The sequence below is a fragment of the Papio anubis genome, chromosome 17, assembly GCF_008728515.1.
Source record: "Papio anubis isolate 15944 chromosome 17, Panubis1.0, whole genome shotgun sequence".
NCBI lineage: Eukaryota > Metazoa > Chordata > Mammalia > Primates > Cercopithecidae > Papio > Papio anubis.
Genome location: NC_044992.1, coordinates 61,271,828 through 61,560,185, shown reverse-complemented (window position 1 = coordinate 61,560,185; position 288,358 = coordinate 61,271,828). Strand labels below are relative to the sequence as shown.

The following is a 288,358-nucleotide window of genomic DNA, read 5'->3' as shown; positions in this document are numbered from 1 at the left end:
TAAATGTAATCTTTTTAGGGGTAATTACACATGAAGAAAGAATAGCCCCACCTCGAGCCTTCTCCCAGTGCCTATGATGCAAGACAAAAGTCATGAACTCAAGACTCGCTTTATGAAAGGTTGGTGACTCCTGGTACAGTGGAAAACTTAGGAAACCCTCTTTTTGACTACAAAAAGTTAACAACAAAGCATTTCATCTCTCCAGCGTCATCAAAAACACCATATCCAGGTTAGTGTCGTTATTTTCCTATTCTCTAAGAGCAAAGCGAAGTTAAAACTAAGGGAGAAGAATAAGAGGTCTTGGGTTTTCTGGTTGTACATTGATTCTTAAGTCTTTCTGACTTGTCTTGTGACAAACTAACCAGAAACCCCAGACATGTCTTCTCAGAAAATCTCCTAAGTTTCTATTTTATTTGGCTGCAAAAAAAAAGAAAAAGAAAAAGAAAAAAGGAGTTTTATTTAAGTTTTTAAGTTTTACTAAATGCAATTCCTCTTCCCATAAAAATTACAGCAAATTCAAAGTCTAACAATACGGCAAATGATGTTGCCCTTGGGAGGTAGTACATAAATTTTGGGAGGGAAAAACAGGTTTGACTTTCATTTTATTAAAAATTCATAGTCAGGACTTTCTTCTTGTAGAATTGCATTGCTGTCTTCAGCATTACCTCATAAAAATACTCAGAGAAAACACCAGTGCTCTTAAAATGATTTGAGTATTTTTCTTTCTTGGTACGCCTTGGTACATCATTACGTTGAAGGATTTAATTGCAAGTGAAGAAACCCAGTATGTTCTCGGAGTTATTTTCCACTTTTCCCTTAGCATGGGCATTTTGCTTTGACGTCACTAACAGTCAGTGAGAGCAGAGACAGGCAGTGGTTAAAAGAAACCACAACTAGCGGAAAATACACTGATACTGTTTCTTTCATCATTGTCATTCACTGGTGGTGTCATTCATCATGCACTGCTGTGTAAGTCGTCATTTTTCGCCCTACTGTGCAAGAACAGAGGCAGATTATGCTGCTATTCCTGGAAAACTGGTACAAGAAAGAAGGGTCACAGCTCCCCCTTGGAGCTGCTGATGATAAAAACCTGTTCACAATGTTTAGCTGCAGCTCTATGACTGGCTTGTTTGGGGAAAATGCATCTTAATAATGCTATTTTTGAAGACATTTTTGTAAAAATTACTTTATCATTTATTTCTCTAAATTCTGTGATTTTGCCTTCTATAATCCTCCATTGCAAAGGGAAATTACAACTCATTAGTTAATTAAAATATTATTTATTGGGGCTTCAGTATAGACAGCGAGAAAGCTGTAACACGTGAGAATTGTTTCCTTACAGTTGTCTTATGTCAACATATGTGTATATGTGTGTGTGAAAAAATAATTTTTAAAATCATATTGTAAAAATCCTAAGTTGAGTTTTTTTTTAAATCAACAGAGCATCATGTTGAATACAGCTGATAATTGAGTACTACGCATCTCAAGAGAGGAAATTTCTAGTGCTCTCATTACAAAGTAGGTGAAGCATTTGAGTTGATAAATATGTTAATTCACTTAATTTACCCATTCCACTTTGTATTCAAAAAATCGTAACACCAGTTTGTGTCCCATAAGTACATGCAACTATGATTTGTCAAATACAATTAAAAGTAAAAAACAAAACAAAACATCCCTCTAAAAAAGAACCTGTGGAAACAACTTAGCTAGTTCTCATTCTTCTATTTATACCCTAAGTCATCAAGTTCCATGCTTTAACATGTTTTAAAATACATCTTGCATTCATTTAGAAATGCCAAAAAGTATAATTACAAAATAAGCAACAATGTACCCACCACCCAGCTTAAGAAATAAAGTGGGCAGGGTGCAGTGGCTCACGCCTGTAATCCCAACACTTTGGGAGGCTGAGGTGGGCAGATCACCTGAGATCAGGAGTTCAAGACCAGCCTAGCCAACATGGTGAAACCCCATTTCTACTAAAAATACAAAAATTAGCCGGGTGTGGTGGCACGTACCTGTAATCCCAGCTACTTGAGAGGCTGAGGCAGGAGAATAGCTTGAACCCAGGAGGCAGAAGTTGCAGTGGGCCAAGATCGTGCCACTGCACTCCAGCCTGGGTGACAGAGTGAGACTCTGAAAAAAAAAGAAGAAAGAGAAAGAAAGAAACAAAGAGAGAGAGAGAAAGAGAGAAAGAGAGAGAGAGAGAGAGAGAAAGAGAGAGAGAGAGAGAGAAAGACAGAAAGACCAACATGGTTGAAGCCCCAAAGAACCACTTCCCAATTATATCTCATCTCTGTCCCTTAGAAGCTAATTATTGTCCTGAATTTGGAATTTATTATTCTAATAAGTTTCTTTATAGTTTTACTACCCACATCACACAATGCGTGTCTCTAAACCATATATAAGTGGCATGCTTTTACCTTTATATGGTATTATACCATATATTTTCTCCTGCACCTTGTCCTTTTTGCTGCTCTATGCTGTATTTGTGAGATTCATCATAGTACAGTACATTCTTAGCATGGAATAGTATATAGTAGTGAAAGAAAAAGAAGTGTAAATGATGTTCTGTGTTTGTTCTTCCTCTGCATTGTAATCACCAGTACCTTATTGCAGCCTCTCTGGCCTTTACACTTGGACCATTATCACTGTCTCAAGTCTCTACCTACTCTAAAGTAATTTCCAGTATACTGCCAGGCATGTGCCTAGAAACACTACTTTCAAGCTACTAAATTGTGCAAAAATATTTAGTGAATCTCTGCTCTTTACCACATCAGGACCAAGCTCCCATGCCTAACTTTTAAAATGTCAATGCCATGCTCACATCCTTCAGCCCACCCTGAAGATCACCTGCAGTATCGGGGGAAGTTCCCACATACATTCATGGTTTTCTGCCTCAACTGTCTGCTCCCCTTCCTGCCTGTGGCTCTGGCTACAGGTGTGAGCTCAGCCTGCAGGAGGAAAGGCAAGGTGGGTTATTGCCCCAGGCAATAAGGAAGCACAGAAGCTGGTAAATAAACACCCAGCTTTTTTGCCCACAGTGGAACACTCCTGAGATATGCTCTGTGTGGCCTTTTAGAAAGTCTCTAGGACAATGGAGCCCCAGTTGTCCATAGTGATAACGCATTCATTCACCTAAACTTTTCTGACTTTTTTCCTTTCCTGTCTCACCTCCCCACTGTCCATGTGTGCCTCATGAGTTCACCTCTCACAAAAACTACTTACACTTGAGTCCTTGCCTGAAGGTGTGCTTTTTAGACAATTGCTACCAAAATTGGCCCTAGATAGTTACCCTTAGGATAAGATTCTGGAATTGAATCACTTGCCAGTCAATGGCAAGGGGCATCCTCCTGCTGATGGTAAGTGGGGTCGTGATAAACCTGGTGGACTGCAGCCTCACACTTACTAAGATGCTCACCTGTGGTGGGTCAAGTACAGTTAGAGGGCTTTCTCTAGCACTGGAAAGATACAAGAGCAATGCAAATTGTAAAGATTCTAGAGTTAAATTTTGTTGTCAAACATCCTAGACAGCTTAAAGAAAGAAAATTACAGTCTGGAATAGCTAGCCATCAACTCATGGCAAGCTGTAGGAGCCAGAAAGCCTACAGGCATCTGTAGAGTTGCCGAGAAACCTATGCATCCTGCAGCCAGCAGACAAACTATGCTGAAAGGCATGCCTAAGCTTTGATCTTAAAAGTGGTGGAGTTGCAAAGAGATTGAATTTGTAGCTTAAAATGTTCTCTAGATAAAAACCCAAAGTGCTAAAAAGGTAGCAGTGGGACCTATAAACTTAGGATGGAAGTTTTGTGGGCTGATGACCTTAGGAATTTTGAACTTCCTCAATGCCCTTAGGAACTTTGAACTTTGGAGTCTGATGGACCCTCCACGGGTTCAGAAACAGCACCTTGCCTTTACTAGTAAAGAAGAGCATACCACGACCTGAACGCTATCGCTTAAGAAAAATGCCATGCAAGATGGTATTTGACTGCTCAAAAATGACCCTTGGCTCCCCTCATTGTTTCTAGATCAAAAACTAGGGTCAATTCTCACTCAGTACAGCCCAGGTGAGGAAGTGCATTGTTGCAGTGGGAGGAAATGAATTACCACCAGAATAGCTGAGGGATATGGCTTCTCTGTACTTGGGATAACCAAGAGAAAATGCCTGGAAATTGAAATGAGGACATGGGACTAAGGATGGTGAAGGGCACAAATAAGCTTGGATAGGAGATAATTTACTGGTAAAAGGGAACTTTTGTATGACTTAAAATTTAACCTCCTGGCAAAGAGTTCTGGAGCCTTTCCTAATACATTGCTGGAATAATAGCCCCTTGATGATTGGAGAGGATAATGGCCCACAGCAAATTAGGTGGAGATGCCAGAACAGGCTGAGCAAAGTATTAAAGGGATCAGAAGGTCCAGTTTTAGCATCATCGGCTTGGGGTTGATATCCTGAATGTTGGGGTACTGTCCTTCAAAATGTGGTATATATGTTGATCAGATAGCCCATTATATGGTGCTACCTCCTCAGTAGCCAGAATATATAGTCTTGGAACCAAGGTTTTGTTTTACTTTTTTAGAAATCAAAACTGAGATATTTATAATAAATTTATTTCCTGATTTGTAGTAATATTAGCCCATTACGTGTTAATATAAATAGCATTTTATTATTGATAACTGTATTCACCTAAAAAATTTTAGTGAGAAGAGTGGATTGTTTTGTTTTATAAATCTGTCAGGTCTGGCTTGATTAAAGACATTTAGTCTTTAATTGTTAATAATGTAAGGACCTTCCATTCTGTCTTTCATTGCTCACGTAATGTAACTGTTGATAAAACTCATCATTGTAGAACCAACAACACATCCATGATGTTGCTCTCAAGAAATTCAGTCAGCTGAGAAATGCGTGGGAAATTGAGAAGTAAAACTTCAATAGAAGACTTTCAATTGACTTCCTTAGAACTCAACAACATGGACTCCATGATTGATCCATTTCTATTTTTGTTAAAGGACTCAATTATTAATTTAGAGATTATTTGTTTCTGTAGTCACTTGCTAAACAAGCTGTTACAATTATTCATTTACATATTTATTAATCATCATGACTTTATTTACACATCTGTCAAGCACATAATATATTCTGGATGTTCATTTTCAAAATGAATAGTACATCATTTCTACTTCTCAACAACGCCAAATCCAGACAAGGTAATAGACTGCAAAGACATCATTATAGTAAGTGGATATAGATTATACTAGCCATAGGAACAATGGAAGCCCATTTAACTCTACATTTAACATGTAAATGCTAAACATTTAACGCTACCTGGAGAGGTCAAAGAAGGTTTTGACAAGGAAGCAGACTTCAAGATGAAATCAGGAAGGACTAGTAGATTATTTTTCAGGTTGATAAGATAAAGAAGATGGCAGAAGAGGTTTTATGAAGAGTTAACAGCAGGTACAAAATCGTAGGGGCTTGAGGGACCACTGCATTTGCAGACAAACAAACAATTTTGTGGTTGGGATATAGGCAGAGAAAGGAGGGAGACAGGCACTGAGAAGAGAAGACCATAAAGGCCTTACACAGCATAATGAGGAGTTCCTACTTTGTCCTGTAGAAGTGGCTTTTATGGCCAGGTATGATGGCCCATGCCACCTGCAATCCCAGCACTTTGGGAGGCCAAGATGGGAGGATCGCTAAAGCCCAGGAGGCGTAGATTGCAGTGAACTGAAATTGAGGGACTGCACTCCGGCTTGGGCAACAGAGCAATATCCTGTTTCAAAAAAAAAAAACAACTTAATTTTATAAGAAAGAAGTGAGTTTCACATCTGCCGACACACTAGCCTAACAACAGTGCATGCATTTGTGAAATTGCTAGGGTATGAGACATGCAGATATTCTTTCAGATATTCCTTCACTTCTTACACAGAATATAATGATTGTCAGTCAATAAATTTAAATCATTTAAAAAAATATGTGATGGGAGAGTGGTAGCAGCAGGAAAGAGAAGGTGGACATGGTGGCAAAAATATACCACATTACAGCCCCATCATAGCAGGTGAAAGAGATTTACAAGGTACCCCAGAATGTCAAAGGATGTCAAGATGCAAGATCGAGATTGCAAGAGTTCATGCCACTGCTGTTTCCTTCCATCTGGGGAGGGAAAATGATAGAAATTCTCACACAGGCCTACACTCAACAATTCTCAAAGGCCTATTAAGTCTGCCCCAAGTTAGCTATGACCACTAGAAGGGACAGGTCGGGAGTGGTACAATGGGAAAAAAAAAAAAAAAAGCTGCTCAGTTTTTTTGGCCATGCTCCATAATCAATAACCACATCACCATGGTGTGCTGCTCTGTGCCCCATAACATGGTCCCTTATTTTAACTTTAATGTTCCTCAGACCCTTTCAATTTACCGATAATATCATTATAAGTTTATAACAATTCAGTAAATGTTTCTATAGAGATCTTTGTAAAAATTTCTCCAATTTTTGAGGCCAAATAAAGAATATAGACATGCACTTTGGGAGGTTGAAGCGAGTGGATCACCTGAGGTCAGGAGTTCGAGACCAGCCTGGCCAAAATGGTGAAACCCCGCCTCTACTAAAATTACAAAAAATTAGCAGGTCCTGGTAGCACGTGCCTGTAGTCCCAGCTACTCGGGGGGCAGAGGCAGGAGAATCACTTGAACCCAGGAGGCGGAGGCTGCAGTGAGCTGAGATCACACATTGCACTCCAGCCTGGGCAACAAGAGCAAAACTTCTTTTCAAAAAAAAAAAAATACATGTATAGACATGATAACTTAAAAACATGTCATATGAAAATATTGAAAACAAAAAATTGATGATTATTCATATTCCTATCATTTTTAGTAAAATAATATAAGAAGTAGAACTATCCTACATGTTCATACTATGATGGTGGTTAATTTTAAACCTCCAGTTGACTGGCCACAGGGTACCCAGATTCAATGTTATTTCTGGGTATGTCTGGGAGGGTGTTTCTAGATGAGATTAGCCTTTGAATCAGTGGACTCAGTAAAGTAGACTGCTCTGCCCAATGTGAGTGGGCATCATCCAATCCACCAAGGTTCTGAATAAAATAAAAAGTAGAGAAAGGAAGAAGTCATTATTTTTCTTTCCTGCCTCACTGTTTGAGCTTGAACACCCCATCTCATCTTCTCTGGCCCTTGAACTGGGATCTACGACATTGGCTCCCAGGCCTTTGTACTTGGCCTGAGTTATACAACTGTCTTTCTGGGATCCCCAACTGGGACAGCTGATTCTAAGTCTTCTCAGCCTCTTAATCTATGAGCCAATTTCTCATTATAAACACACCCACACACACACATACACACACACATAAACACACACATATCCTACTCGTTCTGCTTCTCTGTAGAATACTGACTAATACTAATCATTTAGGACAACCTCCTAATATTACTGTATTTATAAAGATACATCTATCTAAGCTCACATGCATTTTTTAAAAGAAAGATCAACAACAAAAAGACTGTTTTATACCCACAGACGTGTCCCATCCTATATTTTTTCCACCTAACAATTTCATGTACATACTTCCAGGTCTCAGTATAGTAATCCCCCCTTATTTGCAGTTTGCAGTTTTTCTTTCTGTGTTTCCAGTTACCCACAGTCAAACAGGGTCCAAAAACATTAAGTGGAAAATTCAAAAACTAAACAATTGATAAAGTAACAAACTGCATGCCATTCTGAGTAGACTGATAAAATCTCAAGCTGTCCCTCTCTATTCCACCTGGAATGTGACTCATCCCTTTCTCCAGCATCTCCACCCTGTAAACACTACCCACCTGTCAGTCACTTAGTAGCCACCTCAGTTATTAGGTCAACTGTCCAGGTATTCCAGGGCTTATATTCAAGCAATCCTTGTTTTACTTCATAATAGTTCCAAAGTGCAAGAGTCTTGTGCCTGATGTATAAATTCACTTTAACATAGGTGGTATGTACGCATAGGAAAAAACATAGCGCATAGAGGGTTTCATGTTATCTGAGGTTCCAGGCATCTACTGGGGGTCTTGGAATATACCCCTATGGATTAGTGGGGGACTACTGTACATAGATCTACCTCTTCTGAAGATTCAACTGATTATAAAACACTGTCTTTGGGGCTTAAAAAATGGGGGAGAAGAAATGGAGGAAAGAAGAGATTGATTGAAAACAACAATACTTACATATTTACCACATAACATATCTCACTTTGTTGCTATGTAAATATACATATTAATATCCCAGTTTTATCAATGAGGAAACTGAGGCACAAAGGAGCTAGACCGATATTAAATGATAAGGTTGGGTGGGATAAATTTTAGGCAGTGTGATGGTTAATATTGTCAATTTGATTAGATTGAAGGATGTGAAATATTGTTCCTGGGTGTGTCTGTGAGGGTATTGCCAATGGAGATTAACATTTGAGTCAGTGGACTGGGAGAGGCAGACCCGCCCTTAATATGGCTGGGAACCATCTAATCAGCTACCAGCACGGCTAGGATAAAAACAGGCAGAGAAACGTGGAAAGACTAGACTGGCTAAGTCTTCTGGTCTCCATCTTTCTCCCTTGCCGGATGCTTCCTGCCCTCGAACATTGGACTCTAAGTTCTTCAGCTTTTGGACTCTTGGACCTACAGCAGTAGTTTGCCAGGGGCTCTCTGGCCTTCAGCCACAGACTGAAGGCTGCACTGTCAGCTTCCCTACTTTTGAGGTTTTGGGACTCAGACTGGCTTCCTTGCTCCTTAGCTTGCAGACGGCCTATTGTGGGACTTGACCTTGTGATTGTGTGAGTCAATACTCCTTAATAAATTCCCTTTCAAATATACATCTATTCTATTAGTCCTGTGCCTCTAGAGAATGCTAATACAGGCAGTCTGTTTCTTGGATCTTAACAATCAATCTCTGTACTGTTCCACCTTTGAAAAAGAAAGTAATCAATGTATTTGATATTATGGCAAAGAAGAAGTCACATCACACTTGGCTCTAAAAAGAGAAAACACTTAAGATATATTTTGGCAAACACTTTCAGTACATACAGGTTTGTTGCTTGTTTTTAAGAACTATTACTAACAGCTTTCAATGGAACACAGTCTTGTGAACACTATTCTGGAAAATCCATGTGTTATAACAGAATACTCACTGCCTGTTCAAGCTTCCACTTTTCACCTTTCCTTGAAGCTTCCTAGAATTTTATCACTTAGGGCTCTTGCTGCGGCCTTTGAACTAAGGCTGAAAGTTGGGAAATAAACAGGACATTTCAGGAAAATCTAGATACTGTGTTTCTCAGAATATTAGAACTGTCCAGAGGTAGACAGCGCTCTCACTGAGAGCCATCACCTACCCTGGAGTCCTAGGTCTCAATCCTAGACTTTACAAATTGAAAACAAAGAAACAGTTCCCTCTTCTCTCTAATCCTCAAAAGTTTGGCAACCGGAAAACCTCTGGGACTGAACAGAGAAGCTCGGTTGGATACAGGTGAATTCAGAACTTCTTAGGAACCAAGACTTCAGGTTGCACCAGTGCATTAGTGAGTTGATTCTCTGCTGGAATAAAGGTGAGTGTATTAGTCTATTTTCATGCTGCTGATAAAGACATACCCAAGACTGGGCAATTTATAAAGAAAAAGAGGTTTAATGAACTCAGTTCCACATGGCCTGGGAGGCCTCACAATCATGGTGGAAGGTGAAGGCACGTCTTACATGGTGGCAGACAAGAGAGAATGAGAACCAAGCAAAAGGGATTTCCCCTTTTTATAAAACCATCAGATTTCATGAGACTTATTCACTACCACAAGAACATTATGGGAGAAACCACCCCCATGATTCAACTATCTCCCCCTGGGTCCCTTTGTACAACACACAGGAATTATGGGAGCTACAATTAAAGATGAGATTCGGGTGGGGACACAGTCAAGCCATATCAATGAGAAACAAACATAAATTTGAAAAACTTTTCCTCCATAAACCCTGACCAGAGTCTCTCTCTTCTGAATATCTCATATTTTGAGGGAAGCAAGGTACAAGTAATAGGATGACAAAAAGAGCAAAATAAAGAAGAAAGAGAAAATGACAGGGATAACTGATGGGTGGGTGGGAGAGAGATAGGGGTGCTCAGAGAGAAGACAAAGGCAAAGAAGAGGTGTAAGAAAAGTCAGAGAGGACAGAGAGTGTAGTGAGTATTTGGGGTTGCTTATTGACTTTCGTTTCTCCCTTTTTCCTGGTTGGTAAAAGCCTCATTTTGTTTAGGTATCTAATTATCACTGCCTCCATCCCACCCCATATGTATGATTCAAAAGAGGGTAGGCTATTCCTGCTGAGAGGGAGCCCTGATTGACACAGGTCAGTCATGGTGATACTGTTTACCTTGACAATTATGAAGTTCAGGGTGAAGTTCTACTAACTGAGGCTCCAACAGAAGTCTGCCATGCAGCATCTGCAAACTGTTTCTACTCTTAAGGAAACACAGAGTGAGACAGTCCCTGATATGGTTTGGCTGTGTCCCCACCAAAATCTCAACTTGAATTGTATCTCCCAGAATTCCCATGTGTTGTGGGAGGGGTCCAGGGAGAGGTAATTGAATCATGGCAGCTGGTCTTTCCCATGTTTTTCTCGTCATAGTGAATTAGTCTCACCAGATCTGATGGTTTATCAGGGGTTCCCACTTTTGCTTCTTCTTCATTCTCTCTTGCTGCCACCAGGTAAAAAGCACCTTGTGCCTTCCGCCATGATTCTGTGGCCTCTCCAGCCATGTGGAACTGTAAATCCAATTAAACTTCTTTTTCGTCCCAGTCCAGGGTATGTCTTTATCAGCAGCATGAAAACAGACTAATACAGTACACTGGTACCAGTAGAGTGGGGCCTTGCTGAAAAGATACCCAAAAATGCGGAAGCAACTTTGGAACTGGGTAACAGGCAGATGTTGGAACAGTTTGGAGGGCTCAGAAGAAGATAGGAAGATGTGGGAAAGTTTGGAACTTCCTAGGGACTTGTTGAGTGCCTTTGTCCAAAGTGCTAATAGCAATATGAACAATAAGGTTCAGGCTGAGGCAGTCTCAGATGGAGATGAGGAACTTGTTGGGAACTAGAGTAAAGGTGACTCTTATTATGTTTTAGCAAAGAGATTGGTGACATTTTGCCCCTGCCCCCGAGATTTGTGGGACTTTGAACTTGAGAAAGACGATTCAGGGTGTCTGGTGGAAGAAGTTTCTGCTAAGCAGCAAAGCGCTCAAAATGTGACTTGGCATTCAAAGGCATTCAGTTTTATAAGGGAAGCAGAGCATAAAAGTGGAAAATGTGCAGCCTGACTATGTGATAGAAAAGAAAAACCCATGTTCTGGGGAGAAATTCAAGTCTGCTGCAGAAATTTACATAAGCATCAAGGAGCCTAATGTTAATCCCCAAGACCATGGGGAAAATGTCTCCAGGCCATGTCAGAGACCTTCATGGCAGCCCCTCCCATCACAGGCCTGGAGGCCCAGGAGGACAAAACAGTTTTGTGGGCCAGGCCCAGGGTCCCTGAGCTGTGTGCAGCCTAAGGACTTAGTAACCTATGTCCCAGTTGTTCCACCATGGCTGAAAGGGGCCAACATACAGCTTGGGCTGTGGTTTCAGAGGGTGGAAGCCTCAAGCCTCATCAGCTTCCATGTGGTGTTCAGCCTGCAGGTGCACAGAAGTCAAGAACTGAGGTTTGGCAACCTCTGCCTAGATTTCAGAAGATGTATGGAAACACCTGGATGCCCAGGCAAAAGTCTGCTGCAGGGGCAATGCCCTCATGGAAAACCTCTGCTAGGGCAGTGTGGAAGGGAAATGTGGGGTTGGTCAGAGCATGGGGCAGTGCCTAGTGGAACTGTGAGAAGAGGGCCACTGTTCCCCAGACCCCAGAATTGTAGATATACTGACAGCTTGCACCACGCACCTGGAAAAGCCATAGACACTCAATGCCAGCCCATGAAAGCAGCTGGGAGTGGGGCTATATCTTGCAAAGCCACAGGGGTGGAGCTACCCAAGACCATGGGAACCCACCTTTTGCATTAGTGTGACCTGGATGTGAGACCTGGAGTCAAAGCTTTAAAAATTGATTGTCCCACTGGATTTCAGACTTGCTTGGGTCCTGTGACCCCTTTGTTTTGGCCAATTTCTCCCATTTGGAATGGCTGTATTTACCCAATATCTGTACCCCCATTGTATCTAACTAAGTAACTAACTTGCTTTTGATTTTATAGGCTCATAGGCAGAAGGGACTTGCCTTGTCTCAGATGAGACTTTGGGCTGTGGACTTTTGGGTTAATGCTGAAATGAATTAAGACTTTAGGGGACTGTTGAGAAGGCATGATTGGTTTTGAAATGTGAGGACATGAGATTTGGAGGATCCAGGGCTGGAATGATATAGTTTGGCTGTGTCCCCACCAAAATCTCAACTTGAATTGTATCTCTCAGAATTCCCATATTTTATGGGAAGGATCCAGGGAGAGGTAATTGAATCATGGCAGCTGGTTTTTCCCATGCTATTCTCATAATAGTGAATTAGTCTCAAGAGATATGATGGGTTTATCAGGGGTTTCTGCTTTTGCTTCTTCCTCATTCTCCCTTGCTGCCACCATGTAAAAAGTGCCTTTCATCTTCTGCCATGATTCTGAGGTCTCCCCAGCAATGTGGAACTGTAAGTCCAACTCAGCCTCTTTATCTTCTCAGTCTAGGGTATGTCTTTACCAGCAGCATGAAAACAGACTAATGCAGCCCCTTTTTGCCTCTGGCTATTGTCACATCTGGAGGTGATGCTTGAATCTGCTCCTGCCCTTCTCCCGCTACAAGTAAAATGAGCTTTAGAAGGCAGGCTTTACTAGCAGTGACAGAGATGGAAGTATAGAAGAACATCGGATTCTAAAATTAGTCAGCTTTTCCTGCAACCATAAACAGCTCCAATGTGTTAGTGGCTTAACGCAACACACTTTTCTTTCCTTTTGTCATGTGAGGGCTGTGAGACTTCTGGCGCCAATCAACCCCCAGTGTCTTCTCATTTTAGACCTAAGCCAAGCAGCAGCCACTACTGAGACCTGCTGCTCTCAATATCCAGAGGCAGAAAGGGGGTGTCTCATTGTGTGTTTCCTTAAGAGTAGAAACATCTGGCAGAAGTCAGAAGGCAGCAGCTTGCAAAGGAAACTGGAGCCAACCTACTCCTGAAAACTTTCTATGTGGATGTGTCGTGCTTGCTCTCTCCCTACTGTCCAGAGCATGTTATAGGCTAAGCCCAAAGTCAATAAGGTGAGGGGTAAGGGGACAGATGGGGGAGTAAGGAGAGTGGAGAATCCTCTTCCCACAGGGACAGGGCAAGTCATGTGACCATAGGCAGAAACATTTAATCCTCTTACGGAGAAGAAATGAAAATCTGGGGACAAAAATCCAATCAGCCAAGGTCCTTGGTGACATTATTGAGCCACTAGTAAAAGCACTCCCAGGACCCTATTTCTGGATTTCCACTTCTGTGAGATAAGATACTTCCTTATTGTTTAAGTCTGAGTCTTCTGTGATTAATGCTTTTTTAGAAAAGAGCACCTTAATTACGCAGAGAAAACACCAAATGATTTGCTCATATTCAGAAGTGGAGGAAGAAAACGGAAACTGTCAATGGACCAGGCAAAAGACAAAACCCTAAGCACTGATTCTCATTCCCAAACAGATCAACGCTTTTCTCTCCAACTGCGAAAAAGAAGACAAGGCTTCCTATAATGCTGGAATGGTTCTGAGGCTAGATAATGAAGAACAAATATAGCCAGGAGGTTCGGGCAATATGATGGGTGTTCATGAGTTTTTATAGGTTTTGTTCCCATTCCGTTAAGTACATGTATATATGCACCAATGAATCTGAGAAAGAAAGAAACTCAAATTGACATTATTTTTCCTTACCAGTTCAATCAGATATATCTTACAAGAAGAAAAATAAAATGTATCTGTTTATATCTTCTGCAGAGTCCTAATTAGGAAAACAAAAAAAGGCAGGCTGGTGGGACTGAGGAAAAGCAAAAAGAGAAAGCAGACAGGCTACGAGTCTGTCTTGCCTTTCTTCATGGTCCAGGACATGCCCTCCTGCACAAATAACTCACCATCTTCCGGCACCCAGCTATCACCAGACCCACAGTTGATAGAAAATTGAAAGTTAGCTCACTGCCATCTTGGCGTTATCAGTATTGCACAAAGCCCTCTTCAGGAAACAGCACCATCCTATAAAATCCCCACCAAGCCTTTGTTTCCTCGCAGTCAGTCCCTCTCTTACTCATCTGCCCATTGCACCCTTGCAACATATTTTCATACTTTAATAAATCTTTCTTTACCTACAGCTGTTTTGGTAAATTATTTTACCACCCACACCATTGGCCTCAGATAGTCATGAACCACCTGCAACATCTTCCACTTACTCATTCCTTCATTTCAATATGCTCCAATATGGTCTGCCTGCCAGGCCAAAAAGTGTATAAATATATACACATACATATCACTAAATATATAATTATAGTTATATATGGTATATGCATATATGTAGATGTATTGATTTTTATACATACATATTTTTAATATATATGCACAATTTACATGAGAGAGGTAGATTTTAGAGTCTATTTATCTGATAAAACACAATCTTATCATACAGAGTTTGGGAAGAGAGGTAGACCTAAAAGATCTGCTTAAGCTACTGCTACAAACTAAAATGACCTGGTAAGAACTTTTACTGAACTCACTGAAAGAAAAAAAAATTAATGAAAACATTCGAGCTGTACAAGAGGACAGAATCAAGGGAGTTACAACAATCACCTTTTGTTTCATTTTGCTTTATTATTTTTCTTTCTTTTTTAAGAACGTTGAAGCTGTGACCACAGAGGTGATTGGAGAATCACAGCCCTCCTGAAATGATATCCAAACAGAAAATTTTCCAATACATATCCTAAAATCACAGAGCATGTAATTCCACATCAGCTCCAGGAAAGCAGCATCTTTGCTTAGGATATGGAAATTTGGAAGCTCATTGCTATAATCTGTGGTTATGATTTCAAGCTCCCCCAGTGATGCCGGGAATCAAACCACAGACTCCTAGTGCTAGGAGCCTTTATTGTAATCCAATAAAACCTTAACAACTAGTCTTCATTTTTATGATAAATTAAGGGCCTCATTTGCTTTAAAGTAGTAAAGCAGTCCCTCTGCCCTGGAGTTTACCTCACTGTGGAAACAGTCCTAGAGAAACACTCAATTCAGATGGGGTAAAGACGGTGGGGGAAAAGGAGCCCAGATTCCCCACCTTGGTTGGGTTCATGGGTTCAAAAACTTCAAAACAAGTGAAAAGCTCTCTTTCAAAAGAACTGATCTTTTAGTATGGGACTCTGCTTGGGATTTTTGACAATATCTTACGGACACTGACTTCTTAACCTGGTACTTCAGTCAGTCACAGAATGTCACCTTGAAATCATAAATGGGACATCTGGAACTGAGGCCATGTGTACTACCCACCCACTTTCAATTTAACTTTATTTTATTTTATGTTGGCTAATTTAAATTTTTATTCAGAAGCTCAAATTCTGCCCCAATTGCCAGTATTTGCTTTGCTGCTATGTCATCTTTGTGAACTAATTTGTTGCAGAATGACCTTTAAGTCCAAAACAAACTTAAAACAAGGATCATATTTACTTCACAACATTAATTCCTTTCTAAGATCCAAGGCACTGGGACATCAAGCTACCCCAAAATCTACATGTGTTATTAAAGAATTCCAAAGGTAGGCTTAGAAGGGTCAAAAATGTTTAAACCCTAAACTAGAAAGACATTAAATTATGGCAAATTTGAAATGAAAACAGTTTTTCAAATTTAAGTTCAAGATCTCAATTAAACCTTCCCCAAATTAAGAACAAAGCATAGGCAGCCAAATTTTGCATCTCCCAATTATTCCATAACCAACACCTTAAAAAAATTTTAACGTTGAAGTCTCTGCATTTATTCAATTACTAATTAAATGTATTCATTTCATGTATTCATTCATGAGTAACGCATGTAGTAGGAAATGAATACATTACTCCAAATTAGAAGTTTCAAGACCAATATTCTAGTTTTAGGCAGCCAATTCACCAGCTCTGTGTCCTCAGAAAATCAATCATTGTGAGAACTTAAAAATGAGGTAATTACTCTAGAGCTGATCTTTAGAAATAAGGTCTCTTTTTAAAATAATAATAGTCTATTATTGAACATTAAGATTACCAATTAATATCGAAATTTGAATTTGAATTCTATAAAACCATATTAAACAGAAACACGTAGAAAACTTTACTAAGCATGCTCGGTTATCCATGAATAATCCAATTCACATTTAGATTATTCAGAGTCACTTGTAAATAGTTATAATAATGGCTAATAGTTAATGCTTACTCTGTGACAGGCACTGTTTTGTCCTAAATGCTAGATACACATACACTCATTAATTCTCATCCAAACTATATGAGTTACATTCTATTAATATCTCTCATTTTACAGATGAGGATGCTGAGACAAAAAGAATTAAGTACATGCTATATCATATTTCTAGAAAGTTAGCCAATATCTAAATTCAGAAAATTTAATTCCCAAATCTGTGGCATTTAAATAAATTATATTTAATGTCTCCAATAAGTGAAAGGGAATCAGATTAAAGCAGTAAATATTGAATATAATTCAGCAACATAGTTTATTCTGAATACATACACTTAAATACCAATGTTTCCATACCATTCATATTTGGAAGAAATGCTTGTGTTTATTCAGAAAGTAGATAGTATAATGCATAGCTCTCCAAGGTTATCTCAGAAGCCTGTTGATCCCTAGTAAACATGTCTTTTCTTCTATGTTATTGACATATTTTTGGACGAAAGTATTCATAAGATAACTCATTTATAAAACACATACCACTTGTCAGGCAGTATGGATGCCAGTCAACAAACATGGTCCAAATAACTGGTGTCCCTGCATCAATGCTTTCAGTTAGTCATCTCTTACCCATACTCTAGGCTTGGTGATATGACCTTCCATGGTCAATGAAATCATAGCAATAGCAAATGGGATACCAGCAGACTTGAAAGGTACTTACTCATTGGGTGCTGGCATATCCTACTGTTCTTACAAACACTGCTGGTTGGTAAAAACTTAATGGTCAAGTCTTCCCTGTTACCCCAACTGAAAACCAACCAGCCACCAGATATGTGAGTGAGGCCATCCTACACCAAAATATTCCAACCAAAAGATCTACCCAAACAATCCAGAGATTCTCAAGAAATAATACATGTTTGTCATTTTAATCAACTAAGTTCTGGAGTGGTTTGTTATACAGAAAAGGCTAAATGACACATGCATTATGCCAAGTCTTTAACAAACATCATCTCATTTAATGCTCACAGTAATCAAGCAAGGTTAACATAATGTGATTATGTTGTTTTCAGAATAAATAAAGTGGTGTAAATGAGGTACTTTCAACATAGTTAAATTGCATGGGAGCACAGAACTTCGTGTATCTCAAACTATAAGACACAAAGCATTTACTCATTTGTCACTTAAGAGCTACAGTGAGGTTGATACTATAAAGGAAGAATTCTATATAAGGGTATCCTGACCCATTTGCATGTTTCTTACCATGCTAAACTTTGCATAAAAATTATATTTTGAATAATTTCCAAAATTCATACTTTGGATAATTTCTCAGTGAGTAGTAAATTGGACACTATGATTACTAATTCTTTGGCAAATTAAAGATGCTAACTTTCTGCAAATGCTGATCTGTGGCTGATATTTTGACTCTGCTTATAGCAGCTTCAGTACAGATAATTAGTTGCTCTATCACTCCTGTTATATTCTAATTTCTAAAATGTTTTTTGCCAAATACCAATTAATATTCTCTCTATAGCTATGATGTCTCAAAAAGTAAAAATAATAAAAATGTTTTTAAAAAGATAAAATACTCCAGTGAATAACTATAATAATAAATCTTACAGGGCCCAAAGCTTCATCATAGATATTTATTGCATTAGTTAAGATAAATTTAAAAGATGATCACTTATCCGACTTTTTTTGTAACATCCTTAAACCAAGCAGTAGCCCTAAAAATCAATATTGATTTCTAGGACATTCATTTTAATATTCCTAGTTATATTAAAATGAAAAGGAAATGGAAAATGAAAGCCTAAGAATATGGAAGAAGGGGTCAAAAGAGTTTGAGGGAGAGAAGGAAGACAAAAATGACCTCGTGGCTAGCGTGAAACTCAATGTTCAGCTCCATCTTCTATATCCAAATACCAGGAAAGGCCAGTGATAAATTCAGCCCCCGGGACTCAGCCCAGTTCCTACTGCACTTGTTAGTAGGTAGAAACTTGATATACACATTTAAAAACCTGGAAACTCTTTTATGCATGCACAGCTTTTCCATGTCCAGTTTATTCTCAATTTTATGACTTTCAATAAATGGGAGAAGAAAAAAGGAGAAAGAAACGAATTTATCCAAGCTGTGAAATTTTAGATATTAGAAAATGCTTCAAAATTAGTGGTTTGAATGAGGTTTATACTAGTTTATGCTTTTTTCCTTTCCACCATCTCCCCAACAAAAGAAAATCCCACATTACTGATTCCAAGGGGGTAATATTTATTTAAAGATAATTGACAGCTTCAGCCAATCATTTCCCTTCTCTTTCCAAAGGAAACAGTGGATTTTGTAATTCCAGATGCTTTCTTTACACACTGCAGCAGTCATATGATTTTTCAGTAGTAAATTGGACATTATTATTGCTAATTCCTTGGCAAATTAAAGATGTTAATGTATTAAACTAGAGCACAATATTTTTACTTTACAATGTATTCACAATTAGCTGCTTTTCTTGCTCTCGTTATGATTCTAACTTAATTATCAGTTGACACATCAAGGCCATTTTATTTAAATAGAAATTCCATTTGAAAATAACATGTATTTTCTGAGTTTTATCATCCCATCAATATTCGCTCAACTGAGAAATCAAAACTTTCAGTTTAATTTAGTTGTATTTATAATCCTAACTATTCCACTCCAGACCCTCTTAAAAGAATAATTGTTAACGTTGTTGATATTAATAACAAATTATTGTGCTGACAATGGCTGTCTCATCATATTGGTCTCCCCACATTTGGTTCTTGTCCTGCTTTCTCTTTTAGAAATGTAATTCATCATTGTCATATATTCATGTAGTGTAAAAAAGTAAATGGGTCTACAGAACTCATTTTGAAAATTAACAGTTCTCTTCCCCTTCCATGTATTGTATTCCTATTCCCCAGAAGCAACTACTTTACACTCTCTTAGATGTTTCTTTTGGTATTTGCTTTCCAATATCTGAGCAACAAATAATATTATTTCTTGATTTTCAGTTTTAGAGTACTGCCTATTGGCTTTTGTTTTGCTGTAAGAGATATAAAATCTTTTAGCTATATTATATTTTGTATATGTTTTATTTTATATTTATATTATATTTTATATTATTTTATAACTATCACACTGAAATCTGAGGTTTTAACTCCTAAACTACCTCTACCCCCAACAACTACTCTCCATACACTCACCCTCCCTGCAGTCTCTCTATATCAAAATTTTTTAGATTAGTACTTAGTCATAATATTAATATTACTATGCAAATATTTTTCACCACTAAGCCATGCTATATAGGTCAAGCATATTCTCTTTCTCTCATACATATGATCATCATGGAGTTGATGTTTATTTTGTTTTGGTTTGTTTTGTTTATATTGTTGGTGCTTATTTTTCTACCAATCAATCACAATTTTATACCCAAATTCTCTGTCAGAAATAATTCTCTCCTCAATTACATTTCAGGTATTCTACCATTTTCAGCCACTTAAAGACTATCTCCTGGGATCCTTTGTTCTACAGTTGCAACTGAGACCAGTTGCGCTGTACATTCACTATTTTGCTCTCATCCTTGACTCTTCTTTCACCATCTTCCCAGAGATTCCTTTTACCGCCTTGTATTGCAAGCCCTGTGACCCCCTTTGTGTTTGTTTACTCCTTTTAACTGTGGGAGTACATTTTTTAGTAGCACCAGTGAATAAAAACGAGGTAAATTTTTTGAGATTTGAATGTTTAACATTTTCACCTGATTCATGGATATAGAATTCTAGGTGGAAAATCATTTTCTCTCAAAAATGTAAAAACACCATGCCATAATTTTCTAGCTTCCAGTTTAGCTGTGGAGTCTCAAAGTCACTTCGCCTTTTCCCAGGCAGTCAGCCACATAGTCTCATCACACATCAGGAGTATCTCTTGAATTTGTTTTCTTCTCGTTATGCTGCTGTCACTGCTTCAACCAAGACATGTGCCATCTCTTCTCTATACTGCTATGATAATCCTCTCATGGATTTCCCTGCATCTAGATTTCCCTTCTCCAACAGTTTTCTATTTCCAAACACAGGTCTGATCACGCTTCTCCCGAGCTTAGAACTGGAAGGTGACTTTTTATTGCTTATTTTTTAGAATGGCAGCCAAGATCCTTCCCCTGGTCCCACTTTACGTTTATATCACCTCCCACTCCCAACCATCATTGTTCTCTCCCCAACCACAGTGAAGAACATGATTTTCCACTTATCTACATCATACACGCTTTCATGCCTTGGAAGATCTTTGTGGAATGCCAAGCTGTCTGCCTTCTCTATCTGTTGAACTCCTACTTATTCCTAAAGACAACAATGTGGTGTAGAGAAAAAAAGCACAGACTTTAGAACCCTAGCTTTAATACCAACTATATGCATGACCTTAGGCAAGTTAAATAATCTTTCTAAATATACTTCTTTATTTTTAAATTAGTAATAATATGCCTCCTTCATAGGATTGCTACAAGATTGAATGAAATGATGAATGTAAAGAAATTAGCATGGTGAGAGGTTTTTCATGAATAAATATTGTTTTTATTTTCATTTATTCAATCTGACATCTTTTCTGTAGAAAACTGAATTCCCTCATTTTTATTCTCATTGCCAATTATCTTCACTCTCCTCTTACTCCCATTATTGTCCACTTCATAATAACATTTAAACTCTCTTATCTTAAAAAAAAAAATTCAAGGTGCCAGCACTGTCACTGGTATGAATATGTGCACAGACACTGGTGGACACTCCCCTGCAGCACCTACACCCCCCTGCGGCACTGCCACTGCTGGAATGACTGCCCAGAGGCTGGAACCTTTGCACCTGCCGGCGTCCCACAGCAGCCAACTAGAATGCATCCCACCACACTGCTATCACTACTGGCACATGTGAATGAGCATGGATTCCACTGCCACTGCCTGAAGAAGAGCGTTGGCTGGCACCATCCATCAGAGTGTTGTGACCAGTGGTCTGTGAACACCTCAGACCCTGCAGTGCAGCAGGTTTCTAAACTCCAGGGGCTGGAGAACAAAGTCAGCGTCCAATAGCAGCCCTCCAGAGCTACAGCATGCAGCCCAGGAATCCTGAGCTGAACGCTGGTCCCTTAAAATCTTCCAGAAATAAAACCAGTTGACTGAAATCATCTTATACCATAATCAAACCCCAAAGGACATCAAAGAGGACAAAAGAAAAAAAAGTCCAAAAAAACAGCAATTTCAAAGGTTAAAAGAACACCAGCCCACAAAGATGAGAAAGAACTAGGGCAAGAACTCTGGCAAGTTGAAAAGCCTGAGTGTCTTCTTACCTCCGAACAACTGCACTAGTTCCCCAGCAATGGTGATTTGCCAGGCCAAAAGGACTAAAATGACAGAAATAGAATTTGGAATATGGATAGAAAAGAATATCACTGACATTTAGGAGAAAGTCAAAATCCAATCCAAGGAATCTAAGAATTAAATAAAATGATACAGAAGCTTATAAATAAAATGGCCATCATAAGAAAGAGACAAACACATCTGATAGAGCTGGAAAACTTACTACAAGAATTTCATAATGTAATCACAACTATTGAGAGCAGAATCAACCAAGCTGAGAAAAGAGTATCAGAGCTCAAAGACTGGCTCCCCAAAATAACTCAGTCAGACAAAAATAAAGAAAAAACAATAAAGAAGAATGAATGATAAAATATGGGATGATGTAAATAGACCAAATCTATGACTCCTTGACATCCCCGAAAGAAAGGAAGAGAAACTGAGCAATTTGGAAAACATATTTCAGGGTATTATCCATGAAAATTTCCCCAATCTTGCTAGAGAGGGCAACATTGAAATTAGGAAATGCAAAGAATCCTTGCAAAATGCTACACAAGAAGACCATCCCCAATATACATAGTCATCAGATTATCCAAGGTCAAAATGAAACAAAAAATGCTAAAGACAGCTAGAGAGAATGAGTAGGTTACCTACAGAGGGAAGCCCATCAGGCTAACAGCAAACCTGTCAGCAGAAACTCTAGGAGCCAGAAGAAATTGAGGGCTTATAATCAGCATTCTTAAAAAAATTTCCAACCAGGAATTTCATGTTCAGCCAAACTAAGCTTCATAAGTGAAGGAAAAATAAGATCCCTTTTGGACAAGCAAATGATAAGGGAATTAGTTACCACCAGACCTACCTTACAAGAGGCCCTGAAAGGGACTGCTAAACAGAAAGGAATGACTACTACCAGCCACTACAAAACACACATTTAAGAAACAGCTCAGTGATACTATAAAGCAACCACACAAACAAGTCTGTGTAATAACCAGATAACAACATGACGACAGGATCAAATCCACACACATCAATATTAACCTTTAATGTAAATGGACTAAATTCCCCCAATTAAAAGGCACAGAGTGTCAAGCTGGATAAAGAAGAAAAACCCAATGGCATGCTGTCTTTGAGAAACTCATCTCACATGCAATGACAACCATAAGCTCAAAGTAAAAGGATGAAGAAAAACCTATCAAGCAAATTGAAAACAGAAAAAATACAGGGTTGCCATTCTAATTTCCAACAAAACAGACTTTAAAACAACAAAGATCAAAAAAGACAAAGAAGGGCATTACATGATGGTAAAGGGCTCAATTCAACAAGAAGACCTAACTGTGCTAAATATATAGGCACAGAAACACCCAGATTAATAAAGCAAGTTCTTACAGACCTATGAAAAGACTTAGATAACCACACAATAATAGTAGGAGACTTCAACACCTCACTGATAGTATTGGACAGATCATCAGGGCAGAAAAGTAACAAACATATCTGGGAGGGACCTGAACTCAACACTTGACCAAGTAGACTTAATAGACATCTACAGAACTCTCCACACCAAAACAACAGAATATACATTCTTCCCATCTGCATGTGGCACCTACTCTAAAAATCACCACACAATTGGGCAGGAAATTTTTCAAAAACCTGAAATCATACCAACCACACTCTCAAACTATAGTGCAATAAAAATAGAAATCAATGCTAAGAAAATCACTCAAAACCTTACAATTACATGGAAATTAAACAATCTGCTCCTGAATGACTTCTGGATAAATAATTAAATTAAGGCAGAAATCTAGAAATTCTTTGATACTAATGAGAAAAAAGGTACAACATACCAGAATCGCTCAGACACAGCCAAAGCAGTATTAAGAGGGAAGCTTATAACACTAAATGTCCACATCAAAAGGTTAGAAAGATCTCAGATTAACAATCTAACATCACAACTAGAGGAATTTGGGCCAGGTGTGGTGGCTCACGCTTGTAATGGCTCACGCTGGTAATCCCAGCACTTTGGGAAGCTGAGGTGGGCAGACCACTTGAGGTCTGGAGTTCAAGACCAGCCTGGCCAACACAACAGAACCCCAGCTCTACTAAAAATACAAAAATTAGCTGGGTTTGGTGGCACATGCTCTAATCCCAGCTACTCAGGAGGCTGAGGCAGGATAATTGCTTGAACCTGGGAGGCAGAGGTTGCAGTAAACTGATATCATGTCACAGCACTCCAGCCTAGGTGACAGAGATTCCATCTAAAAAAAAAAAAAAAAAAAAGACCAGAGTAATTAGAGAAAAAAGAGCAAACAAACCCTAAAGCTAGCAGAAGACAAGAAATAATCAAAATCAGGCCAGGAATGATGACTCATGCCTGTAATCTCAGCACTTTGGGAGCCTGAAGCAGGAGGATTGCTTGAACCCAGCAGTTTGAAAACAGCCTGGGCAACATGATGAGACCCCATCTCTACCAAAAAAAAAAAAAAAAATTAAAAAAAGAAAGAATCCAACTCAGAGCTGAACTGAAGGAAATTGAAGTGCACAAAATTATGCAAAATATCAATGAATCCAAGAGCTTTTTCTTTGAAAGAATTAATAAGATAGGCTCAAGCCAGACCAATAGAAAAAAAAGAGAGACAATCCAAACAAACACAATCCAAAATGACAAGGGAGATGTTACCACTAACCCCACAAAATACAAAAACTTTCAGAGACTATTATGAGCATCTCTATGCATGTAAGCCAGAAAACCTAGAAGAAATGGATAAATATAGTCTCCCAAGATTGAACAAGGAAGAGAATAAATCTCAGAACAGATCAGTATGAGTTCTAAAATTGAATCAGGATTAAGTAAAAAGCCTACCAACCAGAAAAAGCTCAGGATCAGATGACACTTAGCCAAATTCTACCAGATGTATAAAGAAGATCTGGTACCATTCCTACTGAAACTATTCCAAAAAAATTGAGGAGGAGGGACTCCTCTTTGACTTCATAACCAAGTAGGCTTCATTCCTGGGAGACAAGGTTGGTTCAACATACACAAATCAATAAATGTGATTCACCAAATTAACAGAATTAAAAGCAAAACCCATATGTTCATCTCAATAGATGTAGAAAAAGCTTTCCATAAAATTCAACACCACTTCATGATAAAAACCCTCAAGAAACTAGACATCAAAGGAACATACCTCAAAATAATATGAGCCATCTATGACAAACCCGCAGTCAACATACTGAATGTGCAAAAGCTGGAACTATGCCCCCTTGAAAACCAGAACAAGATAAGGATGCCCTGTCTCAACATTCCTATTCAACACAGTACTAGATGTCCTAGCCAGAACAATCAGGAAAGAGAAAGAAACAAAAAGCATCCAAATAGAAAGAGAAGAAGTCAAACTATCCCTGTTTGCAGAGGATATGGTTCTCTTCCTAGAAAACCACACAGTCTCTGCCCAAAAGCTCCTTGATTTGATAAACAACTTCAGGCAAGTTTTGGGATATAAAATCCATGTACAAAAATCAGTAGCATTCCTGTATACCAACAACGTCCAAGCTCAGAGCCAAATCAAGAATGCAATTTTATTACAATAGCCACAAAAAGAATAAAATACCTAGGAATACAGATAACCAAGGAGGTAAAAGATCTCTACAATGAAAATTACAAAATACTGCTTGAAGAAATCAGAGATGACACAAACAAATGGAAAAATACACCATCCTCATGCATAGGAAGAATCTATATTGTTAAACTGGTCATAGTGCCTAAAACAATGTACAGATTCAATGCTATTCCTATCAAATTGCCAATATCATTCTTCACAGAATTAGAAAAAACTATTTTGAAATTCCAATGAAACCAAAAAATAGCACAAATAGCCAAGGTAATACTAAGCAGAAGGAACAAAGCTGGAGGCATGACATTTCCCAACTTCAAACTATACTACAAGGCAACAGTAACCAAAATACCATGGTACCGGTATAAAAGCAGACACATAAGCCAAGGAAACAGAATAGAAAGCCCAGAAATAATTTCACACACCTACAATCATCTGATTTTCAACAAAGCTGACAAAAGCAATCAATAGGGAAAAGACCCCTATTCAATAAATGGTGTTGGGATAACTGACTATCCATATGCAGAAGACTGAAACGGGACAACCCCTTCCTTACCCTACATACAAAAATCAACTCAAGATGTTTAGATTAAAACCTAAAACTATAAAAACTCTGGAAGATAACCTAGGAAATACCATTCTGGACATAGACTTGGCAAAGATTTCAAGATGAAGACACCAAAAGCAATTGCAGCAAAAACAAAACTCAACAAATTGGATCTAATTAAATTAAAGAACTTCTCCACAGCTATCAATACAGTAAACAGGCAACCTACAGAATGAGAGAAAGTATTTGCAATCTATGCATCCAACAAAGATCTAACATCCAGAAACCGTAAGAAACTTAAATAAATTTACAAACAAAAGCAAACAACCCCATTAAAAAGTGAGCAAAGGATATGAACAGACACTTTTCAAAAGAGGAAGCTGTGTATGGTGGCTCACACCTGTAATCCCAGCTCTTCAAGAGGCTGAGGCAGGTGGACCCCTTGAGACCAAGAGTTTGAGACCAGTCTGGACAATATGGTGAAACCCCATTGCTACAGAAAATACAAAATTAGCCAGGCATGGTGGTGTGCATCTGTAATCCCAACTACTATGGAGGCTGAGGTGGGAGGATTACCTGATCCTTGGAGGTCGAGGCTGCAGTGACACCTGATCATGCCACTGCACTCCAGCCTGGGTAACAGTATGAGACTGTGTCTCAAAAAAAAAAAAAAAAAAAAAAAAAAACAGACATATGCATGGCCAGAAAGCAATGCTCAACACCACTAATCATTAGAGAAATAAAAAACCTCAATGAGATACCATCTCACACCAGTCAGAATGGCTACTATTAAAAAATCAAAAAATAATAGATGCTGGCAGAGTTGTTGAGAAAATGGAACACTTATACACTGCTGGTGGTAATGTAAGTTGGTTCAGCCATTATGACCAGTTTGATGATTTCTCAAAGACCTTAAAACAGCATTACTATTCAATCTAGCAATCCCATTATTGGGTATATACCCAAAGGAATATCAATTGTTCTGCCATTAATACACATGCACATGTATGTCCATGGCACCACTGTTCACAATCGTGAAGACATGGAATCAACATAAATGCCCATCAACAGTAGACTAGATAAAGAAATGTGGTACATATACACCATGAAATACTATGCAGCCATATAAAAGAATAAGATCTTTGCAGTACCATGGATAAAGCAGAAGGCCATTATCCTAAGCAAACTAACACAGGAAAAGAAAAACAAAAAAACAGGGAAGGTCTCAATAGGATGTCCTACTGTGACCTCCCTTTGTGGGATATCAATTTGGTGGATTCATGCTCCCAATAACACTGATACGAAATTGCCATCTGGAGAGTTATACTAAAAGAAATAATGCACATATTCATCTCTTTGACTCATTTTCCTTTGATTTTGTATATTAAGAGACTAGTTTGTTCTTGTTTCTGGTTTTGCTGTTTGTTCATTTGCCTGTTGGTTTGCTGTTTGTTCATTTGCCTTTGAACACAAAATTTGTTTCAAAAAATTCCAAGGCAATAGAATCAGCACCTTCTTACCATATCTTATCTGCCACTAACGATCTGTCTGGGCCAACTTGGATGCCTTGAACAAGCTCAATGGCTTACTCATCAGGAACACATTTTCCTGCTAGGATACTGATAAACCATCAGCAGTTCAATTGATCTTAACTTCCCCAGTCTAATTCCAAGGAAATTTACCCACATTGACTACTTGCAAAAGGCCATTTAACTACTCAAAGACAGTGAAATTGGTATAGAAACACTTTGCAGGAAATCAACGTAAACCTAAAAAACCATCCAGTCACAGTTAAAGACTTGGCTCTGTGTAACTCCAAACCTGAAGTTCCTATTTTCCAACCTCTTGGTTTTCTTTTCTGCTAAAGGATTAAGATGAATAAGTGATAGAATGAGAGACAGAGACAGGGAGACAGAGGTATTTTTTAAAATAATTTTCAAATAAAAATCATGAATAGAATTATGAAAATTGTATATTTACTAAAGAATTGCAATGTGACATCCCACTTCAGACTCCTGATCTTCAGTCCCTTTATTCCAAATATTCAAATTTCATTAGAAAATAACAATTCCAAAATCCAAAATTCTCCAATTAACATGTACTTAAAATTACTAGATAATACGAAATTTGAAGACAGATTTTGCCCCATTAAATGTTCTCAGCTTTTGTACTCTCTGTCATGGTGCATAATTTGAACTTAAAAATTTCTATGGAAAAGCTAATAATCTATTAAGATAAAAACTCACCTAAGTTTTGCAGCCAAGGACACTGAGGTATGCACATTCTATTCTGTAGAAGAGAAATAAAAGTTTTACAATATTCACTAGAAGGAACACAGTGAAAAACAAGCTGCACGAAACTAATCCCCCCAACCTACAAAGAAATACGGACAATTGAGGCTTAATAGTGGCAGTCATGAAGAAACAAGGTCATGTCAAATTTACAATGGTAACAATTTTTAAGGGAACTCTGAAAATTCATTGATTGTATTAGAAGAGTATTGTTTATGTGGTCCTCATTGTCCAGGGTGGAAATCAAAAGCTCAGTTTACTAGGGGTCTCCACATTGACACCACCCTCTCTTCTCTACCCATTCCCACCCCGTAACTATACACAAGCGTTTCTAGGCTTCCAACATAGCCGGGTTTCATGGTGGGATGAAAGTATCATTCCAAACTCACAGTTATTCAGGAACAGTGAGAAGCCTCAAATCGCCAGTTTCTCATTGCCCCAGACCAAAGCCTTAGATTCCTCCTCTGTCCCAAGAAACTATACTGCTTGGGCAACTTGAGGGTGTAGATACACTGCATTTGGATCTCAACCATTGTGCTTGGTGGTTGTTCTCCCCATTCAGAGTTCCCAGGGCACTCAGTGGTGGCGTGTCCCAACATCACTTTCTCAAACCATCTGTAGAGGCAGCACCTACTAATTCCCTGCTGAGATTTCTATTGGCAAGGCTTGCTCCAAGCACTTGTTCAAAGCTCTGGGAAATTGCATAATATTGAGTTAACTTTCTAACTGCACTTTCTGCTCCTGTCTGTGGTTCTTTAAGGTAAGGTACATTTTCATTCATCTTCTATTGAGTGAAATTCGTATAGAATTTGAGTTTCCTTAATGGCCCTCACAGACAGCAGCAACATAGAGCTTATCAGTCACCTCTGTTGGGATAGAATGCTGTATTATAGTCCCTTGCTGTTGGAAGGGTAGTCTGAGGACCAGTAGCATTGGTATCACCTGGGGGTTGAATAGAAGTGCAGAATCTCATCCCCCACCTCAGCCCCATTAAATCAGAATCTGTATATTATCAAGAACTCAATGTGATTCATATGCACATTAATGTTTAAGAAGCATGGCATGCTGGTGGGGCTATGGAGAAATAAGAACACTTTTACACTGTTGTTGGGAATGTAAATTAGTTCAACCATTGTGAAAGACAGTGTGGCGATTCCTGAAAGACCTAGAACCAGAAATACCATTTGACCCAACAATCCCATTATTAGGTATATACCCAAAGGAATGTAAATCATTCTATTATAAAGATACATGCACACATATGTTCATTGCAGCACTATTCACAATAGCAAAAACATGGAATCAATCCAAATGCCCATCAATGATAGACTGGATAAAGAAAACGTGGTACATATACACCATGAAATACTATGCAGTCATAAAAAGGAATGAGATCATGTCCTTTGCAGGAACATGGATGGAGCTGGAAGCCATTATCCTCAGCAAACCAACAGAAACAGAAAACCAAACACCGCATGTTCTCATTTATGAGTGGGAGCTGAACAATGAGAACATGTGGATACAGGGAGGGGAACAACACACACTGGGGCCTGTTGTGGGGAGGCAGGAGGAGGGACAGCATCAGGAAAAATAGCTAATGCATGTTGGGCTTAATACCTAGGTGATGGGTTGATAGGTACAACAAACCACCATGACACACGTTTACCTATATAACAAACCTGCACATCCTGCACATGTACCCCAGAAATTAAAATAAAATAAAATGAAGTGTGGCAAAAAAATGTTTATTCCTGTGCATTCCACTTACATATGAAACAAAGGAACATACATCCAAAACTCCTTTTGGAAATAGCCCTTGCTTCTATCTAGTAAATTTCCAAGGGAAATGCATAATAAAACATTCTAATATGTGTGGGATATACCTAAATGAGGAATCCCTTGAGGCTAATCAATGGTTTTCTGTGCAAAAAAGGAAATCAATGGCATTTGATATGAGCTGATTTAACTTGCAAATGATATGGCATATTTATGCAAATAATAGCAAGTAGGCACCTAGTCTTCTCTACCAAAACCCACACTTTATGTCACACCTGATTTTTGTTTCATACTCATGGAACTGTTTATGATGACACTTTCAGGAAACTGTTCCTAGTGAGAGGAAGAAAATCTGAAAATGATTTTTAATATTCTTTGTGAGTTACCTGTAATAGTTCTTCAATAAAAGCCAGAAATTTTGCAAATTTGCCTTTTACCTCGATATCCCTCACTGGTATTAACTATGATAAGAATAACCCAGCATATAAATCACCCAGTTTCATCTCCACTCAGCATCTTTAGTGAAAGGGCCTAAAAGGCTGAATGTTTAACAAGCAGCAGCATGATTCTTAGCAACAAGGAATTTTGAAAAACTTGGCAAGTTGTTCCACACTTGAGAGGGTATCAGATTCACTAGTATTCACTCTGTTAAAAAGATCAGGTTTCTGGATCCCAGCCTGATTCAGTAGATTGATGGAGAAACACAGGATCAGCATTTTAAAAAAAATAGCCCAGGTGATGCTCAGTGAAATATTCCAAGAACCACCCCTTGAAGGTCATTGCATAGGGGCATTACCCTACTGCAAATTTGTCCCCATCCTGTTCTCTGGGACCAAAGCCACTCTCAAGTCATAGTCTACTGGATCATATTTCCCATGGTTATGGTTCAGACCTTTACAGCCCAATTTAACACAAAATGTGTTCTTGCCTCAATGACGTTACTAACTAGTTCCCTGTAATTTTCCTATCAACAACTAAACTCCCTACCAGTCCGTTAGATCCTCAGTAGCTAAGGTTCCTGTCCTCAAAGCCCAAATTACCCCGATAAGGTCATGGAAAAATTCTTCCGGCTCTATCCAATGCCAGCTTCTTGAGCAGAACTGTGCTGTCTACCTGCTGCCTGCGACTGGGGATCCTTGTTCATTGTTGTGATCTTTTCTTTGTTTCATTGATCAGAGGTTTTCATATTTATTTTTAGCCATGAAACTTTTCCAAGAAAAATCTAACTTGGAACTCCAGTAGAATATCAACCAAGCAAAACTGCTCTGAGCTAGTGGAACAAAGGAAAGTGAAGGTAGAATCTAAGTAGGCATTCTTCCCCCTCCCCAATGCACACATGCCTGCACACAGTCACATCCCCATTCACCCGTTTACACACACACAACTATTTGCTCACATTTATGCACAGTTGCATTTGCACACTCCTGTTCAATCACACTTACACATACACAATCACATGTATATCCCCATTTATACAAATACACTCACATGCACACACCTTATTTGCTCACATTTACATACACACACACACACACACACACACACACACACGACTCTGAGGCAGTTCTGCAGAACTTTGTGAATCTATGGAACACAGTCTGAAAATCTCTACTCTGAGTCATGGATTCAATTTTTTAGGCATTGTCTTACTGGACTGCCTTTCCAGGCTTGAATTCCTGACTTTAAATCTACCTTCAAAAGATAAAATGTCTCTTCTTGAAAAACAACTAATGAAATTAGTTCCCGTGTTTACACTTCCAGTTCCATCTTACTCTACAGATTGGGTAAAAGTTCCCGTCCAAACAATTCCTGTTCAGACCTACTCAACCATTTATCAAGTTTGGGCTGTTATATGCTCATAAATATTTTCTGGAAAAATAATTTAACAAATTAAAGTTAGAAATCATTATGTGCAACTGAAATACCTAGTATTTAATGCTTTGGTACTATTATAAATTATGCTTTTTTAAAATTTAAATTTATATTTTTTCCATGCTAATATATTGAAATACAATTGATTTTTGCACAATGACTTTGTATCCTGCAATCTTGCCAGGCTCATTATTACTTTTAGTACCCTTTTGAAGATTCTTTAGACTTCTCTGCACAGGCAATCATGTTGTCTGCAAATATAAACATGGTTAGTTCTTCCTTTCCAAGCTACATGCTTTTTATTTATTTTGCTTACATAATTGCACTGGCAAGGACCTCCAGTATGAGGTGGATTAGGAATGGTGAGAGCAGACATCCTTGTCTTGTTTTTAATATTAGAGGGAGAACATTCTATCATCAAGTATGATGTAAGCTCTAGGCCACCTTTTAGTGTATGCTCTTTATCTTATATAAGAAAGTTTCATCCTACCCCTGGTTTACATAAAGAGTTTTTATCATGGGGCAGGGCGGGGTGGCTCACGCCTGTAATCCTATCACTTTGGGAGGCCAAGGTGGGCAGATTGCCTGAACTCAGGAGTTTGAGACCAGTCTGGGCAACATGATAAAACCCTGTCTCTATTAAAAATAGAAAAAATTAGCCCGGCATGGTGGTACATGCCTGTAATCCCAGCTACTCTGGAGGCAGAGGTTACAGTGAGCCGAGATCGTGCACTGCACTCCAGCCTGGACGACAGAGTGAGACTCTGGCTCAAAAAAAAAAAAAAAAGAGTTTGTATCATGAACAGGTGTTAAGTATTATCCAGAAGATCATATGGTTTTCCTGCTCCAAGCTGTTGATATGATGAAATTCATTGATTGATTTTTGCATATTGAATCAGCTTATACATCTGGTATAAACCCAGGTAGGTCATGATATATTATCCTTTTCATACAGCATTGGATTCATTTTGCTAGCATTTTCTCGAGAAAATGTGTTTTACATCTATGTTTATGAGTGATATTGGTCTATCGTGTTCATTTTTTGAAATGTCCGTGTCTGGTTTTGGTATCACGGTAATGTTGGCCTTATAAAATGAACTGAGAAGCATTCTTTTCTTTTTTTTCTTTTTTTCTTTTTATTTTATTTTATTTTTTTTTAGTTTTTGGAGACTGAGTCTCACTCTGTCACCCAGGCTGGAGTGCAGTGGTGTGATCTCAGCTCACTGCAACCTCTGCCTCCCAGGTTCAAGCGATTCTCCTGCCTCAGCCTCCTGAGTAGGTGGGACTACAGGTGCGTGCCACCATGCAGGCTAATTTTTTGTATTTTCAGTAGAGACGGGGTTTCACCGTGTTAGCCAGGATAGTCTCTATCTCCTGACCTCGTGATCCGCCCGCCTCAGCCTCCCAAAGTGCTAGGATTACAGGCATGAGCCACCGCACCCGGCCGAGGAGTATTCTTTCACCCTCTATTTTCTGAAAGACTTTGGGTATAATTCTTTTTTTTTTTTTTTTTTCCTTAAATTTTTGGTGTAACTCACAAGCAAAGACATCTGAGCCAGGAGTTTCCTTCATAAGAAGATTTTTAATTACTAACTCAGTTGCTTTACTTACGGTAGGTACATTCATATTTTCCTCTTTCTTCTTGAGTTGGTAACAATAATTTGTTTATCTTTCTGGTAATTTGCCCATTTTACTTAAATTGTCAAATTTTTAAATTTAGTGTGTTCTAAGCTGCTATTTAATTTATTTAAGGTCTTTTGTCTATAAAGGGTTACTCTATTATAATAATAATGTTCTTTCTCAATTTTTTAAGAAAAGATGTAGAGTACATATATTTCATCATTACATTTGAGTATCTTGACTAAATTCACAGAAACTACATTTTCTTCTTTAAAAATTTATTTATTAGAGAAGAAATATATGTCTATTATAGAAAACCTACAAAATGATACAATCAAAATCTTACTCATTGATAAATACAGGACATCCTTCAATGCATATTCTCCCAGTATTTTTTCCTGTGAAAAACAGTTTTCACCAAAACGAAATCATGTTGAACAAAAGGCATTATTGGATGGTGGATTAGTTTCCTATTGTTGCTATAACAAATTATCACAACCTTAGTGGCTTAAAACAAAGACAACTTTGTAATTTTACAGTTCAGGAAGCCAGAAGTCCCAACGAGTTTTCCTGGGACCAAATTAAATTGTCAGCAGGGCATGCTGGAGACTCCAGGAAAGAATGTTTCTTTGCTTTTTCCATCTTCCAGGGGCTGCCTGGTTTTCTTAGGTCATGGCCCCTTTATCTGCTAAATGAGTAGATTTCAGCTCTTGTCACAAAAGGAAAAACACCAAAGGTAACCATGTGAGATGATACATATGGTAATTAGCTTTTCTATAGTAACCATTTTACTATCCACATGTAACCAATAACATCATGTGATATGCAAAATAAATTTTATTTTAAAGGCCACGAAATATTGTCAAGTTTTTGGCACTGATTTTTTTATAGTATTTCTTGATAATCATTTTAGTTTCTGCAGAGTTCATAGTTATGTCTCCTTTTTCATCCCTGGTTTTGCTAATATGTGGCTTTGCTCTTTAATCAGTCATTTTAGCTAAGGGTTTATCAATTTGTTGATCTCTTCAAAGAATCAACCTTTGCTTTTATAGATTTTCTCCACTGTTTTTCACTGTTGTTTTATTGATTTTCAGTGTAATCATTATTGCCTTTCTTCTGCTTCTTTGGTTTTAATTTACTCTTGTAATTTCTTAGAGTAGAAGCTCAGGTTATTGATTACAAGTATTTCTTCTTTTCTAGTTTGGTATTTAGTATATAAATTTCCCCCTGGGCAATGCTTTAACTCAGTCCTCAAGTTTTGATATGTTGTATTTTCATTTCATCTCATTCCTAATATTTTCCAATTTTTTCCAAAAATTCCTCTTTGACCATGGTTTAAAAGTGTCTTTTTAAATTCCCAGATATTTAAAAATTTTCCATGTACTTTTCTGTAATTCATTTCTAGTTTATTTCCATCAGAGAGCACAGTTTGATTAATTTCAATTATTTTAAATATGCCAAGACTTGTTTTATGGTCCATCTTGAACTATCTTGGTGACTGTTACCTATGTGCTTGGAAAAAACATGTTTTCTGCTGTTGTTGGGTGGAGTATTCAATAAACATTAGATAAGCTGATTGATAGTGTTGTTCTGGAATTCTATAGCCTTACTGGTTTTCTGTGTACTTATAGCAATTCCTGGGAAAAATTATTGTTTATGTTTTCTTCCTTTTGCTTCTAACCTATCTATGTCTTGATATTTAAAGTGTAGGCATCATATAGTTCAGAATTATCTCTTTTTTAATTCAATTAGACAATATGTTAATTAATTTGTTCAGGTCACTTACATTTAATGTATTTATTGATATGGTTGAATTTAGGCGTACAATTTTATTATTTGTTTTCTCTCGTCTCTGACGCTTTCCCCCTCAGTTTCTCTTTTCTGCCTTTTAAAAATTATTTGAGTATTTAAATATTCCATTTAGTTTATCTACTAGCTTTTGTTTATACCTCTATATAAATTTGTATAGTGGTTGCTCTAAGTTTTACTACATACATCTAACTTTTCATGGTTAGAACTAGAGTTCATAATTTAATATTTCAAGTAAAACATAGAAGCCTTCCTAATATATAGATGCCTTTATCCTCCCACTTACATTTGTCAAATGTAGCCTATCTACATACACTGAAAAGCAAATCAGAAAATGTAAATTTTGTTTTCAAGAGTAATGCAGACCTTAAAGAACTCAAGAGGAGAAAAACTCATTTTAATATTGACCTAGATATTTGTCACTTTTACTGACTATTCCTTATTGTTTCTCTTCATTCTAAAGAACTTTATTTCGCACTCATTTTAGAGCAGGTTTCTTAGTGATGAATTTTCTTAGCTTCACTTCATCAAAGATGTCTTATTTTGCCTTCATTTTTAAAAGAAAGTTTCTCTGGGAATTCTGGATTAATAGGTTTGCGTTTTGTTTTCTGCCTTTTGTTACGTGTCACTGGCTTAATGATCTCAGAGATTTTTGTTCATTCAGATTGCATTTCCTCTTGCATGTAACATGTCATTTTTCACTAGTTTCTTTCAAGGTATTTTTGTCTTTGTTTTTATTTTTGTCCTAACATTTTGACTATGATATGTCTGGGCACGGATTCCTTTGTATTCAATCATTTTGGGATTTGCTGAACTTCCTGAATCTGTAAATGTTTGTCTTCCTCCATATTTGGGGAGTTTTAAGCCATTATTACCTTAGACATATTCTCCCAATCAACCTTTTTCCTATCATTCTGAAACTCCAATGATACATTAGAATTTTTTATATTATTCTATAGGTGTGAGAAACTCTATTCATTAGTATCCTAATAAATTATTCTCCCTTTTCTTTGTATTGAATGATTTCTATTAATTTAGTTTCAAATTCACTGACTTTGTTTCTCATGCCCTTTCAGGAATTGGGTCTATCTCGTGCCTATTTTACTTTTCATATTGTCTTGTCTTTCACAGTTACGGAATTTTTATTGCCTTCTTTTTTTTTTTTTTTTTTTTTTTTTTTTGGACAGGGGCTCTGTTGCCTGGGGTGGAGTTCAGTGCACAGTCTCAGCTCACTGAAATCTCTGCTTCCCAAGCTCGAGTGATCCTCCCACCTCAACCTCCTGAGTAGCTGGGACTACAGATGCATGCCACCATGCCTGGCTAATTTTCGTATTTTTTGTACAGATGAGGTTTCACCACGTTGCCCGGGCTGGTCTTGAACTCCCGGGCTCAAGCAATTCTCTCACCTCAGCCTCCCAAAGTGCTGGCATTACACATTACACTCATAGGCTACTACTGTATTTGCCTTGTAATCATTTCTATTTCTCAGATTAGAATTTCTTTCTGTTCATTTCAAGTGTGTTTACCAATACTTTGTCTGATGCTTCCAACATTTATTTAAGCTAGAAATTTATTCAATGAATTATCTTTTCTCTTGAGAATTAGTCACTTTTTCCTGCTTCTTTCTTTATGGACTAATTCTCAATTATATCCTGGACATTTTAAAAATTATGTTGCATAAGCTTTAGGTTTTGATAAAAATCGATTGGGTTATGTTCATTTGTAGTAGCCAGCAATAAATGCAGTTGGATTTATAATGCATGTTCCATCTCACTTTTTGTGTTCAGTGATCTTAAACTCAGTTCTGCTGTCAAAGGCTGTGCTGTGCTTCTTCGGGTCTGTCCCGTAGATGCACTACTCAGGGATTAGCCTGAAACTTGGGCAATGGTTTAAATCTTCATTCATTTCTCAAGGCCTTTGCTATGTTTGTTTGGGTCTAGCTCTCAAATGTGCTGCTCAGAGATCAGCCTTGGACCTTTGTGGGTCCAGACACAGAATTACGCATTGTATTCTTCAGCCATCTGCTCTCGGTGATGCCCCCACACCCCCATACACTCATAGACTGTTGGTTTTTTTTTTTTTTTTTTTTTTTCTGTTTGCTCTGACTGAGAAGACAAGACTTCTCTCTGAGTTTTAGCTGTTTGCACTGACAATTTCATGCTTCTCTGTCACTGAGGCCTGCCGTCAAAGCAAAACAAGAGAAAAAAAAAGAAATAAACACAACAGACATCTGCTCACATTATTCAGACTACAGGGACAGCTTTTTCTACTCCTTTAAGGTAAATAAATAAGGTTGCTCTTGGAGTTTTCACCTCCAATTGTACCTCCATTGCATAGTTCAGGACTATAAGAGTGAAGAACAGGCCAGGCGCGGTGGCTCACACCTGTAATCCCAGCACTTTGGGAGGCCAAGGTGGGCAGATCACCTGAGGTCAGAAGTTTGAGACCAGCCTGACCAACATGGTGAAACCTCGTCTCTACTAAAAATACAAAAATTAGCCGGGCATGGTGGCAGGCACCTGTAATCCTAGCTCCTCGGAAGGCTGAGGCAGGAGAATCGCTTGAACCAGGGAGGTGGAGGTTGCAGTGAGCCGAGATTGTGCCGTTGTACTCCAGCCTGGGGGACAAGAGTGAGACTTTATCTCAAACAAACAAAAAAAAGGGAAGAACAACAGCAGCAAAAACACAGTCCCTTAAGGTTCACTTCTCTAGTGTTTTACTGTATTCCACAACGCTCTATTTTTCTTGACTGTTAAGTAACTTCAGATAGTTGATTTTTAGTTGTCATCAGTGGAGGAGACACACTTGCATTATTTCACCTTGGACAACACCAGAAGCCAGAGGAATCTATAAATAAAACTTAATATACATGGCCCCACATGAAATACCAGGTTATCATAGGTCTTAATTAATCTAGTTCTAAAGTGTAATGACCCTGGATCACAACTTTATTGAAAACTTTTAACAGCCCGGTTATTAAATATAAGTTTCAGAGAACAATATAAGAACGTACTAGAAGATACTCCCCAAGATGATTTTGGTAATGCTCAAGCATCTTGAATCATTTTCCAAAGGTTTTAGGAAGAAAAAAAAAAAACCTAAGACAGGCTGTGCCTTAATCCTCTCATACCTTAATTTCACAATTTGTGTGTATTTTGCAGGAAATCAAATCCATCCACATCTAATCCCTTAAACTTTCATCAACCAAACATTGCTTTTTAGAGCCATTTGATATTTTAGACCTTAGTAGAGGTTGTTTTTTTCTTCCTTATAAAAACAGGAAGTGGTCATCTGGCAAAAGTAAATTTACTTGAAAATTGTAAGTTGGTCATGCTGAGTTCACAACTTCAAATGCATGGTTCATGGGCACATTCTTGACTTGGCAACACTAACCTATTTGCTTCCTTCAGTCCTAAAAATCACCTAGTATTAGGTGTGTTTACAGAAATTAGAAATCATTAATCTTTTTTTTTTTTTTTTTGGAGTCTCGCTTTGTCCCACAGGCTGGAGTACAATGGTGCAATCTCAGCACACTGCAACCTCCGCCTCCCGGGTTCACGCTATTCTCCTGCCTCAGTCTCCCGAGTAGCTAGGATTACAGGCGCCTGCCACCATACCCAGCTAATTTTTGTATTTTTAGTAGAGACGAGGTTTCACCATGTTTGTCAGGCCGGTCTCAAACTCCTGACCTCAGGTGATCCACCTGCCTCAGCCTCCCAAAGTGCTGGGATTATAGGCGTGAGCCACCGCACCCAGCCCATTAGTCTTAAAGGTAGTCATAACTATCATTTTTTATAAAGGAAATGGATTGGGTGGGCACTGAGGAAAAAGCATAGGAAATTTTCATTGAATATAAAAGCTGAAACAATCTGAGTAAAATAAATAACATAACACAGTTGACCTTTGAACAGCACAGGGATTAGGGATGCTGACCACCCATGCAGTTGGAAATCCAAGTGTAACATTTGACTCCCTAAAAACTTAACTACTAATTGCCTACTGTTGACTGGAAGCCTTAGCAATAACATAGATAGTAGATTAACACATATTTTGTGTGTGTGTGTATATATATAATATACTGTATTCTTACAATGAAACAAGTTAGAGGAAAGAAAATGTTATTAAGAAAATCGTAAGAAAGAGAAAATATATTTACTATTCATTAAGTGGAAGTGGCTCATTAAAAGTCTTCATGTTGAGTAGACTGAGGAAGAGGAGGAAGAGGAATAAGAGGAAGGGTTGGTTCTGCTGTCTCAGGGCAGAGGCAAGAGGAAATCTACATATAAGGGTCCATGCAGTTTAAACCTGTGTTGTTCAAGGTCTACTGTATTGAATGATTCCCCACCATATAAAATAAATACCTGTGACTGCATACTGACATAAACGTCATTGAATGAATGGATAAACAAATAAACACATAAATATAAGGAAAAAACAAAATTGTTTCCTTTTCTACACTCACAACACTTCTAATACCAAACGTGTATGGGTTTTTTTCACCACAAGCAATTTTTCAGGTCTCTGTGGACCCAAAGTAGGTATCCTACAATTCGATTCAATTCTGACACTATTCACCTGCAGTTAGCTCAGACCCCACAGGTTAAAAGCTAAGACTGCCCCTCACTTCAGACACCAATCTCAAGTGGTGAGTGCCCTGGTTACTCACTACTTCTATCTAATGGTAGCAGAGGCAGGTACCATGCTTGTACTGCCTGCAGAACTGTGAGCCAAATAAACCTCTTTTCTTTATAAATTACCCAGTCTCAGGTATTCTTTCATAGCAATGCAAAATAGACCAACACACTTTGCTGATTTGTAAATCGGAGGTACCCACAACCCCCTCCTTAGGTTGAAGCATTTGTTAGAATGGCTCACAGAACTCAGGAAGACAGTTTACTTGCTGGATTACCAGTTTTCTTACAAGGGATACAACTCAGGAACAGCCAGATGGAAGAGATGCGTAAGACAGGGTATGGAGAAAGTGACATGAAGCTTCTGTGTCCTCTCCAGCCATCTCACCCTCCCAGCACTTTCAGCTATTTGAAACCGAGGGCTAACCTGATTAAGCCCGTCAAACTTAATCTGTCTTGCTTGCCTTTAATCACTTCTTAGTTATCCTTAAAACATATGTAGCTAAAAGTTACATAGCTAAGCAATCCACTAGCTTTCTTATAGATAACATCTCTAACATATACATCTCCATGGTAATGGCTGCTTAGAGTTGTTCTTCAGGAATTGGGGGTTGGGGGTAGGCTGGTTAAAGGTAGTTGAAACCACCAACTGTCTGACTGGGCCTGGTCAAATGCCCAAGAGGTGACTTTTTTTGACATCAGAGGGCCAAAACCTCCCCCCTTAGATCATGCTAATGCCACCGTTTTCTGAACACATGCTCTATTAAAAACCATGACGCTTGACTACACATGGCAGATCAACAATTACCTCGTGATATAGTTTGGAAGTTTTATGCCCTCCGAATCTCATGCTGAAATGTAATCCTCAAGGTTGGAGGTGGGCTTAGTGGGAGGTGTTTAGGTCATGAGGGTGGATTCCTCATGAATGGCTTAGTGCCATCCCCTTGGTGAAGAGTGAGTTCTCACTCCATTAGTTCAAGTAAGAGCTGGTTGCTTAAAGCCTTGTATCTCTCTCACTTCCTTTCTCACCATGAGACATGCCTACTCCCCCTTCAACTTCTACCATTACTGTAAATTCCTGAGGCTTCACCAGAAGTCAAGCAGATACAGGTACCATGCTTGTACTTCCTGCAGAACTGTGAGCCAAATAAACCTCTTTTCTTTATAAATTACACAGTCTCAGGTATTCTGTTATAGCAATGCAAAATAGACCAGCACACCTTGCTTTTCCTTGTCCCCAGTCACCTTCCCCTGTGTTTTGGACCACTTTGCACCTTTATCCCATAAATTTCTCTAAAACCCTATCTTTGGGGAGGTAGATTTGAGATTTCTTCTCCCATCTCCTCGCATGGCAGCCTTGTGCATAAAATCTTTTCTTTTTTCCAAAACCTGTCATCTCAATAATTGGCTTACTGCACACAGGCATAATAAACCTGGTCACTAACATACTCACCAATTTGGGAGCTCTCTGAAAATTGTCTTGTGGGATTCTATGGAGGCTTTATTATATAGTCATGATTGATTAAATCATTGGCCACTGGTAGTCAACTCAACCCTCAGCCTCTCACCCCTATCAGGAGGTCAGAATATAGGGTTGAATATTTCAGTCCTCCTTGGCCGATTGTGGTAGCTCATGCCTATAATCCCAGCAATTTAGGAGGCCAAGGTGGGTGCATCACCTGAGGTCAGAAATTCAAGACCAGCCTGGCCAAGATGGCAAAACACCATCTCTCCTAAAAGTATAGAAAATAGCTGGGTGTGGTGGTGCATTCCTGAATCCCAGCTACTCAGGAGGCTGAGGCAGGAGAATTGCTTAAACCCAGGAAGCGGAGGCTGCAGTGAGCCGAGATCACGCCACTGCACTCCAGCTTGGGCCACAGAGTGAGACTCTTGTCTAAAAGAGGAAGGGAAGGGAAGGGGAAGGGGAAGGGGAAGCGAAATCTCAGTCCTCTGATCACAGGCTTGGCTTCCCTGCAACTAGACCTCATCCTGAGGCTTCTCAGGAGCCACCAGTCATCAGCCATCTCATTAGTATGAAAAAACACACATCATTTAGGAGATTTTAAGAGTTTTAGATGCTGTATGCCAGAAAATGGGGATGAAGAACAAATATGTATTTCTTATTATAAATCATAATATCACACTAAATAAGGAACAAGAGATAATTTTCCCCTCAAAGAGATAGACTATAACTCCCCACCCCATAAGTGTAAGCTACACATATTGACTTCTTTCCAAACAGTACAAAATGGAAAGCTGGCTGTGCTGGGCAGAGGAGGAGAGCATAACTTTATAGTGGAGAAACCTAATAAACCTCATCCCAGCCAAGTGATCAAGGTTAGCAACAACAGTGATGTCATGTTAATACCACATACCTTTGATACGATTTTATAAGAATGGCCCTTTACCTCCGTATTCTTCCTCCTCAAACTCTGTAACCTCTGTATAACTGAAAAAATAAAAATCATAAACATTGCAATATGGAGGCACCCTACAAACTGACTACTCCTCCTTAAAACTGTTAAGGCTGGACGAATGCGATGGGTCACACCTGTGATCCCAGCACTTTGGGAGGCCGAGGCAAGTGGATCACTGGAGGCCAGGAGTTCGAGACCAGCCTGGCCAACATGGTGAAACTCTGTCTCTACTGAAAAATACAAAAATTAGCCGGGCATAGTGGCACACACCTGTAATTCCAGGTACTCAGGAGGCTGAGGCAGGAGAATTGCTTGAATCTGATAGGCAGAAGTTGCAGTGAGCCAAGATCGCACTGCTGCACTCCAGCCTGGGTGACAGAGCAAGAACAAGACTCTGACTCAAAAATAAATAAATAAATAAATAATAAAAATAAATAAATAAAACTGTTAAGGCTATTAAAAAAATAAGAAAAATCTGAGAAACTGTCACAACTATGAGAGGCACTAGGAGACATGACTAAGTATAATGTGGTATCCTAGATAGAATGCCAAAAAGATCACTAGGATAAAATGAGGGAAATCTGAATAACATATGGACTTTAGTTAATATAGCAACCTACTGGTTCATCAGTTATGACAAATGTCCCATACTAAATGTATGATATTAATGATATTAATTATAGGGGAAACTGAGCACATGGTATATGGGAACCATCTGGACTACTTTCACAATTTTTCTGTAAATTTAAATCTATTCCAAAATTTAAAAGTGTACTTAAAAAATCCATCCTGAGTTATCTTCTCCAACTGCCCACTAACAATCTTAAGTAAAGAATGTCTCTACTTATTTTAAATTTGTAAAAAGTAAATTGAAACCATTTCTAAAATGCCCCTTTTGACCATGCTCAAAATTGGCATGTGGCAAATTTATTGACAATGATAAAAAGCGTGTGTTTTGTTTACTCTGTACTTCTACCTGCAAGGAAATAGTCAAACGTTCATGCTCTCTTGTCTGACAGTGTTTCTGTTGCATGGCAGAAGTCTGAAGTTGTCTGAAGACGACTTCATTTTTTGGCTTGTGTCTTCAAAACCCTACATTTTTTTAGTAGATCATAGTAAGTGTAGTTCATATGGGGTGAAAGAAGTGAGAGAAGTATCGAAGAAAATGAAATATTAGGAAAAGAGAGAAAGCGGAAAAAGTATAGTTCCCCAAACTTAGATATGTTACAGAGATCCTTGAGTTCTATGACTAGTAGGGATCCCAAACCTGTTTCCTCTCAGCTTCCTAGAAAATGACTAAACCTCAGTAGACAGAATGGACCAACCTATGAAGGCTTCACCCAGAAAACTAGCAATCCTGATCTTGGCAAAGATGCCAATGCCCAGACAGAGAAGCAGCAGAGCCCCTCTCCAAGGGCCCACACCAGGGTTAGCCCTTGAATGTTTTCTACACTGCCTAAGATGCCAGGAACTTTCTTTCAACTCCCTAGGAACCCCAGTTTTGATTGAGAGTCAATTCCCTGCTAAGTCAGCAAGTTAGAAACTGAGAGTCAAATGTAATTAAATTTTTGTAAAAATAATCTAATCTTTCCTCTGAATTTATACAGTAAGTTTCACACCTACTTCAGAAACAGAGTGTAGAGCTATCACTGAAAGAGCATCAAACACTGCACTTTGAGTTGAAGAATACAATGCTGTGTACAAAGATCATACTAAATAGAAGGGAGACAAAGGACTCATGAAAGATGCTCTCAGCAAATATTTTATAATACATATAATATCATTTATAGAATTCCTAATTGGACACGTCTCTATATAAGTTAAAAATCATCTACCAAATAAAAGCCTACAGTGTACATCATTCTTAGTCATTAATGGATTATATGATAAAAATATGATAGGACTTTGGATACATAATTGCAGTTATCCACACTTTATGGAGGGAAGCAGATAGAATTAGCCCACTTTGAGATGTGAGAAATGAGTCTCCATGCAGAAAAATAACTCACCTCAGATTGTGCGCCAATAACTGCCGTGGCTACAGAGAGAGAAGATAACTCTAAACCTGTCCTCTCTTGAATTCTAAAGTTCACCTCCCTCTTTGGCCTCGGCTAGGTCTGCTATTTTTATCATGGTACTATTTTCATGCAAGATTTGCCAACCCGGGAAAGAGTAGCTTTGTTTTTATAGGCTGTGTCTTCTTTGGGTAAAGAAAGATTTGGGTCAAAAAAAGTTCCATTTCATTTTGTAATCAGAAACATTTCATGGAAAATTAAAATTGCTACACAAGCTGTACTGCACACACCATGAAGTGTTCACTCATAAGAGATCATTGAGGCATCCCAGGACACTTTGCCCATCTTCAGATCACACTCCTTTCCTTCGATGTAGAACATTGGTTTGGACTTCAGAACCCATGAAAACTGAGCTGACACTTCAAAAGTTGGATAGTTCGGGTCAGGCAAAATAGTGTGGAAACTTGTACATGCCATAAGCACCTCATCTATCCAAGCCAGAGGAAGACAACCACTGAATGTCTGCATTCAGCTCTAAACCAGCTTCCCTAGGGCCCCCCAAAACACCAGCATGTCCCTCCATTGTAATGCGGACTCCACCAAATAAACAAGCACCCTATAGATTTAAAAATTTTTGAGATAATAGATCACATTTTAAATGATAACATAAACGAAGCTTCTTCAAGATTAGGACCTTACATAAGTGGCATTAGAGTTACTGCAGCTGTTCAGTGAAAGTGTCTCTTTCTACTTCTTCCTGCTGATTTTTTTTTTTTCCTTCTCTGCCAAAAAAGCATTTACTACATATTTTTTCATTATTTTCTTCGTGTCAAGTGGAACTTTTTCTTCCAAGTTTCACTGCTCAGGTCCATATGTCTCATTTTTCTTCTTTTTGTATTTTTTTTTAAGATACCACATAACAAAAATGTTTCTCTTATATTAATTTTGTTACTCAGGCAAAGTAAACCATCACTCCTTGGTATGTCACATAAAAGCCAGAAGAGTAGTGACTCACTCATGCAGAGATTTTATTTAAAACATTTGCTCTGTGGTCAGCATAGATTAAAGACAGATCAGGTTGCCCTCAGAGCAGTGCAGGGATAGTGAGAGTGAGAGATGTTGCCACTTGGTAGATAAACCACACACCATTCACATGACAGTCACTTTCCTTGGTCCCCTCCTTCAAGACTGGAACACCTGCATTCAGCAGACTTGGGCTGACTGACCTTGTAACTCTGAAGGGTTCTTGGAAGGATGTGACATTTTAATTTTGTGATAAAACATGAAACGGCTGCTGAAAGAAGATCTGAATGTCCCTTAGGGACTCCTGGTACATGAAGAAATGAAAAAGAGAAACTGGTGGGGAAGAAAAGGGAAAATAAAAAAGAAAAATGAGGGAAAGGAAATAAACCAACAAGAGAGCACTATGACAAGTTTCCATTGTTCTTTTTCTGTGCCAGAGAGAGTGGAATTTTAAATGATTGCAAATTGAGCGGCTCATGGGTAATCGATTTGGTCTCCACCAGTAGAGGTCAGAAACCCATGACATGTAAATAATATTTATACAGTTGAAACAAGGAACAGATGAAGTCCATGGAAAAGAATGAATCTCTGCTTTTTGATTTTTATAGAAAAGCACAAATTTCAACATCTGAGACCGACACAGTAAGAAAACTGCACATGGTAAAAGCTAAAGTGTGAATGAATATCCATAACTGTCAGTATTTATTCGGCTATGTGCTATTTATCTCAGGTCTACCAACTAAAATTAGTTAATAGTCAACCAAATTCATTGGTCAATTCATAAAAATCAGTTGATTGACTGATTTTGTGTGTGTGTGATCACATCCATTTCCAAATATACTTGTCCTAGAGCAACTTTTCTTCTCCCCTTTCATTCTTCTTCCCTTTTTTCTTTTTTTTAAATATGTAAAAAAATCACTAATTCTTTCACACTTAAAACAGCCTGTGACCTGCTGAAGATGGAAACTGTCAAGAAGATCAAAGGATCTGCGGATCTGAAGAAATTCCAGTGGTCATCTAGCTGGACCTCTGATGAGGGCAGGAATCCTTTCTATAACATCTGGTAGTACATGGTCACCAAAGAAAGTCTGCTCATATATTTTCATTGATAAGGGACCTGCTATTTTGAGGGGCATTTAGTTCCATTGTTTATGCATCTGTATGTTAAATCCATATTTTTAGGTGTGGGTAATAAATTAATAAACAAGAAAATCATAAGATAGTGATAAGTATAATTCAAAGCCTTAAAACAGAATAATGTGAAAGTGAGTAGATAGCTACTAAAGACTGGGTGTTCGACAATGGTCTATTGCAGGATATGACATTGGGGCTCAGAAATAAGTGTTTTCCAAGCAGAAGGAATAAGCAAGATGAAGAGTCTAAGGTGGGAATCAGTTTGGCATGGAAAAATAAATAAGCAGGCTGGAGACTGATGGGCTAGGTTCAGGACGCTGAAAGACAAGCCTGGAATGGGTGCAGAGATCATTCGATGTTGGGCTTTGTGGGCTGTGACGAGGATTGCGTGTTCTATTCTAAGCACAATCAGATCTATTAGGCAGTTTTAAACAACATATTTAAAAATATTGCTCATGTAGAGAGAATAAGATCCAAAGCAGCAGAAATAGAAGCAAGGAAACCAATTATAAGGCTATTATGATAGATCAGAGAAAAGATTTTGATAGTTTGGATTGTGGTGGTGATGCAAGAAATGGAGAGAAGTGAAAGAATTTGGATTATACTTTCAGGAAGTCAGATTGGCACAACTGGCTAGATTGACTTTGCAGCATGGGGTGGAGAAGAACAAAAAAGAATCATATGCACTGTCAAGATACCTGGCTTGAACACCTGAGCAGGTGATGGTACAAGTTACTGACATGTAGAAAACAAGGTGATCACTAGGTTTCCAGGCAATGAAAGTAACCCAAGAATTCTGCTTTAACCTCACTATGTTTGAGATGTCTGCCATGTAGGCAGTTGGCCAAACAATTCAGATGTTCTAGATAGAGGCCAGATATTTTCAGGCATCTGCATTTTGTAAGATAATTAAATTATTAGTAGGTTAGTCCTAACATTGAACTGAAATTTTCTCCTTGTCATTACTACCCACTAGTCCTAGTTTTATCTTCAGAGGACAGACCATTTCTCACATGATGATATGGTTTGGCTGTGTCCCCAGCCAAATCTCATCTTAAATTGTAGCTCCCATAATCCTCATGTGTCAGAGAGGAGGAACCCAGTGGGAGGTAACTGAATCATGGGAGCGGGTTTTTCCCGTGCTGTTCTTATGATAGTGAGTAAGTCTCACAAGATCTAACGGCTGTATAAGGGGCAGTTCCCCTGCACATGCTGTCTTGCCTGCTGCCATGTAAGACATGCCTTTGCTCTTCCCTCACCTTCTGCCATGATTATGAGGCCTACCTAGCCAGGTGGAACTGTGAGTCCATTAAACCTCTTTTTCCTTAAAAATTACCCAGTCATGGAAATTTCTTCATAGCAGTCTGAAAATGGACTAATACATATGACAGCTCTCCAAATATTTGATAAAAATGAAGGTTAATATTTACTGTACACCTGGTATATGCCAATTATTTTGCTCATAGTCTCTTACTTGGACTTTCTAGGGTATATGAGGGCATGAATTATTTCCCCATATTAAAGAAAACGGAACTGAAGTACAGAGAGGGTATCTTGTCTAAGGTCACAAAGCTACAAAGTAGAGAAGCTGAAATTCAATGCAGATCAATCTGATTCCCAAGACGAATTAACACTAGTGCTCTCAAGTGTTTCTCAGATAGCAGGGCTTCCAGAATGTTTCACCATTCTCAAAGTCTTCTGCTAGCTTCCTACTTCAGCAACATCTCGCTTTAAATTTTGGTCCTTCCAGTGAACACATTTGATCTGACCAAGGAGGAATACACCCATCTTCTGGACAGATGCCTTCATAGAATGATGCTGGACATTGCATTAGAGTAACCACATCACACTGCTGGCTCATATAAAATTTGTGGTCAACTGCTGTCTAGCCAGGGCTCCCACATCCTATACTTGTGCTATAATTTTTTTTGCCTACATTAAAAATGTCAGGATATTTGAAACCTGAGTCTTTTAACTAGCAAATTAGTTGTTCCCTCCACTTTTCTTCCAAGGCAGGTCTGATAAGTGAGCCCTTTGTCTTTGTCTCATTTGTTGATTAAAATGACATTTACATTATAGAATCAAAATTTTCAATATAATAAAAAATAAAGGTTAAGATTTATTGTGTGCCTACTGTGATTCCAATATTATTTTAAGTCTCAGTTTTCTCATCTTTAAGATGGAAATCGTAATAGTACCAAACAGCAAATGACAAATTGCCTGTGAAATTCCTAACTATAAGGTCATACTTATCTATCACTCAAAACTTTGGAAGACCATCTTATTTTAAGACAATGTCCAGCCTTTGATATTAAGCCACTCTCTGATGTAACTAAGGAATATTGTATTGGGAAAGTATACGGAAACTAAAAATTAGTCCGCCAAAAGCAGTTTGCAATGGAAAACAAGAGTAAATGATCTTATTATGTCACTGAGAGTTGCAACCACCGCTTAATTGCCCACCGATAGTCTGGTAAGTAAGGCATTGTTGATGTGTTTCCCATTCTACCCCAAAAAGGAAAAGGGCCTCCAGGAAGAAGATCCTAGGGAAGGACAGTAATGGAAGGAATGTACTGAAACTCCCTCCTCTGCCCAAATCCAATACAATTATTTATTTGTGCCCTGCGCATAATCTGTGCTTCCCTTAGTTCAGATTCTCAGAAGTAGATCATGAGACAAGGGCTCAAGTGTAAGTTGTTTGTTTGGAGGAGATGCTAGGAAACACCAGAAAAATGGGAAAGTGAGCCAGGAAAGGAAAATAAATAAAAAGTGCATTATTAAGTTAGTTACTACTGAGAGTAAATGGTATGTAATCCTGCTGGGAAACTCTGGAAGCCGGGGTAGAATTTGTGTCTCAGTGTTATCCCATCCTAGTTAGTTAATTATACACTAATTCCCATCAGTCATTGATGGAGACTGTCAGGGTAGGGGGTTAATTCTCAAGCACTTCCAGAATGCCCTGTGCACCAGAGAAAGCTGTCAAAGAGTTGGAACCATGATCAGGCCTGAGGGAATGTAGACTGGGAATAACAGAATATGCTACAGCCAGTGAAGGTTTCTCAAGACCTCCAAGCTCTCCAATAAGCTAGATGATCAGATGTATAGTTTTCTGGCAGCATGCGTGGCCAATGAGAGCAGTTAAAACAACAGAAGCGTGGCTGAGCACCATGGCTCAGGCCTGTAATCCCAGCACTTTGGGAGCCAAAAGCAGGCAGATCATGAGGTCAAGAGTTCGTGACCAGCCTGGCCAACGTGGTGAAATCCCGTCTCTACTAAAGATAGAAGAAAACTAGCTAGGCGTGGTGGCGTGCACATGTAATCCCAGCTACTCGGGAGACTGAGGCAGGAGAATCATTTGAACCTGGGAGCCGGAGGTTGCAGTGAGCCGAGATCAAGCCATTGCACTCCAGCCTGGGCGACAGGGTGAGACTCCATCTCAAAAAAATAAATAAATAAAAATAAAAAAATAATAGAAGAGTGTACTCTGGACAACTCAACAACAGCAACCACAAAAATTTGTAAATGGGCAAAAGGACTTAAATAGACATTTCTCCAAAGAAGATATACAAATGATCATTCACTGGGCTCATTGCACATGAAAAGATGCTTAACATTATTAGGGAAATGCAAATCAAAACCACCGTGTAGTATCACTTCATGCTCATAAGGATGGCTCTTACGAAAAATCAAAGCAAAACAACAACAAAAACTAAAAATAACCAGTGTTTGTGAGGATGTGGGGAAATTAGAACCCTTGCAAACTGGTAATATAAATGTAAAAATGCAACCACTATGGTAAACAGGAAGTTCCTCAAAAAGTTAAACATAGAATTATTATACTATCCACCAATTTCACTCCTAAGGATACAACCAAAAGATTTGAAATTGAGGACTCAGACATATACGTGTGCACTAACGTTCCTAGCAGCATTATTCACAATATTCACATTATTTACATTATTGTTCATATTTTCCCATCAAAAGGTGGAAACAACCCGACTGTCAATAGATTAATAGATAAACAAAATGTGGTATATACTTACAATGGAATATTATTCACCTACAAAAAGCAATAAAATTATGATACGTGTTACAACATGGATGACCCCTGAAAACATTACGGTAGATAAAATAAGCCAGAAAGACACCAAAGGACAACTGTCGTATAATTGCATCTAAATAAAATACCTAGAATATGCAAACTTACAAAGACAAAAAGTAGATTAGAAGTTACCAGGGTTTGGAGAAGGGGCATTAATGTTTAATGGGTACAGAGTTTCTATTTGGGATGATGAAAAAGTCTTGGAAATAGATAGCAGTGATGATTACCCAATACTGAAACTGTACTTAATACCACTGAATTGTACACTTAAAAATGGTTAACATGGTACATTTTGTTATGTATATTTTATCACAATAAGAAAGGTCAAAACAAGTTGATTTTCTTTTCAATTACAAGTTGAAGAATAATTTTCAAAGATGGGCACATAGTGTGATCCCATTTTTCAAAATGAAAATAAAAGGGGAACGTTGGAACCAATAAATGCAATGCATTACAACTGGGACCTATATCCCTCATTGTAGATCATGCTATCTGAGCGCCAGAAGCTTCAGTGAATAAAAACATGAGTTTGCAAAAGATAACATTTCAAATGTGTGAACACATACATTTTAAAAGACCTACAACTCTTATAACTATAACCAAATTTCTCTTTTTATTGCTATAAACTTGGTCATAATATTAATATTACCATTTTCTCCCAAAGTTCTATAACATCTACATTACCAGGTCTTTCTTGGTCAAAACCAGCATGTCATCAAGTTCAGAGTAATTCTGACCTTTATTTCTTGCTAAACTATTTTTGATATAAATCTATTTTCAAAAGTTGTATAAACCAATAATTTACTAAATGTTCAACTTTCTATTTTGCCTGCTCCCTCCCTCTTATTCCTTCATAAAATTCTCTTACCATCTGCATAAAATGTATCTCTTTTTTTTTTTTTTTAGTTGAACACATTTTGCCATGAACATGAGGCTTCGCGCATGAAAGTTCGTCTCCCACTTCCTCTTCCCAGTGGCACAGTCTTTCAACTGCCAACTCCCCTGACTTGAACCTTGGTGCTCCCTACAGAGTGGCAGCATGACTTAGAAGAGAAAATACAACGGGTGGGTACAATCAGACCTGGGTTCAAATCCCAGTGCTACCATCTACCATATGATCCTGAGTAAGAAACATGGCCTTTCTGAGTTTCAATCATATCTTACATAAAATGAGTCTAATACTACCTCTCAAAGGGCTGATGTGCAGCATATATTACACTAAAAAGCATTTGGGGCTGAATGCCATGGCTTACACCTATAATACCAACACTTCGGGAGGCCAACGTAGTAGGATTCCTTAAGGCCAAGGAATCAAAGCAAGATGCCATCTCTACAAAAAACATTAAAAATTAACCTGGCATGGTAGCACATGCCCATAGTGCTAGCTACTCAGGAGGCTAAGGCAGTAGAATCACTGGAGCCCAGGAGTTTGAGGCTGCAGTGAGCTGTGATTATGCCACTGAATTCCAGTCTGGGTGACAAAGCAAGACCTTATCTCAAAGAGCAACAACAACAACAACAACAACAACAAAAACCTGGTTCATTACATGCCATACTTAGTGCTTAATAAATTATTTCCTTTTTTGCATGACTTCCTTCCCAGATCGTAATTGCATTCTATTATCCTATAGTGGACAATGATCTTGGACCCACAGTACTCATTTTCCTCTTCTTTAATTGTAATAGTACATTTATCTGGACTTGGGCCATTCATAATAGAGATTCCATGATCCTTGCAGCCAGTTATGGTCATGTCACTAAAAGGAAAAAGCAGAAGGCACTCTCTGATATGAACCAGTTTTGTTAGACAAGTAAGTTCTAGAGATCTGCTGTACAGCATAGTGTCCATAGTTAACTATATAATATTATGTTCTTCAAATTTGTTAAGAGAGTAGATTTCATCTTAAGTGTCTTTACCACAAAAATGAAGGGGAATCACAAGGAAACTCTATTACCTTGTGTGTTAGTCTGTTTTCACACCGCTATACAGAATACTTCCTGAGACTGGGTAATTGTAAAGCAAAGAGGTTTAATCAACAGTTCTGCAGATTTAACAGAAGGCATGGCTAGGAGGCCTCAGGAAACTTGCAATCATGGCAGAAAGCGAAGGGGAAGCAAGTACATCTTACATGGCGGCAGGAGAGAGAGAGCATGTGTGAAGGAGAAACTGTTAAGCACTTATAAAACCATCAGATCTCGTGAGAACTCACTCACTATCATGAGAACAGCGTGGGGGAAACTGCCCCCAAGATCCAATCATCTCCCACCAGGTCCTTCCCTCAACATGTAGGGATTATGGGGATTACAATGAGATGAGATTTGGGTGGGGACACAGAGTCAGATTATGTCACTTTGATTGTGGTGATGCTATGTGGTCCAACTCAGTAAATTGTACACATTAAATATGTGAAGTTCTTTATTTATCAATTAAACTCAAACTCAATAAAGCTCAATAAGCACCTTAATAAAGCGGTTTGCTATTAAAAAAAAAAAAAAAAGTAGGACGCTGCCCTAACAATGGTTGATATGAATGAACCCCTTGCTGTCTTCTTTTCCAGTCTGCTGACTGGCACACAGACACTGATATTCTGGAACATGAAGACAAAGGCTTGGGACAAGGGAGGAGAGATCTGGAAGGAACCTACATCTGAATATTCCATGGAGCAAAGCAGCCATATCGTCCTAACCCACTCACCCCCAAGCATTATTTATATGGGAGAAATAAGCTCTTTTCTTCTTAAAGCCAAATTATCTTTCACTTATAGAAAAATTTTATACTAACTCACATATCTTCCTAGGAATCCTACATTTTCTCTTTTGGGGTAATGGAAGAGTCCTCCTCAGAGTTCTTTCCTATTTCCCATGACAGGAATCATACAGGTGAGTCAACTGAGGCCAATCTAGCAGGCTGTGATGAACACTAAATGGCTGGGGACTTTTGCTCTGACATATGTCATAATCGAAGTGCATGAGTATTTTATAAGATGATCAATGCTAAATGGCGGACATATTTTGCCACAGCATTAACTAGACTAAAACCATCTTTACAAGATAATTGAAAAGGATTACCTAAGAATCTGAAGGAAAGTTACTTTTATGATCATACTTGTTATGCTGTAGTAATGTAATATGCTGCTAAAATCCATTTCAAACTGTTATTTCTATGAGAATCTGTCACACTAATTCTCACTAGCTATACACAAAGACAGAATTGAGTACTATCGATGCAATGAAGTTCTGGGGTAAAAGGAGTCAGGCTCCAATCTGTGTTGTGCAATGCTGTAGCAGTGTACTTTGGGGGAGTTTTCTTCTTTGTGTCTCAAATTCTTCACCTATTTTATGGATTTACAATAATAATTAACAAGATTAATATGATTATTAAATGCAATAATAATGTATAGTATTTAACATAGTACCTATAGAAAGCACTAAATACATGTTAGTTGTCATGTTCTATATATTATATATATATAGTTTGTTTGTTTTGTTTTGTTTTTTTGAGACAGAGTCTCACTCTATTGCCAGGCTGGAGTGTAGTGGCGCAATCTCGGCTCACTGCAACCTCCAACTCCCCAGTTCGAGTGATTCTCCTGCCTCAACCTCCTGAGTAGCTGGGATTACAGGCATGCGCCACCATGCCCAGCTAATTTTTGTATTTTTAGTAAAGACTGGGTTTCACCTTGTTAGCCAGGATGGTCTTGATCTCCTGACCTCGTGATCTACCTGCCTCAGCCTCCTAAAGTTCTGGGATTACAGGCATGAGCCACCGCACCCAGCCTAATTTTTTTAATACTTGTTTCTGTAAAATTTCTCTGTTCAAAGAAAAAAAAAATCCACAAAACCTAGCATATTGTGGCACTAAAAACTGTAAAATAAAGTATATTAAATATAATCTAGCAAATGGGTTATTTGAATATATTTCACCTTGAAGGTGACTCCTGCTAAAAATGTGCCAAGACCAACGAATGCTAAATTTGGTGAGCAAAAATTTTAGGAAAAACAGGATTTACATAGTCTCATAGTGCCTCCTTCAAAGGTATTTATTAACACCAAAAAGGTGAGATGGTAACTTTACAACCGGTATACCCAGCAGATATTACCTTAACCAAGTGATCAAGGTCAACATCACCAGCAACGAGACAAGTCAACATCATGAACCTCTTATTAATTCATGCTTAGAACGCAGTATCATTTGTGTAATATTTTGCCAAAAGTGAATAACTTCAGTCCAAACAGGAGAAAACATCAGACAAACCCAAATTGAAAGAGACTACAAAATTTGTTCAAAATTGAAAGTCTTTCAAAATTTGGCAAGGAAACCTGGACGAGCAACAAATATAAGTAAACCTATATTTGATAGCCAGCCTATATTTGAAAAATGTCAGAGAATAGATACTCACTTTATCTAATGTTTTCACACCTTAAAAAAGAGAAATTTATTTTGGAAATGAAGTAGATCTATAAATGTTGATTTTAAAAGATTTTGAGTGGAAAAACACAAATTATTTTAATTTTATATAAGACTATGGGCTGGGCACAGCAGCTCACGCCTGTAATCCCAGCACTTTGGGAGGCCAAGGAGGGGAGGATCACAAGATCAAGAGATGGAGACCATCCTGGTCAACATGGTGAAACCCCATCTCTATTAAAAATACAAAAATTAGCTGGGTGTAGTGGCGCATGCCTGTAGTCCCAGCTACTCTGGAGGCAAGAGAATCACTTGAACCCAGGAGACGGAGGTTGCAGCGAGCCGAGATTGCCCCACTGCACTCCAGCCTGGCGACAGAGAGCGACTCCGTCTCAACCAAAAAAAAAAAAGAAAAAGAAAAGAAAAGAAAAGAAAAAGAAAAAGACTAGGCACACTATAATCTCATTTATGTAAAAAATGATTTACATCTGCCTGTGCATTTTTTTACCTTTGTATATAAAATGTCTGAAAAGATAAAAAATACAATTTGTGATTAGTTCTTTGGGTAAAAATTGGAGGCTGAGAGATGAAGGGGGAAAGTTACTTTTCACCCTGCATTTCTATGTACTATTTCAATTTTTTAGCATAAAGATGTATTATCTTTGTAACAAAAATAATATATTTATTAAAAATGAATGTAAATCAAACCTGGATCCATTTCTCATTTTTGTCACATGTCTGCTAAGTCACTTAACGTTTTTGGACCTCATTTTTCTCTTCTGTAAAATGAAATTATTATTTTATATTAGTGATTTAACTGGAAATCTCTGCAAGCTTGTCCAGCTTGCCTTATTTTGTTGTTATTGTTGTTGTCGTTGTTCTGTTTTGTTTCGTTTTAGGCTTTTAGCAGCCTGAAGCTATGGTTTTTAGTTCCTGTCTCTGGTGATAAGTGGAAAAGAGGGATGAGGAAGGGGCTTTACTGGCCCAATCAGAAACAGAAACTAAGAACCTATGACTGTATTCTTGCCTTTGAACAGCTCTGCTAGGGTGTTGTGCAAATACAGATTCCCGGGCCCCACCTCAAGTCCTATTAAATCAGACTCCTCGGGCATAAGGCCCAGAAGTGAAATCTGTAAAAGCTCCCCAGTTGATTTTGGTTCTCCCTTTCCGGACCTGGCCGAGCAGGAGGCGCCATCATGGGAGTTGCCATCCGCCACAACAAGGACCGAAAGGTTCGGCGCAAGGAGCCCAAGAGCCAGGATATCTACCTGAGGCTGTTGGTCAAGTTGTATAGGTTTCTGGCCAGAAGAACCAATTCCACATTCAACCAGGTTGTGCTGAAGAGGTTGTTTATGAGTCGCACCAACCGGCCGCCTCTGTCCCTTTCCGGGATGATCCGGTAGATGAAGCTTCCTGGTCGGGAAAACAAAACAGCCGTGGTTGTGGGGACCATAACGGACGACGTGCGGGTTCAGGAGGTGCCCAAACTGAAGGTATGTGCACTGCGCGTAACCAGCCGGGCCCGCAGCCGCATCTCAGAGCAGGGGGCAAGATCCTCACTTTCGACCGGCTGGCCCTGGACTCCCCCAAGGGCTGCGGCACTGTCCTGCTCTCCGGTCCTCACAAAGGCCGAGAGGTGTACCGGCATTTCGGCAAGGCCCCAGGAACCCGCACAGCCACACTAAACCCTATATCCGCTCCAAGGGCCGGAAGTTCGAGCGTGCCAGAGACCGACGGGCCAGCCGAGGCCCCAGGAACCCCGCACAGCCACACCAAACCCTACATCCGCTCCAAGGGCCGGAAGTTCGAGCGTGCCAGAGGCTGACGGGCCAGCCGAGGCTACAAAAACTAACCTTGGATCCTACCCTCTTATTAAAAAGATTTTGAATGCTGACCAAAAAAAAAAGTTTATATCCACATCACTTTCCACAAGAGTATCAGAGCCTCCCAGGAGAGAAGACAGCGTAATTATGCCTGCCATTTTTACTTCGGGAGTGGTCACGGGACTTGACCAGTGAAATGTTAACTCCATGAATACCAGCAGGGATGTTAATGTGAGTGCATGGATTGGTTTGTTTGCATGTCTTTACTTAGCCATGAGAAGAACATATACTAGGTAACAGCTTATCCCCAAATAAGGAACTACAGGGAGCAGACTTGAATTCAATAAGTATGTGAAGTCAAGCATAGGTAAGCAATCCTAGGTAAGCCCTCCAAGACCGCTACTGACCCACAGACCTATGAGTGAGTAAGCATTGCTACAGCAGCAACTGTCTAATAAGAGTGGAAAGTGGAATTTTGGAGAAGCCAGTCCACCCAGCAGATTAAATAAAGAGTAACCCTCTAGAGATGGTTTTGTTCCTCTGAAACAATGCTTCACAGTGTTTAAGATGCAGTTTTTCTATCTACCTGGCCTCTAGAGTGAGGAAAAATGGAATAAATTCCCTATTCAGTCCACACTGTACATATAGTGTATGCAAGAAATGAACATTGCTCTTATAAGTCACCATAGATACAGGGCTTAGCTCTTTGGCGTATCTCAGACAATCCTGACTAATACGGGAAGGAAGTTCCAAGATTAATTCATCAGTTCTTCAGTGTCATGGAACATTAAGCTTTCCTTTTTTCCATTTTTCCTTGTTCTACGGACCACTGTGTCATCCCTTAAAGTTTCAAGGTGGTTGTAGCAGATCCAGGCCAGATTCAGGTAACAGGCCCACGTCCTGACTGTAAGAGGAGAAGCTAGAAAAACAAGTGGTTTTGCCTTTTCGTTATATTTACTGGAAGACAAGCTTTGCCAGCCATGAAGAAAATAGGAGGAACAGGTGCTGCGTAGGCAGCCAACAGGTTCTTTGAATGTAGGATGGGATACTATGTACATTTGAGATTCTACTATTTACTGAATGCTTTCTCTATGTCAGTTTATTTTCATAGCTCATAGACATTATTTCATCCCCCGCCACCCATTTTACTGATGAGAAACTGGAACACAGAGAAGCTAATTGGGAATCACAAAGACAAAGCAACATGTTTAAGATCACCCAGATTGTAGATGACAAAATAAAGGTTTGAACCCACGCCTGACTGTCTGTATTGAAGCCCTCTTATCCAAACACCCTTCATGTAAAGACTTCTGCTTCTCTCCATTGTTCAGTACTTCAAGACAGCTACTGATTCTGCTGCATGACTCTTCTGTACTACAAAAGAGGTGCAGGACAGACACAAAAACAAAGTCCCTCCCTGGGGCACTGAATTACCCACCCCCAAAGAAAAAGACAGATGGTGATCTTTTTTCTTTTTTTTTCAGTGTCAAATCCCATTCCAGTGAAACAAGCGCCTGCTGTCCCATGACTTATAACACCAAGTGATGTTCAGATTCTGTTGGGTTCCTGAGCAAGCATGCCAAGTCTGTTTGCAATTTCCGCAGCTCATAGCATGCTTGTCAGAGGCTTTCCATTCATTTTCACTAACGCTTCCCTGGCCTTTTGAAGGCTTTTCAGCTGAAAGCCAAGAGTCCAGGCCCCAGATTCTCAGAGGCTGGCAGCCCTCTTAAATGCATTGTTCATATCTCTGTCTCTCTCTCTCTCTCTTTCTCTCTCTGCTTTTTCCAAAGAAAGGACATCTTGGTACAACTCAAAAAGCTGCAAGCTGAAAACACACTGAGAGTTTGGGCAGTAAGTCCCTGGTGTTGCTCATACCCAGAGCATTATTATCCCCTTAATCATCTCTCTCTCTCTGGACAGTGGTCTGTCTTGATCTTTCTGGGAGAGGCAACAAAGCAGCTGTGGTAGAATTTGATGCCATGTTGATGGCGTTGCACTGTTTCTTCAGATTCTCACATGGATGTGTGCCCTCGTGGGTGGCCTTCCATGCAGAACAGAGCAGTCTTTCTTCCCAGAAAGGCAGCGGAGCTTCCCAGCTGTGGTATCTTGGGGAAGTGAAGCACATCCCCTCTGCTGTAGAATCATCTTAGCTTTTCCCACTTTGAAAGCTGGTTCCCAGAGAAAAGATACTAGGCAATTTTTTTTTGTAGAGTACTGATTGTATTGCTGTCAAATCAATGGACTAATCACCTATACGCATTCTTCTCTCTCAAACTATGAAATTTTTAAATGGGAAAACAGAGAGCTTGGGAAGAAGGAAGCAACAAGGGCTTTATGCCTCTGTGGTAGACAGAATTCTAAGATTGACCCTCAATGACCCTAACCCTTCTATAATCCAATACCCAGCCATTTGAATGTGGGTAGAACATGTGAATATGATGAGTGGTTACAAGGCAAGAGGGAGATTATGCAGTTGAGCCTGAATTAATCACACAAGCCCTTTAAAAGTAGAGAGATTTTGCTCGCTAATAGTAAAAGAGAAGTCAAAACGATTCTAAGTTTCAGGAGGATTCTATTTGAGAGATCCTGCTACCAGCCTTGAAAAGTTAAGCTTAACTGATGAGAGGGTCTGGGAGAAAGTCCATGGCAAAAAGCTTGCAAGGGGCCTCTAGGAGCTGAGACAAGCCCAAAGCTGAAAGCAAGTAAGGAAATGGGGTCCTCTGTCCTACAGCAGTGAGGGACTGAATTCTGCCAACACCCTTAATGGACCTGGAAATAGATTCTTCCCCAGGTCTCCAGGGAAGAGTCTAGGCCAGCCTTGAATTCAGTCTTGTGAAACTCTAAGCATAGAACCCAGTCAGGCCCTCTCATCCACCCTTTTCCTCTATATAACTGAGAGATGATAATTGGAAGTTGTTTCATGTGGTGAGTTTGCAGTAATTTGGTATGCAGCAATAGAAAACTCCTACAGCCTCTTTCACCCATTCCCAGGAATCACAACGTTCAATTGGCAACAAATTGCATTTAATGAGTACAGACTCTAAATCATATAGATCTTATTCATTACATTATCTTCCGGCTTCGTTATGCATAGTAAGTATGAAATCAATCTTTGATGAAATGAATGAGGCAATGCTTAAAAGCACAGGCTTTAAAGTCAGAGACACACGAATCCAAATCCCAGCCTCATTACCTAGTATCTCCATGATCTGGAGTGGGTCGTTTAAGGTCTCTGAGTCTCAACTGTTGTTTCATTTGCAAAAAGAGGGTGAGCATGACACCTGCCCATTTTACTGGTTCCACTACTATGAGACACAGTTGACTACTAGCTTATTTTTCACCTTCTCCAGTGGATTTGACAAAATTAGACTCTACTAATTTCCCACCTACATATAAAACCATTTTTTTTTTCAGTCCCTTGTTGGAGATCTTTCTTTCCCATCTATTTCTTATATGTTAGAGTTCTTCAAGGTTTGGCTGTTTCCCTTCTTACGAAGTTATTGCATAAATTTCCGTGGCTTCAAATGCCATACACTTATCAATCTTTTTCAAGATTCTTTCTCTACACCAGCTCTTTCTTTGGGGTCCTGAACCCATATATCTAGCAACCTGATAACTCTATTTGTATCTTACTAGTTTCTGAAACTAAGAGAAGGCCTATATTGAATTCATGACTTTTTCCCCCCAAAATTACTCCTCCCCTAATGTTTTCAATCTCCATAATGTCTCTACCATTCACTCCTACCGGAAACCTGGGAGACATCTTTGAAAACCTCTTCCTCAGACATTCACATTCAACTCAACACAAAGACTTGTCAGTTGTACCTCTAAAGATATTCCTTATCTACCCTTTTCTCTTCATCTCCACAGCTATTCTCATACCCATCCAAGCCACCATGTTTTGCTTGGACCATGATAACATCATCTAAATGATATCCCACTTCACTCTCGTTTCTCTAAAATCCATTCTCCATTCTGTGCCCATGTGATCTTTATAAAAGGAGAATCTAAGTATATCATTGCTTACATTAATAATTTTAACCTTATATTGGCCTTAAGATAAATTATTAATTATAGATTAAAATTAAGTTATTAGTCAAATATTAGGTCAGTTGTTCTTCTCTAATTTCAGCATAAAATTAAATACATGAGGTGTCTGCACAGCTCATGTGCTCTTATTTGGAAATGTTTTTGCCACTTTTGCTGAAGAAGTTGCCAGATTTTTCGACCTGGTTGTCCTGTAGTTCTGACCAGAACTGGCTAAATAGGAGAGGGAAGGAAAGAAAGACACAGGGACAGAGGCAGAGAAGCGTCTGATATCTTTGTAGTTCCCATGACACCAGTAGTACTTCCCACAGTTGGGTTTCATGAAATTTCCCTTACTTACTTGTAAATACATTTCCTTTTGGCCAACATGAGTTTGTTTTTCTTTCAACCAAATAACTCTTAAACAGAAATAAAATTAGCCTTTTGCCTTTCCTTCTCAACATAATCCCAAACTTGCTTCCAAATTTTAATTTGCAAAGTCATCATAATTTGAAAAGTACTGGTGGATTTCCCAAGTCCAGGGATTCGTTTGCTCTGAGTTCTTCAGAAGCAACCAACTTTTGCCAACGGAAACACAAATGACCCAAATCAATGATATATTTTTAACTTTTTATTTGGAAATAACTTGAAATTTACAGACAAATTGTGGAAATAAAAATAATATGAAAATCCCCACATAACAATTATTCAAATTCACCTATTTTTAACATTTTACCCCATTTGTTCTATCATTAAGACTATTTGTCAATGTATGTAGCTATATAGCTACATCTAATTTCTTTTCTGAACCACTTGATGGTAAAGTAAATAGATCATGGCCTTGGACCTATTAATGTATCAGTGTATATTTCTTAACAATAGGAATGTTCTATTATATAACCAAAGAAAAGTTGTCAACCTTGGTGAATTTAATATTGGCAAATGTTTTTCTGTACACTTTGTATTCCAATTTTCTCACTTGATCTAACAGGGTCATATAGCACATTGCCCCACCCACCACTCCAGTACAAAATTTAAGGTCAAGTATTGTATTTACTTATCATGTCTCTTTGGCCTCTTTTATTTTAATTTTTTATTAACATCATTATGTTGTAAAATAGATCTCTTAAACTGATTTCTCCTGTCTAACTGAAATATTATATCCTTTTCCCCAATTCCATTCTCTCCCTGCCCCCGGTAATCAGATCCTACTCTCTGCTTTTATGAAGCTTATATTTCTACATTCCACAGATAAGTGAGATCCTATGATATCTGTCTTTCTGTGCCTGGTTTATTTTACTTAACACAACAACTTCCAGGTTCATCCATATTGTTGCAAATGACAGACTTTCCCTCTTTTTTAAAGCTGACTAGTAATCCATTGTGTATAGATGCCATATTTTCTTTATTTATCCATTGATGAACACAGGTTGATTCCATATCTTGGCTATTGTGAAGAGTGTTGCAATGAACATGGCAGTGCAAACAGCTCTTCAACATACTGATTTCATTCCCTTTGTTTATATACCCAGAAGTAGGATTGCTGAATAATGTGGCATTTCTATTTTAATTTTTTGAGAAATCCCAAATTGTTTTCTATAATGGTTTTATTAATTTACATTTCCACTAACGGTATACCAGGGTTCCCTTTTCTTTATAACCTTATCAACACTTATCTTTTATTTTTGACCTCTTATAATCTGAAACATTTCCATAGTCTTTCATGATATTGATGCTTTGGAAAAATACATTCCTCTTTTTGTTTCATAGAATGTTTCTCCTTTGGATTTTATTGAAGTTATGTGTTCTCAGATGGAATACTGCATAGGTAATGTGGTGTTCTTCCAGGGGTGTGACACCTGGAGGGACACAAGGCCACCTGTTCTTCATGGGTGATGATCACTAGGACCACTAGTCAATGTGCAGTTAAGGTGTGATCTGATTCTCCACTGCATAATTATTGTATTTTTTTTTTTTTTGTCTTCCTGTATTAGGGTTCTCTAGAGGGACAGAACTAATAGGATATATACATACACACACACACACACACACACACACACACATATATATATATCAACTCACATGATCACAAGGTCCCATAGTAGGCCATCTGCAAGCTGGGGAGCAAGGAGAGCCAGTCTGAGTCCCAAAACTGAAGAACTTAGAGTCCAGTGTTTGAGGGCAGAAAGGGTCCAGCATGGGAGAAAGATGTAGGCTGGGAAGCTAGGCCAGTCTAGTCTTCCCACATTTTTCTGCCTGCTTTATATTCTAGCTGCACTGGCAGCTGATTAGATGGTGCCCACCTAGATTAAGGGTGGATCTGCCTTTCCCAGCCAACTGACTCAAATGCTAATCTCCTTTGGAAACACCCTCACAGACACAACTGGGATCAATACTTTGCATCCTTCAATCCAATCAAATTGACACTCAGTATTAACCATCACACTTCCTTACAATAGATAAAGCAGTCTGTAGAGAGACACTTTGAGACCATACAAATGTCCTGTTTCCCATCAAAATTTCTTCTAGGATTAAAAATCCATTGATGATTATTATCAGATCCAATCCATACCACGATGGTTGGAAAATGATAATTTTTCAACTCCAGCGTTGCAAAAGCCCTCCTTCTCTCCCACTTATTTATCTATTTTTGGTGTAAACCCATGAGTTTCTTTTTTCCCAGTGATTTGTGTTTTATTATTGTATTCCATTATTTGATGCTCAAATCAACCTAGATTTTCCCAGTGGTAGCCCCTTTGAGCTGAATTTTTTTCCTTGTGACAGGTCATGATAGGTAGATGGATGTAGTGCTTTTTATTTTATGGCATAACAATATATTTCAGGCTCATTTTGTGCCCATCCTGCCCCAGCTCTGAAATCAGCCATTTCAATTATATTTTTAAATTGATGTATTGTAATTGGGTTTTTATTAAAATGGGGCATATTTATATCTGTCTCATTCTTTGTTATCAGAAAATTTTAGCAATACATTAGAGCAAAACAAAGAAGTTTCAGTGGAAAATTCTTCTAGTGGCTTATTTCCCCTGAGTTTTTTGGATAGGAAGATAGGCTGTAATACGGGCTGAATTCTACTTATTGAAAATCAGTGTATTATTATCCTACTCTTCTGAGAGCCAATGCTTGGCAGGCATCCTCAAATTTTATTGTGAGTTACAATGCTGGTGATCAACCAATCCAATAAATTGCTCAGTTCTTCCAGTTCACTTAGACAAAATATGATTTTTCTTTAAAAATATGCAAACTTGTTGGAATTCATTTCTTCATCTACAAGTATAATGATTTTGACTAATTTTACACAAAAATATTGCCAAGTGTGGGCTTCATAAATCTGTCTCATTTTGTTACTTGCTACTCTCCCCAGCTGCTTTGAACTTAGCAGAAAACTGCCAAATTAAAAAAATAATAATAATAAGCTATCATGTGCTGTAATTTCCTCTTTGGGGGCATTTTTAATTTTTGTCATTGTACATCTTATGCTTTAAAATAGATTAAATACATCTGATCCGGTGCCCAAGAAACAATTATTTCCAGTGTTAAAAACAGAATTGAGAATTCAGGGGATGGGAAGTTAGAACTTGAACTCTGTCTTAGATTTTATGTGACATGTGTTAACATCTCATCTAATTACATTCATTACCTTATTCATCTTTAGAAACAAAATATTAATGAAAACTGAAAGGACTGAAATAACAAAAAATGGATTTTTTTCTGGCCTTATATTCATACTGAATGGAAGTGTACAATTCATTGAATGATACCCAGTTAGGTTGATGAGATGGGGCTTTGTGATGGAGTCAGATACATTCAACAGGATGTAATAAATAAGAAACATGTAATGAGTCTGGGCACGGTGGCTAATGCTTGTAACACTAGCATTCTGGGCCGAGGTGAAAGGATTACTTTAGTTCAGGAGTTTGACACCAGCCTGGGCAACAGAGACCTCATCTCTACAAAAAGTTTAAAAATTATCGAGGTATGGTGTCATATGCCTGTGGTCTCAGCTACTTGGGAGGCTGAGACAGGAGGATTGCTTCAGCCCAGGAGGTTGAGGCTGCTGTGAGCTGTGATTATGACACTGCACTCCAGCCTGAGTAACAGAGCAAGATCCTGTCTCAAGTAAAAACAAAAACAAAAATGAAAAACAAGAAACACGTAATGGAGTGTTAACGACTAAAAGGTTAAACTGGTTAGCATTGGCTCAGAGGCTCTAGCACCGTAATGCAGACTATCATTTGTCTTATTAGATTTTAAGACTCAGAAGAGCTGAGATGAAAGGAGGGTTATTTTTAAATAATACTTTTATGAAAATATAATTTACGTTCCGTAAAGTTTACCCTTTTAATGTGTACAATTCAGTGATTTTTTAGTATATTCACAAAGTTGTGCATAGATCACCACTATCTAATTGTAGAATATTTGCATCACCCCAGAAAGAAACCCCATAGTCATTAATATTCATTCTCCTTTCCCCCTTCCCTTCAGCCCCAGCCACTGCCAACTTACTTTATATGTATGTTCTATTTATTTGTCTATTCTGAATATTTTACATAGATGCAGTTATACCATGTGTGGTGTTTTACTTCTGGTTCCTCTCCCTTAGCATCATGTCTCTAAGGCCCATGCATGTTGGAGCATGTATCAGTGCCTCATTCTTCATTATGGCCAAATAATATTCCAATGTTTATATGCATTATAAATATTTCATTTACCAGGCATGGTGGCTCACACTTGTAATCCCAGCACTTTGGGAGGCCGAGGCAGGCAGATCACAAGGTCAAGAAATTGAGACCATCCTGGCCAACATGGTGAAACCCCATCTCTACTAAAAATACAAAAATTAACTGGGTGTGGTGGTGTGTGCCTGTAGTCCTAGCTACACAGGAGGCTGAGGCAGGAGAATCGCTTGAACCTGGCGGGGCGGAGGTTTGCAGCGAGCCAAGATTGTGCCACTGCACTCCAGCCTGGCGAGAGAACAAGACCCCGTCTCAAAAAAAAAAAAAAAAAAAAAAAAAGAACAAATCTTTTATTTATCCACTCATCAGTTGATAGATATTTGGATTGTTTTTACATTCATAATGCTGCTATGAATATTTCTGTACAATATTTTGTATGGACATATATTTTTAGTTCTCTTAGGTACATACTTAGGAGTGGAACTACAGGATCATATAGCAAATCTGGGTTTAACTTTTTTTTAATTTAATGTAATTTTTTTTTTTTTTTTGAGAGGGAGTCTTACTCCATCACCCAGGCTGGAGCGCAGTGGCGTGATCACGGCTCACTTCAACCTCCGCCTCCTGGGTTCAAACAATTCTCATGTCTCAGCTTCCCGAGTAGCTGGGGTTACAGGCATGCACAACCATGCCCGGCTAATTTTTTGTATTTTTAGTAGAGATGGGGTTTTACCATGTTGGTCAGGCTGCTGACCTCAAGTGATCTGCCTGCCTTGCCCTCCCAAAGTGCTGGGATCACAGGTGTGAGCCATGGCGCCCAGCCCATGTTTAACTTTTTGACAAACTCCCAAACTGTTTGTCAAAGCAGCTGTACCATTTTACATTCCCACCATCAAAGTCTGAGCATCCAATTTATCCATTAACTCACTGATGCTTCTTCTTATCTGTCACTTTTATTATTTCCATCCTAGCAAGTGTGAAATGTTAACTCGTTGTGGTTCTCATTTTCCTTTCCCTGATGACTAATGATGTTGAGAATCCTTGTATGTGTGTATTGACCATTTGGATGTCATCTTTAGAGAAATGTCTGTTCTAATCCTTTGACTGAATTTAAATTGGGTTCTGTGCCTTTTCATTTTTATTTTTTTCCTGAGTTGTAAGAGTTCTTTATATGCTTTGGATACAAGTCCCTTATCATATACATGACTTGCAAAACTCTTCTCCCCATCTGTGGGGTTGTCTTTTTACTGATGGTATCCTTTGTAACACAGAAGTTTTAAATTTTGATGAAGTCAAATTTATCTATTCTTCCTTTTGTTGCTTCCGGTTATGTCTAGGAAACCACAGCCTAATCCACTGTCACAAAGATGTACTCTTCTGTTTTCTACTAAGAGTTGTATAGTTTTAGCTCTTACACTTAGATTTTGATCTATTTTTGGTTAATTTTTGCATAGGATATAAGATAGGGATCTAACTATATTCTTTTACATGTAGATAACACTTGTCCAACACTATTTGTTTAAAAATATATATATATATATTCTTTTACCCTTGAGTTGTCTTAGTACCCTCATGAGGAGGAAGCTTTTTGGGTGAGTTTGTCTCCCACGAAAATGTAGAAGACCTTTGAAATTCCCTTAACATTCACAGTAACAAGTTTCTGGTTTCCCGAGGATTGAAGAAAAAGGTGTTCCTTCTCCCCAGCAATAGGCTAGCTGCTGGGTGTTGTGGCTCACATCTGTGATCCTAGTACTTTGGGAGTCTGAGGAGGAAGAACTGCTTGAAGCCAGGAGCTCAACACCAGCCTGGCCAACAAAGTGAGACCCCATCTCTAAAAAGAAATTTTAAAAAATTAGCCAGGCAGGGTGGTGCACCCTGTACTTCCAGCTTCTTGGGAGGCTGAGGTAAGAGGATTGCTTGACCCCAGGAGTTTGAGGCTACAGTGAGCTATGATTGCATCGCTGCACTCCAGACTGGGCAATAGAGTGAGATGCCATCTTGAAAACTAATTGATTTATTAATTCATTAAAATTTAAACAAAAATTCAAAAACCAACGTGATTGGATTCTTCTTTATTGAATATCTGCAACAGACTATCATTCCATCTAGGAACTTATCACAATCTCTGTTGTTCTTTGGCCACTTGAAAAAACTTGCCCTGCCACAGAACGTGTATTTCAAAGCTTAGCTGAGGCTCCAGAATCCCAAGAAATGCCTTTATTATTGAGTCACTGGATAAGATTTGGAAAAAGTGGTGCAGTCATTGACACACTATAAGATTGCAAATCTGCTATACGATCAAATGTTCAAATAAGGATGAGACACTGAAAGATTGGTGAGGCCATTCTGCCTTAACCAACACTTCAATTGAGAGAGGGTCAGGTAAGGTGGCAGGTAACTTCTTTCCAGAAAGTCCATTGAAGAAAGTGAATCATAAAGGTCAATCTGAGTCCGATAAATCATTCTACTTCCTTATAGATCCGAATGCCATGATTCATAAGCAATTCTCCTTTTATCTCATGTTAAACTCTCTCTCAACAACTTCACCTCTAATTCTTTGTTGAGAAAGAGCAACTCGTTTCTGGTGAATCACTTTGGAGTAGACTACTTCTAAAATAGCCCCCAGTGATCCTTGCCTTCTGGTAGGTATGTCCTTGTGTAACCCCTCACCATGGGTGGCCTAGACCTAATGACTTGCTTCTAAATAACAAAAGTGATGGCCTATTACTTCTGAAAGTAGGTTATAAAAGGCTGTGACTTCTATCCTGCTGGCACTCTCTTGCTGTTTCTCACTTTCTCATTTTGATTAAGCCAGCTACTCTATTGTGAGCTGCCCTCTGGAGAGGCTAAGTACTAAGAAACTGTGGCTCTTAGTCCAACAGCCCAGCAGGAACTGAATTCTGCAAACAGCATTGTGAGTAAGCTTGAAAGTAGATCTTGCCCCAGTTACGCCTCAAGATGACCGCAGCCTTGGCTGATACCTTGATTGCAGCCTTGTGAGAATCCCTGGGCTGGAGGATCCAGTCAAGTCATTCCCAGACTCCTGATCTACACAAACTGTGTGAAAATACATATTCTTGTTGTCATCCACTAACTTCGGGGATGATTTATTATATAGCAGCAGATAACAATACATGATATTACTTGATCCACTGTTTTCTATTCTGTGCCCCAGTTCCTCAATAAACTGCAAGTGATGTCAAATAAACGCTTCCTAAATCCTAGGTTTTCAAATCCTTTCTTGAAACTCTATCTTTCCAACCTCTCATTGCTGTTCAATTACTGGACCATTCTAACCCTACTCGCTCCTATTCAGTCTCAATGAAAAGTCTCATTTTCACTGCATCATCTGGATGTTCATTGTCTCACCACCAAATTGCACCTTTCTTCTCACAAACGCCTTCAATTTCCTAGTGTTAACCAAAACCAGGTTTCTTCAAAACCATATCAAAGCCTTCTTCAATGGAGAAAATTCCTGCTGTCATCCCCTGCCCAACCCAGCATCCTGCTCTGTGTTTCTGCCATTTGCTAATCATGGGAAGTTGGGTTATTATTTAAGCCCTCAAAACCTCAACATCTTCATTTCTTAAATGGGGATAATATCTAACTCACTGAATTGCTCGAAAATTAGTAAAATGGTGTAGGCAAAAGTGCCTGACAGTGCTCATCCCTCAGCACATACCCGATTGATAATTGCTTTTTTCCTTTCCTGATATCAATTTCTCATTCATTTATTTAATAGTTTCTTATAGACTACATTATGGTCCCTTTTTTAAGGCAGGTCCTGGTGATACAGAGATGAAGATACTCACCATCTTGAAGATACTCATCGTCTGCCAGGGATACAGCATTTATCACACTTTTATTGAAGTTATTGGTTGGTCCATGATAGAGGCTCATATTCTGGGAAAACAAAAACAAGGTACTTATTATTATCCTGACAACTCTTTACTAATTCATGCCACTTACTTATATCTGCCTCTTTCTTTAATCTTTATTATAATCTACAGAATTCCACAACATTTTTCATCCCTCACTCTCCAACTTTTGGCTTGGAGTCTTTCTTTCCACTCTCCTCTGGTCATTACTCCCTAATACAATCAGCTACCATGTTAAATTATTTTAACATAATGGCTCTCACAATTCCCAAACAAATCCTATTATTAGATCCCAAAGATCTAATAATAATCCTACCTTTAGTATTGATTAATATGGCTATCCTCACTCTTCTCCCTTAGACTTCATCATCTTTATTCAAACGTACCTCTTCTCGCACTTACTATGTCTTCTCTTAGAACATTGTTTCCTTCCCTATTGCTTGACTAATTCCTAAGCATTCTGTGCATCCTTGCCCGCCATTGTATGACCCCAGCTAATCACCTAATCAATCATTGTTTCCCTGCAGACACCTGATGCTTCAGGCCATTGTATCATTCATGGATCCCAGGCACAATGCATATCATCCTCCTTCTAAAATTATGTTCAGTCATTTGCTCCATGAAGGATGCCTTCTCCCCTCAACCAATATTAATCCATCAGAATCTCAATCATCCTTCAAGGACCATTACAGACACCCACAATGTTTTTCTTGTTTTAAATGCTTGTGCTCTTTCTTTTAACCCTAAGGATGTTTACAACACTTTTTTTTTTTACAGCATTTAAACTACATTCTTGAGGCTAGTGTCATAATTTTATAGTTACATGTTTATTGTCTAAAGTATATCTCCTAATGTTTGTTTGTTGTTGTTGTTGAGGCAGAGTCTCGTTCTATTGCCCAAACTGGAGTGCACTGACGCCATCTTGGCAAGGGCAACACCTCCCAGGCTCATGAGTTTCTCATGCTTCAGCCTCCTGAGTAGTTGGGATTACAGGCGCACACTAATGCACCCAACTAAATTTTGCATTTTTATTTATTAATAATTTTTCTTTTTTTGAGACGGAGTCTCGCTCTGTCGTCCAGGCTGGAGTGCAGTGGTATGATCTCCACTCACTGTAAGCTCCGCCTCCCGGGTTCACGCCATTCTCCTGCCTCAGCCTCCCAAGTAGCTGGGGCTATAGGTGCCCATCACCACGCCTGGCTAATTTTTTGTATTTTTAGTAGAGATGGGGTTTTACCATGTTGGCCAGGCTGATCTCAAACTCCTGATCCCAAGTGATCCACCTGCCTCAGCTTCCCCAAGTGCTGGAATTACAGATGTAAGCCACTGCACCCAACTGAAAGTACATACCCTAATGTTTGAAAACCAAAATTATGTCTGTGGCAGCATGAGAATGTTCTTCACAGATCTTTCAAGATAGGAGGATAATAGAACAAGCTCTGGAATCCAGCATCAGGTTTGTGCCAAGGGTATACCTCCCACAGGCTGCTCCTGGCCAATGACTGAATGTATCAAGGGATACTCAGGCTAACCCATTCTTTGGACACAAAGGCTCTCCTCTGATGGCCAGCTTTGACTTAGGACTCCCCAGGAGCACTACTGAACTTCCCTCAGATGGAGGGTGATATCCATTTAGGGTCACACTTTCTTCTCACTGTGAAGGCTCTCCAAGTCTATCCCAGCCCCCTCCCCATTTTCCTTCATATGGCATTTTCCCAGATGTTTCCAGCTGTTTCCCCACATGTTTAATCCAGTCTTGGCATCCACTTCCCAGAAGACCTGGAATAACAAAACTGGTGCCAGGAGTGATCCTCAGAAACAGGCAATGAGTTGAGGATAGAACTAGGTAACCTACCACCCAGCAGAGGAAGAAGACAGTATCCTAGTTGGAAGGAGGGGCATGGATAGTCACTGGCATGAGGTAACCCACCATTCCTCTAATAAGGACTAGCATTTCCCACTGCAGAAGCCCCTCTCCCACAAAACAACACATGCCAGTGGTAAATGAAATGATAACCCCATGCCCCGCACCGCCCTTCCACACATACACGAAGATGTCAGGTCCTAATTTCTATAACCTTTGAATATGTTACATTACATGGAAGAAAGGACCTTGCACATGTAATTAATTAGAATACTGAGGTATGAAGATTATCCTGGGTTATTTGGGTGGGCTCAAAGTGTTCTAAACAATGATGAAAAAACCAAAGATGACACAAACAAATGAAAAGACATTCCATGCTCATGGGTTGGAATAATTGATATTGTTAGGGTGACCATACTTTCTAAAACAATCTACACATTCAATGAAATTCCTCTCAAAATACTAGTGTTATTCTTAAGAGAAACAGAAAGAAAATCCTAAAATTCATATGGAATCAAAAAAGAGCCAGAACAACCAAAGTAATCCTGTGCAAAAAGAACAAAGCTGGAGGCCTTACACTGCCTGACTTCAAAATATATTACAAAACTGTTGTAACCAAAAAATCATGGTATTGTTATAAAAATAGATACTTGAACCAATGCAACAGGATCCGGAAATGAATCCATACATTTATAGTCATCTGATCTTTTGATAAAGCCATCAAGAACAGACACTGGAAAAGGACACCCTCTTCAATAGGAAAACTGGATAATCATATACAGAAGAATGAGATATCTGGACCCAAGCTAGAATGGCTCTCACCATATACAAAAATCAACTCAAGATGGACTAAAGACTTAAACATAAGACATGAAATTATAAAAGGAGCTATTGATACTACTGGCAGTAGAAATGTAATGGCTAAGACAGCCACTATGGAAAGCAGTATGGCGATTCTGAAAACAAAAATAGGCAAATGGAACTACATTAAACTAAACAGCTTCTATACAGCAAAGAAAACAGTCAATAGAGTGAAGAGGCAACCTCTTGGATGGGAGAAAATATTTATAAACTACTCATTCAACAGGGAACTAATATCCACAGTATACAAGGAACTCAAACAACTCAGCAGTAGAAAGAAAGAAAAGAAAGAACAGAAAGCATATATACAGAAAGAAAGAAAGAGAAAGAAAGAAAGAAAGAATAGATAATTTGAAAGAATAGAAAGAAAGAAAGAAAGAAATAATATAATTTTCAGCAAGATGGGTGGAACTTTAGGTTAATATGCTAAGTAAAATAAGCCAGGCACAGAAGACAAGCATTCCATATTCTAACTCCTATGTGAGAGCTAAAAAAAAAAAAAAATTGATCATATAGAGGTAGAGAATGGAATAATAACAGAGACTGGAAAAGGGTGTATGTGTAGAAGAGGGAATGAAGAGAGGTTGGTTAATGGGTACAAACACAGTTAGATAGAAGGAATACATTCCAATCTTTGCTAGAAAAGCAGGGTGGCTAGAATTAACAAAACTGTATTGTACTTTTCAAAATAGCCAGAAGAAGACTTAAAATGTACCCAACACATAAAAATGATAAACCCTTAGGTGATGAATACCCTAAATATCCTGAATTGATCATTACCCATTCTATGCATAGAACAAAATTTCACATGTACCCTCATAAATATGTACAAATATAATGCATCAAAAAATATTTAAATATAAAAAAGGGTTCTTGTAAGAGGAAGGCAGTAGGGTCAGTGTCAGAGAGGAGGACACAACAATGAAAGCAGAAGTCAGAGAGAGAGAGAGAGAAAGAATGGAGATGTTACATTGCAGGACTTGAAGGTGGAGGAAGGAGCCATAAGTCAGAAAAGGCAAGTGGCTTCCAGGAGCTAGAAAATTCAAAGAAACAGCTTCTCTCTGGCCAGCATCTTGATTTAGAACTTCTAACTTTCAGAACTAGAAGATAATATTTGTATTATTGTATGTCATGAAGCCTGTGGTAATTTATTTATTTATTTATTTATTTTTGAGACAGAGTCGCGCTGTGTCTACAAGCTGGAGTGCAGTGACATGACCTCGGCTCACTGCAACCTCCACCTCCCAGGTTCAAGCAATTCTCCTGCCTCAGCCTCCTGTGTAGCCGGGACTAAAGGCATGCGCCACCACACCCAGCTAATTTTTGTATTTTTAGTAGAGACACGGTTTCATCATGTTGGCCAGGATGGTCTCAATCTCTTGACCTTGCGATCCACCTGCCTTGGCCTCCTAAAGTGGCCTGTGTTAATTTATTACAGCAGCCATGGGAAACTAACACAGTGCCCACTCAGGAGCTGCCACATCTTCTCTTCTGCCTTCCAGGCTACTAAATAGGGAAAAATTTCATCATAACCAGGCTAGGGATATGCTGAGTCTGGTAGGAGCAGAAAGCAATTATATGCCTAAAAGACTACATCCTGAAGAACTGGCAGGAGTCAGGGAAGTTCTCCTGTGATTTGAATTTGAGGATGCTTGATCAAGGAGACAAAAAAGTAAAGCTGGATATGCAAGATTTCATTGAATTAGAAGCACTTTATTTAACACAGTTTAATGTTCTAGCAAGGTATGGAGAGAATGAGAAAAACTTGTTGCTACTGTGGCTCTTAGAAGCCTGGAGAAAAGCAATGGTCAGCTTTTGGCAATGTAGAAATGCCTGCATTTCCCTAGCAGGTGACAGAGGAAGAAATAAAGGGGCTGAGGGAATATACTTGCTAAAATGGATAAATGATGTGAGTCTAGAAGGTCCACCAGATGAGCATGTTCCATAGGAAGCCCAGAGAACACAGATAGCTTTCACCAAGGTCATCAGGAATGCACTGATGAGAGGGGACAGACCACCGTCACTAAGAAGTTCAGAGACAGTTTCTTTGCAGGCTAGGGTTAAGGGAGGTGAAGCAGTCACAGGTCTTAGCTTAGTAGCGTGCATGGGAATGATGGGACTGTGTAGAGGACTATGTTAGCACATTCCATAACAACACTGACAGTCTGATCTATAGCTTCAGGAGTGGGGCTTCAGAGAAAGTGAGTTCAATCTATTGATAGGAAATATAAGTTTTATTTTTTTTTTTTTAAAAAAAGGTCTATATTTCATCCATCCTTTAGTAACTCACCACTGTGTTCACTTCAGTAAAGTTTTCATAGCACATCTAAAGCCTCTGTGAGGCTCAGAAATATTTGTGAAACAAAATTCTGGAACCGCAAATAAAATGTTAAATGGTCTCTTTAAATAGAAAATAACATATCTGGAAAATTTTCATGTAACTGTGTGCTTTAATCAGCCTTTCCTTTTCTAAGCATTATGTGTTTAAGTAATAGGCAATAGAAATATACTAGGCCGGGCTCAGTGGCTCACACCTGCAATCCCAGCACTTTGGGAGGCCAAGGCGGGCGGATCACCTGAGGTCAGGAGTTCAAGACCAGCCTGGCAAACATGGTTAAACCCCATCTCTACTAAAAATACCAAAAATTAGCCGGGCATAGTGGCAGGTGCCTGTAATCCCAGGTACTCAGGAGGCTGAGACAGGAGAATCCATTGAACCCAGGAAGCAGAGGTTGCAGTGAGCCCAGATGGCACCATTGCACTCCAGCCTAAGCAATGGGAGCAAAACTTCATCTCAAAAAAAATAAATAAATAAAGAAGAAGAAGAAGAAATATACTTTAATCTTTGGCAGTCAAATATTATGTCCTGTAACCAGATTGTAATCAAATGTCTTGGAAGTTATATAGTGTATAATCATAATATGTTGGTTTGACATTTCATATCTCATCAAAGAGGATGCCTACCTGCAATGCTCTCTTCAGTTCCAGAAGCTGATAAGTCAGATACTTCATCTTGTCCAGAGGCTTCATGGTGTAATGGGGAAAAAAGGGGGGCAGGGTTTAGAATCCTACCAAAAGAGATATGAATGTCAGCTCTGCCACTTCCTAGTTTTCTGAACCTGGACATGTTTATTAACTTCTCTCACCTCGGTTTAATCATCTATAAACAGGAAACAGACACAGGCTTCTTGCAAACCATATATGAGATAATATCAACTGATACCTGGTCAACAAACACTAATTCTGTTCCAAAATCCACCCTCTCTCCTTCAGTGTTCTTTCTTAACCATCTCCATGTCCCGTGGTATTTTAGCCTTACAATGACAGATTGTGAAGAAACGGACTAGCATAGACCAAAAGATACATAGCCCCATCTTTGAAAGCCACTTCCATTCACAATAGTCAGAAAATCTTGAATTAAAAAAAAAAAAAAAAAAAAACTGACCTCTTTTACCTGAAGGGTTTTTATTTTTCCTCACAAGGTCATACATACTGGTTTTTTCTTTTTTAAATTTTAATGTAGTAAGAAACATTTAACACTTACCACATCTACCCTCCTACCAGATTCTTAAGTGTTCAATATAGCAATTGTTGTGCACATACTCAATGTTGCACAGCAGATCTCTGGGGCTTGTGCATCTTGCATAACTGATTTTGTGCCCCTTGATTAGCAACTCCCCATTTTCCCCTCCCCTCAGCCCCTGGCAACCACGATTGTCTTCTTTGCTTCCATGACTTTGACTGGCAGAGACAAATTCTTAGTAATCACCTATAAAACAGCTAAATTTAGATTTCTGAAGGTTTTAAACTACTCAGAGGGCTGTTGGTAGGGCTTTATTCCTGACTCTTGACTGCACTTATATATCTCTAACTACTAGCACCTGCCTTGGCCTTCCTCCTTTCAATCTTGTATTAGTCTATTCTCACGCTGCTATCAAGAAATACCCAGGCTGGGCACGGTGGCTCATGCCTGTAATCCCAGCAGTTTGGGAGGCCAAAGCAGGTAGATCGCCTTAGCTCAGGAGTTTGAGACCAGGGTGAAACCCTGTCTCTACAAAAAATACAGAAATTAGTCAGGCGTGGTGGTACACACCTGTGGTTCCAGCTACTCTAGAGGCTGAGGTAGGAGGTTGGCTTGAACCTGGGAGGTGAAGGATTGCAAAGAGCCAAGATCACACCACTGCACTCCAGCCTGGGTGACAGAGCCAGACTGTCTCAAAAACAAAAAGCAAAAAAAAGAGAGAGAGAGAGAGAGAGAAGGAAGGGAGGGAGGGAGGGAGGGAGGAAGGAAGGAAGGAAGGAAGGAAGGAAGGAAGGAAGGAAGGAAGGAAGGAAGGAAGGAAGGAAGGAAGGAAGGAAGGAGAAAGAAAGAAAGGCTGAGACTGAGGAATTTATAAAGAAAAGAGGTTTCATTGGCTCACAATTCTTCAGGCTTACAGGAAGAATGGCACCATCTGCTTGGTTTCTAGGGAGCACTCAGGCAACTTACAACCATGGTGGAAGGCAAAGGGGAAACCAGCACTTCACAGGGCCAGAGCAGAAGCAAGACAGAGAGGGTGCGGGGAGGTGCTGCATACTTTTAAACAACCAGATCTCGTGAGAACTTATGACAGTACCAAGAGGGGATGATACTAAAGCATTCATGAGAATTCCACCCCCATGATCCAGTCACCTCCCACCCGGCCCCACTTCCAACACTGGGGATTACAATTCAACAGGAGATTTGGGCAGGGACACAGATCCAAACTATATCAAATCTGTGATGTTGCTTTCTTACCACCTATATCACTACCTACTCGCAGCTATAAATAATAGAGAAAATAATGCATTTACAATAGCATATCTCATAGTTTCTATCTGCCTGCCAATGTAATGACAAGCAACCTCAGCCGAAACCCAAAGATAGCAGAATGCAATTCTAATCAGAAAAAACGCCCCTAACAGTTCAGTGGCTCCCTCCAATCTGTAGCAAGCTCACTCACATCTCACATAACACTCCACCCAGAGATCTCTGCAGCTGATATGGTTTGGCTCTGTGTCCCCACCCAAATCTCACTTTGAATTGTAACAATCCCCATGTGTCAAGGGTGGGACCAGGTGGAGGTAATCGGATCATGGGGGCAGTTTCTCTCATGCTATTCTCGTGATAATGAGTGAGTCTCAAGACATCCGATGGTTTTATAAGCATCTGGCATTTCCCTGCTTGTATGCATTCTCTCCGCTGCCACCCTGTGAAGAGGTGCCTTCCACCATGATTGTAAGTTTCCTGAGGCCTCTGCAGCCATGCAGAACTGAGTCGATTAAATCTCTTTTCTTTATAAATTACCCAGTCTTGGGTATTTCTTCACAGCAGTGTGAGAACAGACTAATACAGCAGCTGTTCTCCATCAGCAACATCAGCCTTACTTAGATGGTTAAAAATAAAATGTTACATTTGGGGAGGGGGCAGGGTGAATGGGGAAGGTAGTGGCTAACCCAAGGCATTTTCTTGCTCAAGGAATGATTTTTGAAGATTTACAATTGTTTCTGTTCCTCTCCACTGGTATTTTCACCAGACAGATTTTTTGCTAAATGCCGCAGAATCATTAGCCAACTTATGTCCCTTGAGTAATGGTATTTAATGGTTTTTTGCAGAAAAGTTACATTAGTATAAATCAGTGGTCTTCAACAGGTGGCAATCCTTCCCTATCCCAACATTTAGTAACTTTTGGAGACATTTTAGGGGCAGGAAATTCTAGTAGCATCTAGTGGCAAGGGCCAGGGATGCTACTAAATATCCTACAATGCCCAAGATAATCCCCCGCAATGAGGAATAATCTGACCCAGAAGTAAATAGTGCCAAGGTAGAGAAACACCAATCGTTCCATAATTTAGCTATGAATGCATGTATGGCAAAAGGGGAAGGAGCTATAATGCAATATCAAAAAAAAAAATCACGTTATAGCAAAAAAAAAGAAGCTAACATGATCTTTGTCATAGAAGAAAACTTGTGACATTTGGAATAGGGAGCAAAAAGTCTTTGAAACACAGGAAGGAAACTTGCATTTATAACAGGTCACTAAAATTAATTAAAAAGATAACAGTGCCCTGAGCTTGCCAAGTATGCCATCGTGACTGTAGCCTCATGGATTCGTAGGCACGCCTGTAGGAATACAGAAATAGGTTTATTTAAGCCTGACTTTCTTTTGAGCACTGGCAACAGATGAGTTCTCTGCGCCAAATCCTGCCCATAGAAAGCTAATGGGTGTTGCATGCAGTTATCCAAGAACACAAATTGGCTTTGTGGCTTCTTGTGGCATTTGGCTAGCTGAATCAGAGGAAACAACTAGAAGCTGAGGCAGATGGTTCACAGGCAATATGCTATAATGTCTTCTTACAAATATGTAGTTATGTATTAATAGGTAACCTCTTAGGAAACATGGACAAATATATCATTTTTTGCAATTCCCAGTTTCTAATACAGCTCTGTATGTTGCTGGTGTTCAATACCACTGGTTTCATATTTGTTAAATTATCTCATACTCTCTTCAAACTCATATCCTCATATCTTTGGAATGTGGAAGCAGACACAAACAAGAAGTTTAGCAAGGAGTACTTACTAAATACCAAGTACTTCATCAAGGGCCAGAAACCCAGTGATAAATAAGATGAGTATGTCCTCCACCATTTCTGAGCCTGTTTCTCCTCTGAGTTTATTGTGGCCCTTTCTATCTAAGTGAGGCTGAAGGCCATTCCTATAACAGAAGTAAAAGTTGAAATTCTCAACTCCACGCTTCTTCCATGAAGTCCTCCATCAGGAACATGCTAACAGGTTGGAACAAGAGTTTACAAATACGTACGCTGGTCAGGTAGGAGAGGGGAAATGGTGAAAGAGGAGTAAAGGAGAATGGTGTGACTTCTCAGGTAAAGAAACGATCTTCAACAAGCTCCTCTGACAGTGGGGAAGATGGTGTATAACGTGGTATTGAGTGGAGGCAGAAATATTAACCTGGACCAGAGCTACTGGTGTTGAAACAAAGACTCTAGCAATTCTGAGACCAATGGAAAAAAAAAATTTTATAACCCGTCTGCCAGCCTGTAAGCCTGTTTCCACTTCAGAATTAATTAGTATCAACATTTTACCAGCCAATATGTCTCAAAAAAAAAAAAAAATCAACAGTGTGCTTTGCTTTTTTCTTGCACAATAAACCCCTAGGGATTACAGATACATTTATACCACATCTTTCAGGACTGCTGGAAATATTAACCAAAAGTATGTACCTAATGATTGTTTTCATTTTAATGCATTTGTATTATTTTCAATGAATGAAATTTATTAAATGACTATATAAATGTGATATAATATGTCTATAGATAAAACAGGTTCCACAAGCATACATAAAGCAGAAAATTTTGTCAGACTATTATATTCTGACTCATCTTCCACTTGTAAGATTAATATCTCCTATATATAAGGTAAGTGGCTCTGTAAATTATCTGGTCAGAAGATGTGACTAGAAATTCATAAATGTTCTATTTCTATTAAACCTGTCTCATTGACACAGCCCACTTTTATTCTCTCCTATTCTGCAAGACTTCGAAGGCTGGTTTAACATTCCTGTGTTCTCAGCTATATAATTCTGGTCTTTCCACCAAAGCAGTTTTATTTCCTGACAGTCACTACAGCTTATGAAAGCCAGTGCTATTGGGAAAATATTCCAAATGCACAGGTTATGTGGTTGTGGAAAATAGGCATTAATGGAAAAGGGACTGAAACCAAGTTCTCTTCCGATTGCTATTTTGGAACCTCTGGTTTTTCTGTGGAGCTCCAAGTCAGTGGTGATTGCAAAACCAAAAAGACCAAACAGAATATTCGAAAAGCAAATGACCAGGAGGAGTTTATTTAGAAAATAGATAAATACAAATTGTGCTTTATGGGTTTTCATGTTTATGTCAGAAGGAATGGGTAATGTTGGACGGTCTGAAAGTGATGCTGTGGAATTTCTGTATTTCTCTTATGTTTCAAATCATTCTCCCTGCATCTGATACTAAACTCTTCAGAAAGGTTTCACAGCTGTGTCCTTTGGGCACAGGGCATGTTCTGACATGCAGAGGATTGTCTTGCGCAGCCTGTGGCCGCCAGCGCCACCTAGCTTCTGTATACATTTCCTCAACTCAACAGTTTTCAAATTGTTCAATTAAATGAGCCAGTCTTCCATGAGGGCTCAGAATCGGTCTCACAGATTTTGAATGATGAAATTCAGGACGGGAGTTGGAACAGCCACACTGCTCTGAATGGTTGTCAGGTAGAAAGACATGTTCTCTAAGTCTGTGGAACTTTAGGTAGGATTGACAACGTTTCTCAATGCATTCATCGCCTGCCTGTCTTTTATTTGACAAACCTTTGTGTGCCAAGCAGTTAGATAATGTGCACAGAGACCCAGCTTCTGAATTTTAACCACTATGTTTTAAATTAGTATTTCTAAGAAGAGAGTCTTTGCTAGGCTCACACTCAGGGACTGCTTCCCAATGAAGGAGATCAGAGTATGTCACCCCAAAATATGCCCCCATAAGAATTATTTTGAGCTGGGGGCAATTGAGAAAAAGCAGACACAGAAGAGCTCCGCCTACCACCTCTGCCTTAAAGCAGGGCATAAATTTCCCCTCGTGAAGGTGTTAAAAACTTCAGACGAATTAGATTTAACAATGTAATTAAGCTCATGAATCAGGCAGCTCCCAGAAACAAAACAGGTTTCCAGCGACTCCTGGGCTGCCACATGGTCAGGTAACATTAATAGGCAGGAAATGGAAAGTGAGGTTCAAAAAATAGAAGTGAGGTACAGAAACAGCTGGATTGGTTACAGCTCAGCATCTGCCTTGTTTAAACGCAGTTTAGACAGTTGGCTGCCTGTGATTGGCTGGAACTCAGCTGCTATGATTGGCTGAAACTTGGCTACTTGTTAAAAGAATAGGTTACAGTCCATTTCAACATCCAGTTAGGCTACAGTTCAGTGTGTATGGAGAAACTGTAAGCTTTAGGCTACACAAAGGTGTCCCCCTACCCTCCCCTATTAGAAAGATGGGAACAACCCTTATCAGGAGATGGAGATAGCACACCAAGATGTGCTGTGTAAGCAAACTTTAGTAAATAACTCTTGTTTATTATTGCTTTTCCTCATAAATTTACCTTCCCACCATTCACCACCCCTAGAAGCCCAAACCCTCTTTCCTCTGTCATAGTCGCTTCTCCCCAGGTTATTGTCCTTTGCTAAAATTGTATAGACACCCTCCAGTTTACCTGCTTTTTGGGGGGTTTTCACTTCTTTTCTATGAAAACCCTGCACACATAAGAATATTAACATCACATACAATGTGTACAATTTTCTTCTATTCATCTGTCTTTGTCAGTTTAACTTGCAGGCCCAGCCTCAGAATATAAGAGAGTAAAGAAAAAGTTTTACCTCCCATACATTTAGAGTCAGTGAACAATTGATTACTAAACATGAGAAAGTTAGAAAATCTAGGGAAAATGGCATGAGGTAATTTGCTCTGTCTCAGAATGTCTTTCATCGTTCTGATGTCACCTTTGAATGGAGTTTATGATTCTTGTATCTTTAAAAGATAACAGCGATCTCATCCAAAGAATCATATGCTTCTATCTCTGGGCTAACTGATGACTATAATGAGAGAAACACAGGAGCACAGAATCATGGGTCAGGTTCATTCTTTGTAGATGAGACCAGTTGCTTGAGGGCATGATTCAGTATACTTTAGAGTCAGTGGGTGTTTGAAATATATAAATGAAATCGACACAGATAAATAGAGCAGTTGGACAAATAGCCTACTTGGATTGTCTGGAAGGCCTTTTCATTTTGTTTTATTTTGGAAGCCAGGACAATATGATTACCAACTATTAGTTGAATGACGACATTTTCCAGATGGTGATGATGATTAGAATGATCAAGAAATTCGAAGCTGTTTCATCCTCATGGGAAGGCTTCAATGGAATAGACTCCCTGCTGCCTCCTGTAGACTTGGACTTATTTAGGGAAAACCCTACAATGACTACAGTTTCCAGTTGTAGCAACTGGAAGAAGAACGAAATAGCACCTACAAGCCTGAAAGTTCTCTTCCTTTCAATGAAAAAGCAGCTTAAACCTGTCCAAAGTCATGTATGTTACCTCGCCAAGTAAAATTTTATCATTCTGTATGCTGAGTGAGGTTTCTTCCCCTCCCAAGAGGCTTTAACTATAGAAACTTTATGGTTTTTTTTTTTTTTTTAAAGAAGGGGGTCTAGCAACAACCTCAGTCATTCTTTACTGACAAAGGAAGCAAAGATGAAAGTCCAATTAAAAGCCCGTGAAATTTCCATCATGTTTCTTTGAATTGAGTTTGGAGTCTTTGGAATTCTCAAAATAATTCACATGAAGATCTCAGATGCCAATGTATTTTCTGACTCCCTTCAAGGTAGCCATATGAGGAATGGCAATGAGTTTTATACCAGCATTTGCTGACAGTAAAATATAATGAAAAACATTTATTTGTAATAATGTTGACCACATTCTAACTGCCATTTAATGTAACCACACTATATTTCATAAGGTTTCAATTTAGCATAGCTAATCACAGGGCCAGTTCTACTCTGATGTAGATCTTTTGCATTCTGCCTAAGAAAATGTACTGAAGTGCTGCTTAGGAGAGAAACCCAGCCAAAGTCACATTTGGAATTAAACACGTTAGAGTTTTAAACTTTTTGAAATGTATAAATGATAAAATGAAGATTTTCTTTTTAAAAAAATTATTGTTAAATATAAACCATTAGCAAAGGGAAATGTTGGTTACTATCTGTACTGGGTTCATGGTGGCTCCCAACAAAATATACATCCACCCAGAACCTATAAAGGTGACTGTATTTCGGGAAAGGGTCTTTGCGGGTGTAATTAAGAATCTCAAGATGAGATCATCCTAGATTAGGGTGGTCCTAAGTGCAAATACAATGTCCTTATAAGAAGAGGAGAAAACACAGACACAGAGAATGAGGCCATTGAAGACCAAGAGAAAGACAGAAATGATGCTGCCACAAGCCAAAAATCACCCAGAGCCACCAGAAGCTGGAAGACACAGGGAAGGACCTTCCTCCAGCACCTTTAAAGGGAGCATGGCCCTGCCAACACCTTGATTTCAGACTTCTGGCCTCCAGAACTGTGAGAGAATAGATTTCTTTCCTTTTTTTTTTTTTTTTAATTATACTTTAAGTTCTAGGGTACATGTGCACAACGTGCAGGTTTGTTACATATGTATACATGTGCCATGTTGGTGTGCTGCACCCATTAACTCGTCATTTACATTAGGCATATCTCCTAATGCCATCTCTCCCCTCTCCCCCCACCCCACAACAGGCCCCAGTGTGTGATGTTCCCCACCCTGTGTCCTTTTAAGCCACCACATTTGTGGTCATTTGTTACAGTTGCCCTGGGAAACTAATACAGTACATTCAAATATCACAACAAAAAAAATCAACTAAGAGGAATGAATGTATAAAAACAAATCCTGGCCAGGCGCGGTGGTTCATGCCTGTAATCCCAGCATTTTGGGAGGCCGAGGCGGGTGGATCATGAGGTCAAGAGTTCAAGACCAGCCTGGCCAACATGGTGAAACCTTGTCTCTACTAAAAATACAAAAATTAGCTGGGCATGGTGGCATGCACCTGTAGTCCCAGCTACTCGGGAGGCTGAGGCAGGAGAATCGCTTGAACCCGGGAGGCAGAGGTTGCAGTGAGCCGAGATCGCATCACTGCACTCCAGCCTGGGAGACAGAGCAAGACTCTGTCTCAAAAAAAAAAAAAAAAATCTGCACTGATCAGTGGAGGAAGCCTTTCCTCACATCCACCCTCCACATCTGTCAGCATGGGAAGCTGCAGTGAGAAAGTTTACATCTTTTAAAGCAGTTAAAATTTAGAAGTATAAGAATCAACAAAACTATAGAAAGTACTATTGACTCACCATTTCCTAAGCATGTCTTTTTTTGTTACACTTCCATAACTTTGCAAATAGTGTTCTCTTAGCCTGGGATGCCTTTTTCTACCTACGGAATCTCTACATACCCTTCAAGATGGGGGACAAGTGCTGTCACCACTTCCACGAAGCTACCTTCTACACACACACACACACACACACACACACACACACATACACACACGAGGCTACCACTTTATTCTGGCTTCTACAACATTTTTTACTTACCTCTAGTACAACACACATTACAATGCTTTGTGGTTTTTGGTTTCTGGAGCTGTCTCCCCCACTAGGCTGTGAGGTTTACACGTGCAACACTATGACCTACTTATTCTCAACCCCTCTATCTATGGTCTCCAATCATTCAGTAGTCTAGCCTGAATTTCCTTACCGCGTAGTGGCTAGGTTCCAAGGCCTAAGAAGCAGAAGCTGCCAGTTATCCTAAGGCCTAAATGCCAAAGTCCTAGAAAGTTGTTTCTATTTTATTCTATTGTGCAAAGCAAGTTATGAAGGTATTCTAGATTAAGGGGTAGGGAAATAATTTCCTCTTGTTAATCCAAGACACTGCAGGCATGTACAGAGATGGGAGGAATTGTTGTTGATGGCCATATTTAGAGACTGACCTACCTCACCTGAATTCCAATCCCAGCTCTGTTCTTAATAATACTATGACCTTAGCCTCAGATACATAATCTCTATGCCTTTACATCCTCTCCTATAAAACTAGGATAACACTATCTATTTGAAAAGACTGTTAAAAAGACTAAAGGAGATATTATAATTTACTTAGTGTGGTTTTTTACACATAGTAACCTTCTAACAAATGATAACTATTTTTTCTCTTCTCATAAAGGAGGTGTGTTCGAAAACAGGAAGTTAGTAGACTGCTAAAAGGAAATGCTGAGAGAGACCTTCATGGGGAGAAGAAATGAAGGGCAGAAGGACAGTAAAGACAACCTTTATCAACTTCAATCAGTTGTGTCCAATTTTGTTGTTACTAGGCAACTGTAGAAGAAATACCCAAATCTGGCCGGGCGCTGTGGCTTACACCTGTAATCCCAGCACTTTGGGAGGCTGAGGCGGGTGGATCACAAGGTCAGGAGTTAGAGACCAGCCTAGCCAACATGGTGAAATCCCGTCTCTACTAAAATACAAAAAATTATCCAGGTTTGGCGCCATGCACCTGTAATCCCAGCTACTCAGGAGGCAGAGACAGAAGAATCGCTTGAACCCAGGAGGCAGAGGTTGCAGTGAGCTGAGATCATGCCATTGCAATCCAGCCTGGGCTACAGTGGGAGACTCCATCAAAAAAAAAAAAAAAAAAAAAGAAAAAAGAAAAAGAAAGAAAAGAAATACCCAAATCTGCAAAACAAAGTATTTTGGGTATTCACCAGCAAAGTATATGCATGTCTAGGAAACTTCACAGTTGAATTTCAGGGAATATATCACAGCTTTGCATGATTTTTTTAAACTGTACTTTCCTTTAGAAATAATTTTGTTTCTGTCTTTTTTTTTTTTTTTTTTTTTGAGACAGTCTTACTTTGGAGTGCAGTGACATGATCTTGGCTCACTGCAGCCTTGACCTCCTAGGCTCAAGCAATCCTCCTGCCTCAGCCTCATGAGTAGCCAGGACTACAGGCCCATGCCACCACACCCAGCTAATTTTTTGTATTTTTAGTACAGACAGGTTTTTACCATGTTGACCAGGCTGGTCTCGAACTCCTAACCTCAAGTGATCTACCTGCCTCGACCTCCCAAAGTGCTGGGATTACAGGGGTGAGCCACCATGCCCAGACTTGTTTCTGACTATTAAAGCAACCAATGGCCATTGAGAAAATTGTAGGTAATATCAAAAAGTAGTAGGAAGAAAATAATTAATATCCTTAATGCTATCACAAAGCTACAAGAAATATCTGAACCTATTTTTTTGCAGTAATTTTGTCATCAAAATATTCATCCATAGCTGATTTTATGAGTATACACTGTGCAGTCAGATCGGGCCACACACTCGGAAGAATCCCATTCTTGGTTTAATCCTCTCCTATCACCACCTTGAAATTCTTAATAATTTTTGAAAAAGAGATTTCAAATTTTTATTTTGCAAAGAGCCTACAACTATGTAGTCAGTCCTGAATGCATGTGTGTATGTTTGCTGGTATGTATCTGTGTATGAAAACATGGAAGTAGCTACATATGTACACATGCATTAGTACCCCAAGCATATGTAGAATTATATACTTTATTTACATAGCTTTATGGTTACCTATATTTTATCTATGAGCATGCCATGTTTTAATTAACTATTCCATTCCTCTTACATTTTCAGGCTATTTACATTTCTACTTATGTGAATTTTTTCAGCACATATCTTTGTACATATACAGTTTTTTATTTCATCTTTTATTTATTTCTGTCAGATGGAATTCCAGAAATGGAGTTACTGGATCAAAGAGTCTAAATATTTTTAGGTTTATATTTTCAAATTAATTTTTTAAGCAAAACTGTTGAGATTTATAGTCCAAAGAGCAGTCAACAAGGGTGCCTTAGGTATATTTTATAAAAGACCACTAACAAAGAATTCACTTTTAGAGGCAAGATGTCAATGGTTGAGAATAGAGATCGAATTCATACTTTATTTTTAATATTAGCCATACCATTTACTAGCTAGATAGTGATTTTGTACAATCTTTATTTGTATTTGTACTTTATGTGCCTCAGTCCCCTATATAAAAATATCCACTTAATTAGAGGTACTGTGAAGATAAATTTGAGCTTGTATCATTCAACAAGTTTGGACTGAATACTAAATCTGTTCTAGGCATCTGCTTGGCCCAGGAGATGCAGCAGTGATCAAGATTGATAAGTCCTTACCCTCTTGAAGGTGGGCAGGTAAGTTAACAGTTCGAGAAGACAAGTTGGGCAGAAAACATTTTTTAAAAGTATAATGCATATTATAAAAGAAGAAGAAATAAAGTATTTAAGGGTAGGTAGTTGTGGCCAGAGAAGGCCTCTGAGGATTGGCATGGCTCTGAGACCTAAAAAATGTGGGTGTAGGGGAGCTATCCAATGAAAGTTGAGTGAGCAGGAAGGAGCATTGAAGACAGAGAAAAACATGTGGGACATGGGCCCCCCAGTATGTGTCAAGTTCAGAAAAACCAAAAGTCACATATAGGTAGGGTGAACAGAAGTCCCAGATTATCCAGACAGTTCCTGTTTATACTAAGTATTGTGGCATAATAATTAATAGTGCACCTCTTTATCTCAAAAGCATCCTAGTTCAGAAGGTAAACGATGCAATCAAACTATAGCAAGAAAGCAAAGAACAGGAGGGAGAGTAGGAAGAGATGAGCTAAGGGTACTCTTTGGAGGATTTAACATGTTAAGAAGTTTCATCTTTATCTTAAGAGTCATTTATGGATTTTCCACAGGGAATTTACATAATCTAATTTGCCTTTTTATAGACAGATACAGCTACATCAGAATAAATGATTTTTGTTGAGTGAAGAATAGCATTTGCAAAGAGTTTAGAGAAGTTTACAATATCTAAAAATAGGAGGAATTACTATCTAGATTATTTTTAGAAATTCATAGAAATCAGCAGTAAAAAAAAAATTTAAAAATCCAGTAGGCAAAAGGTTTGAACAGACACTTCCCACGATAGAAAATCCAAACAGGTAACATGTATATGGACAGATGCTTGCCCTCAAAAGTTATCACAAGATGTGCTGCAATTTTAAATACAGTGTTCAGAGAAGCTTTGCTAATGAGATGACACTTAACTAAAGGAGAAAACTCTCTAGGAATCTGAAGGCGGAATGTTCCAGGTAGAAAAAACAGCAACAAAAGGAATGGCCCTAATCTAATAGGTGGTTAGATATATTCAAGTCAAAATACAACTGTGGAAATCTGATTGAAGCGATATCCCCTAATATAATCCATAGGTGTCATGCCAAGAAGAGTTAATGGATCAGGGATGGAGGAGGATGGGGAAAATAATTAAATAATTAAAATGTGATTAAAGGAAAAAGGAAACTTGCTTGGATTAATCATACGTATACTAACAACTCAGTCTTGTGGACATGAGGTCAAACAACAAAACAATGACAACCAGAGCAAAGTTATCTAGGATACTGGCAAAAGAGGTGAGTCAAGAAGTGAAATGTGTGAAGCTAAGCTAAGCAAGAAGAGAAGTAAAGACCAGAGGGAACTGACAGAAATGTTCAAAGGACCAGAGGTCATGAGAGGACCAAAGAACCAGTATAATAGGAGCTCCTGTTAGGAGTTAACCAGAAGATAAGTGATCAGAGTTAGAGAGAGGGAACTCTGGGTTTCTAAAGTGGAACAACTCGAATTGTCAACATGGCCCAAGGTACAGTCATTGAAAGCAGTATAGAGGAGGTCATTGTTGATAAAGAGGTTATCAAAATTAACAACCAGGGAAAGGAACTGAACAATTGGTAGATGTTATTTTTATTGCTATTATTATAACTCATCACAGCATTCTTAAAAACTACAAGAAATATATAAAACTATATGTAGAACAGAATCAGAGTCTTAGCAAACAAATATTATCTTACAAAAGTAGTACCAACAGAGTTCTGTCTCCAAAGCTAGCTTATATTCAAATCTATGGTGTCTAAAAGAACAGAAGAGAAAACAGGATTTCAGACACAGCATGTATTAGACCATTTTCACACTGCTATCAAGAAATACCTGAGACTGGGTAATTTATAAAGCAAAGAGATTAACTCACAGATTCACACATCTGGGGAGGCCTCAGGAAACTTACTCATGGTGGAAGGGGAAGCAGGGACATATTACATGGCGGCAGGTAAGAGAGAGGAGTGTGTGTGAAGGAGGAACTGTCAAACACTTATAAAACCATCAGCTCTCATGAGAACTCACTCGCTATCACAAGAACAGCATGGAGGAACTGCCCCTCATGATCCAATCATCTCCCACCAGGTCCCTCCCTTGACACGTGGGGATTCTGGGGATTACAATTTGAGATGAGATTTGGGTAAGGACACAGAGCCAACCACATTATGTCACTAATTACGCTTTTTCATCTTTACTGATTTATATGGAAGGGGCTTCTCTGTCTTTATCTACTTGTTGCTAGTGTTTTTAATTAGGAAATTTCAGAACTGGTGGTGCAAGAAAAAAGAATAATTATGAGGTCATCCTGATTTGGAGGGTGGAGAGGAAGGAGAAAAGGAAGATTAAGAAGATCTTGGAAGGAAGATGACTAAACAGCCCTCACACACTAGTAAATCTAGATGCACTAGTAAATCTCAATAGCTAACATAAAGAAAAAGGGACTAGCTTTCCATTCTTTCCCATTTAAACTATTTCTACTTTATTCCATTTGAAACAATCCAGTGAGATAAGTTTAAAACAACTGAGAATGTCTCTATTCATAGTCACTCCCTGTACAACATCGCACATAACACATACTCTAACATCTAACACAATATAACACCATTTGGGATGTGCTTGACTAAGTATCTAAAATTGTCATAATAAAGGAATTCAAAACTCCAGTTTTTCTTTTTTTCTAATCATTTACATTTTCCAGCCCTCCCTACAAATTCCAATTTTCCTTCTTGAATTTCATCTTATTCTACCATTTGAAAGTGTTTCAGAATAGAAAGCATAAACAGCAGCTTCGTTTTATTTATGCAAAAGTGTTTCTTGCTCTTTACTGAGCCACTGGTTCCCATAGCCTGATTTTGGAGGAGGCAGGATAGCTGAAGGCAGGTTATTTCCCATGCATTCTCTGAATCTGTCCCACAGGCTGTTTAACACAAGTTGAAGGAAGTACATTTCGGGAAGAAAGTTCAGCATAGGATGTGGTACAGGCCTGGGGATAGCCTACACAAATGACACAAGGTCTTAGTGTGGCCGTCAAAACAAGGAAGATGGGAGGCTGGGTGTGACTCAGTGACTAACTCTCCACCTTGGGAAACCAGGAGTTCTTGTGAGTAAGCCCTGCCCAAGATAATGAAAGTATAAAAATATATTTACACAATAGTCATTGAAGTTAAGTGTTTTTCATCTTGTTTTCTAGTCTCCTGGCTAAACAGGAAGTTTTTTGCAGGATGCTCCAATATCCTCTGTTCAGAGTAACAACTTTAGCACTTTGCTTTCCTTTTCTCCCACGATACACTTAATGTTTCCGCTCTAGGTCCTGGATTTAGTCACAGATTTCCTGCAGGAAGCTAAGGCCCTTTGGCTTTTTTGCAAGAATCAGGCATACTCCACATAAAAGAGTCACAAGGAACCTTTTGTAGATAGCTTCATCTTATTGATGTGCCTTGGGGAAAGTCAGAATGGGTGAGTTAATAAAACTGCAAAATACAACCAGCACCTCTGTCAATCTCCACAACACTCACTGGAAGTCAGGTACTTAAAATAGTTCCTGATCTTAGGGGAAGGATAAGTGATTCACTGGGTTCACTGCAAAAGGAAACTCTTTCGCCAGAGCTTATCTTGGCACCTAAAAAACATTACAAGGGCTAAATGCTACTGGCATATAAAGATGATAATGAAAATAAAATTAAGCCAGTGGGAGCTGGCTATATTGTATTAACATCTAGAGTGATTACATTAACAGTTGCCAATTTTCCTTTAAACTAATATTCTATTCACCTGGACATATTTAATTATAAGTTCTACCCTTCTGATTCAATAGAGCATGGTGACAGATCATGTGGACCTGGAGTCAGGGGCCCCTGGGTGCGTGACTCAGTTCCAACACATTTATCTACATGATATTTAAGAAATCTGTTCATTGACTTGGGATCGATTCCTCTTTTTCTTCATCTTTAAAATGGGAATAATAATTGCATTTGGTTGAATCAAAAACTTAGCCATTTTTGTAGATTAAAATCTACATAAATTTCTTGTAAAGATTAAGGAGCTAATACATGTAAAGTGCCTGGCACACTGCTAATACCTGTTAAAATTTAACAAAGCAATTATATTTTTATTATTATCATGTTCCATCATTTGTTCTTTTGATCTCCAGTTATGGAGTAGAAATAAAATGTGGACCACTTAATAACACTCTGGAATATAAGATACTAGAGGACAGCAGTTTTTATATTGGTTCACTGCTGCATTCAACCCTAGAAAAATGCCTGGTACACAGCACAGACTCAGTAAACATTTGCTACATGAATGGATAAATTAATAACATGAAGATGACTACAACAAGATAGAATTTACCACCTGTCTTAAAATCTAGAGCTATTTTACCCCATTTCTTTTTAGAAAAATGTGCTCTTTGTTGAAATAGTAACTTTTCTAATTAGACCAGGTGGACGGGTGCATTTTCAAGATGCTCAGGTACACCTAGTTCTGAAAGGCTTAATCTCCAGAGATTTCAGGTCATCCCAGAAATATCAGTGGCAACCCAACTGAAGAAACAGCTGAAGTTATAGGAGGGGTCTGCTCTGAGTAACAGGAACCAGCTTGGATGTCCACCATTCTTAAAAACTCATGATAGTTATACCTGTTCAGAGGTAAGAATGACACATTTACCTTTGACATTTACCTTCTCAATTTGTCTTCTGCCTCAGTTTCTTTCCCTTGCAACAAACAAGGAAACTATAGAGAAGTTCTAAAGTAGCGATATTACTTTTCATTTTCTTTCTTTTTATTTTATTTCATTTTTGTTTTGTAGAGATAAGCTCAGGATGGTCTTAAACTCATGTACTCAAGCAATCTCTCCACTTTGGCTTCCAATGTGCTGGGATTACAGACATAAGCCATCACACCCAGCAGATTTTCCTTGGTAATTTATAGCAAAAGGTCTTGGGCCTGATCCTTAAAACCTATGTAGTGGCATCGACTGAAGGCCATAAGAAATATTAAGGAAATGGCCTTTGGCATGAAATGTTATTGGTGTTTTGAGTCTACGACTGAAGAGACATTGATAATTTGAAGAAACAAAATTAGCATACTGATCATGACTTTTTATTTACCAGCCACAGGATCTTTTTAAAAAGAGTATGGACATAATACTGATGCAGGAGTTTTTCTCGACCCTTTCGTTGGAATTGCAACAGAGGTGCCCTGTTTATTTGGCCTGCTGCACTCAACCTTTTGCGGGAGGGAGCGTATGAGCGAGCGAGTGTTCCAGACAGCCGCTTTGGGTGCTGGCAGGAGCAGGCTCCAGGCAGGCCCCGTGGCAATGCCAGGGTGGGGGTGCCTGGGACCCCTGAAGCCCCAGAGGGCATGTTACAATGCTTTCTTAGCTCCGCCGTCCATGGATAGCAGTGTGTTATCAGCTCAGTAGATTCCTTGACTCATTGTGTGGAGCAGCTGCCCTCCACCAGTGAACACACAGGGCCAGTACGACAACCTTTTTTGGGTATCCACACTCGGTGGATCCCAAGCTCCTGTCTGGCATCCAAGAAGAATTAGGTTGCACGGACACTTGAAGGATGGTGGAGGTGGAGAATTTTATGTAGCGATGGAAGTGGCTCTCAGCAGAGAGGGATGCTGGAGAGGGGACAGGAAAGGAAGATAATCTTCCCTGAAGTCTCGTTGTCTCTGGCTGTCTCTTCTCCGAAGTCCAGCCATCCCCCTGAAGTCAAGTCAGCTCTCTCCAGTCAAGCCGCTTCTCTCCTCTACTGACTGAGTCTGGGGTCTTTATAGGCACAAGATGGGGATCCTGCCAGGCCACAGGTAGTTTTGGAAAAGGCAACATTTTATGGTTAGAAAGACATTATTCAGAAAGAACCAATTGAGAGTGAGTGAGCGAACAGGGATAGAAATTCTCACTTTTGAGCCGCGGGTTTCGGGATTTTTGACCTGAAGGTGGGATTTTGCCAGGGGCCCACCCCTGTCTGCCTAGAATTTCTCTGCCTCATGCCTCTATCAATACAATTCTTATTAAAATGTATAAGTGGTACAGATAGGCAAAAGTGTAAAGGACAAGCAAGCCAGCCAGCTCTGAGCCACACTGCCTGGGTCTCAGTCCTGGGTCCATCACTTACTAGCTATGAGACACTAGGAGAGCTGCTTACCCTCTCTGTGCATAACTTTCCAGAGTATTAAATGAGATGCTACCCAGGAAGCACCTTGCACAATGCCTGGAATGGTGAACACTTAATAAATGTCATCTTTACTGATCCTATGATGTTTAATAAAGATAACATCTGCTTTGGAAGAGATGCTTTTAGAAAGACAGGATCATCAAAACGCTTTCTTCTTTTTCTTTTGTTCCCATTTACATCATTTCCCTTAAAATAGTGTCAGTTCTGAGGTATTTAAATTTTTATTCAGCTAAAAAAAAGTTCGACATTGCAGATATGGCATGGTTGGTCATACTCATTGTTTAAAAATAAAAGATCAACAACAACAACAACAGAAAAAACCTTTTTGATGATGTTCACTGGAAATCTTGACACTTCGATTCATCTTTTGACCATCTTCCTGTTTCAGTAAGATTCTCATGAGACTCTCGGAAGAATATAGTCGAACACACTCGAGAGTGAACTGTGCACCCACTTGTGTTGTAAGGATGTTGTTTATATTTTAGATCCTGTTTTCTTCCTGGATGAAGTGCCGCTGTTACCAGGTGCTTCTCCCACTGTTATCGTCTCCTCCTCAGGACTCAGCCTGCTGGAGGCAGCTTCCTGCAGGCTCTTTGTGAAACTGGCCACTAAAGAATAGGAGAGAGCCTGTCAAAGGTTATCTCCCACCTGGGTTGCAGTTTCCATGAATATCAAGGTTCATCACAATCTGCTGCAGCAATTTATATGATGTGTCACAGGGCACATAGAAGAGACAGAGTTCTTGCTGAAGGAGAGCTCAGAAGGGGGAAGAAAGATAATGGGGGTGGGCAAATGAGATGCTCAAGGGAATTCCTTCAGTCAGATGCTGTAGACATCAGTTAAAATACAATGCCTAACCCTTCTGGAGAAAACAATGAATGCATGACACACTGTACAATGAATTCTAAATTGCTTTGCACATATCTGATGGTCATGTTGCTCCCAAGAACAACTTTCGTTCAACTATCCAAATAGAATGAACACCTACTTCCAAGAAAAAATGTTGTTACCTTCTTAGATAATTAACCTCTAAAATTGAGGCAAAATGGACCAATTTTACTCCAAGAATCAAGAGGCAATTCATGAGGTAATCAGAAAGCAAGGATGCTTAATTATGCATCTACACCTCCTGATTCAGCTATGCCATGCCGTAGAGCCAAAAGGAAGATTGATCTCTGCCCAAGTCTACTTCCCAGACTGGGAAGATTAGCAGGAGGGCAGAGGCTCACAGGGGTAGAGAAACTGACAGTATGGAAGCCCCACTGCAGCCCTGTTAGATATTTCAATATCTGCCAAGAAGTAAGTACCATGCCTGTAGAATCCACTTACTTAAGGAAATGAATTACTAGGGTTGCATCCTCTGAGTTAGCAGTTATTGACGGTAACAGCAAAGACTTGACTTAGGAATGGGGAAAATATCACTCGTTATACTTCCTCTGAGCCAATCTCAGCTATTTCCTCTTTAGTACTCATGGCTTCCTTCCAGGCACAGACAGCCTCAAGTAACATTCCTATAATTCCCAAACCAGCCCGTCCTACCCCAAACCAGTTCACTGATTTCAAGGACAAATCCTAAATGGTAATCATAACATCAAAACGCAAAGCATCATCAGGAATTTTCCCCTTGTTGACAAATTAGAGGGAAAAATGGAGCTGAAGAGGGTGATGTTGAATAAGAGTGCATCATTATCATTTCTTAGAAGTACTATTGTGATAAGTTTTCATAGATGTCAGAAAATAGAGATTTGGGAAATACATAGAACTGCTTTTATTCTGAATTAGTTGTTCTGGAGTCAGGTAAAAATCTTTCCTGAATCCCTAAGACAATCACTTTCCACCAATTGGATAACACTAAGAAGGTTTTAGACCACAAGGCAATTTGAAACACTTCCCACTAAGCTAGAACTAGAATATGTCTAGGGAAAGCCATGTTTCTGATAAAGAGATTTTAGTCTCAAAAGCAAGTGAGAAAACATTGATTTAATTTTTAAAAATCAAGTGAGCCTCACTACTCTGAAAATATTAATCAAAAAAGAAAAAAAAAGAATCATGGTTTCTGCTCACACTGGCTATAATACTGAAGCTATACTCCAACATATGCCTAATACATTGTCTAATCCGTGTTTAACATTCCGTATTTAGTGTTTTAGTCATTTGAGTTAGGACCTGCATTCAAAAAAATATTTATTGAATGCCTAACATTTCCATGCACTATGTTAGGCAACGGCTATGCAGAGATGTTTGAAACACAGCATTTGACCCCTAGTATTTCAAATTACTACCTAATGAATCATTGTTAAAAGTAAAAATTTTCCTAGAACGTTTTGAGCATCAAAATAAACAATAGTTATAGATTATAGACCACAAAATAAAATTAAAAACCTATGAGATGAAAGAAAGAGAGAGAGAGAAAAAATTGAGGGAGGGAGGGAGGGAGGGAGGAAGGAAGGAAGGAAGGAAGGAAGGAAGGAAATGGAAGGAAGGAAGTGAAGGAAGGAAGAAAGAGAAGAAAGGAAAGAAAGAAGAAAGCAAGCAAGCAAGAAAGAGAGAAAGAGAAAAAGGAAGGAAGGAAGGAAAGATGTGAGGGAGGGAGAAAGAGAAGAAAGGAAAGAAAGAAAGAAGAAAGCAAGAAAGCAAGGAAGAAAGAAAGAGAAACAAAGAAAAAGAAAGGAAGGAAAGAAGGAAATAAAAGAAAAAGAAGGGAGAGAGGAAGAACCTTGCTAAGACTAGATTTCAAACTAGTAAATATGGAAGAATAAAGGAATTTCACTATATTGGCCAGGCTGGTCTCCAACTCCTGTCCTCGTGATCCACCCACTCGACCTCCCAAAATGCTGGGATTATAGGCATGAGCCACCAAAGAGAATTTTAAAATTCCTTTATTCAGCAGGGCACAGTGGCTCACGCCTGTAATCCCAGCACTTTGGGAGGCCGAGGTGGGTGGATCACGAGGTCAGGGGTTCGAGACCAGCCTGGCCAATATAGTGAGACCCTGTCTCTACTAAAAATACAAAAAGTTAGCCAGGCGTGGTAGCAGGTGCCTGTAATCCCAGCTACTGGGGAAGTTGAGGCAGGAGAATTGCTTGAACCTGGAAGGCGGAGGTTGCAGTGAGCCAAGATCGCACCACTGCACTCCAGCCTGGATGACACAGCGAGACTTTGTCTCAAAAAAAGAAAAATCACTTTGGGCAACCACCATAATAGTAATTGTTGTAGAGATGAACTATTAGTGGATGCTAAAACTACAGGTGGAAGTTTGATTTAAAAAACAGATACTTACATAAACTCAAAGCATTTTCCCACAAGACACGTATTTAGTACAAAGGGAAAAAACAGTAATTTTACAGTGGAGAAACCCTATGATCTTAACCAAAGGGATCAAAATTACCACCAATAATGAGAAAAATAGACATCATGTGCCCCCCATTAGATTTCACTAAGAAAGACAAAACCTCACGTCTAAATATTGCCAAAAATGCATAATGTAAATCAAATCATGAGAAAAATTCAGACAAACCTAAACTGAAATGTGATCTACAAAATAAGTGTCCTGTATTTATCAAAAGTATCAAGGTCATGAACAATAAAGAAACACGAAATAATTGTTTTACAATGAAAGAGAAAAAAAAGACATAACAATCGAATATAATATGTGATCATGGACAGGATACCAAATGATAATTTTTTTTTTTTTTTTTGCAGTAAAAGACATTATGGACAAATGATAAAATTCGATAAGATCTGTCAACTAGATGAAGGCTCACAAGTGTTTTCTCTAGGAGATCAGATGGTAAATGTTTTCAGAGACTGCAGGCCATGTAGTCTCTATCACAACTATTTAACAATACCATTGTAGGCAGAAAGCAGCCAAGGATGGTCCATAAACAAATGGGCATGGCTGTGTTCCAATAAAACTTTACTTACAAATATAAATGGGAAGCCACATTTGCCAACTGCTGGACTAAATTAATACTAGATCAATATTAATTTCCTAATTTGCTTATTGTACTGCGGTTATGTGAAAGAACATTTATTTTTAGGAATCATGTACTGAAGCATTTCGGGATAAAAGACATCATATTTGCAACTTACTCCCAAAAATTTCAGAGAAAGAAAAAGAAGACAAATAATAAACAGGTAAATAAAATAAAAGAAGACAAGAAATAAATAAATTTGAATATTCGGGGAACCTGGTGAAGGATATATGGAAACTCTTAGTACTATTTTTGCAAATTATCTTTAAGTCTGAGATAATTTCAAAAACAAAGAGCTAAAAGCAAAGCATGGTGGTACGTGACTCCTCTAGTCCCAGCTACTCAGGAGGCTGAGGTAGGAGGAGCCTACGAGTTCAAGACCAGCCTGGGCAGCATAGGGAGACCCTATTTCTAAAAAACATATCAATTTAAAGTTGAGAAAATGAATTATGGGAGGAAGCCCAAGTGGAATAATGCCATGTAGATAGAGAAAATGACTTGAGAGGTAGGAGTGTAGGAGTGTAATGGAGAGTCAGCAGCAAGACATAAAAATTATAGTTAACAGAGATAATGGGGATAGAATTTCCTCTAGGGCTGCCTTTTAAAGACCAACTTAAATAAAACTGATTCCCATTTTCTTACAGGCCATAACTTTCAATGATGCCCCAAAAGCACAGTTCACATAAATGTTCCTCCTACTATGCATTGTGTGCAAAATGCATAACTCTAAAGGGAAATTGCTTCTACATTTTCTCCTCCTCGACTCCCACATTGTTGGGGTTGTCTGGGCTTTTCAAATGCCACAGAAATATTTTGCAGAGCACAAAGAGCTGTCAAACACTGCAACCAAAGTTTGTCCAGACATGCATAAGTGACTGGGATGTGAATTATGAGATTATGGAAATAAAATCTTTACCTCTCAGACAGTTTCCAAGGCAATGCCTTAGAACTGATATGGACAAGAGGCAGGAGGGTGGGGGTCCTGAGCAAAGGCCCTACCCTCAAGCCTAGATACCTGAGGCCCTAAATGGGAACAGGCATTCCAATTTTTGCACCCAAAAGTTGCCTTTTAGCCCGCCACACACCCCTATCCTGTACCCATATAAACCACAAATCCCCAGCTCTAGGAGGAGAGAAGGAGACAAAGAGAAGAGTAGTAGAGACGGGAAGAAGAGAAGGAATGTTGGGAGGAGTTCGGCTGGGGACGGTTGGAGAATCAGCCACTGGACAGCCAACTCCAGGGAAAGACCATCTTCCCACTCCATCCCCTTCCCAGCTCCCCATCCACCCCCTAAGAATGACCTCCACCACTCAATAAAACCCCAGCATTCGCCATCCTTCAAATCCGTCTGTGACCCAATTTTTCTGGGACACTGGACAAGAGCCCAGAATACAGAAAGCTGTCACTCTGGCCCTCTGTCCTTGCAAAAAGGCAGAGGGTCCACTGAGCTGGTTAACACTTAAGCTTTACATAGACAACAAGGTTAAAAGAGCTCACTATAACACACACCTGCTTGAGCTTCTGCACCCGTCTGTCTGCATGCTCCCCCTCCCATAAGGAGTTTGAGCAGTGGCAGCTACCCAACAGAGGAGCCACACCCTTGTCGCATGTCCCACGAGGTGGGTCAGGGAACTCTCCCGTTTCAGAACTATGATAAAAATTTGGACAGTCATCCTGATATTATACAAATTTGAAAATTTAACCTTTCCCCGGTAAGAGGGAACCCAAAATATGGGGAGCTCTATACCGCAAAGGTTCAATTGTTGCTCATGCTCAGTCCAATGCAGACTTTTTTCCAGGAAAATTCTCTCCAGGACTTCTCCATCTTATGTTGCCACCATTTCCCCATCTCAGCTCCCAAGGCCGCTGCAGCACAGGAGGAGAGAACCCAAAAGTCATGGAGGGATTTGGGGGGCAGAAATGAAAGGGGCAGACATCACTTCTGCTCACAACCCATTTGCCAAAACAGGTCCACAGCTCGAACTTAATTGCAAGCAAGGCAGAGAAAGGAAGGCAAGGAAGCACTGATATTTTGTGAGCACTAAATATCTCTGCCACCAAATCTCTTCTGGTTTTTGTTTAGTAAAAACCCATAAACTTTTATCAAGATTGTCATTTAATAGAGAATGGAATTGGATACATACCAAGACTCCCCCATACACATGTATTGTGTTTAATAGGACAGACTGACCTACATGTGACCAATAGGATCTTAAACTACTGTAACAATCCATCCTTTCCCCTACCCCGAACTTCAAATCATGAAATAGAAACCAATTAAAAAGTATTTCCTTGGCATTTGGTCTCAGATGATCCTTAGCCACAGGACTAAGTTTGGGGCATTCAGGTCTCTGTTCTAAACCTAAGGTAAACCCTATAAATGTCACAATGCATTTTGGCATTAAATCTCCAGCCTTTGAGAAGGTTCATGTGACATTTTCTTTGTGACAGAAATGATTGCAAGAGTTGATTTTGTTGGTTGGCTTTTTGTTTCAATTGCAACAGAGTCTGAAAAACTACCCAGCAACAAGTAAACGGAATACCGCTGTCCCCATAATACTACTACAAGAGAAAAACATCTCAGGGAGAAAGAAGTTAGTACATTTCTGACATTCCAAGGTGTGAAAGGAAGCAATCTGACGTCTGAAAGCCGGAAAAAAAACAGTTCCTTGGGCCATGCTGTTCATACACACCAAGGTCACCTAGAAAGTTATCAGAACTCAAAAATAAATAAAATTAAAAGTCTATTTTAAATGATCTCCCGTATCCAAAAGCTGCAAACAAGCACGTGAAGATTTCAACGTTTTATCTGTCTCGTTTGAAAGTCCTCATCAATACTGTATTATGCTGAGGGGTTACTGAACTCAGGTAAACACTAGAATTACAGAATGATTTCCCAACAAACACACTGCTCACTATATATAATGAAGACCATAAGAGAAAAATCCTGGGGATGTTGTTAACTGAAAGGTGCAAAAATGAGGAAATGTCATTGCTCAAAAATAATTAGATTAACTGAAAAAACAACTCTTAATAGAACTAATATCATACTAAAGCAAAGGGAGTAAAGCAAGCTTTGTCTTGAAAGTCAAATGGTCTCCTCTTATATATGTTCATTTCTAGGGGAAAGGGTGATTTTAAGCTGCCAAATCAGTATAAATAAAAGTCCCACTTACGGCCTGACGCAGTGACTCATTCCTGTAATCCCAGCACTTTGGGAGGCCAAGGCAGGCAAATCTCGAGGTCAGGAGTTCAAGACCAGCCTGGCCAACATGGTGAAACCCCGTCTATACTAAAAATACAAAAATTAGCCCAGTGTGGTCGCACGTGCCTGTAATCCCAGCGACTCTGGAGGCTGAGGCATGAGAATTGCTTGAACCTGGGAGGCAGAGGTTGCAGTGAGCCGAGATTGCTCCACTGCACTCCAGCCTGGGCAACGAAGCAAAATTGTCTTAAAAAAAAAAAAAAAGTCCCACTTACATTAAAATCTGAAGAGTTCCAGTGCAGGTACTCATGTGCCCACGTGCTCACGTGTGCACACACACACACACACAAACTGTATATGAACTAGAATATATTTTTAATATATATTTAGTGTGGCAGATGGGAAAGATTGTTGTATGAAACAACCAAAGAGGAGAGATACCAGAAAAAAGTAGAAAAAAACTCAGAAACACTAATAGCATGAAATGATGTTCTAGCATATCTTCTCTGTACCTTGTTTTTGTCATTTGTTATTTCTGTAATCTGAGAAAAATCATACTTTTTTTCTCCAAGCCCCTGGTTGATCTTCTGCAACATGGGAATGGTAGCATGGATTCTGGAGGATACATGGAAGGATGAAATAACAAAATGTGTGTATATGACTGGAGTTGACCAAGCACTTTCTCACTTTTCTTCCCTCAAAGATATCACTAATATGATTGTGACTCTGAAAAATTTCTAACCACTTGCATGTGTGTTAAACAATAGATTGAAACTGAGTAACAATTAAGTAATATTCAAATAATTAAATGAAGAGTCATTGGCTGGCAAAGATATAAAGAAAGTGTAAGAAAAACAAGATGCTAGGAAGGTTGTATTGTGTTTAATAGGACAAACTGACCTACATGTGACCAATAGGATCTTAAACCACTGTAACAATCCATCCTTTCCCCTACCCCCAACTTCAAGTCATGAAATAGAAACCAATTGAAAAGTATTTCCTTGGCATTTGGTCTCAAATGATCCTCAGAAAATCTACAAATGTGGACATCTATAGGCTCACGATTTTGAAAAGTTATTTGACTCAAAATTTTGGCTCTTGCTTTCCTCATATATAAAGTGATAGGCCAGGCGCGGTGGTTCACGCCTGTAATCCCGGCACTTTGGGAGGCCGAGGCGGGCGGACCACGAGGTCAGGAGTTTGAGACCAGCCTGGCCAACAGGGTGAAATCCCATCTCTACTAAAAATACAAAAATTAGCCGGGTTTGGCAGCGGGTGCCTGTAATCCCAGCTACTCAGGAGGCTGAGGCAGGAGAATTGCTTGAACCCGGGAGGTGGAGGTTGCAGTGAGCCGAGATCGTGCCACTGCACTCCAGCCTGGACAACAGAGCAAGACTCCATCTCAGAAAACAAAACAAAACAAAACAAAATAAAATAAGTGATAATGATTATTGTAAAAATAAGGCATTATAGAGAGCCCCTAGCACAGTGCCTAGCAGAAGAATTGCCCTTGACTTCATCCTTTCCCTCACTTCATACATTCAGTTCACGAGTAATTCCTGCAACCTGTAACTTCAACATGTACCACACCACCCATTTCTTCTCATCTTTACTCTTGTCACTTTAGTCTCTCCTCTTTTCAACTTATTATTCACGTAGCGTATTACTCAGGATTCTCCAGAGAAACAGAGCAAACAGCATGTGTGTGAGAGAAAGAGATTTATTTTGAGAAATTGGCTCATGTGATTGTGGAGGCTGGCAAGGTGAAAACCTGTAGGGTAAGGTAGCAACCTTGAAATCCAGAGAAGGCTGATGTTTCAGCTCAAGTCCAAAGAGTCTGCAGGAAGAATTTTTTCTTCCAGAGGAGACACCAACCTTTTGTCTCCTCAGACTTTCAAGTGATTGGATGAGGCTCACCTGCATTTCCAAGAGTAATCTTCGTTTCTCAAAGTGTTTTTTTTTAAAGAATAACTTCTATTTTAGATTCAGGAGGTACATGAGCAGGTTTGTTACCTGGGTATACTGTGTGATGCTGAGATTTGAGATATGAATGATCTCATCACCCAGGTAGTGAGCACAGTAACCAACAGTTTTTCCACCCTTGCTCCTCTCCTTTCCTCTCCACTCTAGTAGTTTCCAGGGTCTATTGTTGCCATCTTTGTGTCCATGACTACCCAGTGTTTAGCTCTTTCTTACAAGTGAGAACATGCAGTGTTTGGTTTTCTGTTCCTGCATTAATTTACTTAGGATAATGGCCTCCAGCTCCATCCATGTTGCTGCAAACAACATGATTTTGTTCTTTTCTACGACTGCATAGTATTACATGATATATACCACATTTTTTATATCTACCACATTATCATTTTCCAGTCCACCACAGATGGGCACCTAGGTTGAGTCCATGCCTTTGCTATTGTGAATAGTGCTGTGATTAACATACCAGTGCATGTGTCTTTTTGGTAGAACAATGTATTTTCTTTTGGATATAGAGCCAGGAATGGGATGGCTGGGTCAAATGGTAATTCTGTTTTAAGCTCTTTGAGAAATTTTCAAACAGCTTTCCACAGTGGCTGAGCTCATTTACATTCCCACCAACAGTGTATAAGCATTCTCTCTTCTTCACAGCCTCAGCAGCATCTGTTGTTTTTTGGTGTTTTTAATAATAGCGATTCTGACTGGTGTGAGATGGCATTTCATTGTGGTTTTGATTTGCATTTTTCTAATGATTAGTGATGTTGAGCATTTTTTCATAGGTTTGTTAGCCGCTTATATGTCTTCTTTGGAGAAGTGTCTGTCCATGTCCTCAAAGTGTATTGATTTACACAGAATCTCATCTAAAAAATATCTTCACAGCAACATCTAGACTAGTACTTGACTGAGCACCTGGCTACCATGGTGTAGCCAAGTTGACACATAAAATTAACCATCATACGTACAACCACCAAACTCATTCTTTCGCCTGGGCCTTAGTAACCGCTCTCCCCTCTGTTTGGAAAACTCTTCCTTACATGCTTCATCACTCAGATCCCAGCACAAATGTCACCTCTACAGAGAGACCTTCCCTGCCTAACCTATGTATTGCATTTTTGCTGCCACCTTCCTCACCACAACATGATCTCTTACATCTCCTGATTTTATTTTATTTATATGCTTATTACTACCTACAGTCATCTCATTTCCGCATTCTCTCATTTGTTATGTTTCTCCCATTGGCTACAGGATAATTAGCTCTGTGTGTGCAAGGATCTTATCTGCTTCCCATTCTATCTTCAGTATACAGAATCCTGTCTAATACATAGTAGGCATTCACCAAGTATTTGATGAACGAATCAATCAACCAATCAATCCTAAGTACTAAAATACTCTTCGATTATTATTTTTATTAATAATTAATTTATATAGTTTATTATTACTGTTATTATTATTTGTATTCTGGTCTCTAAAAATCATACCCATCACACCCGGTGTGGTGGCTCACACCTGTAATCCTAGCACTTTGGGAGGCCAAGGCGGGCGGATCACCTGAGGTCAGGAGTTCAAGACCAGCCTGGCCAACATGACGAAACCCCATCTCTACTAAAAATATAAAATTAGCCGGCGTGGTGGTGCATGCCTGTAATCCCAGCTGCTCGGGAGGCTGAGGCAAGAGAATCACTTGAACCCGGGAGGTGGAGGTTGCAGTGAGCCAAGATCAGGCCATTGCACTCCAGCCTGAGCAATAAGAGCGAAACTCCATCTCAAAAAAAAAAAAAAAAATCATACCCATCCCATATCTGGATTATCTTTAATGACAGATGCTGAATTTATCCTTAATCCCACTTATCTGATGATTTCAAATAAAGTTTGTAAAATTTAAATTTTATTATATGAGAAGCAGGAGATAGATTATTAAGAGAATTGAAACAAGAGTTATAAAGCTTAATATTTCATATATCAGCTCGTCTGATTATGGATATAAAGAATAGAGCCCTAAAATAGACTGTGCCTACACACACAAAATGACTTTAAAATGATTCAATAATTCTGTATAATTCAGGCTGAAATAACCAAGATTTGAGATATTTGGGTGAGTAAAGTAATGGTGAGCTCCTATTTCTTGGATTAGCTTGTTGGCTGGTTGTATTTCCTCCATTGCTTTGTACATGCAGACCTAACTGAGGAGTGTTTCAAAATTTACACCTGGCAGAGAAAAGGAGCTTCCCTGAAAATTTACTTTCTTTGTAAAGAGATGAAAGTTATGACTTCATTATTTCTGGAGAGAATGAAAACATGTAGGTAGATGTTGGATGGTGAAACCAAGTAAACCTCTTACCGAGGCATCTTTTCATATTTCATTCTATCTATACAATATACAACTAAAGTTTTTGACTTGCTGATGAATATGGTGGTTGTAGCAGAAACAGATCTTTTTTTAATGATTGAGCCTAGATTTTGCTAGCATAAAGGCATATGTAGAAGTAATAAAGCCCCAAGGAGGTCTCTTCCACAAGGAAGAAGCCCTTCTTTCCCAAGAATCTCCTGGATGCCTCAGCTTCATCTTTTCTCTCTGTCTAACCTGAGACCTTCACATGAACATCTACGTTCAATCTTTTTAGTTTTTCATCTTTGAGTTGCATTTTCCCATGAGTCAAATTATTCTTTCAAAAATGTATAACTTGATGAAAATACAGGAACAGAAATTACCTACTTTCTTTTTCCAAAAGAAAAACAAAAAACAAAAAAAAACCAAGATGCTAAAGCAGGAAAGAGATGGGCACTCCCTTGATACCCATAGGACATCCTGAGAACCACTTCCCTGTGGAGCATTTATTAGTATTAACTGAAAGCAAGACAGTAAAAGAGACCTTCTTTAGAAGAACTAAATCTGTATCCAGTTCATTTTGAAGATAAGAGGGAGAAAGGAAACTAACACCCTGCCCCTCCTTTGTGGCAAGTCTAGTCCTGAGCTCTTGACCTCTAAGCCCACTTGTCATTGAACAACATTGTGAAATAGGGATTATGATCCCGATTTACAGACCTGGGCAACTGATTTGACCTCTTTGAGTCTCAGCCAATGTGAGACAGAAAGGAGGATTAAGTTGGTCTGTCCAGCTCCAAAGCCTGCCTAGAAGCAAGCCTCATATCCAGTGACAGAAAAGGCCATCCAATGCAAAAAGCAGAAACCATAAAGGAAAAGATGAATAGGCCTAGCCACTTAAAAACAAAGGAAAAAATTGTATGGCAACAAAAAGACAAGTAACAAACTGGGAAGATATTTGCATATGTAAGAGAAAAATAATTAATACCCAATAGGAAAGTGATTCTTATAAATCAATTAGTAAAAGATAACCTCACAGGAAAAAAACAATGGGAAAGGATTAAACAATTCATTAGAGACAGATGTTAAATAGCTCAGAAATATATACAAAGATATTCAAGTTACCCAATAACAAAGAGGACAGCCAAAGTAGCAAAGATTAAGAAGACAGGCCAACAAAACCCTCTGTTGGCAAGAGTTTGAGAAAATGGAAATTTACACACATCTCTGTAGAAACTGTAAATTGGTACTGTCTTCCTGGAGAAATGGGTGACTATAGTTGGTAATAATGTACTGTGTACTGGAAAAACTGCTAAGAATGTAGATGTTAAATGTTTTCACAACAAAAAAAATAAGTATATTGTGGTAATGGAGATGTTAACTAGCTTCATTTAACCACTTCACGACAGAGGCATATATCAAAACATCATGTCGCATACCATAAATACATATAATTTTCATTCATCACCTATAACTTAATTTTAAAAATTTAACTGTGTATGCCTTGAGTCAGTAATTACACATTTAGAATTTAATCTGAATGATAATGATAGAAAAGTTCACTCATAAATGTATGAGGAAAGTAGGGGCACTAATATTGATAATACCTCTCCAAAAATGCTTATCAATAGGCAACTGGTTGAATTATAATAGCCCAAAAATGAATTCCACTATTGAAAAAGATACTGCATGCTCATATATTTTTCTCTTTTATTTTTATATATTTCTATTTCATTTGAGATATATACATATATTCATTTCAGAAAAAACAAACTATAATTTTTGAGATCTGTAACATACCTAGCACTTTACAAAATTTGCAAAGCAATTTCTCATATTTTATTTCATAGTAAAAACTAAGTTTTCTGTCCAATGATGTTATAGTGTGATATGATTTCATGCTAAAAGCAATAATTTCTCGTTTTGCCTGTGAATTTCTTTTAATTATTTCAAATATTTAAAAGTAGGGAGGCTGCCCAGGTGTTTGGGTTCAGCAACTATGATCAAAAGGAGAGGGAAAATGTGGTTTTCTTTCATTGCATTTCCCTTGAGCATCTTCAAGACCCTTTGAAAGAACAGCTGCCTATCCCAGGCAACCTCTCTGCTTAGTCTACATGGAAGAGATGAAATTCACTCCTAAAGTGTGGGTGTTTTCAGGACCCAGTGAACTGGAACTTTCAGCATCTTCTGCAAGCCCCGTTGGGCCGGCCTTTCATGTGAGCAGGAAGGAAATGACTGACAACTTTCTCGTCTTTATGGAGGGCGGACTTTATTTCCAGCTCTCAGGTCAAAAGGCAGCGGAAAGAAAACAAAATCACTAAGAGATAAAGGCTAAAAATAACGTCCTGTGGGGTGAATCAACCCAGTTTGGGACCCTGAAGACAGCAACAAGGCAAGGATGTGCGTAGGGCTACATCTGCGTCATCCTTCACAGGTGGTCGTGACCAGAATCAAAATGCCTGGGCAAGAGAGGAAGAAGTTCTGCAAACAGGTGTGCTGGAGGGAAGGCGTGGGGATGGGAGAGGAAGAAGCCACTGAGTCGATCCTGGGCTTGAAGCCCACACACTTTCCCAGCAGTTCACCTCCGGGAGAGCCCAAGGGCTGGACATGGGCTCGGAAGGAGCTAAAATTTGATTTGGGGTTTTGTGGTTTGGGTGATGCACTTTCAGTTTAAAATATAAATAGATGTGTTTGTGCAGTTGGGCTTTCTTTCTCTTTGCTTTTAATTGTCACTTTAGAAGAAATAAGTCTATGATTCACAGGCTAATGCCAAAAAAGAAAAAAAAAGGAGTTGTCATTGGGTGATTTCCTAGTTTATAGGAAGCAATGGGGTAATGGGTTTAAAAGTCACCCGAAAGACATCCGCTATGGACTTTGATGATGAGTATAAGAATGATTCATTTCATTTATATAGCACTTTAATTGTGTTTTTAGTGACATTCTAATTTGGACATACAACTATCCTAGGAGACATAAGGTGATTATTATTCATCATATTTTACAAGTTAGAAAACAGAGGTCAGATAAGTTAAAGATTGCATGTTCCCTTATAGACTGAGCTATAATAAACACACACACACACACACCACACGCATGCGTGCGCACACACACACACATACACACCAGGCAGAATCATTATTATTTCCCTAACTGTACCACTGGGCAAACCTCCAAGGGGAAAACTGGTATTAAATGCTGCTAAGGAGAATAGTGCAAAAAATAAATAAAAAATACTGAGTAGAAAAGTATGAGAAGGATTCTAGCCTACATGGATTTAAAAACAAACTAGATCCCAACGGGATTTGAGCAGTGCTACCTTACAAGGTCTTTCCAACTGGCTGCTAAATGCTTCCACCAGAATATGCCACTAGTCCTAGGCACCACATCTATATGCACTAAACAAGACTGATCATCTTTCTTTACCCTCCTCCTTCCTTCCATTTCTATGTTAATGATGTCACTGTCTTCCCAGGCTCCCAGACTCCAGTGAGTTTTCCAATGTATCCACCTTCCCTGCCTTCTACATTCAATCAGTCCTCTTGCTTCAACCACTGAAATGACTCTCATATGTTTTCTGTCTTATATCCTAATACAATCTAGGATTCCTCCCACCTAGACAAATGCAATAATTTATTCTCTTTTCTCACTGCCTCCACATCTAATACAGCAGCTCCAATTCATCTCATGATCTATTCCAGCCAATCTTTCCTTAAATGTGACCTGATTATAACACTGTGCTGCTCAACATCCTTCACTTGCCATAGAATAAAGTCTAAAGTTGTTGGCCGTGACATTTGAGATCATTCATACAATAGTCTCCAAATGTACATTTACAAAGATCCCCAATTTAAACAACACTGTAAGACCGCTTTCCCCAAATATTTCCTCTTACCTCAATATCTACCTGCTCAAGATCACTTTACCCTAAATATGCCCTCTTACCTCAATATCTGCCTACTGAAATTCCTACATCTCCCTTCTTTGTCTCCAGAAATATTCACATCCTTCAAGGTCTAGTTCAGATGTCCTCGACTTGATGGAGCCCTTTCCAATGATCTGAGCCATTAGACACCCCATTCTTTCCTTCTGCTCCCACTAGACTTAGAATCTCCCTTGCACCGTCTATCACATTTGGCCTCTTAATAAAATTGTTTTGTTTCCTAATACATTGCAACCTCTTTCAAGGGAGATCATATTCTATACTTTACATCCTGGAAAGTGCTTGACGTAACCCTTTGCCCATAGAAGATACTTTATATATATATATCAGTTGTAATAAATTAGAAGGACTAACCAAAGCTGGTAGCATAACTTCCAAGTTATTAAAGCATGCAATAATAACACCAAGCTACTTGCAATTCCCCAGACACTTATAATGAAAGCAATAGCTATTATTTACTGAACACTTACTATATGCTGAGGATATCCTACGCATCTTCTAGCCCATAGCAACCCTGTGAAATTTGTCATGTTCACATTTTACATATGAGAAAACAGAAGATTAATAACCCCTACAAAGGTACACAGATTGGAGACAAAGGACAGAGAATCAACGTTATCTAATTCCAGAATGTGCTCCTCACCACCATGGTATCGCCACAACTAAAGTAATGGATGTGTTTTCACAGGTATCCTGGACAGTTTCCCTAAAGAGGTAATACTTTTTCACCAAGGCATACACATCCTCTTGCCCAACCTACTCTGGAGAACAGCTGGATAAAGTCATGATGGGTATAAACCATGGCTGAACACCAAGCTGTGAGCTAAAAGAAAGAACAGAATCTAGAGCCCAAGAGTAGAAAAGGGGTCACCAAAGCAAGACCAAGACAGGAGCAGACCCAGTAGCTGATAGGAATTGAATCCAACAGACAGTGAAGCTGGAAACCTGACTTGGAACAGACAGGAGCAGGCATATGGACAAGTGCAAGGTCTGAAGAGGTCAGCAGTAGACAGGAACAAAACAAAAAGCTGACCTGCCAGGGGTCCAGAACACAGTCATGAAGAATGGGCAAGGAGTCAAATTCAAGCAACCCCAAGGCTACAGCTCCAGATGTGCTGATGTTTCTGGGAAGGCAGGACACAATCTCAAACATTATCTGACTTGGGACTTTTAGGTACAGTTAAATGGAAAGTCCTGCCCAGAGAAAAGAATGGTGTCTGGGGGGAAGGTAATTCAGAAACTTCCGATAATTTATTTTTATATCCCCAAAAGGCCATGGCAGAATTGAAAGTGCACAGTAAACACTCCATAAACATTTGTCGATTACCTAATAGAGACGGAAGTTTGTTTATATGTTTTCCTCTTGTAAACACAAAGTAAATCATACCCAGTCAAGTGCCCCTTGCTTAAACTAGCACAACAAATCAAAAGTACCCTAACGAGGCCAATTCTTTTGCAGGGTGCAGAGTTGAGTCCTGCGGGAGAAGACTGCTCTATTCCCTAAGCCTGAGTAACTGGAAATGCCATACATCGCTGCCAGGGAATAAACAAAGATTCCCTGCCTACTTAAGAGCAGTACAAGCATTCTCCAAGATACTATGATTTCAAGCAGCATTTGGGAAGCTAGCTTGAGTCAAAACCAGACTCTTCCAGAAAGACCCATTCCATAACAACTCTTCAAAAACTCATCTTTCCCAGATAAGAAAATTCACTATACATCATCATCAAATTTCCCAAAAAATCCAAGTTATCTCTGTTATAGAGGTCAAAATTCAAGGCCAATCATTCACTCCAAACAGAACTTTTTCAGATGTTTGAAATTCCCACATGAGTTAGACCAGACAAGATAAACTCTGCCCTTAGAGATTGCAGGAGAGGGGGGTTTATCTTCAGCAATTTTCCCTTGTAATCTTTGCTCTCAGATATCCTGAACTGAACTCATTATTCTATTTCAAATAGTATCCGTAACCAAAGTCAACAGAGAAAAGATTATTTTTATTGTTTATGAAATACTTAATATTTATTGTATGATATTGAAGGCTTAAACAAAATATCCTTCTTCATGGGTTACTCTATAATAATAATACCACCTGTAATAGCTTCCATTCAGTCCTAAATAAATTCTCCCTTCCTGCTAAACAGGAATATAAAACATTAAAACCCATGAACAAAATTAACATTTTTAACTCGGTCATTTTAACTAGCCAGTTCTCTATTTATCATGGATGTTGTGACCTAATCATTATTTCCCCTAATAGGTTTTGTTCCTTTAATGATTTTAATAGGCAAATCAGCCCCTTTTATGGGAGCTGGGATGATACACACATTCCATAACCAGTATCAGCCCTGTCTCAGTCACAAAACAAAAAGGCAACACAGTCATTTAAATCATAAACTAATACTCACACTTAGGCAAGGAAGAATATGTCCTAAGCTTTACCATAAGCTAATGGCCAAACTGTTAAGTCTACATAGATGTTTCTGTGAATCTACTGAAAAGTAATGAAAGTGTGAATATAGGAGAGGGTTCTCACTGAAGTCTAAAACATAGGTTAAAAATTATTTTTCCTTTACCCTTACAGAAAGGAGAGGAAAATCAGAAAATATTAACATAACCTAACTGTCCTATGGAATAAATGCAAGTGTCCCCTGATGGAAACATAGTTCTTTCACTACTGTAGTTAACATGTTTTCCTCTAAGGCTAAGTAGAAGCAACAACATGGGTCTTACACACTTACCCATCAAAGGCAGAGCCAAAAACTGTGTTCGACCATCCAAACTCTGCTGGCCAGCCAACCTCAGATATTCATGGAATATTACTTCTCCTTCGCCTGACTGGGCAGAAAATAACTGACATTAAACACCTGGAACCCACAACATCGTTCTTATCAGGCAGGCAGCATCAGAAAAATCTAACTATCTATTTACAGGACAATGACCGCATATGTAGAGTACATCCTACTATAAAATGCAACCTGCAGTTTAAAATTAAAAGTGGTTCTGAGCATACTTATACAGAAAGAGTTTCAAGAGATACTTGACATGTTACAAGCACGTTTATGTTTGGATGTGCAGTGGGATACCATTTACAGAAAGCCAAAATCACAAAAGAGCATAGCTCATCTAGAAGGATAAGCCAATCCAGCAAGAGTGCCAGGACTGAGGGTCGGCCATCAACAAGGGCTTTGGGTTTACTTGTATATTTTCACAATGAGAAGTACTGATGCATCTTTTATGTAAATGCCTTCTGCTCTTCTCCCCTTCCTCCAGCAAGGGCTTCTGGCCAGTCATGATCACCACGTTTAGTTGCAAGAAGGGCAGCCGCTCACGCAGTAAGCACCCATGATGGGCTATGTGGCGTACTATGTAGGATATATCACCTGTGTCCATCTTCTTGGGAGATTTGTCCTAGCAGCACTTAGCTCTGGCTTCTTGAAAGCTACTCTATTTTTCTTTTTCTTTTTTTTCTTTTTTTTTTTTTTTTTGAGACGGAGTCTCGCTCTGTCACCCAGGTTGGAGTGCAGTGGTGTGATCTCGGCTCACTGCAAGTTCCGCCTCCTGGGTTCACACCATTCTCCTGCCTCAACCTCTCGAGTAGCTGGGACTACAGGCACCTGCCACCACGCTGGGCTAATTATTATTATTTTTTTTTTTTTGTATTTTTAGTAGATACGGAGTTTCACCGTGTTATCCAGGATGGTCTCAATCTCCTGACCTTGTGATCCACCTGCCTTGGCCTCCCAAAGTGCTGGGATTACAGGCGGAAGCCACACGCCCAGCCCTTGAAAGCTACTCTTAAATTTCTTATTGAAATGACTCAAAGTTTTATCTGTTTGACCCATTGCCTTTCAACTTCTTAGAGAACGCTCCTTTTCAATCAAACAAGGTAGTTTGTTGCTCACAGTACTATTTTCCTGCTCAAAGACCTTCTGGGGCCCCTCTGCTCCCTGAAGCTTCCTCTGGTGGTCCTCTTTCCAGTATCTTTTTTCCTGAATTAATAAATCTTTTAGTAGGTTTCCAAAGCACTTTAGTGAGTACTGCAGCTCATAAACTAGGATTAAAAACAACAACAACAAAATCTATGCCTTTTTTATTTCCTCCAGTTTGCTAGGCTTCCCCACAGCAGAATGACAGCATCAATAATTTACAATGATTCTCCAAGTAAACTAATCATGCAAACCACACTAATAAAACATTGTAAGCCTAGAACTGTGCTAATGACAACACAGTGGTTACAAAATTAATGAGCTCCCTGAACTCTTTATCCAAAAATATCCCACAGCACTTTATGGTTTTAAGATATCAAGAAGCATTTTCCCTCTGCACAAGCAATTTGCTAGCTTCCCCGAGAAAGCACAAATGGCCAGGATAGGAAGTGTATGCTTAAAACTGGAAAATTACAAATATGTGAACCAGCTCTTGAAATTCCCCTTTGCACTGGATTAGAGCCAAGGTAACGAGTCTTACGCTTCCAGCCATGCATGAAAGATGTTTGGGGCTTTTTCTAATCCAAGACCCAGAGCACTTTTTCATGTTGACTTCCAGGGGACAAGACACTAAGTGAAAGCATATCTTGCCACATGATTGACTTTTCTATTTTTTCTATTTATTTAAATGTGTCATCACAGCTAACCACATCTTTCATTTTATCCCATCCTATTAAGAAATAGGATAAGAGATTTGAGCCCATCATTGGTTTGTTTTTTTTTAAGTAAGGATTTAAACGATAGATCTGAAACAGAAGGAATCGTCAGAAGGCTTGAAATTGAGCAGTATTCAAACACGGGTAAAGAGCATGAAATACCACCAAATCTGACCACCCACCCTACATTCACTTATCAATATGAAAACACTGTCCACAGTAAAGGGCTTTGAAAATGTAAGATATTATTTTAAAGGCTATTATAAAATGTGCAACAAGGACTTTGAGCTAAGCATATCGTATAGCACTAAATGTAGTGTTGGTAGGTGCTTGCGAGTTTTAAAAATCATTACTCATTGTTATTAAGATGAATAATTAGTGTAGCAGCTGTTGGTGAGCCAAACACTAATCTTTGATACAGACTTACCAGGAAGAAATGCCCATTTTCTCAGCCTCTTACCTCTCCCTTCCCCTTGGACCCCAAAGCCACACAGGATGGGCAAAGTAGATCACGTGTTCGATGCATTGTGTATGTGCAAATCAGCATGTGTACACATCACACTCTTCTTTGAGGAACTTGCACTAAGAGGATGGTAAAGGAAGGAGCAAAGCTGACTGTCCGAGCTGACTTCCAATCAGGATATCCCAGCTGGAAGCAAGCCAGCTTCCGCTCCTTTGAATAAAGCAAGAAAGACGTGACCTTTCTTATAAGTGAATGAACAATACCATCGGCATGACCCCTTTTATAGTGTGACTCTAAGTCATTTGGTAACAAGTGAACTCCCGAAAAAGACTGGTCCGGCAATAAAGTCTGAATATTCCAAAAGGCTGAATGAAACTGCCTAGTCATTCGTCTTTAAAAATCCACTTTTAAGTATTTCCTTTCACTTCAATGATTACCCTCAGGAGTAGTAAGAATCTAGGCATCTCATACACTGCTGACAAAAGAATATGGGGGTGAGGTCTCTTGGTGTCTTCACATTACTTAACAGCAAAAGCTTTCAGAATGTCCTTAACCTCTAACATAGAAATCCTGCTTCTAGGAATTTATCCTAAGTAAACATTTGTAACGTCACAAACACTTGGCTACAAGAACAATTTTTATAAAGCAATTTATAAGAAAGAAAAATTGCAAGACATCTTACACACACAGTAGTCATAGCCAGTTATATTCACTATAGTACACTCATATGATCACATATTCTGCAGTTATTAAAGAATGAGTATGCTTATTAAGAGTAATAAGAGCAAACATGTTTTCATTTTGGTGAATTTATATTTGTATTGGTTGTGTGTAGGACAGACACACACACACACACACACACACACACACACACACACGCACTTTGAGAGTCTAAACCCAAAAAATATAACCAGAGTTATTTCTGAATGCTAAGATTGTGTTTCATTGTGTTCTACTTGCTTATCTGCATTCTCCCAATGAATATCTATTTTAATCATAATTTTTTAAAGTTATGTTAAAAATCTGCAACCCAGAGGAGTACAAGATAGTTTTTGTTTTTGTTTAGTTTGGTTACTGTCATTGCTATTTTCTTTGCTTCTGGTTCTTACGTATGCTTTTTGTTTGTTCGTTGATTTAAAGGTAAGGTGATTAAGGTATGTTTAGCTCATGGACAAAAGAGAGTTCTCCCAGTAGATTTCTATATTATCCTGCTTTGTATGCCTTTCCCTGCTGACCTGATGAACACGTTCTCACCTGCACTGGGGAAGAAAAATAAATTCAGGATGGAGAGTCAAAATAACCCAGATGAGGTTTACGGCCTGGGCAAGGATGAAGGTTGTTGTGTGGACCCTTATGAGCACAACTGAAGTTCCAGACTGGTTGGCAGTTAGCACACACCCTGCAGTTTCCATAATTGCACTTCCTTAGGCCACCGGTGTGAGATCCTTTCTCTACCCCTCCTCCCATGGGGTCATGAAGTTAATCCTGTTAAAACACACACACGAGATTAAATCATCTTTTCATTTTTCAGACAAGCACATAACACTACCCTGACACTGAGCAGATTGCCTCCAGCTGCCTTCATATGATGCTACTGGAGACCATTCTTTATAACCAGGAGAGGAGGAGGAGCTATTCTAACCTGTCGTTTTCTTCCTTTACATCACTTTTTCCTTTTAGGTCATATCCAAAAAAGGAAGGTAAATATATGTTTTAAATCATCTGCAGCAGTGTCTTAAATTATGTCATTTCTTAAAGAAGGAGGAGGAGGAAGAGGGAGTAGAGGAAGAAATAAGAAAGAAAACTGGAAAGAGAGGGAGGGAAGTGAGGGGAGGAAAGGGGAGGGAAGGGAGGGGAGGGGGAAAGAAGAAAGGGGAGGGGAGGAGAAGGAAGGGGAGGGGAAGGGAAGAAAGGGGAGGGGAGGGGAAGGGAAGAAAGAGGAGGGAAGGGGAAGGGAGGGGCAGAGAGGGGAGGAGAAGGGAGGAAAAGAACATTAGTGATTGTCTTTCTGGTTCCTTTTCTACTGAAGCTTCACCTATAACTTCTTTCTATGAGATCCACTACTAGGCAATTCTGAGAGCTCCAGGGAACAGCTGCAAGGACACATTTCTGGCTAAATAAATAAGGTTTTCTATCTTGATTTATTCATTCAGCAAGAACATGTCTCCATGTCAAAAGCTGACTTAAGAATCTTGTAAAAATTCAGCAAGTATATCGTTGCATTTTTTTTTTTAATTAAAAGGATTGTGTGACAAGGGAAGCAGTGTTCTACAGTTTATCAAGAATGAGTAGAGGAATCACTATACGAAGTATAATTTATCCCTTTTTCCATATCTGACTCTTCTATGTACTTTTTTTTTTTTTTAAAAGAGGGAGTCTTGCTCTGCCGCCAGGCTGGAGTGCAGTGGCGTGATCTCGGCTCACTGCAACCTCCGACTCCCAGGTTCAAGCGATTCTCCTGCCTCAGCCTCCTAAGTAGCTGGGATTACAGGCATGCGCCACCACACCTGGCTAATTTTTGTATTTTTAGTAGAGACGGGGTTTCACCATGTTGGCCAGGATGGTCTCAATCTCCTGACCTCGTGATCCACCCGCCTCGGCTTCCCAAAGTGCTGGGATTATAGGCGTTGAGCTACCACGTCGGCCTTTCTATGTCCTTATTTTGTAGAATTCCTTCCCATCTGCTTAAATAATCATAAGTGATGAGAAATCTACCAAGCATAATATGACCTTTCATTTGCAAGTGTGTACCGCCCAAAGAAATATCATGGTGCCTTCTTCAGAGTACACAGAGAGTACTCTTCAGATTGTAGGTCTGGCTCAAGAAGAAACTAAAGAATGGAGAGCTGTTCCTAGGCAAGTTGGAGGCTTCTAACCCCCACCCACTCACCCTCACATCTTACCCAACATTCTGACACGGTCACCCAGACCCCTTGCTCTGCAGTGAGACAAATTCACAGGAAGTCAGTATATTCCTCAAGGCCTACGCGCAATAAGAACAAACAGAGTCCACTTAGAATCCTCCCCAAAACCACAGCAATTTAACATCAAGGGCACCAAAGAGAAAAACAAGATAATTCCCATTTAGGACATAAATGAATACTACTGTTAAATATGATTTTTAAAGTCAACAGACAATTAGGAAGGTATTTTAAGAACATTCGCCATTTAGATCTAACCTTTTGAAATTGGTGTCACGGTGGCCAAGTGCCATGGGGCACTCAGCAGCAGACTATTTACCAAGAGGGATCTTGCTCAGACTTCATTTTACTTTGTGATGCTCACTGTATTACAGGAGTAAGTGAGGATCTGAGGACAGCTTTTATTCATCTGGAGGGACCCAAGAGTTTCTGTAAAATAATGTGGGAAAATCAATAGGTACTAAAGGAGTATCTTGTATCATTTCCATTTTAATGTCAGTTGAAATAAGGAATAAGCATGTATATAGCTCAGCAGGCTTTTTCTTGGTAATTCCGCGCTGGTCATCTCTCTTACAGGTGTAACTACTGCTCTACAATAACAAAGAATTGGTGGATAATTCAGCTGTTTTACCCAGAGAGGGTGTGTTTTGTTTTGTTTGTATGTTTGTATTTTTAATTTTAAAAAGTGCGTTCACAGCCAGGTGCAGTGGTTCACACCTGTAATCCCAGCACTTTGGGAGGCCGAGGCGGGCGGATCACCTGAGGTCGGGAGTTCGAGACCAGCCTGGCCAACATGGTGAAATCCCGACTCTTCTAAAAATATAAAAATGAGCTGGGTGTGGTGGTACAAGCCTGTAACGTCAGCTACTTGGGAGGCTGAGGCATAAGGATCGCTTGAACCTGGGAAGTAGAGGTTGCAGTGAGCCGAGATCGCGCCACTGCACTCCAGCCTGGGTGACAGAGTGAGAGTCTGTCTCAAAAATAATAATAAAATAATTAAAAGTGTATTCAATGTAGTTTCTGAGTGCACATGGTGAGGACATGTTCTGTAAGCCTATTAACTAAGAGTGCCTTCTCCAATTAAAAATGCAAAGGGGATCTTTCCATTTCCATGTTGAGAGAGAGCAAATAGAGCAAAAATTCTATGCACTCAACTGATTGTTTCTTCAAGACTTAAAAACCTCAGAAACATATTCTGATTCCAGACATCCATATAGCTCTTCACCATAGATGAGTCAACTCATTTCAACAATCACTTGCCCCCTTACACAAGGATGACACTCGATGACGTAGGAGATACACAAATAAGTGTGCTCATGAGTTTAAAGTACGTTGCCTTAGAGAGATTTTTCCAGCTGAGGCTGGTTTGGGTTTGAGACATGGGGGTAATACTTGCTTCCTCCATGATTACTAGAAATTCTCTGTTCTCCTCCATCTCCATACCCTGGTCTGATTAGTGCATGATAAGACGCATGTGATCCTGCCTTGTGCTGGCCTAGTGGAACTTCTAAGTCATTTCCAAGATCTATTAGGTGACTTCGGGTGACTTTAGGAGTTACCAGAAAGAGGGGGAAAAAATGATGGTAGTCTACCTACATAGGTATGGCTGAAAGTACCTGAGCTGGGAGTCAGAAAAATGATAGGTTCAAATCCTAGCTTTTTCGTTTTATTTACATTAGGCAATCGGTCTTTTTGAACCTCAACTTCTCACCTATAAAAATGGAGGGAAGTAAAACTGGTCTCTCACACTGGTTGTAAGAATTAAATGAAATTACATATAATCATTTAGTTACCAAGAAACAATACTAATGCCACATGCCACTCATCTATCATAGTACTTTTATAACTGTTAATTCAATTATCATCAAATGTCAGCCACTGAGCTGGCATATATTATTTTACTTAATCTTTAAAGCAACCTATAGAATTAGCCTCATCTTACAAGTGAAGAAACTAAGACATCTAAAGGCGAAGAAATCTGCCCAAGCTTGTACAGTTTCACACCAAGAAAGTCTGACAATAAAATCCAGGTTTGACCAGTAATCTAGACTCATCCCTGCAGAACAGTGCCTGATCATTGCCAAGCGATTCGTAAGTATTTACTGCTTCTGCAAGAGAGTCTGTTCCCTATTTTTAAAAGTTAAATCTAATTGATATTTTACCTATTGTTATTTGCCCCTGGAATAAAGAGAAATCATTATAGGAGAAGGAGGAAGAGGAATTTACAATTTGCTCCACTGGGAAATATCATGAGCGACTGCCAGGTTTTCGCCCTCCCTGGGTGCACATCACAGCAGCCTTTCATAATATTTAGAAAGGGGCTAGGCACATGGCTCATGCCTGTAATCCCAGCATTTTGGGAGGCCCAGGCGGGTGGATCACCTTAAGTCAGGAGTTCGAGAGCAGCCTGACCAACATGGTAAAACCCCCACGATTCTATTAAAAATACAAAAATTAGCCTGGCGTGGTGGCGGGCGCCTGTAATCCCAACTACTCCAGAGGCTGAGGCAAGAGAAGCGCTTGAACCGGGGAGGCGGAGCTTGCAGTGAGCTGAGATCGCGCCACTGCACTCCAGCCTGGGTGACTGAGCGAGACTCCATCAAAAAAAAAAAAAACTTTGCAAGTTGGTGTCTCATATATTATTTGGTTATCTTAGGAAGTATAGTGTCCCCCCTGCTAGACTCACTGTAGTTGTACTAGAAATGCCAGTGTGCAAAGACGGCTCAAACGCCAGGTACTTGAATTCGTTCTTTCGTTTGCCTTCTTCATAAGACACGGCGGAATGTTCCTGCGTCAGTGGGTTCAGGGAATCCTGTGTGTTTTGCTGCCCCCTTGTGGCTAGTTTAAAAGTCTCTCAAGTGATTTATAACCTGGATTAAAATTTTCCAATTCAAACTCCTCACGGCAGAGGGTTAAGTATGCATTCTTGGTCTTTGATGTAAAGACCATTCTTGCCTTTGATGTAAAACATGCATATACACTCGCACACTGAATTTTAATTTATCTCTGAATGATAGAGTGATGGCTAAATTCTCAACTGCACTTGAAAGAAATCTTTTAATTCAAACTTCCACAATGTAGGATATTTCTTTTCTCCAAAGTTTAATATTGGAGCTTGATCATTCACCATATTACCAACATAAAATTGACCCCTATACACAAAGGAACAAGAGGAAGATTGCAAACTCACCATTATGTTACCTGCTTCCTAGAAAGATGTTAAGCAATTTTGATATTTTAAATTGAGAGAGAAGAGAGAACACCACACAAAACAGAAGACACAAATCATTTTAAGAGTTTTTTCATCAATGCTGTGGAGATGCCAGAGATCGCAGCCAGAGCTGAGAAGCGGATCAAGAAAAGAAAACAATAGAAACAAAACTGATCAAAATATGCCTAAATTTCTAAGAGAAATATTTATCGGATAGTTTAAAATCAAGTTAGTTAATTTAAACATTTATCGACCTCTTCTCTCCAGCTTTTCTGCACTCATTCGTATTCACACGATTCCTGCAGAGGAGCCTTAACATCTAAGGGTTATTTCCGAGAAATATGAAACAGATGAAAAACTAATATTTTAAGGAACTACAATTATATACTGTGAAACAATAATCAAACATTTGAAAAGAACTTTTTGCTGCTCCATTTTTTGTCAAAATTTACTCTCCTCCACTCCCACTTATATTAAGTTAGTAAACTCTAAGTTTTGAGATAAATTGCCTTTGGATTAGCAAAAATGTTATAAAGTATAATTATTAAGGTGTTATATATTATTATATACTTCATATATAACATATATGAGGTATTATATATGAAGTCTATATAATACCTCATATGTATATTATATAATATAATATATATCTTATATAGTATATATCATATATAATATAAACTTCCACAGTGTAGAGTATTTTCTCCAAAGTTTAATATTATCACTATTACTATATTATATATTGTTATATATTATATATAGTAGTTCACATATAATACATTATATTATATATGAAGTATATATTAATATATATCAATATATATTTATGTCAATATTATATATAATATATTATATGTGAAGCATATAAATAATATATAATATAATATGTAATATAGTTATATCATACATTATGTATATAACTATTCTAATATATTAAATAATATAAGTATATGTTAATATATTATAATATTATTAAATAACATAATATGATTATGATTATTAAATAGTATGTAAATTATATATTATAATATAGTATCACATAATATAAATTATTATATGATATATAAGCTATATGTGAAGTATATTATATATACCAAGTATAATATACCTATATATTATATGTTAATTTACTAAGGTATAATTGTAAAACATTTAAGGAATGTAAGGTATATTTAATATATAGTCAATGCATACAGAGACCTTGTTTTACTTTGTGGAAAAGTTGACGTGGATGTTTGGGTGTTAATAGGTTACTATCACTTAGTTATCTGGTCTGGATAGAAGATGGGGCACATTACTATAATTTATAAATACTAGGGTACCCTTTATGAAAATTGCATATCTTTTGATAGGAGTAGAGCAATAGATTTTATCCTTTAATTGTATTGGTTGCAAACTTTCACTGCTATGGGTCCTCTTGGGAAAACGTGCATACAATCATAAACACACAATTTTGCATTTAATTTTATGAGGCTTACAGCTCCTTAGAAGCCATCCGTGGGTCCTAGGCACCCACAGCCACCTTGATCTGAATGCTATCCAGAGCTGTCCATTCAGCACCAGTGAGGCCGCTTGCACTGATGGAAAGAGCACAGGTCCACCAGGCTGAGGAAACAAGTAAATTTCAGTTCCTATTATGTGGTGATGGGGATGTACAAAGCTGAGCATGTAAAGAGTCATTCTTTGGATGCCATATTCAAATTTCGCTCAAGATTTTTTGATGTCAAAACAGTCTTATTTCCCTAGTCACAGGTCCATGAAAATGCTGTCTATAGATTTCATTATATAGATATTATTACTGTCAACACTAATAGTACATCAACATAAATGTGTCATTTAAAGAATGCACTACACCCTCAGTAAATTATTAAAATCAGGATATTTTACCAAAGGTAATTTTACAATTTGAAAGACATACAGTTTTCTGATCCAAAAAAAGATGGTTATTCCATTTCCTATGAGCTTGATAATTACTAGCCTCAAAAGACATAATTCCTTTACAGGTGAAAAGGAGAAATTTGCTGCATTCGCTGAATTATTGGCAAAGATTAGAATTATCATCTACCTGATACGAAGCAGATCATGACCATGGAAATACAACGGGAATAACTGAAGCACAGCTTTTGTGCTGCTCATGTTCACAGATGAGACACTTGCCACTAAACCTTCTAGAAGCCATAGTATAAAATATGATTTCTGCTTTGGGATTTTTGCTAACTGATGGAGGATAATGCAGCACTCCACTGGGTTCACTTCTGTAAGGAAAATGAAAATCCATGTTACAGGCCCATGTGTATTATACATCTTAAAATATTTCCATCTGCTTCTGAAGTTTCCATAAGAGAATGCCCAAAAGTCTTTTACAGATTAACAAGAGAGTACATGTAGAATTCCAATGGAGGTTTGTCCCACCTCCCGCTGCCTGCCACCTCACACACACCTAGTAAATGTTTGGTATAATTTAGCTCTGAATGAGTTCTCTATTCACATGCAAAAAGTATTACCTTTACATTTTCCATAACTTACTCTGACCACAAAACATTCATTCACTAACGCCAGACTATCCAGAGCACAGACGCTGTTTTCCTGTCTTCGTCAGGACAGAATTGCATATTGGAAGGCTGAGCCCCATCCCCCACTAATCCCTTCCCAGGTCTTCCAATCTGATGTTAGAAAATGTTGCCATCTCATGAATCACTGTAACTGTTTAAAGGAGTTAAACCTAACTGGGTATTTTTTCAGTCCAGAGGCATGATTGCATTTCCAAATAATGGTGGAATTCGTCTTTGACTATGGCTCTTAGAGAATGAATTCCTTTCTTTTGCTCCGTTGAATTGAGGCATAAAAGTAGCTCACATGCTCTATAGCTACTACAGGTTTCAACAAGTGAACCTGATTTTTTTCATTCTACCTGAATGGCAAGGACACAGCTGCCCACAACAAGCCCCAAGTTTCAAAGGGAAAAGACATCATGCCAGGTGACAGCCCTCACCTTTCACACTTCTTAAGGAAGTCCCAAAAGGGAGGAACACATGGCCAGAGATCTTTTCCCCAATCCTCTTGTCCTACACTTTGCATGTGGGCAACGCGGGATCACCCATTCCCTCCAGCTGGGAAATGAATTTGTTGTCACTGCTACAAGCTCAAATTTATAGGTTCTGGCTCCCAGCCCCTCAATCCCCTACCTTTTCTTAGTTGGCTCCACCAGTCGCTTTCACCTTAGATCTCAGTCTCAGCCTGCCAGTTGTGGCTGTGACTGGCCCCTCTCCACCCCTACATGCTGGGGAGTTGGCTTATAGCCCTGCTGTCAGACCTGGTGGCCCTGCTGTCTTGACTGCCGGGTTGCTGGGTTGCCTCTGTCTGGCCCGATGTCCCATGATCTCCTCCACTGCAATTTTAAAAAATAATTTCAACTTTCATTTTAGAGTCAGGTGATGCATGTACAAGTTGGTTACGTGGGTACACTCCTTCACTGCCATTTTTATATGAGATCAAGTATAGAGGGAAAAGTTCAGGTCTCCTACTTACTCTTCTTCTCTGTCTTTCTTAGGTTGGTTCGCTGGTCTAAGTTTCTATTTGCACACCCTCGTCTCAGCCCTGATCAAAATCCAAGTCTCTATTCTGCCTGGCCCTACTCTAACAAAACAAGGCATCACCCTAAAGCCTGCCCAATTGCTGAAGTCCTGATGATCTGCCCCAATGCCCACTGGAATGTCACCTGCCCATCCAACTGTGTCTCCTAATTCCACCCTTTGCAGCGCCTCTGCAGTTGAACTGGCTAAGCCGGTCCTGACCCTTTGCAGGATTTAGTCCTCAATAATTTGCTCTGGGGTTTGATCCTCAAGGATGGGCTGTGCCTTTCTGGATCACCCAGAGTACCAAAGTCCCAGCTTATCCATCCCCCCACATTGGCCCATATAAAACATTGCTTTCCCCTGCAAAATGGAAAGCCCAAAAACTTAGTCTCAGGGTCAAGAAAGTGAGAAAACCTTGTCTTTGTTTTAATGCAAATCCAAAAGAGACAAGATAGAGAGATTAGTCCCTTCTGTCTGGCTCATCTGTTGACTAGCTGGGTAATCTTGGTCGAGTTATTGACCCTCTGGGTCTCCTTTTCTCCAGTTGTAAAAAGAGTGTCAGTAACAGTTCTCCCCTTGTTGACAATTTTGTAAGGACTAAATGAAACAGTGCTCAGTCGTTAATGTTATTGTTGTTTCAGATGTTTTCTTTTAAAATGAAATGTTATATTTTCTTTCATTTTTATTTTTGAGACAGAGTCTTGCTCTGTCACCCAGGCTGGAGTGCAGTGGCACCATCTCAGCTCACTGCAGGCTCCGCCTTCCAGATACAAGCAATTCTCCTGCCTCAGCCTCCTGAGTAGCTTGGATTACAGGCACCTGACACCACGCCTGGCTAATTTTTGTATTTTTAGTAGAGATGGGATTTCGCCGTGTTGGTCAGGCTGGTCTCGACCTTCTGACCTCAGGTGATCCGCCCGCCTCAGCCTCCCAAAGTGCTGGGATTACAGGCATGAGCCACTGCCCCCAGCCAAAATGTTATATTTTCTTATTGACATTTTTAATATATTGAAATTATAAAACTGTCATATAGTAAAAACTTTTTACAGATTTTGTTGCTCCACATGTTGCAACATGTGCAGAAATGTGCATAATTGAAATGCACACACAAAGGAACGGTGTTCCATGGTTCCAGGATAACTAAGATCATCCCATGCAAAGTGAGGTTTGCCTGCCTATGACAGGCACAGTGCCAGATTCTTTACTTCTTTTTACAGTTTCCACTCCCCTCTCTTCCATACAGTTCTTAATGTTTTCTCCTATTTTAGGTTGAAAACTGAGGCTTAGAATGTTTAAGAAATTTAACCTCGACCCCAAAAGCTAGTAGGTAGTAGAGCACAGATTCGAACCCAAGTATGGGTGGCACCAAAGATGACACGTTTTCTACTGACATATGCTTTGTGCTTTCTCTGAGAATAAAGTAGTGTATTAGTCCATTTTCATGCTGCTGATAAAGACATACCTGAAACCAAGTAATTTGTAAAGAAAAGGAAGTTTAATGGACTCACAGTTCCATGTGGCTGGAGAGGCCTCACAATCATGGTGGAAGGCGAAAGGCACATCTTACATGGTGGCAGGCGAAAAAAATGAGAGCCAAGTGAAAGGGAAAACCCTTTATAAAACCATCAGATCTCATGAGACTTATTCACCATCATGAGAACAATATGGGGAAAACTGCCCCTGTGATTCAATTACCTCCCACCAGGTCCCTCCTACAATAGGTGGGAATACGAGAGCTACAATTCAAGATGAGATTTGAGTGTGGAAACAGCCAAACCATATCAGCAGACTAACAAAGTATATATGGCTTTTAAGTCTCAAATCCACATGAAATCCTTTCTCAAGTATTTGATAAATTAGAAAAACAACAGTTTATTTAAAAATATTTGAGGTCGGGCATGGTGGCTCACACCTGTAATCCCAGCACTTTGGGAGGCCGAGGCTGATGGATCACTTGAGGACAGGAGTTTGAGACCAACCTGGCTAACATGGCAAAACCCCACCTCTACTAAAAATACAAAAAATTAGCCAGCCGTGGTGGTGTGCACCTGTAGTCCCAGCTACTCAAGAGGCTGAGGCAGGAGAATTGCTTGAACCTGGGAGATGGAGGTTGCAGTGAGCCGAGATTGCACCACTGCACTCCAACCTGGGTAACAAAGCAAGACTCTGTCTCAAAAAAAAAAAAAAAGAAAAGAAAAGAAAATTATTTGTATGCATTCAGTATTTAAAGCATCGCCCAGCAATCTATAGTGTTTTAGCATCAGGGGCCTAATCTCTGTAAATAAAAAAAATTTAAAAAAGCAAATATTGAGTCTGCCTCTTTTTTCTAATGTATTATATCTCAGTCTTAATGAATACCCTGAAAATGTTTTTCAATATACATTGCATTTGGTATTTCAAAAGCAGTTGTCACTGTTTTAATCTCATAATACAGGATTTACAATAGGAAAAACAAATTAGCCCTATCACTTACATGAGAGGGTGAACAAAGTTTTTAGTGTAATATACAAACTGAAAAATATGAACATTTGTTCAAAACATTGAGATTTGGCTCAAGTGTAAGCTCCGACACGTTCAGCCAACAAAAGCCAAGTATTATTGGGCTTGAGGGTCTAAAATACCATCATACTTAAAATTGCTGGGTTCATCCATTCCTATTAGCATTATCAAGTCATTTGTTTAATCACATTTGTTGAAAAAGGGTTTTTATTAGAGGATATTAAGAAAAATGAGTGACAATGATGTGGCAGACACTAAGTGCCTACACTTACAGATGATATTTTATTTAATTCTCATAAGAATTCTCAAGTAGTTCTTATGATTATTGGCAAACAGAGTTGCCACTTGCCCTAGGCTTGTGGCTGGAAACAGAGCTAATCTATCCTCTTTATCAGCTATGGTTTAGGGAATTGGAGGCTCTCACAAACAGATACTTAGGTTTATCTCTAGCAATGACTCATTTGATTCCAGTGAAGGAGTCCCAAAAGCCAATAGGCTCAAGAAAAGGATGACCCATCCGAAGATCACTATCTGACTAGCAAGACTAATTTAGCCACTTTATGGTGGAAGTTGTGAATTGTCCAGAAGTTTTCTAAAGCACACGATGTCACTGGCTTGACTTTTCTGGCTGCCAAATTGCAAGAGCCAAGAGAGATGGCATGCTCCCGATAAACAGTTCTACAGCTGTTGAAAGGTCAAGTGGTTTAGCAAGTTCTTGTCTAAGAACAACTCTTCGCCTTCCAGTCTGCAGGGTCATTCTGGATCATAGGAAAATGCTCTGAGCTGAGCTGATTACTCTTGGGCAAATAGCATTATGTTCCAAGTCTGCCTCTTGTCTCTGCTTGGAGGACGGAGAGCCACCACTTGCCAAGGAAGTTTTTGACCAGACTGTCAGTGCAAGGAACTCCAAGGACCCAAGGTGGGGCACATTAAGTCTCAGACAATACCAGAAAGTTCCCGAATTTGGAGAGAGCAAAAGCAGCATTCTTTTAGATCATCGCTAAGCTTTGAGGTCACTATCTCCTAGACTTCCTTTGCTATGAAGCCTACACAATGTTTTGCAGCCCTAAAACAGTATTACACTTGGAATCTATAAAATAATTTTATCTACAACTGATATAAATGTGTGCAAGGATAAGGGTCACTTTTTCCCCTTCCCATTACTTCTTTTCAATAATCTTACAATTAAAAAAAAAAAAAAAAAAGAGGCCGAGTGCAGTGGCTCACACCTGTAATCCCATCACTTTGGAAGGCCAAGGTGGGTGGATCACCTGAGGTCAGGAGTTCGAGACCAGACTGGCCAACGTGGTGAAACCCCATCTCTACTAAAAATACAAAAATTAGCCAGGCATGGTGGCATACACTTGTGGTCCCAGCTACTCAGGAGGCTAAGGCATGAGAATCACTTAAACCCAGAAAGCAGAGGCTGCAGTGGGTGGAGACTGTGCCACTGCACTCCAGCTTGGGCCACAGAGTGAGACTCCATCTCAACAAAAAAAATTATATAACATATAATATATTTTATAATATATATTATATAATATGTATTATATATTTTATATTATATAATATGTATTATATATTTTATATTATGTAATATGTATTATACATTTTATTATATATATTATATATGATATTATATATTATATATGTATTATATATTTTATTATATAGTATATATTATTTTATTTTATTATATATAATATATAATATGTATTATATATTTTATTATATATATTATATATTTATATTGTATATTTATAAAATATATAATATATTTTATATATTTTATATTGTATATTTATAAAATATTATATATAATATAAATATATATTATATAATATGAAAATTATAATATAAATATATATTATAATATATATTTTATACAATATATTTTTTATTTCGACATTTTGGGGGTACAGATGGGTTTTGGTTACATGGATAAGTTATTTAGTGGTGATTTCTGGGATTTTGATGCACCTGTCACCCAAGTAGTGTACACTGTACCCAAGATGTAGTCTTTTATCCCTCATTCCCCTCCCACTCTTCCCCTCCAAGTCCCCGAAGTCCATTTATATCGTTATTATGCCTTTGCATTCTCATAGCTTAGCTCCCACTTCTAAGTGAGAACATACAATATTTGGTTTTCTATTCCTGAGTTAATTCACTTGGAATAATGGCCTCCAGCTCCATCCAAGTTGTTGCAGAAGACATTATTTTGTGGAGTAATATATTTTTAAGTGCATAAACAATTAACTTGGCCAGGTGCAGCGGCACACACCTGTAATCCCAGCATTTTGGGAGGCTGAGGCAGGTGGATCACCTGAGATCAGGGGTTCGAGAACAGCCTGGGCAACATGGTAAAATCCTGTCTCTACTAAAAATACCAAAATTAGCTGGGTGTGGTGGCACATGTCTGTAATCCCTGCTACTTGGGAGGGTGAGGCAGGAGGATCACTTGAACCTGGGAGGCGGAGGTTGCAGTGAGCTGAGATCATGTCACTGCACTCTAGGCTGGGCAACAGAGCAAGATTCCATCAAAAAAAAAAATTAACTCAGAATCGTAGATAATGTTTATTTCCCTGTATGTATTCTCTAAGTTTTCTCGGAATGTATTACCTAAAAAAATACAAAACAAAGCTATTTCCATTTGGAGGAAAAACACCTACTCAGCAAGTATTTATGAACCATGACCATCTGGGGTGGTGGGGAAGTATAGATAGGAGATTTGGGAGTCATTTGTGTCAATGTTTAATTCTCTTCTGTGTCATTTTAATTCCAACTATGGCTTAAGTCTTTCAGGCAGAGATGGCTAATTTACCCTCTGTAGAATAACATTATTTTGATCAAAGTGCTTTCCTTGACAAAACTGTAGATAACAAATACATGGAAACTAATTTTAATATTAATTTTAATACTGTTTTTCCACTTTCATCATTGATTTCAATACATCATTTCCACTGCCTCTTGGCCACCAATTTTGGAAAGAAGGAATAAGATCCAATTTTAAAGTTTACTGGTATATTCTAACTGTATTAGACTAACCAAGCATGGTAATTAGTTTTCAGACATTCTCACCATGAAATATAACCTCCAAGTATTCACAGTGGAAATTACACTGTGTGGTTAACTTGCAGCTTCTGTGTGGGCCTTCTGTATCACTAAAACTGGGGAACTCCAACTTCCATGAAAGAATTCTAACTACTCTGATATCCAGGCTATGAGGAGCCCAATCTAGCCACATAGAGAGGCCACATGAAGCAAGAGATGCTCCACTGGCCCCTAGATATTCCAGCTACCCTAGTCCAGACACCAGACATGTGATGGAAGAAGCCCTCCAAGACTCTCACCCCAGCCACCATCTGACAACACATGCATGAGAAACACCAAACAAAACCGCTCAGCTGAGCCCAGTCAACCCTCAAGATTGTCAGTAATAAATTGTTGTTTTAAGCTACTAAATTTTTGGATTCGCTGTGCTTAAGTACATAACCAAAACATCAAGAAACAACCCCAAAATGCTTTTGTCATTAACCCAATTGCCTTTCTCCATTTTCTACTTTAATTCAGTTTCCTACAAAATCTTGAGTAAACAGGGAATCATTCTGATGGGGCAAATTAGTATCAGTAAACATGAGGAGGGGAAAACATGGAATTATCCAAATCAAAAGAAAAATACTTTAAAATCTAATTATATAAAAATCAGGAGTGGCTGTGGAGAAGTGGATAAAATAACCTTCACATGTGATGTCTGAGAATCTTGTTTGTTCATGCCCTCCCTCTCCACATACCTGCACCCTTATAGGAACTTAAAATTTGTAATGTCAAGGAAGGCCTGTCACTTAAGAAAGATGAAGGATTATGGCAGTCTTGATACAGTTCAGGGGAGAAGGACTCCAAAGTCAGCCTAATAGAGTCCATCGTCCCTGGGAAGTCATTTGAGTAACGTACACAGAAGTAGAGTGAGCCCTCTCCTTTGGATTCTAACTCTTGAAATGATTCAAATGTGACGTGAAACACCAAGGGCTTTTTAAAAAGTCTGCTTCTAATTCAGCAGCGTCAATCTGTTTAAGTAAGAAGCAACCTAGAATTCCATTACTGGGTATACAACCAAAGGAATATAAATCATTCTTTTACAAAAATATATGCACGCATACATTCACTGCAGCACTATTCACAATAGCAATGACATGGAATCAACCCAAATGCCCATCAATGATAGAATGGATAAAGAAAATGTGGCACATACACACCATGAAATACCATGCCGCCATAACAAGGAATGAAATCATGTCCTTTGCAGGGACATGGATGGAGCTGGAAGTCATTATCCTCAGCAAACTAACACAGGAACAGAAAACCAAACACCGCATATTCTCACTTATAAGTGAGAGCTGAACAATAAGAACATAAGGACACAGGGAGGGGAACAACACACACTAAGTTGGGGGGTGGGGTGGGGGGAGGAAGAACATTAGGAAAAATAGCTAATGCATGCTGGGCTTAATATCTAGGTGGGAGGTTGATAGGTGCAGCAAATCACCATGGCACACAGTTTCCCTGTGTAACAAACCTGCACACCCTTCACGTATACCCTGGAACTTAAAATAAAAATAAAATTAAAAGTTTGAGAACAAAAAAAGAAGCAAGCTAGAGATAAATGTGTGCTTCTTGGTATAACGGTGATCCACTCAAATACGAACACTCAGGTCTAGCAACTTTTCTCTAAACTGGATTAACATGGATACAGGTGAAATGGATCTAGTCCCTCCATTTATAGGCGAAATCAGAAAACTGTGCAGACTCAACCATATTTACTTGTACTAAGATTTTCTTTCCCAGAACATCTGGATCATCACACTGACTGATCATGTAAAGCAAATTTCCTAATATTACACCTATAGGACCAGGAAAAACTTGAATGACTAGTTGGCCTCATAGTTCAGTGTCAGCAACACATGGAAGCCAAAAAACAGTTGGTCTTAATCTTTTCATTGGATCCATCTGGACTCATCCTTACCAAAAGCCATGATTTTAATACTAAAATCTTGGCCTTCACTTCCAATCTAGGCTGCCTACAATATTGAGTCTGAGGGTGGGCATGGTGGCTCACGCCTGTAATCCCAGCACTTTGGGAGGCCAAGGTGGGTGGATCACGAGGTCAGGAGTTCGAGACCATCCTGGCCAACATAGTGAAACCCCATCTCTACTAAAAATACAAAAATCAGCCAGGCATGGTGGCAGGCGCCTGTAATCCCAACTACTCAAGAGGCTGAGGCAGGAGAATTGCTTGAACCCAGGAGGCGGAGGTTGCAGTGAGCCAAGATCGTGCCATTGCACTCCAGCTCTGAGCGGTAGAGCAAGATTGTGTCTCGGGGAAGAAAAAATATAGATATATATTGAGTCTGAAGTAGAGTAGAGATGAAATTCTTTTCTTTTCCTTTTTTTTTTTTGTTTTTTGTTTTTTGTTTTTGTGTTTTTGTTTTTGTTTTTGTTTTTTTGGAGACAGGGTCTCACTCTGTCATCCAGGCTGGAGTTCAGTGGCATGATCTCTGCTCACTGCAACCTCCACCTCTCAGGTTCAAGCAATTCTTGTGCCTCAGCCTCTCAAGTAGCTGGGATTACAGGTGCATACCACCACACTCAGATAATTTTTTTGTATTTTTAGTGGAGATGGGGTTTCGCCATGTGGCCCAGGCTGGTCTCAAACTCCTGAGCTCAGGCAATCTGCCTGCCTCAGCCTCCCAAAGTGCTAGGACTACAGGCATGAGCACTGCGCCTGGCCTTGAAATGATTTTCTAATGAGTCTTCAGGACTGCTGATATAGTTTGGCTGTGTCCCCACCCAAATTATTTTAGCTCTCATAATTCCCACGTGTTGTGGGAGGGACCCAGTGGGAGATAATTGAATCATGAGGGCAGTTTCCCTCATACCGTTCTCACAATAGTGAATAAGTCTCAAGAGATTTGAGGGTCTTATAAGGGGTTACCCTTTAGCTTGGCTCTCTCTCCCCTCTTGTCTACCACCATGTTGAGACATGCCTTTCATCTTACACTGTGATTGTGAAGCCTCCCCAGCCATGTGGAACTGTGAGTACATTAAACCACTTTCTTTTGTAAATTGCTCAGTCTCAGGTATGTTTTTATCAGCAGCATGAAAACAGACTAATATAACTGCAATACTGTTGTGTTCTTAGGTTTTGTTCTAGTCTGTTTTGGAAGTGTGGTGGTAGAAATAGGAGAAGCATAGAGAAAGAATAACAAGACTATATAGACCAGGAAAGCTTTTACCAGGAGAGCCTTTTATACCATGTTCCTGGAACACGGGGTTTCCAACAACTCAATTAATGTACAGACTCACTACGCTTTTTTAAATGTCTTTTATTGGTTGTACATTTTCTTATGAGATCAACACACCATTTCTTTCAAGAACACTTTGCTCCTGAATACTTAATGTTGCTTGGCCCAGCTATGAAAGTCATAGCAAGCACTTTGACGGAAAAAGGTGGTTGGGTGTTTTTTTGCCATTATCACTGTCTTCTCTATCGTTAAACTGTTGTTTGAGTCAGTTTGTAGATTGACACAACATTGAACAAAACACACACGGTGTGAAGTTTTACACGCATATACACACATCTGGAGACCAGTTACAGTGTCTGCAGCTTGTTCCTTTCTCCTCAGCAGTATGAAACTGAAGAATATCCTGAGATAGGAAGTCAATGTGAAAGTTCCTCATTAAAAGAGGAGGTCAAGCTTGATGTAATCTCCCAATTTCATTTTCTTTTTGAGGTGGTCAGAGGGGACCCAGAACAGTAGCCAGATGAACTGGGGAACAACCATGTGGTTTAACATCTCAGCCATTTCCTTGGTCAAAAACACAGATTCACAGAAATATTTCATGACACATCAGAAACCTACTTTAAAAATATGATCTTGGATTAGAAAGGAGGGAAATGAAAAGGTTGTTTTTCACTAGATGTGATGGGAAATTTCACCACAGAATGACCCACATACTTGTAAGGCAAAATTACCCTCACCTTTGGCAATTATTATAATTCTTTGTCTATTGACTGACAGAAGTCAATCATCCAGGCTTGTCCCCCATCAATGGTGTTTGCATGAAAAGATGAGTGTCTCAAGAATAGTGACCCAGGACAGGTGGCTTCTCCAAATGTTAAAAACAAACATAATTTCTTTAAAGCTACATTATCCCTCAATTCAGTATATTTCTGGGAACACTATTAAAACTTAACCTACATTAACACCAATGCTTATATCTACTGCAAGTCCTGCATATTGGCTATTTCCTTGGCTTTAGGATTTTGAGATAACATCATTAATAATGATAAACAATAGTTCAAATGAAAAAAAAAATGCACACAACCTGGGTAACAGGAAAGCCAGCCTAAAATGAAAATGTTTGGAGCCACCAAAGCCAACAGGCAAAGAAAACAAAGGCATGCTGTCCCACAAAACAGGTATTTTAAATACAATCCTGAGGCCTTATTGAAGTGATCGCTTGATGCTCATATATTTCCATATAGAAAAACACAAAATTTGATATACACCCCCAACTCCTTCTTTCCTTTTTCAGCTCACAAGCAAAGAGTTCCCAAAGGCCAGAATTTAACTTTAATATTCACCTCAAGAGCATGGAAACACTCCACCCACATGCTTTAGAGGTCTTTCCTTTATAAACTTCTAATGAGTTTCATGCTCTACAGTTCAGCCTGCCTCATTCACAAAGAGACAATGCGGCAATCCATAAAGAAGAGATGATTCCACCCAGAAAAAGCTGCACCTGGCAGGAAAGATGGGGGCCTCAATGAGGGAATCCACTGAATAGCATTCATTCTTTTATTTCAAACTCCCCAGAGACGCTACTTTGAAGTGCTGGAGATAGGTTTTGAAAGACAGGGGTGCATAGGACCTCTCCAATCTCCTTTCAGAATATTTCAGGTATCAAGAAGAGGTAGCAAGCTCCTAACTAGCTTATGGAACTACCTCATTCTAGCATCAGGGCATTTTCCACTTGCCCAAAGGCTCTCTTTGCAATGGTTTGAAAATAACTTTAGGGTGCAACATAGGCAAACAATCAATCATATATACAAATAACATGTGTCTATCACAAAATTTACAGAAGGTAAGAAAACGTGTTGTTGTGTTTTCTTACAAAGACCTTATTAATAAATGGAAGCAGCATTTTCAGCTATGAAACTGAAGCACAAAGAAAGCTGAAGAAATCCACCTCTTTTATTAAAATTCTTGTAAAGTTCAATTCCATAAAGAAATTCTAGTGTCTCATCAAGATTTTCACAAAATATATAGAAAACTGTTCATGTATTTAAATAATTTGAAACTACATTCCTAACACCTCTTTCAGTTTTAAATGACTTAATTTGATGACTCAGTGTCATAGGAAATATGTCCTAGTTGTGTAATTACACACACACAAAAAATACTTTTCCTCTAAAAATACCTATTATTCTATTAAAACATCATTTCAGTTCATATAAAAAATCACTCCACTCAGAAAATAAATTTAAGACTAAAGAATAAATCAAACACAGAGGTAATACAGGAGATAAACAGAATTTTCTTAATCAAAACTCCTCAAGTGGCTTTTATGCAGAGATTGGCCAAGAACACTACAAACTGCTGCCCAATGTAAATTTTTGGCACATATAGTGTTCTGAAACAGTTGCTATGAAACCCCAGCTGTTAAATTTGCTCTAGTGGCAAACATAACACTGTCAGAATTCACCAGACTCTTTATGTGTGTGTACAAGGCACCTGATATGACTCAGTTGGTGGTGAAGCATTCCCTTGTATGCAGTTCATGACAGATACACCACCATAGCTTCCAGCTTCTAAAAGCTGTACCAGGTTTCCATTACTCTTCTCCACCTACACCACCTTTGTAAAGTGCAGCAAGGGGTAGCTCTGTTAGCTTGAGTCTCAGACCATACCCTGTCTGTGTCAACACTGTCCAAAGGATTTGCTTTTTTTCTGATAGGTCAATGAACAAAAATGGTAACTCCTGCCTCTGCAAACCTAGAAATGTAAAAATTCCACTGCATATGAAGAGCCCAGTCACTCCACTCCTTGTCGCTGAGATGGTGAACAAAGATCAGGTCATTCTCAACCACTTTAGGAAAATACCCCATGTAAGGATCTATAACGCATGGCTGTCACACATCAATTCCTAGGACTTTTCTTTCAAAATGATTTATGCTCAATTAAAATTAAATGACCCTGTCTTCTTGCCACCTATCTCCCTATCTCTGTGAGCATACTCAATACAGTAAAAGCCAGGGACTCACAGCCATGGTTGGCTATAAAATTTCCCATATTTGAGACTGTTTAAAGTTCTAAAGTGGTCATTTAATCCAACGTTCCCAAGTGTTTAATGGCCACAGAGACTTCCAGTTAAAAGGAACAATACTAGAAGCCAGATATTCTGACTGGAGGTTGACAGAGGTTCAGATAGGCAGAGTTCACCTTCATCACACTCTCTTTCCCTTCTGTTTACAACAAGAGACCCTCAGAGGCACCACTGAATATGGTCTGAAAACCACAGCTGTACCTCACTCTTATCTCCCCAAGTATTGAACATACAACAGGACAAACAACTTGAGATCAGAAAAATAAAATAAAACAGCTACTTCTTCCCTATAATGCATGGCTTCTGAAACTTCAAACTGGCTTTCAGTATTATATTTTAAAATGATAAAATCTAGTTCATCTGGTGAAGACCTGTAGTGTATTTCTAAGAACATTCACAGTTCTCTGCATTATGGGAAAGAAGTCTGCTCATCAGGTAACCTTCTCTAACATCCACCTTTCTTAAAAATGTCTGCCCTCTGGAACCAAAGGTTAAGGAGCTCAGGTTTTGGTATTTGTGTTTCTTTACCCAGAGGAGGCTGATCGATGAGGTGTATATTCTAAAAATGTTGAGGCATACTGTTCCTTCTTCTCAACCATCATATTTCCCGTTAATCATTTACTTTTGTTCAGCCATCTGTCTGAAATGGTAGCTCCTTCAAATCAATAACACTAGGGATACAAAAGAAAATGTTCTGATATCCAAATTAACGCCACTCTCTGAATCTTCTTATAGCTTAGTATTTTTAAGGAAAAAATAACAATAAAGGGTTGACTTTTTTATGGGTTTTCCCATAGGAAATCATCTCTATAATACAGTAACACTGCAAATAAATTAAAGGATATACTTGTCTGCCAGCTTTCTTTTTAATCAGCTTGCTCCTTCAAGGGGTTCCTAATTTAGCACCACCCTTTGCATTTATCTCTTCTTCCAGCCCCCAAACATGACTTCACATCACTGTTCAGTCTTATATTCCAAAGTCCAGCAACAATCCCCTAAGACAGTGGTTTGACTTACTTTGTTGAAATATCTTGCAGACTCCAGTACAAATATTGGTAGTGACCAAATGATGCAAATGCCTCATTTCTGACCACAGTAGAATATTACTTAGCGAAATCGGATACCCAACCTTGCTGCTTGTCTTTTAAAGGAAGTTCTTATTATAAGGTCGCATGTTTTGAATGAGGGTTTCGCTTAAACTTTTCTTAGATAGCCCTTAAATTTTTAAGAACTGGAAACAATAGAGTTCATTTAGGCAGACTGATACAAAATTGTTGACTTTGATTTTTGATATATAAAAATGGCCAGATCAGTTCCTTACCACAAAAACATTCAGTCAGTCCAGGTCATCTGTGACCGGCAGAGAAATAACAAGCCAACTGCAGCAAAGGAAAACAGAGAAGACTTTTGAAGGCCTGGTCTAAGCTACAAACTCCAGAGATTACTTAGAAAGTTCTGTTTCCCACATTAAGACACAAGGAAGTGCCTAAACTTGCCAATACTCTCCCTGAATTCAGCCTCCAGGTCTTAAACATTAGCCTCCTTTCTTAAGAAAGACCCTGAATCTCAGAAATGCAAAAGTATAAACTGGAGAAAGCTACGGCGCACAACAAGATGAACTGTCCACAAAAAAATTCTATTCATACTGACAACATCTAAGAAAGAAATACAAGTCTTCCAAAATTTAACTGTAAACTCCCCAAAATAAAGGGCTCAATTTCCAAGTTCAAATGATAATACAAGTGATGTCAAGATACTGAAAGTCCCAAGGAATTAGGCTGAATATTTTTAAGTTCTATTAATACGTGTTTGTGTTACAAGACGATACTGATTTCTCACCAACAAAAATTCCCTACTACAGAGTTTTTTACTTTATGTTTCTGCTTAGGCTAGTGCCTTTCTCACCTCTATAAGGAAAGAGGCTTTCAGAGGAATTTTGCTTGAAAAAGAAATTTGGATCAGAAACTGAAAAGATTACCTTCAACTAACGTCTTGATTTCAAACTACTTCATCAGAAAAATCTGTAATAGCACAATGATATTTGCATAGCTGTAAACAATGACTTTCTAAACCTCAGAAAAATAACACATCTTCTGTGTAGTCACCAGGAACAGGTAGCGAGTGATGTATTTGGTGGCAATGTGCTTCCCCTGGAAGGATAATTTCATTTTGAAGGCTCTGGAATTCAGGTTTTATTTCCCTAGGTGAAGAGAAAACATTCTTTTAGGTAAACTGCCAGATCAAATACTTCAATATGCCCTCTTAAGGAGTTTCCAAGTATCATTCTAAGCATAAGGTATGTCTCCCTAATGGTGCAGCAGGAAAAAGAATGTTTCTGAATAATAAAGAGACTATAGCTTTAACCAAGATGTGTGCTATTGTTCTGGAAGAAAAAAAATGAGAAAGCTTCAGTCACTGGCAGACTGTCATTTTTATAGCATTCTGTATGGCAAAGAGAGTGCAAGTCTTAACAGAAGGTGAAGCAAATTACATAGCTGTTCTGGTTCTATAGGGAAGACAGGACTTCCACTAGAGGGTACAGGGCCGAGAAATTCAACTAGGGCCAGCAACCCAAGAAAATCACATCAGAAAGGAGGCATTTTCCATAGGCTCCTTAAAATTGAAATTTACCAATGATTAAAAAAAGAGAAGTACGGCCGGGCGCGGTGGCTCAAGCCTGTAATCCCAGCACTTTGGGAGGCCGAGACGGGCGGATCACGAGGTCAGGAGATCGAGACCATCCTGGCTAACACAGTGAAACCCCGTCTCTACTAAAAATACAAAAACTTAGCCGGGCGAGGTGGCGGGCGCCTGTAGTCCCAGCTACTTGGGAGGCTGAGGCAGGAGAATGGCGTAAACCCGGGAGGCGGAGCTTGCAGTGAGCTGAGATCCGGCCACTGCACTCCAGCCTGGGTGACAGAGCGAGACTCCGTCTCAAAAAAAAAAAAAAAGAGAAGTACTCGTCTCACTTTTGTGGGACAGCACAAAAGGGGTAGGCCTGGGTCTTCTGTCGCAGTGAGAACAGGGAGCTTTAAGAACACCTGAGAACAAATTTTGTGATTTCAAAATACCCTTTCCTACTTCCTTAAAATGTGAACAAATAATTGAGGTGGATGAGTTGGAAAAGGTTAAGAACTCCATCTGCCTTCTTCTACATTTGAGGTAAGTCTGATCTCCCAAATTCCCCAATCTCAGTACAGTTCAGGGAATAGAGAATTGACTAGTGTCTGGGTTCGTGATTCTCCTTGTGTATATACCACACTACAGAAAGAAACAAAGAAAATGCAAATAACCTAAGCCAAAGATACAGTTAACAACTAAGAGAAGTGTGACATTTATTTCCAAATTGAAGTAAATTATGTTGGTGATTGCATAGAAATGGAAAAAGTAAGTACTCAGTTTGATCTGAAGAAAATTGTTCTATCAGCTTCCAGAACAATTCATACTTACCTGAGGAAATTAACAAGCAACTTTCATGGGACTAAACAGTCCTCATCCTTTCTGAAATCAGTTTCCTATGTCCATTTTCCTAACCTGCCTCAACAGCAGCTGAGCTCAATAGTCACTAAAATGGAAGAGCGCTACACATCTAGTTAGAGTTTTATATTTAATGCTCTAAAACTGGTGCTGGCAAACCATGGCCTGTGGGCCAAATTTGGCCCATTGCCTGGATTGTAAATAAAGTTTTATTGGAACACAGCCACCAGACTCATTCATTTGTGTATTGTTTATAGGTGCTTTCACGATACAACAGCAGAGTTGAGTGACAGAGATGGTATAAAACACAAAGCCAAAAATATTGACTATCTGGTCCTTTACAGAAAAAATTTGCCAACCCTGGTCTAGGATGTCACAGTCAATATTCTACAGAACAGAGCTACTGATCCTGTGGGGTATACAAACTGCAGCCTCCTCCCAACAACAACAACAAAAAGTTTTCAAAATTATGTTTCATATACAATGTAAATTTTCCTAGGGAAAAGGTCCTAGCTTTCAATAGATGCCCAAAAGAATCCATAGTACCCAAATTAAAGCCAAAAAAAAAAAAAAAAAAAAACCCCAAGAAGCATCTTTAGTTGTCAGCACATTTAATGGCGCTAGAGCCACTCAAACACAAAAGGAACACAGACCTCCTAGAATAAAATAGCTTTCTTTCTATTCTATTGGGTCTGGTAGCTCCTTCTTCCTAGATTTTACTCTGGCATTTTTCCATCTGACTATGCAAACTTTCAGAGGCCTAACTGAAAACTCACCTTCTATTTGCAAAATTAAAATAAAAAAAAAAAGTCCTATGAAGTTGACATTTATTCGAATACCTTTTCACTTGCTAATTCATTAAAAGCAGAAGATCCTTTGAGCCAAGAAATCCCTCTTAAAGTCATAGATAGATGTTAAGAAGGCAAAATCCCAGCACAATAGACATTTAATTCATTTTACTAGATCTGACTACCAGCTCCAATAAATTTTGTAAACATACAAATCTTACCTTCGAGGTCAGAGGGAGTAACATAGCCAAAACAGCATTTGGGTAGGAAATTAGGAACTAGGTATCCATTGTCCTTTCAGGCCAAAGAAAAAGGTGTTTTGTTAGACACTTTTAAGAGAAACAGAATTGTTTCTCTGAGCATAACTAATAAAGCCCCTTGGTCAACAAAGACATTTTAGTGATAAACTATGAAATATTAACCCCTCTCTGCCTCCTTTGAGATTATAATTCCCAAGACACTAAATCAATTCAATGGGAGAAATCAGGAACCCTGTCCATCTTAGCACCAGCCTCCTCCGATGCTGGGGCTTGTGAGTATTGCATTTTTCTAGACTAAGACACTATGGCATTGCAGGACTGGTGAACAGCAAAGAGTAGGGTTGCAATTAAAAAATGAATCAGCCTGGCCGGGCGCGGTGGCTCAAGCCTGTAATCTCAGCACTTTGGCAGGCCGAGACGGGCGGATCACGAGGTCAGGAGATCGAGAACATCCTGGCTAACACGGTGAAACCCCGTCTCTACTAAAAAATACAAAAAACTAGCAGGGTGAGGTGGTGGACACCGTAGTCCCAGCTACTGGGGAGGCTGAGGCAGGAGAACGGCGTAAACCCGGGAGGTGGAGCTTGCAGTGAGCTGAGATCCGGCCACTGCACTCCAGCCTGGGCGACAGAGCGAGACTCCGCCTCCAAAAAAAAAAAAAAAAAAAAAAAAAAATCAATTAGCCAATGGCAAGCAAGAACAATACTAATAATAACAAAACAAAGAGTGAAATAATGTGAAGAATTGAACGGCCAAGAATTCCATTTCGAGGGTCACCAACAGCAGACAGTGCAAACATTGTCATAACAGATATCTGTGGTCCCCAAATTATGTACTGAGATATCCCGAGGCACCACAGCACGCTCACAGCACGCTCACAGCACGCTCACAGGCTTAGCAAGATGATGTAAGTTTTTTTTTTTTTTTTGAGATGAAGTTTCGCTCTTGTTACCCAGGCTGGAGTGCAATGGCGCATTATCGGCTCCCTGCAACCTCTGCCTCCTGGGTTCAAGCAATTCTCCTGCCTCAGGCTCCTGAGTAGCTGGGATTACAGGCATGTGCCACCACGCCCGGCTAATTTTGCATTTTCAATAGAGATGGGGTTTCATCATGTTGGTCAGGCTGGTCTCAAATTCCTGACCTCAGGTGATCCACCCACCTCAGCCTCCCAAAGGGGTGGGATTACAGGCATGAGCCACCGTGCTCAGCCAATGTTAGAAATTTTTAAGGGAAACGTAGTGTCATATGCAGGACACTGTGCAAACTGCTATTATTAAGCTGTTGGGACCTAATTACTTAAAACACTGAACTATTAAGTATACATTTTGGCCTGGGGCACCATGAAAAAAATTACTAAGACAACTGAACACAGAAAGTTTAGGAATCTCTGGCACATACAATTTTTTGTTAGGCTTGAAGGATATACAAGAACTGTAAAATGTAAACAGTTTCAAGCCATGCCCATACACACTCGTTTCCATTTCAGATGGCTTAAATGTGATAGAAACTGCTTATTAAACCCATTTTCTTCTGATTAAATCAGTGTGACCAAACACAGTCTTTAGGAAGAAATAGATTATTCCCCGTCATCAGGGCCTTCAATCATAGAAAATAGGTGACTTTCACATGCAAAATCGGTGACTACCTGATATTTTATCAACAAACTTATACCTTTATGGGGGTTCTATCTCCTTCAAAGTAGTCACTTCGGGAGATTACACTTATTCTGGGGGAAGAATGACTCTACTTAAAAATAATCATGCCCTTTGGGCAGGGGTGGTGGGGGCGGGGTGTGGAAATCTTCATTTGAAATTATCTTCAGAGCCCATGACATGGTGTTTTACAAAGATTCAGTGATGCTAAAACTCCAGCTCTGAGGGACGATTTAACTTCTAGAAATTGTCAAATACAACTTTGTGCTAAATCTGATCAACAAGGCAGGTAAATCAGAGGGAAACACCTGGTAAGGATTTTTGTAAAAAGCAAAACAAACAACAACAACAAAAGTAATAATTCTCCAATGATGACACACATCTCAGGGGAGGGAACAGATTCTAAAGCCTTTTCTGAAAGAGAAATGGGAAAAATAATTTAATAGCATTATTTATATAAATACGGAGTCTCTCAAGGTGGCTACTCTGGTGGGCAATATTCATTGATACATACAAACATAGGGTAATTGTCTTAAAAGTTATGCAGATTACTTTTTGGGGCACACCTCTTAAACTAATAATATCACAAGAGAAATGACTATTTTATTTTATTTTATTTATTTATTTATTTTTTGAGACGGAGTCTTGCTCTGTCACCCAGGCTGGAGTGCAGTGGCCGGATCTCAGCTCACTGCAAGCTCCGCCTCCCGGGTTTACGCCATTCTCCGGCCTCAGCCTCCCGAGTAGCTGGGACTACAGGCGCCCGCCACCTCACCCGGCTAGTTTTTTTGTATTTCTTAATAGAGACGGGGTTTCACCGTGTTAGCCAGGATGGTCTCGATCTCCTGACCTCGTGATCCGCCCGTCTCGGCCTCCCAAAGTGCTGGGATTACAGGCTTGAGCCACCGCGCCCGGCGAGAAATGACTATTTTAATAAACATTTTCAAAAATTATAACATGGACAATTATATGAAACAAAATCAAATACATTTGGGGAAATAAGTAGGATCTCTTTTGTAGAGCTATACTGATTTTGTAATACATTGAGAGGTGTAGACAGGCCTGATATTCAGATGGTCTATGCTGGTGAGGCATTAACTATTTTGAGAGTCATCCGTGGATACAGATGTCTTTATATATAAATCTATATGTACAGAATACTCCCAATTTATATATAGTTTAGGTATCTTGACTTTTTCAAAAGCTAGTTGATTGGAACTCACAACACAGTTTTCCAAACCCAAAACCATGCTCTAAAATTTAGTCTCATGAGGCTAACAAGTCATTCTTTTGACTTTAGCGCGTAAGATATTTAATAACAGTGCAAAATACTGCTTCTCTGGGGAAAAGGTGTTCTAAATTTCCTATCAGTATCCCAAGAACATGCCTTCCCTCATAGTTACAAAGTGATTTCCACTGATGAGGACAGGGAAAGAAATAGGACCTGTTCTTGTTACTCTCTGCACGTTATTCACTGCAAATGTTCAAAAGAAAGTAAATTTAAGTCAGTTCTCTTTAGAAGGTACTAGGTCAGTGTTCTGAACCCTGCTTCACATGAAGGTGTGTAAAAAAACAAAACAAAACAAAAAACAAAAAAACACCAATTCCTAGACCCCACCAGTTAAATTCAAATCTCTGGTGGCTGGAACATTGGCAGCGACAGTGTTCACAGCTCCCAGATGGTTCCAATGTGCACCAGGGTTGAGAACCATAGACTAACTTGTTCTCTACCCTACTATTAATATGATTCTTTTTGCAAGTTTGGCCTAGGTTCACAGATGGGAGAGGCATACATATGAGAAGTTACACATTTTGTTTAGAATGTCTCAAAGTGGAAAAACAGGTAAGAGTAATCGGACCTGGACCAGAGAGACAATTTGCTTTACATCATTCACCAAAAGCTAAAATGGAGTAACCGGATTTTTTTTTTTTCCCTATTGCTTCCTGTTTTCATAGATGAGTGAATAAAATAAGGAACACAATTGCAATTTTTCTCTTGGTCTCAAAGAGAAGAACTTCCAGATTTAGGAAGATAGATGGGAAAGTGAATGGCCATCATCACTAGGGTGATACTCCTTTCCTGGCTAGAATAAAATGAGGACAGAGGTAGCTTCAGAGCAGAGGAAGCTCATGTTTAATCAAACAGATATATCTTGGAACTGAATATGAAGAAGTGTTCGGAAGTGTCACACTCATTCTGGGCAGGAGCAACTCTTCCTTGTCAAGAACAAGGAGGAAAAAATGCAAACAGAGAAAAATATATGATTGCACTTCAAAATCTAAAAGGGGAAGGAAGAGAGGATTCAGGGAAGCAATCCTCTCCATATTGAACTTGAGGCCAAGAAAGAAAAAGTATGGTTTTCTTTTTTCTTTTTAAAATAAAAATCTTCTGTCCTTCCTTGTCCAAAAACAATGGTTCCTGGTTATTCATCATAGGTCTATATTTTCCCTGTCAATTACTTCACTCCTTGATCATCAAGAAACCTAGAGCTACAAATCAGAGAACCTGTGGGTATATTTAGCCATGAGAAAGAACTTCTGTTGCTTAGTCAACCTGCTAGGAGCTCCTGATGAAGCTCATCTCCTACAGAGGAGTCAGCTATTGCACGCTGCTAAAGAAAAATGTGGCCTCAACTCAACTTGTGGTTGTCTGGTAGTCCATGCCTAGGAATTAATTCAACCTTTCCCATTATTTCCTCATCTTATCAAATAATTACTCACCACCTTTAATTTTCTCCTATTCTAGCCCTTCTATGAATAGTAAGGCTGCTTCACTGAACAAGAAAACAAACAAAGCCAAAGAGTGCATTAACTACAAAGGCAATCCTTAGAACTTACACATGGCAGGAGAGACAAACGCAGAAGAAGGCACCATTTTTTTCTGTAGTTTAACACATCTCCCCCTCAAAACTGACAAATGTCCTCCTTACCAAACAGAGATGCTCATGGAAACCATTTGGCAGGACTTGCGAATTGCCAAATATACAGAGAAACACACACACAGGTAGATGAATAGGTAGGTGGATATAAAATCATATTATGAATCACTTTCCACTAATACTATACCACAAGTGTCAGGAGAACCAAATGTTTTACTCTTTGAGCTGTGATATGAGTGATTTTTACGTTTTCCAAAGTTGGGGAAAAGAGTAATGACCAGAGCATCTTGCCACTTCCCCTAAAAGATGTGGTGATCACCCAGGATTGGGCAGATGTTTGCAAAAATGGCAGCAGTCACAACAGCTGGAACAGACATGTCACAAGAAGAGCTCCTTTTTGATATTTTTATAATATTCTCAAAGATGCATATTAAATAATTTCTTCTGGATCACAGACACAATTGAACTTAAAAAATAAAAGCCCTATAAATATTGCCAACCCAACCTTGTCTTTTTTTTTTTTTTTTTTGAATCTCCCTTCTTGTATAAAATGGAATCTTTTCAAGCAAGCACTTAAACATAAATATTAAAATAATAAATGGGACAAACTACAAATCTACTTATAATTTCATCACTACTGTAGCACCTTTTTGTCAGGGCTAATGCATTCATTTTGTAAAGAAAAAGAGAAATCTGAGAAGCTTGAGGACTCATATGACACATCATTAAATATTTAATCACCTTTTTAAGTCCTAAGCCTTTATCATAATTCATCCATCTAGACAGTTCATTCTATACTATAGATCCCAAGGCCCCCTCAAGAGGGGGAATAAAAAGAAAATTGGGAGAGAAAACCCTCTCAGAGGAAGGGTTCAATTATCTCAAAGATGACTCTCTATTGACGCTGTAGTGAACTTGCTTCACCCCAAAACCCACCAATCCACAGTAGGGTCAACTGATTAAGTCCATTGCTTTTTAGTCTCCAAGAATCAGTTTTACAAAAGATGCCACATCTGTTCCTTTGGATTCATGTAGGGTGAAAAATGGATGTTGCTGGAAAAGAAAAAGAAAAAACATGGCATTAATATTTCTCACTGACAAACAATATATGAGATTAGCAAATGAATAGATCCGCTTGGTACAGGGATTAAGTAACCCTATTTGAGCTAGGCTGGGCTCTTCCTACCCTTTCCAAAATCAAGCACACGTTTAGTGATGCAAACGTTTTAAAGACACCTCTTAGTTGTCACTCTTTCCATCCTGATATCTCTAGGTTTCCACTATATTCTTTAAACTAAAAAAAAAAAAAGTAATTATGCTACGTAAGTTTCATCTACGGCGACATACAAAGATTGACCAAAAAACAACCCAAACTCTGATTTACAAATAGCCCTGGGCCCCACAAGGTCATTTTAGGCTAATATAGTAGTAAGATAATAAGACAATTCATAGGTGTATGCACTTTTTTTTTTTTTTTTCTTAGATGAGGTCTCGCTGTGTTGCCCAGGCTGGAGTGCAGTGGTGCGACCTTGGCTCACTGCAAACTCCATCTCCCGGGTTCAAGTGATTCTCCTGCCTCAGCCTCCCGAGTAGCTGGGACCACAGGTGCTTGCCACCATGCCCGGCTAATTTTTTGTACTTTTAGTAGAGACAGGGTTTCACTGTGTTAGCCAGGATGGTCTTGATCTCCTGATCTTATGATCTACCTGCCTCGGCCTCCCAAAGTGCTGGGATCACAGGCATGTGCCACTATGCTGGGCCAGGTGTATGCACTTTTATTTCTCAGGAAAAAGATGAATGAAGGAGAAGTCAATTTTGTTGAACAGTAAATGTGCAAGGAAGGTAGCCCTTGCCTTTGACATTGGAGAATTGGTTTAGACTGAAACAGTTAAAGCCATTTGCCAAGCCACGAGTTACACTTATGTCTCTCCTGATGAAGAGTTGATCCATCTGAAAAATAATGTAGACTGCCAAACTCTGGTTATATGCAGAGAAAATTGAACTCGGAGATTAAGGATTGAAAAGGGAAAAGAAGAGTCTCCACACAGCTCAGATCAAGTAAATTATAAAAACATAACAAGTCTTGTGCTTTGCTAAGGGAACAGGCATGGTGTGTGATTCAAGAGGTCATGCATTTCAAAACAATTCTGAACAGGAAGCCATTTTCTCTGCCCTAGAACAACTCTCCCCAAATTGCTCAATTTTGTTACAATAAGTGGCCAGCTCTCACAGCGGAACCACCACCTCTACTTAGAAAGATATATCAGGTCATGAGCCACAGTTCTTACAGTGGAAACAGAACCAACCAAACCCAGTGGAAATAGAACCAACCAAACCTAACCAAAAAGGATAATTCCTACAGGTAGAACTTAGTCCCACGTGTCTCACCTCCCATGCTCACTTCCTTGATTGCCTGGTAGTACTATTTTCAATGACCAGTTGAGTAGCTAAATGTAAGCATTTTTACATCCAGACACATAAGTGACTCAGTTTCCCCTGACTTTAGGGAGTTTAGTTTCCAACCTTTATGTTGCCCAGCTGTAGGTTTTCTAATTATATTTGTTTTAAACCTGACAGCGGAGGGTTGGATGAGTCAGCTCTGTGGAAAACTGAGTTCGCACCCATGGAAATTCTAGGAAACAATGCAAATGGGAAAGGAAGGAAGAAATTAAAACCCCAAAGAAGATAGCTGGTCACGATTAAGTATCATGACTCAGAAAATGGAAAAGAGATTTTCTCCCTTTGCCCATCTGAGGACACAGGTTGGGTGCTGGCTCGGATCCTTACACTCATGAAATCAACTGAAGCTCTGGGTGTCAGGTCCTTCCTCCCAAGCTCCCTCAAAAACTAAATAGCAGCCATACTTCTGATTAGTAACCATATATACAGCACATTTACTAAGGGCTCTACCATCATACTTATTAGCTTTCCCACATCCTCTGGACATTTGGAAATCTTTTAATGTACTTAAAAGTTTTTTACTATCAAAACAGGACAGGCCAAACCTCAGATTATCTTTGTGACTGCTTCCAACACCTGCCAGCCCCACCTTGCCTTTTGTTCTGCTAGTGGCTATTAGCTCAGTGGATGTAGCCTGAGTCTGCAAATGAATTAAATAACCTGACTTGAAGTCTTTAATTTAAAAAAAAGAAAATCCCTAGGCATCTTTCCGTTTATTCCCAGGCTGAGAAAATGCTATGAGAGCCAGAAGGGCAGGGGGAGGGGAAAACGGGGAGGGATGTCAAATGGAAAGTGTGACTTGCCTTCTTGTGTGGGTTTTGAGGCTGCAAAAGGTTAAGAGGGAACCCAGTCCCTTCTATAAACAATGAATTAAGATTAGCAAGGGCAGCAACCAGGAAATGGGCAAATGAGGGAGCATGAATAATACTCAGACTATAGTCCCAGGCTGGATTTCCCAAAAGAGGAGTCAGGAAGACAAGAAGGGAGGACTTTACACCATTTAGGCTCACTGATGTGCCTGAAGAAAACATGGAGATCCATGAACATACTGTGAGGAATAGACAGACAAGCTACAGTCACCAGCAGGTCTCCTTGTCCCATGCACAGCACCTCATCCCTTAAGACTATGGTTTTGAATGGGTTCAGGCATTTTTGTTTAACATACAATTCAATCTAGAACTTCCTAAGATAATTGGAGAACATAATTATTTCACTGGGCAATCACTTGAATGAACTGGTTTATCATTTCTCGTGATTATCATCTAGGACAGGGATCAGCTAGCTACCTGTGACCCAGAGGCCAAATTTAGCCCACTTCCTGTTTTTTAAATAAAGTTTTATTGGAACACAGCCACACACACCCCATTTTTTTTTTTTTTTTAAACACATTGGATATGGCTGCTTCCACATTGCAACACTGAATTCAGCCATTGTAAACAGCAACTGTATGGCCTACGAAGACTAAAATACTTACTATTTAGTCCTTTACAGAAAAAGTTGGCTGCTACCTACTTTAGAAGAATAAATTCTACTGAGTCATACTCCCCAGTGACATTTGAGAAAACAAGCACATGAGATGATCTTAAAGAATACACACCCTTCAATCCATGTTAGGGAGAGAAACATTTGGGATTTCTATAAGAGGAACATGTCTAGGTTAAAGCCTTAATTAAAATGTCCTTCACCTGGAAAAAGGATTATTTTTTTCCTTCATACTTCCTCACCAACTTCTAAAATCTAAACAATTGCCTCTCAGCAAGTGTTTTCTCAATGCTAAAGTCAGGGAGTTTGGACTCAGATTTTCCATTTGAAAACCTCAATTCCACAGGAAAGCAGGGAATAGTTATAGCCGTAAAAGGCAAGTCCATTTCCAGAACCACAAAGACGAATGCTGTGAGAAGAAAATGGGAACCGACATGATTTTATAACATTAATATATATGTAGGCCATAAAATATCACAGGATTAGAACATATTGCAAATGTAGAATTCGACTTCAGCTGCCCATGTATATTAATCATTCTTTTTCTCAAGCATGTTTCAGTGAAATTTCTGATCAGAAACCACTTAGAAGAAAAAAAAAAAAAGTTCTGTATTTTAAATAGCCAGAAACATATAGAAAATGTTCTTCTTATCTGAAATTAGTTACAAAACACGGTGACTTTAGAATAGGAATACAGGTGCACACTTGTAGTCCCAGCTACTTGGGGGGCCCAGGCAGGAGGATCGTTTGAGCCCAGGAATTCGAGACCAGCCTGGGCAACATAATGAGACTCCATCTCTAAAAAAAAATAAAAAATAAAATATAAACAAATAAATAAAATAGGATTACAGGCTCCATAGTATCCTACAAGAATAACTTTATATCTACTGTATTTTATGTGAAATTAATTCAAAAATGCCCTAGCAGGTGCATAAGCATACGTAAAAAGAGTAGACAGAACTGAAAAAGCCTTTGACTGGCTATTAAAAAACAATCAGGAAGCAAATATTCAACTTAAACATGTAGCATGCTAGGATTTTCTCAAACATTACTCATATTTCCTTCTTTAACTGTGAGTTTTAGTTGAATAAAACTGGTCGAGTGCTGTGTACCAGGGGGCTGCCTTTTAACGGACCCAATGGAGGCCCAAGGAGATGGCCTCGTCTCCAGTTCATCCAGTTGCAAAACGGTTCAATCTTCAATCGAAGCTTAGGCAACAGAACTGGAAACCTATGTGACTGGCTGTAGCTGTCATGCATCTTCCTGATCAGTTTTCTGTAAGTCTTCCTGACTCGACATTTCCAAGCTGTGCTTCCTCATATCTAAGCCACCTCACCACAGCATTTGACATTAGGAATCCGTGCTTCTAAGACTGAGTTGGTCTTGAAGACAGCGGGGCTTGTGGCTGGGATAGCAGAGGAGGAAGCATTCAATGCCTGATGAATTCCAGTAAGAAACACTGATGTGTTCCAGTCAGCAAGGGTGTCAAGTGTTTTATTGCTTTTGAAATTGTGCATGAATGTGACTCTTCTTTCCCCCACTAAAATGAAAACCTTGATAATTGAAACAAATCTAGGAAAGAGTTAACACAGATTAGCAAATAGTCTGAATTTTATATATTTCTCTCCCCCCAAAAAATGTGTTTCTCCTTCATTCAACTTACACTTAGATAAAGCAAAGCATTGCCAAGTTTAGGTCCTTGCCATTTGTATTTAGCTTAGAATCATTAGTAATTAGCTTAGAATTGTAGTTACCGAGTTTTTTTTGTTTGTTTTTCTTTGAGACAAGGTCTCACTCTATCACCCAGGCTGGAATTCAGTGGCACAAACACGGCTCACTGCTGCCTTAACTTCCCGGGCTCAAGTGATCCTGCCACCTCGGCCTCCTGAGTAGCTGGGGCTACAGGCAAATGCCACCATGCCTGGCTAATTTTTTGTACTTTTTGTTGAGTTGGGGTTTCGTCATGTTGCCCAGGTTGGTCTCCAATTCCTGGGCTCAAGCAGTCTGCCCATCTCGGCCTCCCAGAGTGCTGGGATTACTGGCATGAGCAGCTACCGTGCCCTGCCTATAGTTACAACAATTTAAGAGAAGTTATTTTAATACAACAATGCTAAGATCTTACTTTCACTCTTGCTTTTTATAGATACAGCAAGTGATAAACTGTGAATGCTGAGGGAGTACAATTCAAGCTAATAATGCTTCGACTTACTTTTTTCCACCAAAGTGAAAACAAAAAGCAAACATTTTTTTTCCTCCCTAGCTACCACCAAAAAGTTGTTCATCTAATTTAGGCCAGATATTTTATCAAAAATTGATCAGTCAAAGAGCATTTAAGTTTTTCTCATTATTGAAATCTCTTAAATCATACTTTCCTTCATTTTATCTTAGTAATATGTGGCTTCTCATATCTTTTAAATTCAAAAATATAAATCGTATACACATAATTTGCTCTGTATCACAACAGGTTTATCAGCCTGGAAAAAAGTTGCTAAGAATAGTGACAGGTTCCAACCTATGTTTAAGAAGGATGTAGGATGAACTCTTTAACTCTCTTACCTGGAGTTCGATTCCTGTCACTGATGTCTCCATGAACCAACTCTTTCAACGTGGTGATGTGATGATAATTTAGGTCTTAGTGACTTTGCCTTTTATAGCTATTAGTACACTCATGTTTACATTTCCAACAATACTCACCATTAGCTCTGGGTATGTAGGCCGTTCTTTGGAATTCTTCTTTAAGCTTAAAGAAAAAAAAATAATCATTAACATCTAGAAGCCATATGTATTTTCATTAGACAAGGATTTCAGAACCTGTAGAACACTAAACATAATCAGCTTTAGAAGTGTATTGAAAACACAGCCTCCTATCTTGACTTTCCTCTTCTGTAACGCTTATGTATTATGTTTTAAATCATCCTGGTTGTACCTTAATGGGAAAAACAGTTGTGTGTGTTTGTGTGTGTGTGTGTGTGTGTGTGTGCACTTTCCTTTTGATACTTTACCAATGACATACAGACTAATTTTTCTGATCTAAAGCCATTATATTTCAAAAATATCTACTTTCCTCAATGCAGCTTTTAATGCCGTTTCCACAGACAAAGAAATTGGCAGGTGTTTCTTACATCACCATTTGTTATCTCTTCACTGTCAGGTACCTGGTTCTTTTTGCTTCTGTTTCCCATGAATATATAATTTGCTTTTATATAGTCCTAACCAAACCTGCCTGAGATAGAAGCAATAAACCCCTAATATTTATTTTCTTTTCCTTGAGACAGGTGCTGGCTCTGTTGCCCAGGCTGGAGTGCAGGAGCATACAATCTTGGCTCACTGCAGCCTCCACCTCCCTAGGCTGAGGTGATCTTCCTGCCTCAGCCACCTGAATAGCTGGGATTACAGGCATGTGCCACCATGCCTGGCTAATTTTTTGTATTTTTTGTAGAGGCAGGGTTTCACCATGTTGCCCAGGCTGGTCTTGAACTCTTAGGCTCAAGTGATCCACGTGCCTCAGCCTTCCAAAGTGCTGGGATTACAGGTGTGAGCCACTGTGCCCAGCCCCCCATAACATTTCTAAGGTAATACTACTTGTTTATGACAAAGGTAATAAGACCTGTTTACGACAGCCGATAAAAGAGAAAGCACACTCAGTGACAGCAATTATTCTTTTAGAAATACTTTCCGGTCATGTGCTATTGTCAGGTGACTTCTGGTTATTCTGCTCTCTGTTGACACAGACGTTTAATAACATTTGATACCGGAGGCAATAAGCGCTGTTACTTATTATTTAACAGTAATAAAACTGTAAGATGAAGAGACCAACCCATCACCCCATCCTCAGCCCATCCCTATCCTTTATCCAACTCTGGCCTTCAAATGAAAAAAAAAGAAAAAAGAAAGGAAAGGAAAAAAAAAGAAACAGTTTACTTGGAGGTGGAATCCCAGGTTACAGAATGGAGAAAAAGATGATTTTGAAAACTATGATTTGCAAGGCAACCTACAGACTCCTGTGCCCAGTGGGCCACAAAATCATCCATGAATGAAAAGGAGCTTTGCCTGGCATTGGAATGGAAAGGAATTTTGCCTGGAGTTGGAGGAATCAAAATGTAACTGATTCTTAGGTTGCTGGGATTTGAGCTAATGGATCGTTTTGAGCAAATGAGATCTAGTATGTGTGGCGTGAGCTCTGCCTCACCCTCTGAAGCTAAGCATGACAGGGGTAAGGTACAGAACCATGAGACAACGGAGTAGTTCAGGTACTTCGAGAAACTAAGGTTTAAAACGAAATAAAATTTAAAAAAAAAAAAAGAGAGAGAGAAAGTTTTTGAACCAAAACAACTTAAAATCAGCCTACCAGTTTATTCCAGGCAATGCTGTGGGTGGAAGCCAGGGAACCTGAGACAGGGTACAGGTAGATGTGAGGACAGAAGTTTCAACCTGGAACTGAGGGCAGACCTAGGACCTAGTGACCTCAGTGACCAGACAACCTATGAGAGAAAGTTTCATCTCAACTGAGGATAAAAATAAGAGCGCATTAGAAAGAGGAATTAACAGCTGGCAAAGTCCGATTGATATGGGAATGTGTGCTGAGTGAAATGAATGAGTCCGTGTAACTCCCACTGATGGTTTTGTAGGTACCTAGATGCTGAGGGTCTACGTGGGTGGGTCTCAGCTGGAGGTCATTTTGCTCCCCAGGGGATATATGGAAACTGTCAGGAGCCATTTTTGGTTGTTACACCTGGTGGCAGGGTGTTACTGGCATCTAATAGGTAGAGGCTGGGGATGTTGCTAAACATCCCACAATGCACTGGGCAATCCACCACAACAAAGAACAATCTAGCCCAAAATGTCAATAGTGTAGAGAGAAAGAAACGCTGTGCTATGTGTAACAGGTGGTCCCTCCTTGTTGCTGCTTCCTCTCCCCTTCACTTAAAAGGAACATCTCCAGCTGGTTCGTCTGTCTTTAAGCACATTCTCATCACGACCGTCTCCTGCCCTCAGCCCCAGGAAGCCAAAGTGTTTCTTTCTAAGTTCAAGAGCTAGTTTACCTAGAAAGAAACACAGAAGAAGCAGTGTGATCCCAGGAGTATTGCTGACTTGCACACAGACCCTAGTAAAAATAACAAACAGGCTAGAAGCCCTGAATTTCCCACTATTGTTCAAAGCAAATCAAAAACCAGAAATTCCTCTCTATCGTTGGAACAATGTAACACACTAAGTAAATAACAAAAAGCACAGGCACAACATTAAATCCACAGTCAATATTCAAATGGTTGATTCTGGTGTCTCTATTTAGAACTTAAACTCTGCATTGCATCTGGAACATTCTCATTGAGGACCCAGGCCCACTCCGTTACTAGCTTTCATCAGCCAACAACAATGTCAGGAAGAAAAGCTTGTTTCTCAAATGTAAAAATGTGCCGTTTTTTACTTTATATTTAGCAGAAGAGATAAAAGGACTTTAGCAGACTTTATATTTAGCAGAAGAGATAAAATGGATCATTTTGAGCAAATGAGACCTAGTACGTGTGGCGTGAGCTCTGCCTCACCCTCTGAAGCTAAGCATGACAGGGCTAAGGTATAGAACCTTACCAACAGATAGATGAGTTTAAATATCTCCATTTTTTAAAATACTGTATTTTTTAAATGCTGTATTTTTTAAAAATATTGTATTTTTTTACATGCTGTATTTTAAAAAATACTGTATTTTTAAAAATACTGATTTTGAGTCAGGATATCTTTTCACTTCTGGAACAGCTTATAAAAATTTCTCGGCCAGGTGCGGGGGCTCACGCCTGTAATCCCAACACTTCGGGAGGGCGAGGCAGGTGGATCACTTGAGCTCACTTGAGGTCAGGAGTTCAAGACCAGCCTGGCCAACATGGTGAAACCCCGACTCTACTAAAAATACAAAAATTAGCTGAGCATGGTGGCAGGTGACTATAATCCCAGTTACTAAGGAAGCTGAGGCACAAGAATCACTTGAACCCAAGAGGCAGAGGTTGCAGTGAGCTGAGATTGTGCCACTGCACTCCAGCCTGGGCAACAGGGTGAGATTCTGTATCAAAAAAGAAAAAAAAAAAAGATTTCCAGTTTTGTTAACTCTGTATAAAGAAAATATGGGAAAGTACCCTAGTTGATCCATCATAAAGTGTTAAGGATTCCTGAAACCTCCGAGACTACTGGCCAATAGGCTATTCCTGGACTCCTGGCCCCTGATTACAAAGTTCACAATCTGCCCCAAACACTGCCGCAGAATATGAATGGAAAATACTTACACAGCAAAGCAAGGCTGTTTATTAAATTAATGTAACTGATATAACCCATTCTTTCCATCTTTTACATCAAGAACACTTCAAAACATGGGCTAAGAATAGCAAAATACTCAGGATAAGGTTGGGGGGAAAGTAAATTTTCCATGTTTAGTAGGAAGTACTTGAAATTCAGTACACAATAACAACTTTGGAGTTCAAAGCAATACCAATTTCTTTTTGAACTGGAATCAGACTTCTGAATTTTCAAGGGGCTTGTCATTTTCAAGCGTGCAATTAGCTAACTGCCCTAATTCTTTTTCCAAATGCCACAACACACGCTTCTGACCATAGCTGACACTAAAAAACAGCTCATGCTGTCTTGAGAATTGCTAGCTTGAAGTTTGTGCTGACCAGAGGATTTCTGCCTATTTGAATTCTCCCGATCATTTCCAAGAAGGGCTATTTGGTGCATCCACAGAATAAAAACACATTGCGCCTTTCAAGGCGTACACTTGTCAAAAGCTAAATAAACATCTAGTGCCTCTTTTTACTGTCCTTCCTGCACAAATAGGAGACTGAATTTGACTGTGTTTCATACTAACTTCTCTGAGTCAGACAATATCGATGCTTGAGTGGGCCTCCACTACCCTTCGATATGCCATCAGACTGGTCAGTTGGGCCCACAGCTTCCTAAATAGGCCTGGAGAGAAAGCCAAAGGGAAGTCCAGCTGTTTTGGCACTCGGCAGTTGATTTCCAGTGACTTCCTTCTGTGAACCGATAGGAAGAGTTTATGATGAAACCGGCTAAGATTCTAATCTTTTGCGAACTCGTTTGTTAACCCCTGGGCAGGACTAGAAAGCAAGACTTCTCTATTAGACTTCTCTATGATGAATCCCAAAACAAGGCTGACATGGTCAACACAACCCAACCCAAGAACTCCTTAAAATCCCTATGATAAGAAAGAGATACGTAGGAAAAAGAGGAAGAATATCTCATTCCGTAGTCCCATCTCAAAATAAATACAGAAAAGAAGGGTTTGCAAGAAACCACTGTGGGTTTGCTTTTTTCCTTTGCGTTCATATGGTTAACTCTTCTTTCTCCTTCAGGAAACATTTGTCAGATGTTACTGCAAAAGAAATGCAAAAACTGGAATTCTGGACTCTGGGTCTAACTTTGGGTGTGGCGATGAGAGCCTGTAAGAGCTTTTCTACTTCACTCCACAAACTATGTGATTTACTGTCAACTAACAAGCAGTGATCAGTACTAATGTTCCAGACAAGAGTGGCTGCCAAGTCAATTCCCTGGATACAGAATTACGGTACCTAGCAACATGGAGATGGCATCGTGCCAGGTTGATTCCTTGGGTGCAGGTGTATGATAGCATTGTGACATCAAATGCTTAGAGGTAGCATATACAAGTTCACAAATACTCTGATGGTTACCTAGGCTGTGGGTAATGTGTTCTTTTTCTACATACCAAAGACAGATGTAGGAGATAAAAACATAGATGTATCTATCTTGAAATTTGAGATTGAATATTTCACTTTCCAAATCCGTAGCCTCCCTTCCCCACTCAGCACATAGAGTTGGGACTTTCTGAGAAGTCGGGGAGGGCCATAGCCTATGTAATAAAAATATAAAAAACATGGCGATCACAAGGAAAAAAAGGTTCTTTAATGAAGATATGTCTCAATAATACAGCTTTATTCATGAGAAAAATAATAGCTGATAAAGGGGAGTTATGCGCACAGGGAATAGCCCTCTGTTCAACAAGAGGTAGAAGAGGTACTCCTCTGTTAACAATCACTTTTCTTCGGGAGGCTGAGGCAGGAGAATGGCATGAACCTAGGAGGCGGTGCTTGCAGTGAGTCGAGATCGCGCAACCACACTCCAGCCTGGGCGACTGAGCAAGACTCCGTCTCAAAAAAAAAAAAAAAAAAATCACTTTTCCATTCTTTCCACCAAGCTCCAGATCAAACCTCAAGCTTTCAGTAATCAAACAAGTAAAATCACTAGATTGCTAATGGATGGAGGTATGTACCCATATGTTAATATACGTATGAAAAATCAAATTGCTTCCATAAATTTCTAGGACAGTCATAAACTCTAAAAGAAAATCAGTGCTACTTTTTGAGTGTAAGATGACTTTTTCAACCCAGTTGAAAAATAATGTTCATCCTTAAGGGATATCAAAGAAAATATATTGGTGGTTTGTGGCAGGCAAAAAAATCATTGACCTGGAACAGGAGAGCTTACATGCTGAAAAAGTCAAATTGAGGTTAAGTAAGAATGCTCATAAAATTCAGAATTAACAATTCCCTTCTATTTCTTAATTCCCATACCAACAAAATGACTATTTTAGACAATTGATATTCTTAAGTATAGCATTCTACCAGAACTACAATACTGAAACTTTGACAAAGGAAAATTTATCTTTTAATGACTTTCAGGGTAAAGTGATTTGGGTTTTGTTTCTAGATATTTTCATATTTTATTTTACTTTATATTATATTTTATTTATTTAATTTTAATTTTATCTTATTTTAGCAGGGTCTTGCTCTGTCACCCAAGCTGGAGTGCAGTGGCATAATTATGGCTCACTGCAGCCTCAGCCTTCCATGCTCAAGCGATCCTCCCACCTCAGCCTCCCAAGTAGCTGGGACCCCACGTGTACACCACTACACCCAGCTAACTTGTGTATTTTTTGTAGAGACAGGGTATTATTTTTAATAAACCCAGATATAAGACAAACTGACTTACTTGAGTAGAAATGAAATGACACTGAGCAAACAGTATTAATAGAATTGACAGTTTCAGGAAAGCTGGGACATGTCTACGGCTCAAAATTTTTTAATTAATGAACTGTGGTAGCTGGGCTAAAATAAAAGAAAACGAGAGAGAAGGGGATATCTTAGCAGGCGGCCATGAAAACACTAAGGGTGTTATAAGGAGAGAGTAGGCACAGGCAGTCATTATATGAAGAGCAATGATGCGTATCTAGAACTTCCACATACGTGTGCACACATTGCAATTAGAAAACATTTATTTCTCAAGGTGTTCATTTTTCAAACATCTGTAAAAAGTTTCAGTGTTCTGATTCTTTGGAGAAAATTCTAAGTAAGAGAAAAAATACACTGGTGAAAGAAAAATCAAGCTATTGGATGATTTTTTAAAATAAATTGAAGAAAATAAGCCTTCTAAACAGAAAGTAGTTGACGGCAGGTCCATAGATCATATGTCGAAACCCAGGGTTATCACCGCAGCTGTACATAAAAATGACTTGAGAACATTAAAAAAAAAATTAGTATATTGGCCCCTCCCCAGACCAATTAAATCAGCGTCTATGAGGATGCGTCCTAGGGGACAGTGATATTGAAAGCTCACTAGAGTTTTACAAATGAGCAGCCACAGTTGAGAATCATTGGATTAAACTGGTGATTCACAATGGTAGACTCGGCTTTCTCAAACTTTTCACACCAGCCTCGTTCTTACCAAAATTTCCTAAAGTACCCAGAATCTTGGGAAAAGGGGACAGGCGGGAGAAAGGTAATAGGGAGAATAATTTGAAGAGACTTAGCTAGATAAGGTCATTCCCCATTACCAACCCTCTTGAGAACTACTGTTCTGTATTACCCAAGATGCCTCATCCCTTTTTTTTTTTTTTTGAGATGGCGTCTCTCTCTTATCACCCAGGCTGGAGTGCAGTGGCACAATCTCAGCTCACTACAACCTCCGCCTCCTGCGTTCAAGCAATTCTCCTGCATCAACCTCCTGAGTAGCTGGGACGGCAGGCATGTGCCACCACACTTGGCTAATTTTTGTATTTTTAGCAGAGATGGTTTTTCACCATGTTGGTCAGGCTGGTCTCGAACTCCTGACCTCAAGTGATCCGCCACCTTGGCCTCCCAAAGTGCTGGAATTACAGCCATGAGTCACCACGCCCAGCCCCTCACCCCTTTCTTTGATGTGACCTTAAACATTTGAGGATAAGGTAATTAATAAATAAATATCCAACCAACCAACCAACCACAAAAAACAAGTTTTTGAATCCAGAAGGCAAAATCATGAACCCATCCTGGCAGAGGTACTACCACATCCAGCACACTCCCTCAAGGAAAACAGACAGGAAGTAGCTAGAAGATATATATTTTAAGAGGCATCCAACAACTATTGTACTAGCACTCGAGGCTCCAGCCCCTCTCTAGTCATCCAGTCAAAAACGAAAACGAACAACTGCAGACCAGCCTCATACATCATCAGGGAAAAGTACCAGGGATGAGAAGGGGCCTTGGGCTAACAAAGAGGCCAAGAGCTCTTAGGTTCACAAGCAACAGACAGTTGCTTTGTTTTATATTTCTTCCACATTTCCTGATGAATGCTGTATTCACAGCTTTATGTTTTTATTTCTTATTTATTCGTTTTAAGATGAAGTTTTGTTCTTGTCGCCCAGGCTGGAGTGCAATGGCGTGATCTTGGCTCACTACAACCTCCACCTCCTGGGTTCAAGCGATTCTCCTGCCTCAGCCTCCCAAGATTACAGCTGTCCACCACCACGCCCAGTTAATTTTTTGTATTTTTAGTAGAGTCGAGTTTTCACTATGTTGGCCAGGCTGGTCTCGAACTCCTGACCTCAGGTGATCCACTCACCTCGGCCTCCCAAAGTACTGGGATTACAGGCATGGGTGCTCCACCTCACAGCACTTCTAAAAAGCATGGAGGCCGAGGAATGAAGCCATGAGGAAGATGTTCCTTCAGCTTTCTCAGTAACTCAAACAGCCTTCAGAGCTCCAGACCCTTCCCCAGCAGTGAGTACTCAGAACGGCTCCCCTCTGAGGATCACAGCTGGGCCTGCCACCATCTCCCAGTCCCCTTCCTCCTAATTCTCATCTACTTCTGTGGGATGGTCAAATACACTAACCTGGCTCAGGGGTGTGCTTCATTTCTGGCATCCCGCTTCCAGCATCACTTGCCATGATCATTACTATCAAGTCATGCCAGGCATCATGACCTCTACGCACACAGAAATGACTTGATTGTCTAGAGAATACTTTCCCTCTGTTGCTTTTCTTGACTGCCCTGGCAGTTTTCATGAAAATATAGTTTACCACATGAGTATGGCTCCCTCCCTCTTTCCACCCCAAATTTCTTTGGATTCCCTTCCCAGAACTTCAGCATTGTCTCTTATGGTGGGCAAGTTTCTCCACAGTTAGCAAGTATTCAGTAGCAACCAAGGTTCTACAAGACTTCTGAGGACCTAAGAAACACTCTTAAACTACCCACTATCTTCTCACCCAAAGTAATTCTTTGCCTCTACTCCCTATCCCCAGGCCTCTAATGGGTCCCATCAGCTTTCTCTTTATGCTTTAATCGACATCAAATTGCTTAAAGCTCACATAAAGGAGTTTCTTGCTTTTGTGACATTGTGAATGATATTCCTTCTCTTTGGAATACGTTTCCTTTCCTATTTCCCTTCTGCTTGGAAAACACCTCTCACGATCTCAGCTCCGGATTTAGCTCCTCCAGAAAAGCCTATCCTGAGGTCTTCCCTCCGAGTTCCTTAAATCGCCCGTGCCCCTATCTCTATCACTGGACTTGCCACTTTATACTATAATTATTCATTTATGAGACTTCTCTACTTGACTTTGGGCTCAGCGAGGGCAGGGAGTGTGATACGGTCATCTTTGCTTCTCCAGCAGAGAGGGCGCACTCCACAAATGCTTTCGGAATGAATGTATGCATGATGGAGACAAACCCGATGGAAGAAACTCATGAGAACTCATCTTCTTCTTTGACATTGACACTTGGGAGGTGAGGCTCTCTTACCACTGTGAGGTAAAGTCAACGAACTCTGCAGAGAACTTGTCTGCTGGGAGTTGTGGCGATGGCTCCTCTACCACCTGTTTGAGCTGCTGAAATGGAGTTCCCCAGGAATCATAGGGAAATCGAAGGATGGCCAACTCAATCTGGAGAAGAGAGGAAACAGCAGACAACAGTTTCAACAGGGCTGCGTTAGGGGATCACCCATGTTTCATTCGTGGAGAGCCAGAGGGAAACACAAGGCAAAGTTCAAGTATAAGGGGTGGGGGGAAATAAACTAATAATTTGTTCTCTAGCAATTTTCCCCAAATCCCTAGTGCTAGGGATTTTTAAATATTACTTACTAGACACAGCCACTTAAGCCTATCTAAAACCGGGCCCCTCACTAAAACTCACTGTGGCACTTCATAAAAATTGTAAGCCAACAGTATTAAACTTCAGGATGTAAAGCTAAGAGGATTTCAAATGTTTGGTCTGAAAAGTAATTCCCAGCCTGAGACCTTTCCAGAGCTGAGCATCTACTGCCACCTGCAGGTCGCTTGGTGAAATGACAGGGGGAGAAAGCAACCTAGAACCAAATGACTCATCTTTTTTTGGACTTGAGAAAAGGCCACTTTGCATTACAGGATCACGTGTTTTCTGGGCAGGCAGGAGAAATAACTCATGGGATTTATTCAGCTGCTGTGCCTGGGGAGGAGCCAGGACCACAGTGGATAATTCCAGACCTCGGTGATCCACTGAAAATGTATGACCACCAAAGTGATGAAATTTACAATCACCAAAGTCATGAATAAGTTAGGAATAAATCATGTAACTTTAGGGCTGTGTCTAAGGAAATCATCCTACTGGTTATCCTGTATTGAGGATATACCTGATTGATATGGTGTGGCTACATCCCCACCCAAATCTCATCTTGAATTGTAGCGCCCATAATTCCTACATGTTGTGGGACAGACCCAGCAGGAGATAATTGAATCATGGGGTGGTTCCCCCATACTGTTCTACGGTTCTCACGGTAGCGAAAAAGTCTCATGAGATCCGATGGTTTTATGAAGCATCTCCCTTTTCGCTTGGCCCTCTCATTCTCTCTTGTCTGCCACCATGTAAGATGTGCCTTTCACCTTCCACCATGATCATGAGGCCTCCCCAGCCACATGGAACTGTAAGTCCATTAAACCTCTTTTTCTCTTAAATTACTCAGTCTTGGGGATGCGTTTATCAGCAGTGTGAAAACGAACTAATACACTGACCTCATCAGTCTTTAACTTCTACTTCTCCAACAAAAATATCCTGGGAAGCATAGCCTATGTCCTGGATAACACGGCCCTATCAGGGTTCACGCACATTAGCATTCCTTGCACAGCTTAAGTTTCTTGCCTTGGCTTGAATAATTGAATTTTAAACTATAAGGAATATAGTCAGATCCTCTTATTTTACAGATGAGGATAGGAAGATAGTCCGTGTGACTGTAACAATTACTCAAAAAGGCATACAGCTCGTCAGAGGTGGAATCAAGAGAAAAATTGGTTTCCCCAATCCCGTGTCAGTGTTTTTACTATACCACACTACAAACAATTATTACTCAAAATCTCCTACCACCTCAGCAGGAGAGGGCGCCCCAAACCAGCATTTAGGGCATTTGTTTCTTGGACCCAAAGTCCACCTCATTCAAGTTTCATGCCCACAACCTCATAGTTCATGACAATTGGCATACACTACCATCGTGATGCCCAGACTCCAAATGTCAGACTTCACACTGTATCCCTTCTGGTTGAGCTCTGGGTTTATTCTTTCAGGCTGGAAAGGAGACAGACAACTGAGAAACTGGGAAGACAGTTGAGATAACATTCTTAGTTCAACAGTCTCTGGGGATGGGGGTAGCATCAGCTGCCAAGTGAGTTGTTATAAGCTGTTAACATGCCTCTGAGGCCAAGAAGACCTGGTTAACTACAATAAATATCCATGTCTCCACAGGGTTTCCCTTTTTCTGTGTTTGTCTTTTCTTGGACACAGTAATGGATCAAGTTCCTTTCATAACAAATTTAAAATCTGCCTTAAGAAGAAACAGGGTATACGTTGTAAAGCTACTTTGCCCATCTAGAATTATCCTTGTTTAAAACATGAACAGTCCAGAACTCAATAAAACAAGAGTCACTGGGCTACTGTCCCATGCTAATAGACCTGAGCAATTTTTAACTAAACACAGACAGGAAGCTTTTCGATTCAAAGCACAAGTCCATTCCCACATAGAATGTAGCGTCTGTTCCTTCAGTTAAAGGGGATTGCAAGGTCTCTGCTAAAGGCAGTGAATCTTCACAGCTGTGAGGTCTTCTCATAACTAATCTAACTGTCTTGTTTGGGTAATTTAAGCTCTATTTACTATTTTGTCCTCAACAAACAATGCAATACTCCCCTGCGATACAGTGTGGAAAACTGTGCAGGCTATATGTATTGTGTATATGATTTTTCAAATAACATATTTCTTTCACTTGATTTTTTTAAAGTAATACATATGTAACTACGGTCTGAACGTTTGTTCCCCACCAAAATCCACGGGTTAAAATCTAATCGCACATGTGGTGGTATCAGAAGGCAGGGCCTTTGGGAGGTGATTGAGTCATGAAGGTGGAACACTAATGAATAGGACTGGGGCCCTTATAAAAGAAGCCCTAGAGAGATCCCTCGCCCCTTTCACTGTGGGAAGACTAAGCAGGAAGGAGATATGTATGATCCTGAGAAACGTGAGCCCTCATCAGACACCAAATCTTCTGGTGCCTTCATCTTGGATTTCCTAGCCTCCAAAAACTGTGAGAAATAAATTTCTGTTGTTTATAGGCTGCCTGGCTTATGCTATTTTGCCATAGCAGCCTGAACAAACTAAGACAATATACGAAGCAAGTGAGTAAAGATTTCAGACATGACATTTTGAAGAAAAACTAAGAGGCAGACTACTTTTGGAGTCTTAGGTACATTTCCATTTTCCCTCTGTGGCCATCCATTGCTTGTTTCCCAGCATGATTTGTCAGCAGTGACATTACCAGATGCCACGCTAGCTAATGTACTTACGGCCATGTATGGTTTGCAACCCGCATCAATTGTTTTAGCAACAGAGTCCACCAAGTAGCCACTGATTCCAAAATCGCACATCTTCACTTGACCGAGAGCATTAATGAGTACATTAGAAGGCTTGACGTCTGAAAGCAAAAGCAACCAGGATCCCATCATTCCAGTCTGCTTTCAAGGTTCATTTCTCTACCACCAGAGGGCCTAAAATCTCCATTTGTCCATCTTCCTTTCCCCAAGTTGCCCAACACAGAAGTAACTGCCATCCCTGACCCATAGTTATAAACTGCTTATTGCTTTCAACTTGATTTTCTATTTCATGTTTTGTTCATGCCTCGTAGAACTGTGAATTTCTCAATAGAAAAAACTGCATTCTCCACTGATTTTATGATCTTCATTACCCTCATATTTGCAGTAAGAGCCTAAAAAATTATTACTGAATCAAATGCCCGATTCAAAATGATCTATTGATATTTAATATAGGAGTAATAAAACAAAGAACAAAAAGGCAGACCATGACACAATGATATACCAAACATGACCAAACCAACCTTTGTTTCTGTTTGGTTTGGTTTTTTCTTCAAGATAAGGTTTTACTGTCACTCAACTGGTATGCAGTGGTGTGATCATAGGTCACTGCAGCCTAAAACTCCTGGGCTCAAATCACCCTCCTGCCTCAGTCTCCTGAGTAGCTAGGACTACAGGTGTGCACCACCATGCCCGGCTTTTTATTTATTTATTTATTTATTTTTTTCTTTTGATAGACAGGATGTCTCTTGACCAGGCTGGTCTCAAACTCCTAGCCTCAAGCAATCCTCCCACCCCACCTCCCAAAGGGTTGTGATTACAGATGTGAGCCACCAAGCCTGGCCCAAAGCAACAAATTTTGATTGAAACCTCTGCAAGTGATGTGTCAGAGGTCACATAGTGTAAAGGATCATGAACCCAGGTATTCCAGACCACAGGGCATGTACTGAAGAAGCAGTATTACAGACCAGATTTTAAATTAATCCTTTTGACTAGAAAGATTTAACCCACCCACCCATATGCCCCAAAAATGGAACTACAATTATCTCTGGATAATAAAATTTGAAATTACAGTTAATTTTTTCCCTTTGTGATACTTTTCACAATGCCCATAAAATTGGAAGATAAAGATTATTACAAAAGCTTTAAAAATTATCCTTTATAATTTTCCCTTTAAGCTGAAAGACATACAAATTTCATTTTATTATTTTTATACCTTACATATATTCTCTAATATGAATTGCATATTTCATAATGGTGAAATAACCCTTAATGTTAATTTCAAACTTGTGAATAATCTACAGTCCTTTTCCTAACTGTATTCCTTACTATTTTCTTCTCCTCATCTTCCTTCATCCTATTTTTCCAATTTTTAATAATAACAACTAACAATAATAGGCACACTGTGGAAGGCATTTTACATTATTTCCAGGCTCAGAGAGTTCAAGAATTATCCAAACCACAAGGCCCTCTTACATACCAGTACATTCCATTATTTTTCCCAAAGACATGGTTGAGGGTATCTCTTCCCCGAAGTTTCCCTAACGACAATCACTAAGTGATAGCACTTACTTATTTTACATTATCTAAATTACTTCTATATTTGGTACTTGCTTTTTTTATTTTTTATTTATTTACTTTTTTGAGATGGAGTCTCACTGTGTCGCCCAGGCTGGAGTGCAGTAGTAAGATCTCGGCTCACTGCAACCTCCTCCTCCCAGGTTCAAGTGATTCTCATGCCTCAGCCTCCCAAGTAGCTGGGATTACAGGCACCCACCACCACACCCAACTAATTTTTGTATTTTCAGTAGAGACAGGGTTTTGTCATGTTGGTCAGGCTGGTCTCAAACTCCTGACCTCAGGTGATCTGCCTGCCTCGGCCTCCCAAAGTGCTGGGATTACAGGCATGAGCCACGGCACCCAGCTTGGTACTTTCATATTTCTAAGGGTTTTTTTTTGTTTGTTTCTTTTTGTTGTTGTTGTTTTGTTTTTTTGTATATTTATCTTACTTCCCTATAAGAATCCTGATGCATAATTTAATAAGAGTATACTTTCTTCTCATATACCTCTCAGGGCATCTATTACATTTTAAAAGTGATTTTAAAAGATGAATAAATGGATGAATGGGTGCAGAGAAGATGAATGAATTAATGGATGGATGGATGAATGCATGGTTGAAGACATAACAGGCCAATAAGAAGGAAGAAAAGGAAGGAGGAAGAGATAAATCATTTTATCCTGCCTCTTCTTGTCTGAAAGGGCTCTGCTTTATACCAGTTTTTCACACTTCCATGTGCACAAGAATCACCTGGAAATCTTGTTAAAATGCAAATTCCAATTCATTTGATATTGAGACCCATGATTCTTTTACAACAAGCTCTCATGTGATGGCCAATACAGGATCGACTTTTATCATATTCTCTAAAATTCTCAATGATGTAATCCCACAGCTCTGCTGGCTAACAAGTGTTTATATTCAATTTGGATGTAAGATAAAGATCATGTCTTCTTATGTCCTCAGCCATGATAAGGAATACTACTTATATGGTTTGCTATCCAATCTCAAAAGAAAGCCCCTTAGTTCTCTTGCCTGAGTCAATTCTACTTCCATTCATGGGGGGTTGGGGGTAGGGAGGGTCTCCAGGTGAAAGAAATGAACTTTATCAAAGGAACAGCCAAGGCAGCTCACGGCTGCTTACCTCTGTGAATGACAGACAGCTTACTGTGTAAATGTTCTAATGCTTTTACAATCTGCAAGAGAAACACAAAGATAGATTTATTTATCATATCGCTGGAAAGAAATTGAATATTAAGTATATCAAGGTTTATTATGCTTGGCTTTAGATTACCAGTGAGATATTTTCTCAAATAGTGGTGGTCCTATCTAGGAAAATACATAGGAAGTTACGCAAATTGGACTCCATCCACCAGAGAGGACTGTATCTTATATCAGAAAGGATGTCTCCCTCATCTATCTTGTTCGTTTGCCCTCATTCTTTTTCTCTCCACCCTCCTGAACCTGAATAGCCATGAAGGTAGAAGACCTTCTTTCTATTTATTTTCCTTCTGCTTCCTTCTATGCCTACTAGTCTTAAGAGAACATTTTAAACATCCATAAATGAAAATCAAAATAAACTACTGTCAGAATATAGACACCAGGAATGTGGTCATAGCTGATGAATGCAGCACTTAGAGTCATTTAACCTAGAGTCTGCCAAACCAAAGCAGGGCTAGAATCTTCTATATAGTGCTCAGAAAGGAAAGCATGTATTTATCCATCCACCAATAAATGTCAACAGACATGTACGAATAGTAGCTGTGGCCCAGGTAGTATTTCTCCATATTGAGATACAAAGACACATAGGGACTTTATTTCTCACATTATCCTTGCAGTAGGGATCAAAATGTACTCACAGAAACTGCTATTTTCCCTAAGATGTCCTCTGGAATTGTCTGGCCTTTATCAATAACTTGTTTGTAGAATTTATCTAGTGATGTGTCCATGAGCTCCATGCAGATCCACACATCACCCTGGAGACCAATTGGTTCAGGAATTGTTTAAAAGGATGAAAAAGGGAGAAAGAAAAATAAAAAAAACAGTAAACACCTGTCCTGAAGAATTAACTATTTCTTTCTTGAGTTTTTGGGGGAAATATATTGCTTTCTGTCAAGATCATAAAGGAATTCACAAATAAGCAAGGTTATCTCCAAAGAGCAAACGAGTAGGTAGCCGAGCACAACCTGCATGTGATCTCCCACCCCTTAATGAAAAATGGAATCTAATTACTAACAGACATAAGCAATAAAACCCCAGAAATCCAGGCCTTTACTGATACCACTGTCTAGGAGTTAGGTCTAGGTGCCTACTCCCTGTCGGATCTCTCACACTAAACACCAGCAATAGTCAGTCAAAAAGCTGGTTTTAATGAGGTGAAGCCTCATAATTCATATCATGGTGAAGTGAAAAACAGAGGTAGAGAAAAGAGATCAAAGTAAGTCTACACGGTACACAAGTAGGCTAGATGAAGTTCCTAAAGCAGTCCAAAGACCAGAATATTTCCAATTATAAGAGATCTACGCAAATCAGTCTATAGGCGATATAGAAAGTTCTGCCAAGATAAACAAAACAAAAAAAGAAAGGAGAAGAGAATCTCTGCATCTTAAAAAGGCTAACCACATTTGAAAATACCATAATTTCAATCCAACCTTGCCCCAGGGCATGTCATCATTGCACACACGTAAACCCCCCTATACAAGATGTGTCAAAGAAGAAAGAGCTCCATGATTGTGATGGCATTTACGTGATCAAAGAAACTTCTTTTTACGTTATTATTCTCCCTGGACTTTGAATTGAAGGGTCACCTACCTCCCGAAACAGTGCGCCATAAAAGGTGACGGTGAATGGACAGTCCACCGTCCTCATGGAAATATCCAAATCCATCAGTAGCCTTTTCTGTTCCTGGCTATTTACTGTGGCTCGAATCCGCTGAATGGAAATGCATGGAAAATTTATGGTTACTACTCTGAGGATGAGGCAGGCAGGGACCTGAAGGAGTCCCATCGTGAAAATAGTACAGTTCATAACACAACTTCTAGCAACAACATTGTAAATATCCACCCTAAGCGATTAGCTATCTGTAACACATGAAAATAAGGAAGGCTGTTACTCATTTGATTTCCTGAACAGTCTTGGTAAGAAACAAATTGATAGTATGTGTTGGAGAGTGACAAAATATTTTGGAATGTATTTCCAAGTTACAAAAACAATCTGGTTTACTGTATTATGTCTGTTCAGTGCAAAGAGGACACAATATTAAGGACTTTGCTGCTTATCTGAGGTCCCAAGAAAATAAAAAACCAAAAGCGCTTCTTTGGGAACGGGTAAGAGTATTTGGAGGGAAAAGTAACTGTAAGAGAATTGGTACAGCTATAGGAAACGGAAGGAATTAGAGAGAAATAGAGAAACCGTTCATTCTTTATCCCAGTGCTTCTGTGGCAAGAAAAATCTGTCACACTAGCAAATGTAGCCTTACAGAAACATGATTATGTCACTAAATGATAGGAGAGATACAATATCACTAGGCCTTCACGCTTTTTGCCTACTTAGCAAGTCAGCAGAACAGACTGAAAAATCTACAAGATAAAAGTATTCCCATTCTTCAAAAGCAAAGGGATCCAAGTCCCTTTGATTATTCCTAACGATGGCCCAAATCTATTAACTCAACTAGAGATGTTAATTCTTTGTGATCCTCCCAGCATCTACTCAATAATATGAAATGATTTTAAATTTCCTTTCATAGCTCAAAAACTACGTAGATTGACCCTAGATATATTTTACCCTCCTTTTTCCACAAATGGAGACAATTTTCTCTCCCAATTCTGGTTTCTTGATTTTCAGGGGCAACTCTTTAAAAGCAACAAAATATAGAATAAAAGAGATTTATGAGTCATAACAGGCAAATGTAATATGTAAACTTTCGTTGGGATGCTGATTTGAAAATCCAACAGGACAAAACAAACACTGAGTGTCATCTCAAAACACTTTGAGATGATCAAGGAAATTTTCACTTGGACTGTGGATTAGATGAAGGAATTATTATTATTATTATTATTATTATTTGAGATGGAGTCTCGCTCTGTCATCCAGGCTGGAGTGCAGTGGCATGATCTCGGCTCACCACAACCTCCACCTCCGGGGTTCAAGTGATTCTCCTGCCTGAGCCTCCCAAGTAGCTGGGACTGCAGACACATGCCACCATGCCCAGCTAACTTTTTGTATTTTTAGGAGAGATGGGGTTTCACTATGTTGGCCAGGCTGGTCTCGAACTCCTGACCTCGTGATCCACCTGCTTTGGCCTCCCAAAGTGCTGGGATTACAGGCATGAGCCAGCATGCCTGGCCCATTAATTATTTTTAAGTGTGATGATGACATGGTAGTTTTGTAAAAATTTAAAATTGTTAAAGAATGGATGGAGGGTGAGTTAAGAGTTAAAAAAAAAAATAATAAAAAATAAAAAGTAGATACAACTCACACCAAGGAAGCCTTTTCCATACCTTTTGAGGAAAATACTCTTCCCTCCAAATAATCTTTTCTGTCTTACCCTACGGAAGATGGTTTTGCTTCTATTAAAAGGGCTGGTTGACAATTGAGATGGACAAACGTATACACAGCAGATAGAAAACATTTGGGAGAATGTCAACTCTACCTTCACTGCCATGATCTGCCCGCTGGGCACGTGCCGCATCTTCTCCACCACCCCGTACGCACCTCGTCCCAGTTCCATTATAGGCTCCAGGTCATCTGCCTTCACCTCAAAGTTCTACAAGAGAGAAAAGGAATAATGCAATGGGAAAGAGAAAAATAAACAGAACAGAGAGCACCTTATCCTCTATCTCGTTTCTCTCAATGTTCTGAGGATTATTTCTGGGCCAGAAGATTTTCTAGCATGTCAAAGCAGCCTCTGAAAGCAAGAAGCTACAAGAAGGGCCAAGAGATGTCTAGGAGCTCCCACGGGGGTAGCCCACCTGCTTGTCCCAGGCAACACAGAAATGCAACTTGGATTCAGCTTGCTCATGTCTCAGTTGAAGCTATTTCACTGCAGTTCTTTAGCCACGACCACTTCATTGTGTCTGTAACCCACTATTGACTGATGGCAACTAGATTATGTCCGAGCTTTGAGAAATACCGTCCCAAGAGAACCATCTACTCTCTTCAAATGCCTTCCATCAAAACCACAGTAGCCTGATTTCAATTCAACATTTTTTCAAAATAGCAAAAACTTTGCATACCACTTCCCTTTAAATGCAAATGTTTTTTTTACTCATCCCCTGACAGTATGCTAGGGAAAACAAAGCATACATATAAAATGGCCAACGTATTAGCTGGCAGACGTGACTTTTTCTTACCTGATTTCCAATAGAAATGCAAGCCTTGGAGTCTAAATCTCGAGGTGGTCTAAGAAAGATAAGGGGGAAAAGGACAAACATAAGCTAATGAGTCAATTATATCCTTCCCAAATCACACGCCACTGGGGGTATTTTTCCTTAAAAAGAAAGTGGAAGTTCATGAGTAAACTGAAGCAGCATATGAGTGTGAATAAGAGGAGATTTGAAATAAATTACATTTGGGTTTAAATTACTTAATCTCTTTGGGGCTCCATTTCTTCTTTCACAGGGGGATATTAATATGCCTACATTGTGAAGCAGGAGTGAGTATTAAATGAGATAATACAAGTAAAATGCTTAGCAGAATGTTTGGCATACAATAAATATCTAATTCATACGTGCAATTATATAGATCAGGGTGCCTAACCCCCAAGCCACAGACTAATACCAGTCAGCAGAAGATGAGTGGTGGGTGAAGGAGAGAAGCTTCACCTGTACTTGCAGTCACTCCCCATCGCTCACATTACCACCTGAGCTCTGCCTCCTGTCAGATCAGCGGTGGCATTAGATTCTCATAGGAGCACAAACCCTACTGTGAACTGTGTATACGAGGGATATAGGTTGCGTACTCCTTATGAGAATCTAATGCCTGATGATCTGTTGCTGTCTCCCATCACCCCCAGATGGGACCATATAGTTGCAGGATAACAAGCTCAAGACCCTCATTGATTCTACATTATGGTGAGTTGTATAATTATTTCATGATGTATTGCAATGTAATAATAATAGAAATAAAGTACACAATAAATGTAATGTGCTTGAATCATCCCGAAACCATCCCCCCACCCAGTTCATGGAAAAACTGTCTTTCAAAAAACCAGTCCCTGGTGCCAAAAAGGTTAGGGACTGCTGATACAGGTCATTGTGCTAGAGTAGTAAGTCTCAAGCTTTATTTTTCATCCAAGAGCACCAATACATATAATTAAGTCACCACATGTCTCACAATTGTTTTAAGAAACAAATAGCAATGGCATATATTCTGTTAACTCACAAAATTCATAGAACGTAAGAATTTCAAATCTAGTCCCTTCTTTCATAGATGGACAGAAGGTCCAGAGAGGAAAAGTGACTCCCCCCAGCCCACAGCTGCCCCAGGTCTCCTGATTTCCAGTTCTGCATCCTCTCTACTCTACCAGGCTGTCTCATCAAGCCCAGCAATATTTCTTCCATGCATAGCATTATACAATTCTAGGGTTTTCTTAGGAGCCAGAGGTTTGCTGATTTTGTTTCTATAGTCACTTCCTGAGTATTTATTTCTACTACTTCAATGATCTCTCAGGTGGTATCAATCTACTTAAGAGATAAATGTTTGGCTCTGGCTGTGCACACAACTAGAAGCTGAGAAAGGCACTTTTCTGAAAGAAATGTACCAACGGTAGTACGATAAACATAGCAAATGCTGGCCAGGTGCGGTGGCCCACGTCTGTAATCCCAGCACTTTGGGAGGCTGAGGCGGGCGGATCACCTGAGGTCAGGAGTTCGAGACCAGCCTGGCCAACACGGTGAAACCCCGTCTCTAGGAAAAACACAAAAATTAGCTGGGCATTGTGGCACACACGTCTGTAATCCCAGATACTCGGCAGGCTGAGGCAGGAGAATCGCTTGAACCCAGGAGGTGGAGGTTGCAGTGAGCCAAGATTGTGCCATTACACTCCAGCCTGGGTGATAGAGTGAGACTCTCTCTATATAAAACATACCAAATGCCAAAAAACACATTGTTAATGTGATCAAACAAAAAGAGCAACTAGAGGCTACAGACGAAAGAATCTTGGTGCTGCCAGAAAAGAGGGAAAGAGGGTGAGCAGGCAGGTAAAGACTCATGTCTCTCTGGAAGCACATTCCATGCCAGAAGAAGGCAAAGGAAAATGGAAAGAGAGAGGAAAAGGGAAAGATGAAAGGCAGAGAGAAAAGAAACCTTTGCCAATGAGGACTTTTTCCAAATCTCAGGTATGATTCTAACCCTTTTGCTGAAATTAAATACATAAATAAAATTAAAAAGTAGGGATACGGGCTGGGCGTGGTGACTCACACCTGTAATCCCAGCACTTTGGGAGGCCGAGGCAGGTGGATCACCTGAGGTCAGGAGTTCGAAACCAGCCTGGCCAACGTGGTGAAACCCCGTCTCTACTAAAAATACAAAAATTAGCCGGGCATGCTGGCGGGCGCCTGTAATCCCAGCTACTCGGGAGGCTGAGGCAGGAGAATCGCTTGAACCCTGGAGGCAGAGGTTGAAGTTGAAGTGAGCCAAGATCATGCCACTGCTGTCCAGCCTGGGCGACAAGAGCGAGACTCGGTCTCAAAAAACAAAACAAAACAACAAAAAAAAAGAGGAAAACGGCAAGCCTTCTCTCACCTCAAAATTCTTTTGGAATACATAGAATACTTAAAGTTTTTTATACTAACTTAAAACTGGGGACTGAGAGAGAGAGAGCGGAAAAAAACAACACAAAACAAAATACACACACACACCCCCCACAAACAGCAGTGATGTGTTTCTATATCTTGTGTTTCTGAGCAGGGAATTTTTCTTCAGAAAAGGTTTCTGGAAGAATCAAATTTCTAAAACGCTACTTCCTCTTTCTCAAGATTTCCAAAGCTGTTTTTCCTTAGTTGTCACAATTTGCTTGTACTAATTTGTAATGGCACTTTGAAATAAAGGCAAATATGACTTTAAACATGTGACTAATATAAACAACAAAAATCCTTTGCAATTATTCAACACGCTGATTTTTTTTTTTTTTTTTTTTTTTGAGACAGAATCTCACCCTGTCACCCAGGCTGGAGTGCAGTGGCGCGATCTTGGCTCACTGCAACCTCCACCTACTGGGTTCAAGCAATTCTCCTGCCTCAGCCTCCCAAGCAGCTGGGATTACAGGCACCCACCACCACGCCCAGCTAATCGTTGTACTTGGAGTAGAAACAGGGTTTCGCCATGTTGGCCAGGCTGGTCTCAAACTCCTGACCTCAAGTGATCCTCCCGCCTCAGCCTCCCAAAGTGCTGGAATTACAGGCGTCAGCCACCACACCCAGCCATCACCTTGACTTTTTAAAAGTATGAAGCAACAGTAAGGTCACTAATTATTTGGGGCTGCGACTGTTTTTGCCATCCAATGAGGTTATCGAAAACGAGTTCTTCCAAGTCTAATATTCTTATATTTTATATATATAGCAGGGCTCAGCAAATTACAGTCTGTGGTCCAGCTAAGAATGACTTTTCCAAATTTAAATGCTTGTAAAAAACCAAAAAATAAACAACATCATCCTCTGTGGCCCACGTAGCCTAAAATATTTACTATCTGGCCTTTTACAAACAAAACAAAACAAAACAAAACAAACAAACAAAAAAAGTTTGCTGAGCTTGGCTCTATACTAACTTTGCATTACCCCGGGACCTAATAGAAGGGTCTGGTGCCATTTTCCAGATTAAGAAAAATGAAACCCAGAAAAGCTGGGTGATTTTCTGAAGCCATACGGTCATCCGCAGAGCTGAAAATAAAACTCAAGTCACCTGAATCTCAGCCTTGACTTAAGGAGGAGAAAAAGGAAGAAGAGAAGGAAATATAAAAAACTGGGCTAAGAGCTTTTTTACCTGCTCTCATGATTCCCATCGAGGCAGATTGAATACAAGGAACTTGCTCCCAATGCCCAGGCCTCCTCTAATGAAAATAATCAATTCGCCTATGCCGCAGGCCCTTGGGCTCATCAAGTGGGCCAAAAATATCAAATGATGGGGCCAAGACTGACAAATCAGATTGGATTAGTTGACATTGTGCTCTGTCCAGGGCTGGGCATATTAGTTTGCCAGGGGCATTGCGATTCTGCAGGAAGTTTATACTGTGGGTGGATGTTCTCTGTCACTTATTCAATATTTTAGTCCTCTGGGGAAAAAACCAAGCTTATTACAAAAATTCTTCCCCTGGAAGACCAAAGGTCTTCCAAAGGTCACCTAGTATTCATTTCTTATATGAACAACCAGCTTCGGTTTAGTACGATAGTTATTCATCTAGAATTTTACATGAGGAATCAGTTCACTGGTTATTATCACAATTATTATTCATTTATTCAGAAATATTTATTGAGCACCTATTTGGGCAAGAGACTGTGTGAGCCATTTACATAAAATAGCTTCCTTAATTTTTACAACTCTCAGAGGTAGTATTAATAGAGGTGTTATTACCTCTAGTGAAATAGAATAGGGTATGAATTGAAATCGAGGTATTAATACCTCTTTCAGCAATTAATATTGAAAGTGACTAAATAATTTAAGAACACTCAGGCTGGGAGCAGTGGCTCACACCTGTAATCCCAGCACTCTGGGAGGCTGAGGCGGGTGGATCATGAGGTCAGGAGTTCGAGACCAGCCTGGCTAACATAGTGAAACCCCATCTCTACTAAAAATACAAACTTAGCTGGGCATGGTGGCAGGTGCCTGTAGTCCAAGCTACTTGGGAGGCTGAGGCAGGAGAATTGCTTGAACCCGAGAGGCGGAGGTTGTGGTGAGCCACGATCACACCACTGCACTCCAGCCTGGGCAACAGAGCGAGACTCTGTCTCAAAAGAAAAAAGAACTCTTAGAGAGACAATGAGATTAGAACCCAGAGCTGCACCATGATGGCTTCTGATGCACAGTGTGCTGTAAAGGATACTACCTCTCATTTCACTAGCCATAAACTGTTTGCTCACAGCCTCTACCAGTCTGCTGTGTGGCTAAGGGCACATCACTGAAAGTCAGAGATTCCTGAGCTTATATGCCAGTTCTTCCACTGAGAAGCTGTGCAATAATGCTCGCTTGGAGCTACCTTTCATCGAGCAATTGCAATGCACCAGGCACTACACGAGACACTCATATGGATTATGACATCTAATCCTCAAGACAGCAACATCACTGTTATTCCTGGGTTTTGTTTGTCTGTTTTTTGAGATGGAATCTCACTCTGTCATCTAGGCTGGAGTGCAATGGCATAATCTTGGCTCACTGCAACCTCCACCTCCTGGGTTCAAGTGATTCTCCTGCCTCAGTCTCCCAAGAAAATGGGACTACAGGCGCCCGCCGCCACGCCCGGCTAATGTTTTGGTATTTTTAGAAGGGGAAACTAAGGCTTAGCGCAGTTAGATATTTTGCCTAAGGTATTCAACTAGTGAAGTTTAGATCCCAAATTTAAACCTAAGTGTTCTGGCTCCAGACCCTGAACTCTTACCCATGAAGCTATGCTCAACAGTTTGGAGCAATGCACCTGACCGTTGCACCGTTCTGTTTGTTCACATGTCAAATGAGAGTAACAAACACTGCTTCTGAGTTTCTTGTGGTGGTTAAATGAAACAATATGAACTAGCATCACACTGATTTAGAATTGGTCACTATCAATTAAGGGAAGGGACAGCCCACACTGGCATCAGTAGCTCAGAGAAAGAGCTCAAACAGAGGGGCCACACACGTGGAACTCGGGAGAATGGAGCTTTGTCAAGGCCTATTTATTTTTGTGAAGCGCAGCAGAAGGAGGCAGGGTATGAATGGGAAGAAATCACCAAGCCAGACTTCAAAAATCGCCAAGAAAAACACAAAATGTGGGAGCTACTTCTTTAGGAGTACAAATTTAAGCCTCGGCATTAAAGTCATAACAAGGAGACTCTTTGAGCTACGGTGGTATACTCTACAATAATGAAGTGATACTTTTTGCTTCACAAAGTGAAACAGATAAGTATATTCACAGCATATCCTATTAATACCATACGAGGGAAAAACAAAATATAAACTGCTTTTATCCTTGTTTATACCAAGAAAGCGTTTATGGTAGCCTTCCAAAATTCATAAAATTTATAAAATTAACATATACTTTATGCTATAATGTAAACTAATATAAAAGGTAAAGAATAAAAATTGTAAGGGGAAGGGATATAAGACTGCTGGCAGGTTGATATACGAATAAATCCCAAAGGAAATAGTAAAAATAAAAGCAGAAAGCAATAAAATTGAAAATAGGAAAATAAAACAAAGCCGGTTCTTCAAAAGAAAAAAAAAATCAGTAAAGTTGATAAACCTCAAGCAAAACTGACAAATTTAACAAGAGAAGACACAAACTATCAGTATCAGGGAAGAAAAACAAAAAAAAGGTGTCACAACAGATTGTACATCCATTTAAAGGATAGGCAGAAAACACCGTGAACAGTTTTACTCTCATAAATGTGACAACTTCGAAGAAATAGACCAACTCCTCAAAACCACATACTACCAAAACTCAGCCATAATGAAACAGATAATCTGAATAGTCCTGTAACTATTAAAGAAATTGGGATTGTGATTAAAAAGTCCCAGGAAAAAAAAAAAAAAAAAAATCCAGGCTCATTTTCTTTCATTGGAGAATTTTAGCAAACATTCAAAGAAGAATTAGCACCAATTTTATACAATGTCTACCAAAAAATAGAAGCACCACTTACCAATTCATTTTTATTAGCATTACCTTAATACTAAAACTAGAAAATAATAGCACAAGAGAAATAATAAATAAACCATCACAGACCAACATCTCCCAAAAGCCTAGAAACAAAAATCCTCAACAAAATTTTAGCAAATCGAATCCAACAATGAACAAAAATATATACACCATAACTAACTGGGATTCATTTGGGGTATGCAAGGCTAGCTCAGTACATAAAAATGAATCAACATAATCTACATATCGACAGATCAAAGAAGAAAAATCTTATGATCATATCAATTGGTGCAGAGAAAGCATTCAACAAAATTCAATACCCATTCATAATAAAAGTTCTCAGGCAGGGCATGTTGGCTCGTGCCTGTAATCCTGGCACTTTGGGAGGGCCAAGGCAGGCAAACTGCTTACCCACGAGTTCGGACCAGCCTAGACAACATGGTGAAACCCCATCTCTACAAAATACAAAAATAAATTAGCCCAGTGTGGTGGCATGTACCTGTAGTTCCAGCTACTTCGGAGGCTGAGATGGGAGGATCACTTGAGCCAGGGGAGGCTGAGACTGCAGTGAGCCATGAGCACACCACTGCACTCCAACCTGGGTGACAGAGTGAGACCCTGTCTCAAAAAACAAAAACAAACAATCAAAAAAAACCTCTCAGTATGCTGAGAGATTTTATATAGCTGGGAACCTTTTCAACCTCATAAGTAACATCTACAAAAAATCTACAGTTAGCTTCATACTTACTAGTGAAAGACTAAATGCTTTCCCTCTAAGATGAGGAACAAACCAGTTTGCCTGCTCTCATCAACCTTATTAACACAGGACTGGACATTCTTGTCACTTCAATAAGGCAACAAAATGCAAGTAAAAATCAAAGTAAAGATTGGAAAAGAAGAAATAAAACTGTCTCTGTTTACAGATGCCATGACTATCTACATAGAAAACTCTAAGGATTCGATGAAAAGCTTCTAGAACTAATAAGCGATTTTAGTAAAGTCACAGAATAGAAGATCAATTGCAGAATCCACAGAATACAAAATCAATACAGAAAAGATCTATTGCATTTCTATACACTGACAATGAACAAGTAAAAACCTAGCTCACAAATCAAATTCCGCTTAAAATTTGCTCCAAAAAAACACTTAGGTATAAATTTCAACAAAGTCTAATATAGAGGAATTGTATTATAAAAATACTGGTGGAATAAAATTTTTAAAGTTGAAGAAATATACCATGTTTGCAGATTAGAAGAACCAAGGTAGTAAAAATGTCAATTCGCCCTAAATTGATCTATAGGTTAAACACAATTCCTACTAAAATCTCAGTAAGTTTCTCTGTGGACATAGACAAGCTTATTCTAAAACTTATATGAAAAGAGAAAGACCTTTAGAATAGTCAACATAATTCTGAAAGGGAACAGAGTGAAGGAATCATGTTTCCCTGTTATGACTTACTATGCAGCTGTGGTAATCAAGACAGTGTGATACTGGCAAAGGGACAGACACATAAATCAGTGGAACAGAATAGAGAACACAGAAATAACTTCAAACAAATATGCCCAATTGACATTTGACAAAGGAGCAGAAGCAATTCAATGGAGGAGGGATAGCCTTTTCAACAAATGGTTCTAGAATAATTGGTAACCCACTGGCCAAAAAAATAAAGCTCAACCTAAACTCATACCTTGACCAAAAATTAACTCAAAATGGACCATGGGCTTAAATGCAAAATGCAACACTACAAAACTTCTAGACAGATCTAGGACTACGCAAAATGTTCTTAGACTTATTATCAAAAGCATGATCTGTAAAAGTAATAATTGATAAGTTGAGCTTCATCAAAATTAAAAACTTTTGCTCTGTGAAAGACCCTTCTAAAATCATAAAAAGACAAATTACAAACTATGAAAAATATTTTCCTATCATGTATCGGACAAAGTCCTTGTGTCCAGAATATACAAATAACTCTCAAAAGTAAACAATAAAAAGAATCTAATTAGACAATGGGCAAAAGATATGCACAGACATTTCACCAAAAATATGTAGATGGAAAATAAACACCTAAAAACATATTCTACATTATTAGCCACTAGAGAAATTGCAAATTAAAACTACATATAGGCCGGGCACGGTGGCTCACGCCTGTAATCCCAGCACTCTGGGAGGCCGAGGCCGGTGGATCATCTAAGGTCAGGAGTTCGAGACCAGCAGACCAGCCTGGCCAATATGGTGAAACCCTGTCTCTACTAAAAAAAAAAAAAAAAAAATTAGCTGGGCATGGTGGCAGGCGCCTGTAATCCCAGCTGCTGGGGAGGCTGAGGCAGGAGAATCACCTGAACCTAGGGGCAGAGGTTGCAGTGAGCCGAGATCACGCCACTGCACTCCAGCCTGGGCAACAAGAGAGAAACTCCATGTCAACAACAACAACAAAAACTACATACATATCACTACAAATCAGAATGGCTAAACTGCAAAATACTGACAGTACCAATTGCTGGCAGAGATCCAGAAAAACTGGATTATTCAGACATTATTGGTGAGAACATAAAATGGTACATTTACTCTGGCCAACAGTTCAGCAGTTCTTTCAAAACTAAAGATGGGCTTACCATGTAACCCAGCAATTACACTATTGGGCTTATACCCCAGAGAAATGAAGACTTATTCTCATGCAGGAACTTATGCATAAATGCTCATAACAGCTTTATTCCTAGTAGCCAAAAATGGAAAACTTCCCATATCTTCTTCAAAGGCTAAGGTGTTGAACAAACTATGGTATGACCATACCATAGATGGGTACTTAGCAATAAAATGGAACAAACTGTCAATACATGCAATTACTTAAATGAACCTCAATAAAATTATGTTGAACAAAAAAATCTCAAAAAGAGATGCATGATTTCATTTACATAACAATCATGAAATAACAAAATGGCAAAGGAGAACAGATTAGTGGTTGCCAGGGATTAAGGACAGAGATGGGGGGAAGAGGTGGGTGTGACTATAAGAGGGTAACATAAAGAGTCTTGTAATGTTGCTGTAGTGAAGTATCTTGATTATAATAGTATTTATGCAATACTTATACATGTGATAAACTTTATAGAGCTACACATGCACACACACACACACAAATGAATACTCGCATAGCTGGCAAAATTAAGTTCTATGATTTGCACTACTGCCACTTTCTTGATCTTGATAATGTACTATGGTTGTGCAAGATGTTAACGTGAGATGGGGGGAGTTTGGCATGGCTTGGGGAAAGGGATATATGGGACTTCCCTGTACATTTCTTTGCAACCTCCTTTTAATCTACAATTACTTCAAAATAAAAAGTTTTAAAAGTATATCCCATAAATTCCTATACAGGTAGTAAAAGTAGGCCACATATTTGACTCTAAGCTCTTGAGAAATCAATCAGAGAGGAAACAATAGTAATTACACAGTTCACAGGTCTACAAAAAAAAAAAATTGCTCAGAGAGACCAAAATAAAGAAAAAAAAGAGGAAAAAAATATTGATAGTAAGTATGAGAAGATGGATCTTCCTCCTGCAGATTCCAATGAAAGGAACATTCTATCTTGAGTTTAGACCCTTGAGCTACAGTCCAGAACCCTGAAGAGTAGCCGTCAACTCTACTGTGTCCTTAAAAATTCTCCAGTGGAAAGTTTCTGTATACTGCTTCATGCAATGCAAGGACCAACGGCTTTAACAAAGTCTTAACAGCAGACAGGATCCCATTTGAAAGCACATTCCAACACTAGGGGGTGCACTTCCTGATAGTAGATCACAGCTAACATCAAAACGTATTACAAAGGGAGGCACTTTTGTAGACATGAGCAAAAGCCTTACCAACTCACTTTTCCATTAGGATGCCCTCTCTTTGCCCTTGCCCTGTCTCTCTAACACCTCTATTGTGATTCGTTTCCTTGGAGTTTCGATTCCTCTCATGCAGATGCCTTGGTAGGGAAGTACCTTTCCCACCACCAGATTAAAAAAAAAACAAGAAGGAGGTTCACAGAGAGGATGTCATTTACACGATGTCCTTCACTAGGACTTGAGCTGACTTAGGGATTTAGGCCAAAACCTCAGCTAATAAAAAAATGTTCCTTTACCTCATTCTTCCTTCTGTTTATATGGGACAGAATTTAAGTGTCAGGATGTGGGTCCTCACCAAATACCATCTTTCCATCTCAACCCAAGTTTTATAGTAGTGGCTTTCACAGGGATTTTCCTGTTTGCTCCAATCTACAGGGAAAAGGCAAGGAAGTCCACATCCAGGGGCCTTTCTGGCCTTACATAGAGCCCCATCTGCCAAATATATGTGACATTCAATTCTTACTCAACCAATAACTTAAGACACTGAGTTCAAAACTACCCATTCAACATAACTGACTGATAAGATATGATTATTTCAGGTCTCAGAACAGTGAGCAAATGGCTTCCCCCCTTAAAGGGCTTTTCTAAAGTCAAGGCATTGCTCACCAGTCCAAAAATAAACCCCCAGGAGAAACCTGAAAGTACAAGGATTTGGATTCAGATGATGATCTCGCCAACTTACGTGGAACTGGTCTGAGGTTGTTCAAATGCTTCTTTTGGAATTTTAAGGCCAGGGTTTCGCTTCTTGCCTATGGGGAAAGACGTAAGGAAAACGTTAAGGATTAAATCATAGCAAGATAGCAGAGAAAGAGACTGCAGCAAAGGAAAGAGCTGACCTGCGCATGCAGCTCTCACGTCTCCATTCAAAGCACCACTTCCTGCCCAGGAGGTTTGTGAGTGTTGAGAACCCAAGCACCTGGTAGAACAGAGCTTCCCAAATACAGACTATGGTCATGAATGAGGTTTTTCATCAGTCCAGGGGGCAAACATCAGGATGAGAATGCCAACTCTCTTTTCCTAGGAAGATCTGCCCTTTCTGCCCACTGAGTGTGTCACTGCAACTTCTTTCTTTTTGAGACAGAGTCTCACTTTGTCACCAGGCTGGAGTGCAGTGGCACAATCTCCACTCACTGCAACTTCTGCCTCCTGGATTCAAGCAATTCTCCTGCCTCAGTCTCCTGAGGAGCTGGGATTACAGGCATGCACCACCATGCCCGGCTAATTTTTGTATTTTTAGTAGAGACAGGGGTTTCTCCATGTTGGCCAGGCTGGTCTCAAACTCCTGACCTCAGGTGATCCACTGACCTTGGCCTCCCAAAGTGCTGGGATTACAGGCATGTGCCACCACACTCAGCCTATGAGCCACCATGCCTGGCCTTGGCTTTTTTTTTTTTTCTTTTACACTATAATGGTGATGGCAGACACTTGGTTATAGCTTTTTTTTTCTTTTTAGTGTTAGTAAAGGGCAGTCACCCTTATCTCAGTATCCCCCTATTTTCTAAATCGATCTGTTAACAACTACAGGAGTTAGCAATGGAAGTAGAATAAAAAATGTTTTTCCACTGTTCTGCCCCCCACTTTTCCCAACCACCTGCTGTAATTTGAAAAACTTAAGAGAAGGATAGAGTAATACTTATTTACATTTGCCCTGTTCCGTAAAGGATTAAGATAACAGATGAGCTTATGCAAGGAGGTTATAACTTCTTCTTGGGCCAGATGGAAAGGTAGCTTGATGTCGATCATACCTGGGCTGAAATTACAAGAGAATTTGGCTCGAATACTTCTGTTGATGAGTGAAAACGAACAGACTGAGAAATGCCAGCTCAGGAAGCAGATCAGAGCAAACAAGGGCCTGGGGTTTTCCCCATCCATGGAGATCCTGTGTCTCCCAGGGGAAACCAAGGGAGCGCTGGATAGAATGACTGGAAAGAATGCTACCTCCTGGCCGGGCACGGTGGCTCACGCCTGTAATCCCAGTACTTTGGGAGGCCGAGGCGGGCGGATCACGAGGTCAGGAGATCGAGACCATCCTGGCTAATATGGTGAAACCCCCTCTCTACTAAAAATACAATAAATTAGCCAGGCACGGTGGTGGGCGCCTGTAGACCCAGCTACTCGGGAGGCTGAGGCAGGAGAATGGCGTGAACCCAGGAGGCGGAGCTTGCATGCAGTGAGCCAAGATCGCACCACTGCACTCCAGCCTAGGTGACAGAGCAAGACTCCGTCTCAAAAAAAAAAAAGAATGCTACCTCCTTTCCCACCTCTTCTCTACATTGCAGATGAGCACTCAGAGATAACACAAGCCCTGGATACAGCCCTGGATAGATCCTGAAGCTGCAGAGAAACTTAAGAAATCAATTAAAATAACCTCCTTGCAGAAAAAATGACATCCAAAGACTTCAGTGACTTGCTCCACATCACAGAGGTCAGCAATGACCCAGTCAGATCAGAATCCAGGTCTCCTGACACCCAGGTGGGAGTTCTTTCTACTATCCTGCAATAGAAGACGTTTAGAGATGACTGGAGAGGGGGCGAGTGAGAAGAACACGGGATTTTGAGTTTTAAAATATCCAGCTGACATCTGCTTCTTCCATGCACCACACAACTTCTAGAATCACTTTTCATCTGACTCTGTTTTCTCAATTGTAAAATGAGGAAGTAACATCAGTACTCACCTCACTTGACTGATATGAGAATCAAAGCAGATAATATATATGAAAAAACATTAAGATACCGTAAGTAGCTCTTAATTAGACTCATTTAGGGAAACAATTAGTACTGTCTCCTCTTTTTAAAAGTCATTTAAAAAAATTCATGAAGAGAATTGGCTACATGATCATAGCCCACTACAATGTATAACGAAATTTTTTCTTTCTATTCCTTCAGAATCCAAAATCAGATCAATTCTGCCGAGTTGTATAAAGCCAGGAAAAAATATGCTTCGCAGTAATCAGCCTAGAGAAAGCCTTTTAGGAACACTTTCAGGCTTTCTCAATTCTCTCCTCATTTGGGTTTACCTATGTATTTTACACGGTTCAAAACTCACCATTCACTTTCCTGCTCTTGGAACTCAAACAGCTGTTAAGGATGTTACCAAATTGTCAGTTATTGACATCACATAGAGCTTTCCTAGGTACCAGGAACTATGCTAAGTGCTGGACCCAGTTATGAGAATCCAAATAGATAGATGGCCTAATTCCAACAATTGCCATCCATATGCCTCAGCCAAACAGACAGGAAATGTTATTTTCAAAGAGATTCTTCAGTGAGGAATGAATGACAGGTTCAACTTGTTTAGATAACTATACAGATAACTACATACAAATTCCAGTACAGGCGACAGATAATTCAGGTAATCCCAAGAGGCAACCCTACAGTCCTCTCAAAGAAAACAAACACTAAAGTAACACATAATTTGCCTATGAAAACTGGTCTCCAGTTGTCATTTAAGCAAACCAAAAGCAGAAGTTACTCTTAAATTCCTACATCTTCCTCTTATTTCTAACTCAGTTCTTATAAGGTAGATGTAAAGAGAAATAGCTATTTATTGAGAAAACCCCTTTGGAAAACCTTAATATAGCAATTAATTAGTAGCAATTCTTAACAGCAATTAACTATTAAACCATAACTTAAATCACCAAAACATCTATACAAAGAAACAATAAAAAAGAGAGAAGGTTTTTGGCACAGAGAGACCAAAGGAATAAAAGACCAAAATTATAATAAAGTCTTCCAAGAGGGAGGAGAAGGCCTTTGATTCTCTCCCCAGATCACTTTTACACCCAGCTATCCCCCCAACCCCCCACATCAACATCATTCTTACCCTGAATTTACTGCCTCCTAGTTGAAATTGCCAGCCTCCTGTCTCCAGACTCTAAACCCTTGACTATATATAAGTTGGACATCTGCATATCTTAAACCTAATATTTCCAAGTATATCAGCTCCTCAGAGCAACGAGAAAAAATAGATCCAGGAGACACAAAACCTAGTTGAATTACAGTGTTAGAAAATACTCTGCCTTCACGTTAAAAAGTACATCAAATAAAATACAAATCACAAGCACACACAGCAACATTCTGCAATTCACTTACTTGCCCATCTCTGACAGAGCAGCACAATAATAGACCAGCAGAGGCGACTCTGGTGAGGTTATCGAGGCTGCAGGGAAGGCCAGCAGAGGAAAATCTAACAGAAGTCATTCTTCACTTAGCTCCAAAGACCACACTTCAGCAAGGAGAAACAGAACCGAACAGACTCCGCCCCCTCCTCAAGTTCGGATTGCAGCAAACCTCTGCAAGTTCATTGTTCCCAGGAATTTGCAGCTTCAGGAAGGGAGAAGGGAAGTGGGTCTATGTGGACACCCAGGCATGACATTAATCATTAACCAGACTTGGAGGAATAAATCTATAAATCTGGACAGTACCATGTTCTGCAGCTTTTCTATAAATGCCTCTTTCATTTCTTAAAAGAAAGAAAAACAATATGTGGTCAGTTTCCAGCTGTGTTTACTTCACAGCAATCTGTTCCCCCAGGAAGGCAGCCAACACCTGACGCTAACATTGAACACTGTTTAAAAAAAAAAAAAAAAAAAAAAAGGGAGGGAGCACCATGAATAATAAAGCTAAGCGGCCAACTATGTTCAACAGTCTTTGCCTTTGATATTCTAAAGCAAAGCAGAAAAGATGTCAGAAAAAAAAAAGGCTTTCTATGATGTCACATGCTAGCAACACGCCTTCTCAGAAAGAGAGAATTCTGTAGATTTCTGCAGATCGCAACAAGCCTCGACTGCTTATTGGCACAGTCTGCAAAGGGTAAGTCTCGTTGGCCTGATTGGGCATATGCAGCACTCTATTGCATCAGACCCTGTTACACCCATGCCTGTGTTCTCTGAAAATAGCGTAGTCCCACCACACATATATATTTGCAAAATTCATCTTAAACCAAAGCAAAGCTGGGTCATTATAATCCCGGCCTGGAGCAAAATGGCACTGGAAAAAAAAAATTTTTTAAAGCCTTGCCAATAGCTAGAAAATATTTACCAGGCCACAGAAATGTTCGCTAGCTTTGACTGCACCGAAAATGATGGGGTACACGAGAGGTCTTGCACACACTCTGAGAGGGTAAGCACAAAGCATTCCTCTGATGTTCCTCATTACATAAAACAGAAGATTGTGTTCCACTGCCAATCCAAACAGCATGAGAAGCCCACGCGGTCAACAGAAGGTGGCATCGTGAAGATACGCTGATGCCTAAATATTTGTTAGCTTGGCCGAGGGTTGGGGGGGCATGATGGTGAGAGTTTATGATTATTGACACAGCTTCACAAAAGGATGGCAGTGTTTCCTGTGCCAAATTTATTTTAAAAATCTGTTTCCCAATATGAATGGGATTTCCAGCCAAGTAACTGGCAATCTAGAGGCCTTGGCTGCCCTCTCCTTACTACTTGCATCGAGGCTTACGTTCCAAGGGTAGTTGGCAATCAAATCAGCAGTGAAGTATCATTCAGTGTTATTAAATTGCAATCATCATATGCAAAGCAACGAACGAAGCAGGGCAGGGGAAGAGGCGTGCAGGAAGAAAGCTGGCTTTGCAACAGCAATGTAAAAGGGAACAGAGACCCTGCCATCCTCCAATCCTCCAAAACCACTGGTTCTTATATACCACTGAGATTCCAACCACTCAAGCAAATCTCTCTGGAATTACATAAAGTTTAGAGAAGAAAAGCTGAAAAGCTTTTTTTTTTTTTTTTTGAGATGGAATCTTGCTCTGTCACCCAGCCTGGAGTGTAGTGGCACAATGTCAGCTCACTGCAACCTCTGCCTCCCGGGTTCATGTGATTCTCCTGCCTCAGCCTCCTGAGTAGCTGGGATTACAGGCACCCGCCACCACGCCTGACTAATTTTTGTATTTTTAGTAGAGATGGGGTTTCACCATGTTGGTCAGGCTGGTCTTGAACTCCTGACCTCATGATCCACCTGCCTCGGCCTCCCAAAGTGCTGGGATTATAGGCGTGAGTCACCATGCCCGGCCTTTTTTTGTTTGTTTGTTTTGAGACAGAGGCTCGCTTTGTCACCCAGGCTGGAGTGCAGTGGCGCTATCTAGGCTCACTGAAACCTCCACCTTACAGGTTCAAACAATTCTCATGCCCCTCAGCCTCCCAAGTAGCTGTGACTGGGAATACAGGCATGCACCACCCCACCCACCTAATTTTTGTATTTTTAGTCGAGATGGGGTTTCGCCATGTTGACCAGGCTAATCTCAAATTTCTGACCTCAGGTTATCTGCCCGCCTTGGCCTCCCAAAGTGCTGTTGCTGGGATTACAGGTGTGAGCCACTGTGCCTGACTGAACAGCTCATTTAAAAACCTGCAGTCAGTTTGATTTCAGAGTCAGAATGAATCTCCTAAGACCTTACCTTTGGTCATACTGTTCCTTCTACCTGGAGGGCTCTAAGCTCTCTTGCAGACAAGAACTCAACCTTCCAAATTCAAAAGCTCCCTCATAGAAGCTTCCCAGAGCTTCCTGAACACAGCCTAAGGATTACCATCCACACATTCCTGCTTTCATATTCCGGCACCTTACGCTGGGCCTGCAACACAGTATGAGCTCAAAGCAGCTGCCCTGAAACTTTGATATTTTAGCTGAAAAATGTCCACTGTCTCTAAAATAGATCTCCAGAACCATCTTCCACTCATTTCCCGCATACCTTTTCTCACAATCTAGAATTATTTTATTTTTGTATTTATTTACTTTTGCATTTATTTATTCCTTGTTTACCTATCTTTCCCCACTAGAATATAAGTTCCATGATGGCCAACGATTTTGCCCAGTACCGGCACATCGTAAATATTTGTTGACTGAATATTTGTTATTCTTTTCTCAACTGTTTTGAACATTGGTACAGAGCTCTTCAAAAAACACACCAAATGCACAACCAAGAATGGAATGGAAATTGCACAAACCTCTGCATCAGTAAGAATCATTTCAGATCCCAGCTGTCCCACTTAGTGATGTAACGTTGAGAAGGTTTCTTATCTTAAACTAAGTTTCTACACCTGCAAACTGGAGATGATGTAAAGTCTCCCCAGGTCATTAAGAGACTCAGTTGCCACGGTGTGTGTGAAGAAGCGTAGCAGGGTCGGGCATAATATAGGTGCTCAATAAATACTTTCTTTTCTCCCTTCCATATTTATATTTATGCTTATATTTTTAAAATATGAGCTAAGCAGAATGTTCTCTGGATGGCATCTTATTTCTTCAAATTCCATGCTCCATTCTCCCTCTTTTCTGTTATTTATGCGAGAATTACATTTTTCAAACATCTCATCAATCTTGAATCAACCTCTCTTTGTGCCCACTGACTATGGGAACTTCTCCAGGTCTATAGAGTCAGGATTTCTGGGACGGAGTGTAGTGAGTGCTTATACTCTTAGGCTGCCTCAGTATCCATTTTTAAACCTAAGTTAAACTATCTCACATCAGAAGCAGGGCTCAGTCACTCTGGACACGGTTTCTAATACCACAGTCCGCCGGAGTGGCTCCAAACCAGTGGCCAGAGATGAAACTTAGAGACATCTCTCCTGCCTAGCAGGCTGGCCTCCCTATTTTCCTGCCATTTCCTTTAAACAGACCATGCAGACATTTGCCCACAAACGTAAGGTGACCACCTCTCAGTCACACTGTGACCTCCTAGAACTAGTGCCTGCTTGCTTTAAACCCAGCAATTAAAGCTCCCCGCAGGAAACTGGATAACGCCCTGTACCCAATAAAGACATTGGCTCACTGGTCCCTTCTCTCTCTCTCTGTGTGTGTGTGTGTGTTTGTGTGTGTGTGGCTTCCAGGGGAGTGTGTGTGTGTGTGTGTGGCTTCCAGGAGTGTGTGTGTTTGTGTGTGTGGCTTCCAGGTGTGTGTGTGTGGGGGGGGGGGCTTCCAGGCATGCTGGGTGCCATACAGAGTGTCTCAGTGCTAAAAACTCTTAAAATCTATACACAACTATATCATAGTTGTGTCACTGAAACCACACTTCCAATCCTATCCCTACGGGTGAAACTGCCCCAAAAGGACTCGTGCAGGTGGGTCCCCTGCTAATGCCCTTTTGTCCAGGTCTCTCAGCTACTGGGCAGAGTAGTTACCGGCTAAGTTGATAGAGTGAGGCTTCAGGATCCATGTATTTTTTTAAGTTTCACAAGTGTCTGAGAAATCAGCCACAGTTAAGCAGCCCTTGTCTACCATGTGTCTATGTAAAGTTGTCTTTTGTTTGTTTGTTTGACTTGTTTTACCATTTCTCATTTTATGATGCCAATGTCACTTTCCTCCCAGGCTCCTGCCACTTCCCCCACAACCCACCAGTTCTTTCTGATTAGTAAGAATTAAATTCCAAGCTAGCTCCTCCCTGCGTTCTCTCTGTCTTTGAGCTGAAATTGTCAATCATTCCCCAAGGTACACATTGCAAGGGTCAAAATTTATTAGATGGCAAATTCTGCCGTCGAAGTATCAGGAGATATGAAAACCCAACTCCATAATAACAGTGAGTATGTGTGGTGTACAATACAAGCATAGCACCCTGAAAGCAGGAGAGAAGCAGCAAGACAAGCAACACTAAAAAATGGTCTCACATAGGAAGTGGTATTTGAAGCGGCCCTTTGATTTTGGTAGGATTTAAGGGTACTTGAGCATTTGTTATACTGTATGTCTTCTTTACATATATTTAAATGTTTCCAAAATCAAAAAAAAAAAGTTTAAAAAGATAATGGGTGAGATTTTGACAATCAGGACTCGGAGAGACAATAAGGGATTCTAAGTAAATGAAGATGAGCTATCTATGTAAGGAGAAGCACTGTGGTATATTCAAAGAATTCTCAGTTTTCTACTCCAAAGTGAAAAGTGGTGGAGACAGAAACCTGGAGGAGGAGATTGGAGTCAGAGATCAAAATACTGTAACTAATCAATTTTAAATTTCAGATGTAAAAAGAGAAGTCATTTATGTTTTTCAGTAGAGGAATGTCATGCCACATCTATGCTTCAGAAAAAAAAAAAAAAAAAGATGTAACAAGATGAACTGACCTAATACCAGGATGATTTGAAACCGTGCTACACACACACTCACACATAAACCCACATAATCGTATGCCTTGATTATGCCTCCAGGTCCTTGCTCCTATTTTCCCCAGAATGTTGTTATTACCTGTTTTCCCCAGTCAACTTCGACACTCAGCTCAAGCATGTTTTTCTCCAGGAAGCCTTCTATGAAAGTCCCCAATACAATAAATACCTTTCCTCTGTGTTGCCACAGTACCCTGAACCTTCCTATACTGATTAAGTGAACCCATCTGTTCATCCATGTCTTCCACTAAAAACGCAAGCCCTTCGAAGTCAGGGTCCATGTCTTCCTACCTAGGGTACAGAGTTTAAGCACTAGACCCAAAAATAAGAGGTAGAGATCACAGCAATCTGGCTCACAAGTAAGCTGCTTGAATTTTGCAGAGGCAAAATCTATAGGCTCTGGTCACTTACTGCATAAGAGGAACAAAGGAACAGAAGCTAAGTAGTAGTAATGGTAATAGAAGTATTGCTACTAGTAGTAGTAGTGGTAGTAAAAATGATGCTCGTCATCTGGCTTTTCCACCCCCATATGAAGTTAAGTGAAAGAGGAAAGTCAGGTCAGTGTGGGTGGCCAGCTGGGAAAGGGCAAATCATGAGTTCCATTTCAGATGTATTAAGTATAAGATGCTGGAGGGACGCATGGCAGAATTCAAGCAGGCAAATGGAGCTTAAGAGAGGGACAGGAGGAAATATGTAGATCTGGGAATAACAAACAAAGAAGTAGAAAGTTGCCTGAGACAGACGGAAACAAGAAGAAGGAAAGAAGGTGGCCGGGTGCGGTGGCTCACACCTGTGATCCCAGCACTTTGGGAGGCCAAGGTGGGCAGATAACTTCAGATCAGGAGTTCGAGACCAGCCTGGCCAACATGGTGAAACCCCATCTCTACTAAAAGTACAAAAAATTAGCCAGGCGTGGGGCGCACACCTGTAATCCCAGCTACTCTGGAGGCTGAGGCAGGAGAATCACTGGAACCCAGGAGGCAGAGGTTGCTGTGAGCCGAGATCATGCCACTGCACTCCAGTCTGGGAGACAGAGTGAGACTCCCTCTCAAAAAAAAAAAAAGAAGGGAAGGCAGCCAGCCAAACTAAGAACATTTTGAAGAATTAGTGAAGGACACAAAGAATTACACTCCTGTCAAAGGAGGATGAGCCAGGCTGTCCACCCGCTAATTGGGAAATTCTCTTCCCATTTGAAGAGAATAAAAGTGCTCAAATGGGTTTTCTTAGAGCTTCATGTGATTAAAGCTTAAAAAAAAAAAAAAACTAGTAGACCTTTTATGTCACGTTAACAATTTGGTATTGACTAATATATTACTAAAAGAACCTAAAAGCAAATCACAGCCAATGCCCTGAGTTATGTTCTAGGCCCAGGGAGAAGGCAGGAGGCAGGAGGCAGGCAGTGGGGAACCCCTACTGTCTGTGTTCATCTCCTTCTGCATTTATGGGCGGCTTCACTCATTAGCATTGATCGAAAGGAAATATAGTCCTAAGGGTGTTAAAACATCATTTTAAAATAACAATGTGGCAACGGGTTGCAAAGAAATTTAGTGGCGTGCTCCAGCTTTTCAAAATACACACTGGGTTTGGTTAGGTTTTAAAAAATAAGTATTTATTTTTTTAGAGATAATACCAAAATGTTTATGAGTGAAATGATATTCTAGAATTTGCTTCAAAAAAAAGGCAGGGTGCGTGATGGAGATACAGATAAAATAAGATTGGCTATGAGTTGGTCACTGTCAAAACTGAGTGCTAGATACCTGGCAGTATTACAGTCTACTTTTGAATATGATTGAAATTTATCAAACTAACCAGGCGCAGTAGCTCGAGCTTGTAATTCCAGTACTTTGGGAGGCTGAGGAGAGTGGATCACCTGAGGTCAGGAGTTTGAGACCAGCCTGCCCAACATGGTGAAACCCCGTCTCTACTAAAAATACAAAAATTAGCTGGGCGTGTTGGTGGGCGCCTGTAGTCCCAGCTACTTGGGAGGCTGAGGCAGGAGAATCGCTTGAACCTGGGAGGCGGAGGCAGTGAGCCGAGATCTCCACACTGCACTCCAGCTTGGACGACAAGAGCGAAACCCCATCTCAAAAAAAAAGAAAAAAAAAAAAGAAATTTACCAATATATAAAGATGTTCTTAAATAGTAACAGAATCACAGAAAATTCTGTTTTAATAGTTAAAAGAGTGGCATAGTGAATAAGAGGGGTGAATTTTGTGTGTGTGTGTATGTGTGTGTGTATGTAAGTAATGGATTCTTTTTTTCCTTTGGTCCAAGATCACAATTTTGGGGTTTTGTTTTGTTTTGTTTTTTGGTTTTTGGTTTTTTTTCTAGACAGAGTTTCACTCTTATTATCCAGGCTGGAGTGCAATGGCGTGATCTTGGCTCACCGCAACCTCCACCTCCCAGGTTCAAGCGATTCTCCTGTCTCAGCCTCCCGAGTAGCTGGGATTACAGACGTGCGCCACCATGCCCGGCAGATTTGGTATTTTTAGTAGAAACAGGGTTTCACCATGTTGTCCAGGCTGGTCTTGAACTCCTGACCTCAGGTGATCCACCCTCCTCAGCCTCCCAAAGTGCTGGGATTATAGGCGTGAGCCACCGCGCCCGGCCCACAATTTTAATAGCACTCTGATCACCTCCCTTTTAACCAAAGGAAACTCCAAGGTAGTAACTTTAATTCAACCAGCTGCTTGAAGACTAAAGGGTAATACAAAAAACGAAGGAAAGTTCTTCATTTGCAATCCCCCCAACTAGAATGCTATCAGTACAGGGTCTATTCTGCCTCTCACCCAGCTCCATCTGATTTCTTTGGAGCCGCATTCTATCCCCATGCCACTGGCCCTTGTTGGAGTGCACCTTAGTACACCTTACAAAGAGACCTCTGGAATGCATGTCCCTGAGGATGCTTTGCATTATCTTACGTAATGTTCTCTTATAAAGACTCAGGGGGAAAAAAAAATGTGTATCAGTAACAGAAAGAATTGGCTTCTGCATAATTGATCAATTCCTGCCTAGAGCAAATGAGAAGGATGTTTTCTTCCTTGGGTTAATGGTTAAAAAGCTTACAGCTAAACTAGGAATTATATTCATATTCATTTCTGAGTCACTGTTTTTTTACTTCGTTTCTGTCTTACCTATTCTTTTAATAACATTTTATTATAGGACATTTTAAATGCAGCCATACACTGCGTAATGATGTTTAGGTCAACTATCACCTGGTGACATAGTAGCCGTCATAATGTCATAGCGCAATTCATTACACACGTTTGTAGTGCTAGTGGTGTAAACAAATCCATTGCACTACCAGTTATATAAAAGTACAGCACACATAATGATGTACAGTACATAATATTTGATAATGATAATGACTATGTTACCGATTTATATATTTACTATATTATACTTTTTACTGTTATTTTAGAGTGTACTCTTTCTACTTTTTTTTTTTTAGGTTAACTGTAAAACAGCCTCAGGCAGTGTCTTCAGCAGGTATTCCAGGAGAAGGCACCGTTACCATAGGAGATGACAGTTCCAGGCATGTTATTATCCCTGAAGACCTGGGACAGAATGTGGAGGTGGAAGACAGTGATATTGATGATTCTGACCCTGTGTAGGCCAAGGCTGATAGCTGTATTTGTGTCTCGGTTTTTCAAAAAGTTTAAAAGTAAAAATTAAAATAATTTTAATCTAGAAAAAGCTTAGAGAATAACGACATAAAAAAAGAAAATATTTTTGCACAGCTATACGTTTGTGTTTTAAGCTAAGTGTTATTTATTACAAAAGAGCCAGAAGTTTTTTTTTAAAAAGTACAAAGTTTAGGAAGTTAAAAAGTTACAATAAGCTAAGGTTCATTTATTGTTGAAGAAAGAAAAATATATGTATAAACTCAGTGTAGCCTAAGCTTACAGTGTTTATAATGTCTACAGTCCATAGTATGAGGCCTTCACATTCACTCACCACTCCTTCACTGACTCACCCAGAGCAACCTCCAGTCCTGGAAGCTCCATTCACGGTAAGTGCCCTACACAGGTGAACCATTTTTTATATTTTATACCATATTTTACTATACCCATTCTATGTTGATATACACAAATATTGGCCATTTTGTTACAAGAGCCTACAGTTTTCAGCACAGTCACACGCTGTCCTGGTTTGTATCCTGGGAGCAACAGGCCATATCATATAGCCTAGGTGTGTAGTAGGCTATGCCATTGAGGTTTATGGAAGTTCATTCGATGATATTCACACAATGACAAAATCACCTAATAATGTTTCTCAGAACTTATCCCCATCATTAAGCAACAAATCACTGCATATGAGAAAATAAACAAAAGAGTTATAATCAACCCCTATATATCCATTTCCCCAACTTCAACAATATTGATTCATGGACATTTTGTTTAGTCTGTATCCCACCCTCTTTCCCAGACATCAAATTATTTCATCTATATGCTCTACCAAATATCCCTAAAAGAAACTGACTATTGAAAAAACAGTAACTGTAATTGCATTATCGCACTTCAACAATTTCTTAATATCTGCTCCGTGTTCAAAATTCTAATTGTCTCACAAAAATCTCAAATACTTTAAATTACTGTATGTTTGAATCAAGAGCAAAATTAGGGCCATGTCTCATAAGCAGTTAAGTTTCTTAGTTTCCTTTTAATCAAGGGGCTCTCCCTTCATTTTGTTTTTTCTTTTCTATTTTTTTTTTTTAAAGACAGAGTCTCACTTTGTCATCCAGCCTGGAGTGCAGTGGCACGACCTCGGCTCACAGCAACTTCTGCCTCCTGGGTACAAGTGATTTTTGTGCCTCAGCCTCCCGAGTAGCTGAGATTACACCATGCCCAGCTACTTTTTGTATTTTTAGTAGAGACGAGGTTTTACCATGTTGGCCAGGCTGGTCTCAAACTCTCGACCTCAGGTGATCTGCCCGCCTCGGCCTCCCAACGTGCTGGGATTACAGGCGTGAGCCACTGCACCCGACCTCCCTCCATTTCTTTTTGCCTCTCCCTTTCCTCTCCTCCTGCAACTTCATGCAATTATTTTGTTGAAGAAATGCAGGCCATGTGTCCTGTAGTTTTTTTCCACTGGATTCTGCTGCTCTTATCCCTTATTATTGACTCACACATCCCTCTGTTGGTTAGAAATTGATCAGATTCAACTTGATCAGATTCTTTGGCAAGACTACTTTGCAGGTGGCCTCACTTACTTTTAATTTACGCTAGATTGCTTAATTTTATGCAACCTAGCAAGCTAACTTAAACTCTTAATGAAAAAAGGAAAAATGAATAAATATAAATGAATAATCCCTCAGCAACACTTGGTAATTAACATTTTCATCTCTATCGATTTGATAGGCACAAGGGTACAAGGGATGCCTCATTTTGAATCACATTTTTAAAATATTTAATGAAGATGAGTATATATACACTATATATTATATATAACATATATTTTTATAGATTATATATTATATTATATATATTTTATATATCATATATTATATATTTTATAAATTATATAGAAAATAATATATATTTTATATATGATATATGATATATATTTTATTTTATATATATATATTTTTTTTCTTGAGATGGAGTCTCACTGTCATCCAGGCTGGACTGCAATGGCACAATCTCAGCTCATTGTAACCTCTGCCTCCTGGGTTCAAGAAATTCTCCTTCCTCAGCCTCCTGAGTAGCTGGGACTACGGATGTACACCACCATACCCGGCTTATTTTTGTATTTTTAGTAGAGATGGGGTTTCTCCATGTTGGCCAGGCTGCTCTCAAACTCCTGACCTCAGGTGATCTGCCCGCCTCGGCATCCCAAAGTGCTGGGATTGCAGGCGTGAGGCACTGCATCCAGCTGCAGCTGAGTATTTTTTAGATATCCACTGGCACTTGTATTCATTTTTCTGTGAACTCCCTGTTCAAGTCATCTGCTCATTTTTATAATAGGTTATTATTGTTGTTGTTTCCTTTGTAAAAGAAGGCATTGCCCCTTTTGTAGTTAAGTGTTGCAACACACACACACACACACACACACACACACACACATATGCTGTTTTTTTTTCCTTTTTGGTTATATAAAATTTTAAATTTTTACATTCTTTTGTGTTCTCTGCATTTTCGTAAGGTAAAAACATTCTCTCTGCTTCCCCAATGGCTAGACAGTTCTTCCAATATCAGCTGTTAATCTGTCTACTTATTTCCAAATGAATTGTATACAACTTTTTAATATTTAAACCTCTTATATAGTTCTTTTGTATAAGTTCATTGGCTGACGTGTCCAAAAAATATGTGAAATACTCATGTGGACATCTTCATTTGATCCTTACTTTAAGAGAACTCTTACTCGCTTTTCACAATTTAAAAAAAATTTTGCCGGCTTTGGATTCAGTTGAACAGATCAACTGAATGATTTTTCTCATGTTGAGGAGGTATATCACTATTTACATTTTACTGAGTGGGGTAGGCTGAGGATGGTTCCCAATGCCCATAACCTAATCCATGCAACCTATGAATGTTATCATGATTTTTTTTGTTTTTTGCAGATGTGATTAAATTAAGGATTTTGAAATGAGATTATCCTAAATTATCCAGGTGATTCTTAAATGCAATCAGAAGTGTCCTTACACAGAGGGGCAGAGGGAGAGTGACACACACAGAGAGGAGGAGGAGAGGCAAAGGCTGAGTCAGAGACTTCGGTGATGCAGCTGCAATCTAAGGAATGCCAAAGGCCAGCAGCCACCACAGGCATGGATTCTCTCCCAGAGCCTCTGGAGGGAGCCTGACACGCCAACACCTTCACTGTAGACTTCTGGCCTCCAGATGTCAGAGAAAAAATTTCTGGTGTTTTAATAGGACAGAATACAGAGCCCAGAAATAAGGCTGCACACCTACAACTACCGACCTTCCACAAAGCGGACAAAAACAAACACTGGGGAAAGGACCCCCTATCCAATCAAAGGTGCTGGAATAACTAGCTAGCTATATGCAGAAGGTTGAAACTGGATCCCTTCCTTATACTATACACAAAAACCAACTCCAGAGGGATTAAAGATTTAAATGTAAAACCCAAAACTATAAAAACCCTGGAAGACAACCTAGGCAATTCCATTCAGCCATAGGAATGGGCAAAGATTTCATAATGAAGATGCCAAAAGCAACTGCAATAAAAGCAAAAATCGACAAATGGGATCTACTTAAACTAAAGAGCATCTGCACAGCTATAGAAATTATGAATAAACAGACAACCTACAGAATGGGAAAAAATTTTTTGCAAACTATGCATCTGACAGAGGTCTCATATCCAGCATCTATAAGGAACTAAACACATTTACAAGAAAAAAGCAAACAGCCCCATTAAAAAGTAGGCAAAGGACACAAACAGACACTTTTCAAAAGAAGATATACGGTGGCCAACAAGCCTGTGAAAAAAAGCTCATCACTGATCATTACAGAATGCAAATCAAAACCACAGTGAAATAACATCTCAGACCAGTCCAAAAGGCTGTTATTCAAAAGTGAATAATAATAATAAAAACAACAGATGCCAGCAAGGTTGCAGAGAAAAAGGAACACTTATACATTGTTGGTGGGAGTGTAAATTAGTTCAACCATTGTGGAAAGCAGTGTGGCAATTCCTCAAAGAGCTGAAAACAGAACTACCATTTGACCCAGCAATGGCATTACTGGGTCTATATCCAGAGGAATAGAAATCATTCTACCATAAAGACACACACATGTATATGTTTATTGCAGCACTGTTCACAGTAGCAGAGACATGGAATCAATCCAAATGCCCGTCAATGATAGACTGGATAAGAAAACGTGGCCCGGGCACAGTGGCTCACACCTGTAATCCCAGCACTTTGGGAAGCTGAGGCGGGCAGAATAGTTGAGGTCAGGAGTTCGAGACCAACTAGGGCAATATGGTGAAACCCCGTCTCTACTAAAAATACAAAAATTAGCCAGGCATCGTTGCAGTGAGCCGAGATCGTGCCATTGCACTCCAGCCTGGGTGATAGAGTGAGACTCCCTCAAAAAAAGAAAGAAAGAGAGAGAGAGAGAGAGAGGAAGGAAGGAATAAAGGAAAGGAAAGAAAAGAAAAGAAAAGAAAAGAGGGAAGGAGGGAGGGAAAGAAGGAAGGAAGGAAGGAAGGAAGGAAGGAAGGAAGGAAGGAAGGAAGGAAGGAAGGAAGGAAGGAAGGAAGGAAGGAAGGAAGGAAAAAAGACAATGTGGTACATATACACCATGAAATGCTATGTAGCCATAAAAAAGAACGAGATCACATCCTTTGCAGGAATATGGGTGGAGCTGGAGGATATTATCTTTAGCAAACTAATACAGGAAGAGAAAACCAGATATCTTATGTTCTCACTTATATAAATGAGAACTAAATGATGAGAACACACGGACGGACACACAGAGGGAACAACACACACTGGGGCCTATCAGAGGGTGGAAGAGCGGGGAGAGAGAAGATCAGGAAAAATAACTAATGGTACTAGGCTTAATACTTGGGTAATGAAATAATCTGTACAACAAACCCCCATGACACAAGTCTACCTATATAACAAACCTACACGTGTACCCCTGAACTTAAAACTTAAAAAAAAAAAAAATCATTCGGGTGTTTTAAACCACCAAGTTTGTGGTAATTTGTTACAGCAGCTACAGAAAATTATTAAATCATATGCTGTTATCAGAAATGGACAATGAATTTTGTGAAATTTTCTTTCAACATTTATTGAAATAAGGCAGCATCCTTCCTGCCACACCCACACTGCCACACTCTCTAACAAATGTATTTCTTACTTTTCCCGTGCTCTTCCTTTCCCTATCCCACTTTCACTCTCTTGCCTTCTTAACTCCCGTAGCATTTGGCCTTCAGAAGCATCTTGTGATCCTGCATTGCCAGTGGCGACAGAAACAAAGAACTGGCTAATCCCTGGACTCAAGAAACATCTACAGAGTCTCCATGTGACAATATAAGAAGGCAAAACAACCAAAGTTGAGAAATTAACTGCAAACTAGAAGGAATGGATGTTAGCAGACGAGTCCCTCCTGCTCTTCAGTGGAGCAAGGAAGGAGGAGATGCTGACCCCCTTCCAGGTCTTTCCAACTCAATGCCATCTTGGAGGGAAAAGCATAAGGAAGAAATGAAGCCCTTTCCCCAGGCCTGAAATTCCTCGTGAATTCTGAAACTCTTCATGTTCCCTGCCAACAAGAAACAAGAGGGTAAAGAAACCACGGCCAAAATAACAGAAAATATATGGCAAGACTCTTTACCCTGTAACTCAAACCCTGCAACCTGGAAAACCTCAGTTTAATCCTTTGCCCCATGGCTGTTTCTGCAATATCTAGTTACCTTTCTTTTCAGAGAAGCTGGACGTTTGTGAGAGTCATGTTTTGCAAACCATAGCCTAGCAAAAGAACACAGTGGCCTTTGCCTTTTGTTCAGCTACATACTTTCCTGGCTTAGTGCATTTCCCACTGGTGACACTTCTGGCTAGGGGTTCGTGATGCCCAATTAAAAAGCAAAGACAAAGAAATTGCTTCAAGAAAATATTAAAATTTGAATCTGAGATTTTCTAAAAAGAGAACGCTAATCTACAAAAGCAAACAACTTATTTTCAAAGTACTGTTAGTTTGGTTCATGCAAGTGTACTCATTTCAATACTAACTAGTTCAGATCCTCATGTAACCCTTAAAGTGGAAATTCCACAGTCCTATAGAAAGATTTAAACTCTTGAGTTTTTACTCGTGAATAGATAATCATTACTGTAATTAACAAATATTGCTTCGGGCAATGCCATAACTCAGGGTGTCAAAAGAAGTGGAGTTCTCTAGTCGTAGGTGGTAAGTCTGGAAATTGTTCCAGGCAGACACCTTGAAATATCTAAATCAGTTAATCGCAAAGACTGAGCACAAGAAAAAGTATATAAATTCTCTATTGTACCAGAACAATGTTCCACCTATGTGATCACAGAAATAGGGGTGAAAGGTATTACAGTAAATATGTTCCATGTAGTCTCATATACACTGTAACCTATGCAATGATCCCAAACTTATTTTATAGATTGATTGATTGATTTTTATTATTACTATTTTTTGAGACAGAGTTTCACTCTTGTTGCCCAGGCTGGAGTGCAATGGCGCGATCTCAGCTCACTACAACCTCCACCTCCCGGGTTCAAGTGATTCTCCTGCCTCAGCCTCCCGAGTAGCTGGGATTACAGGCCTGCACCACCATGCCTGGCTAATTTTGTATTTTTACCAGAGACGGGGTTTCACCATGTTGGTCAGGCTGGTCTCGAACTCCTGACCTCAGGTGATCCACCCACCTGGGCCTCCCAAAGTGTGGGGATTATAGGCGTGAGCCACCGCACTCAGCCTTATTTGATTTCTATAACTGCAGTTTTTATTTTAGATTCACGAGGTACATGTGCAGGTTTGTTATTTGGTTATATTTTATGATGCTGAGGTTTGCACTGATCTCATCAGTCAGGTAGTGAATACGGTATCCAACAGTCAGTTATTCAACTCTTTCTCCCCTCCCTCCTTCCCCCTTCTACTAGTCTCCAGGGCCTCTTGTTGCCATCTTTATGTCCGCGAGTACCCAAGTGGACGTAAGTGTTTAGCTCCCACTTTTAAGTGAGAGCATGTGGTACTTGCTTTTCTGTTCCTGCACTGATTTGCTTGCATCTGTGTTCCTGCAAAGGATATGATTTTGTTCTTTTTTATGGCTGAATAGGATTTCATGGTGTATATGTACCACACTTTCTTTATCCAGTCTATTACTATGGGCATTTAGGTTGATTCCATGTCTCTACTACTGTGAACAGTGCTGCAATGAACATATATGGGCATGTGTCTTTTTGGTAGAACAATTTCTTTCTTTTGGATATATACCCAAAAATGGGATTGCTAGGTCAAATGGTAGCTCTGTTTTAAGTTCTTGGGGACATTCTCAAACTGCTTTCCAGAGTGGCTGAACTAATTTACGTTCCCACTAATAATGTATAAGCATTCTTCTTCTCTACCAGCATCTCGTTTTTTGAATTTTTAATAATAACCATTCTGACTGGTGTAAGATGGTATCTCACTGTGGTGTTGATTTGCACTTCTCTGAGGATTACTGATGTTGAGCATTTTTTTGTCTGTCTTCTTTTGAGAAGTGTCTGTTCATGTCTTTTGCCCACTTTTTAATGAGGTTATTTGTTTTTTGCTTATTGAATTAAGTTTCTTACAAATTTTAGATATTAAACCTTTGTTGGATACATTGTTTGAGAATATTTTCTCCCATTCTGTAGATTGTCTCTTTACTCTATTGCTAGTTTCTTTTGCTATACAGAAGCTCTTTATTTTAATTCCCAAACTGATTTTAATGGCTAATCAAAAATACGAGGAGATAATTTATAATATTTCCTGGATACAGTAATTTCGTAAGATTTTCTTTAAGTTGCAGGTTTTTATTGGATTGATTTTAAGTAAATATTATTGGTGGAAATTCTCACAAGTCTTTACTATGGGGAAGCAGAATTAAAGACTGAAGGAAGTACCCACTCATATCTATATAAAGTCAGATGATTTTAAAGTCTCTAACAAAGTTATATGTAGTAAATTGGAAAACAACACAACAAGACCCTGTGAAAAAGAGGCCTAGTGGGAAAGGACCAAAGCCCTCATTAGCAGTGAAAACTTGGGATGTTATTAATCTAAGCCTCACTCTTAAAATGGGAAACCCAATATCCACCTTGGTGGCATTAAAGGAGCAAATCAATATATGCTGTGATGCTCAATAAGTATGTCTGGGATAAATGAATGCTGTCAGTTACCAGTCAGGTACACTGTTGTTTCCGGCAGGTACCTTCTTATTAACAAGTGGCTGCTCATGAGAATAATAGCACCTAGAATTTATTGCGTATGTGTTACATGCAAGGCACAGTTCTCAGCATTTCACACGAATTGCTTAATTTAATGATCACTACAGTTGCCTGGGGTATTACTTCCTCTGTTTCAAGGAACTTGTCCACATACACAAAACTTGTATAGTCATCAGCGGTCAACTTTCCCATATAATTGTATTTAGTCCTTCAACTGAAATTACTCTTTGTCACAAGTCTGTTTCCACTAGCTCGTGTAAGGATTATTGCTGAACTATGTCAGGGCTATATATAAATTCTGGTATCCAAAGGAAAAAGTCCAGGATTAAATCCACTGTACAGACTTTCTACTCACATATCCAGGCTCTTCTGGATCACACAGGCAGGTTATAAAACTGTTTACCAGACACTGTTTTGCCACAACCCAGGTCTATCAAGGGAGATCTAGACTCCATCAAAAAACTAAATTGCCACGACCTTTGCCCAGGATATTTTCACCTTCCTGGACTTTGGTTCCCCTGATGCTAAAATGGAAAACATTTGGGCAGTCGACTAGCTAATTTTCTCACTAAATGGTGCTCTGGTGTTAGAGAAGGGTACCACACCAGCTTTACAGATAAGGTCACCAAGTTTTGTATTCTTCAATAGCTCTGTGGTGTGTTTACAGACGAATGCCCCTTCCGTAAGCGGGGGGGTTTGGAGGACATTGAAAAGCCTATTCCCTACTTGACATAAATTACTTTAGCAGAAGGGTAAGGCTGAAGTGACTATTTGAAAAGTTGTGTCTGTGATCCTTATTTGCAGATGCTGAGCGAGATCAGTGCTGTTTGTATTGTGCGTGGCAATGTCCCCTCTCAATATCAAAGAAAAGGGCTCTTAGCCCCTTAATGGATTTCCTGCTCGCCTTATCCTGATCAATTCTCAACCTGATGCTTCTCACTTCCTAGTAGAACACTCATCAGTCTCAGACTAGACTAAACACTCAAGATCACTGAGACTGAAATCTGGCTTCATGCCAGAAACCTTAACATTCAAAATGAAATTAACACACTTAACCAAATACATCTTGATGACTCTCTCAGGGCATTTTCTGTACAGGGAGAACTTCCATCTCTTAATCTCAAGAACCGTACTTTCTCCCCCAAGAAACTGGCCCATTCTCCAATGTCTGAAAAATAAACAAAATGGGACACCAAATAACACTCTCACTGCATCCAGCCCTGTAGCCAGAATATGAGTCTAATTACAGTTTTTGGGCTTCTAGTACCACAACTTGGAAAAACAATTTAGAAAATGCCTTCTCCTCCTTGCGGCCACCCCACTTCTCCTTCACATGCAGAACGCTTCCAAGTATGATATGTTCTAGACTTAATTTTAGCACAAGGCTCTTTGCTTTGTAACTCTGGTCTCTTCATTCAAAGTTTACATAAATGGAAATAGGAAAATACACAGACTTTTCAAAAAAAAAGTTGACTGTGAGAAAATAAAAAGATTGTAGTCTATTGAGAAAGACATAAAAATCTAAAGAAAGTTTTGATGCTTGGGACTTTTTGTACATTTGTTACTACTTTCTAAAAAAATGATGGGAAATTTGAGCAACCGTCAAGCCAAGAAAAAAAGCCCCTGGGAGAAAGGGTCAAAAGAGGCCAGAGAGGTGCACAGAAATGATGAAGCTGTTTCCCAAGGGACAACGTGGGATCAAGAACACAGGAGACAGGTAGCCTCAGAGACAGGAGTGAAGGATGTCTCTCTTTAAGACAAGAAGGAAAAGGGGCAAAACGGGGTTACAGAGAAAAATCCAGTGTGAAGGGAAGCTGAGAGAAGCACTCAGTATAGATGTATAACAGGGTGTTCTGCCAAGATTTCCCATGGGGTCCTAGGCAACACGAAGCCAAGAAACATTAGAAACAGCCACAATAGGTCAGCAAAGGAGTTCCTGCCGTTTCAAATGAAATTTTACCCAGTACTCTAACAGTGTATAAGCTTCTGAGGAAGTAGTCAATGTTCCATAGAGACAAGAGAAAATTCAAACAGGCAAACAACTCTGTAAGGTTGGATTGCAGGCGTGATCTAAAACTTCCTTTTTTGTTCTAAAGGCCTCCTGCATCCCAAAGTCGCTCATCCTAAAACCTGAAAAAAAAAAATGACTCAGAAGTGGTTCCCAGCTCAAGAACTACCCACAAGTCTCAATGAACACATGTGAGTATGACATGTGAGTATAGGATACTTTTCTAGAAAAGTTACTTGACTCTTCTAGAAATTTTAGAATGTTTGCTTCTGAAGAGCTTGAATTATTAATTTCAGAGTTGGTCCATGATATTACCTTTGCACTCTGACTCTTATTAAAATAGCTTTATTGAGATATAATTCACCTATTCACCTATTTAACATCTATTTCACCTATTTAAATTGCACAAGTCAATGGTTTTTAGAATATTCAGAGTTATGCAACCATCATCACAACCAATTTTAGAACATTTTTATCACCCACATAAAAAACACCATACCCATTATCAGTCACTCTCTCTTTTCCTTCAACACTACCCCTCCCTCTAGCCCCTGGCAGCTACTAGCCTACTTTCTGTCTCTGCAGATTTACCTATTCTAGATATTTCATATAATGAAATTATACAATATGTGCACTTTTGTGACTGGCTCCTTTCACTTTGCAAAATATTTTCAAAGTTCATCTGTGTTGTAGCTTATATCAGTAATTCTTCCTTCCTATTGCTGAAAATATTCCATTGTATAGAATACCTGTGCCATCTTTTATTTATTCATTTCATCAGTTGATGGGCAGATATGTATTGTTTCCACTTTTTGGCTATTATAAATAATGCTGCGAAGTACATTCATGTACAAGTTTTTGAGTGACCATATATTTTTAATTCTCTTGGGTATATATCTAGGAGTGAAATTGCTGGGTCCAACAGTAACTCTATATTTAACCTTTCCTGAACCTGCCAACCTGTTTCTCAAAGCAGCTACACCATGTTGCAATCCCATCAGCAATGTAAAGAGTTCTAATCTCTTCACATCCTCACCTACACTGGTTATTTTCTGTTTTTGTTACAATAGCCATCCTAGATGTGAAGTAGATCTCACTGGGGTTTTGATTTGCATTTCCCTGATAATCATTGATGTTGAACATAATTTCATGTATTTATTGGCCATTTATAGATCCTCTTTGGCAAAATGTCTGTTCAAATCCTTCACTCATTTTTTTTGCTTATCTTTTTATTATTAAATGATAGGTTCTTTACATGGTCTACATACAGGTCCTTTATCAGATACATAATTTATAAATATTTTCTCCCATTTTGTCAGTCGTCTTTTCACTTTCTTGATTGTGTCTTTGCCATGGAAAAGTTTTTAATTTTGATGAAATCTAACTTATCTATCTTTTCATAGGTGCTTATGGTTTTGCTATTACAGCTGAGAAACCATTGACTAATCCAAGGTTATGACAATTTACACCTATGTTTTCTTCTAACAGTGTTACATGTTTAGCTCTTATATTTAAGTACTTGGTTCATTGTGTAGTAGTTTTTGTATATGGTGTGAGGTAAGGGTCAAAATTCATTCTTTTACATATGTATATCCAGCAGTCCAAGCAACATTTGTTGAAAAGACTACTCCTTCTCCCCTGAATTGTCTTGGCACTCTTGTCAAAAATCAACTGATTATAAATGCAAGGATTTATTTATGGACTCTCGATGTTATTCCATTGATCTATGTCTATCCTTAATCCAGCATCACACTATCTTGATTAGTGTAGCTTTGCAAAAGTTTTGAAATCAGGAAGTGTGATTCCTCCAAGTTCATTCTTTTTCAAGGTTGTTTTGGCTATTCTGAGGCCTTTAAATTACCTTATGAATTTTAGGATTAGCCTATCAATTTCTGCAAAGAAGTCAGCTGAAATGCTCATGAAAATTGCATTTAATCTTTAGATCAATTTGGAAACTACTGCCATCTTAACAATATTAAGTCTTTTGACTCAAGAACATGGTATTCCTTTTGCATTTATTTAGATCTTCTTTAATAAGCTTTCAACAGTGTAGCTTTCAGAGGATAAGATTTGCATTTCTTTTGTTAAATTTTTTCCAAGGTATTTTATTCTTTTTGAGGCTATTACAAAGGAAATTGTCTTACCACATTTTATTTACAAATTGATCACAGCTAGTGTGTAAAAATACAATTGATTTTTGTATGCTAATCTTGTGTCCTGCACCCTTGCTGAACTTGCTTGTAAATTCTAATAGTTTTCTTAGTGGGTTCCTTAGAATTCTATATATAAGATTGTGTTATCTACAGAGATCATCTTATTTCTTCTTTTCCAGTGTGGATCCTTTTGATTTCATTTTCTTGTCTAGCAGTACAATGTTTAATACAGATGGCAAGAAAAGACATCCTTATGTTGTTCCTGATCTATGGGGGATGTCCTCTGATTTTTGCTTTGACTCCTGCCAAGCCCTCATGAAGACAGTCATCACTAGATTAATAAATTAGGGCCTGGTCTAATATAGGAATTTCTCCTCATCATTAAAAGTTCCATAAAATGATAGTGAAAATATAAATTGGTAAAGCCCTTTGAAGGAAAGCTTGGCAAAATCTGTCTTATGAATACATACATAGTCCTTTTGTCCCAGCAATTCTACCACTAGGAATATATGCTAAAGATATAACATCTCCCACTCATGCAAAATGATGTATGTACAAGTTTTTAAAACACAGCACTGTCTGTAATAACAACTGTCTAACAACGGGAGATGGCTAAATGAGGAACAGGGCATTCACACAATGAAATGCTATGGAGCTGAAAAAAGAATGTGGAAGTTTTTTTTTGTATTGACGTGAAACGATCTCCAAAATACATTAAGTGGAATAAGATGCAGAAGACTGCAAATTACCATTTGTATGAGAAAATGGCAAAAAATACACAAATGGAGTTGCTTATACATGCATAAAATATCTTTGGAAGACTATATTAGAAACTGATAATATCAGTTGCTTATGGGGAAGGCACCCTGTTGCTGGAGGATAAACTTTAAGAGAAAGACATTCTACTGTAAACCTTTATAAACTTTTGCAATTTTGAACCAAGTGAATATAGTACCTATTCAGAAAACTCAGTTAAAAAAAAAAAAGTAATAAATCACATACCATAAAAGCCAGAAAATAGTTAATAGCAAGTAACTGAACAGTCCATGAAAGACTGAAAAGAAATGGTGCATGAGGGTTTCAACAGTCCTGACATTGCCAAAACCTAGGTTCTTTTTCTGAATCTGATGCTAACTAGAAACTTGAAGACATAAGTTGCCTAACTTTTGTGGACTCAATTTCTTTGTCTAAAAATCCAGGGATCAGAATAGTTAACTTTACAGTGCATACAGCTAATTGAAGTCAACTTTTTCTGGAGTCAACCCAACACTATAACTTTTACAGGCATTTACATCTCACAGCCACCCTATAAAAATGACCTATGTCCTTTAAAAAAATTAAAAATAGGATTACCATATAATCTAGCAACTCCACTTCTAGGGATATATCCAAAAGAATCAAAAGCGGGGTATTATGGGCCAAATTGTATTTCCACAAAATTTATGAAATCTTAACTCCCAGTATCTCAGAACATCATTTTATTTGGAAATACATTTTTAAAGAGGTAGCTAAGTTAAAATATGGTATTTAGGATGGGTCCTCATCTAATATGAATGGTGTCCTTATATGAAGAGGAAATTTGGACATGGACACACACACACACACACACACGCGCGAAAGATCACGTGAAGATATAGAGGGGAACAGTCATTTATAAGCCAAGGGGAGAGGCTTCAGAAGAAATTAATTCTAATAACACCTTGATCTCAGATGCCTAGCCTGCAGAATTACGAGAGAATAAATTTCTGTTATTTAAGTCACTCAGTCTGGGGACTCTGTTATAACAGCCCTAACAAACTAACACAAGGGTCTCAAGGAGATATTTGTACACACATGTTCATAGCAGTATTATTCACAATTGCCAAAAGGTGGAAGCAACTCAAGTGTCCATTGACAGATAAATAGATACACAAAATATGGTATATACAGATGATATAGAGATGATGGAAGATTATTCAGCCTTAAAAAGAAAGGGAATTCTGACACATGCTACAACGTGGATGAACCTTGGAGACATTATGCTAAGTAAAATAAGCCAGTCACAAAAAGACAAATACTGTATGATTCCACTTAAACAAGGTACCTGGAGTAGTCAAATTCATACAGACAGTAAGTAAAATGATGGCTGCCAGGGGCTGGAGGAGGGGGAAAAAATTGGGGAGTTACTGTTTAACGAGTGTGGATTTTCAGTTTTATAAAATGAAAAGAGTTCTGGAGACAGACACATACCAGTGTGGATGTACTTAATGCCACTGAATTATACTATAATGATTAAAATGATAATTCTATGTTGTCGTATTTTACCACAATTTAAACATCTTTCAAAAGGAAAAAAATGAACTATTATTCTCCCATTTTACAGGTTCTAAAACTAAGGTTTAGATGCTAACCTTTAGACTCAAGTTCTAACAGTCAGTATTCCCATCCAGGTTGGAATTCAAAACCAAGTTAGAAGTACTGCTTTTCCACCCTGCCATTAAATTTTTCCATTTTAAATAAATTTTTTAAAACACTATTTTTTATTCTTTTTTTTTTTTTCTATTACCTCCAAATTCAGGTTGTTTTCAGACGATTTTGCTTCCCCAGCAAGCATTCTGTTTGTTTAACTACCCTGGAGGTGTACACTTTCTTTGGAAGGTTACTTGAGTCATTCCCCTGCTTCCCAATCTCTATATTCCTGATGGCACTATAGCCTCTTGTTTCAGGATTCAAAAAGAGGAAGAATGATGTGGACTTTTTCCAAAATACCCAGTGGCTCTAATGACAGATGCCAAGACAGCTTCCTCCTTGTATGCCAAAGGCTACATTCTCTGCAGTTATACACATTACTACTTCTCCCCAATTGTCTCAATTTCCAAATGCTGTTGGACCAGAAGCTTTGCTCTCTGAAAAGCTGAAACTAGTCCCCGGGGTAAGACTATGTGGAGAGTCCTGTTCCCCGTGCTTGCCAAGTGGCAAACAGGTTAGGGCTGGTGAGAAGAACGGAATGTCCTGTGAAAAAAAGGAGGGACGTAGAGGTAGCCACCAGCAATAAGGGTTGCTGCCATGGTGTTTCATGTGCTGGGGAACGAAAGTGAAAGAACATGAAGGAGCTCAGGGTACCGACGCAAAATTCTAGGAAATGATGCTAAGTTCTTTAGAATGATCGGCTCTCCAATATAAGCCTCTGAATTGCTGGAAGATTTTAAAAAATACTTTTTGCTTAAATTTTATGAACAAATAAAAAAAATTCAACCTGGGAATATCAGATTAATTCTCCAAATCCCTTATACTGGGAAAAGCCAAGAGCTAAGTAACTCTGCAGCCAGAGTTGGGAGGCCAAACCAGGTGGATCACTTGAGGTCAGGAGTTCGAGACCAGCCCGGCCAACATGATGGAATCCCATCTCTACTAAAAATACAAAAATTAGCCAGGCTTGGGGCACGACTGTAATCCCAGCTATTCGGGAGGCTGAGGCAGGAGAATCGCTTGGGGGCAGGAGAATCGCTTGAACCCAGGAGAGGTTGCAGTGAGCTGAGATCGCACCACTGCATTCCAGCCTGGGCAACAGAGCGAGACTCCATCTCAAAAAAAAAAAAAAAAGAACAAAAGGAAAAGTACATTTCCTGGGCTCAGCTCCCCAAATATTCTCACAGTAAGGCAAAAGCACTGACATAAGCCTCCAAGTCATTGCTCAGATTCTGTCGTGCTACTGAAATTTTGTTGCATTTAATACAGATTGCGTCTACTTTATCTGAAATGCTTTTTCAGAAGTGTTTTGAATTTTTTTTTTGATTTTGGAATATTTGTACATGTATAATGAGATATTTTGGGGATGAAACCCAAGTCTAAACATAAAGTTTATTTATGTTTCACAGATACCCTCTCACACATAGCTTGAAGGTAATTTTATACAATATCTTAAATAATTCTGCACATGAAGCAAACGTTGTGTTAAGTACCCGAGTGTGGCATTTTTCACTTGTGGCATCATGCTGATGCTCAAAAAGTTTCACATTTTGGAACTTTTCAGATTAAGGATGCTTGACCTGTACGGCTCGGAATAAGTAGGCCATGAACTAGGGCTAAGAATTTTTTTTTCTAAAATAAATAGCTACAGCTATTGTAGTCATCTCTTTCATCGCAGAATGCATCCTGTTCTAGATATTCTGGCAGAAGCTGTGATCACCGGTCACACCACACTTCCTTCTGAGTGTTTACACAACCACATTATTTTTCAGTGAATTGAATACTGTATAAGCACAAACACAGCCACATCAGACCTAGAAAGAAAAATGGAGACACACACATTCGATATGCATCTAAGCTCAAAATCCGTCCAACGTCTTCAACCTCAGAACCTAAGAGAAGTTCGCCCCTGTGCTAGCTCATGGCTGACTCTGGCACAAGGCAGGCAAATGTCTTACCCAAGGAGCCGCATAAGCTAACAGTGCCACCAAGAAGAGAACCGGAAGAGATAAATACACAGCACTTTCATTCACGCATCCTCTCCTCAAATATTTACTCAATACTTACTATACGTTAGTGAACACTGAGCACCATACACTATGCTTTGAAAGTAAAATATGAGGCCAGGCGCCGTGGCTTATCCCTGTAATCCCTGCACTTTGGGAGGCTGAGGTGAGTAGATCACCTGAGGTCAGGAGTTCGAGACCAACCTGGCCAACATGATGAAACCCCATCTCTACTAAAAATACAAAAAATTAGCCAGGCATGGTGGTATGCGCCTGTAATCCCAGCTACTTAGGAGGCTGAGCCAGGAGAATCACTTGAACCTGGGAGGCAGAGGTTGCAATGAGCTGAGATTGAGCCACTGCACTCCAGCCTGGACAACAAGAGCGAAACTCTGTCTCAAAAAATGAAAGAAAGTAAAACATGAATGAGAGCTAGCCCCCTACTCCTGCCCACCCCCATCTTCCCATATGTCTCTTCTGGAATGATTAAGTTACATAGTGACATCCCCAGAGGCTACAAGAGGAACACACATGCAATGGTAACTTCCTGCGTGGCCTGAATGAGCTGCGGGAATGGGGAAACTAGAAAGCAAACTGGCCTCTTTGGTTGAATTTCCAGTCTTTGGAGAAGTGTGTCTATACCTCCTTCCAGGCTGCCTACCAAGCATAATTCAAACTATTCAAACTGGCGTTCAAGCGCCTGCCTCAGCTGTGCTGTCTTCTGTGTCCACTCCTAATAACTAACTACAAGGCACTCAGATGGAAGTCCCGCTGTCTCCCGGAACACACTCCACCTTGGTCTGGACTCTACTTTGACCATACTAATCTTGCCACCTTTAACACCTTTACCTCTGTCCCTGCAACACACACACACCACCCTCTGTATAAGAAGAGCTCTTTTTCCTGCATTTTTGTCCAGTGTCCTGTGAACCCGTCCCTCATCTCCTATCTCCTTCCCTTCCCTTCCACCTACGAGACTAGAAAGCTATCTGTGCATCTGCTGCTTTGCATAGTCATACCAGGCCCAAAGCAGGAACTTAACAGATGTCACATCAGCTAACTCTCCCAGTTGCATAATGAGTTGATATCCTCATTGTGCAGATGAGAAACTGAACTTTAGAATAGTGAGGTAAATAAACCAAAGTATTACAACTAGATAAGAGTGGAGCCAGGTGTGGCTTGTTCAAAGCCTGCATTTTCCTCATTAGACCCTTTGGAGTGTAGTGTGTGCATGGGACACAATTTATGTAACACTCCTAATTTATCTCCTCTCACCTCCCACTTCAGTCCCCGATGTGGCTTTCCAATCCAGCAGAGGTTCCAACCAACTTCCAAACAGGTGCAACTTGATAGCACCTCATCTTTGACTGTACCAGACGCCTTCTATCTCTGGACTCCTGCCCTCAGACTTCTCCGACACCTGAAGGAAGCTTCTGGGACAGCTGACATGCACAACCTGGGAGCTAAAACATGTGGGACCAGCTATGACCAATGAACAATGATGGATAGGAGACGATCACCCCACTAGTTCCCTACTCACAGTGCTGAGATAAATTTCATGAGTCTCCTAGAAGATCTGATGGGATTGAACATCAGTTGTCCCTAACATGACCGCTATACTGGCTTTCCTTCCTTCCTTCCCTATTTCATCCCCTCTCGTCTCTCCTACTCCTTGGGATCACATTGACAAATAAGTCTCTTGCAGGCAATTCTCTATTTCAAGCTCTGTATTCAGTTAGCAGATGGCAGAAGTGTGGTCCAAAGCAGGAGAGGGCTCAGCAGCAGCAGGCTGTGGTACAATCTGCCCTGTCACTCAAGCCAGGTGAATGAGCAGATCCAGTGGTGGCTGGTTGAATGCATGACTCCCCTGTGGATGTCATCTTCTTCCTCTTCTCAGACACCCAGTGCTAGCCCAATGGCCCCATGGATGAGATGGCTCAGGTGGCAGGATAAAGGCTGTATGTGGGCTCGGCATTACGGGCTTTCTCTTAGCAATGGCCTAGCTATTGCCACTGCTGAATGGTCCAGCCAATCAATAGCAGTGGGAGATGCCAATCTCTATAGCACCGTCACGGATATCAGCCAGGCCCTTGGGGAAAGGCTGATCACAACAGACCACTTCCCCCCGCCAAGAAGGAGAGCAGAGATAGAAATTCATGCTTATATGAATTGACATGTACTCCAGTTTTGGGTTTGCTTTGTCTGCCTTTAGGGCCTCTGTAAATGCCACTATTTGAGAACATAAGAATGCCCCTAATCTACCCACATAGTATCCCACAGAACATTGCTTCAGACCCAGGGATTGATATACGTCAAAGGAGGTGCAGCGATGAGTGTATGAGTAGGGACTCCATTCGTTTTCTCATATACCTCCTCATTCACAGCATCCAGCTTAACTGAAGACTGTACTGGCCTGTTAAAGGCTTAGGTAGGAGACTAGCCTGGGAAATGCAACCTGCGATTCCAGTATTACCTTGATTAAAGCCCCAGCCCTGGAATTTCTGCAAGGAAGCTTGTTTTTTTGTTTTTGTTTTCAAGGGGTTTTTTAGTGAAGAATGGTGTCAAAATCTGGGTACCAGGTGTTCTCCTTGTTACTGGGATATCATTTCTTCTTGGTCCTTTTAACAGTCAGAGCTAGGAAATATATGACTGTATGTATACATATACATATATATATATGTCTTCACACATTTACAAATATACATACACATACATCTGCACATAAACACACATATATGCATTCACTTGTGTATTTTAGAAATCATGAATTCAATTCACACCAATATGCCAATTCCAATGCATTCCATAGGGCTCTTTCTGCCTTTTCTCATTTGCTCAACCTTATTATACACCTAAAAAGGGTTTCAAGATCGCTTCATCCATACTACTGCATGGTTCTCATTTTAAGAGTGATGAAGGCCGGGCGCAGTGGCTCACACCTGTAATCCCAGCACTTTGGGAGGCCGAGGTGGGTGGATCACGAGGTCAGGAGATCAAGACCATCCTGGCTAATGCAGTGAAACCCCGTCTCTACTAAAAATACAAAAAAATTAGCCGGGTGTGGTGGTGGGAGCCTGTAGTCCCAGCTACTCGGGAGGCTGAGGCAGGAGAATGGCATGAACCCAGGAGGCGGAGGTTGCAGTGAGCCAAGATCGTGCCACTGCACTCCAGCCTGGGTGACAGAGCAAGACTCCACCTCAATAAAAAAAAAAAAAAAAAGAGTGATGAAACTTTGTCCCAAAGCTGCCCAGTAGGATTATACTCCTCTTATTTGTGAGAAATGTATCACATACCCATGACTGAACGAGTCTCTAGCAAAGGAGACAGGGGACCATCATGATTGGTTTAGACCAATCATTTTCCCCCATCCCCTCCACCCCTGGGACCAGCGGCCAGGGCCCCCTCTCAAACACACCATCTCATGGAGGAGGGTGAGCTACCTAGAAAGAATAAGCTTTCTCATAGGAAGAAGGAATGCAGGCTACAGAGCAGGGATATGGGAAAGAAGACCAACTATCTCCTATATTAACCTACAATCCAGAGTGGAATAGGCAACCTAAAACTTCTGAAATTATATATAAAATGTTCTTTATGTGTACACACATGAGAGGAGAAAATCCTCAGTCATCATTTTCTCAGAGGGCTCAGTGATCCAAGAAAAGTTTAGAACCATTTTCATTTTAAACAAACACAGATTTCAATCTTAAATTGAACAAGAACAGGAGGTTTCCAGGAACTTACACCCTAATTCAGAAAATACAAGTGTTTTCTCTATCTCATTTATTACACTCCGCTTCGAGGGCAGGAATCAGAAGACTGCACAGCCTTTGTCAAAATACAAATGTTTGTCTCAATTTGAGTCCTCTTTGAGCTTGTTCCTAGAGCCTGACTTTTCAGGCTTCTAAGGCAATTAAGGGGCACTAAAGCCTCAGCGAATTAGACATGCTGCCTTTTAAATTCTCATTTTTCTAAAGAAAAAAGGGGATGGAGCAGGAGTCCCTGAAGGAATAAAGGAAACAGAAGTGCGAACTGCCATAAAGAAGAAGTGAATCCACGGCTTAGGAGCTAAAGAGCAAATGTCAAGGCAGCTTGTCAGTTTCAACGTGCCCTTGGGATTTTATCCCATTGGCCCCAAATGCAGCATTCAGGGGCCTAGACGTATTACCACCATCTGGAACAGCTGTGGTCATAGAGCGAGATCAACTTGTCCAGAGCTTTAATCCTCTAAGGCTTCTTCAACAGTTCTGTTTAATCTATCTGAAAAGGCTTAGTACAAAGGCATCTTCTGCAGTCATTGCGCAGGGTAAGAAGGAGAGAGGGAGCATTAAAAGGCATGTGCCTTTGGGTGTGGCTCTTACATTTTTGCCAGGCAGACAACTGCTGTTCAGGCAGAGATGAACGCATGGAATCTAGAAGATTTTACTCAGCCACCTCAGTCAAAAAGTGGCCCTATAAAACAATCATCCAAATGAAAGACTTTTGAGAGTAAAACAGGACACTATTAATGATTAAACCAAGACAAAAGCCATGAAGCAGGGCAGTCCCGCCAACCTATGACATCCTAATCCATCAGTACTTGATAATACTCCTCTGCTCTGTTCTCTGTCATTCACTCAGCACTTTGTATATGCCCAACATTGTGTTAGTCTCATAGAGACTATGCAAAATTAATTAAAATACAATAGCATACCATAAATACCATAACACACCAAAACATGTCGTCTTTGCCCATACAGAGCCGGCTCTTCACACTAACATTACTCTGGTTGCCTTGAGCAATAGCCATTTGGCTAGCCTTAAAATTAACTGATGTTTACTCCGAGCTAAGGCATTAGGAGCATTTATTTGCATGCTTTGGTTTTTAAATCTTTGATTCAGAATACGCCAAGTGACTCATTAGTCTATTTTGGTCTTGGGCATCAAGCTGCATTCAGAAAGTCTGGCTTACGATCACACGCACCAGGGTAGAAGGAGGTTCTCCTAAGAAACCACTGGAACATCTGTCAGAGGTAATGAAACCAAACAGATCTGATCAATAACACCTTGAAAATAGATATATTGAACTCTGAACATATTTTTACATTTTAAGTCAACTCCAAAGCCTCTCCTGGATCAATAATCATTGATGTACATTAACTGCCATTCTCTAGTCCTCTTAGCTAAAAAACATTTCAAACCTAAGACTTCCAATTTCTTGCTCTCTTCAACACTGGACAGGGACAAAAGTAATTTTACCATTGACGCTTAAAGAAAAATTTACTTTTAAAAATAAATACCATAGATTTCTTGAGTTCAAAAAGAAAATATTTATTATAAAATTTAGAAAATAAAGAAAGGTATAAGGAAGAAAGTTGAAATTACCCAAATTCCGCTACCCAGGCAAAACTGCTATTAGTATTTTGGTGTATTACTTGACAGCCATTTTTGTACATAAACCTATAACTACATATGCTTACACAGCTATAGAATTTTCTCATAAAATTAAGACCATACTGTGTATATAATTTTTAATACCACTTTTATCCCTTGGCATTTTATTGTGAACATTTTCTGCAGAAATTAATCCTATTTTTGTAAACTTTTTTCAGTTGCAAATTATTCCACTCAAAATACAGTTAGGTACTCATTTAACATTTTCAACAGTTTCTTGAAAACTGTGACTTTAAGCAAAACAACTTATAATGAAACCAGTTTTACCACAGGCTAATTAACATAAACAAGAATAAGTTTCTTACGGCATACTTCCGATCACAAAAAATAACCAAATTTCTAAATAAAGACCAAGACGCATCTAATATTAAACACTGAAATGAAAGTGGGCTATGCATACATTTAAGAAAGATGAATAGGCCAGGCACATTGGCTCACGCTTGTAATCCCAGCACTTTGGGAGGCCGAGGTGTGTGGATCACTTGAGTCCAGGAGTTCGAGACCAGCCTGGAAAACATGGTGAAACCCCATCTCTACTGAAAATACAAAAAATACATAAATTAGATGGGCATGGTGGTGCATGCCTGTGGTCCCAGCTACTTAGAAGACTGAGGCGGGAGGATTGCTTGAGCCCAGGTAGTAGAGGCTGCAGTGAGCCAAGCCCATACCACTGCACCCCAGACCGAGCAACAGAGTGAGACTCCATTTCAAAAAAAAAAAAAAAAAAGAATAAAACAAGTAAGATAATGATGTTGCCAATTACTCCAGTTCAGGGTGGCCAGAACTTATCCCACTAGCTCAGAGTACTGAGCTGGGACCCAACCTGGACAGGATGCCATCCCGTCTCAGGGTGCACTCACCCACACCCACACTCACTCCGATGGGGACAATGCAGACACGCCCACTAATCCACATGCACATCTTTGAGATGTAAGAGGAAACCTGAGTACGCAGAGAAAACCCTTGGAGACATGGGCAGAATGTGCAAACTCCACACAGACAGCGGCCCTGGTTGGGAACTGATTTTGTTTTCTCATCCACACTATAATAAAACAATGTTGAACGAGATGACATTATTCAAGGACCTACTGGACTACAAATCTTGCTTGCAACGATGCATATCTATTTGTAATTTGTTATTGTTAATGTTAAACTTTTTTTTTTTTTAGATTCAGGGGTACATGTGCGGCCTTGTAACAGAGAGTATGTTGTTTAATGCTGAGATTTGGGCTTCTACTGAACTCATCAAGTAACCAAATGCAGAGCTAGCATGCATTTGTAGCATGTGTGAATATGTCTGGCTCTTTAAAAACACCAAGTTGAAGAACAATATGTTAAGTCACTCAGTTTTACGGGACTTGAAATCAACATGTTCAGAATAACCCAAGGCCTCTGAAATGGACTACTTTCTCTAAAGGCCAATCAGAGAACAGGAGGACATCCCCGGGGGGAAGATGTGCTAGATACTGCAGCTTCTAGAAACAGATAGTAATTTTTAAATCATACGAAATCATGCATCTAAACATTTTAATACTTTCTAAGGCTTTATATTTTGTGTCAAGTAATGACAATACAAGGAGGGCTAAACCATGATCTTTTCTCTCACGGACTTTACAGCCTACAGAATAATACAGATTTAAAGTTGACACTTTGTTGTGTTTTTTTAACATATGAATTGTTTATTTATGGAATTTTTTATTTGCTATTTTGGTTTTTTTTGGTTTGTTTTCCTTTATGTTATTGAATTCTATTATTTTAGATTCAAGGGCACACGTGCTGGTTTGTTACATAGGTATATTGTATAATGATGAGGTTTGGGCTTCTAGTGTACCCATCACCCAAACAGTGAACATTGTGCCCAGTAGGTCATATTTTTAATCCTTACCCACTTTCCACCCTCCCCTTTTCTGGAGTCCCCAGTGTCTATTATTTCCATCTTTATTGCATTTGTATGCACTGTTTAGCTCCAGCACATAAGTGAGAACATGCAGTATTTTGTTTCTGTCCCTGAGTTACTTCACTTAAGATAATGGCCTCCAACTCCATCCATGTTGCTGCAAAAAGCATAATTCCATTCTTCTCTATGGCTGTATAGTATTCCGCGGCACATATATACCACATTTTCTTTATCCAGTCAACCACTGACGGACGCTTAGGCTGATTTCATGAGTTTGTAAAGCTGACACTTTGAATGCTTGAGCCCACTGAAAGCTGGTGGTTGAGAGTGAGCAAAATGAAATTATACCAAGTCAGCGAAGAGTATAACAACAGTTCTTTTCCACTTAATACATTTCATTTTTTTCCTATCCTATTTTGATAGTTTGAGATATATGCTCAATCAATTAATTTACCTGCAATGAAGTTATTATATTGAAAAACATACACTGAGCTCTTCCTATGTGCAAGCACTGTCCTAGGGGCTATGAATTTCATAATGAAAGCACCATGGCCTCTGCCCCTACAAACAGCCAGGGTGACAAACAGCCAGGGTGACAACCAGCCAGGGTGAGGGTGTGTTTCAAGGCTGGTTCCTGGAAAAGGAGTGTGCACTGGGAGGTGGGGATGGGAGATGGTAAAAGGGAAAGTGAGAAGAGGCAAGGCGTTCTGGTAAAGGCCATAAGCAAACACACCATCAAAAGCAAAGAGGTGTGGTGTGTCCAGAGGGCTAGGCAGAATGCGTGAGGAGGTAGTGTCAAGTTCTAGGCAGACAGCACCTGGAAACAAAAACAGAGGTAAGCAGGTCGTGTCGTTAAGGAGTTTGAAGCAAGGTTGGTATGGTCACAGTTCTGTTAGATGATACCCTGCTTCACACTTCATTGACAAAAGCCATGAGATGTCACCTCACTTATCTCCTGACACAATGTCACAAAGCATCCAAATCCTCCATGTTCCCTTCTATACACAAGGGGGCACGTACCTCCCATCAAAGGCCATGCTCTCTGCTGGCTCTGGATTCATCCACTCTTGTCCTAGGAAAGATTCTAGTGCTTCCTTGCAGGGTTTCCTCCCTTCCCTGACATATGAAGCACCTATCCTCCCTGGATGAAGGATTCCAGGGCCTCATCCTTGTGATGCTCCGAGTATCGTCATCATGCTACTTTTGCCTGGTTTATTCTTATCAGTAAGCATCATTTGTATTTGCCTTAAAAATGCTTCATTTCATTCCACATGCCCTCCAGCCATAATCCAAGTTATCTAAAGAGTTGTCTACACACTACCTGTTTCTACTTCATGGTTTTCTTTTTGCGACAGGGTCTCACTCTGTCATCCAGGCTGGAGTGCAATGGCATGATCTGGCTCACTGCAAACTCTACCTCCTGGGCTCAAGGGATCCTCCAACCTTAGCCTCCTGAGTAGCTAGGACTACAGGCACACACCACCATGCCCAGCTAACTTTTTGGATGTTTTTGTAGAGATGGGGTTCCACCATGTTGCCCAGGTTGGTCTTGAATTCCTGGACTCAAATAATCCACCCGCCTCGGCATCCAAAGTGCTGGGATTATAAGCGTGAGCCACTATGCCAGGCCCATTGTTTCTACTTTCTAACTTCCCCTTCCATTGTTCCACCAACCATGATATGGCTCTCCTTCGTCATCATATGTCCAAAAAAGCTCTTGTCAAGGTCATCAACCACCCCTACATATACTTTTCTCTTTATTTACTGATTTATTTTTTTGAGATGGAGTCTCACTCTGTTGCCCCCAGGCTGGGGTGCAGTGGGGCGATCTCGGCTCACTGTAACCTCCACATCCCAGCTTCAAGCAATTCTCCTGCCTCAGCCTCCTGAGTAGCTGGGATTACAGGTGCCTACCACCATGCCTGGCTAATTTTTTGTATTTTTCATAGAAATGGGGTCACCATGTTGGCCAGGCTGGTCTCAAACTCCTGACCTCGTGATCCACCTGCCTCGTGATCCACCCACCCTAAGATCCACCCACCTCAGCCTCCCAAAGCACTGGGACTACAGATGTGCGCCGCTGCGCCTGGTCCCCTATAGATACTTTTCTCATTTGACTCTGCCTTTGTGGTAAGCAGAATAATATCTACTCTCAAAGCTATCCATGCCCTACTTCCCAGACTCTGTGAATGTGTTACCTTCCATGACAAAAGTAACTTTGCAGACGTCATTAAGGTTAATGATTGATCGGGATTACTTGGATATTTTGAGCGGGCTCAAAATAGTCCTTAAAAGTGGAAGAGGAAGAAGGTAGAGCGGTTGGTTAGAGAGATGCAACGTGAAAAGAACGTGACCGGCCTTGCAGGCTTTTAAGATGAAGAAAGGGGACAGAAGTCAAGGAATGCATGTGGCCTCCAGAACCTAGCAACAGTCCTCAACTGACAGCCAGCAAGAAAACAGGGATCTCATTTCCACAATTACAAGAAAATGGGGTATATTCTCCCCTAGGAAATAGGTCCTGCACTCTCTACTGCAGACCACAAGGGCCTCTGTAACATGATTCTTGCCCATTTCTCTGATCCCATCTCCTATGACGTCTTCAACTGCTCTGGGCGTTGTTAATCACTCTCTTCCAGAGTTCAGTTCTTTGAAACCAATAAGCTCTTACACATCTCAGAGCCTTTGCACAAACGGTTCATTCTGTCTAGATAACTTGTCCAACCCGCCTTTTGTTGTTGTTGTTGTTGTTGTTCTGTTTTGTTTTGTTTTAGGCTTTTTGCGGCCTGAAACCATGGTTTTTAGTTTCTGTCTCTAGTGATAAGCAAAAAAGAGGGATGATGAAGAGGCTTTACTGGCCCAACCAGAAACAGAAACTAAGAACCCATAACTGTATTCTCTCCCTCGGACACCCCTGGCTCCCTTCATTCCTCTTCTAGTTTCTTCGCACCTTTTCGAACTCAGCTTCAATGTCATCATCAAGGAGAGCCCTTGTTCATCAACCCTATGCAAAGTATACCTTCGCTTTCATCCTCCACCTCAAATCCTTTTTTGTTTCCTTTGCAACAGTTTATAAACACATTAGTTATGTTTGCATACACGGCTTTATTGGCCTTCAGTACTAGAAACTAAGTTTTGCGAGAGCAGAAACAGTGATTCGTTGGCTGTGTTTTCCCAGCCCTGAAAAGAGTAATTGGCTCATAAATGGTTGTTGAATTACTTCCTTAGTCATTCTGGTGGCAGATGGAGAGTGGGTCAAATAGAAGATGAGACTGGAGTCAGGAAAACTCATTGAGAGATTACAGCAGAGGCTCAAATGAGGGATGAGAAGGGCCTGGATTGGATTAGTGATGGTAGAGATGGGGAGAAGGAACACTGAATTACACTGAAGGTCCTTCTAGGGAAATAGCAAGTAACAACTGAGAACACTATCACAGGAGAAGCAATCTAGGAATGCGGGAAGGGATGCACTTGGCATGAAACAGGGTAAGATTCAGGCACCATCTAAGTAAAGAAATCCAAGGCCAGTTGCGATGGCTCATGCCTGTAATTCCAGCACTTTGGGAGGCCAAGGCGGGTGGATCGCTTGAGGTCAAGAGTTCGAGACTAGTCTGGCCAACTTGGTGAAACCTCGTTTCTACTAAAAATACAAAAATTAGCTGGGCGTGGTGGCACACGCCTGTAATCCCAGCTACTTGGGAGACTGAGGCTCGAGAATCGCTTGAACCTGAGAGGTGGAGGTTGTTGCAGTCAGCTGAAATCACATGCCACTGCACTCCGGCCTGGGTGACAGAGCGAGACTCTGTCTAACAACAAAAAAACCCATGAAACTAAGAAAAGAAATCCAGCAAACAATTGCTTACTCAAGTCTTAAGCTTCAAGGAAAAGACTGAATAAAAACTGAGATTTGGGAATTACTGTTATACATAGATATGTACACATTAACATTTTTATAGTACGGTAGTTCCAGGATGTTCTCAGTTGTCTCACCAAGAAGTCTAAAAGCATTACTTAACACTCAACCTAGCAACAGTGAAAATGGAAAAAGACTCAGTCCAGAGCCATCCTCTAGAAGAGCCAATCAATACACAATGAAAGGAAACTCACCACAATGGCATTTCACAGCTCCATACAATCCATTCTCCTCCTACTTTCCCCCTCCTGATTATCTCAAGCCTTCCTTGCTACAGATGGCCCACTTCCTAACAAACATCAGCCGATGAGCACCACATGGCTGTGCTCCCTGCAGAGCAGACCAGTCAGATATCATTAAGTATTAGGTAAAACATCATCCCAGGGGTTCTCCCTGACAAGTATCAAAACACAAATTCTAACATGTTCTAGTCTCTTTTATACCTATTCATATATGGTAACTCAGTTAATTCCATACTATTTGCCGTATAGACAGACCCCTTTATTACTGCCTAGGATGCAGGTATGAAGAAATAATTGGTGGAACAAAACTCAGCTTCAAGTAAAGCATTAACCGGAAGGTTAGAATGGGGGCCAGTGAGATTACCAGTTCATGAGTCATTACTGATTCTTATTGTAATCCATGTAAATATTAAGATGCACTTTTCTGCTTTGTTAGTATTATCTTTGCAACAGATTTCATGGTAGAACCACCATAATAAACAGATGGTACATCAAAAATTTACTCATTAATCTGATTGTTTAACTCTGCATATATTTTCTCAGATACACAATATTTCAATAGGGAGCCTCCTACATCAGCCCAACAAAAGCCTATTTAACTGACAACATAAGTGAATCCTAGATCTTTGAACCTGGAACAGGCCTTAAGTGAGTAGAAGTCATTTTATGAGGAAAGATGAGGACAGATGAGGAAACCGAGGCTGCTCCAAGTCATACAATTAGTCCTATGAATAATGCTTTCAACCCATCCACCCAGTAGAACCTGTTCCTGTAAGAAAATGCCATGGGATTTCCCGGCATTCACAGGGATTGCTAAGCGCATCCAATTTCCACCTTTGCTTTGGGAGGCAAGGTCTTGCCTGGTTTCAAACCACTGGAGGGGATGCAGTGCCGATGGCTTGAGAAACAAATTCCACAAAGGAATTGGCCAAGGAATAGAGCTGAGGGATGACAAAGAGGGTCTACACACTTTCTGGGAAAATGGAGATCATAGTAAAAGTAGCAATACAGAATACCCTCTTGTATTTTTGACTACTTTAATTTTCCATATGCTTTTCCATAGAGGAAGAGAAGATAAAGGACAAGCTACTAGAGGAAGGGGGTGGAAAGAGGAGGTCTATATATTTCTTTTATTCTTTCTTTCTTTCTTTTTTTTTTTTTTTTTTGAGACGGAGTCTCACTCTTGTCACCCAGGCTGGAGTAGTGGCTTGCTCTTGGCTCACTGCAACCTCCGCCTCCTGGTTCAAGCTATTCTCCTGCCTGAGCCTCCCGAGTAGCTGGAACTACAGGTGTGTGCCACCATGCTTGGCTAATTTTTGCTTTTCTCTTTTTTTTAGTAGAGATGGGGTCTCACCATGTTGGCTAGGCTGGTCTCGAACTACTGGCCTCAGGTGATCCACCAACCTTCACCTCCCAAAGTGCTGGGATTACAGGCATGAGCCACCATGCCCAGCTGGAGGTCTATATATTTCTAAGAAGTGGAGGAAAAGGCTCAGAAGAATTAGAGGCACTAAAAAGCATCACCAGGGCTAGGTGCAGTGGCTCATGCCTATAATCGCAGCTCTTTGGGAGGCCAAGGCGGGCGGATCACCTGAGGTCAGTAGTTTGAGACCAGCCTGGCCAACATGGTGAGACCCCATCTCTACTAAATACAAAACATTAGCTGGGCGTGGTGGTGCATGCCTGTAATCCCAGCTACTTGGGAGGCGGGGGCAGGAGAATCTCTTGAACTCCGGAGGCAGGGATTGCAGTGAGCCGAGACTGCACCATTGTATTCCAGCCTGGACAACAAGAGCAAAACTTCATTTCAAAAAAAAAAAAGAAACAAAGAAACAAAATATCACCAGGAAGGGCAAATTCCTCCTGTGCATCCCCTATCTTGTTACCTCTACCATTAACAAAATCAGCAATGAGGATGTATCAGGAGGTAGCCTTTTGTCTTTCAGCCTGCTGCCAAGTGTACAGTAGGTCACTTCACAAACGTTTGCTGATTGAATACACATACCCTGGGAATCTTAAAGCAAAAGGAAGAAATGTTTACCTTTGCTGAAGTTATAAAACTTAGGTTGCTTTTGATCCAAAATGCAACAAGACAGGAAAAATTTAAATAAGGGGAATGAGGGCAGGTCGTAACTTACAGATTTATAGAGAATAGTAATATCATTTTATTAAAGACTTTGTGTTACAGGCAGTCAATTCAGTTAGCCCAACTAGGGTATTAACAAGGACAGGATGAATCTGGAATTTTTGCCTGGATATGGTCCAATCTCGTATGTATAGATAGCAACTCAAATGAGTCCAGGTGGCTCTGACCATTAAAATAGCTACCATTCATTCATTCAACAAATATTATCAAGGAGCTATTATGCATCAGGCTCTGTGGGGATCTGTAAAAATAAATAAAATATTTATTCTCTTAAATAAACACACAATCTGGCCGGGTGCAGTGGCTCACGCCTGTAATCCCAGCACTTTGGGAGGCCAAGGCGGAGGGATCACAAGGTCAGCAGTTCCAGACCAGTCTGACCAACATGGTGGAACCCCGTCTCTACTAAAAATACAAAAATTAGCCAGGCGTGGTGGGACACGCCTGTAATCCCAGCTACTCAGGAGGCTGAAGCAGGAGAACTGCTTGAACCCAGGAGGTAGAGGCTGCAGTGAGCCGAGATCGCACCACTGCACTCCAGCCCAGGCAACAGAGTGAGACTCCGTCTCAGATAAATAAATAAATAAATACACAATCTAGCAAAGATAAAAAGACATCTTACAAAAATAAGCAGTGAGGGCTCACACCTATAATCCCAGCACTTTGGAGGACCAAGATGGGCAGATCACTTGAGGTCAGGAGTTTGAGACCAGCTTGGGCAACATAGTGAAACCCCATCTCTACTAAAAATACAAAAATTAGCTAGGTGTGGTGGTGCATGCCTGTAGTCCCAGCTGCTCAAGAGGCCGAGGCAGGAGAATCACGTGAACCTGGGAGGTGGCGGTTGCAGTGAGCCGAAATTGCACCACTGCACTCCAGCCTGGACAATAGAGCCAGACTCTTTCTCGAAAATAAAAAATAAAAAATAAAAATAAGTAGTGAGTGTTTATAAGGGGAAAGCACTATACTAAACGTGCAATAACTCATTTAATCTTCATGAAAATTATGTAATCAACTATTACTATCTCCATTTGACAGGCAAGGAACCTAAGACCCAGACACTGTAATCCCAGCTACTCAGGAGGCTGACGCAGGAGAATCGCTTGAACCCAGGAAGCAGAGTCTACAGTGAGCCGAGATCACACCACTGCACTCCAGCCTAAGCAACACAGTGAGATTCCATATCAAAAAAATAAGCAAATAAATTAAAAAATAAAACAAAATAACAACTTATACAATATTTTAAATATTTATTTATCAGTCAATAAACTGCTTTTGTTATATTGGTGAGCCTATGCAATGTATAGCTGAACTGCAATGGCAAAATCTCGGCTCACTGCAACTTCCGCCTCCCAGGTTCAAGCTGTTCTCCTGTCTCAGCCCCCAGAGTAGCTGGGATTACAGGCACATGCAACCATGCCTGGCTAATTTTTTGTATTTTTAGTAGAGACGGGGTTTCATCATGTTGGTCAGCCTGATCTTGAACTCCTCACCTCAGGTGATCCACCCACCTCGGCCTCCCAAATTGCTGGTTATATTTTATTTTCAAAATAAAATTCTTTCTAAGTAGATTCACTAATATACATATATGTATATTAGAGTGTGTGTGTGTATATATATGTATACACACAGACACACACATACACATATGTACATGAAAGCAAAATGTAAAAAAAATGCTTCATATTGATTATCTGAACATTATAAAATAACAAAAGCTGAATCATTTTTTCTTGGCACACGTTCACACACTTCAAATCAGTTTCTTAGCCATAAGCCTCTAACACTGTGCCTCATGGAGGCACCCCAATGGCTGGTGCACCCACAAGTCAGCAGGGGCAGCAACATCAAATACATCTCCCATTACCACCTAAGACATGAAAGAGTCAGCCAATCCTGACCATATGAATTTATCAGCCAGCAAGCACCCTGCGTGCTGTCCATGAAAGGCAAACAGAAAAAAGACAAGACATTGCTGGTCCTCTTTTAGATGGGGTTTCACCGTGTTAGCCAGAATGGTCTCCATCTCCTGACCTCGTGATCCACCTGCCTCGGCCTCCCAAAGTGCTGGGATTATAGGGGTGAGCCACCACGCCCAGCCAAAAACATGACTTCTTAAAAGCAAATATGGAGAAAAGGGCATTCTAAGGGCAAGGGGAAGGAAAGCAGCAATAACAAGAGCATGAAGGTGGAAAATCCAAGGGCCTCGCAGAACGTCTAGCTGAAGGCCAGAGTGTGAAAAAGAACAGTGCAGGACAGGCCCAGAAATGAGGCTGAGACTTAATCGTGCAGGGTCACGTATGCAGGGCAAAAATCTCCATGGCCTGTACACATATTGAAGAAGAAACTGTAGTTCTGAGTGGTTGAGAAGTTGACCCAAGGCCATCAAACTCAAATGGGGTGGAAATGGGACTTGAACCTGAAGCGCCTTAGATGGCTGGTCTGGAATTCACCTGAAGAAACCACCTTTGTTGCGGTTCTAGAGGAAAACATAGATGGCTCAATGCAGATCTAGTGGCGTTCAGTAGCACACTGTGTTCTCTTGTCGTTTTATGGAGGGACCGCGTGTGCTGGAACCCACAGAGACCAGCCAAGCATCTCTTTACTCTCGGAAGAATGTATGTGCCACACCAATCAGCTGACCAGAGTCCATCCCCTGGATAGAGGAGGTGCTAACCTGTTCTCTGCTAACTGAGGCAGAGGTTCTCGTGTCCTCTGTGGCCAGTGTTGTGCCTTGCTATATTTAAACCCCACCTGTGAAGGATTCTGCAATGTGCCCAGGGCTATGAGATGAAGCAGGGGGGCCGAGAAGGAAAATGCAGCATACTTTTGTATGCCACCATCCCGAATGTCTGTAATTCGTCCCAAGTGCGAACTAAAAACCTCACTAATTTCACCTTCCTTTCCAAACTGCCTCCTTGCGAATTTCTACGCATAAATTCTGACTAAACCTGACATCATGTTTTCTGCAAAAGAAAGCAATCTGACTGCCAACCACGGAGGGCAAGTTATGAAGAGTGGCACACAGCTGCAGCTTTTTCTTTCTTTTTTATTTGGTAATGTGTGATTGACGATTAAAATGGAATCTTGCTGGCCTGAACTCCTTCCTGACTACTATTAAGCTGGTGAAGTTGGCAACAGTTTCTCTCCCCTCCACTATCGGAGTTCGACTTGGGACGAGGATGCAAAGGGCCTCAGATGACCTCCATGAGCAAGGGGTGTCTGCGGGATGTTAAATCGCAGCTCTCTGGGGGGCCTTGGAGATATCCCCAGAAAGAGTGGAGCCCCACAGCTTTCTCAGCAGCCTGCTTTATCAAATGAGCTTTCCCCAGAACAAAAACGACCCTGTCAGGCACCATAAACCGTCAGGAAAACATGCCCCTAAACAAAGCTAGGCTATTCAGTGGTCCTAGAGCTGTCTATTCCACCCCTCGGGTTCACCAACCCAACAACTCCCACAGAGTTGGCTGCAGAAATTGGAAGAAATAAATCTCTGCTGAAGGAGAAAAGGATGAAGACAGGGCCAGTCACTGCCCTCATTCTTTCCATTGCATCGGCACCACGTGCTGCTGGCCGTGCTCACAGGGCAGGTGAGTGGTTTAGAAACCATGTCACATACAGAGCAGGGAGGACACCCAGGAGTACATAAACCAGGGAGGAATCGATTAAGGAAAATCATGAGAGTTTTCTTTCAATCATTTCAAGAGCTATCATGTCGAAAGGGGAGTCGATTTGCTGTGAGTTACTCCAGAAGGCAAAGGAATAGGGGAATACCACTCACGTCTTTTACTATATGCTTTTTAGAGTAGAAAAAGGACTTTCTTGTTAGTCAGAAAGGGGTAGTGTTTTGAATCTGTTTCACATCCTACTTCCCTAAGGGGCTCTTCCTTCACTCCTCCTGATCAAAGGTTGATTCTGTCTTCAGCCTATTCTTTCCCTGTGCAGCTCACCCATGGCAACCTATTCTCCAGGTTTCTACCACTCTATGTCACTTCTTAGTACTGCACCCAGACCAGGTATGGTGGCTCAGGCCTGTAATCCCAGCACCTTGGGAGGTAAAGGTGGGTGGATCGCTTGAGCCCAGGAATTCAAGACCAGCCTGAGTAACATGGGGACACCCTGTCTCTACAAAAACACAAAAATTAACCAAGGTTGGGGACACACTCCTGTAGTTTCAGCTACTTGGGAGGCTGAGATGGGAGGATCGCTTGAGCCCAAGAGGTCAAGGCTGCAGTGAGCCATGATCATGCCGCTGCACCCCAGGGCGACACAGTGGGACACTGTTCCAACAAAAACAAAAAAATACTGTGCCCTGGTCTAACAAGTCTTAGCTAGACTTTTGCACTGGTTTTCTTACTGATCTCCCATTTTTGAGGACTGCATTTCTCCTATGCACTGTCCTCTATCACAGACACATATTCATGCTACTTCCCACATGAAAATCCCAACATGTGTTCCTCCTTGCTTGGCCCAGCCTCATCTCTCAATACTCCTTCAGCTGCACCAGCTAATCTCACACCTCCGGGTCTTGCTCATGTATCTGCAGTGCCTTAACTACCTCTGTCTTCCTAATGGTGCAAACTTTTTTTTTTTTTTTTTTGAGACGCTAGGCCCGGCTCTGTCAGCCCAGGCTGGAGTGCAGGCACGACCTCAGCTCACTGCAAGCTCTGCCTCCCGGGTTCATGCCATTCTCCTGCCTCAGCCTCCCCAATAGCTGGGACTACAGGCGCCCGCCACCACGCCCGGCTAATTTTTTGTATTTTTAGTAGAGACAGGGTTTCACCGTGTTTGCCAGGATGGTCTCAATCTCCTGGGTGATCCACCCGTCTCGGCCTCCCAAAGTGCTGGGATTACAGGCGTGAGCCACCGCCCCCGGCCTGGTGCAAACTTTCGACATTCACCTCAAGCACCTGTCCTTCTAATATGAGTTTCCACCCATTCTCCATGTACCCCACCTTCAGGACACCCTCCCCTCACCACTGGACCCTGACTTTCCCAGTATGTTTAGCAATCTGTTATGTTTATTTGATGACAGGACCGCCCCATGCTAAGCTGGAAGCATCTCAAAGGCAAGGGGCCACTTTTGTTTCATTGCTCTATCCCAGAACCTGATGTGCTGTCTGGGATGTGCCTGCTGAATATGTAAAAAGAAGGAAAAGAGGAAACAAAAGATGAAGGGAGGAAGGAAGGGAAGCAGGGTAAAAGGAAAGAAGAAAGTGAGGGAGGGATGGAGGGAAGGCAGAAGGCAGGGAGAAGGAAAAGAAGGAAGGAAGAAAAAGAGGAAGGTGGGGAGGAAGGAGGGTAAAAGGGAAGAAGAAAAGGAGGGAGAAAGGGAAGGCAGAAGGCAAGATGAAAGAAAGGGAGGAAGGAAGAAAAAGAGGAAGGGAGGGAAGGAAGCAGGGAGGAAGGAAAGAAAATTTTTTTTGAGGAAAGACACCTTGCAATCTGTGTATTTCTTTTTTTCCTTTTTTTTTTTTTTTTTTTGAGACAGAGTCTTGCTGTTGCCCGGGCTGGAGTGCAGTGGTGCAATCTCAGCAACCTCTGCCTTTAGGGTTCAAGCGATTCTCCTGCCTCAACCTCCTGAGTAGCTGAGACTATAGGCACGTGCCACCACATCTGGCTAATTTTTGTATTTTTAGTAGAGACAGGGTTTTACCATGTTGGCCAGGCTGGTCTTGAACTCCTGACCTCAGGTGATCCACCCACCTCGGTCTCCCAAAGTTCTGGGATTACAGGCGTGATCCCAGTGTATGTATTTCTTACTCTATTTCCTTTTAATCTAAGTTCTTCTCTTTTCCTTGAATTATAAAGATTTAGTTCACATATTCTCAAAGGGAAGATAATGACTGACTTAGTTACTCTGAATATGGGTGCATTCCAGAAAACAAGGGAAAACTCTAGTTAGAATCAACTACATAACATTAACCATCACAAGAAAAGTACAGGCAATTATTTGCCTGAAGGAATTCAGTAATCAAAGGAATTAGAAATTAAAATAACTAGCTTAATGGTTGAAAAAAATCACAGTAAACCTGAATTTATAAAACACGTTTTTAAGTACAAAAACTTTCAGTGACCAACTACTTTCCTACCCTGGGGACTGGCAAGTTAAGACACAGTAAGATCCAATTTCTCTCTGGCTTAGAGGTTGCTATTCATGTTCAACTTTGCACACCAGCAAAGGAGGTTAGAACCAAATACAAATTTTTTTTTATAAGGTTGCCAACCTCTAAGAGGTTTACTTTAATGTACTCCAAAAGGTCAGTGAATTTGAAAATAAGGAAGTCCCTGGTGACTTCTGAGAGAAGAGTTTTGGTGGAGAAGTGGGAAGAGAAGCCAGACTACAACAGAGAACGGGGACAGGGGCGACACACCATGAACTTGACAGGAAAGTAACACCTGCGAAGAAATAGGACAATTGCTAGAAAAGGCCACAGATGCTAACAAAAACTTCTTCTTTTCTTTCCTGAAACTTGGAGACACTGCACAAGGTAAGAGTATTTCAATAATGGGAATGAAAGCCAGGTGGAAATCTAGGGACAGCAGGAGAACGACAGTGCTATTAACAGCAACAGGGAAACTGGAAAGGTGGATGGGTATAGACCACAACAGACTTAACACTAATTTTGAAGGTGAGCATCTTCAGTCCATGGTTTTGAGGAAAATCAGAGACAACTAAAGAGTTAAAATTTGCCCCGGAATGTGGTCCTTATACTTCAGGGTGATAAGAATCTCCTGAGGTATTTGTTTAAAATACAGTGGCCCTCCCCACTGGGATTCTGATTCAGCAGAATCCCAGGCAGACAGCAGGTCCTGCGAATGTGCATTTTAAGAAACAAGGAGCGGCAGGGTGCAGTGGCTCACATCTGCAATCCCAGCACTTTGGAAGGCCGAGGCAGGCAGATCACTTGAGGACAGGAGTTTGAGACCAGCCTGGCCAAGATGGTGAAACCCCATCTCTACTAAAAATACAAAAATTAGCCGGGCGTGGTGGTGGGCACCTGTAATCCCAGCTACATGGGAGGCTCAGGCACGAGAATCACTGGAACCCAGAAGGCAGAGGTTGCAGTGAGCCGAGATGGCACCAATGCACTCCAGTCTGGGTGACAGAGTAAGACTCTGACTCCAAGAAAAAAATGAAAGAAAGAAGGAGGGACAGAAGGAAGGAAGGAAGAGAGGCAGTTGCAATTTTGTTAGGACTCCCTGAATTCTAGGGTATTCTGTTATAGATAGTAATGGGCCATAATTTGAGACCAGCCTAGAGCAGTGCTTCCCAAACTTTAACGTGCACATGAATCTTCTGCAGACATTACTAGAATACAGATCCTGACGCAGCAGCTCTGAGGTGGGATTAGAGATCCTGCTTTTTTTTTTTTTGAGACAGGGTCTTGCTCTGTTACTTAGGCTGGGGTAGTGTGATCATAGCTCACCATAGCCTCTATCTCCTGGGCTCAAGCAATCCTCTGGCCCCAGCCTCCTCAATAGCTGAGACTACAGGCACGGGCCATCATGCCCAGCTAATTTTTGTTTGTTTGTTTGTTTTTAGCTCAAGTGATCCTCCTGCCTCGGCCTCCCAGAGAGCTGGGATTACAGGTGTGAGCCACCACACCCAGCTGAAATCCTGCATTTCTAACAAGCTCCCTGATGCTGCCAGGCTGATGGTCTGCAAGTCCAGGGACCATACTTGGAGTAGCAAGCCCCCAGGGAAGGACAGACTTTAATAAGAAGAGGATCCCCTACAAAAATTCCAACTTGAGCTCCTTTGTTCATTCAGACACTGAAGATTTGGCCAAACACTGAAGATTTCCAGGTAAAAACCACTCAACCTGGGGGATAAACATGTCCACAGGCATCAGATAAGACGGAAAATCGTGTAATGGTGCTGGCAGTGGGAGTCCTTCCTCAAATGCTTCCTATTAATGCATAAAGGTAATTAGAAGGACTAGCAGGGGGCCATGCCTTGATCTGCTAAATCCCAAGCTGCATCCTTCAACAGAAGAAACCACCGTTGTAGAGAGATGCTGAGGTCTCTCTGGGGTAGAAACTCTTGCTGAGGAAGTCTCACAGAGAAGACATTTGATTTAGGTCAGAAAGGATGGTTCCACAAGGAAAAGGAGATGTTCTAGAAGGGAACAGCATATGCAAAAACATGGATTGTGAGAGGATTCCGTATGAGTGGCCGTGAAGCAGTTGAGTAGGTAGAGCGTCCAAGCTAAGCAGCTGGCATTTATCAGTCAAATGGAAGTGTCCAAAGGAAGCAGCAGGGACAACTTTAAAGCAGAAGAGTGGGGACAGATGTGTTGTAGGAAGATACTCAGCAGCAGTGCAGGGGAGGGATTTGTAAAGTGATGAAAAATGTCTATCTAAGGGCAGGTGGGGTAAGAATACTCATGAAATGGTCAGTACCCACAAGAAAGCAATGAACTAGAATGAAGGAGGAAGGCTATAGAAATAACAGGGTTTAGGGGTAACAGACCAGTGGGGAAAAATCACTTAGAGCAGACATCACCCAAGATGCCTAGATCCCACTGAGAAAACAATTGGCCCAGTCAAGCAAATCTCTGTATGCAACAACACCTCACCCTCCAATGACCATCCACCTTATGAACGTCACACTTGGGTAGCTCTGAGTAGACCAAACTCTAATGAGTTTCCATATCTGATAATTACAATGGAGAAAATTAATCCAAGCTAATCTCTAGAATCAATGATTTCCTGAAGTTCTGAAGACATAAAATTGCCTTACTTTGAAATAAGACTCAACACAAACCCCAGGCCATCCCTAACCAAGTTTCTTCTCTGTAATGGAACAGAAGAGACATCTCAAGACACAGGTATTATTTTCCGCCAAAGAGGCCCAAAGCATAGGCACTCACCCCTCCAGACCAGCCACAGCCAGGTTCCTAGAAGGTCCACTAAATAGGATGATTAACTCCACCCAGTTTGCTCTGGATGTTTCTGGATTTAAAACTGAAAGTCCAGGCCGGGCGCAGTGGCCCACACCTGTAATCCCAGCACTTTGGGAGGCCAATGAGGGTGGATTTACTGAGCTCAAGAGTTCGAGACCATCCTGGCCAACATGGTGAAACCATGTCTGTATTAAAAATACAAAAATTAGCCAGGCGTCAAGGCATGCGTCTGTCATCCCAGCTACTCGGGAGGCTGAGGCAGGAGAATCACTTGAACCCGGGAGGCGGAGGTTGCAGTGAGCCGAGATCGCGCCACTGCACTCCAGCCTGGGCAACAAGAGCAAAACTCCATCTCAAAAACAAACAAACAAACAAACTGAAAATCCAGGAACCCACTCAGTCCCAGGCATATCTGTAGGGTTGTTATGCTATAACTAAACAAATCGCTTTTTAGAACTTAACTTCCAAAAAGTGATTTTTGTATTTTTTACAGGATTAAGGGGAAAAAAAAGAACAAACAAGAATATGCCGAGACCGTATGTGGCCCACAACACCTCAAATACTCACCATCTCGTCCTTTGTAGAAAAAGTTTGCTAACCCCTAGTTTATACCAACCATAATGTCCCCCTTTGACAGGACAGGTTTGAGAATGAAAAAGTGACATAGCTTCGGGCTCCAGGTTTGAAACCTAAGAGAAAGTCGGCTGGGAGCTTCTGAAAAGATTGTCCTTCCTGATTAAAAATAATGAGACCCAGGGGAGAAATACTGTCCTCTTTACCTGCCTTTTGATGTTGTCATATTACATCATGATATTTAGAGCTACAGTAGCCCTCCTGTAACCAGAAAGAAAAAGTCAGGTAATCAGGAATTGCAGGGAGACCATCCCTCACCAGGGCATGGCTAAACTACTGAATTAACCAGCCCTGGAAGAGTATAAATCCAGTTATCTTCACAAAGGGTGTAATAAATCCCTATTGTTGCCACCACTTTTGTTGGGTATTTGTTTACATGCAGTGGACAGAATCCTAATCTCTTTCCATTATCCCTCACTAAATGAAGCAACTCTCATATCTCCAATATAACGGAGCTTGAGAAGTTGTAACAGGCATTAAAAATAGTTTGCTCCTAGCTGGAAAATTCTTCAGAACATTGTACCTTTACCTCCCCTCCACCAAAAAACCATAATAATAATAATAATAATAATGACTCTCTAACTCTTGCTTAGGAAAGAAAGCATTAAGTCTTTGAAATTTAGCCTATTAAATGCTTGAGCAATTCAGTGTCATAAGATCAGACCTTCTATTTGTAAAATGAAAAAGAACGATGTTTGTAAGCAAAATGCCATAAGATCCTTTTAAAATCTTCCTACTTGCAAAATATTATTATACCCATATCTACATCTTCAAATGAATTTCCACATATTTTTATCTAGCAGTTCTTGAATTTACCTTTTGAATTGTCCTATGTTGCTTTAATAACAAAAATTACATTTAGCTTAGTCAAATAGGTTATCTCTAAGAAATACCATCAATTAGGCCAGTCATAGTGGCCCACACCTGTAATCCCAGCAGTTTGGGAGGCAGAGGCAGGTGGATCACAAGGTCAGGAGTTCAAGACCAGCCTGGCCAACATAGTGAAACCCCGTCTCTACTTTAAAAAATAAAAATAAAATACAAAAATTAGCCGGGTATGGTGGCGCATGCCTGTAGTCCCAGCTACTCAGGAGGCTGAGGCAGGAGAATCACTTGAACCTGGGAGGTGGAGGTTGCAGTAAGCCCAGATCGTACCACTGCACTCCAGCCTGGGCAACAGAGCAAGACTCAGTCTCAAAAAAAGAAAGAAAGAAATATCATCAATTATGTATGCACCCATGATGATGTTAGAAGGCTATGCCCTCTGGACACAGTGAGAACATCTGCCCTGATCATTTTCTCTGGTAAGACTGGCTTCTAGGAGGAATGGCTTAATCACTGGAACCCGGAAGCTTTCACAAAGCTCAAAGGCTGTCACCACACTCACTGATGGAAGAAGCGCTTCTGGCTAGAAATATAGACATCAGTCGAATCCCAATAGCTTCCTGATATTTCTTTTATTGCTCCTACCAAACCACAACAAAGAGTTTTTGACTGTGTCACTAGGAAGTACGTTTTTCTGAAAGTAGCCTTGAAAATCTGAAAACTCCTATGTTTGTGGCTATAACTGGAGGTCCATAAGTGGTTACCTACACAGGTCAATTTCCTTCTTTATTCCAGCAGCTAAAGCAAATGTTCAGGCCTCTTCTTTCTTCTTTAAATCCAAGGAAGTGATTCTCAGCCTTGGCTGTACACTAGAATCTCCCGGGAAGCTTTAAAATATAATGATGCCTGGGCTATCCCTGGAGTTCTGATTAATTGTACCAAACTCAGCCTGGGCACTGAGACGTCTAAAAGTTTCCCAGGTGATTCTAATTTACACCCAAGGTCAGTGGTAAGTAGAAGAAAATGTAACTAAGAACTACACCCAAGAGAAAAACTGCTAAATTGCATTTACAAAAGGCTGAAAGAGAGGACTAGAAAAGGTTTCTCCTACTATTCAAGACTTCCAAAAAAGAACAGAAAAGTAATTATCAATCAAAAAACAATTCACATATATATGCATACATATGCATTCTAAATTACTTAAAAGGAGAGAGGTGACCAGGAGAAAGAAGCCAAAATAAAGGAAAGAAAATGCATGTGTCTGACCCCCTTAATCATTAATCTTACAGTTGAACCCACATCTCCATGTCCACACCTGCCTTAAACAGTGCAGCAAAATCATTTTTTCAAGTACACCTAACAGCAAGCTACCGCCCAAGGGCCAAATCTGGCCCACCACCTCTTTTGGTAAATAAAGTTTTATTGGAATACAGCACTTGGATTCATTTGCCTGTCATCTTCCCGCCTTCACAGCAGTAGAGTTACCACAGAGACTATATGGCCTGCAAATTTTTAAATATTTACTGTGTGGCCTTTCACAGAAAAAGTTTTCAGACCACTGCTCTAGTTCTATCATGTGGTTTGTCATACCAGGAATTAATGCATCTCCCTTTTATTCTCCTCCCATAGTGCCTATCCCAGAAATCTGCACTCCTATTCCTGCCAAACTCCTGCTCTGCGTCATGAGGTAATTCCCAGCAAAAGGCAAAGTGTCTCCATGAGTCACTTCGTCCCAACGCTTAATTGGTGTTGGCTTCTTGGCTATGACAGGGACATCGCAGAGCACCTGGTTGAGGCTGTCACTCTACGCAATAACCAGCTTTCAGCCAAATGAAAAACAGCACCAAAGTCATCATCAACTGACTATAATTGGATATGCCAATGTTAAGACACAAACAAAGACATTTTATATTATGCTTTGGTACGACCTAAATTCTTACCACCCTAATCAACTTCTGCTTTTGCCTAATTAAATTGAATTGTCATCATCTGCTTTACTCCTTTGCTAAAACCTAAACAATCCATTTTAAAATTATCCCTGTAGTTCTACTATTTCTTTGCAAAATTTTTACTACAGCAGCAAAAAACAGAGGCTATTGAAAGAGCCGCTCATCTGTCTTATTATTTGCTTGCTTTCACCTACATCTATCTCTGCATTTTTAAATAGAAATGAAACTCCACTTTAATCTTCTGGAAGGAAGACAGTAGGAAAGACATATGAATCTACTGCTATCTAGATTTCTTGAAATTTTCCTATGAGGCAGGTAGGGCTTTAAAAACAATGTGATATGCATTTGCTTACAAAATGAAAGCTCTTCTCTTCTCTATCCATCTGTAAATTATTATATTCCCTTTAGCTATCTGGTAATGAATTGTGGATTCAATACTCAGACATCCAAGGCAGGAACAGAGAAGGTAGGCATCTTACACACTTCCTTTCCCTTACTCCTAATATTATTAGGGCAGAATGTGTCAAATTCAGTACTACTGACATTTTGGGCTTGCCCATTCTTATTGTGGGGACGGTCCTGTCCAGTTTAAAATACTCAGCAGCATCCCCGGCCTGTACCTACTAGATGCCAGTAACTCTTCCCCCTACCCCAGTTATGAAAACCTAAACTGCCTCTAGTTGTTAGAAATGTACCCTAGGGGCAACCTCCACCCTCAGTTGAGAAGCACTGCGTTAGGGGAACTTGTCCATAGACTCTACCTACACCCTTGTTGCCGCATTCCTACTGCCTCCATCCCCACCGCTGCTACTTCAGCTCAGGCCTTCATCATCTTCAACATGGACTATTACAATACACTCCCAACCGCCTCCTTGCCACCCACCTCCAGGGATCTCATACATTCTCCAAACTGCCAGCAGCGTGCAGTGGACACTGGAGTGCACCACCAGAATCACCTTCAGCCTGAGGCACTCTCTTCTCTAGTTGCTGAGTCTTCTCCAGGAACTGCCCTCGGGGAAAGAGAAGCACTTCACTATGGTTATGTGCCCCTCTGCAGGGGCAGCCTGTATCCAGTCATGCTCAGCACAGAGGTATAAAGGCCTGATCTCCCTGCCTTTCTGGGTAGGGCCATTCTACCTCCAAAGCTTCCCCGTGGGACCAGGGGAATCTGTTACAGCTGGTTCCTCATTCCACTCCTCCTCGTGCCCAAACCTGCTTTGTTAGCGTCCCCTCAAATGCTGGTCCCAACAACACTCCCCAGTAAACTTCCTGCATGTAAATCTCCCTCTTGGGCCTCTTTCCTGAAGGGCAAGACCAAAAACACAGAGCTGTCTTTCTAGATTACAAACCTGCCCATGTTTCTTCCCTGCCAACGTTTCCACATTCACTTCTCATCGCCTGCACTGAAGAGTCCTATCATAACTTCTGGAGTCGCATACAAGGGGTCACAATCAGTGATCTGCTGCTAAAGCAGCTCTTTGGTTTGTGGGATGGGGAGAGAAGGCCCTAATATGTAGCATTTGCTGATTTCCATGGTGCAAATATTTCCACCACTGTTGATCTCCAGTTACCACCGGCTTGCAACCGGCTTGCAAAATGAATGGCTATTTAATAACCAGCTTCCATAAGCCAGACAAGCCAGCCTCAGCACACCACTGATAGCCCCTGACCATTCGCTATTGTTAACGCTAATTGTTTGCCTTCGTTTCAGCCATGACAAATTCTTGCAGATCTCAGACCTCCAGGATGCGCTGAGGTTCTGTGCCCTTATTCACGCTGTTTTCTCTGTCTAGAATATGTTTCCTTTCCCTGTCTGACTCATGCAAACCTACTCAATGCTCTGGATTCAGCTCACATAAAATCTCTTCCATAAACATTTTGAGGATTCACCTCCACCCATCCCATTTCATTCAAAGGTGAAACAGAACCCTCTGTTTTGTGTGTCTGCATGTGTCATCAATACTTTCTATCATAGTGCTCTTCTTAGATTTTATTACCTATTTCTGTTTGCAAAACTCTACTGTCTAAACTGTAACTACTCGGAGGCCAGGATCTTATTTCTATCTTTAGTAACAGGCAAAAAGTATACTCATGAGATGTGTTTGATGAATAAACTAAAAAAAAAAAAAAAACAAAAGAAAACTGGCCCCACTTCCTAGCTCAACTTGATCATGAAGTACAAGTCTTTAAAATGTCTCAAGGAAGAGACATTCCATTGCCCCAAATGGGAATCATAAGTTTGACCTCCCACCTCCTACTTCCAGAATGTTTCGGAGAGACAAAGCATGGATAAAGGCTGGGACAGGGCATATGACCTCTAAGGCTTATCCCAAAACCAAGAGTCTCTGCATCAAGCTAAAAAGCACTTGTGGAAACAGGAGCCATTTTTGCTGGTCCAAGGGGAGGGTGCAGGTGCACCATCTGGTTACCTCCTGGCCAGGCAACTTGAAGACCAACCTCTTCGGATGCTACTGCCTCAGACTCAGAGTCAAGTACTTTACTGTGATTCATTTTTAAATCAAACTACATGCACTCATGCAGTGCCTACTGCTTGTAAAATGCTGTGTCTTTAAAATAAGAATGGTGTGTGTGGCTCAGGCCTGCAAATCCAGCACTTTGGCAGGCTGAGGCAGGTGGATCACCTGAGGTCAGGAGTTCGAGACCAGCCTGGCCAACATGGTGAAACACTGTCTCTACTACAATTATTAAAATAAAAAAAAAAAAAAAAATTAGCCAGGTGTGGTAGTGCACACCTGTAGTCCCAGCTACTTGGAAAGCTGACGCAGGAGAATCACTCGAACCTGGGAAGCGGAGGTTGCAGTGAGCCAAGATTGTGCCACTGCACTCCAGCCTGGGTGACAGAGTGAGACTCCATCTCTAAATAAATAAATACATACATACATAAAGACAGAAATGACAACTAAGACCTCAGAGGACTCTGAGGCGTAATAATCGTCCTTGCTTTTAACTCAAATATACCTCCCCATCCAAAAAAACTTCTGCGAAACAAAGAAAAATAACAGTAAACTCCTCCACAGCACCCGCTTGCTGTATACCACTTCTTTTTTAAAGCCTCTACCTATATTAACTATCTATATATAGTTTATGTACTATATATTATATGTAACATTTATATGACGTATATTACATAACATATAATACTTGTATTAACTCTATGCCCTGGATACCAGTATCATCCCCATTTTACAGATTAAAAAACAGAGATGTTAAGTAATTTGCCTAAGACTACACAGCTAGTAAGTGGAAGAGCAGGGATTTGAACCCAGGTAGCCTGGCTCCAAAATCCATGCCCTTCCTAAATGCTAAAAGAAAGAGAAAACCAGGCTTCTTTACAACTTTTCACCACTGTCATCAAAAGATAGGCAATATCCCTTTCACAGACCATAATCCGGGAGTGCCGGCCTTTGCCCTTAACCTTGGCACACCACACATGGCTGATCACCTGCAACAGCTACACCCAGCCAGCCCTACACCTACTAACACCTCCGTTGTCAAGGAAGTCTTTATTTCTAACAACTTCAGCGTGTGGAAATGCCATGAATCCCAAGGACAGAAGAAAAGAGAGGCGAAAAAGGAAAGGCAACTCCACCTCCAGCAACGAAGACAAATCTGAGCAATGCTGCAAAGCGCCAGGATGAGTTAAAGCAGCAGGAGGACATCCGGCCCTGCAAACAATCAGTTCACTGACCAGGGAGAAGGAGCCTTCCCATTACCTGGGGATGGCTAAAAGAGTGAGCCACAGGGGGTCAAGAGTGGAGATGTGGCTGAGAAAAAAAGCAGAAAGAAAATACAATGGAGAATGAAAAGAGCCTTGGCCAGAGTCGGCTGCAACTGGGAGTGAGGCCAGGGCAGTGATGGGCAGACTCAGCGGCAAGCAGCAAGGCAGCAATGGGGGAACCACAGAGTTCCAACCTCGGACTGGGAACAGAAAGGTCTGCACCTTAGCAACCTTTAATGCGCTCTCCATGCACTGCAGACCAGCAAAATGATTGTGTTTCCTAAATAAAAAGTTAGACTACATTTACGTGACAAGAAAAAAAAGACAGTGATTTTTTAGAAAGAGTCCAGTGAAAAACAGAGTCAAATTAGGCTTCTGCACTCAGAAAGTTAAACTTGAATTTGAAAAAAAAAAAACCATATTACAGTATTTCCCTACAGGGCTAGATAATTGAGCCATTGCTAGTGGGGTAAGGAATCCTGGGGATATAAATTTGAAACAACAAGACAAATTAGGGAAACGCTGTAACAATATTTAGGTGAGTTTGTCAGGGTTTATTAACAGAAGAAGCATTTAAAGATGCCTCCCTGTTTCAGTCCCAGGCTAACGGGCTTACTTCCCTTCATCTCTACCCCAAGAGTGGCTCAGTCCTCTTTCTGCTGTGTTCCAGATGCAGCCTCTCAATTTCGGGTTGAAACAGCCCTGTTTGCCAACTGACCTCAACAGTCTGGCAGTTCTGCGCTCGCCTGTACTCAGCCCAGTCTCTCCTTTAGCAAGTCTCCCTAACACGGGCTCCCTGCTAAGAATAAGCGTCCCTCAGCTCCTGCTCACTCCTAGTACACCTTCTTTAACTGTCTCTTCCCTGGTCCACTAATGCTCACCCTTCTGAATACCCCAATAGCCCAAACTAAGCCATTGCTCTATTTCTTTCTTTCTTCATCTCCTTCCTCCTCCAGTGCCTTTTACTCAACTGCCTTCCATGCAATCATCAAATTCCAATTCCTAGCCAGGCACGGTGGCTCACGCCTGTAATCCCAGCACTTTGGGAGGCCAAGATGGGCAGATCACTTCAGGTCAGGAGTTCAAGGCCAGCCTGGTCAACATGGTGAAACCCTGTCTCTGCTAAAAACACAAAAATTAGCGAGACATGGTGGCAGGAGCCTGTAATTCCAGCTACTTGGGAGGCTGAGGCTGGAGAATCACTTGAACCTGGGAGGCAGAGGTTGCAGTAAACTGAGATCATGCCACTGCACTCCAATCTGGGCGACAGAGCAAGACTGCATCTCAAAAATATAAAAAGGAAATAAAAAAATCCAATTCCCAAAACCTACTTCTACAAGAAACTATTTCATATGTAAGAAACAAAGGTTAGGCCAGGCGCGGTGGCTCACGCCTGTAATCCCAACACTTTGGGAGGCCGAGGCGGGTGGACCACCTGAGGTCAGGAGTTCAAAACCAGCCTGGCCAACACAGTGAAACCCTGTCTCTACTAAAAATACAAAAAATTAGCCAGGCATGGCGGCGCATGCCTGTCATCCCAGCTACTAGGGACGCTGAGGCAAGAGAATTGCTTGAACCTGGGAGGTGGAAGTTGCAGTGAGCTGAGATCGTGCCATTGCACTCCAGCCTGGGCAACAAGAGTGAAACTCTGTCTCAAGGAAAAAAAAGAAACAAAGGTTATAATAAAATACAAAGTTATATAAATCACCCACAACATCAAACCTGTTACAAATATCCAATGAATGACCACTTCAAATAATTGCATAATTCAATACCTTTAAAGAAAAAAAAAAAACAAAAAAAAACTTATTCTTAAGTCCAGCAATTGTGTTTTCAAGTACCCATTCTGCAATAAGCTCAAAGCACAACAATTGTAAAAGGGTGGAGGAGGTGTTCATGCATGTACTTTGGTGTCTGTGGGGGGTACTCAAATGATACCCAAAAGGCAGGGTAAGCAGAAGCAATGGGACTGAGGGGCTCTCCAGTGGCATCCCGACTCAGCAATTAACTACTTCTGTGACTTCAGAGAAAATAACTCAACCTCCCTGATCTTTGGTTTCCTCACCTGTGAAAGAAAGAAACAACACATACCTAATAGGTTAGTAGTGAAGGAGCAATGAACTGATACACACGAGAGCTCTGGAATCCAGTAAATATCTACCAACGCTGGTGGAGAAACTGAGGTACAGAAAATGACTTAGCTCAGCCAGTCCTCCTACTTCTGATTTAGCCTGAGTAACATGATTCTTAATCCAGCAATTCAATCTCCTAACATTTAGTACAGCTTAGGCTTTCTGTGTGTCACTCAAAAAACTTGTTGACTAATGTAAATCCAGCCTGTATCCTTGTATTGTGTTTCCTTTCCCTAGCAGAATGCTAGAGTTCTGTTGCTTAATGGAAAACTGTCCATTATTGGCTTGATTCTTGATATCGTTAGGCCAAATGATAGATCTACCCTCCCCCATCCCAGTATCCATTAATCACCAGAAGAGACTACAGTAATAAAAGTAAATATAACGCTAAGGTAGCAGCTGGTAAAACAACATGTTGCATACCCAAAATACCTTTATTGCAGGGTGAAAAATAAGCACTTCTTTTCTTGCTTAAAGCCCTTAACTCCTTAGGTGTATGTGTACCCACTTGATTTCTTATGCAGTGTTCAATAGATATTTTAATAAATTGAAGTAAATTTGAACTAAACCTAAGATTGATACATTTGAAATTGAAGCTGATAGTATAAATATCTCAACATAAGAAAAAGAGACCTGTACAAGCTTTACTTTTTCTTTTTTTCTTTTCTTTTTTTTAATTATACTTTAAGTTCTAGGGTGCATGTGCACAACGTGCAGGTTTGTTACATATGTATACATGTGCCATGTTGCTGTGCTGCACCCATCAACTCGTCAACACCCATCAACTTGTCATTTACATCAGGTATAACTCCCAATGCCATACCTCCCCACTCCCCCCAAGCTTTACTTTTTCAAGCCAGATTAGAGAAATGCACCCTCTCTCTCATCTAAATAACTATTAATGAGAAATAAATTTAGTGTGTATGTCCCGTCAACCCAATTATTACACATAAATCAGGAGCTCTTTTCGTATTCTTAATGACGCAGGCTTTAGAAACAATTCATTTGTACCCAAAGAGAATTCTCATAGGGAAATACTCATGGTTCAGTCAGAAGAATATTAAAAAAAAAAAAAAAAAAGGAGAGATTGGGTCCCAGCCTTGGGTTCACCAACTGGCAGTCATATAACCCCAAAACAAGTTACTTCCTTTAAATATGCAGTTTTCCCATCTACAAAACAAAAAACAAAATACGTATTCTTCTTCGTTAAGTTTTTAATATGAACCAAACAACATTTATCCATGATTTGACCTTTGATTTCTGAAAATTGTTCACAAATCAAGGCAGTGCTGTGCACATTTACAATTTCACTTTTGTTAAAGGAACCAGAATTAGCTTACTGACAGACAGACTTAGCTAAGGCTGAGCCAGCCCTTTTGCTTTTGAGGTCAGGAAGTAATCTAAGACCCAAGAGTTTTCTCTCCACTGCTTAACTTCCCTGAGTCAAGTTTCCTTCCTCTACCTCGGAGTTGGTAAAATTTCTTTCTGATGAAAATATACTTTGGGGCTGGTGTGGTGGCTCATGCCTGTAATCTCAGCACTTTGGGAGGCCGAGGTGGGCAGATCACCTGAGGTCAGGAGTTTGAGACCAGCCTGGTCACCATGGTGAAACCCCATCTCTACTGAAAATACAAAAATTAGTCGGGCATGGTGGTGCACACTTGTAATCCCAGCTACTTGGGAGGCTGAGGCAGGAGAATCACTTGAACCCAGGTGGCGGAGGTGGCAGTGAGCCAAAATCGTGCCACTGCACTCCAGCCTGGGCGACAAGAGTGAGTCTCTGCCTCAAAAAATAAAAAGAAAAGAAAATGTGCTTTGGATTTCCCGTAAGTCTCCAGGGAATGAAAGTTAGTGGCATGTGCAATAGCCAACTTGGAGAGTTCAGTGGATGTTTGTCATGCATTTGCCATCTTCATTCCCTTCTATGTTTGGTGACTCTTCCACCTCTTGAGGCAGAGTCTGTCATCCCTTATAGAAGCTAAAAGTGCTGGATACTCATCCCCCAGCATTCACTGCAGCTAAAGTGTGGGCCCTAGGCAACCACTGCAACCTCAGAATCAGTCCCCAGTGATGCAGACATGGAGGGACTGCAAAGGATCCATTTCAGGACTTGACAATGATAGCAGCAGCTCCACCCAGCTGGGGAGGCTTTATTGGCAGCAGTTTTGTTGAACTGGTGGTAGCTGTAGTATATTGCACCAGACCCCTTCCTTCGATATGTTTCGGGGCTTCACTCCAGCTGTATTGCCTCTGATTCTAGTTCTCTCGCCCTGTGAAGTGAGCTACCCCAAATTCTTTCGATGGATTCTTTTTCTTGCCAAAATCGGCAAGAATCCATTTCTTTTAACAAAAAACTCATTGACCCAGAAATCATCCTCAAGGCCAAGAAATCAACCAGGACCAGCAGAGTACCCCATCGTATCCTAAAACCCCCAAGTGAGGTGCCACTAAACCTCCTGACTCCATTCACCCTTCCTATTCACAATATATATCACACAGTGAACCACAAGGATGAAAGGGGAAAATCCCAAAAGTAACCAAATTGTAGTGCAATGGTACAGAAAGACAAACCTAGGGGATTAGATCATCTAAAATATTTTAGGAGCAACCCTACTCAGACCTTTTATATGGAAGCAGAATGGGATGTTAGAAGAAGAGCATGGACTTTTTAGTAAAATAATCGTTAAAAATCTAGTTTTGGTCATTCCCCTCATCATCTCTCGTCCTTCAGTATCCTAGGGACAATACACCCAGACATATCCCAGTTGTAGCAACAAACTGATATCCCACACAGGACATGTTTATGCCTCCTTTGCTTTTCCCAGGCTCATCGCTGTGACTAAAATGCATTCCTCCTTCTGGAGAACTCTTATCCTTCAAAATACAGCTAAAATAGGCCTTCCTTTGTGAATCTTTTGTAATTCCACCTTCCCCCGCTACCAACTTATCACTACTTTCTCTGTGTTGTCGGAATCTCCACTGTGGCCACTGTGCTTTCCTCAGTTTTGAGAGTGTCAGTCAACCCCTTTACCCTAAACCCCAGTGATGAGCTCCTAAGACAAGTGAAAGTCTTGCCAGGGCAAGGATTAGGGTAAGACAAGTGCAGCACCTAGGGCACAGATTTTATGCACGTACATAAAACTGGTCCTTACTCATCTTTCTTTCTTCAGTAACTACCTCAGAGAACTACCATAGAATAAGCGCTCAGATTTTTATCAACTGAATGGTCAATAATACAACAAAGTGTATAGGATTCAGAGAACAGTTTACATGACGTAGAGAGGGCAGGGTCTAACACTACCACAAACAGGCTGGATCACCTTCCTGAAGCTTGTAACCTGGCCAAATGGGAAGAACCACACGGCCTCCATGGCGCCTTACACTGCCATTGTCTATGGCTTGGTTACTCCAAGTTCAAAGGAAGTTCACAGAGGAAGAGACCAGGACAGGAGGGAACAGCCACAGAAGACTCCAGCACTTGTGCTGAGGCCTGACAAATGCATGGATGGGATTTGAAGGGGAAGGAGGGGGAATAGTCATTCTAAGAACAAACATAAGGTATGAGAGAGGTACAACAAATTCAAGGTAAATAAAGATAAGAGGTTGACTACAGGAAAGAATGCATGTTAGGGGGTGACAAATAAGCTGAATATAAACTGGATGCTCTGGGTGGGAAGAGACAATAAAACGCCTTGGAAAATCAAGCAGGAAAATTTTGGGGTTTGGGACTGAGCAATAGGATGAAAAATACTGGTTTGTATTAATAGAAGACCAAGAGCTATAATTATTGACTCTCTATTAGATGCCAGATATGTTTAGGTATTACACATAAATAATCTTATTTCATCCTTGAATCAAACCTCTGCAGTTGCTATTATCATCATGTCCACACTACAGATGGGGAAACTGAGATTACTGAAGTTAAGTCAAGTATTCAAAGTTACACAGCTTACAATTGGCAGAACCAGATTTAACTTGTGCTTTTTGCCCTAAATACACACCTTAGGTAATGCATGTTGAAAGACAAAGGGACAAAGGGAACTAGGTTTGTCTTTCTGTACCAGTGAACTGCAATTTGGTTACTTTTGGGATTTCCACCTTCCATCCCTGTGGTTCATTGTGTGATATATATTGTGAATGAAAAGAAAGAAACCAGATGTTTTAATGTCCACAGGCTTATGAAAATAATGTTGTTATGGACAGAGGTTGGGAAATTGAGAAGGAAACAAAATTGGGATGAAGAAAGCAAAACAACTGAATTTTCTGTTACAGTTATCAAGTATGAAGTGGTGGCAGATGAACTCAGAAGTGTCTTTCAAGAAGAGAGACCATCAGGATTAAGGATCCAAGGAGAGGCAAGATCTAGGGAGCAAGATCTGGAAGTTGCCACGATAAGAGGTAAAACCCAGAGGTCCGGAAACAGTGAAGTGCTCTTGGAGGAACAGTATACCTCAAGAGAAAAGCCATTCTGGGAAGGGTCCACATTTGGGAGGTAGAAGATGAAGAAGGAGCCAAGAGGTAACAGAAGGAATAATCAAACTAACAGGAAAGTAAAAATAGCACTGTGTTGATAAAAAAGGTAACTAAATGGATTTTCAATAGGTACAGATAGCACAAATCGAAGAAAATGTCCAGAAGAAATTTACTTCCTCCCCCGACAGGGGGAGCGTCAAATAAGACCTAGTTAAAAACCAAGACCTCTACCACCGTTCAGTGGTAGCAAAACCACCCTCTCTACAGCGTCAGTGGAGGTCAGGTGGGGAGTAGTAACCAAGTGTCTTTCTCCCTCCCAGCCAGGGAACTGTCAGTGGAGGCCTAGGGGAAGGCTGAAGCACGTCCATCTGTCAGTAATAGGGAGCCCCTTCTCTCCAGGTGGCAACAGAGGCCCCGTGGAGAATCTAAATGTCTGCATCCACCTGGCAGTAAGGAGGCAGCATTCCCTTTCACCCACCAGGGTAGTGTCAGAGGAGATCTTCTAAATCATAAGGTTTAGGTAAGAATCATAAGAATTAAGTAAGAATCAGATATCACAAAATGTCCAGATTTCAATCAAAAGTCACTTGTCATACCAAGAAATAAGAACATCTCCAACTGAATAAGAAAAACGATCAACATTGAAATGACACAGAAGTGAGAATTACCTGACAAGAATTTTAAGGCAGCCATCACAAAAATCCTTCAACAAGCATTTGAATATGCCTGAAACAAATGACAAGAGGACATCTCAGCAAAGAAATTGCATATATAAAGAAGAACCAAATGGAAAATTTAGAACTAGAAAAATGCAACAACCAAACTTGAAAAACTCAATGGATAGTTTCAAGAGCAGAATGGAAGATACAAAGCAGAGAATCAATAAACTTGAAGACAGATCAAGAGAAATTACTCAATTTGAAAAATAGAGAGAAAATAGACCTGAAAAAAAGAAAGAAAAAAAAAAAAACACATCTTCAGGGACATACGAAGCTGTAACAATAGATATAACATTCTGTGTCACTGAAATCTCAAAAGAAGAGAAAGAATTTGAGGCTGAAAAGTATTCAAAGAAATACAATCTTCATTGGTTAATTGAGGGACTAAACAATTTTTTTAAAAAATACAGTCACATCCCACATCATGACATTTCAGTTAATGACAGACTACATATACAATGGTGGCCCCATAAGAGTAAATGCCATATTTTTTACTATACCTATAGTCACATAACACATGAATGTAATGGCTGACATTTGAGAAAGGAATATATTACATGCACACACACATATATACACACTCACACATGTGCCCCTATGGATTCATGCTATGCAAACTCCAAATAGGATAAACTCAAAGAAATTTAATGAAAACATATCATAGTAACCAGAAAACTAAAGAAAAGAATCTTGAAAGTATCCAGAAAGAAACAGTGCATTATGTATCGGAGAAAAAAATAGAGTAACAATAGATTTCTAATCAGAAGCAATGGAGGCTAGAAGGATTCAGCACATTTTTCATGTGGGGAAAAAAAAAAAAACTGTCAACCCAGAATTCTATATCCAGAGAAAATATCCTTCAGAAATGAAGGAAAAATCAAGAAATTTTCAGATAAAGAACAACTCTGAGAATTTTTCACCAGCAGACCTACTCTTTAAAAAAAAATGGCTAAAAGAAGTTCTCTAAAGTGAAAAGAAATGATAAAAGAAGTCACAGGTGAGCTGTGAAAGCAATGTCAGTAGTACAGGGAAAGTAGATATCAGACTGTGAGATGTAGAACAGAATGGGTGGTATTGAAAAGGAAGAAGCCAGAGGAGACCACTGCAAGTCACAAGAGATGAGTTATAAGGGGTGAGGCTGGGGTAGGGATAGGGAAGCATGGCATACTCATTAGAAAGTACAGAGGGTTCAAGTCTAGGCCAGGCGTGGTGGCTCACGCTTGTAATCCCAGGACTTTGTGAGGCCAAGGCAGGCAGATCACCTAAGGTCAGGAGTTTGAGACCAGCCTGGCCAACACGGTGAAACCCTGTCTCTACTTAAAATACAAAAATTAGCCAGGTGTGGTGGTAGGTGCCTGTAATCCCAGCTACTCCAGAGGCTGAGGCAGTAGAATCACTTGAACCAAGGAGGTGGAAGTTTCAGTGAGCCGAGATTATGCCACTGCACTCCAGCCTGGGTGACAGAGCAAGACTCCATCTCAAAAAAAAAGGAAAAGAAAAAGAAAGAAAGAAAAAGAAAGAAAGAAAGAAAAAGAAAGAAAGAGAAAGAAAAAGAAAGAAAGAAAGAGAAAGAAAGAGAAAGAAAGAAAGAAAGAAAGAAAAGAAAAGAAAAGAAAAGAAAAGAAAAGAAAAGAAAAGAAAAGAAAAGAAAGAAAGGAAGGACGAACGGACGGACACAGGGTTCAAGTCTCTATTCAGCCTCTTTCCAACTGTATGCCCTTGTATAATTTCTTACCCTTTCCAAGTCTTGGTTTCCCCCCTTTTTAATGGTAATAATAGTAGCAACCTCGTAAAGCTATTATAAAATTTAAATGAGACAACACTTATACAGTATTTAGCACAGTGTCTGGTGTGTGAATGTAATGGCTCAAGAAATGCTATTCCTATTCTTAGTAGCTAAAGTAGCTATTTTAGCTAGAAGAGGAGCTGGCCTAAGGGAATGTTGTTCTCAGGAGGCAAACTTAATACCAAAAGAAAAGATGATTAGAAAAAGAAGGGAAGAAATCAAGAGGGCATACACAGAACAGGGTGGAGTGTGGTGTGGAGGAGATGGCTTTAGGTGCACAGAGCGCAAAGATATCATCAGACAAGAGAAGTAAAGTCCCTGTGATCAGAAAGATGTGTTCAAACTCTGGCACCACAACTTACTGACACATCCTAGAAAAGCAATTTGACCTTCCCAACCTTCAACTCTCTCATTCCAGAAATGGAAATAATAAGCCTGACCTTACATTTATCATCTCTGAACCTTCTTCACAACTCCATAGAATGCTGGAAATCTCAGGCATCTAATAAATGATAATATTGTTATTTCTCAGAATAGAGGAAATCGAGAATTGATGAAAGGACACATACAGAGAGAGAGATGGGAAGTCAGGGTATAGATGTATGGCTGGAGAGAAGGCATCTATTTTAGACAGACTCAACCTTTTTAAGAAAAGAGGCAAACTCAACTGTTGAGAATGAGAGAGGGCAGGGAGAGATGGAGACCTCATAGGAAAACAGAAGATGGAAGCAATTTTCTCTGCAATTCTCAGAACATTTAAGTTGAAAGGGACCTGAGGAATGACTTAATTCTTTCTCTGCCTTCATTTTATGAATGATAACAGGCAAATTTGTTCTTTAAAGGGCCAGACAGTAAATATTCAGAGCTTTTGAACCAAAGACTTTCTGTGCCAATAACTCAACCCTGTCATTGCAGTACAAACCCAGAGCTATGCAAGTAGCGCTGTGTACCAATAAAACTTTATCTATAGACACTGAAACTTAAACTCCATATAATTTTTCAGGTTCATAAAATATTCTTTTGACTTTTGTAAAGCATTTTAAAATGTATCAGCTGGGTGTGGTGGCTCATGCTTGCAATCCCAATACTTTGGGAGGCTAAGGTGGGACAATCTCTTGAGCCCAGGAGTTCAAGATCAGCCTGGGCAACACAGTAAGACCCCATTTCTACAAAAATAAAATAAAATAAAAATTAGCCTGATGTGGTGGTGCACCTGTAGTCCCAGCTACTTGGGAGGCTGAGGTGGTAGGATCACTTGAGCCTGGGAGGCCAAGTAAGGCAAGATGGTGCCACTGCATTACAGCCTGGGTGACGGAGCAAAACCACATCTCAAAAAGAAAAAAAAGAAAAGTATCAACAATTTTAGCTCAGAGGATGTAAAACAAAATGCGGAGATTCATAGTTTGCCAACTCCTACCATATAGTGATTACGAGCTCAGGCTAAAGAGTCAGACATGAGTTTGAATCTCTCCCTCACAATTCACTAAAATTTCAGCTAATGTATTTAGTCTTCTATGCCTTCCATATAATTTTTGTGAAGATTAAATGAGACAATGCATGTAAATGAGCTTCGCAGAAGGCCTGATAGAAAGCCAAACCCAAGGTAACCGAAACAACAAGCAGAAACATTTGGACCCAGGGAAATGCAGGCAACCCAATCAGTTAACATCTAAACCAGAATCAAAACCTGTGTGTCCATCTACTCAATGCAATGCTTTTTCCAGTCCCATAGCTATTGGTAGACTTAGCTTTACAACAAGTCAGCCATTCTTGTGGCACCAGAGAGTCTCCTGTCCCCCTCGGAAAAGTTTCCTCATCCCTGAGATTTCACTACATGAGCTACATGAGCAATGCACATTTCCCTGGATGACTTCTCAATTCACTTTCTATTAGCTACATTTCTGTGTAATTTATTGGCTACTTTTTCAGTGGCTCTCTAGATACTAGGTTTTCATAGGAAATATAAGGAGAAAAATGTGGTAAAGCAATGCAACAGAGTTATTATTCAGCTATAAAAGGAATGAACCACCGATACATGCCGCAACATGGATGAACCTTGAAGACTTTTTGCCAAGTGGTAGAAGTCACACACAAAAGGCCATACATTGTATAATTCCATTTATAGGAATATCTAGAATAGGTGAATCCAAAGAGTCAGAAAGCAGATTAGTGGTTTCCAGGGACTACAGGAAGAAGGGCTGAGGAGCGACAGCTTAATAAGTACAGGGCTTCCTTCTGTGATGATGATAGTGGTTTGGAATTAGATAGTGGTGATGATCGCACAACCTTGTGAATAAACAAAAGGCCACTGAATTGTACACTCTAAAATAATTAAAATGGTGAATTCTGCGTGATCTGTTTAACCACAATAAAAATCTATACATATACAGTTGGCCCTTGAACAACAAGGGTTTGAACCGCACGAGTCCATTTATACGTGGAATTTTTTTCAATAAAAGTTTCACCAAGTGTGTCTGCCTCTCCTACCTTCCTCTCCACCCCTGCCACCCCAAGACAGCAAAACCAACCCCTCTTGTTCCTCCTCCTCCTTAGCCTACTCAGTGTGAAGACAATGAGGATGAAAACCTTTATGATGATCCATTTCCACTTAGTAAATATATTTTCTCTTCCTGATGATTTTCTTAATATCATTTTCTTTTCTCTAGCTTAGGTTATTGTAATAACATAGTATATAATACATATAAGATACAAAATATATGTTAATCAGTTGTGTATGTTATTGGTAAGGCTTCTGGCCAACAGTAAGCTATTGATACTTAAGTTTTAGGGGGGCCAAAAATTATATACAGGCAGGTGTGGTGGCTCACACCCGTAATCCCAGCACTTTGGAATGCCAAGGCGGGAGGATCACCTGAGGTCAGGAGTTTGAGACCAGCCTGGCCGACATGGTGAAACCTCGTCTCTACTAAAAATAGAAATAAATTAGCCGGGCCCTGTGGCAAGAGCCTGTAGTCCCAGCTACTTGGGAGGCTGAGGCAGGAGAATCACTTGAACCCAGGAGATGGAGGCTGCAGTGAGCCGAGATCATACCACTGTACTCCAGCAACCTGGGTGACAGAGTGAGACAGTGTCAAAAAAAAAAAAAAAAAAAGAGAGAGAGAGAGAGAGAGAAAATTACATGCAAAGTTTCAGCGGCATGGGGGGCTCTGTGTCCATAATCCTCACGTTGTTCAGGGTCAACTATATTAAGAGGACGCATGAGGATTCTGCAGGTGTGACAAGATATTCTCCTATGAGAAGAAGGGAGAGGAAAGACTAGAAAAGGGAGGATGAATTTAGTAAAAACCAACTTAGTCCACTTCACAAATTTGCATAAGGCTTGCCCTGGATACTGATAAAAATAATTTATTTATTCTAAAGGTACTTGTTGACCACCTACTATGTGTCAGGCACCGAGCCTGAATCTGAGGATAAAACATTGTAAACAAGATAGAAAATTCTTAAAATTCTTTCCAAGGTGTAAATAACCAAAGCAAAAACTCCCATAAGGTATTTTTGTAAAACTATATAAAAAATATTTACTGTAAAATCACTATTATAAAACAAAAATAATTATAGTATTTCTTCATCAATCTTCATTTAACCCTGCCTATTAGCACATCCAACAGTGAGCGAAAGGAAGTAAAAGTTCTTTGGATCAAGTAAATCAATGGGCTGTGTTCTTGGAGGGGGAGGGATTAGGATGGCAGAAGCTCCAGGAAAAGGATGGAATTTAGATGAGATCTGTTAATTTACAAACTTGTTATCTTTCCAAAGTTAAATCTCTACAGAGGACAGAGAAGTGTGACAGCTGTTCACTTCTTTTAAAGTGTTGTTTGTAGTCTAACAATCTAATGCTGGCAGCACTTTTTTTTTTTTTATTTTAAATCAATTCCAAATGATTGGAATATATTTGAAATTATTGGTTTTTTGTCTGGGCACAGTGGCTCTTGCCTGTAATCCCAGCACTTTGGGAGGCCATGGAGGGCAGATCACCTGAAGTTAAAAGTTCAAGACCAGCCTGGCCAACATGGCAAAACCCTATCTCTACTAAAAATATAAAAATTAGCCGGGCGTGGTGGCAGGTGCCTGTAATTCCAGCTACTCAGGAGGCTGAGGCGGGAGAATCACTTGAACCCGGTGGAGATTGCAGTGAGCCGAGCTCGCGCCACTGCACTTCAGCCTGGGCGACAGAGCGAGACTCTGTCTCAAAAAAAAAAAAAAAAGAAAAGAAAAAATTCTTGAAAACTACACAATCTTTCTTAATCTTACATTCTACTATTTACAAGTCTTTCTTTTCTTCTTTTTTTTTTTTTTTTTTTTGAGACAGGGTCTCACTCTATCACCCAGGCTGGAGTGCAATGGCATCATCTCGGCTCACTGCCACCTCCACCTCCTAGGTTCAAGCAATTCTCCCGCCTCAGCCTCCTGAGTAGCTGGGACTACAGGCATGTGCCACCACACCCAGCTAATTTTTGTATTTTCAGTAGAGATGGGGTTTCACCATATTGGCCAGGCTGGTCTCGAACTCCTGACCTCATGATCCACCTGCCTCAGACTCCCAAAGTGCTGGGATTACAGGCTAAGCCACCACGCCTGGATGCATTTACAATTCTTATTCAAAGGTCATTCTTCCTCTATCTCCATTGTTTATCTTTTATTCCTAGCAGAGTGAAAATGGAAAAATGCATTTTGGAAAACAAACATGGGTCGGTTTTATATATAAATTCAGGTTACTATTAGAATATGGTTTAAGTAATTCATTTTTTCAAGCTTCTACCAAAAACAAAAGCATGGATGATTTCCTTGAGCCCAACTGGAGTGCAGGAAAGGTAAAATGTTTGAGATATTTCATCCGCTAGCATTCACCCGTCTTAATTTTACACTTTTGCTTTTGTACCATATCTCTGTATTCACATTTCTCAGCCTTAATGCATTTTCCTAATCAAATTAGGTAATTCTTTAAAATAATAGTATGTAGTGACCATCCAGTTACAAACGAAAAAACTGAGGCCCAAGGCAGTTAGAGGATGTGGATGAGATCACAGATCTTGTTAAAAATATAGATAACTAATTTTTTTCTCTGATTTGTTGCTAAGTTTGTTGCTAAGAACTATGCAAGGCTGTGGATACAGACTTTGGAAATTTCGAGAAAAAAAAAAGCAAGTGGAAAAATAAAAAATAATGTGAACTGCTTATGAAATGTGGAAGAGCCCATGTTAGGTGTGGCTTTGCATTTTATCATAGGCTCGGTGCATTTTCCTGCACTTTTGTAAGACTCTGGAACCCTGGAGCACTCTCCTGTTTCAGAGATTAAGACTGACTTCCAAAGGCCCAGAAACTCCAGCTCTAGAACACAGAGGCTGAGTTTTCTGTTCCGTAAAACCTCCAGAGTGGCAGGCACTCAAATGTGAGTGAGTAGCACTCGCATGACCTCATGGAAGAGGCCAGTGGGGAGGGCCAGCAAGCTCCCTGGTTCTTGGCAGGCAGGAATGTGAAGTTACTTAGCTAAAAAACAAAAAGCAAAGGGGAGACATGCTGTATGAATGAAAACCGTATAATCAGACCTCAAGGCATGCCCTGTTGAACAGGGGCAAGTGCAAGTTGGAGAAATGCCAACAAAATGTCATTATGAGTTGAGTCATCAAATGGGAGTTAAAGAAAACTACATTCAGTACTAATCAACCCGTGCAAACTCTCTTCTCTGTAAAGGTTGGTATCTTTTAGCGGTAGATTTGCCAAAGGAAAGCTCTTCAAAGCCAATTTGGCTATCCATTCCATTCTGAGCTCAGAATATTAACAAAAACCTGTTGCTAAGGGACATAGATGTATAGTTGAGTCTAAAATACAAAATGATGCTAATCTAGCTGCTGGAAGACACCCTCTCTCAGCAGCACTTCATAGTATATCGAAGTCAAGCAATGAATGCCTCCTCAACTGCAAGGCCTTCTGTACCCTGGCTCCTGTCTATTTCTTCTATCTCATCTCTCACGGGTCTGTATCTTCATATTAGAGTGATTTATATTCCTTTGGGTATATACCCAGTAACAGGATTGCTGGGTTAAATGGTATTTCTGGAGTAAAAACCAAGCTCTTAATGATTAATAGTATGTAACCTTATACAGAGTTTGTATTAAAAGAACGATGTAAAAAACCACAGGTCACAACACTACAAAGTTTCATTTAAATATCAGTCTAACCAGCCATATCCGTTCCTTTCATTTGCTTAATGCATTTCCTTTCAGTCTGTGTATGATATCTGCCATTTGACTGTTCCTTCTGTGACCCCTACCCAGATAACCTGGATCTACAGCACCTCCAAGTGGGTAGTGAGCCATGGGGTAACACCTCACATGCACAGGGGTGAACACCTGACTCAGATCCAGCCAATCCGGCAGTCACTCCTCATCACATTATCCCATTTTTCTCTTTTTTAATGAAAGATACAGAATGTAATCTCAGACCAGAAAGTGTAAGTAGCCAAAATATGGTGGGTACTGAAACAACTACACATCATACAGATGCAAGAAACAACTGAAACAACTACGTATCATATAGATGCAAGGAAGTCACAGGAAGGTGAGTCTTTTAAACTATGTGCATGTTGATTGATGAGTGAGCAAAAAGCCTGGTCCACAAGGAAGGCAGAAAGCAGATAAGACCCTCAGAGAAAAGCTGAATGAGGGGCCCTGCAAAAGGAGGGGATAGACTGGATAAAGAAAGAGGGAGGGAGTCAGAGAATGCATTACTTAGCTCCTACCAGGCCCAGCTGTACCTCCTGCAACTGGATTCCATGAAATTCTCCTTAACGCAGACTCTTAAGGTAAAACAAAACACACATAAATACACAAACACATGCACTTACTTGTAATCACACTCCAGATATATTTATATCCATCCTTCCTGGGTCACAGGCATCTTTCCATTAATGGTACTGCCCTCTCCTCACAACCTATTACATCAAGTGAGTATTTGATAACTTAAGCTATCCCCTTACTATTATAATTGTTATATATAAGATATAATTATATGTATAATATACAATATAGTATAATTGTATATTATACAATATAGTATAATTGTATACTATATTGCATATAATATAATTGTATATAATTGTATATTATACAATAAGAGTGTTTCTATTTTTCACTGTTTGGACACAGCAGTGGTATAGAAAGAAGCATGAACTTTAGTATTTAAATAAAATAGATTCAAATCCCAGCTCTGCACCCATTAACCATATAATCTGAGACAAGTTATTCACCAAAGTTGCAACTTCCTCCTTTGTAAAAAGGAGATAAATATTGCCTACTGCCCAGGTTTTGAGAAGGATTAGACCTAATTAGTAAAGTGCTTATCACAAAGCCTTGCACACAGTTGGCACTCAATAATCACTTTTATAGACTAGATTCTCATAAATAAAAATGCTGGATCAAAGGGTATGAAAATTGTCCAGGTTCTTGATACGGGCCAAACGCTTTCCCAAAGACTGAGTGAGTGGCTCTACATCGCCCTGATACATTTTTAGAACACAATAGCAGAATAACCCTTCCTCAAGCACTCGCGTTTCTTCTATCCAGCTTTGCCGTGAATGGAGAAGTCTAGAGCTCAGGGTTCCTTGCTCACGTTAGACTGCGTGCTCCCTCTAACCTGAGAGAGAAACCAGTAGCTGCTTTCTGTCTTAAATGAAGTGGCTTGACAGTCCAGCTGATTCACGGCTTCCTGTTTTCCTCTGACTCCATTGGTCCCACTTAGAGAGTTATGTACAGGTACTCAGCATGGAAGATAAGTCTGGGCTTGTTTGAAACAAGCCCCAAACTAGTTTCTGTTGCTCTTTTTCTGTGTCCTTCTACACCCTACCTATTCAGGCTTCTTATGAGTGCATCTTCACATAATAGCCGGATGAACAAAAATTGCTGCTCAAGCTGAAAGAAACAGAGATGTATACTCATTTCTTACAGCAGAACTAATATGGAATAAAAACTTACATGATTGCCTGATTCTGCAGCTTAGTTTCTTGAATCGTTTCACTCTCTGATTCCTGGTTTCCAATTGGCTTCTCTATTTTATTCTTCCTTTCTTTTTTTCTTTCTTTCTCTTTTTTTTTTTTTTTTTTTTTTTTTTTTTTGATAAGAGTTTCGCTCTATCACCTAGGCTGGAGTGAAGTGGCACGATCTTGGCTCACTGCAACCTCCACCTCCCAGGTTCAAGCAATTCTCATGCCTCAGCCTCCTGAGTAGCTGAGATTACAGGCATGTACCACCATGCCTGGCTAATTTTCTTTTTTAATATATTTTTAGTAGAGATGGGGTTTCACCATCGTGGCCAGGCTGGTCTCGAACTCCTGACCTCAAGTGATCCACCTGCCTCAGCCTCCCAAAGTGCTGGGATTATAGGCATGAGCCACTGTGCCCAGCCTGTTTTACTATGTCTTTCTTCCCCTTCCACGTTGACTCATCTAATTCTTGACTTTCTGCTGAGGCTCTGCTGCTCACCTGTTCTTTTGTTATTTGGATCACCCGTCCCATGACTATCCCCCCACCCAGCTCCAAGGGATGCCCAGGCCCCAGCCTCACCTTCCTGTGACTTTCTCTGGGTTGCCCACCTGGCCCCCACACTTGAAGCCTGCTGCCATCGACACCCCAGCAGGATAATCGGATGGATGATGGACATCAGTTCTCAGCTGGAAAAGTTCCTTTCCACTGACCTGACCCCCAACCACCTCACACAACACGCCTAACAATTTCTTTCCTTAGTGTCCTTTCTTACTGAAACAGCTCCTGATATTTTACTCATAATTTTATACTAAAGGTACCCAGATCACATAAAGAAAATAAAGCTGCATATTAGCTCTAGGAAATATACACATAGTTGAAAAGACCTTTGTTAATAATCAATATTGCAAGAGCTTTGTAACACATGAATACTTTGTTTTTTTTAAGACTTATAGGCCGTATCTAAAAATAAGCTTTGCCATGACTTGGTTCTTTCTCTCTCTCTCTCTCTCTCTCTCTCTCTCCTTTTAGAGGCAAGGTCTTACCCTGTTGCCCAGGCTGGAGTGCAGTGGAATGATCACTACAAACTTGAACTCTTGGGCTCAAGTGATCCTCCCACCTTAGCCTCCCAAGCATCTAGGACCACAGGCAAGCACCACCATACCCAGCGAATTTTTCTTTTTTTTTTTTTTTTCACTTTTTATAGAGACAAAGTCTCACTATGTTGCCCAGGCTGGTCTCAAAACTAGCCTCAAGTGATCCTTCTGTCTCAGCCTCCAGCCTGACTGGGGTTTACAGGCATGAGCCACCAGCCCAGCCCACTCTCTCCCTCTGAAGCTTTGTCCCAATAGGACTAGGACCATTTGTTACAATGGGAAGGATGACGCTTCCTCCCAACCACCAAGTCCTGTCCCTGTATCTACACATCAAAGCTGCCTGTGACAACCACAGAGAGTGTTGTGTAGGTCTCATTACCACTAAACACAAATTCAGTTTTGGAAATCAATACAACAACATGTGGGGGGTGTGTGTGTGTGTGTGTGTGTGTGTGTGTGCTCTGATTTAACATACCCCGGTTTAGAACCATCCAGTCTGTCATCAACAATTAAAAAAAAAAACAGAAGAAAGGGCAGGTAGTCTGTCCGTTCAAGGACCAGATGGGAAGTCTCTTGTTTTACTTCCTTATTCTCCTGAGAACCACACTGCAAGTTCTGCTCTACCAACTTAAGGTCCTTCCTCTACCAACAGACTCCTGATCTTTCCAGGCTGAGTTATGCACCCGCCTTCTTCGGTATCCTACCCATATCTTATACCAGAGAACTTACATGCATTTCACACAGAGTATCATTAGTTTACTGACCATGTTTGCCTGCCATGTTACAGGTTGAACTATGTCCTCCTAATATTAATATACTGAAGTCCTAACCCTCAGCATCTCTGAATGGGACCTTACTTGATGACAGATGATGTTATACTGGAGTGGGGTGGGCCCTGACTTTAATATGACCGGCTTCCTTATAAAAAGGGGAAATTTGGATACAGACACAGACAGGCAGAATGCCATGTGAGCATGAAGGCAAAGTCTGGGCTATGAGTATACGAGGGAAGAAATGCAGAGATTGCCAGCAAACACCAGAAGCCAGGGAAGAAGCACAAAACATTTTTCCTCATGGCCTTCAGAAGGAACCAACCCTGCTGCCATCTTGATCTTGGACCTCTGGCCTCCAGAACTGCAAGACAATTAATTTCTGTGGTTTAAGCCACCCAATTGGTGGTACTTTGTTACAGTAACTCTAGCAAACATATACATCCCACTTGAATATGAGCTTCTTGAGGGTAGTTAGAGGATTCTATTCATTTTTGTATCAATCTAGCACAGAGTGAGGTACAGATAATTTATTTGGTTGTTCCATTATGCTTGTTAAATGCAACCAAGAAACAGCTAGTCCTCCACGTCCCATGTCTTGCTCAACGCTGACTAGCTCTCCTGTCCTTAGATAGGGTTATATCGAAAAGAAAGAATGAAACTCGGGATGGAAAACAATTATTCTAGACTGAACATATCAAAATTTCTCAATCCCATTCTTAAACCAATTTCAGAATTAAATCTGCAGTTTTTTCCCTCTACTTTCCTTACAAAAATAGCGGCTCATTCAGGAACAAAGTCCCAAGCAAGAAGACTTTGCAGGCCACTTGAATGAGATGATATGGCTGGCAGGTCTTCTACCTGGCTGGGTCATATGTTGTCTTTAACCGCACAGCAAAGTGAGGCCAAAACTGCCCTGTGGCTTGCATGAATCTGACTAGGGGTGACTCAGTTCACCTCCTTCACACTGTACTGACTCTGTTTGAATGGAGTTATTGAGGCCGGGCACGGTGGCTCAAGCCTGTAATCCCAGCACTTTGGGAGGCCGAGACGGGCGGATCACAAGGTCAGGAGATCGAGAGCATCCTGGCTAACCCGGTGAAACCCCGTCTCTACTAAAAAATACAAAAAACTAGCCGGGAGAGGTGGCGGGTGCCGGTAGTCCCAGCTACTCGGGAGGCTGAGGCAGGAGAATGGCATAAACCCGGGAGGCGGAGCTTGCGGTGAGCTGAGATCCGGGCAGGGAACCCCGCCCTGGGCGCAACCCCGGGGGGCCGAACAAAAAAAAAAAAAAAAAAAAAAAAAAGAATGGAGTTATTGAGGGAAAGAAGGTGATTAAGTGCTAGGTTCACAGAGAAACAGCCCGCTGTGAGCCCCAGAGCTATATGTCACTCTGTTTTTGAAACCAAAATAAAAGAAAAAATTTACTTAATCTATTAATTGTATTAAATATATTTATCTTTTATCCTATATTTTTATCTTTCTTTTTATTTTTATATGTTTATCTTTTTATCTCTTAGAACTGTATTTTTCTGAAATTAAAAATAGAAAATAAATTATGAACTCTCTTGCTAATATCCAATATCATGCTTGACAAAGTCAATTTGGTAATACAAAGAACTTTCCAGAACACTATTTTATTTGAGGTAAATAGAATGAGAATTCAAAAGTACACTGAACAGGTTTCCTTCTCTTACACTGATTTCAGATGATTCGAAAAAAGCAAAAAGAAATGGAAAAGGCAGGTTGGCAAGTTAGCAGGTTATAAAAAATGAAAATTACAGCTGTGGCCAAGCTCTGGAAAATATTCCCTGACCCAGCTAGACGTTGATTATTGAACCAACAGCTTGCTTATATAATTACAGTGTGTCTATAAACCTGGTTGATATGATATACTTGTTTAACTATTAACCTCTAGATTTCCTGGAGTTTCCAGAATCCAAAAAACACCTAAAAGTATGAGATATTATATATTCCATTTATTCACCTATTGCAATCACAAGCAATAGCTACAGTATTAATCTTGGTAAGAAAAAGGAAGTTCTTAGAAAACACAAGTAAGGTCTCTTGAGCTTCAGATATTTTGCTGGGGCATTTTCTTTCTTTCTTTCTTTCTTTTAAATCCTTCTAAAGAATTGCTCTATTTTATTGTTCTATTGCGCCACTGGATACTAGAAGTCAAGAGTCCTTCCTGTACCTACGTTGGATCTAATTTCCTCACCGATTCTAAAAATCACATTGATACTTCCACACCTGTCAACATTTTCCTGATCTCTCTCTTATTCATAGGACTTTCCAACTCAATAGTACCTCTTTTAAGCTAATCTAGGATTCCGGTTTAGATTCTACACATTTTTGTGCTTTTCTTACCTCCTCCTAGACAATAAGCTCTTTAAGGGCTGGAAGGAAAAGAAGAGTGAAGCAAATGTATGTTTATAGAGAGAGTACTATAGCAAAGTACCTCAAACATAAAGTGCACTCAATAAATATTTGTTGAATAAATGAATGCCAAGCACTGGCCAAAGCATATTGCATATATGACCTTGCTTAATCTTCATAAAGACCTCATGAATGAGTGTCAGTCTTTTTATTTAGAAGGTGAGGAAACTGAAGCTAGAGGTTAAGTAGATTTTCCAAGGCTACATGGCTAATCAGTGGAAGAGTTAGCTCAAATGTATTTCTATTTCCACCCAGCATGATATCTTAAACATAACAATAGACTAAAAAAATGTATTGGTTGAGCCAGGAACAGTGGCACTGCCTGTAATCCCAGCTACACAAGAGGATGTTTGAGCTCAAGAGTTGAGGTCAGACTCGGCCACATAGAAGACCCTAAATGAAAAAAATCAAAACAAACAAACAAACAAACTGTGTTGAATTGATCTAAACAAACTCCTCATCCAAGTTCTCTTTGTAGGTATGTCCAGAGTTTTTGGTATTTTTTTTTTTAAATGGCAAAGGTGTTTAGGGTACAGGAAGAGGCAAATAAACTGTGAAGACTGCCTCACAAGGTTTACAAATATCACAAAAAGGTTATCTCTGCATTTACGTCAAAATAATTTCCATACTCTTAACTATTCTGTTCCCACTGAGTCTTCAGATTCTAGCCCTACACTTACGGCTAACTCCTCTCATCCCATTTGAAATTGGAGGAGGGAGAATACAGGAAGGGAACAAATAACTTGTCACTCAACAACCAGACCATCTATTTCCACAGCTTCGGCATGGGATCTTGAAAAACAACTGAGGCATAGGTATAGCTGTTCTGCTTTGGCTGGAGAGAAAGCTGAGAAAGAATTCATTGGTTTAGGCCGGGTGCGGCGGCTCATGCTTGTAATCCCAGCACTTTGGGAGGCTGAGGCAGGCGAATCATGAGGTCAGGAGTTCGAGATGAGCCTAGCTAACACAGTGAAGCCCCGTCTCTACTAAAAATACAAAAAGTAGCTGGGCGTGGTGGTGGGCACCTGTAATCCCAGCTACTTGGGAGGCTGAGGCAGGAAAATCTCTTGAACCCGGAAAGCAGAGGTTGCAGTGAGCTGAGATCACACCACTGTACTCCAGCCTGGGTGACGGAGCAAGACATCATCTCAAAAAAAAAAAAAAAAAGAATTCATGGGTTTAAAAGGAAATTCATTTCCATCCCCATCTATCTCCTCTGCCACAAAAACAGGCAATTCCAGTTTCCTCCACTCTGTCCAGGACAAGAGGAAAACACTGGAGATGTGGGTTCATTCATCATTTCAAGGAAATTGCACTTGTTACATTTACATAGAAACCACCAGGAAGAAAAGAAGTCACTAAGCCAAAAAGGGGCTGCAGAATCCCCACACTTAGGTATGCTGCCACATTGACCACGTTCTAGTTACTGTTTTAATATTGATTTAACTTAGATGTGTAAGGAAACACACAAGGTTTGAGTCGGCTTAGTTTCTGTGTGATACAACCTATAGAACAGCAAATGGAAGCAATATTTGTTACCTACATTTTAACATAACATTCCTGTATATCCAGACCAGTAACTCTCAGTGGGCAAACTGTAATCAGCCTCCTTCAACCAATGGGCAGTTTCTACTTGGAACTCAACCATAAGAGTCAAAATGAGTCAGACTCTGTACTCTGTGATCAAAAGACATATAAAGGGACATGTCAAAAAGAACCTATAAATAGCTAGACACAGGTCAGCCCTTCTTAATTACCATACTTGGCCCTGGTATGCCCAAATCTATCCAAATTCCTACAGAATACATTCGTTTTTCTTTCTCCAACCATGTCTTTTGTGTAATGGGTTTCATACCTTCATTTTGGAGTGACATCTCAAGCGGGGTAGCCAGGAGCTCAGGTGCTGAGGTCAGACAGACCTTGACTAAAAAGCTTCTGCTCTGCCACTCTCGGTTTGGTAACTGAGGCAAGTTCTTAACCTCTCTGACCTCAGTTTGCTGGTCTACAAAATGGGATATCACCTCACTGATCCATAGTGAGAGTAAATGATATAATTCACATTCATCACTAAGCACAGTATCTGGAGCACAGAAAGAATCACAGCAGTGATACCATCTGGGATGGTAGAAATTAGCACTTTTTTGTACGTGACTTAAATTTACATCATTCTGGATGTGGTGAACAAATCCGGGCTCATTCTACCAAAGCTCTCCTCTGTCTACATGGAGCTTTCACCTCCCTTCATTTTCAGACCCTCTATCATCCACGATTTAAGTGACTCTGAGCACAAAGAATATTCATCTTCAAAAGAAAATTGCCCACCCAGGGCTAGGGGGTTAATGTAAGAAAACAGCTCTAAACTTTGCAGGAGATGATAACTGGAAATCTCTCTAGTACCATGTAGGGAGGCTTTCACATTTACACAAAAGAAATGATGGAACCTCTGAGCTGGGTCCTGACGATAACCAACAAGCCAGGCAATGGTAGTAGCAGGAGCGTTATTTTTGGTCTCTTAGGTCAGTGCAAAAGTAATTGTGGTTTTTGCCATGAAAAGTGATGGCAAAAAACAATATTACTTTTGCACCAACCTAATACTTTCTAAAGAAATGTGGGATCAATAGGGAGAGAATGAAGAGTCTGAGGGAAGAATGAATAAACAGCATCTCATCGAAGGGAAGAAAAAAAGAAAAGAAATATAAAGCAAACAGGAAGAACACAACTAAGGGCAAAAGACCCCAGGACGGGCAAAAGGAGACGGGTAACTTAGTTCAGAGGAAATGAGCAATGACCTACAATTCTTATAACTAGGAGAGACACCACTCAGACATTTCCTGTGGGCTGGGCCCAAGAGGTCTCTGGCTGAGCAGCAGACCAGTAGTTATCCAGGTTAACAACTTCCAATTAAAGTCAGAGAGGAATGTTTTCTGGGAGCTCTGTCATGAAGAGACCCCAGTATTGATTGAATAAAGTCATAAAGGGCAGGGTCAACAAACATTTTCTGCAAGGGACCAGATAGTAAACATTTTTGGCTTAGTGGGACATAGGGGCTCTGGTGCAACTACTCAACAACAGCTGTAGAACAAAGAGCAGCCATGGAAAACATACAAATGAATGACCATGACTGTGTTCCAATATAACTTTGTTTGTGGATGCTGAATTTGAATTTTGTATCATTTTCATGTGCCATAAACATTGATTTTGATTTTTTTTTCAATCATTTAAAAATGGGAAAACCATCTTCACTCACGGGCTGTCCTTAAAAACAGCTGAGGCTTGGCCGGGCGCGGTGGCTCACGCCTGTAACCCCAGCACTTTGGGAGGCTGAGGCGGGTGGATCACGAGGTCAAGAGATCGAGATCATCCTGCCCAACATGGTGAAATCCCATCTCTACTAAAAACACAAAACATTAGCTAGGCGTGGTGGTGCACACCTGTAATCTCAGCTACTCGGGAGGCTGAGGCAGGAGGATCACTTGAACCCGGGAGGTGGCGATTGTAGTGAGCCAGGATCGCGCCATTGCACTCCCAGTTGGGCAACAAGAGCGAAACTCCATCTCAAAAAGACAAAAAAAAAAAAAAACCAGCTGAAGCTAGATTTGGCCCAGGAGCTGCAGTTTGCTGCAGGGGCCCTCCAGTCAGACATCCATCCTGCCTCTGCCACTGACTGGCTATCCAGCCACAGGCAAATCGGTTTCTTCACTCGTAAATTACGGATAATAACATCACCTTTCTCCATGGTATTTATGGGACATCCCAAATCATACTACCTGAAAAGTAACTGGCTTAGGGTAAGTGATGATGACAACAGCCTTGGGAGTGGTACAGGGAGGGGTCGTGATCAGCAGCTCCATCTGGGGCTAATGATCTGTCTGAAGAAGACTGATCTCAAGGATCTGACTTAAGGAGGGATGTACAGACCAGAAACTAAAACAGATGACAGGGATGCTGCAAATGCTTATTTAATGCTTCAACTCAGAGTCGAGTTGACTAAATTACGATGATTTGGCCGGGTGTGGTGGCTCATGCCTGTAATCCCAGCACTTCGGGAGGCCGAGGCAGGTGGATCACCTGAAGTCAGGAGTTCGGGACCAGCCTGGCCAACATGATGAATCTCTATCTCTACTAAAAATACAAAAATTAGCCAGGTGTAGTGCGGGCGCCTGTAATCCCAGCTACTCTGGAGGCTGAGGCAGGAGAATTGCTTGAAACTGGGAGTCAGAAGTTGCAGTGAGCTGAGGTTGCACCACTGCACTCCAATCTGGGCAACAGAGTGAGACTCCATCTCAAAAACAAAAACAAAAAATTACGATGATTTCTGATAGACTTCATTGTATAACCTGAATATCCTCCTCAACTCAGAAAGGAGATTAGGGACTACACACTGAACCGCATGGGCCAACTCAGGACGACCATCAAAGGAGACAGAGTGGGGAACAAGCCAGGGAGGAAGGGGCTGGGCAGAGGCAGTGGAGGTGGTCAAGGAGGAAGTGAAGAATCATTTCACTTGGAGGTGATCCTCGCGGAGTTCCCTGTTTTGTTACGGGGCAGCCAGCTGTTAAAAACACTGTCTCTGGGCCAGGCGCCGTGGCTCACGCCTGTAATCGCAGCACTTTGGGAGGCCGAGGTGGGCGGATCACGAGGTCAGGAGATCGAGACCATCCTGGCTAACACAGTGGAACCCCGTCTCTAGCAAAAATACAAAAAAAATTAGCCGGGCGTGGTGGGGGGCGCCTGCAGTCCCAGCTACTCGGGAGGCTGAGGCAGGAGAATGGCGTGAACCTGGGAGGCAGAGTTTGCAGTGAGCCGAGATCGCACCACTGCACTCCAGCTTGGGCAACAGAGTGAGACTCTGTCTCAAAAAACAAACAAACAAACAAAAAACATTGTCTCTGACAATCCTTCGGAGGCCTCATAGACTTAAAAATCAGCTCCTAAAACCAGCACAGGATGGAGAAATTCACTTCAATTCTATTGGATGGGATTCTTTGGACAATTCATCTTAGTTCCTCATATTTTTTAAAAAGAAAGTTAGCAGACAATCGTGCAACTTTTAAATCTGTTCAGAAGGCTTAGGTAGGAGAAATGACACTTCACCAGCCATTATAAGTTGCTTTTCATGCTGTTCTTGCAACTTCCAAATAATTAAGCAAATACATAATGGGAATATCAGTGCAAACAAAGAAGAAGCACAAGAAGAAAATTGCATTATAATTTAATTACCCAAATATTTCATAAAACTTAGGAGCAAATGAGAGCTTATCCTTACTGATGAAAAATACTTTCATTGTCGGACATTTTTTGAGCACCTATTATTGATAAGCACAACGCTATAAGAGTCAGAGATATAAAGATATATAAGAAGAGGTTTAGTTACCCAGCAAGAGCTTTCAGACAAGACAGTCCATAAAAGGCAAACAACCATTACAGTGGTTAAAACTTGCAGCTGTACAATGTAGGCACTGGGAATCAAAATGAGAGCATTTGCAAAATATCCTTTGGCAGAGAACTGGTAAGAAACCCCACCATCATGATTCACATGTCACCATTTCTTGGACACAGAAAAATAACCCCTGCTGAGTATACAATCGGCTCCCCCTTGCCAGCCTGCTCCCCACAAAAACAAGCAAAGCTAAAAATGCGAAATATACGAAACATTCTGAAGAAAAAAAATATTTTATCAATGTGGATTACTAGTGTCCGTGTGTGGTTTAGTGAAAAGAACTTACGGACAGAGAATCTGTAGATCTAACTTTTACCTGTGACTCTACCTCTACTGTCTTCAGGAAAGTCACTCACTTCCAAGGCCTCAGTTAGCTTATTTGTAAAATGAGGTGATTGGACTATAAAACGTTCATGGCTCTAAATTCTATCACTTAATATCAGGATGCATAAATAGGCACATTTACGAAGGCTATGTTAAGGATATGTTAAGTCTGATTGACTTATATTACTTGTGAGGTCATTAAAATTGATTCTTAACAAGAATCTTAAAAGATTCTGGACTGAATTCTTTTAACAAATCTAAGAAATTTAAGTCAATCACCTTTTGTGATCAGGCATTGCACACGAAGCTAAAAGAAAAATCAGATTGAATTTCTCTGCAACAATGCATATAACACAACCAGGTGCTATGTAAGAATTATTTATAAAACTAAAGAAAAACTAATTTTGCCTGAAAAGAGAACTGAAAATGCAGGAATGCCCAAAAGTAAGCTATTTCTCAGACTGGAATTTAATCAGATCACTACATTTTTCTTATTATTTTCATATAGGTCTGGATAGCTACAGACTACATAAACAAAATGAGTTTATAAACTATGTGATAGCCGCTTAAGACATTAGGTTAAAATTAAAATTAGAGCTCATCAAGGAATTAAATTGTTCAGATACACAGAATCCAACTTTCAATCCATGATTACCTAACCTCTATAATATTGCTATTTTCTGGCTAACTTTGAAAATAATTTGATCCCCAAATTAATTATTATTATTATTATTTTTTTCTTGAGATGAAGTCTGGCTCCATCGCCCAGGCTGGAGTGCAGTGGCACGATCTCTGCTCACTGCAACCTCCGCCTCCCAGGCTCAAGTGATTCTCCTGCCTCAGCCTCCCAAGAAGCTGGGATTATAGGCATGCACCACCACGCCTGGCTAATTTTTGTATTTTTAGTGAAGACAGGGTTTCACCATGTTGGCCAGGCTGGTCTCGAACTCCTGACCTCAGGTGATCCACTTGCCTTGGCCTTCCAAAGTGGGGTTACAGGCGTAAGCCACTGCACCTGGCCACCCAAATTAAAATTTTAAGGATATATTTCATGAGAGAAAAAGAAATTTGGGCACACGAAACATAAAGGTCAAAAAAAAGTGAGAAATGCAACTGCCCTATCACTAATGACATTAGAGTAGAATATTAATAGCTTTCATCAAACTGCCGAAGACTTTTTTAAATTGTTATAACCAGGATGAAGAAAGGTACCATCTTCCTGAAAAGCAATTTATTTGGCAATATTTACCATAATGCTTGAAAGGAGAGAATGGGCACATCTAAATATTATTGGTAGAGGGCCGGGCGCGGTGGCTCAAGCCTGTAATCCCAGCACTTTGGGAGGCCAAGACTGGCGGATCACGAGGTCAGGAGATCAAGACCATCCTGGCTAACACGGTGAAACCCCGTCTCTACTAAAAGATACAAAAACATAGCCGGGCAAGGTGGTGGGCGCCTGTAGTCCCAGCTACTCGGGAGGCTGAGGCAGGAGAATGGCGTGAACCTGGAGGCGGAGCTTGCAGTGAGCTGAGATCCGGCCACTGCACTCCAGCCTGGGTGACAGAGCGAGAGTCCGCCTCAAAAAAAAAAGAAAAAAAAAAAAATATTATTGGTAGAAATGAGAATTAGTGCTACCTCTATGGAGGGCAATTTAGCAATATATCTATACATGCCCTTTGACCCAGGACTTCCACTTCTAGGAATCATCCTAAAGAAATAATTGGACAAATGTATAAAGATGTATGTTCCAGGTATTCTTTACAGTACTGTGTATAGAGGTGCAAAAAAATGGAAACTATTTGAAAACTCAATGTGACATTAAGTAAACGGCTACATTCTTACAAATTAAAATATGCAGTCATTAAAAAGTAGGTCACCTTATGTGTACTACTACAGAAGGATATCCAAGATATATGGTAGAGTATAAAAAAGCAAGTTACAAAATACAATATATAGTGTGTAAAATAACATGTGCATACAAATGTGGAGATAGTACCCAAAAAACTAACAGTAATTAGCTCTGGCTGGTATGACTTTGAGTGAGTTTTATATTCTTATTGTGAATTTATCTTTGGTTTGAATTTTTTGATTGGCATATGTCTTCTTTTTTTTTTTTTTTTTGCAATAATAAAAAGCTATTTTCAGAAGGAAGAAAAGAGAATGGAGAGTGAAGAAGAACTGGACATTCATAGCCTGTGGTTTTGCTCCCTGGAATTTAATCTAAGGGCATAGTATGCATGATAATGTATGAACTGGTATGCCCATCATGGAAATATTCGTAATAGTGAAAGTTAATAAACATTGTGATTCTATTTAAATAAATACAATGGAAGAGGATACTATGAACGTAGAAATATATAAACTTGGGAATATTTTGCCATATATTGGTAAGTGAAACAAGAGGTAACGAAATAGACTTAGTTTTACAAATATTTTGGATGCCTCATACACATAGATAGAAAAAAAAGTCCAAAAGAATAAATGCCAAATGTAGGGATGCAGTAACTAGTCATTCTTATGTTTCCTGTTCTATGAAATGCTTCTATAATGAACAAGGGTTATTTATGAAATTTCTTTTAAGTTTTAAAAATATTCCTTGTAGATCTTTCAGATTTTAAAATACTGGAGAGTCATCAAAGTAACACTAATCCGTGAAAAACAAAGACAAGAGAATCTCAACTCTTTTCTCCAACATTAAATTTATCACCCAGAGACCCCTGAAGCCCCCTACAGTTAACATGCCACATGCTCTAAAAAACTGAACGCAATACTAATACAAAGCAAGCTCAGGAAACCCAAGGTACCTATTCTGATTTTGTGTCCTGAGATGTACGGGGTTATAAAACATACTGGCTCAGATTACAGGCTAAGCATGACAAGTCCGTCTGGTACAACCTAACAAAGGAATTTATAGAGAACAAGAAATTTACACATTCCATTTCCCAGGGTGGAATGAATTACAGACGCAAAGAACCGCAGTAGAGTTCAGACCTTTCCTACCACTCTGCTATATGCTTCTGAATTGTGCCTCATAGGCATTTCTTACATGATTTACTTATTGCTCTCTACAACAAAAATCAACTAGTATTTTTTAAAGGTGAATAGGAGGAGAAGTGAGAAAAGTGTATTTTAACTGGGTCAAACTTTTTGTATATTTTCAGGTGAACTGGGGGATGCCAGATCTCCCTAACTCCCTCTTTCTCTCCCTCCCTCCGAAGATCATTATGGCTGATAACAATAGTTTTTCTCTCCCGGGTAGTGTAGATGACACATTTTTCCTGTAGCTTGTCTTCCTGTAGTGTGCAGGAATTCCTGCACTTTCTGGGTGCCCTTCCTGTTAACTTACATTTCAGATTTCCTCAAAAGGCATTCTACTGCTTTAATATTTGAAAAATGTCACCTCAACCCCAGACAGCTAATATAAACAAGCTGAAAAGCATACCACCTAAAGTTACAACTGTGGAAAACAAAATTTCTTTTTAAGAAATTCTTTCTCGGAATCTCACTGTTGGTAAGGCTGCAGAGCAGTCACCCAGTCCTTCCAGCTTCCAGGAAGTCTGTAATTCCTTTGCCTCTGCTGTGCCTTAAATTAGAGGTCTGTTAAACCGAATTATAGTCATCTAGAAAGTTCGTAAAGGTCCTTGAATTGAACATGTGGTTAAATTCTTCAACACTATGAGATTGTATCCACCTTTCACTTTTCCTCCCATTTCTTTGGTTAGAATATTAAAAAGAAGTTTGGTACTGCAGAAAGTATTTTGGCCATTTGAGAATAGTGTAGCTGAATAAGGCCAATTTCACATTTAAAGTCCAGGCCAAGGCGGCTGGCTCATTTGCCATTTCTAAAATGATCACCCACTTCTTTCTACCAATAATTTTCCTTTTGGACAAGAACCCCATGTTCATTCCAGATGTACTTTCCAAGCAGAATCCAATTAAGAAAACTCATCTGGGTAAATGGGAATGGATTTGAAGGACCACCAGTACCTGACCCATTGAAAACACATCCACAGGGAAGAGTGCAGTGCTAATACCTCCTTTGGCTTCTCAACTCAAAAACGGGCTCTACTAAGAGGGAGCTATGTTCACAGTGAGTCCAAAAATATGCACAAAGGAGCCTGATTTAGTTTAGATCCTAAAGTCCAAAGATAAGATCACAGTAAACACCACCTTCTTCATAAACCTTCCTGACTATCCCCCAAATAGATAAATCACTTCCATTTTAAAACTCCAATAGCACCATTTCTCTTCAATACCTGTCCTGTTCTCTTGTATTATAATGATTTCCTTACATTTTTGTTTTCACCAACCTGAAGGAGAAACTTCATTTTAAATATTCTTGTGTGTCCCCAGATCATGTGCACACATACACACACAATACATACATACACATGCATATATATACACACATACGTATGTATATACATGCATATTGCAATATGTTACATATGTATTAAACTGAATTGAATGAATGAGCGAATGTTTACCAAATACAAAGTAACTAAATGCCATCTCTTTAATACAGCAAAGCATGGACTGCCTCTTCTGAACTATTATTTCTCTACTCCATAAAGAGATTTTAGGTTTTCCCTATTTAAGGAACATCTCCACCTGATATGTCAATTCCTAGGTTCTTCAGCACTCTTAACTTTTCAGATTTCCATTCTCCCCTAATACTCAAAGAAAAGTAGAGCGCTACTTGGAATGCTTAACATTATTACTTCCTTCTTGGGCTGCTGAGATATAGGACTCTCATCAGGTAGAATTAAAAAGCGGTGCAACAACTCCCCACATACCCTCCCAAAAAAGTGGCAAAAAGCTTATTAGACCCTTTAATTTCACCATGTCTTACTCAAATAGTGTCCCGGGTAGCCTAATTCAATAGTATCTAACACCTCTCTTCATCATTCCATACTTTCTCATATGGCATATGCTTTCTCTATGGTAAAGAAACAATTGTTCTGAAACAAGTGACTTGGGGTCCCAGGGGTACCTGACGGCACCCAGTCTGCTCCTTGATGTCATATCAGGAATTTTTTTAAATCCCCTTCCCAGGGTGACATTAAGCCTGCAAAATGCAACTGTGTTTAAAAACAAAAATTAAGAAAAGAAAATAAAAGAACATAAAGAAAACAACCATAACGTGAACTTCTGACCTATTATAGCCGACTAAACACACGAAGTTACATACTTAAAATATTTCATTATGGTTGTCAATGAAACAGTGCAGTCCCTTCACACTGCTGTCATGCTTAAAAGTACAGTTTTACCTCCAATATTTTTCCCCAAGATGCAAAGCATCTCCCAAATGGGCAGACATAAAACATTTAGGTCTTCACTGCTGCTTCTAAATTTTGCGAGCCAATAAGCAATTGGTGTAAAGTGCAAAATCTCAGAAGAGCAAGACTTGTCTGCTTTTTCGTGATATGCTGTTATTCACCCTTCACCTTTACTTCCTTTAAAAATCAAAAGTTCTCTAATGTTCAAGGCGATATCAATGGGAAATTTAGCTAAATACTGGCACCGCAATGGTCTATTCCCCAAAGAATATAAGATTACATTAATTTCCTAGTAGTTTAACTCAAGTTTTACCTTTCATCTTCACCTATAGAGTTTTTAAAACTTTCTATTCCTGTTGCATACAAAATTACTTATAATATGTGTGCATAGTAAAGAATTTTACAATTATATAAAGCCTTGCACATTTAGACGCTACCAACCTGCTCTGTCTCTCCTGACTGTGCAAAAGGCAAAAAGAGCTCAGTAATCCTAGCAGAAGAATGCAAATAACGTCAATGCACAGCTGAACTGCAAGCCCTGCCTTACAGGAACTCTCTGTGTCTGCAAAAAAAGACACATACTAAACAGGAAATGCAACTGAGCTGTGGAAAACCTCAAACTTAAAAATGCAATCGCCAGGCGAAAATTGCATCCATGCATTCATAAATGCATGCACAACCCTTTGCATTTTTGCAACTAATGCAAATAGCCTCTTACCTTTCGACTGAGACATTTTCCCCTTTCCTTTGATGGGGGAGGGGAGCACAAAAGACTTTGCCTTGCTTCTCTTCTGTAGCTAGTTTTGCAACAAAGATGCAAGCTGCAGGCGTGCAATCTTCATGCAAGTGGAGTTTCTCTTGACCGATGCAGCAGATGGACTTTCAGGGAATCAAGATGGAAATGCACACCTTGCAAAACAGACTGGAAAGTGATTTTTCCCCCAGTTGCAACGTTAGGGAAGGCTGTGCTGCAGCTACATGATGGGCCAGGGCTGGCAGCTAAAAGCTCCAAACTTGGAACTGAGTATCTTAGTGCGCAGACGTCCTTCCTGCGAAGGGCGCGAAGGCTGCTGGGTAATGTAGTTCCCGGCGGAGTCCACGGGGCTCTGATTTAAGGAAACGTGGTCGCCTCGGTCGCTGAGCGAGATAACTGGGTGCGACAAAGATTGCGTCCAGATAAACAAGTCAGACACACTCAGTACAGTGATGGGTGAGAAGCGGCAAGGCCAAGAAGGAGCGGCAGTTTTATTCTCGAAAGCCTCTGAAACAACAGCTAAAGAATATTAGATTAGCTAAAGAGCTTTTGGCTTGTCTAGAAGGTCTGTTTGGGAGTTTTGTGTGTTGATTTTGCAGCTGAGCACCTGTTGTGCTGTTCTTGCCTGTAGACGTTTTACACTCACACCTCCATTTTTTGTTTGTTTGTTTGTTTAGGTTTTTTTTTTTTTTTTCTTTTTGAGACGGAGTCTCGCTCTATCGCCCAGGCTGGAGTGCAGTGGCGCGATCTCTGCTCACTGCAACCTCCGCCTCCTGGGTTCAAGCAATTCTCCTGCCTTAGCCTCCCGAGTAGCTGGGATTACAGGCATGCGCCACCACGCCCGGCTAATGTTTTTGTATTTTTAGTAGAGACGGGGTGTCAACACTTGGCTAGGTTGGTCTTGAACTCCTGTCCTTGTGATCCGCCCGCCTCGGCTTCCCAAAGTGCTGGGATTACAGGTGTGAGCCACTGGGCGTGGCCACACCTCCATTTTTAAAAACATTTTTTCTAGTCTGAAAATGTATGGATGATTTGGCTGGCTGGAGGTAAGGTTACCTTTCCTCTGTAGAGAACATGCAAAATTTTATTTTGTAAGAAACGATCCAGGTCAGTTATTTCCAAGGAACCCGAAACTCAGTAGGGGGTGGGAGTGGGGAAGAAGATTGGAGGCTTCTCATTTCTCACAGGGTTACAGAGGAAGTTCTGCTTTGTATACGTCAAAGCTAACTTTATCAAAATTAAGGTATCTACATGATTTTATCTCACCTGGGAGGAGAGTCCCTGGCCTAGGGGGAAAGTGGGTGGAAAGTGAATAAAGTCGAATGTCTTGAATGTATTCACTAAAATTAACAGATATTTGTTGCGTGTCCGACATGTGCCAGGCACCTTTCTAGGGTCCTGGGGTGTTCATTCATTATGTGCCGCTCACACATAGTAGGTAGACAGGACCCTGATGGAGAACAGCGTCACCTCTTTCTCAAGGAAGCCAGAGATGCTTAGAACAATTCACTGCAGGGAATGGAGAGGAGCGAGCAGGGCATGGGCAAAAATGAGCTCAGACTTCTACTTCATGGAGCAGACAGACTCAGAAATGTTCTTTTAAGACAGAGAGGGAGGAATTGAGGAATTCAAGGAGGTGTGGACAAAGCACCGTGGCAGAAATAAGGACAGCCTCACTCAGAGGATGCCAAGGAGACCTCAATGCCTTGTGTGCAGGAGTGGTGAGGGCAGGGGGAATTTACAGGTGAGGACTCCCCAGGGCCTTAAAAGGTGGGCTAGAGGTTTAGACTTTATTCTGCAGGTACTTGCGGGGAGTTGAAAGGGTCTTGCAAAGGGACGTAACTTAATCCAAGCATTGTTTTAAGAAAGTAAATTTGCCCTCAGCAATCAAGGTGGGTTGGAACTGGGAGAGGCTAGAGATAGGTCAGGTCAGTAGTGAAAGGCAAAAAGAGGCACTTTGAAAAGAAGATGCAGCTAGATTTGATGACTACTAATGAAAACTATTGGAATTGTATTTAGAATGCTGGAAGCCAGGACCATCTGCATAAGGGATGCATTAGAGGGAAGGAAGCAGTCTTATTTCAGCTGCAAACCAGCAAATCAACTCTTAAATATGCAACAGGTTGTGAGACTAACATTAATTTACTTAAGTTGGTCCCCTTTATTGACATTCTTGAGAATTAGTCAAGGCAATCTAATCTCCGTATTAGCTTCTGCCCCTAAGAGGAAGGCATTTCTGATCCATGAACACCGGTGCAAGGACTTTCTAACTCTTTTACTGTCCTTCTAGGCTAACTCATGTTGTCCCTTCCCTCCTGTCTTATACACACAAGGTCAGCACCCCCTCAAACCAGCATGGTTTCCTAAGTCTCATTTAACCAGTAGACATAATGTGTGAAAATCTAGTTCACTTTCCCAAACACTGATGGAGCCAGGCCCTGGGATAGCTACTGGAGCTTTCTGTAAACTGGTTTAGTCCAGGCAGGGCCTGAATAGTCACCTAGAGCTTGCTTCAATTTGCATTTTATGTGGTCAGCTGCATTGCTCTTAAATAGCCCTGGACTCCCTTCTTTATGGAAGAGTTCTAATCACAACTTGCCTGGTGCATTTTGCCACTGTCATTACTGCTCTTACTTTCTCTGCATAGGCGTGCAGAGTCCACAGCTGACAAATGGATTGTATCTTGAAAGTCAGTCTGCAATTCATTTTCCCATAGCACCAAACAATATGTTCAACAGCTTGTATACACACACAAGCACACATGCATACACAAAACACCTCTCATCCATAAATTCGCTGAATCATCTATTTAAAGATAGCCAAATTTTATATCATATTTCTTTCTGGGAAAAATATATCCTGAATTTCAAGTGGGAAATTGGGATGACGGGGAACTCAACCTCTCTGTGAAGTCTTAGTTCCCAGAAGAAAAAGTTCTTCTTCCTGCCTTGGTGTTCAGAGGTTTCCTCTCCCACATAGCTGGGTGGTGGAAGAGGAGGTACCTGTGCTCCTCTTCTTGCCAATCCTCATGGTATCACTGGTACCAGGAGGAGAATCCCCCCCATTGTGGCGTAAGAAGGCAAGAGCGAATTCCCTTCAGGACTCTTCTTTTATGTGCACATCAAATATTTATCTTCAGGTGGTCCATGCTTCTGTTTTAAATCCCCCATCTTTTTTTTTTTTTTTTTTTGAGACAGAGTCCTCGCTCTGTCACCCAGGCTGGTGTGCAGTGGCGCGATCTCGGCTCCCTGCAACCTCCACCTCCCAGGTTCAAGCGGTTCTCCTGCCTTAGCCTCCCGAATAGCTGAGATTACAGGCGCCCGCCACCACACCCAGCTAATTTTTGCATTTTTAATAGAGATAGGGTTTCACGGTGTTGGTCAGGCTGGTCTCAAACTCCTGACCTCAAGTGATCCATCCACCTTGGCTTCCCAAAGTGCTGGGATTACAGGCGTGAACCACCGTGCCTGGCCTCCCCCATCTTTTTAATTGTTTGTTTGTTTATTTGTTTTAAATTTTTTGAGACAGAGTCTCACTCTGTTGCCCAGCCTGGAGTGCAGTGGTGTGATCTTAGCTCACTGCAGCCTCTGCCTCCCAGATTCTCCCACCTCAGCCTCCAGAGTAGCTGGGGTTACAGGTGCATGCCACCAAGCCTGACTATGTTTGTTTGTTTTTAGGGACAAGGGTCTTGCTTTGTCTTCCAAGCTGGACCGCAGTGGCCTGATCATAGATCACTGCAGCCTCAAACTCCTGGGCTCAAGAGATTCTCCCGCTTCAGCCTCCCAAGTAGCTGGGACTGCAAGCATGAGCTACCATGCCCAGCTAATTTTTGTTATTTTTTATTGTAGAAACAGAGTTGCTACATTGCCCAGACTGGTCTCAAAGTCCTGGCTTCAAGCGATCCTTCTGCCTCAGCCTCCAAAAGTGCTGGGATTACAGGCACCAATCTTTGTAATTTTCTGCACTTCAGATCTTTCTAAAATACAAGTCAGATGCACTCTCAGCTTGTAAATATCCTCAGGATCTGTTCCAGACTCCATGGCATGGTATAGTTGGTTCCTCAAGACCTGGACTCTGCTTTCTCTCCAGCTTCATTTCTCATCGTATGTTGACATTAGAGTCAGGAGAAGGCAGGTTTTCTCCCTCCTTGTTGTTAGGTACATGCTCTCTCTTTCTTTTTTTTTTTTTTTTTTGAGACAGAATCTCACTCTGTCGCAGTAGCACGATCTTTGCTGACTACAACCTCCACCTCCCAGATTCAAGCAATTATCCTACCTCAACCTCCCGAGTAGCTGGGATTACAGGTGTGCACCACCACATCCAGCTAATTTTTGTATTTTTAGTAGAGAAAGGGTTTCACCAGTTGGCCAGGCTGGTCTTGAACTCCTGACCTCAAGTGATCCGCCCACCTTGTCCTCCCAAACTGCTGGGATTGCAGGCATGAGCCACCACACTCAGCCTGGTACATTCTCTCTGTCTAGCAAGTCTTTTCCATTTTCTACCTAGTTCCTTCTGACTTGTCCTTGAAGACTCAACAGGCACGTCCTTTGGGCTGTCTTCTCAGCCACCCTCTGTAACACATCACCCTGAATTCCAACAAGGGAGTTATCACTAGCAGGGTAACTTGAGCACCTCACCTGGAAAGAGCCTTGTGCTGTCAGGTTCGAGGTATGAGATCCTTGGAAGGAGGCCCTTAGGTTAGGTCAGACTGGCATCTGAAGGAATTATTCTAGAGGCATATGCAGGGAGGAGGAGGTCAAGGAGGTGTCACGTATATTCCACAGGCCAGGAATAGTACCTACGACTTAATATCTGACTATCAGGGTTTCTAAACTGGGGGTAATCTTGCCTCCCAAGCAATGTTTGGTAAGTCTGGAAATCCTGTGGGTTATCACAATAGGGGGAGAGAGTATGATACTGGGATCTAATGGGTATACTGGTATACAGGGATACTGGTAATCATACTGTAGCGTACAGAAAGCCCCCACAACAAAGAATTATCTGGTCCAGATGTCAATAGTGCTGAGTTTGAGAAACTCTACTACATACCATGAGAAGTTACTAGATGCTCTACTTTTTTTTTTTTTTTTTGAGATGGAGTTTCACTCTTTTTGCCCAGGTTGGAGTGCAGTGGTGCGATCTCAGCTCACTGCAACCTCCGCCTCCCAAGTTCAAGTAATTCTCCTACCTCAGCCTCCTGAGTAGCTGGGACTACAGGTGTGCACCACCACGCCCAGTTTATTTTGTATTTTTAGTAGAAACGGGGTTTTACCATGTTGGCCAGGGCTAGTCTTGAGCTCCTGACCTCAGGTGATCCACCTGCCTCGGCCTCTCAAAGGGCTGGGATTACAGGCATGAACCACCTTGCCTGGCTTAAACGCTATACTTTTAAGTTAATTTAAAGCTAATGAGATTTAGTGATGGGATATTTTAACATGGGAGAAACACTAGAATCTAAGAGATTTGGATTCTAATTCTGGCTGTAGAAAAAGTTAGCTGTGTCTCCTAAGGCACATCATTTTACCTTTCTGGGCCTCTTTTAGTTCCACTATAAAATAAGGAGACTCAGACTAAGGCCTCTTCCAGTTCTAGCATTCCATGTCTCTAAACCCAACTCACCTGTTTGATTGAAACCACTAACGATTTAAAGAGAGAAGAGAATTGTGATCACACATTCTATTTTGTACACTGGCTAAACATCTTTCTGATCCCTTGTTTTGGCAAGCCACTGATGACTCTCATAATAACGTCTCGTAAGAGATGAGACAGGCCGGGCGCGGTGGCTCAAGCCTGTAATCCCAGCACTTTGGGAGGCTGAGGCAGGTGGATCACCTGAGGTCAGGAGTTCGAGACTAGCCCTGGTCAACATAGTGAAACGCCGTCTCTACTAAAAATACAAAATGAGCTGGGTGTGGTGGTACACACATATAATCCCAGCTACTCGGGAGGCTGAGGCAGGAGAATTACTTGAACTTGGGAGGCGGAGTTTGCAGTGAGCCAAGATCGTGCCACTGCACTCCAGTCTGGGCAACAGAGCGAGACTCCGTCTCAAAAAAAAAAAAAAAAAAAAAAAAGAGATGAGACAAGAAATACTCATACTACCATTTGAAATACTGCCTTCTAGGTAGTAATACAAATCTGCCCATGACGTTTATGAATGTTTTCCAACAGTGTCTACTAGATGTCAGAAACAAAGAAAGGAAGATACCAAAGTTCAAGCTAAGAACTCAAGTCTAAATTTCTACTTTTCCAGACTCAAGAAAATCATTGCATATACAGGTGTGTTATATATAGTGAAGTATATGGGGGAGAAGCAGGTGGAGGATTCATTTAAGTGACTGGATGGCAAGTTGTGATGGTAAAATATTTTTAAGTACAGTTCTTTTATTTAACTGCACTGAAGTCTCCCAATGAACTATGATTACCAGCAGAAATTCTAGAAATCTCAGTATGATTCAACTTATAATATGGCTGGCTGTATCTGTTTAGCCTTATCTCCCTTTTATCCACTATAGGATTCCTTTGTTTAAGCAATCCAGTCCAAACAGGATTACCTATCCCACTGAGCCATGAATTGACATGGCAGCACTTCTATACCTTAGTGCGTATTGTCCTGTGATTTCGTTCTATGACTTTGCCTTTTTCTGGCCTCCACTGCCATCTTTATTTTCTAACCTCTATTCTTCATTTGAGGTTCTAGGTCATGTCTTCCATGAAGATGTCCTTGATCACATCCCTCTGTCCTGTAAAAGAGTATCCACCCTTTTAAATTCTGGTGGCATCTATTAGCTCTTATGTGCCATATATCTGATATTATCTCTCAGTAACATTACTTAACTACTAATTTTACCTTTTCTACAAAATGGTATGTTCCCTGCACCCTCCTAACCTACTCCTTTGGGAAGACCTTGCCTGTCTGTATTTGGCCCTTGACTCTAAGCTTAAGCAGGGACAGTTTCATCAACCTAATGTAGCCCCAGGTCTGGCATTTGTCATGCAGATAATATGTGCTCAACCAATATTTGTTTATCTGATGTTTGCATGGATTTATTATCTACTGAATGAATTCATCTAAAATAGGTTGATTATCTGTTATCTTAGCCTTCTTTGTTAAAAGTTAAAGAAACACCAACATAAAGATTTGCTAAGAAGAAGAATTTCTTTTTTTTTTTTTCTTTTTGAGACGGAGTCTCACTCTGTGGTTAGGCTGGAGTGCAGTAGCACGATCTGGGCTCACTGCAACCCTGCCTCCTGGGTTCAAGCAATTCTCCTGCCTCAGCCTCCCAAGTAGCTGGGACTACAGGCACGCGCCATCATGCCCAGCTAATTTTCTTGTATTTTTAGTAGACACAGTGTTTCACCATGTTGACCAGGATGGTCTAGATCTCTTGACCTTGTGATCCACCTGCCTTGGCCTCCCAAAGTGCTGGATTACATGGGTGAGCCACCACACCCAGCCTAAGAATTTTTATTTAATTATAATATCTTATTGAAAGCATTTTGGCTAATACTTTCTTGAAACTCCTATTAAGATTCTAGATTTTCAAATCACTGTCAACAAATCTTTATAATTAACAGTGCCTAATATATCTTATGGAAATGCCAGCGAACTATCTAGAGTCCTTATTGGATGACATTCTCATTGAATTAAAAAATGTATAAACTGAACGTTCAACATTTCTTAGTAATTAAATAGCCATTTAGAGCCCCAGTGTGATGCTGTTACAACCTTTTCCTCAAAACCACATTGCATCTTGGACAGGCATGTTAGCATGAGCCAACTGAAAACAAGATGTAGGTTCTGAGAAAGTAAGAATAGACATTATTCCAGCCTAGCATTCACCCTTCAAAAGTGTCAGCATATCATCTGTGTGTTAAAGCACTGGCAAGTAGTGAACTACTCTGAATCATTAGATTGAGTAACACAGGGCACGCAAAACATTTCAAGTTCTGTTAAGAGAGAAACTTGGAATGTTGTCTAATCTAACAAACAGCGTATACTTTTTCTCTTCTACCCTAATCAATCAATCAATCAATCTCTCGTTCCTTATACAGTTGTCCCTTGGTATCCATGGGTTTGGTTCCATGGCCTTCCTCAAATACCAAAATCCATTGATCTCTGATGCAAAATGACATAGTATTTGCACAGAACCTATACACATATTCCCATATACATTAAATCATCTCTAGATTATGTATAGTACCTAATACAATATAAATGCTATGTTAATAGTTGTCAGACTATATTGTTTAGAGAATACTGACATGAAAAAAAAGTCTGTATATGTTCAGTACAGACGGAATATTTTTCTGAGTATTTTTGATCCACAGTTGGTTGAATCCTTGTATATGGAGAGCCAACTATATATATATATATATACACATATCACACATCTGTGTATATTTTGCTCTCTCTTACCACACTCACTCATTTTCTGCCGGTCCTGCCCTGCCTGGCTTCAGAAAATCTGAAGACACCAGAGCTCTACAGAAAGCCAAATAAATGGCAGTGCTCTCTCTGTAAAGTTTCAGTTACACTTAGATTTGGAACTCCTTTGTAACTCACCTAATCAATTTCATATTTAACTAATTACTGGCTTGTCTTATATGGGTTGATTGAGAAAGCATTGCACATTGGTCACCCAGAGTCCTAGTTTCTTACTTTACCATTTCTCCCAGAGAAGATGTCTTCATAAGCTCATGTTTATACTGTACCTTGTTTTTCAAACTTAAGAATTGAAGAATCTCACTGTGGCTACCGCTTCAGCTTTCAAAGGTAATATACTACAGAGGGCTCAGGGTGATTGATGGATGCCCAGTGACATGAGGGGTGTGTAGTGAACATTTATTAAGTTATAGAGCCGGGTGCAGTGGCTCACGCCTGTAATCCCAGCACTTTGGGAGGCCGAGGCAGGCGGATTATGAGGTCAAGAGATGGAGACTATCCTGTCTAACATGGTGAAACCCCGTCTCTACTAAAAATACAAAAAAATTAGCCGGGCGTGGTGGCGGGCGCCTGTAGTCCCAGCTACTCAGGAGGCTGAGGCAGGAAAATGGTGTCAACCTGGGAAGAGGAGCTTGCAGTGAGCCGAGATGGCGCCACTGCACTCCAGCCTGGGTGACAGAGCTAGACTCCGTCTCAAAAAAAAAAAAAAAAAAAGTTATAGAGAGAGCAGAGAGAATTCCTTTAAAATAGGGGTTGTCAAATTGTGACCTATGGTCCAAATCCAGCCTGCTGGCTCTCTTATTATAAGTAAAGGGGTTTGTTTTATTTTGTTTTGTTTTGTTTTGTTTTTTTTGCTTTTGTTTTAGTCTTGCTCTGTCACACAGGCTGGAGTGCAATGGCGCGATCTTAGCTCACTGCAACCTCGGCTTCCCAGGTTCAAGCGATTCTCCTGCCTCAGCCTCCTAAGTAGCTGGGATTACAGGTGCCCACCATCATGCCCAGCTAATTGTTGTATTTTTTAGTAGAGACAGGGTTTCACCATCCTGGCCAGGCTGGCCTCAATCTCCTGACCTCAGCTGATCTACCCGCCTTGGCCTCCCAAAGTGCTGGGATTATAGGCATGAGCCACCATGCCCTGCCACAAGTAAAGTTTTATTGAACCACAGCCATGCCCATCCATTTAAGTATTGTCTATGGCTGTTTTTATATTTCCCCAGAGATGAATATTAGCAACAGAGAGCATCCGGCCCCTAAAGTCTAAAATATTTACTATCTGGTCCTTTACAGGATAAATGTGTAGATCCCTGCTTTACAAACTGGTCTTGACTACATGTTTCCATAAACTCCAGTTACTGATAAATGCATTATAAGTCATGAATCTTGCAATGTAAGAAAAAGGGATTGGCCAGGTGTGGTAGCTCATGCCTGTGATCCCAACACTTTGGGAGATCGAGATGGAAGAATTGCTTGAGCCTGGGCAACATGGCTAGACCTTGTCTCTATTAAAAAAAAAAAAAAAAGTTAATAAAATAAATAAATAAAATTTTATAAACAGACAAAAGGATTTCTCAGTTTTTCTCGAGTATATATCTGACTCTCCACCTATTTTACTTTTCTTTCATATCTCTCAGGATATCCAAGTCCTGGTACATTTAAGTAGTAGGTCTATGTATTTAGAGAGGGACTAGAAAAATCAAAATATAGAATACAGCCTAAGAAATGCCCACTGTAAAAGACGCATCTCACAAATCTTCTTTTTAATCTCAGGGACCAAAAGAAATAAGAGGGAAGCACCTCAGTTTATTATATTTCATTTTTTAAGTCTTAAGTCTTAAGTCTTTTCTTAAGACTTACAATAATGACAGGGTATAGTTTATAAAAGTGTTGAAGTATGATTTCTGGTCAGAGACGCTTAAAATTCTGAGAAACCCTGTTATACACCATGAGTAATGTTAATAACATTTTTGTAATATTTTACAGTTTACAGTCTCTTTCCACACACACCATATCATTTTATCCTTACAATGACACTGTGAAATGGGTTGTTCCAGCACCCCAGTTTGTCATCATCACCTCAGGGTGCTTTGCTTTCGCAAGATGGAAAAATCTGTGATTTGAAACCGTCTTGACCGCAGAAGTAAAAATGTGTCTTCTGATTCCTACTTCCTTACTGTAAACGATCTAATCTAGTATTAAGCTAGGTAATTTTTCCTAAGTGCCCTGGAAATGTGTCCTTTTCAGGCTAAGAGTCATCTAGCAACATTCTGGCTCATTTTATATTGGTTGTTAATAGGACAAGCTCAATTCAGGACTTACAAAGTCCACAGCAAATCTGTATATCTCCCTAACACTCTGTACCTTGGCCAATACACTGTGACAATTCAATAAATGCTGTACTATTTGAGGATGAATTAGAAACACTGATATAGGACAAAGTGTTGTGCCCTTCAAGGCTCCTTGGTATGTTTACATTGATATTAATAGATGGTCCTAGACTTCAGTCGCAGACCTGAATAATTCAGGTCATACTGAACTACTGCACTTTTTAGAAAACTATAAAATATTCTGGGAAATTTTTTAGGTAAGTGACATATGCAAGTTATAGAAAAAGTTTAAAAGTCCACAGAAAATGAAGTTGTCTGAACTACAGTTGTGTAGAAATAATCAGATAGTCAATATAACAAATAAACTTGTTCTTAAATTGTTCCATTTGGATTTGCATCTAGAGGGAACGTTTTATAATTAACAACATATGGCAGATAAGTAGAAAATACTACTGATTTTTAAATATTTATTCCCTTTTGAGATTGATAGACTACTAATTGTATCTATAGACCAAAGTCAAAAAACCAATGAGTTTTATCTCTTGGGATTTTTGTTTCTTCTTTTGTTTTGTTTGAGACCCGGTGTCACTTTTATCACCCAGGCCGGAATGCAGTGGTACAATCATAGCTAACTGCGGCCTTGACCTCCTGAGCTCAGGTGATCCTCCCACCTCAGCCTCTCAAGTAGCTGGGACTACAGATGCACATTACCAAACCTGGCTAATTTTTACATATATATTTTGTAGAATCAGGGTTTCATCATGTTGCTCAGGCAGGTCTCAAACTCCTGGGCTCAAGCAATCTGCCTGCCTCAGCCTCCCAAAGTGCTGAGATTACAGGCATGAGCCACTGCACCCAGCCTAGTTCTAAATGTTTTTAAATTAACATATCACACAATTGGATAGTATTTTATCAGTATTCTGTGGCTGTATAGTATTGAAAATAGCTATTTGAGAGTATAATGAACACTGATGGCATTTTATAAATTGGGCTTCCTATTATCCATAAAGATTATGTCTAACCTTGTAGCGCGGCAGCGTGAGCTACACGCTATACATTTGTTAATTATTCTGTATCAGACAGTATAAGAAGTAAAACGGCAGAGACATTAGATTATACTCTACGGCCACCAGAATTCTTTGGAAGTGTGTCCTAGAACCTCTTTCTGGCAGCCTTACCTTACTGGCATTTAGATGGCAAATGGAGAGAACCTAGAAACCCTGTACGTTGGCTAAAGATAACTGAAGATGTCCATTTTATAGGTCTTTATTTGTTCTTTTGGTTCTGGTTTGTTTTTTGACCCAAATAAATATCAAAATGAATTTATTAAACATTTTTGGGGGCATATTGCCAAATCGGATGCTACTATATATAAAGAAACTGTGTGGAGTATGGTAACACCATCTGGCACGATGAATAAATTTTGGGATGCTTGTGGAATTTTCAAAGAAAAATGTAGGAAATTTTGTGCATAATTTTCTTAAACTTATTTTTATGAGATCTAGGATTATACAGGTTTTCAATAGACATTTGGATGATTTTTGTTAATAGCCAGATAATCCTTTAGGAAAAATATAATGCCTGGCTTTTACTTTTAAAAATGCATTGTTTTGGGGCCGGGTGCGGTGGCTAATGCCTGTAATTCTAGCACTTTGGGAGGCTGAGGCGGGTGGATCATAAGGTCAGGAGTTCAAAACCAGCTTGGCCAAGATGGTGAAACCCCGTCTCTACTAAAAATAGAAAAAATAGCCGGGCATGGTGGCGGGTGCCTGTAATCCCAGTTACTCGGGAGGCTGAAGCAAGAGAATCACTTGAACCCAGGTGGCAGAGGTTGCAGTGAGCCGAGATCAAACCACTGTACTCCAGCCTGGGCAATAGAGTGAGACTCCATAACAAAAATAAAATAAATAAAATAAATAAAATTCATTGTTTTGTACAATAGGGGCTTCTAACAGTAGTTATTTAAAATGTGCTATGTAAAATATTTTTAAAGGATTTATGAGCATTGTAATGCAGCATACCTCAGAGTTATTGAGGGTTTGGTTTCAGACCACTGTAGTAAAGCAAATTTTGCAATAAAGTGAGTCACACAAGTTTTTTGGTTTCCCAGTGCATATAAAAGTTATGTTGACACTATACTGTAGTCTATTAAGTGTACAATAGAATTGTGTTCATAAAAAAGTATATACATTAATTTTAAAATACTTTTTCTTTTTTTAAAAAAAAATTTCTTTTTTTTTTTTTCTTCAGACAGAGTCTTACTCTGTTGCCCAGGCTAGAGTACAATGGTGTGATCTTGGCTCACTGTAACTCCGCCTCCCAGGTTCAAGAGATTCTCCCGCTTCAGCCTCCTGAGTAGCTGGGACTACATGCATGTGCCACCATGCCCAGTTAATTTTTGTATTTTTTAATAGAGATGGGATATCACTATGTTGGCCAGGCTGGTCTCGAACTCCTGACCTCAGATGATCCATCCACTTGGACCTCCCAGAGTGCTACGATTACAGGTGTGAGCCACCGCACCCAGCTCTTTTTTTCTCTAGAGATGGGCTTTCGGTCTGTTACCCAGGCTGGAGTGCAGTGGCATGGTCATAGCTCACTGCATCCTCAAACTCCTGGGCTCAAGCAATCCTCCCACTTCAGCCTCTAGACTGGCTTGGATTACAGGAGTGAGCCACCATGCCTAGCACAAAAAAAAATACTTTGGTGCTGAAAAATGCTAATGAGTCTTCATCAAGTCATAATGTTTTTTGCTGCTGGACAGTCTTGCCTTGATGTTGATGGCTGCTTACTGATCAGAGTAGTCGCTGCTGAAGGTCGAGGTGGCTGTGGCAATTTCTTAAAATAAGACAACAGTGAAATGTGTCACCTCAATAGGCTTCTTTTGATGAAAGATTCCTCTGTAGCATGTGATGCTGTTTGATAGCATTTTACCCACAGTGAAACTTCTTTCGAAATTGAAGTCAATCCCCTCAAGCCCTGTTGCTGCTTTAACTAAGTTGATGTAATATTCTAAATCCTTTGTTGTCATTTCAACAATGTTCACAGCATCTTCACTAACAATAGATTGCATCTCAAGAAAACACTTTCTTTGCTCCTCCAGAGGAAGTAACTCCTTCTCCATTAAGTTTGATCGTGAGATTGCAGCAATTCAATCCCATCTTCAGAGTTCACATCTCATTCTAGTTCTCTTCATATTTCCAGTACAACTGAAATTATTTCCTTGCTGAAGTCTTGAACCCCTCAAAGTCATCCACGAGGGTCGGAATCAACTTCTTCCAAACTCCTGTTCATGTTGATGTTGTCACCTCCTCCCATGACTCATGAATGTTCTTAATGCCATCTACAATGACGAAGCTTTTCTGGAAGGATTTCAATGTACTTACTTTGTGCAGATTTATCAGAAGAATCACTATCTATAGCACCTATAGCCGTACAAAATGTATTCTTTAAATAATAAGACTAAAAAGTCAAAATTACTTTTTGATCCATGGGCTGCAAAATGTATGTTGTGTTAGCAGGCATGCAAGCAACACTCATCTCAGTGCACCTCCATCAGCACTCTTGGGTGACCAGGTGTGTTGTCAATGAGCAGTAATATTTTTAAAAAAATATTTTTTTGAGCAGTAGGTCTCAACAGTGGGTTTAAAATATTCAGTAATCCATGCCATAAACAGATGTGCTGTCTGTCATCGAGGCTTTGTTGTTCCATTAATAGAGTCCAAGCCGAGTAAAGTTAGCATAATTCTCTCTCTCTCTCTCTCTCTCTCTCTGTCTCTCTGAGACAGCCTCATTCTGGTGTGATCACAACTCACTGCAGCCTCTACCTCCTGGACTCAAGTGATCCTCTTACCTCAGCCTCCCAAGTAGCTGGGACTACAGGTGCATGCCACCACCCATACCTGGTTAATTTTTGTTGTTTTTATGGAGAGGCAGGGTTTCAACATGTTACCCAAGCTGGTCTCAAACTCCTGGGCTCAAGTGATCCACCCACCTCAGCCTCCCAAATTGTTAAAATTACAGGCATGAGCCACCACACCCAACCCTAGCATAATTCTTAAGGCCCTAGGGTTTTCAGAATGGTAACTAAGCACTGGCATCAACCTAAGTCACCAGCTGCTTTAGTCCCTAACAAGAGTGTCAGCCTGTTCTTTGAAGCTTTGAAGTCAGGTATTGACTTCACCTTTCTTGCCATGAAAGTCTTAGACGGCATCTTCTTCCAATAGAAGGCTGTTTCATCTATGCAAAAAGTCTGTTGTTTGGTGTAGCCATCTTCATCAATGATCTTAGCTAGATGGTCTGGATAACTTACTGCAGCTTCTGTATCAGCCCTTGCTGTTTCATTTGCAGTTTTGTGTTAT

The 288,358-nt window shown here is 40.1% G+C and overlaps 2 protein-coding genes across 6 annotated transcripts; one reads left to right on the top strand and one right to left on the bottom strand.

The window, feature by feature from the left end:
* The first annotated feature begins 56,152 nt into the window (after positions 1-56,152).
* LOC103878946 lies at positions 56,153-57,047 on the top strand. Its single transcript, XM_031657739.1, has 2 exons — positions 56,153-56,650; positions 56,741-57,047. The coding sequence occupies exons 1-2, from the start codon at positions 56,397-56,399 to the stop codon at positions 57,009-57,011; spliced, it is 525 nt and encodes a 174-aa protein (XP_031513599.1). The 5' UTR covers positions 56,153-56,396; the 3' UTR covers positions 57,012-57,047.
* A 75,243-nt stretch (positions 57,048-132,290) lies between these two features.
* MAP2K6 (mitogen-activated protein kinase kinase 6) lies at positions 132,291-273,505 on the bottom strand. Of its 5 annotated transcripts, XM_017950922.3 has the most exons (13): positions 237,162-238,838; positions 181,404-181,470; positions 170,371-170,419; positions 169,671-169,784; positions 167,831-167,950; positions 166,879-166,995; positions 166,164-166,215; positions 163,441-163,568; positions 162,094-162,171; positions 160,381-160,520; positions 151,003-151,048; positions 145,303-145,419; positions 132,291-137,510 (listed from the first exon to the last, which is right to left on the bottom strand). In XM_017950922.3, the coding sequence occupies exons 1-12, from the start codon at positions 237,178-237,180 to the stop codon at positions 145,342-145,344; spliced, it is 1,008 nt and encodes a 335-aa protein (XP_017806411.1). In that variant the 5' UTR covers positions 237,181-238,838; the 3' UTR covers positions 132,291-137,510; positions 145,303-145,341. The 5 variants fall into 5 exon arrangements, with proteins under 5 accessions (XP_017806411.1, XP_017806412.1, XP_031513598.1 ...); XM_017950923.3 differs by lacking the exons at positions 132,291-137,510; positions 237,162-238,838 and adding an exon at positions 273,192-273,505 and having other exon boundaries at positions 144,758-145,419; XM_031657738.1 differs by lacking the exon at positions 132,291-137,510 and having other exon boundaries at positions 144,758-145,419; positions 237,162-238,837.
* Positions 273,506-288,358: the final 14,853 nt, after the last annotated feature.

Bases quoted from the DNA above. Each gene is read 5' to 3' on its own strand.
- LOC103878946 (XM_031657739.1), top strand. From the start codon at position 56,397: ATGAAGCTTCCTGGTCGGGAAAACAAAACAGCCGTGGTTGTGGGGACC. The intron at 56,651-56,740 runs GCCCCAGGAACC...GGGCCAGCCGAG, and splicing joins TGTACCGGCATTTCGGCAAG to GCCCCAGGAACCCCGCACAG.
- MAP2K6 (XM_017950922.3), bottom strand. The intron at 166,996-167,830 runs GTAGGTGACCCT...ATTGGTCTCCAG, and splicing joins ATGGCGCACTGTTTCGGGAG to GGTGATGTGTGGATCTGCAT. The intron at 151,049-160,380 runs GTAAGAGAGCCT...TTTTTCTTTAAG, and splicing joins GTTGACTTTACCTCACAGTG to CTTAAAGAAGAATTCCAAAG.